General features: G+C 47.9%; 3 protein-coding genes across 7 annotated transcripts in view; 2 read left to right on the forward strand and 1 right to left on the reverse strand.

Annotated features, from left to right (window-relative positions):
• Timm22 (translocase of inner mitochondrial membrane 22) overlaps positions 1-1,018 on the forward strand; it is a 5,402-nt gene extending 4,384 nt beyond the window's left edge. Inside the window, exon 4 of the mRNA XM_048366373.1 lies at positions 806-1,018. Within this exon, the coding sequence (XP_048222330.1) occupies positions 806-882 (77 nt within the window). The 3' untranslated portion in view covers positions 883-1,018. The remainder of the gene's footprint in view (positions 1-805) is intronic.
• Positions 1,019-3,095: 2,077 nt separating this feature from the next.
• On the reverse strand, positions 3,096-210,925 carry Abr (ABR activator of RhoGEF and GTPase). Of its 5 annotated transcripts, none has more exons than XM_048366982.1 (23): positions 209,836-210,925; positions 106,589-106,773; positions 82,705-82,803; positions 72,820-73,005; positions 64,428-64,535; positions 61,298-61,358; positions 56,527-56,579; positions 55,827-55,967; positions 53,611-53,732; positions 51,875-52,040; positions 46,851-46,973; positions 46,453-46,528; positions 45,845-45,949; positions 44,887-44,961; positions 42,988-43,085; positions 42,462-42,593; positions 12,005-12,064; positions 11,611-11,720; positions 10,740-10,879; positions 9,391-9,525; positions 8,535-8,640; positions 6,577-6,724; positions 3,096-5,524 (listed from the first exon to the last, which is right to left on the reverse strand). In XM_048366982.1, exons 1-23 carry the CDS (start codon positions 210,848-210,850, stop codon positions 5,435-5,437), a joined length of 3,534 nt encoding a protein of 1,177 aa, XP_048222939.1. In that variant the 5' UTR covers positions 210,851-210,925; the 3' UTR covers positions 3,096-5,434. The 5 variants fall into 5 exon arrangements, with proteins under 5 accessions (XP_048222939.1, XP_048222942.1, XP_048222940.1 ...); XM_048366985.1 differs by lacking the exon at positions 209,836-210,925 and adding an exon at positions 165,451-165,467; XM_048366983.1 differs by lacking the exon at positions 209,836-210,925 and adding an exon at positions 159,563-159,872.
• A 44,235-nt stretch (positions 210,926-255,160) lies between these two features.
• On the forward strand, positions 255,161-255,847 carry Bhlha9 (basic helix-loop-helix family member a9). Its single transcript, XM_048365769.1, has one exon. The coding sequence runs from the start codon at positions 255,161-255,163 to the stop codon at positions 255,845-255,847; it is 687 nt and encodes a 228-aa protein (XP_048221726.1).
• Positions 255,848-258,471: the final 2,624 nt, after the last annotated feature.

A 258,471-nucleotide genomic window follows, 5' to 3' on the forward strand; every position in this document is an offset into this window, starting at 1 on the left:
TCCAGAAAACTGGAAGTGGAGCTGTAGGCAAAGTAGTAGAGTGTTAGCCTTGAGCAAAAGAACTCAGGGACAGTGCTCAGGGCCAAAGTTCAAGTCCTACAATTGGAAAAAAAAATGCAGTACAGGTATTCTAGAAAAGTTAGATTATCAATTGTAAACAACCAAGAAATGTATCCCAGCACTTCTCCCAGCTTATCAGAAGGCCTCATGGTCCCCAGTGTCCTAGATGCAGTGTGTTCCTGGGACACTGTCCATAGGTAACACCCTGACTTACCAGAGTAAAATGTCACTGGCTTCCTGTGAGTGTATGGTTTGCTGTCATTGAAGCCTGCTTTTGCTCCTGTGGCCATGTGTGATTTATAGAGTGACTTCTCCTTTGGTCTTCATGCTGCTCCACTTTGTCAGGGCCTCTGAGAAGCTCAACTGCCCCCAGGACTGCTTTGATCACTTTCCCAGGAATTCATTCCATAAACAGATTGGGTAAAGGCCATATGCTTTCATTTGATTCCAAGGGCTGTTTCTTTTAACCAGTTTCCTGCCTGTGAGGGCTATTTCCATAAGACTGGAAATAGTAATTCTTTGGAATGAGAAAACTTAGGCAGATGTACAGTTAGATGAAGGACACTGGCTTGGATCACATTTACTGCTTCATTGAAGTCTTACAGCTATCCTAGATGGCCTTCCTGCAGTAACTACACATGTGTGAATTGGGCACTTTGTATCTGTGAGTGTACACTGGTGCATGCAGCCTGAGCTCGCATCTGTCACCATGGGTCAAGTAACATTGCCTGTGTTTGCTTTACAGCTGGTGTAAAGGCCGGGGCCATTGGCTGTGGAGGTTTTGCTGCTTTCTCTGCTGCAATCGATTATTACCTCCGGTGAGAGGAATGGTCTGGGGTAAGGAGATGGCTGGCCAGGATGGAACTGGTCTTTGGAGGACAGTTTTCTGTACTACTTGGCATTGCTTCAGGAGTAATGGAGCCCAAGCACTGGTTTTTCCCTCATACAGCTGATGGTGTGAGAGAGATACCAGGTTCTCTGCCTCCAGCCTGCATTGCAGCCACTGTGCTGCTCCTGGACTCCAGCCAGCGGCCAACCTATGTCAGATGGTCTCCTTCAAGCAGGTCAGGAGGTAGCGGGTCGACTGTGAGTTATATTCCACCCATGCTCAGTCCTGACCACATCTAACTCACTAAGTTGTTTGGTGCTGTGGGTACAGAAGTGGCAGCGTTTGCCCAGACCCAGAAAGCTCTTCTGCCTTGCAACTCTGTGCAAGGATCGGACTTGTACATTAGGGCAGGGAAAAGTACATTTATGCCATCCAGCCAATGATGTCATTTTCTTTAGTGTTTTGCCATCCTTGTTAAAAAAACAAACATATATATGTTCATATTATAGTTTGAAGAGTTGGTTTATTTTTATCTAGATTCCACAGTCCCCCCAAATGGCGCCAGAGGGCCCCAAGAGTGACAGTGGGAAAGGGATAACCTTGAGAAGTCTGGCAATGTGACACTCACAAACTTGTCATGTAGGGCAGGCCTCTCACCCAAAAGCCTATCCTGGCTGTTGTGTAGCTATGTAGTTTCACTGCCTTGGCCTGCCCTGCCCTGCCCAGCTTGCTGAACTGTGGTCACATTCAGGCTCAGGCCCAAGCTCAGTTCTGGTCTGGCCATAGTAGCTAGCAAGATGAGCTGCTATTAATAGGCTGCTCCCACTACCCTTGTCCAGTCTTTTTTAACCTTATAGTCTTCCACTGCTGGCAATTGTTTAGCCTAATTGTGTACCATGGCCAACACAGCCTTTTGTGGTTGGCTGCTTTTCTTGGGTGTATTTGTGGAGATCAAGTTGATGACTTAAGAGTTTGCCTCTTGCAGGCTAGGCTGGTGGTGTGGTGAATGCTATGTAAGGCTGTATCCAGCCAGTGGTCCTTTTTTCTTCCTACTGTACTGTACCTCCTCTGCTTTTACTTTGTTTGCTTTCTTCCTAATTTGCCCTATCTCTTAGCCTACCCACCCTAAGCCAGAGCTAGACTGGGTTTCTGCATGCAGGCATCCCAGTGTCTGTTTGTATGTGAGTGACGATGTCAAATCTGGCTGGTGACAGTTTCCTTGGCTTGTGTTCACTGTTTCCTAGGGAGCATGAGCTAGTGCATGGGGCTCCCGGCCTTCTAGCAAATTCTTGCTTTGCATTGTGAGGGAACACCCCCACCCCCACCCCGGCCTTGCACCTTGGCTCTCTCCTGTGAGGCACTCTGTAAGACGCCCATCCCATCCTCACAAATCTGAAGACTCCGTCATCACCAGGCCAGGCAAAGTGAACAAATTATTTACTACACTGTCCCAAAACACTTTTTCCCTGAGACTATTTGAAGTGAGGGCAGTCAGGCATCCCTGTCTGGTACTTGTGGAAGTGAGGGCTGGGCTGGCTTTACCAGCTCTTATGCACAGGAGACCCAACACCAGAAATGCTACCCTGGCAACTGTATTGGCAAAGATGAGCCTGGAGGCTGTCAGTAGCCCTCAGTTCTACAAGCTAAGCCTTGTCCACATGAACTGTTGAATCAAGAAAGGAGATGAATAGCTTCCTGTTTCAGACAGCTGAGGAGCCAGTATGAGCTCATAAACCAAACAGCAATCTGCAGAGACATCTGTTCTCCATCTCCAGAGTAAACACTGCAGAAGATCAGGTCGATGGGGGCCTATGTGAACCCCATTGTCTCTCCTCAAGGAGGGTGGCACTCTAGGAGATGCAAGTCTCCAAAAAGCAGGTTAGAACAAAAGGCTTCCCCAAAGATGGTGCTCCAGGACACTGATGGCAAGCTTTGTGGAGAGACGTGCGCTTCATGAACTACACCCGGTGACAGCAGCAGCCGGACCAGCAGCAAGCCGATGCTTGTGTGAAGAGCAAGGAGGCTTGCCCCCCCACCCCCCGCCTCCAACCCACTGCAGCCCCCACAGGCCAAAGGGAGGCTTAAGGACAGCAAGGTAAACAGGTTCCTAGAAACACATCTGGATGCAGCTGGAAGAGTTAAATATTTAGATTAGTGCTGGGCCTTCCCTGGACTATTGAGAACACAAACATCCACACCACAGGGCTGAGTTTTGTGCAAATGTTGGGGCTTTGCATTTTTTTTTATTAACATTTTCCTCTCACGTGGTTTACATCATTTTATAATCTACATAAATTGAAAACAGAACAGAGACAAAAAAAATATATCCTTACCAACTTATTAAAGTCAAATATTAATGAAGGGTCCTTTCCTACCTCCATCAACAAAAACTGGCAACCCTCAGCCCCTGCCCAGCGAGAAATGCATGCCTGGGATTCCTGGAGCTGCCTTCAGTTGGCACAGGCCACCTGCTGGGCAAGGGTGACTGGGGTTCTGGGCTGCATGGTCCCTGCCTCAGGAGAACCCACAGGGTCATTTCCCCCATGCAGCTCAGTCCAGCTCTGGCACGCAGTCCTTCCCACTCGGTGGAATTGTAAATATCATGAGCCTTTTGTGTTTCTCAGCCCTTGTAGCCTTTCACCTTGTATATTGCCTAAGCAAGTTGGGGCTGTAACTAGCTCTACTTGGGCCTCTAATCTGTTATCCTTGATCCTTTGGAAGCAAGAACCTATAGCCACACACCAGCACCCATTCACTAAGCAGACATTTGAGGACTGGTCAGCTGCTGGGGTCTTAATGCTCAAGTGGTTTTTTTCACCTCCTACCCCAGAGAGCAGGGCTCCTTGCTACTCTGCTAATGGGCAGCTGGGTGGTTGGCATTTCTTTCCTCCATGTGTGAGTGGACTGTTCTGCCAAAGACAGTAGAAAGAGCCCTGCCTCACTTAGCAAGCACCACAGCCTTGGGGCCAGCAAATCCTTCTTCAGACTTAGTCCTGAGCATACACAGTGGGAACTGTTCTCAATCCTGAGGGAGGGTTTAGAATCTGCTAACACACAAGAGCCTGAGGGCTGTGCTAGAGCCTGAGCTCTTAGAAGAGCATCTGCCCTCAGGCTGAAGGCCACTGCTCAAGCAAGAAATATAGCTTTGGGAATAAACCTGCTTTGCAGTACTGAGCCGTGGCTGTCAAAGTTGGGATGGCACCCACTAGTCCCCTACTTCCAGTCCTGAGAGTCCGTGCCTAATTCCTCATCCTCCCCCAGCTTCTGGAGTTCCCCAGCCTTTCTCTAGGCTGCATCTGGGAATGGGGGCAAGGCAGGGGCAGCACTGCTGGCTGTTGGCCCCTAGCCATTTTGTTGTGCCTGCCTTTCTCAGGCCTGCAGCACATGTGGCTGGGAGGGCTGCCCGTGGCAGTGCTTGGCTGTGGAGTGTGTAAAGTCTAAGGCAAAAGTACCACGAGGTATGTGTGGTGCCAGCAGCCTCCAGGATGGAGCCTGCGCCAGTCTGGACACCTGCTTCAGCCACAGAAGTCACCCTCCAGGAAGCCGGGTTCTGCTAGAAAGCCTCCAAGTCCTTCCCGCTCGCTGCCAGTGATGCTCAGCGCTGTGTCCCTGCGCTGTCCTGGTCCTTAGCCACCTGGCTCTCCACATCCCCACGTCCCCACACGTCTTCCTGACCCTCATCTCTTGGTAGCCGGTCACTTGCAGGCCTTTACACTTAAAGGAAATAGAACACTGGGGAAAAGGAACTGAAAATTCAGTAGTAGAAGAAACAGTCAAAATGCCTCACTGGTAGGCAGGAGACAGAACAAACCCCAGAAATGGCGACTTTCAGATGGAAAGTTCCAGAAATCAGCTCTCCAGCTCTGCTGAGGATTAGTGTGAGTCTGTCTCCTTGTCCAACATTTGCACAGGTAGCAAGGCCAAGCAGGTGTGCCTCCATGGGTGGAGGGCAGGGAGAGGCCGAGGGCCGTGTGCAGTGGTGTCAAATGGCTGCCACTGCCACCCAGGGCTTCTGCAGAACGTTCCAGGTGGTGGAGAGAAACCCGAGGCCGCACATGCATGCGGCAAGCTGGGAAGAAGAGGGCAGAGGACACCGAGGGGAGGCTGAGATCTGGGAGCAGGGCCAAGAGAAGCTGGCAGCAGTTACAGAGTGCAAAGTAAAAGCCTTTGGACTGGACTCGGGAAGAAAGAAAGTTGGGGAACATGAAAGAACAGAGCAGGCTGCCTGTCTGCCCACACCGGGTTGGTGAGGACCTTTTCTGCATGACAAATACACATAAAACAATTCCTGAACAGCACGCAGCATCAGACACAACTAAAGGTACAGAGGGCAGGAGCCGGGGTGTGGTGATGAAGCTGGGGGCTGGTCAGCTGGCTTTGTACAGGTGGCACAAAGGATGCACGCAATTCCAGTTCTTGGAAATCAGCTTCCCCTGGAGTCTGGAGTGCTGGGCTGGGGAGTTTCTGTTGCAGTCTTTCAAGTCTGTGTTGGGCCCAGGCTGCAGGGGCTGGCTCTGGCCACCCCCACAGCTGCCCTGCCTCGGGCTACACGTCTGTGGAAAAGTACAGTGTGTTTCGCTTCAGTTCTGCGAAGGAAATGGGGGGATGCTGCAGGTAGTAGAGGAGGACCTGGACCTGTAGGGAGAGAGCGAAGATTGAGGTTGGAGTCCTTGTCCTCCTCTTTCTCCACCTAAGCTGCTGAGCAGAAATGATCTTTGAACCAGGGCCAAGTCTGTGCTGTACTAATCGCCCCTGCTGGCTCTAGCCACCTCCTTTTCCTTGGGAGCCTAGGTAATTGCCCATTTTCAACACTAGAGGGCGCAACAGGGCAGAGGGAAGCCTCTGCTCCTGGCCCTGACGTTGGCTTTGCTTTAACAGCTTTGCCTGAGTCTTGCAGGAATTTTGAAGAAGCTTCCTGATTCCAGAAGCAGCTCCAGAGCTTTTTTTTTTTTTTTTTGGCCAGTCCTGGGCCTTGGACTCTGGGCCTGAGCACTGTCCCTGGCTTCTTCCCGCTCAAGGCTAGCACTCCGCCACTTGAGCCACAGCGCCGCTTCTGGCCATTTTCTGTATACGTGGTGCTGGGGAATCGAACCTAGGTCCTCGTGTATCCGAGGCAGGCACTCTTCCCACTAGGCTATATCCCCAGCCCCAGCTCCAGAGCTTTTATGCATGAGGTTTTGCATGGGGACAAGGCCCCCATAATTTTCTGTGCCCCTGGAGGGCTTATTCTTTCCTCCTCCCACCTTTCCTTCCTACTTTAGGAGTTAAACACAGGGCCTTGTACCCTCCGTACAAGTGTTCTACCACTTGAGCCACACCTCCAGTCCTTTTGATTTCAGTCATGTAGCATCTCAAGATTTTTGTGGCCTCAAACCATGGTCCTACTTCCATCTCCTGAGTAACTGGGATTGCAGGTAGAAGCCTCCATTCCTAGCATGCTTTTGAGTCTTGCTATCTTTGCCCTTTGAGCTTTCTGAGACTGAGGCACTCTTGGTACCTGGAACACTCTCTGGCCCCTCCCCTAGACTCAAGAGTTTTAGCCTGGGAGGGGAAGGACATTCCATATCCCCAAGCCTAGTGGCAATCTATATATGACCGACCCAGCTGACCGGAGGGGAGAGGTGTGGGCACTCTGCCATTCTCTCTACCCCTCCACTGGCCACAGGGCTGAGTGGTGCTGGTGGTACCTGTGCCATGACGTCATGAGACCAGATGTCTGCAGCCGATGTGAGATGTGCTTTACTCTCCACTTCTGAGGGTCTCAGTAATGTGGGGCCAAACACCGTGGCCAGGTTGTGAAGTGACATTTTGTTAATGGGCTCCTTCTCGGCAACCCTGAGAAGGAGGTAGGGAGAAGAGAGAAGTCTGTAGAAATCATTCTTCAACAGCCACTTGGATCCCCCAGGACCCAGGGTGATCCAGGGCAGCTGTAGGATTCCCAGGACTCCTTGCAGCTAGAGCCCTGCTAGTGTTAAAGGCACTCAGGTGTGCCCCAGTGTGCCATACTCCCTGCCTTCAGGCCATCTGCTGAACTGATGATAAACTGCCAGGACCAGAAGGACCCACAGCCAGCAACTCCAGTGTCCTTGCCTTAGAGACCACTGCTGTTCTAGAACACCTATCTGTAACCATTCATACCTGTCAGTTTCATCTTCCCACAGAGCAGATGAGGAACCCAAGTATGGGAAGGTTAAATGTCTTTAAATGTGAACCACTCAGTCTTCCCAAGAACCTGTGCTTTTAACCACTCTGCCCTTCACCTAGCACGCGGTAGTCCAGCTGTGGGAGTGGCCAGAGGGAGAGACTGGCAGAAAGGACCAGGGGTCCAGCAGGAGCTGCTCACTAGACCCATGGTTCTGCCCGCTGTGCTAACCCCAGCCAGGCCTGGGGGCTGTCCTCCCCAGGCTCCACAGGGTAGGCTCATGAGACCCCAGCTGTTGGCCTCCCTTCGGATTTTCCATGTTTCTCTTGCATAATAGACCAGATGCTCTGTCAACACTTCCCTTGAGTGACAGCAGGAGCTGCCATCTGTGGCTGGTGTCCAGCCAGCCCTAGTATTACCGTGAAGCTCTGAGCCTCCCTCCCAGCTTAGAAAATATTCCTAGAGCTGAGCTACACCCGCCCTGGGCAGAGCCTCCCCACAACCTTCCAACACCATCCCCGCCTCCCGGGCAGGAGTCAGGGATGCGCCTGCTGACTGCTTTGGAAACGGCAAACAACACGATGTCAGCAGGCAGTTGTGCAGTGGGCTAGTCCCTCAACACACACACACACACACACACACACACACACACACACACACACACACACACACAGCCAAGGGCCCAGATGTGGGAACAGAATGCCTAGTTCCCAGGGTGGAAAACCTAATGAATTTTCCCTTCCCACTCCTCTGCTGTGCGTCTTCCCACAACGCTCACCAAACTATTTGAGAATTGGTTAGGACTCTTTCCCTGGCCAAACCAGAGGGAAAATATCTCCTAATGGGAAAAACAAGACACCAGGCCCAGAAGCTCCCGCTCTCTGCTGGCCCCCCTTAGCCAGGCCTGGCCGAACCAGGTGCCTGGACCCAAGAAGAGGCTGAGCTGGGCAGAGAATATCTTGGTCCTGGGTGGTAAAGGGGGTTAAGGAATGCCCAACGACTTCCTCCCCAGCACACCCCGGATTAACCTAGGCTCAAATGTTTCAGAAGGCCCCTCGGAGCTCAGCTGCAGTACTGAACATGGTGGTGGGCATCAGCTTGACCACAGAAAGGGTGAGGGAAATCAAGAAGGGTCTTAGGATCTGGAAGATGTGGGTTCTAAGAACAATTCTGTTCATCCCAAGGAAGTCCCTTTTGGTTAGGGACTCAGTTTCCCCTATCTGCCCCATGAAGTGTGGGACAAAACCAGTGGGTTTTGAACTCTTAAATATGACTCACAATACAAACACATGTGGCATTTTAACCCAATACATCTATAGGTAATTAAAAAAATACGTCTGCTTCCTGCCTGCAGTGCACCCCAAACTACCCATTCTACTTCACTTCAAGAATGCTAAACTCACTGGTCACTGACAAGCAGGGCCTGCTAATCCTAACACAGGTCTATGGAGCTTTGCTTGGCTTCTCATCCTCCCCCTGGCTCCGCCCTGCCCCATTCAGTACCTTTTCAAGTGTTCCAGCAGGAAGAGGAAGGTGATGAGGTTGGGGTCGGGCAGGGAGCGGAGCAGGTGCATCATGCAGTTCTCCTTGGCAGCAGGGTCAGACAGGGCTATGGGAGAGAAGAGGCTAGGGCAGGGCCTGCTTGGGGCAGGGGGACTGGGAGGTTGGAGGTTGAGGAAAAGCCCTGGCAAGAGCCCTAGTGGCTTTGAGGGGGGATCTTGGGGAGAGCTCGGGCTGCAGAGGTGGGTAGCAGCAGTTCCCTGGGCACCCCACCAAGGCCTCGTTTTGATGGGCAACCTGGCTGGAAGGCAGGCTTTGGGAGCATTTCCTTCCTCCCCCTCCTCTATGGGACACTGCCACAGTGCCACCCTGACCCCCATTCTATGCTAGATTCAAGCCAGTGGTGACACGCCAAGGGTGGGGATAATTTCTCTTTGTCAACTGTTTGTGTTGCACACAGAAGTGCCTGGTTTTCCTGGGGTTCCTCATTCCCTAGGGGGCTGCAGTCTTTAGGCCTAGGTGCAGCCTAAGGAGGGGCAGGCAGGGTTCCTGCCTGTCTGGCCTGTAGCGGGGTGAAGAGAGGAGGGAGCGGTGCTGGAAGGCTTGGTGTGCCATCCTCAGGGTCCTGCCACTGTCCCCCTCAGGGCAGTCTGCTAAATGCTGGTGTGTCCAGGTATGCAGGTCATGTGCAAGGAGGAAGCACAGAGGGAGAAGCTGGCACACCAGGCCCAGCCATGAAGCCTGCCCGTGCCCTGGGCAGGGGTGGGCAAGGGAAGGCACAGCTTGTCTCTCTCTGGACTTCACCAGCTAGGGGCCTCTGATGTGACACAGCTGACCCTCAGAACCCCAGGAGCCTCACCGATGCCCTCCATGAAGGCTGGGTAAAGTCGGTCTGTGAGGAGGGGCTCAGGCAGTTCCCGGAAGTAGAGCTTGAGGGTGCCTGCAATGGCATTGATGTCCATGTCGCTCAGCATCAGCAGGATGTCCTTGTTATCTACAGGGGACAGGCGAGGTCATGGACTGTGCTGGCCTCTGAGTCATCACTCTTGCCCCAGCAGCCAGGCCTCTTAGTCCTGCCCTGCCCCCAGATCTGTCATGAGGCAGACTCCACCCACCCCATCTTAGACTCTGCCTTCCCTCCAGCAGAACATAGGTAGTGCCCTCAAGTTCTGGGACACCTAGGGACAGGGGAGCAAGTAGACATGGGTCAGGACAGGGAGCATGGCCTGTCACCTGAGTCCCAGAGCCACATTCATGCCACATGGCACATACTTTCCAACTGGAAATTCTAATTACTACACTCGTCTGGACTGACTGGACTTTTTTGGGGGGGTCAGTCATGGGACTTGAACTCTGGGCCTGAGTACTGTCCCTGAGCCTCTTTGTGCTTGACCACTTGCGCCACAGCACCACTTCCAGCTTTTTCTGCTTAGTTTACTGGAGATAAGTCTCATGGACTTTCCTGCCTTGGCTGGCTTCGAACTGCGAGCCATAGATCTCAGCCTCCTGAGTAGCTAGGATTACAGGCGTGAGCCATGGGTGTCCAGCTGTACTATCCATTTTTGACCCCCAGAGTGAGTTCTGACAAAGCCCTGGCTTCTGGGTCACAGAGGAGCTATGTGCCAGCACATTCGTGCCTCCTTCCTGCTGGGCTTCCCTGCTGGGCCTGGCTTCCCTGCTGGGCCCCTTTCAGCCTGGACTCACTGCTGCCTGCCCTGTCAGGATTCCTGACCATTGGGTATGCTGCCAAAGCCTGAGCCTGCAGGACAGTGAAGAGAAAACAGGCTTATATGGGACAAATCTGCCCTTACAAAAGGGCCTGGAGGCAGCACGGGGGAGCCTGAGCTAGCAAGCCCATGCTCGAAGGCCTTTCATTTCCTGGCAGCCACTAGACACCAGGCATAGAAGTGAGGAGCACATACCATGGAGTCAAAGGGTTTAAGTCCAAGCTCGAAAGTTCTGAGTTGGGGAACCCTGAACAAGAGGCTTGGCCCCCCCTGGTTCTACCCACTTCCATTAGAGCAGAGGGATGGTGAGGACAAGCGTGTGCAGACAGCATGTGGGTCTTCTTGTCATGGTGAACTGCAGGGCTGCAGGCCCAGCCTTTTCTGCTCTACCCTTCTCCATGGACAAGGCCCCTTGGTCTCTCTGAGCCCTCCTAGCAGCCTGCCCAGCACCCATTTGCCCTTCCTGGGCTTCCAGACTCACTGGCATCAAAGACAGCCTTCAGAGCCTGGATGTCTGTGGCCACGCCAGATATCCGGTAGATGCCGACCTCCTCGATGCCTCGCTTCTCTACCTCCTCCACACACTGCCGCACGATGTAGGGCACCTTGGAGCGTTCGCGCCTGTGGGGCAGGGCTGTGAGGGAGATGGAAGGGGGCCACCCAGTGCTGGCCAGCCCCCTCCCCAGCACAGGTTGGCCTTGGGTAAGCTGCGGCTTCTGGAGCTGGGAGGGGGGGCTGAGGAAGCTTTGCCACTTTGCCTGCCAAGGCCTGCCCGCAGAGGCAAGGGACATGGGTGGGAGAAAGTCCAATGACTGGGGAAAGCATGGTCCCTTGGATTCAATGTTTGGGGGAGAGCAGCCTAGGGGTAGAACCCAGTGGTGGAACGCTTGCCTAATAAGCAAAACCCTTGGATTCCATCCCAAGAAAGAAAATTCATCGGGGGGGGGGGGGGTCAACAGGTAAGCCATGTGCGGGAGCTGGGGGTCGGCCCCCAGAGACAAAAGAGTGTGGTAGGGTGGTGTGACCTGAAGGGCCCTGCCTCAAAGCCACTCCCTAGACTCCAAGACTCCAGCCTGGGGTGGCCAAGCCGAGATGGGGACCTGCATTTGTCAATTCTTCCTACTTACTGCAAGAAGTGGACACTCCGGGCCTTCCCCATGGGACTGCCCCACCCAGCCCCCCATTTCTATGATGGCTGTAAACTTCTGTGGGCCACTTTCAGCCTCCAAACTGGCCATCTGTGACTGGGGGTGACGGATCAGGTGCTGCTAGGGAAAAAGGCCTGAAGGCGGGGCTCTAGGGGGGACCTAGATGCTGACGCCAAGTGCTTGGACCCCTGGAGCACCACCTACTTTGTCACCACGCTGATCTTCACCCCGAAGACACCAGTCTGCTTTTTGGATGGGGTCCTCTTCAGGCTCATATCCCGGCTGGTGAATTTCATGGAGAATTCCACTTTGATCTGTTTTTTTTTTTTTTGGGGGGGGGTGTAGAATGAGGCAGACAGAAGTTCAGGATATGAGTATCCCAGGAGTGTCTGCTAAACAGAGGGGTCTCCCTTCCCAGGACTGCAAGCAGGGCTCCTGGGACCCCAGGGATCCTGCACCTGGGAGTAGGAAGGGTGGGGCAGAAGAGAGTGAGAGGGCTGGAAAGGGTAGAGAGGAAGTAGAGGCAGAGGCCAGGTGTGTTTGGGGTGGGGGGGGGCACACACCCACTGGTTAGACAGTGCTCATCCCCCAGGCTCACCCCATTCATCTCGATCACATCCGTATGCCAGTTCTTGGTTTCTACAGTTTGTGGATCCAACTGTAGAGAGAGAAGCGGAGGAGGGGTGGGGGTGGGGAGATGGAGAGACAGAGGAGGGAGAGAATAAGAATCAGTGAGGGGGACAATTCAGAGATCAGGTCAGCATGCACTCCCCCCTGCTGGTCAGCAACTGCCTTAATAAATGACTTCAAAAGCCACCCTTTGGGGATGGCCAGAGCCCTCAGGCCTCTTCAGCTGTCTAACCCTATGAAGGAGACAGGTAGCCATCATCCTGCACTGCTTTCTGACAGCACACTGTGAGGCAGGTATTGCCAGTCCATTTCACAGATGCAGCACCTGAGGGTCACAAAGGTAACCAGTGTGCTCAGCCACAGGAGTCAGCAGGATCAGAGGCGATCCAGTCCCCAGCCCGCGCATGTAGGGGAGTAGTACAAGGCAGAGAGCCCATTCTCAGGAGCTGGGCTGCTTGGGTTTGAGTCTGTGGTCTTGAGTTTCTGACCATGGGACCTGGGCAAGGTTTGACTGAGCCTCCCTGGCTTGTTCTGAGGACAGTGAGCTAGTAGGCTAAGCAGCTGGCTCCCAAGCAGGTGAGCCCTCCCTGGGAAGCCCAGCTGGAGCCCAGCAGGTGTGGTGCTGGGCACCGTCCAGGCCTGCCTACCCCTGGATCATTGTGACTACGCTCTGCTAACTCAGTGTCCTTCAAACCATTTTGCTTGAGCACCCACAACATGATTTTGAAAAAGCTATGTGCTCTCTCGCACATTTTTAAGTCAATATCTCAACATTTCTATGGCAACTACATAGAATATGAAGAACTGCAAAGAATTTCCAGAATAATGTAAATATTGACATCTTAAAATACAATGCATCATTCTTTAAATATATGCAGGGGAACCTAATTACCATAGTGATTTGATACCCACTATCATCTACTTAAAAACAGCCAAACAGGCTCTTCTTTCTCCTGAACAAACATTGTATTGTCTCCTTGAACTTACATTCTCTTCGAGATTCCTTAGTTTTTTTTATATTTATTTCCCTATTATACTTTGTTCCTCAAATATACACCTATACATTGAAATGAAACATTTTTGTTTGTTTGTTTGTTTTTTTGCCAGTCCTGGGCCTTGGGCTCTGGGCCCGAGCACTGTCCCTGGCTTCTTTTTGCTCAAGGCTAGCACTCTGCCACTTGAGCCACAGCGCCACTTCTGGCCATTTTCTGTATATGTGGTGCTGGGGAATCGAACCCAGGGCTTCTTGTATAGGAGGCAAGCACTCTTGCCACTAGGCCATATTCCCAGCCCCGAAATGAAACATTTTTGAGACTACAAGGCTTGAATGTGTACAGCATATTATGATGGGTTTAACACGATTAACAGTGCACTATGAAAAAAGTCCACTCCGTTACAGACTTGAATAGACAGTATAGAACTCTTTCTCTGTATGATAGGTAGAACATGTTTCCACTTGTAGTTCACATCTCTATGAATATTATTTTTGAGAGTAAAACATGAGAGCACCAACTCCATTCACATTTTATGGTTTATTTTATTTTTTGTTTGACATGGGGCGTGAACTTGAGGCCTGGGTGCTGTCCCTGAGCTCTTTTGCTCAAGGCTAGTGCTCTACCACTTTGAGCCAGAGTGCCACTTCCAGTTTTCTGATAGTTCATTGGAGGTAAGGGTCTCAGGGACTTTCCTGCTTGGGCTGGCTTTGAACCATGATCCTCAGACCTCAGCCTCCTGAGTAGCTAGTATTGCAGGCATGAGCCACAGGTGTCTAGCTAGTTTTATTTTAAAAGCTGTAAAGAGGGGCTGGGGATATGGCCTAGTGGCAAGAGCGCTTGCCTTGTATACTTGAAGCCCTGGGTTCAATTCCCCAGCACCACATATACAGAAAATGGCCAGAAGTGGCGCTGTGGCTCAAGTGGCAGAGTGCTAGCCTCGAGCAAAAAGAAGCCAGGGACAGCGCTCAGGCCCTGAGTCCAAAGCCCAGGACTGGCAAAATAAAAAAGCTGTAAAGAGCCAGGTGCTGGTGGCTATTTTGGCTGCCCGTGCAGACAAATCTGAGAGGCTCTTATTTCCATTTAGCCACTAAAAAGCCAGAAGTGGATCTGTGGCTCAGGTGGTAGATCACTAGCCTTGAGTGCAGAAGCTAAGTGAGAGCAAGAAGCTGAGTTCAACACACACACACACACACAGCTGTAAAATAGAAGCTGTAAACATTTTCTTCACATATCACTAGATAAATGAGACTGACATAATGTTACAATAGCACTGTTATGTTAGTCTTTAACTTCTTTCAATGTCGCCTTAAGTTGCACATACACCAGTTGGAAGTGGTAGCTCAAGCCTATAATCCTAGCTACTTGGGAAGTGGAAATCAGGGCAATCAAGTCCATACTGGTCTGGGGGAAAAAAACCAAGTTTATGAACCTCCATCTTGGACAATGCCTGGGCTTGGTGGTATGTGCCTGTCATTCCAGCAATGCTGAGAAGCCCAAATAGAAGGATCACAGTCTAGCCTGCCCTGGGCATAAAAGCAAGACCTATCTGAAAAAATAACCAACATATAAAAGGCTGGCAGGCTGAACATTGGTGGCCCATACCTGTAAATCCTAGCTCCTCAAGAGGCTAAGATCACAGTTCAAAGCTAGCCCAGGCAGAAAAAGTCTTGAGACTCATATCCAATTAACCATAAGAAGCAAGAAGTAGAGAAGTGGTTCAAGTGGTAGAGTGCCAGCCATGAACAAGGAAAAAAAAAAAGCTCAGTGAGTGTGCTAGGCCTTGAGTGTAAGCTCCAGTACTGGTACAACAAAGGCTGATGAAATGGCAGAATACTTGCCTAGTTTTTGACTTTAAACTTCCCCAAAAGAAAAAAAATACCCATGTACACTTATCAAACATTATTTTAAATGCTCTTGGCTGATAAATAGGTTATTAGATTGGTAGTAGGCAAAGCTGTTAGCATCTTTCTCAGCACCTCCACTGACATTTCTAGGCCGCTGGGGTGCTACTCTAGGCGTCCTGGGCCATGCTCCACCTAGTGCAGGCAGAGGGCAAATGGTGAAGTGCTGCTCTCAGGTGGCAGGTGACGTGCACATGTTCTCCTGCCCACCTTGCACGGGGAGCTCTCTGCACCCTCTCTGGTATGTGTACCTCTAGTAGGCCACTGTCCCCATGGGAGGAAAATGAGATCTGGGTCAACCTAGATCTTTCAGGTACTATCTATCACCTGTGGCAGCTAGCTGCGGGCTGGCTGTGGCCCAGGCCCTGTCTTCAGCAGTCACCATCCCCCTCCCCCAGGCGGGGCAACGTTGAGAAGAGGAGGTGAAGAAGCAGAGTGAGATGAGGCACCATTTGGCAAGAACCCCTGCCTTCCAGGATCTCCTCAAGCAAAGGTGATGTGAGGCAGCCACCGGCCTGGCTTCTGCCACGGCTCTGGTCCAGGGTATGTGATGTCAACAAGCCCCGACTTTAGCCTCCATTTCCTGGAATCTCTCTCCTCCCTCAATCCCTTTGTGCTGTGGCCCTCCCTGGACTTGCAGCACAGACTGCCTCCTGTGGACCATCTTTCCATCCAGGGGTGGAGGGATGGCAGTTGCTTGCTCTTCAAGGGCAAGATGAGGACAGGTGCTGGCAGATGCCCACCACACAGAGCTGGCGGCAGCTCTCTCCAGGCCTCAGCGGGGCCTCGGCCTTGGCCTGGTTCACCTCCTGCCCCCGTCTTCCGTGACCTGGTACCTCCCAGCAGCGGCTCTGAACTGCTGAGCCCATGTGTTGTGTTGTGTCCTCTCTTCCCTCCCCCCAGTCCTGATGTGGCGCCGGGACACAGCCTGGGTGTGGAGAGAGAAAGTTCCGCTGACCGGCTTGTCCATGTGGGGAGGTCACCACCCCTTCCCAGCCGACCTCACAGGGCTGGGTGACAGTCTGAGCATTTTCTCTTAAGTCTGACACTAATCAAACCCTTGCACACTTCTCAGGAAACAGAGGACCAGAGAGCAAGAGAAACTCCTAGGGAGCAAGAGCTGAGGCAAAGTTAAGTCTCCTTGATGCCCCCTCTCAGCTGAATGTCCCTTATAATGTATCTCCCCTGCTGCCAGCCCTTCTTTTTTTTTTCTTTTTTTAAAATTAAATTTTATTGACAAGGTGATGTATAGAGGGGGTACAGTTACATAATAAGGTAGTGAGTACATTTCTTGTCATATTTGTTATACCCTCCCTCATTTTTCTTTCCCTTCCCTAGTTCATATAAGTGTATATACAATACCCAGTGTCCCAAAATCATACACAGTGACCACAGGGGGTACACCAAAGGAAATTCACCTAGTACATTAAACATAATGACAACAATAAAATCCTCCTGTTTCTATCTCTTGGAGTTTATTTTGCTTAGCTTTATCTTATATAATCATACATATGTAGCTGTTGAGCTATTGTGATCCTCTGATAGGTCTACCCTAGACCTTTTTTTTTTTTTGCCAGTCCTGGGGCTTGAACTCAGGGCCTGAGCACTGTCCTTGACTTCACTTTGCTCAAGGCTAGCACTCTGCCACATGAGCTACAGTGCCACTTCTGGCTTTTTTTATGTGTATGTGGTGCTGGGGAATCGAACCCAGGGCTTCATGTATGCGAGGCGAGCACTCTACCACTAGGCCACCGTCCCAGCCCTACCCTAGACCTTTTTATGTTTATTTAATAATAGTTTGGTTTTAGAGATATGTAAAGTCGCTGACCAAAACATGTGGAAATACCATTTGAAAAGAAGTTTGTTATTTTACAGACATGATCTCTATTGTTCCCTGCCCCCCCCCCCAACACCCACATATCAGGGAGACCATGAGCTTGTCTTGCTCAACATTATTTGTTCAAGATCTGACCATTTCCCTGAGAATATCAATATTTTATCATTTCTTTTTTTTTTTTTTCTTTTTTTGCCAGTCCTGGGGCTTGGACTCAGGGCCTGAGCACTGTCCCTGGCTTCTTTTTGCTCAAGGCTAGCACTCTGCCACTTGAGCCACAGCACCACTTCTGGCCGTTTTCTATATATGTGGTGCTGGGGAATCGAACCCAGGGCTTCATGTATGCGAGGCAAACACTCTTGCCACTAGGCCATATCCCCAGCCCATATTTTATCATTTCTAATCACTATGTAGTATTCCATTGTGTACAGGTACCACATTTTTTGGATCCATTCATCTGTAGTGGGGCATCTGGATTGTTTCTATATTTTGGCTATTGTGAATTGTGCAGTGATAAACATGGAGGTACAGGTGGTCTTTGTGTTATCCTGGATGCTGTTGTTCAGGATAGATGCCTAGGAGTGGTATGGCTGGGTCATAGGTTATGTTTATGCTGAGTTTTTTGAGGAACCTCCATACTGTTCTCCAGAGTGGTTGTACTAGTTTACACTCCCACCAACAGTGGAGAAGGGTTCCTCTTTCTCTATCCCCTCTGGCATTTGTTGTTGCCTGAGTTCAAAATAGGAATTTCTAAACAGTCAGATACAGGAATCTGCCAGCACGTCTTGACAAGAGTGGCAGTTTGGTCACCACGATTCACCAGAAAGGAGACAGCAGGTCTCCTGACCTGGGGACTGGAGTTCTGGCCGCTTAGCACATAAACTTCCTGTTTCTTTCCATCACGTGGGCCCATTTTCCTGCAACTGTTTGAGATAGAAGCAACTCCTGATACTAAGGCCCAGTTTTAGCTGCCCTTCCTGTTGAGCCCCCCGTTCCCCTCTGCCTTCGGTTTTCCTCCACAGCCTTCCAGGGTCTTTCTGGGCCAGCTCTGGGTAAAGCGCTCCATACTTTTTTGTCCTGAGTTCCTCCATTGCCACCTTGCTGGCTCCTGCTGCAGGTGTGGCCCCTGTATCTGCTCAGAAAGGCCCAACGCACCCCTCAGCACCCTCATGATGACGCTCTGTCTCCCAGGAGGTCAGCAGCCTCCTAAAGCCAAGTCTATTTCAGGATGTCATTTAAATACAGAAAAAGGAGGGTGGGAGTGGAGAGGGACATGGCACATTTTCCAGAGCAGTGATGTTGCCTGAACTGCTGTGACTATTTATAACCCCTGGGAAATGTGGACTCTGCTATTTCCTGATTAGATTAGTGTTGTGTTGGTGGAAGAGTCAGGCCCCTGGGACTTGAGTGCAGGGACACCTGAGTGCTCACCCCTAGTCCCAGAAGGCAGGTGCTACCTATGGGGCCCAGGAGCGGTTACTTGGGAGTGGGGTACAGATTGGCAGAAGGAGGGAGACAAGTGGGGTTTGGGGAAGGGGTAGGAGGCCCCCAGAACACCTCTTCACACCCCCAGTGGGGCTCTCCCAAGGCAGGGCACAGACAAGAGACAGAAATGAGCCACAAAACACCTTGAAGTTAGGAATGATTGTATAGGTCACAAGAGCGCACCTAGCCACGGTCAAGTCATGGCCACATATTCTGACCTCTCCTTGAGATAAATGGCTGGCCTTTGGGGTGGCTATGTGCCAAGCTACCAGGACTCCCCACAGCAAAATGCTGGGCCTCAGCTGGAGCTCTGGGAGTTTGTGGGAGAGGCTGCCTCCCTCACCAGAGTGAAGTGGCCTCATGTTTAGGACAGGAAGCACCAAGTGGCCTTGCAGGATCTGAGGCTCCACAGGGTGAATTTCGGGGGTGTCCTTGGGTTCACCCTCTGAGAGTTCCCCACCCTTCCTCCCAAACTCATCTCTCACAGTCCTGGGCAAGTGACTGAGCCTTTCTACCCTCAGCCAACTCCCATGCTTGGCCTTTAGGAGATACTGGTGAGCCTGGGCCGCTGCTACACTGGAGTCTCCATTACTGCTCACCAGCAGGTGATAGAGCCACATTCATGCCTGAGTCCTGTCTGCTGGGCCTCAATCTTTCCACCGTTGTCCATGCTTTCAACTGCTGGGGGTGAACTTTGCTGCCTCCCCCTCTCACCAGCCCTACATGGTGTCCTTTAATCATTAGCAAAAGGCATATGGTAGCCCTGTTTATGGGCATTGGAGACCAAAATCCAAAACAAAACAGGACCAGCTGTCTCTGGCCTCAGTGGAAGGGGAGGCAGAGGCCCGGGCAGGCTCAGCAAGCAGGGCCCACAACATACCCAGGGTATTACAGAATGATACGGCTCCGCAAGGCCCCTCCTTTTCCACAAGCCCTCCACGCACCTCTGAAGGCTGCACCCCTTCTCTTAGTACTCCTCCCTCCCCACCTCCACTCCCCATCACTGCCACAGTGCAAAGGAGCTGAGACTTCCCTAGACTTGCCGCCACTTGGGCTGTTCCCACCCTTCCTTATGTCCTGCTCCTGTCCTGGAAGGCAAACGGACTTCTCTGGAAGCCCAGAGTTGGCTTTAGAGGCTAATAAAAAGGAAGTGTTTTGAGTAGGGGCAATAAATCCAGTACATTGAGGTGTCATGTAAAGAAACAGGGCAGGAATATTAGAAAAGGTCTCAGAAGGACCTTGCTAAAGCCAGCCATCGAGTGGAATGCTAGAGAAAGGCAGAGGAGTTCAGCCATATTTCTGGGCACCCCGGGTACAAACTGAGCACCAGGCCGTGGAGACCAGGCCTTGAACCAGGTACTATGTGTGGCGTGGGCATGTGTCCTGTGGCTCCCACGCCCGAGGCCACAGTGGTCATCCAGGGCTGGCTTTCTCCTGCCCTCCCCCAAGGGCAGCCACACACTTAGGGCTGGGTCCCCTTGAGAGGCAGAGCCAGCCTGTCATTGGGACATACCACAGGCGTGAGAGGCACGACAGGGCGGGCGGTGGGGAGCTGCCAGGAGCCCGCCTCGCCTCCCGGAGGAGGGCACTGGAGGAATCTGTCAACGTGGCTACTCTGAGAGACTTGGGGAGAGGGAGGGGTTGCCAGCCCTTCGTCCTGGCTTCCAGCTCAGCAACTGGGTCACAAAAGCTCAGGGTCAGGCTCAGTAAATTGATTTTTTTTTTTTTTTTTTTGCCAGTCCTGGCCTTGGACTCAGGGCCTGAGCACTGTCCCTGGCTTCTTTTTGCTCAAGGCCAGCACTCTGCCACTTGAGCCACAGCGCCACTTCTGGCCATTTTTTATATATGTGGTGCTGGGGAATCGAACCCAGGGCTTCATGCATACAAGGCAAGCACTCTTGCCACTAAGCCATATTCCCAGCCCAGGCTCAGTAAATTGTCACCTGGCAGCCCCACCATAAGGCCAAGCCAGCTCTGGCTCCCTGGCTCTGGCCTGTGGGACAGGCCGGAGTTTGCCCACTCCCAGGCCACAGACCAGCTAGGCTGCCTGTGTATTCCGAGTCACCCCATGAGGCCACTTTGCCTCTGTTGCCTCCCCTCCCCCTCCTAGAACTTTGAAGTTCCCAAGGTCCACATATGGAAGAGGTTTAGCGCTCTGAATGAGGCCTTTATTGAAGCCAGGTTGGCTTCTTAGTGCCCATGGCAACTGCCTTCCCCAGCACCCCATCCCGAGGCTCAGCCCGCCCTGTGTGCCCCACACTGTTAGCCTCAGGCTGACCTTGAGGGGAGGCAGACAAAACTCAAATCTGGGCTGCTTCTGGAGTCCCCTAAGGCTGGGCAGAACCATGGAGCTTGCCCCCTCACAGGTGGCCCCATCGGCCATGGCCGTCACCACCACAGGCAGCCTGGAGACCGGACTACACACAAAAAGCAACAAAATCAACCCTGCCTGCATCCAAAATGACGCTGGAGGCAACAGGGAAACAAGGGCAGGGCAGTGGGTCACTCCAGAATAAAGCAAGGCCAGAGCTAAAACAGCATGAAAGCAATTCCCCAGTAACCCCATCCACAAGGGCAAGGGGTCTCTTAGAGGTCACGGTCTGGGGCCAGAAGGCCAGGGGCCATGAAGAGCATCATGGGTTCAGAGGCCTTTTTGCTGCAGTTTCTAGAACTGACTTCATTCTCCTAGTGCAGGCCAGGAATACTTTCTGGGCCCAGGGCTTGCTGCTAGTAAACATAGGAACATCAGCAATTCCACTGCCTGTGTGGCTCTGAGTGACTCTCACATTGACTACACATCTTTGGAAGTCACTGCGCAGGGAGGGCAGCTCAGTAGCCCAGTGCTTGCCTGGCATGTACAAGGCCCTTCCATCCCCAGCACCACAGGGAGGAAAAAAAAAAAAGCAACCACGCACCTACTGACACACAGAATGCTAGGCTAGGTACCACACACCACAAGGCAGATGGATGGAAACCCTGCACCTCCAGAAGCCTCCATCCAAGGCATTTACCCTCCCCGGCAACCTCAAATTGGCTTCATGATACCCAGTCCTCAGAAACAGCCTCAGGGCCCTTATGGGCGCTGGATCTCCTCCTTGGAGGCCACATGCAGCAGGTGGTGCCGAGGGCGAGAGCTCATGCGCAGGCAGGGCTGGTCTGTTGGGGTATGACACTAGCTCTAGTGACCTCACATGGGTCATTCGCTGAGTGTTGGTTTCCTCCCATAGAAAATGGTATGGATAAAGACTGCACTTTCCTCACAGAACATTAAGTGTAAGAATGAGGTGTGGGACTCAGTTCATGTTCAGAATGCACTGCCATCACAAACTGCATGGACATGGGCCAGTGGCTTACCACTGCACTCAGAAAAAGGGCAAACTCCTGTGTTCTTTAGGGCCCTTTGCAACCTTGCACTGTACCTTCATGCAACTCATCCCCACATGTTCCCTAGGCCTCTGCCTCCAAACACTCATGCACCTTGATGATCCTTTGCCTAGGGTGCATGGTTTAATCTTCAATATGTAAATCTTAGCTCAAAAAATGACCTCCCCAGGGTAGGCCTGGGGCCATCTGCATAACCACATGGGGGGGGGGGAGGAGGGAGTTCCCTTACTCTGTAATCTATTAACCCATTTTCTTTTCTCTTTTTCCCTCCCTCCCTCCCTCCCTCCCTCCCTCCCTCCCTCCCTCCCTCCCTGCTTTTTGTGGTACTAGGGCTTGAAATCAGGAACTGGGTGCTACCTCTTAGCTTTTTTGCTCAAGGTTGGTATCACTTGAGCCACACCTTACTTCTGCTTTTTGGTAATTGAAGAGTCTCACAGACTTTTCTTTTCTTTTTTTTTTTAAGCCTTGGACTCAGGGCCCGAGTACTGTCCCTGGCTTTTTTTTTTTTTTTTTGCTCAAGGCTAGCACTCTACCACTTGGGCCACAGCGCCACTTCTGGCCATTTTCTATATATGTGATGCTGGGGAATCGAACCCAGGGCTTCACGTATATGAGTCAAGCACTCTTGCCACTAGACCATATTCTCAGCCTCTCACAGACTTTTCTGCCCAGGCTGGCTTTGAACTATGATCCTCAGATCCCCCCCCCTGGTTCCCTATTTTATTTTCTTTCCAACGTTCACCTGGCCTCAAATGCCATTTTTTAAAATTGACTCTCCTTTTGTAGGCAGAGGCTGCCTTCCTGCCTGAGCCCTTCTCTTTCCCTCATGCTCAGAATATGAAGGAGACTCCGACAGTCCTGGACTGATGAAATCTTGGGGTGTGGGTAATAAGGATAGCAGTGCCTTTTCTACCATGGTTCTTTCAGGACAGGGGTCACGATGCTCCTCCACCTTCTTGCTCCCCTCCTTTCTGTGTTCAGTGAGTAGCTGGCCTTCCCCCAGGGGCAGCCCTGCAGCCTCTCTCCTCCAGATGCTGCCCGTGTGCTGAGGGCTTAAGGCTTAGGAAAAGGAATATGAGTCGTGGCCAAGATCATCATATGAACTGGATTCTAAGAGATCTTCCAGTTTGACAGCCTCTCTGTACACAAGCAAGAAAGGCGAGAGGTCTGCCGAGGGTCACACAGCACTCCCGGGACTGCACAAAACGAAGCCTCCTAATGCCCATAGGTGTAGGTCCCTTACTCCTCAGGCACCCTCTGCCACATGAGCCTGAGGACTGGGGTGCTACAAGGAAGACACCTCTCAGAGCACAGAGAAGGCGTTTGGGTGTCTGTTGTGGGTGTCACTCTGTGGGTTTGTGCTTATCTGGGGCACTGGTCCCGGCTGGGGTCACTGTCTGGGATACAGATCATTCCAGGTTCTGCTCAGGAGCAAGTTCCAATCTACACAGAAATCCTGTATTCCAACTCCATCCCTTTACTTTTTTTTTTGTCAGTCATGAGGTTTGCACTCAGGGCCTGGGGGTGCTGTCGCTGAGCTCTTTTTGCTCAAGGATAGCACTCTACCACTTTGAGCCATAGTTCCTCTTCAACTTTTCTGGTGGTTAACTGGCCAGGAATCTCATGGAGTTTCCTGCCTGCTCTGGCTTTGAACCATGATCCTTAGATCTCAGCCTCCTAAGTAGCTAGGATTACAGATGTGAGCCACCAGCACTTGGCTGCTCCAAATGCTTTATAGAGGCCCAAGAACAGCTCCTATGACCCCACCTTTTCATAACATCCTGGGGTAGGGGCAAAAAAAGGGCCTGGTGCTAGACTCTCTGGGATCCAGGGACTGGCACTGGCTTTCTCTCTAGGACTAGGCAGACGGTCCCAGCAGCAGACAGGTGCTGTGTGTTCCTATAGGGCACCAGGAAGTGCTCAAAATGCAAGCATACTCTCTGCCCCCAGCCCATGATATTGGAGAGAGGAAGCCAAATAGCTTGCTGACCAGCTCCCAAAATGGAGGATCACATAGCAGAGGGTTTTTCTTTTTTTTTACCTCTGGACCAGAATCCTTTCACCCACACCTCAGCATCTCCAGAAGTTTCTGGAATCCTTCCAAACTAGTTGCCCTCCTGGGCCTGGAGCCCCACTGTCTCTGGATACTACTGCAACCCTGGGCCTGGGCAGCTTTAGCTTTTCAGGAACTACCTTAGCTGGCAGGTCATCAGCTCTCCCTGGTCCAGGGCCATCCAAAAGCTGGGGCACCAAGCCCAGTATGGCTGGCTAGCTGAGCGATGTGTGGGATGTAGAGATGCCAGGGAGGGCCAATCCCCAGGTGCCAAGAAATAGTGCCTTGGAAAAGCTCACTTAGGGCAAGGATTTCCATCTTGGGGCCTATGAGCTGCTCTGAAATGATATGCCGTGTGTGCACAGGCATTGGAGTATACTCAGATGAAGCACTTCATCAGCTCCTCAGAGTTGAGGACTCCTACTCTGTGGAGTCAGGAGAACTCTGAGGAGGCCACTTGTGGGAGAAGGGAGTGGCACTGAGGTTGGGAGATGGGTCCTATGGGCCTAAGAATCAGGTGTCTTCCCCATGAGTTGTGACAAGTACTGTAGGAACCACAGTGGCTGGGGCAGTGGGATGTAGGGATCACACTAACCGTGCTTTCCACCTGCCAGTGAGACCACAGTCCTGGTCTACATGGAGGTCCAGGAGGCAGGCATGCTCATGGTAGAGTTTCTACATCTAGAGGGAGGTACTCTATCTCTTGCTTACAGCGTTGGGATACTGCAGAGGTGAAAGTAGTCCTGTGAATGGTGAAGACACAACACAGGTTTCTTCCCTCTGGTGATGGGGAGGAGGCAGCAGGACGGAGTAGAAGGCAGCTACATACAGCCAAGACATATTTCTGTCCTTTTATTTTTCTTTGCCAGTCCTGGGGCTTGAACTCGGGGCCTGAGCACTGTCTCTGGCTTCTTTTTGCTCAAGGCTAGCACTTTTACCACTTGAGCCACAGCACCACTTCTGGCCTTCTCTCTATATGTGGTGCTGGGCTTTATGTATGTGAGGCAAGCACTTTACCACTAGGCCATATTCCCAGCCCTGACATATTTCTATTATAACAAGTTTCAAGGCTTTTCTTTCTTTTTTGATTTTTTTAAAACAAGATATCATGATGGAACCCAGTTTGAACTTATACCTGCAACCCTCTTGTGTCTGACTCCTCAGTCCTGGGATTACAGGTATATGCCACCACTTCTGGCTTTCAAGATCTTTCTTGATGCCAGAGGATGAATGAATAAACCCAAGACATGTGTATATTCTTTTGGTACTGAAGCTTGAATCCAGGGCCTTGAGCCTGATAAGCAAGTACTCTACCATCTGAGCCACGTCTCATACCTGTATCTCATACCAGCACCCTTGTTCCCTCAATGGCAGAAACAGCCAGTGCATGGACATGTGATGCCATTTGCAAACTAATGCTGTCAAATATTGTCAAGTTAAGTGGGGGCACTATTGGATTATGTCTGTAATCCTACTCAAGAGGATGAGATCTGAGGAGCACAGTTTGAAGTCCTCTATCTTCAGTAAACTATGAAAAAAGCCAGAAGTGATCTGTGATGATAGTGCCCAGGTACCAAGTTGAAGGCCCTCCCCTCCCCCAAGCACACGCAAGCGCGCAAGCGCACGCACACACACACACACACAATTGTCAAGTTAAATGACACATCTTGGAAGGCTAGAAGCTCACCTGAGATAGCAGTTAATTTAACAAAGGAAGGTCCTTCTACAATCATCCTAAGCATCAATTCCCTGGACAAATAGGAGCCCAAGGGGGATCCCCATTCTGTCTTTCCTTGGGTACCGTCTCTGATTCTGCAAGCAGGGGCTAGGATGGCCATCATAGAACAGGTGGGCTTAGCAGTACCAGCCTCCCTAACTTCCTGAGAGGAAGCACTTCGAAAAGTAGACCCACAAGGCAACCCCTTGAATCAGAGAAGCTCTCCCTAATTCTCCTCTGTTCCCTGGATCCTACCAGTTCAGCCTGGGTCACCAGACAAGTTCTGACCTGGTCTGGGTCAGGAGCATCTTTGCCTTGATTACAGAGAGACAGTCAAGGCCCCGATTTCTCTACCAGATATGTTTTGGGTCTTGCCGCACTTTGAGTCTGACCTCACTCTGAGCTTCTCTATGGTTCCCCACAAAAACCTGTGGAGGTTACAGAGCTGAGAATGGGATTCCCTTATCAGCCCCTCCCCTCTGAGGACCCCAAGGATCTAAATGCAAGCAAGATGGAAGGAAGGGCAAAACACTGAGCCCAGTTTACTTGAGTATGACTTGAGGTGGAAAAAAAAAAAGGAAAAGGAAAGTACAAATTCAAGTTAAATGCCGAGAGTGCTGGCAGGACCCACAAACCCAAATGCCACGTGTCTCCTCTGCTAAATGCTTGCACAACAAATCAACTGCCAAGTCAGGGGCCAGAAGAAGGCTTCTGCCCCAGAACTTTCCCGGGGACAAGAACAGTCCAACTCAGCCTCCCTAGACCCCTAAGAGGGCCTGCAATTGGTCTCTGCCTCCTTTCCTTCAGCAGCTGGAGGCTCCTGGACCAGAAGCTCTACATTATTTCAAAGGCTTGATTTTAATGCTGGGATCTTTACATCAAAACACTCTTCAGCTCCAACACCACGGGGACCCTGGATGAGTCACCCCCCTCTCCTCCAGCCTTTAACGATTTTAGTTAAAAGGGAACTGAGGGCCACAGGTATCTAGGCATCCACATCAAACCCTTCCTTAACATGTTAATAAGGCAGCCTCTCCTGCCAGCTGGTCAGTAGCTGGCACCCCTTTCCCCACTCCACCTAAACCCCTACCTAATCCTGGTCCCCTTGGCCTGGCAGCGAGCCTGCTGCTTGGAAAGAAATAGGGTAAAATGGCCAGGGCAGGAAGGGAAGGGTACAGTGGGCCTCACCCCCACTTGCACACCTACCAGCCTGCACAGTGAGGCAGGCACGGGAGGGAGGATGTACCTCTATCACCTGCGGTGCCCAGGACACAGACACACTTTGTCTCACAGCATGTACTAGGAGACTGACTCACCCACACTACACTGTGCCTTCAGGCACCAGACCCACTGTGCAGTTCACTGATGCCAACCCACCCCTTGGCAGCCCCACACTTGGCTGGCCAGACCCCTCTCATGGAGATCACCATGACCTGGAGCTGTCAGATGCCACCAGAGGGCAACCCAGCCAGACCTCCCCAAGTGGCTTCTCAGCTTTGCTAGCCACATATGAAAGGGTGAACTAGGAGAGTGGGCTTCAGGGTTTAAAATGTTATCCCTACCTGCCAGGCCTCATCCCAAAGGGTAACTGGAAGGGCTTTGTATAGCTAGTTGTCCCCTCCCCCCAATTTGGCAGGACCAGGAACCCAGGAGGGGAAACTTCTTACCAACTTTTAGGTTTTAGAATGGTTGGTGAGCTCTAGGCTGTTGTCTGCTAGCCTCAGCAAGGGCCAATGGAGGGGAATGGCTCCACATTGCCGGGCACAGACAGCTGCCTCAGCACAGAGGGGCTCTGGTAGCAGCCTGGGCCATCAGGGCTTTGCTAGCCTGGTCCCCAGGGAGGCGGAAGGTGACACAGGAGCCAAAGCAGGGCAGCTCAAGTTGCTGCCCTGCCAAGCACTTTCCAGGACTGATGTCACCTCTGAGGGGTCAAGTACTCTTCCCTGGTAAAAGATATAACTAAACTAAAAGCCAACACGACCAAGCTCACTTTCCCCTGGCAGGTAACCAGGGGCCTGGACACTGGCTAGCAGGCCCAGCCTGTACACAGGGGCTTCCTCTGAGCTACAGGATTGCCTGGAAGCCCCCTTCACAGACTCCTTGTCACTAATTTGAAGGCTGTCTATGACTGGCCGGCTAGGCCTGGCATCTGACTTAGGTTGTTGATTTTTGCTCCATTAGAGTCATCAAGCACTTACTGTGTGCTTGGCCCTGGGTCTGGCTCTTCTTTGGATGCCTGATGCCAGGGACCAAAGCCAGCCCCCCCAGGCAGCCTGCCCAGCTGCAGGACAGTCAGCTTCTATCTCGGACTTTTATCCCAACTCAGGTCTGGGGCTGCAGACAAGACAGGCAGTCTGCTCTGGCATAGTTTGGTCCAAGCTGTCTGCTGGGGTCAGGAACCCTCTGGCACACTGATGACAGCTGGCACCAGACCAGCAGTCATCTGGGTGGTCCCTGAAGAAACAGTCTACAGCCCCCCCCCCCAACTTGGGACAGCACTCCCTCTCCACAACCCATCCCCTTCCTCCCTGGTGGGACTGGTCCCCGCAACTTGCACAAAGAACCCTCACATGGCAGTACTGGTGGAGGAGCCCCTCCGCAGAGAGGCAGCCAGCGAGTCCACAGGAGGCAGGGTCAGGCCTGTGCAGGGCTCCTGGGGGGACAATGAGACCCAGGAAGCCCATGCCAGGTCTGTTTATATTCCTGCCAGTATAGACTCAGAAAGCAGCAGGGCTGAGTGTGCGGGCAGAGGAGACGATCCTCCCCAGGCGGGGACAGAAGCTGAGAACGCAGCCAGGGTTGGGATGGGGGTAGCAACTAGCTTTCATCATTGTTTAAGCCTCTCAGAGCAGACCCACACAACACGCCAGCCCCAGCTTCTGTCCAGGGGGGCTCCTGGGATTAGGAAGGAAGGAGCTAGACTGGAGAGGCAAAGTGTCCAGCAATAGCCCCCCCTCCCCCACAGCCCTCCCAAAGCACCTTTGGTCCAGCCCTCCTTGCACCCTCTAGCCCCTGCTAGCACCTTGTGGCGGAGCAGCTTGCTGCGCACTCGGCCCCAGAGCCGGGCGCCTGTGTTGAGGGGCCTCTTGCTCCCCGACTCCTCCAGCTGATCCAGGCAGCAGCGCTCCAGGGGTTCACACACCGCCTTCAAGTTGCAGTCGGGCTGAGGCAGGATGTCGGTCATGCCGGCGGCCAGCCTGCGGGGCCAGCTCTGAGCTGGGACGCGGAGAGGTGCAGGCGGCACAGGAGAGGTTGCTTTTGCGCAGCGCTCAGCCAGGACTGTAGTCTAGCGGCCCTGGAAGTGCGCGATGCGGGGCTCGGGTTTCTCCTCCCTCCGCATCCGGGTGCTCCTCCTCCCTCCTCCCCTCCCTGGAGACTGCAGCCCGTGCAGGGAGCACTGTTGGCACCCAGCGCCTACCCGCAGCCTCCGGTCTCCTCTCTGCCTGTGGTCCGCCTATCTGTGCGCGTCTTTCTACAGCCGCCTGCAGAGCACCCCAGCCCCAAAGCAAGTGCCTCCAAGGGGGCGCTAGAGCTGCCCCCCTCAAAAAAAAAAAAAAAAAACACCCTATGCTGGGCTTTTAACTCTTGGCAAGCTGGCGCTCCTCCCCAGCCCCTACTAAATAAAGTTTGACAAGCCGCTAAACACAAGCCAGTCCGATCCCCTAGATTCCTGCATTAACTCCTTCACCACCAGGCTACTCCAGGAGGCCTGGGAGGTCTCAGGAAGGTTCCAGGCCAAGCCTGCAGGGGCCTTAGGGGCTGGGATTCCCAGCAAGAGCTGCGTTTTGGCCATGAAGAGCAATCTTCCTCACCTGCAAAGGACTAGAGCTGCCCTTAAGTTCTACTTTTCACCCCCAACTCCAGTCCCAAGGCATCCCCTTCAATGCCAGCTTGGCCAGAGACTTCTGGACCAGCACTCTCAATCCCCTTCCTACAGAGAATGTAAAGAGCAAGGAGGGACCCTCATGTGGCAGCCGGACCCCCTCACCACCCTACCCTATCTGGGGACAGGGCAGAAGCACAGGCCACTCTGGGAATAGGTGTCCAGCAGGAGGCGTCCCTCCCATGGCTGTTTCTAGTCATGCCCCGAGGACCTCACCAAAAAAGGCTTTTGATGCAAGCAAGAGAGAGAGAGGATGCCCAATGGCAGAGGGCAAGTTGACCACATGTCTGTGCTGGAGAGACAGAATGTAAGACCCCGTTCTTGAACCACAAGCCAGTGGATGTTCTAAATGAAGAGTGAGGAGCTGGGTGCACATGTCCGTAATCCTAGTTACTCAGGAGCCTGACATCTGAGGATCATGGTTCAAAGCCAGTGTGTGCAGGAAAGTCTGTAGACTTTTATCCTGAGTTAACCATTAAAAAAGTCAGAAGTGGAGCTGTAGTTCAAGTGATAAAACACTAGCTTTGAGTAAAATAAGCTAAGTAAGTGACAGTGCCCAGACCGTGAGCTCAAAACCCCAGTACCAGCACAAAAGAAAGAAAGAAAAGTGAAGAATGACTCCTTTTTCAAGAGACTATACCCAGAGTACTGTACTGTACTCTGAGATAGGAGAAAATCCCGAACCCCACAGGATTAGGGTATGCACAACCCAGATAGCTGGGACATTCCACCACTGCAAAGCTGGGCACTAGGCGGAAGGAAGCCAACTATGATGAGGTCCCATGCACAGGGCTCCCAATGGCTTAGTGCATTTATGTGATGGTGGTGAGAACTGGGCTGGGGATGCCACAGAGCGGCAGTGACTGATCTGGGAGCTGCTGCTGCTCACCGTCTCTGCCTAGCTGAAGTGTGGGGGTGGGGCTCTTTGGACTCAGGAAGGAGCTAGGTCAGAACATTGCTTGGTGGGTTAGGGCACAGAGGCGAGTCCTTGGCATCCGAATGCCCTTGTGGAGTATTGTCCTGTTTTACATCTGAGCCCTTGGAGCTTTCTGACAGAAGGGCAATTTCACTACAGAAACAGTCAAGAATTACCTGATTAGAATTAGAGTTGCCACTTTTTGAGTGTTTAGCCCTATGCTAAAACCTTTACAAGGTTTTACTCAACTTTCTCCCAGTTTTACGAAGAACAAGTACCCTCATTTCACATTTGAGGGAACCTAGGAAGCCTTGGAGTCAAGCAACTTGACCCAGGCTAGGAGGGGCTGAGAACAGAGGTCAGAGGAACTCCAGAGCTAACTCCCTTCACCGTGAAGGAAGGGCACTCAGGGGTGACAAGCTCGGGTCCTGCCTGGATGGTAGAGGTGAGGCCCATGGAGGAGGTGAGGTTCTGGGTATTCTGAATCAGGGAAGCTGGGTCCGTTCCAGCCCTCCCCCAGGTCTACTGCTTTCTGAACGGGGTGGGTGGGCTAGGCTGCCAAGGGCAAACAAACCCTCCTCATATCCAAGACCACTGTAGCTGAAGTTGGGCTAACCTGCAACAGTTTGGCTAGTACCCCAAGGAGGAGGTGGGTGAAAAGATCAACAAAGGCAAGGACACACCTAGGGTCCCTGGACCAGCTGAGATCCAAGTGACCTTACCTGACCTCATGGGCTTTCTCCAGGGCCTCTGGGTTCTACCTATGAAGAGTCTTCATCAGATCACATGAGGGACAAGGAACCCCTAACCATGGCTATCACCAAACCCATTTCTTCCCACGAGGCTTGGCACCTTCCTTTAGTTTTCATCTCTTCCTCCCATTCATTCCACTCAAGAGACTGTGACGGAGGGCCTGGCTGAGTGCCCGACCCTGGGATAGGGGCTGGGGAATCACAGAAATGAATCAAAAACTGCCAACCCAAGTCTGAACAGGAGGTAGACTGTTGTATATCTGGCATGTTGCAATTGTGCACCTACTCTGTGTCACACCCAGACAGAGGAGGCGTCATGTCTGCCCTCAAGAAACCCAGATTACACCATCACCACAGTGCAGATCCAAATGCCAGGGAAGTTGAGAGAAAGGAGATCACTTCTACCTAGATGGACTTAGGGATGACTTCATGGAGGAGATGAGGCTAGTGTGGGGTGTGCCAGGCCCCAGCTGTCCTCTAAATCCTCTGTGCAGTGGCTGGTTGTATAACTGTCTGGAAAGGTGCCACCAGAACTGCTCACTGCATTTACCTGCTGCAGATGCGCTGTTGGCACTAGGCGCTGGCTGGCTAACTTCAACAGATCTCTTACTGGCTTTCTAAAGCTCTCTTCCCTCTTGTGGGGTCACATGCTATAGAGTGTAATCAGGGGGAGTGGTGTGCTGCACCCCACTGTTCGGTGTGTGGGAGAAGGGTGGGGGGCAGGATAAATTCTGTTCTCAAAGCCCTACACTTGTCTGTCTTAGGAACCCCAGGCTCAACACTTGTCTGGGTAAAGCATGCTCTGATTGGATGAACAATGGCCAACTGGTCTCCATGGTAACAAAAGCGCCTTAGCAGATGGGTAGCTGAGTTGGGAGGCTCTTCCCTAGAGATATTCATCTTTCCCCTCCTCCCCATGGACTGGGGCCTTGCCTTGGAGACAGCATGGATTTGCCTTCTTTTCCCCTAGGTCTGACTCGTTTCTTTTTGAACTCGATGGCCCAGGAGCAGGGTGGTGGAGGAGTTATGCAGGACAAATGTCCCCAGAGAGTTCCTCAAAAGCAGCAGTCTGAATTCTAGTTCCCATTATCCAGCAAGGACCCTTCCTCATCTCTGGGTTAGGCTCAGGCTACCCTGGCCACCCAGGAAGTTGCTGCATCCCCCCGGTCTGTGTCCACCCAGTACATCCAACCACACCTGGCAGAACCCACTTCTGAAGATATGTAAGGGCCCCCTGACTGCATAAACAGAGCCTGGGAGGTAAGTCTCCCACAACAGATGTCGCTGCCTTTGGAATTAAAAACATTCCTGGGGGACTGTCCCATCCTCCCCCTCGTCCTTCCCTAGGCTCTCTGCCAGAAGAATGAGAGGAGTTGTCCCTAGAGAGAAGTGGGTAAGACCCTAGACTTTATGGAGGGAGGGGAACCCATCACCCAGCACCACGGTGATTGAGGTAAAAATCGGGCAGAAGAGATCAGCAATAGCATCCCTGACGGGGAAAAAAGTCAACAGGGAATAATACACAGCCTGAGACATGTGGTCATGAGAGGCAGGGACTGTCACGGTGGTGACAGCTGGGGGTGGGACAGCATGCAGGCAAATCCTCTCTAGCCTGTGAACATGAGGAGAAAGGTTCTTTCTCAGAACCTCGGGATGTGGCTGCAGCCTCTCTGCAGTGACCTCCTTTTTACCAGAACATCTTTCATCTTCCCCCCAGCCCAGGCCAAAACACCAATTTCTTAGTTCTGTCCTTTAGCTCCAATGACTATGAGCTAGGAAACGGGTTCTGAGCTGCCAGCTAGACAAAAGTCACAGGTCTCCAAATGGAGATGACTTGGGAGTGATGTGGGAAGGGGAGCCCCAACAGATCACCCCGAGAAGCCTAGCATCGGTTGAGGATGAAGACCGGACTGGAAAGGTTGTGAGGAGGCCTGCCAAGGACATTCCTCTCAGCTCCAGAAAAGTCCAGCAATGGGTGAGTCTAAAGGATCAGAGCCGGGAGGCAGAATACTGATGGAGGGCGAGGTGAGCTGAGGCTATGGAGTGCAGAAAGAAAGCCTGGGAATGGCTTCTACTAGAGGACAAGTATGTCCAGGCTGACAGGGAACCAGGAAGAACAATGCACAGGCATTCAGGGCCATGGGTGCTGGGTAGGACAGTCCATCACAGGAAACACTGTGGGTAATCAGACAACCAATAGCAGAGTTAAGCCTGCACTCATTCATTCACTCACTCATCACTGAATAGATACCTACTACATCAAGTTCACAGTCTAACTCAATCTAAGGAAATCCTGGTCACCACTCCCTGGCCCTCTTTTACCAGGAGACCACAGACAGAAACTGGGGCTCTTTTAGGCAATTAGGACCAAGGCCCCAGAACTACCCAGAAGTCTATCCTTGTCTATCTATACATGGGATTGCAGCAATCTGAGCTCTGGAACCCTAACTCTTCATAGATAAGTGGCTATTGGTTACTATAGCTAGATGCCCAAGGTGGGGCTGGGAAGCAGGTTCCAGTGTACTCTAGGTTTAAGATGTGCATATTATAAACACAAGAGGAAGCTAGAATGCAAAGCTACTTGTGTCCCACCTCACATCAAGCCCATGCAAGGTGAGCTGCACTCTTCCCTCCTCCCTATAAGCCTGTCCTGGTTTACCAACAGTACATAGCACTTGCTGCTTCCAACCAGCCTCACTCTTCAGTCCAGGTAAAGTGTGTGGTGGTTCTGGGTTGACAAGAGAGGCTAAGCCAGGCACCCACAATATATGCCTGTAATCATAGCAGTACTTAGGAGGCTGAGATCCAGAGACTGAAGTTCAAAGCTAGCCCAGGCAGGAAAAAAAAGTCTGTAAGACTCTATCTCTGAAAATAAACAGCAAAAAGCAAGGATGCAGGTATATGTAGCTTAAGAGGTAGAGCCCAGGATGAGTGAGTAAGTAAGCCAGGCAAGTAGGAGGCCCGAGTTAAAACCCAAGTTTGAAGGGGTGGGGGGAAGAGGCTGAAATAGCCTGAGAGCGTGTCCACTGCAGAAGAACTGACCGGACAGGATGTCCTTGGCATTGCTAGTGTTTCTCATGACACATTTGGTCATGGAAAAGGGAGAAAAATCCATTTGAGCCTTTGGGAACATCTTGCTTATCGAAACTAAACCCACTCAAGTGGGAAGAGCAACCCCCCCACCACTGTCTTATCTACTCCATCTAACGCATTCCCCATCCTAGGACACTAGTTGCAGCCAAAATCATGCCTAGACTCCCTGGGCACTTGCCAACTCCTTCTCCTTGCAGGAAGGAGGGTGTATCCAGGGTCTCTTGGAATGGGCAGGGTTCCCTGGGGGAATGTTCTCGGGTTACCCGAAACTTCCCAGGCTAAGTGCTGCAGAAAGGTAGAGTGTTAAAGTAGGGCAGGGCAGAAAGTGCTGACCCCTGCCCCCACCCTGTCCCTTCTCTCCAGTCTCAAAGTGACCAGAAGAAAGACCAGGGCAGTCCAGAAAGCTGGACCCCATCTTGCCTGGTAACTGTGGATCTCCAAGTCACTTTCTACACCTGTCAAATTGGGAGCTTGAGCCAAATAAGTCTTCAAAACATCTATTTTCTTGGCTAAAGACCTCCTACCCCTTCTGTCCCCAAATGAAATCGCATGCCAGTCTCCCAACCAAATAAAAGCAGAGAGGAGAGGCCCTGGCTTAAAGTGGGACATGGGGCCTACCTGCTCACACCTCCTTTGTCCTCTAGCCCTTGCCTGTCTTGGAGCTCTGGAAGACCCTGCTGCCAGTTCCCAAGTTCTGTAAGCAGAGCCCGAAGCCCCAGGTCCTCTTTCCCGTGTCTCTGGCTTAGACCTGCAGCTCTGACTGGACTCCAGGCAGGCGGATGGTTCTCATGAGAATGCATTTCCTTTGACTGAGGCACTGGCTCTCTCTCTCCCTCAGGGTGGGGGAGGTATGGAGGTCAGGGAGATACGGGGCTTTTAAGGACACTGCTGGGTCACTATTCTGAATCTAGAACATATTTCTCATCTCTACTTCTCTCCCCACTTTGGGAAAACAGTGGGTCTCTGCAAAGCTGATGCAGTCTCCCTTCCACCCGCTTCCATATAAATAGGCTTAACACTTATCTCATGTGGTAAATCAGGATGGTATTTTCTGGGTCCTCCTGGCTTTCAAGTCATGCTGGGCTCTCCCCTGAAGTCAGTGTAGTCTGGCTCTTGTGTCTAAGGCTGTGTCCCGCGCCCCCATCCCAACCTACCCAATGCCATGGTCAAGGGCAGATTGGCTCTTTCAGAACTGCTGTGGATTCTACAGGTGCTATGGGCTCGGTGGCAGCCAGCAAGCCCACCCAAGGAGGACCCCATGCTAGCAGCCCTAACTCGGGCTGTTCCCAAGAAGTTCTGCTATCTCTTCAGCTCAAAGCATTGTGGGGGACAAACTAAAGCAGAGATGAGATTTTTTTTAGTTTTCTCTGAAGACAAAGTGGTGGCCTCCGGAGGCAAGGTCCTCTGGACCTTCACAGCTTGTCACCCACCCCTCAGAGGTGGTCCTACAGAGGAGTGGACACCATGCCTTCTTGCCAAAGTGGCATTCCCAAATGGCGAGGAGGAAGGCACAGCTTCCGTCTGCTTCCTATTGAATGGTTCCGGTCTCCTTTCTTGGCACTGGCAGAGCCCAGGTCCTCCAAATAAGGACCACCTGGGGCACGGAGACAACTGGGCCAGGATTTACACCATGTGCAGTAAGCAAACTCTCTCACTGGGTTCTGCCTGGCTTTTCCCCACCAAGGACAAATGTTCCACTGTCTACTGCTCCACATATTTCAGAAGCACCCAGACCTGCCTGGAGGGTGACACCAGGTGGAACACCAAACTTGGGGTGGGATGGGTCTGTGACAGCGGGGGTGAGTGAGACCAGGCAGGAGGAGGTATTGTCCTAAACAAGGAGCAGAACCAGGCTGGGTGCTCAACCTCCCTGTCCCCATGTGCCTCCAGGGTCTGGTACAATGGCAGTGGTGGTGGTGAAGGCAAGTGCCCCAACCTGGGACAACTCAGGAATCGAACACACCAGCTGAGGGCAGATGAGGTGTCTGGACTCCCACGTTTGGTGCCAGTGGCATGGTGGGGGCGGGGCGCAGGGCAGGAAAAGAGTCCATTTTGCAGGAAGAGGCTGCCAAGTTCCACTGCAAGGAGCTGCCTGAGCTACAATGTGTGGATGTGGGGGAGAGGAGTGGTGGAATGGGAAAGAGAGGACTATCAGCCAAGGCTTGCTTTCTCCCAGTAGTCCACTCTGCCTCCATTCTAGTCAAAACATGGCCTCCCATAAGGAACATGGGCCCAGCTGTGGTCAATGTGTCCTATAAACAAGACAGGAGGATAAATGGGAAAAGGCACTGAGGGTCCACATTGAGACCATTATCTGCGCAGGGATGGGCTCTATGACACCTAGGCCATTGTCTGAGAGCCCAGACTACCAAAGCAATAGGGCTGGGTTATATGACTATTGGATTGAGTCAAACAGGGACACAGACCCCCTCAGGGGCCAGAGGGAGGGAGCTGCAATGGGGGAGCCCTTGACTCTTGCCCTAGCAGACTCCTGACCCATGTTTCCTCCAAGTCCCTCCAGCTCTGCAGAGTAATTGAAACCAGAAGCAGCTCTTCTTCGGCTGGCCTACAAAGGCCCCTTGTTGTGGGGCTCCTCACTCATGCTGTGTTCTGGGCCTGACTGTACCCAGAGCAGCTGAGAGCCTGTCAGAGAAGAGCCCAGTGCTGCTCTGAGGTCTCTCATCAAAGCTGGACTGACTTCATGGGCTGCTGCTGCAGCTATCTTGAGGCGCAAACACAGTGGCTACTTGCAGATGGCAGCCTTAGGGAGGCTGTGACAAGCTATTCCAGAAATCCTGGAGGAGTCAGACAACAAGTACGAGGACAATGGCCTTCGTGACCTCCTCCCAAGTGTCATGTAAAACACCTCTAAGTTCTCATATGCATCCAAGTGGCCCAATTAAGAAGCCAGATGCGGGGCTGGGAATATGGCCTAGTGGCAAGAGTACTTGTCTCGTATACATGAAGCCCTGGGTTTGATTCCTCAGCACCACATATACAGAAAATGGCCAGAAGTGGCGCTGTGGCTCAAGTGGCAGAGTGCTAGCCTTGAGCAAAAAAGAAGCCAGGGACAGTGCTCAGGTCCTGAGTTCACGGCCTAGGACTGCCCTCTTCCCACCCCCCCAAAAAAAAGAAGCCAGATGCCAGTGGCTCATGCCAGTAATCCTAGTTACTCAGGAGGCCGAGATCTGAGGATCCGAGTTTGAAGGGCAGGAAAGTCTGCAAGCCTTTTTTTTTTTTTTAAACTGGTTGCCACTGGGGCTTGAACTCAAGGCCTGGCGTGCTGTCCCTGAACCTCTTTGTGCTCAAGGCTAGCGCTCTATCACTTGAGCCACAGCTCAACTTCTGGCTTTTTCTGAGTATGTAGTTTATTGGAAATATGAGTCTCATGCTGGGCTGGGAATGTGGCTTAGCAGAAGAGTGCTTGCCTAGCATGCAGGAAGCCCTGGGTTCGATTCCTCAGCACCACACAAACAGGAAAAGCCACAAGTAGTGCTGTGGCTGAAGAGGTAGAGTGCTAGCCATGAGCAAAAAGAAGCCAGGGACAGTGCTCAGGATCTGGGTTGAAACCCCAGGAGTGGCCAAAAAAGAAAAAAGTCACATGGACTTTTCTTGCCCAGGCTGGCTTTGAACCACAATCCTTCTTCAGGTCTCAGCCTCCTGAGTTAGGATTCTGTGAGACTGGAGCTAACCACCAAAAAGCCAGAAGTGGCACTGTGGCTCAAGTGGTTAGAGTAAAAAGCTAAGGGACAGAGCCCAAAATCTGATCAAACCCCTACTACTGGCACAAAACTAACAAAAAGAATTTCCTCTGGCTTGCCTTCTCCCCTTCACACACAAACTCCAGACTTTGGAAGGGAAGTGGGCAGGAGAGCATGCCACCTGACAGGCCTAAACTTCAAGGTCACAGTGAGACCAAGCAATCGGACGGCTGGAATCCTCGTTGGCCTGTTCTGAAGTCACTCCCCACCCCAAGGCTGCATGCATCGCTGTGCCCAGGCAAGCTGTGGAAAGGTGAAGCTGCCTCCCAGGCAGGGGAAGTTGGGGTGCAAGGGGCTGTTCCTGGGCTTGTGGGTGAGCTAGAAAATAGGGAACAAGAGAAAGGAAAGGCAGGAGGAGCTTATCTGGCTTAGGGAGCTCCTGGGTCTTGGACTCCCTCTTCCCTAAGGTAAGAGGCAGCAACTGAGCTGTTGGCCATGGGGGAGAGCTCTCCTCTCTGGCCCAGCCAGCCAAGAAGGGTTGGATCCTGGGAATATGCTAATCAGCCAGTGGGAAGGTCCCAGTTGGGGACAGCACATCTGGAGCCTGGAGCAGTGTGGTTGGAAATAGACTAGAATAAACATACAGGAGTCCCTTGGGAGCAGGAAGCCAGAGCAGACTAAGGGGAGGCCCCCCTCCCGCCCAAGCTGTTCCCCTGGTCTGGTTAGGCTGGGGGTGGGGCACTGAGGAGACGGTGGGCAGTAGGGCAGCCTTTGGGGTCTGGAAAGAACAGGACAACTCCGGAGAGTAGAAGGGGAGGTAGACAAACGGGTGTGTGTGTGTGGGGGGGGTCTTTCATCAAATCTACATTGACAGGACAGACCCCTGAGAGTCACAGGCTGACAACCTGGCCTGTCTCCTTCCCATCTGAGCATTTCTATTCACAGGCTGCCCAGCAGCTGACCAAGCATGACCAACTTTAGATGGTGGTCCCTGAGTCTGGAGCACTGGCTCAGCCAGGAAGAGCTGTGTGATTATGAGTATGCCACCCGCCCGAGGACTTGGGCCTCAACCCCTAGGAATCCTCTTCTTTAATCTATTGCTTAACTCTCTCACACTCACACAGCTCCCAACCCCTCCGCTCAGGGCCAGCTGGCTCCTCCCTGCACATTCCTGCCCACCTGCCTTTGCCATGTGGCCCCCTCCCCAGGAATGCCCACCCTACTCCTTCTAGCTGCCCGCTTTGCTAGAATAGCACAGAACCTTAAGAAGGCAATTACTGTACCTTTATAGAAACTACTAAATAGGAAGTACTTTTGATAATGTATCAAAAAAGGTGTGTCTAAATTCTAAACAGGGTGCTAAAAAGATGGAGTTTTTCATAGGATATTATGCCCTGAAAGCAGGGGGAAACCCCCACACATGCTATAATTAAATGTATGTATATATATTTATGCCCAAGGAAAGGGAATTAAAAAGTTAAAGAAAAAAGCAATTGTTCCAGAGGGGTGAGAGTGGGATGGGATGATTGTTTCATGTCTTTACTATGATTGCACTTTTCTTTTTTCATACAAACACTGCTTCTGGAATTAAAAAGATTCACTTTCAAATCCCTTTGGCCCCACCTCCTCCTTGAAACTCTCCTTACCTGCAGCCCATAATCTTTTCCTCTTTGAATTCCGAGGCATAGGTTTCCTAAGAGAGCAGTAGGAGGCAACACAGCACCTAGCAAGGGGCTCTGAGCCATTAGCCAGCCTTGTCAAGTCCTGATCTCCTGGTTCTGGCTATATGATCTTGGATGGATTCCTGAAGTCCTCAGTGCCTCAGCTTTCTCGATCTTTTCTCTGTGATAGAGTCCCTCCCCAGTGGGTACCATGAGGACCCCAAGACCACAGACAAAGCATTCAGCGCCATGCCTGGCTCTTCCTAAGCACTGATGTGATTCTCATTGTCACTGGCATCCTACATCACTCTTGAAGCTTGACATATTTGTCCTTCAAATCTGACAATAGACTACTCCAAGCTAGAGTGTGAACTTTGGGGTACACATTGCAGATGCTCTGCGAGTCCCCTCACTCCTGCCTTTCCCCACACTTTCTACTCCAGAAGGGACAATATTCCAGGCAAAGGAAGCCAGAGGCTCACCTTATGCCAGAGGTGAGCAGATCACCACAGCTCTTTGCCCAGGCTACCCAGCCATGCCAGGGCCCTTCCCCAGGTTGGGAGATTCCTTGATGAAGGCCTGAGACATAAGGCCACGGCATAGAGGAGAGAGCATGGCCTTCTCTCTGTGTTGTTAGCAGGGGCTGCTGAGATGGGGAGATTTGGCTACATTCCTTGCAGAGCTGGTACAAGATCACCCACGATAACATGTGGCAACTGAGCTTCTAAGAACCCAAGTGTTGGACATACATGGGGATCAGTGCTGCTATTTATCAGTCACTAAATCTTGTCCTTCCCCAGCTCCTGCTCCAGGTTCTACCCCCCCATGGCCATATCAGGCAAACCCACAGAGGGGGACTCCTTCTGGGAGCAAATGCCTGAATCTCAGGCAATGGGGCCCTGGCTGTGCTCTGAGTGGGAGCAGACTTAGAGAGAAGGGGGACAACATAGCAGGCATTTCCCTCACCTTTCCTTCAGGCCACCCAAGTATCCTCAAGGGCCAGATCCTAGCCCTACCACAAACTCTATCTTCAGGATCTGCTGGAGTGAACAAGGCCAACCTCCTGAGCTGGGGCCAGTTCCCTTTATTGACCACATAGTAGAGTGGAAGGTGGGGACGAACTATGGGAAAGGCCATTCCCTGGCTTTGTGAGGCCTGGCCATGTGGGAATGCCTTGGTATAGACCGCCCACTCACTCAGTGGCTCTGAGGACAGTTACAGGGCAAGACTTTATGAGCCACGGCATGCCCCTAGAGGGACACTCCCTCCAGATCCACAGGAGGCTGAGTGGTGGGGGACTTCAAAGGCCTCGGGAGGCCTCAAGCTCTGAACCGCCAGCTTCCTGGCTCAGGTCAGCTGGCAGCAGGAAGGTTTGTGTTTCTTTTAATATCAATTCCCAGGCATTTAACATTCCTTGAAGCTTAAACACAGAAACATTTTCCTTAGCAGGCTGTGCTTTCTGCTCTGCCAAACCTAACCTGGGTGTTTCCCCTCCCCCTCCGCCTCCATCTGCTCCTGTCTCCAAGATGTGATGATTTATGGCGCGCTTCCCCAGGGTCTGTGTAGCCAAGTGAGGGGAAGGGAGTAAAGCCTCAAGTCCAGGTAGGAGAATGGCACTTTCTGGTCCTGGAATTTGAGTTCTAAGGGGGGTGGCAGGACTAAGTGCCCACCAACTGGCTGTCTTTATTCTGCTTTCTGTTCTATTGCCACCCATGGCCCAGCAGCTGCTCAGGTCTCTTGGAGCTGGACAGGCGTCTCCAGCTTCGAACTTCTCTGCTTGCTCTCCTGGCCCAGCCTCCAGGGATGTGGAGATTGGGCTCCTACTGCGTATCCCTGTGCAGAGCAGGTTCTAGGGACCAGATTTAGAGCATTCTCTCAGCACCATCCCCATTCCTAACTAATGAAGGGCTGCTGTATGGTTGCCTAGCAGCACTATCTCCCTGGTGACAGTGCTGAGAAGCAAGGTGTGGGTCCCACAGCCTCAGGAAGGGACGTGTTCAGCAACATAGGTGACATAAAGCAGGTGACTAGACCTCCAACAAATGGTTCTACACCACCTGGACAAGTGAGGGAAAGCAGGAGACACCCCCTCCAAGATCCCAGTGCCATCAAGGACACACAATCAAGTCAAATACCAAACCCAAGCCTCCACATGCACCAAACAGCAAGCAACCACAAGAGCACACACTTACTCCAGCTCCGTCCCACCGGCAGCAACAGTCAAGAAGCCTGGAGTGCCCAATGTTCATGGCTCAACCTTGGCACAGCCCATCATCGTCCCTTTGATTTTATGGTCACAGACTCTACTGAACCTTTGTCCTAAGCATGGGGCTATACACCAAACACCAGATGTGAGTGTGGATGTTCCATGCTGAATGGTGTAACCCACCCACCTCCAAGCTTGGTTTTCTTGATAGTTAAATACAGAGCAGCCATCTTCAAAACAGGAAACATGTCCCCAAAATGCAAGCAGCAAGCAAGGCTATTTTCATTCCCTACATTACAGCATGCTGAGAAACAGCTGAGCCCTATGTGCACTTAGCCTAGTTGAGGAGCTATCCTAAGACAATGACTCCCAACACAGGCGAGGACAATCCTGCAACCCAGCCAGATCTCAAGACCTGTGGAAGAGCAAATGTTGGGGCCATGGGTCTTCTTCCTATCCTATGCCCATGGCAACACTGCTTTGCAAACATGCTACTCTCTTCCGCTCATGACACAGCCTCAGAATCCTTCTTAACACAGTGTTCCAGGGAAAAGCCACTGGGGACTGAAAGCACAGTGTGAAAGCCAAGCTAGGAACCATGTACCAACTCCACCCTGCAGCAGCACGGCTGATCCACCTGAGCCAGGTGTGGAGGCCCTAGAAACCAGGCTCCTGTGGGCTGCTGAGGTGATGGTAGGAAGACATCTCCAGCACAACCACAACCTCAGGAACTTTTCTCAAACCACCTTGGATCCGAACTCACAAAGGCCAAGTGCCTTAAGCAAAAGAGCACACGAGAAGGGCCTCCTCATCAGCTGTGCCCTTCTGTGCTTCGAATCCTCACCTGGATCTGCCCTTTGCCCATGATCTTATCCACGATCTCGTTGTTGTCCTTGTTGACCTTGGTCTTGTCGTAGCACTTCTCGTAGCACAGGATCCTCAGGGACTGAGAGCCCTCCAGTTCAATCTCAAACTCCTGGTGAGAGATGGGACAAAGGGTCATGAGCGGCTGAAGTCAGGGCATGGGGTTTCCTGACAGGTATAGGCCTCAGCTTTGCAAGAGTGGGGTGAACAGAGACTGCATGGCAAGATAAGGGGAGTGTCTTCACGTTCTGGAGCTCTTGTAGGCCTCCACATGAGTGGTGAAGTCAAGTACAGGAGACAGCCTGAGCTGAAATCCCAGTTTCTGATGCCCATTAAAAAACACAATGGCCAGAGCTAGATAAACAGGGAGGGGAAGGAGCAGAGTCATAGAGACAGGGTTGAGGCAAATGACGGGCTTGGCCACCCGTAGTAGATAAGGTTATGGGACAGGTGTGCTAGGTGATAATCAGGGCCTCTTGTGGGGGGCACCAGCCCCCTTCACTTACCTCATCCCACTTGGGCTCTGTCGTGTCCCGAAATACCCTGGTTTTGGCTTTGCTGACAAAATAGCCAAAGGAATCCACCTCCAGGGTACAGTACAGGTCTGCAGGGGGAAGGGCAGACAGACATACCAGGTAAGGCCTGAGAGGCCCAGGCATGGGGGCCAGGGCAGGGGTAGTGGTGGTGAGGGCCCCAGGAAGGGGAAGGGTGCATCTGGCTTCCCAACATCCCCTTTATAAATGATCTGCTTTTGTTTTTATTTGTGCCAGTCTTGGGGCTTGAAGTCAGGGCCTGAGCACTGTCTCTGAGCTTCTTTTGCTCAAGGTTAGCTAGCACTCTACCACTTGAGCCATAGCACCACTTCCAGCTTTTTCTGTGTATGTCATACTGAGGAATTGAACCCAGGGCTTCATGCATGCTAGGCAAGCATTCTACCACTAAGCCACATTCTCAGCCCAATACATGATCTGAAGGGAAGGGCTGGGATTAGGAGGCATGGATTTCCACTACAGCCCTGTGCAACCCTGGGCAGTCCTTGGAGTCCTCTGAGCCTCAGCTTCCCTGTGTGTTGAATGGGGAGGATAGCAGTGCCGCAGAGGATGCCAGAGCATCAGGGCAGATAATGATCCTCCAAAGGCTTTGAACACACCAAGCCACTGTCCAAATACTGCCATGGTCTCATTTTCTCCAGGTACACAGGAGGTGCTCTGTGAATTCATCCAGCCTTTCTGGGCTTAGTCATCCAAGGATAAAAAAGGCCTGGTTCCTGCCTTCAAAGAACTCACAGTAGGTGAGGCAAGTTATAAGTGACAAAACAGTACGGCAGGTACTGTAACCACTGTCCAGGTGGTGGAGACACGGGGAGGGAGGGGGTCCAGTTCACTGCAGGAAGACAGGAGGCCCCTGATGGTGCAGGTGGCCAACAATAATGACCCAGCAAGGAGAGACAGGCAAGGGCAGACCTTGCCTGCTGGAGAGCAAGAGGAGGCAGTGGGAAGGGGAAGGGGATGGGAGTTCTTGATCCTATATGATTTCACCTCTGTGACTCAGTGTCTTCTGGAAAGTGGGGTAGAACTATAAGCTGTCTGACACACTCAGATTTTCATGTGGATTAAAAAGTAGATATAAAGTGAAATTGGAGTACAGCTCAGTAGTAGTGTGCTTGCCTAGCTTGTGCAAGAAAGCCCCATAAACAAATTTTTGTGAAATGTTAAAACTTGCGTCATTAATCTACACATTTAGGAGATGATGACAAAGCAGGGGAGGAAAGGAGTGTGTGCTGGTATAGCACGTTCATAGTCCCATTCAAGCCCCACTCTCAGGGCAGTAGTGACAACTGTAATCACCTTTCATAGAGAAGGAAGCTGAGGTTCAGAGAGATTAAGACACTCGCCCAAGGTTACACAGCTGGTAAATAGCAGATATGGGGTTAGAGGAGTCAGGTGTCTATAGCTCCAGAGCTTCAGAGGAGGCCTCAGGGGAGGGCAGATGGAGACAAAAGGCAGGGCAGGGGAGTTCCCTAGTCAGGAGGAGTTAGTGCCCTGTTCAAAGAAAGGGGGAGAGGGCTGGGAATATGGCCTAGTGGTAGAGTGCTTGCCTTGCGTACACAAAGCCCTGGCTTCGATTCTTCAGCACCACATATATAGAAAAAGCCGGAAGTGCTGCTGTGGCTCAAGTGGTAGAGTGCTAGCCTTGAGCAAAAAGAAGCCAGAGACAGTGCTCAGGCCCTGAGTGCAAGCCCCAGGACTGGCAACAACAACAAAAAAAAAAAAAAAAAAGAGAAAAGGAAGGGAGAGGTGAATGCCCCACATCTTTAGGCACCAGCCTGTGCAGATCAGAGCAGGTGGGCAAAAGAAACCCCACATAACAAGTCTATAGGGACTTTAAGTGAGAAGGGCACTTACTGGCTGACTGTTTAAACCCCTTGGCAGAGTGGACGATGACATGAAGGAAGCCATAGAGTCCAGGAGATTCATCATCTGCAAGAGAAAAAAGCCCCAGGGCAGGGGTGGTGAGAAGCTCATCTCTTCTTCTACCCCAAGCTTCTGGGGAGGAAGACTACACAAAGGCTGAGCCTTGGTCTGACAGCACCACCTAGTGGCTGGCTGAGAAAATTTCCAAAGCCCACGGTGCCTCTTCCAACTTGAGCTGTGGTCAGCCTGAAAGGCCAGCGCACACCCCTACAGTTTTGGGTCTGATATTTGGCACCATTCTTGCCCTCTGAATCCTGCCTGCCATGGCTGCTCCTCTCTAGCTTTTCAAAATGGAAATAAACTAGTCAGTCCCTGGGTGCTAATGGAAAAGGCTCAGAACCTAGATGACCCAGATAGGCAGGCTTCATAAATCTCTTTCACAGAATAGACCTCTTCTAGGCAACATGGCTAGTCAGAATTTTCACCAGGCTACTTTGTAGCCTGATTACAGCTCTTGCTGCTCAAAATCTTTGCAAAGGCTCCTGAGAGTTAATGAATGATTTCTAAACTCACTTGGTTGCCATTTAAGGCCTTCCAAGATTTGGTTCCTAGAAACTTCTGGGCTGAATTTTCATATACCACCTCATCTCCACTGCCACCTTCCCCTTCTGCTGCCCATGTGTCAGGCTCTGCTGCCCTTCTCACAAACTGGACACCATCCTGGGCCCCCTAGGTCAAGGTGCACATTCTCCTCTCAAGCCACAGTAGGGCAAGGAGGACCTGGGGGCCAGCGGGGAACGCTGTGTGCCTTGTAACAGAACAGTCCAAGCCTGAGCACAGCTCAGCCATTTGTAGCTTTATGTCCTGTGGAGCCCTTACTGCTGCCCTGGGCAGCACCCTGGGGGCTTGGATGTACTAGAGGGATGCAACCATGGGTTCTAGGTCTTACCATCTTTATTGCTGGTGACAGGAATGTTGTGTACAGTCCTAAGCTTGAAACAGGATCCCGTGAGCACCTGGAGCTCCACTGAGCTCAGGACAAAGGCCTGGAGATCTGTAGGAGGAGCCAAAAGAGGAGGGGAGGGGCCTCAGCCCAGGTTCCCTGGGACCTACCAGCACCTCTTCCTAAGAGGAATGCTGCAGATTTGAAGGTGGAGGTAAAGACATTTGAATAGGCGCAGTTGTGTTGCCAGAGGGACCACAGTAGGAGGGAAAGCCAAGAGAAGAGGCTGGGGGGTGGTGGGGTGGTGTGTGTGTGTGTGTGTGTGTGTGTGTGTGTGTGTGTGTGTGTGTGCGCGCGCAAGAGTAAGTGAGGATGACTCCCTGCCCTCCGTTCTGGGTCTATGATCACTCATTCATCATATGCCTTAAGCAAACCACTTCAACTCTTCAATTGTTCAGTAAACATTTAAGGGCCACCTTCCCTGGCATCTGAAGAAAGGAGAAGATATTAGATGTGAGACGGTTTGGACATGCACAGGGCTATCCTGCCGTGATATCCTTGGGGTAGCGCAAAGCCCACCAGGGGAGGGTAGGGCAGAGCAGGACCTTACTTACCCTTCTTCTGTAGTTTCTGAATTGCTTCTCTCCACTCTGACCTCTCGTAGTCTGAGGAGAGTAGGAACAGGTAGCTCTGAAGAGAGAAGATGAGAGTTCAGTTAGCCCAAATCTATTTCCAAACTCTGGAGTCTCCAACCAGGTCCCATCTTGCCCAGCCCCCCTTCCCCAGAGCTTGGAGGAGACCTTTCTGAAAAGCCAGACAGGAGTGCCAGTGCCAATGGTTACCAGCAGAGGGCACTGGTTCCCCACCAGCAGGGAGAGGGAGTCCAGGGCTGGAACTATGGCAGCTTTTTTGAGAAGGGAGGGCCCAAATTCCCAGGTCTGGGGCTATTGGTAGTGGGAAGCCTTGGACTAAAGAAAGGAGCTATCTTGGCCCAACTCTCATCCTTTCTGACCTTTCCATTTCGATTGTGGATCCGAAACGGGATTGTGGGGGAATTGAGCAGCAGCAAGAACTCATTCTCAAACATCTTCTTTTTGAGGCGCTCGATGGCCCGGCTCTGCCCTTTGTTGGCTTTCTGCAGGAGATGAGGCACAGATGGTTTCTCTCACAGTCACACTCCACTTCTCACTCAGCAGCTAAGCACAACATCCCTCCGTGTGCTCATTATGGTTTTGTATTTTCTATATTGTATGATGTTTTCACATCTGGGGTAGCTAGCTAGGTGAAGAGAACTATTCCTCCAAGGTTGGTCAATGCCTAACCAACTCTCCTGTGTGCACTTTCCTGAGCCAAACCAATGAATCCAAGGTCCAGTCCCCAACTACCTCGACATCTAACTCACACACCAAGCCTGAACTTCCTCTGTTCCAAACCACCAGGGCTAGGGACCAGACAACGAAACCATCCCCAAACCCAGAGGCTCTCAACATTATTTGAACTGGCTAGTCTAAAGCTGCTCCCCTTTCCATACTTCTCCTCTAGAAACCTCAGTAATGCTGTGTCCTGAGTGTTCCCCTTGTTCCTTCTGTCCTCTGATCGACCCTGAGAAGGCCCCTTTTTTAGGTAACTGGAGACAATGAAAATTTTTCAGTGGTAAGAGATTCTCTACATAGTTCTCCAGTCAGTTACATATATTAAATCCTAGGTTCAATGGATAAACTTTAAAAATTGCTCGCCTCATATACATGAAGCCCTGGGTTCGATTCCTCAGCAACACATATGTAGAAAAAGCCAGAAATGGTGCTGTGGCTCAAGTGGTAGAGTGCTAGCCCTGAGCAAAAAGAAGCCAGGGACAGTGCTCAGGATCTGAGCTCAAGCCCCAGGACTGGCCACAAAAAAAAAAAAAAAAGAGCTCAGGGACAGTGCCCAGGCCCTGAGTTGAAGTCCCATGACCAACAGAAAAAAAAAAAAGTTGTAAAATAGCTCATACCGTCTTGCATCATGAAAATAAATTAAGGTGGGTGCTGATGGCTCATACCTGTAATCCTAGTACTTAGGAGGCTGAGATGGGAAGATGGGAAGGATCACAGTTCCAGGTTAGCCAAGGCAGAAAAGTTTGAGAGATGTTTTTTCTTTTTGCTGGGGCTTGAACTCCGGGCCTGGGCTCTGTTTGTGAACTTCTTTTGCTCAAGGCTAGCACTCTATGGCTAGAGCCACAGCACTATTTCTGGCTTTTTCTGAGTAGTTTATTGGAGATAAGAGTCTCAAAGATTTTTCTGCCTGGGCTTGCTTTGAACTAATACCCTCTGATCTCAGCCTCCTGAGTAGCTAGGATTACAGGTATGAGCTACCAGGACCAGGCAAGAGTTGGCTATTTCTTCTATTTTTCTTCTTTTTCATTTGTCTAGGTGGGAGAATGGGACTCAAACTTGGTACCTGATGCTTTGATTCACTGGGTAATGCTCTACCAACTGAGCCATGCCTCCAACCCCAGAGAGACTTCTTAACAGACAGCTAGACACAACAGTACACACCTGTCTTCCTGCCTATGACAGGAAACCTAAACTGGGTGGAAAGCAAGGCTCTATCTCAAAAATAACCAGTGCTGCTGGGCACCAGTAGCTCATGTTTGAAGTCTTATCTACTGAGGAGGCTGAGATCTGAGGATCTTGGATCAAAGCCAGTCCAAGCAGGAAAAGTGTGTGTGAGTTTATTTCCAATAAACTACAAAATGCCAGAAGTAGCATGTGGTTCAAATGGTAGAGTGCTAGCCTTAAGCAGAAGAGCTCAGGGACAGTGCCCAGGCCTGGAGTTCAAGCCCCAGGACATGCATTAAAAAAAAAACACAACAAAAAACCAGAGCTAAAAGGAGCTGGGGGTGTGGTTCAGTGATGAATACCTGCCTAGCAAGCACGCAGCATTGAGTTCAAACCTCAGTGCTGCCCCCCACAATCAAATATATTTATAATATATACTTATAGGTATTGTGCACCCTCCCCCACATACCATATAAGCATATAATAATGTAAAATAGACCTCACACTATTAATGGGAGATGAGTTTTATCTTGTTAACTTCAGTATTGAGAGAATTTTTTTATTATCAAAAGTCAGTATTAGGGGCTGGGAATATGGCCTAGTGGCAAGAGTTGCTTGCCTTGTATACATGAAGCCGTAGGTTCAATTCCTCAGCACCACATATATAGAAAAAGCGAGAAGTGGTGCTGTGGCTCAAGTGGCAGAGTGCTAGCCTTGAGCAAAAAGAAGCCAGGGACAGTGCTCAGGCCCTGAGTTCAAGCCCCAGGACTGGCAAAAGAAAAAAAAGCCAGTATTATATTAATAACTAGAAAAAAAACTAAACTTATTATTAACAGAATATATCTCAGCCACATGTGGTGATGCACATCTGTAATCTCAGCAGTAGACTGGAGCGTAGTGAGTCTGAGGGCTAGCCTGGGCTACATACTGAGACACTGTCTCAAAAACAAGAATAAATTTCTGCTCCTTTGGTGACTCGGAAGACAAGACCTCTGCCTATGAAGACTCTTGTCATGTGACTCATGCCCCATAGCAAGTATTACATCTATCTGCCTTCTACCCTGGACAAAGAGCTCAGTGATGTGTTTGGTTCACCCCTTATAGACAGTGGCAGGGGGGGGAGGGACAAACACACAGTTTGCATGCAGTACACTGTGGAGTGGAGACATTAGCAGTTCAAGGAGAGGAAGCAGATTCAGCTAAGGCCGGTTGAACCCAGCCTTTCAGGAGGAGAACACCTGTGTTGGTCAGGGAGCTTCCTCTAGGCTGGCACGCCCCTCATTAGAACTATAGTCCTAGAACATCCACCTGCCCCCAATAACTGATCTTTTTCCTTCCTCAGACACCATCTGGCCATGTGTGCACTGTGTTATTATATGCTAAGTATTTTGGCACAGGACTGGAAAAGAGAGAGACAGTCATTGGGGCTCCAGTACCAGTAGAGAAGAGAAAAAGCAGATCAAGCAACTGTAACCAGTACATTAAAGCCAAGCCAAGGTGAGCACCAGGAACAGGAGCAGGGATTGTGGTGGAGGTAGATGTGAGAGAAGGCTTCCTGGGAGAGAAGAGGTCTACACCAAGCCCACAAGGCTTGGTGGTGACCAGGCCAACCAAGGCATCACCCATGTGCATGCTGTGCTAAGTAGCTCACGATTTCTTTAAAAACATGTTTTTTTTTGTTTATATAGTACTGAGGAATCGAACCCAAGGTCTCATGCATGCTAGGTAAGCATTGTACCACTAAGCCACATTCCCAGCTACAATTTCATTTTTAACTTCAAAGTTTTAACTTTCTCATTATGTAATTAATATTACATACTAATTTTGTTGCTGTTGTTTTGGTGCCAGTCCTGGGGCTTGAACTCAGGGCCTGAGTGCTGTCCCTGAGCTTCTTTTGCTCAAGGCTAGCACTCTATCACTAGAGCCACAGCTCTACTTCTAGCTTTTTTAGTGGTTAACTGGAGATAAGAGTCTCATGGACTCTTCTGCTCATGCTAGCTTTGAATCTAGATCCTCAGATCTCAGCCTCCTGAGTAGTTAGGATTATAGGCATGAGCCACTGGTACCTGGCCTAATGCTCTAGTTCTTGAGTTCTGAAGTATGTCTGTAAACATACATCTCTCCTACCAATTTTTACTTAAGAAAATTAAGATTGCTTTTGTGGATTAGTATAAAGATGAGTATTTGTGAATGTTCTCATGTGTGGCAAAGTCTCAATTCTGTCAAGCAAGAGCTTCACAATACATTTGTAAGCTTGCTTACTTGATCTGCCAGTTTCTGATTTAGTCTCTCTCTCTCTCTCTCTCTCTCTCTCTCTCTCTCTCTCTCTCTCTCTCTCTCTCTCTCTCTCTCTCTCTCTCTCTCTCTCTCTGTCATTGGTCATAGGACTTAATCTGAGGGCCTGGGCGCTGTCCCAGAGCTTTTTGTTCAAGACTAGTGCTCTACCACTTTGAGCCACAGTGCCACTTTGAGTTTTCTGGTGGTTAATTGGAGATAAGAGCTTCACAGACTTTCCTGCCAGGGCTGGCTTTGAACTGCAATCCTCAAATCTCAACCTCCTGAGTAGCTAGGATTACAGGCATGAGCCACCAGCTTCTTGTTGGGGATTCATCTTGGCCTTAAGGGGGGCAGGGTGATGAGAGCCCTCCCAAGACACCGCCTTTCTCCCAGCCCTGGGGCAGTGTGGAAGTGAGCCACACCTATCTCCTTCTGGGTCCTGAACCAGAAGGGATAGCTTTGAGACCATCCCCCACCTTGCGCCAGCGAGCACACGTGCTCCCTTTTCGTGGGCTTTGCCCAGAGGGCGGTACTATGGGAAGTAACGTTAGCCCATGAGGAAGGTACTTGGGAGCTGCTCTTGGATGGACAAGCTCGCCAGCCTATCACCATCTCCTGCTCAATCCTCGTCATCATCATTATATTACTGTAAGCCTCTCCCGATTAAACCGGATTGCTCTCCGAAGTGTCTCCGAGATCTGTCTGCGCCTGGCTTCCTTGGTGGGTAAGGAGGGAGGAAAAGGGGATCTCGGGCCGTGTGCACTTTAGGCTTGCCCGTGTCCCTTCGCTCCACCTTGGCCACCCACTGGTCGGGTGCCCAGGGGAGAGGGTGAAAAGGGGAGCACTGATAAGGGAGTAAGCTTAGCATCCCCGCACCAGGGGAGGTAAATCTAGCCCGGCAGCTTCTGGCTTAGTTTTTTCTTGTATATACCCTATGCCTGTTACTCTTCCCTTGCTTCTTTTTCTATGGTGGTCAATCCACTGTTCTCCAAGAAATTACCAAAATTAAGCCCATGAAATACTGCGCACTGGATCCTTGTCCCTCTGTCTCTGTGTCTCAGAGCTGCTCTGCCTCAGTAAAGTGCCTTTCCAGCAGCAATACACACTTGCATCCTGCCTCCCCCATACCCCCCTACATCTTATAAACAACCTCTGCCTACACACACAGCTCAAAGGGTCCCAGTCAAATCAGTGTCTCGCTTGGGTGCTAGGCTTTGCTCACCTCCTTCTGGATTTCGCTCTTGAGAGCAGAGATTTTCATTTTCATGTCCTCCAGTTCATGGTCCGGGAAGAGGTGCACCTGGGGGCTAGGCTCAGACTCCTCAGGGGACGGAAACACTAAGTCAGCCAAGGGGATGTACCACTTGCAGTCATATTGCTGGTGCTTTCTGCAAACAAGCGGAGCAAGGGAGGCATGAGCCAAGCGGAAGCAGGCTCTCCAACCCAGAACTGCTGGGCCCAGAACCAAAAACAACCCGAAAGAGATTTACTGAGAACTCAGTAAAGTCAAACAATCCTCGCCTTCGAGGAAACACACAAGAGTTGGGTACTGAGTCAGCTAGCAGTGAGGTCTCTGTTCTTCACTTTGCCAGTTTTCTGATCCAGTAGGACCCTGTTTTTAAATATCCTAAATCACTTGCATATCAAAAAGAGCGACACTTTTCTTGTTTGAGCTCACACTTTCCCTATTCCCCATCCCATGTTCTTCTCTACCTTCTAGCCTATCCAAACTGAGGCTCACATTCATTATTCTTTAGGATAGATATTGAATACAGATGTTATTCTAAATGCTAACTCTGATCAACAGGAGGTTATACAGGGTACTGGGTTGAGGATTATAAAGCTACATCCAAGTCTAGTGAGAAAGAGTGTCATGGTTGTTTAGTAATGTCTGCCAGGGGCAAAGCACTTAAAGCAGAGGTTTGTATGCTTATCATTACCATCTCTACTTTGCAACTATCTCGAATGGGATCGGTTCCACAGAGTAAAGGCCTTTATTGAAGCTCCCAATGATCTCCCCTTCTCTAAATTCCTCTAGGATTTAGACTTGTACATTTTGATCTGGTCCCTTAGTGTCACAGTGAATCCATGGCTTGTCTCCCTCTGCACTGTGAGGCAATGTATGAGGCACATACAGGAGGGAACCTGTCCATGTCGGTGGGAAAATATGTAAACGCTGAACAGCCTTTTCTCATGGCACAGGGCAGACCCCCACTACTCTGATGGAACTGGAAAGTGGCTTTCAAAGTAGCTGAAGATTTCAACTCCCATCTTCACATGGAGCTGTGTGATCTTGGGCAACTTATTTACCTTCTCTAAGACTTTGATCTAGGGGAAAGGGGTAATGAAAACCACTCTGTGGGGAGCTCTTGGAAAGATCAGAAGTAAGGTAACCCAAGAGTTTGTCCTGGCATCTGGCATGGCATAAGACCTTAATAAATGATGGCAGATTTAATGAATATTCACAGAATTACAGTTGGCAAAAACCTAAGAGATATCTACTAAGAGGAAAATGCTCAAGTAAGTTATGCCGTATCTACTTGCAGCATTGCACAGGAAAGTAAAATGATAATTTAAGATTGGGCTGCAACAGGGAAAATGCTTGTGGTGTAAAATAGAAAAAGCAGAGCCCCAAACTGACCATTCACTCTGATTACACCACATGAAAAAAAACAAAAACCAAAAACCCAACAACAAGAGTATTAAAAACCTGGGAAGGAAATATGGCTGTCTCCTGTTGGGGTGGATGTTGGGTTTTTCTGTAATGTCCTTATATTTTTTTTATAATTAAAAACATGATTCATTTTTAGAAAAAATGTAGTAAAATAAAATTAATGACTATATTACTATAAAGGAAAACAAACAAAACAAAAACAAACACATTGCAGACTGCCCCAGGCTGCTGAAGGCTCCATCCGCCAGGTTCAGTCCTGAGCTCATTCCCAGGAGTGCACTTACCCTGCAGAGGTCTTCTTCAGCTTGGCACACAGGAGGACATCTGTGAAGAGGAAGACGTGCCGCAGCTTCCGGGAGCTTTCTGACATTTCCACCAGGAAGCCGTCCTTCACCAGCTGCCGTGTCTGAGAGAGATGGCACAGCCCCTGGCTTGCTCAGAGAGGAGCGCAGGGCTTAGCCTGCCCTGGTGATACAACACAGCTGAGCAGCACGGGAGGGGTGGGCTGTGTTGACTTCTGGTTAAGAGCACTGTTTTTGGAGCTGTGGGTCTGAATAAAGCCTCCAGCCATTGTCAGCTGTGATCCCAGGCAACCTCCCTGAGCATTCTGAGCTCAGATTTATCATCTGTACTGTGAATGTTATCTGCCTCATGAGGAGAGATTAATTAAGATGGTGTATGTAAAACAGGCCAGTCTCTGACATATAAGATGTAACTAATAAATAGTACATTACCAGGTACTGGCTCACACCTGTAATGCTAGCTACTCAAGAAGCTGAGATCTGAAGATCATGGTTTGAAGACAGCCCGGGCAGGAAAACCTGTGAAACTCTCATCCCCAATAAATTACCCCCGAAAAGACAGAACTGGAGCTGTGATTCAAGTGGTAGAGCACTAGCCTTGAGCAAAAGAAATTCAGGGATAGTGTCCAGGCCAAGTTCAAGCTCTAGGACTGGCACCAAAAAAGAAAGAGAAAAAGAAAGAAAATGAGAAAAGACAGGAAGGGAGGGAGGGAGGGAGAGAAAGAGGGAGGGAGGGGAAAGCTCCTTCTTGAATGGACTCAGGTCTGGAATGAGTTGTTTTTTTCCACCTTGGCATGAACATCTTCACCCTCACACTCACCCTCAATCAAACCTAAGAAGTTAATCTAGAGCTGGAGATGTAGCTTAACCTGTAGAACATTTGCCTAGCATGCAGGGGGGCCCTAGGTTCAATATCCAGGACCAAAATTAAAAAGGAAAGATTAGCTCAACCTTGACCTACAGATCTACTCAGACCTGTTTATCCCAGCTCTCAGTGGACTCTTTGACTACCTCAGCAGATGAGGGACCCTGGCCTTCCCCAGGGGAGCAGTAGCAATCCTCCACAGTCAGGAGCACTGTACTTGGGGAATTTCCTCCCCAGCCCCCTCAGGGCCAGCATGCTTCTCTGGAGCTGCCACTATCTGGCCCAGCCTTTCCAGTCTGCACCATAAACGGTGTGACCTACATATGCTACAGTTTGTGGGTGAGAATGTGGAAAGGATACCTTGAAGACAACCTGAAACTGATGGTATTTGAAGCCTTCTGGAGACTTTTCAGATATCCCTAGAGTAAACAAACTACTGGCACTTGGTATGTCGCAAACCAGGGCTAGGAACGGCACAGACAGCTCCATGCACCATTAGTCACGCTCCAGACGCTGTCCCTCATTACTTCCCTTCCCAGGAGACACTGGAGGCTCATAAATGTAACAAAGGAACATAAACACAGCCAGCCTTCATTCCTAAATGCCACTTAATTACCTCTATTGGATTGGAAGCATAGTATCTGGGCCAGGCTGCTGACCCACACGGGTCACTGTTACCCAATTTCTTCACATTACTTCCCCTCACTGGGCTATCCCCACCTGCCACCAAGAAGAGCCCCACAAGGGTAGTTGTTGTACCACTTAGGTGTCTCCAGGAGACATTTCAGAGCCTGGGTGGCCTCTGCCATTCCTGGTATGGTGTTTTCTATTGTTAGGGTCATACACCAGCTCTGTCCCACCCACGGTGCAGGCCAATCTTCAGCTGCCCAGAATTCTTGCTTTCTCTGCCTCCTGGGGTCCCCCTAAAGTGGCACACTAGCCAGAGGGGGGGGTGTTTATATAAAAAATGAGGCTCGCAGAGGCCTGCATTCCCTGGCATAGAGAGTAGTGCATGGGGCTTTAGTCCCAGATAAAGAATTCATTTCTGGCTGAGGGTCCTGGTACCAGACCTGGACTCGTGAGTCCTCAGTTTCCTCTTCTGCTTCACTAGATGAATGAGACACTAAGCTTAAATGTTCTCGACCAGAGCGTATAATCTCACAGGTACCACAAACTTTCCCTTGGCTGGGGATGAGAGATGCAGTATGTAGTGGTGCGGGGCATTCGGCAGTGACACTCACCCATGAAGGGGATCAGGGATGGGGAAATCTGGTCAACTACCCACTTCTCCACCTAGGTGTCTGTGCAGGGTTGTGCAGGGTCCTGGGCTCACCTCCCCCTTGGGGGTTGTGACTGCAGTCCGACGGGGGTCAATGTCCTCATTGATGCTGGACAGGAAGTTCTGGGAGATGCGGAGGGCATCTTGCAGCAGTGGGTAGTCTGGGTGGTCCACAGGTGTGTGCTTCAACAGGTCCTGGGAAAAGATGCGGGGGGGGGGGGAGTCATGGAGGGTGGTTCTGGGTGGACAGTCACTCAATTCTCATCAGAAGAATTTTGAGTGGGGCACTGAGGAACCCACACTCTAATTTGGTCATGCCTGTAAAATCTAAACTAAAAATGAAGAGTCAGAACAGTTGGGGTGAAAGTAGTCCTTTCCCTTTATTCCTGCTGTGCTCATGATTTATTTTTTCCTGTGGCGAGGATGGCCAGGTGAAGCCTTATCTTAACAAACAGCTGGGATAGATGCCCTCTACCCATCCTGCAACTGCTTGCAAGACATTGGAGACCATGAAACAGGTGATGGGGAAACAGGAAGTGTCTGCCTCCTAGGAAGCATTTGGCCAAATATCAAGCTTAGTAGCCAAGCTATATTTAGGCCCTGGCCAGGTTGTCATGGTTACCGCAGGCCAGACAGGTGCAGTCAGGGCCCAAGGACCCTCTGCCCAACTCCCCAAATGAAGTCTCAGTGACTCTGGCAACCTCCCACCAAACTCCTAACCCTTTCTTGGCTGTTCAGGGGGTCCGACACTCACGTGTAGGACCAGCGTGCTCCGAGTGACTCGGTCAATTGGCTTGTAGAGCAGAGCTGTTGGGAGGGCAGGGAAAGACAGGATGAGCAAGTATAGGAACCACTCAAGACCTTGGAGATGAGCTTCAACCCCCACCCACTTTACCTCCCCAGGTGAATACCACTTGCAGGAAGCCAAAGTGGATTCTGTGGCAACCTGTACTTGACTCTCACTCCTAGGCAGGCCAAGCAACAGAAAGACAGATGCACAATAGCAACAGCCACCTATCTCAACTCCCATCTGATATAACTTCTTTGAGAGCCATCTCTCCTGCCTATCCTGGCCCTGGCCTGGCTCAGAGCAGACGCTCCCCTGTACATACACTCCAATCACATCAACAGTGTGTATGTACATGCCTCACAGTGATCCAACATGCTCTGGGCGGATCCCTCCCAGGCCTCCACGATAGGAGAGGGAGACACTGGCTGCTGTCCCTGAGCTTTTTTACTCAAGGCTACCACTCAACCACTTCGAGCCACAGCTCCACTTCTGATTTTTTTGAGTAGTTAATTGGAGCTAAGAGTCTCACCAGCACTTTCCTGCCTGGGCCGTCTTTAAACCATGATCCTCAGATCTCAGCCTCCCGAGTAGCTAGGATTATAGGTGTGAGCCACGGGCACCCAGCTGAACAAAGACTTTCCTACATGCACTTGAGACTCACACAGACTAGCGTAGGCAAAGGCAGGCCAGATCTCCATGAAAACTCGCTGCCTTTAAGCTGGTGGCAGCCTGTAGAACAAAGATTTCCTAAAGGAATTCAGGTGGGGCGAGGCTGATGGGAGCCCCAGCAGGCTGGGATAATGCAAGCTCAGCTAGGTCCCCCTGTGCCACGCCCCTCTGTGACCCAGACACCAGAGGATCGCCTGGATTCAGCAAGAACAGGTGGAGGTAGCAGCTGGCAGCCTAGTACTTCCAAATATCTTTCCAACAAACAGCTGTGTCCTGCCCTTCCCAACATGGTGGCTCAGCATCGGTCCTGCACCTGGATGCCCCAGTCCATGGGGTCAGAGCTTTGGCTTCCTGCCACAGGAGCAACATGAGACAGGATGCTGGTCTGGGAAGGAGGACCCTAACTGGGTGCCCAGTGATGTGACACTGTAATAGATTCCCAAGATGACATTCATGCTCTAGCCAGCCCCTAACCAGAGTCCCCTGAAGCCCTAGATATAAATACCCCGTGAATTGCTAGGCAGACACTTCAGGGAACAATCTGCCAGCTAAGAAGAAGATGCGGTCTCAGCGGTGTGCCAACAGTCTTATCTGCAGTCTTTGCTTGGCTGCCCCTTAGAACCACAGGGGGAGCTCTTAAAAGTAACAGACGCCTGTCCTCCATCCCATCTACGAAACCCAAATCTCTACAGGGAAAAACAGGGTAGCAGCATTTTTAAAAAGCTGCTTTGCTGATACTGATGTGTAATAATGGCTAATAACTGCTGCTTTAGGCAAACACACTTCCTATGACATATCTGTAGCCATTTTTTTTTTTTTACCTAGCAATTTCTAGAGACTCTGCCTATGGGCTATGGGAATTAGAATAGCCAGAACCAAGTTTGTGGTATCATAGGATAGTGAGGATAAAACTCAGGGGACAGGCCCACCCACCTGCGGCTCAGTCCATCTTCAGGGGGAGCATTATACCAAGAGACTCACCGGGAAGTACAAGGTCAGCAGACAATTGCCAGGGTGGGCCGAGAGTCCCAGCCCCCTAGAAAGCTGACACTGCGGTGTCAGCTCTCCCAACCCTCCCTCTCCCAGATTCTAGGAGGAAGAAATTGCCAACTAAGCCCAGAAGTCGGCACAAATGGTGGGTCAGATTTCACAGAGGGTTATTAATATGTCTGTCATCACCTTAATAGTCCATATGACAAGGGGCTATGGAATGAGTACTGTGGCCTTGGCTGACTGGGGTGCAAGGCAAGGGGAAGGTGGCTAGGACAAAAGGTAGGGAGAATGAAGGACAGGGAAAAGCCTTGGGTCACCATCAGGTATAGAAGGGACCAGGAGAGGAAGATCATCCCCACTGTCTGGGCTCCCTTCACTGCCCTGCACCTTTACTCTTGCCCCGGGAGTTCTTGGTTTTTATCTGTTCTCAGCTCTGACGATCTGCTTCTTGTCCCTGGGCAATCCACTTTCCCCACTCCTCATCATACTATCCTGTCTGGTCATCCAACAAGTGGCAATGTTTGTCTCTCCCCAATTCCAGGAAGTCTTCCCTGACCCAGACCTTTGCAAACAACACCTGCAGAGTCTGAAAATCAGACCACCAACCAGAGCAGGCTGGTCTCCCTGAGCAAGCAGTCTCTCTAGTTTGTATGGTACTTGCTCAGTGTCTTGAGCATTGAGTTAACTGCCTTACATACATTATTTCCTGTAGCTAAAAGGGAAGCAATTTTCACAAGACCCATTTTACAGATGAGGAAACAGAGCACAGACACCTGTTATTTGCTCACAACCACAAAGCTGGACATGGTGGCTAGGTTTACAATTTCAGTTTACCCAAGATCCTAAGACTGAGCCATCTTCTTCCTCAGGAGAGGAAACCCCACGAACCACAGGGCTCTCAGAAAGGGTCTCTCCAGGATGGGTGAGTTGGCCTCTCTCATTCCTAGGGAGAGCCCCTTCATTAGCAAGCTCCTTCATTCTTTAGTCTCTGCATTGAAGCTGACTTCAAAGACAATGTCATAGGAACCAAAGAAATCCTGCACTCCTGGTCCTAAGTCTGCTTGGCTAAGATTAAGTAAGCTTCCTTTTGGGGAGGCAAGAGGAAGAAACAAAGGGCTGACCACTCCCCCAACACACCTCCTTTTTTTTTTTTTTTTTTTTAAGGGAAGCAGAGCTGAGACTTGACCAAAAAGAACACTTCCTGTCTGCTCGCTGAACAGTCCAATTTCAAGTCCAGCTCTCCTTCTGACTCTAATCTGTTGGACACAGCTGAGAGTCAGGGGACCACAGGAGAGCTGCTGCCTTGCAAAGAGCTGCCTTCCAAGCTGCTCCCACCACAAGTGGTCTTTGGCCCAGGGCAAGCAGAAAGGTGAAGGGGACAGTGGTCTGGCACAGTCCCCAGGCACAATGGCCTGAAAAAGGGCCCCAAGAAAGCTCATTCATCTTTCTTCTAGCAAGCTGCCACCGCCCTCAATTCAGCCTGTAACAAGGAGCTCCAGGTTACCACGGAAATAAGCAGGCACAGCGAGTGAGAAAGGTCCTGACAAAATGCCTGGTAGGAGGGAAGAGGAAGGTCCTCAAGCCAGCCACCTGCTGCTCCTACACACATGAGCCCCCCAGCAGCTGGGCTGGAGGCAAGATGTGCCCTCCAAGCCTGCCAAAGGCAGCCTAGGTCATCATGATAGCACTTCTTGCCTTGGAGAGCAGCGCCCACTGGCTTCTGCCTGGGTCAGCTTAAGCATCAGCCAGACTGATGGACCCATGTCTGTCTCTAGAACCCTTGCCCCAACGGAGAACGCACAGAGGATGCTCTGGGTCCTTCCCATGGAAGAGTGGGTGGGTATGTGACCTTCACAAAGCAGCAGCCTGCCACACCCCCCTCTTTCAAGCCAGCCCTCCAAGTTCAGCGTGGAGACCTGGCCCCAAGGGTCTCTAGATCCTAGAAACAAACCTGCAGAGAGCAAGCCAGTTCCTTTTGCTCTCCTGACATGGTCCTGAGAGGAGGCAGCATGTGCAGCGAGCACACAATACCTAGGCTGCTCAACCTCCTCTCTTCCAAACAAAGAAACTCCCAACTTCTCCCTCCAGCTCTGGGCACGCTCCACCTTGGAGGCGCTGCCATCCACTGTCTTCCCCTCTCTGCCTGGCCCCTGCTGCCCTTCTCCCCACCATCAGGGCTATTCTGCTTGTAGGCACCGCCTGTCATTTTCCTCCGCCTCTCCAGGAAGTTGCTCCAAAGCCTGTCATACGTTAAGCCACCAGTTTCCCCACAGAACCGTGTGTGTGTGTGAATGTGTGTGTGTGTGTGTATGTGTGTGTGTGTGTGAGAGAGAGAGAGAAAGAGAGAGAGAGACTTGGACCCCTTTAGCTTTGCTGTTCCCTTGTTCCCTTTCTTAGTCAACCTACCCTAAGTGGCCCCCACACTTCAATTCCAGTTGACCCCCAGATCCAAGAGGAATGCATGCAGGTCCCGCCACTTGCCCAGTCTCTCTTCCCTGCTGTCCCCCCGCCCCCCAATCCTGCTGGCCACATTAAAGCCCACTCTAGCTAGCTCCCAGGTGGCTTTAGGACACACCACCTCCTGTGGAGGGGTGCTTGGGTTACCATAGGTGCAGTTACAGCAGAAGCGAATGATGAAGAGGATTTCCATGGCAGCCTCTGTGCCTGCAGCAGGGGCGTGCAGCCATCGCTCCAAGCTCCCGGCTCCTGGCTCCCCTCAGTAGCCCGGCCACTCGGCCACCTTGCCGCTGCTGCACAGAATCAAGCAGCCGCTTCCTTCCTTGCAAGTGCTCCTCCAGCAAGGGGGAGGGCAGGAGGCGCGTGGAGAAGTGGGAGGAGGGAGGAAAGGAGGAGGGATGGAGCGCCTGCTGGCATCCTAAGGAGGAGCACGTTTGTAGCTGGCCCGCTGCCTGGAGAGGAAAGGCTGGATTCCTCGTGAGCACGCGCACACTGATGCGCGCTAGCTAGCGCGTGCACACACACAAGCAGGAAGGGCAATGCGTTCACACAATCTGTAGCTCACAAAACCAGACAAAGGAAGGTGACTGTAGTCCAGCCCGTTCCCCCCAAGTACCTTCCATGGTGACTGATGTGTGGCTGTCCTTGGAGTCCTTGGGCCCTTTCACTTTGAGTTCCTGCCAGAGGGAGGAGAGGAATCACTACCTGGAGTGCACCCCTCCCCCAACCCCTCCCACCATGGTGAGCATGGCAGAAGAGGGGGTCTGAAAGCCAGGGGTGCAAATACAAGCAGACAAAGGAAACCTGTAGGCACAGGCCACCTCTGTTTTATGATCTGGATTCCCTGAAGCCTCCAGAGACCAGTGATGAGAGTGTGGGCCACAGGAGGACTGGTGATAACAGGACACCTCACATCCACCTGCTGATGACCCTCACAAGCAACTAAGGGCCTCTCTAAGGACAAGCATGGCAAGTAGCAGGACCCCACCCCAGCAGCCACTTCTCAAGCACATTTACACCTAAGCCAGGGCAGTCAGGGTTTGCACCTACAGGCACCAGGTGTGCTGGGTGAGCCGCAGGGCAGTAGCAGCCCTGAGCCAAGGGTGGGGAGGGGGGCTGTACACCTGCACAGGGAAGCTGGGAGGAGGTAGGCCTGGGGCAGGGATGCTGAACTACACAGGGCAGTCTAAGCCTCCTTACTCAGGAGGGACGGAGCCAGCTTCCAGCCCACTGGACACTCTTCACCACCCCTCCTGGACCCATGCCAAGTACCCTGAAGTGGGTGCTGGAAACAGTCTCCAGGGACAGTGTAACCTATTTGCTTTAGAAGAGAGATGTCCAGCTTTCGATAACAGGAAAGTGCAGCCAACAATTAAGAGCTGAAATGCAATCCCTCCTTGGCAGGCTGAGGATACAGAGCCTGGAAGAAAAGTATCCAGGGAAGGCAGGGGGCAAGGTGAGGCCAAGGTCAGGCACCCAGGTGATATCTGCTCTGCCTGGGGGATAGAAATGCCCAGACAGCAGGAAGGACCTCATTTCCTACTCTGTCTCCAGCTGTTTCTAGACAGAGAAAGCATCCAGAGACAGAGCTTGCTCTTTGTGTGTGTGTGTGGTGTGTGTGTGTGTGTGTGTGTGTGTGTGTGTACATGTGGGGGGGGGGTAAGGAGGGCCTCAGCTTCTCTAGGCTATGTCTCTCATTGGTGTCTGAATCCCCAGCTTTAGGGAATTTTGCTCCAAGCCCCCTCCAGTGCAGCCTAGAGCTATGAAATCACTCCTGCAGCAGAGGAGAAGGGCCTAATTGCAGTAATTAAGTGGCAGCGCCAGCAGGAAGCAACAGCAGCATCAATGGCATCATCGTCATAAGAGTGAGTCAGGATGAGCAGCCACCTGGCAGAGGGCCACAGCCCAGCTCTGCACTGTGCGATGGGCAGGCTTTGTGGGGCTCCTGCCCCTGCAAACAGAATGGCCAATCAACCAAGGCTATGCAGGGATCTTATACTCTGGACACTCCCTAAACTATGTTGATTCCAGGCACTTGAGTAGAGCCTTGTGAACAGATCAGGGAATTCCAGTTTGTTCCTAGGGAGGGCTAGGAGACATGAGGGGAAGCACCAATTCTCCAGTCTCATGAATCCATGCAGAGGGACTTCCCTAGCCCTTTCCCTGTCCTCCCAGTCAGAAGATGATTCATCTGATCCATGGGCTGAGGAGAGGAAACCAAGCTCGGGCCTTTTCTCTGTAGCCTCAGTTAGAAAGGAAGGCTCTGCCAGCACAGTTAGGAGGGGTCTGTGGCTTCCTGTGTCAGCCAGGGACTCAATAGATATATTTACTTCCAGTGATGAAGTTTTAGCAAGTCCCATGTGGCTGCAGACCGAAACTCACTTGGTCCAATTTGGCTTTTTGGGGGCTGGGAATATGGCCTAGTGGCAAGAGTGCTTGCCTCATATACATGAAGCCCTGGGTTCGATTCCCCAGCATGATATATATAGAAAATGGCTAGAAGTGGCACTGTGGCTCAAGTGGTAGAGTGCTAGCCTTGAGCAAAAAGAAACTAGGGACAGTGCTCAGGCCCTGAGTCCAAGCCCAGGACTGGCAAAACAAACAAATAAACAAACAAACAAAAACACCAATTTGGCTTTTTCGAATAATCAACCTGACATTTTCATTTCTATCTGTCCTACGTCTATATGTTCTCTTGGTTGATTCCAAACACAGACAGAACCCCAGCAGGTTCAGAAAGCTATCCTGAGACTCACCAACTATTCTAGCATCAGAGCTAAGATATGGAAAGAAAAGAGACAGGGGGACCTTTAAGGTAGGACTTCTAAAACTGTAGAAATATGTCCCCCCACCACAAAAAAACAAACAACAAAAAAATCCTCAGAGGTTCTGTTGCCTTGGGCTTGGGCTTAGAACTGGGTACTTTCTGTAAAGTAAAATACCCATAAGGGTATTTCTGGGGCTTTTTTTTGGGGGGGGGAGGATAACAAGAGAGCTGGGCTGTGTTCCTGAAGCATCACATCAGCAGCAGCCCCTCCCTGCTACTTTCTAGCTAGAAGTGCCAATGGCAAGGGATGTGGAAGGGCACGTGGGGAGGGCTTAACTATAGCAGCAGGGACAGCATGCTCTTGACCATAAAGTCCAGGGCTGCTTTTCTCCTGTTGTCTGTTTGTAAGCCCTGAGATCTTAGACTTGGTATGGATCTTAAAGAGATTACTGAGTCCAGACTTTCTTGAATCTTCTTCCTGATCATAGAGAGCACTTAGTACCTTGTTAAAATAAAGATTTCTACCTCCCTGGCTGCCCCAGCCTTTATATCCAGCCCTCTGAGTGAGAAGCTGCAGGGAAGGAGCCTGGACACCCACTTTTAAACAGGGTCTCGCTGATTCTCATCAAGCAAGTTTGACATGGAACTTGTCCATCTGCTTGGGCAAATCCCAGCAGACCACTCTGTAGGGGAAGAAACAAAGGCCAAGGGAGAAGAAGTGACTTGTTCAAGGTCACCACAGCACAGGAGAAAACTGCCTGTTCCTCTTTCTAATCTGAAATGGAATTAAAAAAATCAAACCAATCAATATTTTTATATTAAGAGGAAAAATGTCAAGTGCAAGAAAGCAAATGTCAGGCCAAAAGTTACCTACAAAGGGAATAGCCTCCCTGATAGGCAAGCAAAGGAGAAGACACGCACAGGCTGGAAGGTTCCAAAGCTACTCCCAGGGGCCCAGGGGTTGTGAGGAGCTGCCTACCTCTGAGATCTTCTGGAACTGGTTGTTAGATTGGCTGCACTTCTCAGCTGTCTCCAGAGCAACTTTATAGTTATCCACAAATGCTTTGTACACACCAAGCTGGCTGGCCTGCAGGGAGGAGACAGAAAATGAAGAAAGGAGGGTGGGAATGGGATGGGGAGAGGATTAATGAATGGATGAAAGCTTATCTAGAGCTCCTGGAGCTCCCCTAGTGCTCAGAATCTCTAACTTAGCCCCAAAGGGCTTACTGGAAATGAGGGGAAAGGCAGGGATGAACATATTACAGTATCTCTTAGAACTTGACAGTTTCCATGGAAACCGGCTTAGCCAATAAGGTTAAGAGGGTATAGTGAGGGGGAGGAGAGCAAGGCAGGGCCTTTCTTGGCAAGCTAGAAATTGAACTCATCACAGTAAGGCCTCCTGGGATTTGAAGCCTCTTAATGCCTTCTACCTGTTTCACATCTTAGAATTGGCGGGAGTAGAGGAAGACAGGAGTGGTGGGCACATGTGGCATGCTTGGTTCCCTACTCCTGGTGCTAAGTGTGGGGCCCAGCATTTAAAGGGAATTTTAAAAGTTTCTGCCCTCATCTCCTCAGCCTCCAAAGAGTCAGAACCCCCACCTCACTATATACCTGCATGCCACCTGGAAGTGAACCCAGAGCTTTCCCTGACCTGCCACCACAAAACGCCTTGCTTCCTCTGGGTGGCAGGGTGGATCCCATCATTCCTTTCTGCAAATGGCGAAACTGAGGCCATTAGTTCAATTCTGCAAATATTTATGGCAAACCTTCTCCGAGCTGTGTACACATATTTCCTCCTAAGAGAACAAAGGTGGCAATTCAAATTAAAGCCTCAATAAGAAACTATTTCATACCTGCAGGAAGGGTTGAAGTTGAAAAGTCTGATTATGTCAAGGTTGACAATAATGTGGGGAATGTGAAGAAATATAAACTCTTACGGAATGCTTATAGATTTAAGTTAGTACAACAATTTGGAGAGTAATTTGTCAGTAACAAATAAAGCTATAATCTCAGACTTATTGCTTAGCAAGGATCTTCCCTCCCTTCTTCCCTCCTTCCCTCCCTCCCTTTTCTCATAGTACTGGTTTATTTTTTTTTTTGTTTTTGTTTTTTGGCCAGTCCTGGGGCTTGGACTCAGGGCCTGAGCACTGTCCCTGGCTTCTTTTTGCTCAAGGCTAGCACTCTGCCACTTGAGCCACAGCGCCACTTCTGGCCATTTTCTGTATATGTGGTGCTGGGGAATTGAACCCAGGGCCTCATGTATACGAGGCAAGCGCTCTTGCCACTAGGCCATGTCCCCAGCCCTGGTTTATGTTTTTTTGTTGTTGTTTATTTTTCTGGTCCTGAGGCTTGAACTCAGGGCCTGGTCACCATCTCTGAGCTTTTTCACTCAAGGCTAGTATTCTACTATTAGAGCTAAACCTTGATCCTGGCTTTTTGGTGATTAACTGAAGATAAAAGTCTCACAGAGTTTCCTGCCTGGGCTGGCTTTGATTTGCAATCCTCAGCTCTCAGCTTCCTGAGTATCTAAGGATTACAGGCATGAGCCACCAGTGCCTGGTTCTATAGTACTGGATTATGAAGTTAGGGTTGTGCTTGCTAGATAGACACTCTGCCATTTGAGCCATACCTCTGGCCTACATATGGCTAATGAATACCTGCCATTAAGCAATGTAAACTGAAGTGTGTTGTATTCTAAAGTATGTAATATAGGACATAAATCACATCACTGCGGAGTATATGTTGAAATGACAACATTCAGATCTGCTGGAATAAAAATATATTCATAAAATTAATTTCCTCTGTTTATCTCTTTTTTTGTTCTTTCGTTGTCCTGGGGCTTGACCTCAGGGCTTGGGCACTGTCCCTGAGCTTTTGTGCTGGAGGCCAGAGCTCTACCACTTGAGCCCCAGCTCCACTTCAGCTTTTTTTTTTTTTTCTTTTGGTGGTTAATTGGAGCGAAGAGCCTTATGGACTTTCCTGCTGGAATGGCTTTGAACTGTGATCCAAAGATCTCAGCCTCCTGAGGAGCTAGGATTACAGGTAGGAGCCACTGGTACCCAGCTGCTTATTTTGTTTTGATTTGGGTGTCTCATTGGGTTTCACAGGTTGGTCTTGAATTCGTGGACTCAGATGACACTCCTGCCTTGCAAGGAGCTGGCCCTATAGGTATCTGCCACCATGCCCAGTTTATTCTATTTTATATGATTTTATCTTATTTTGTGGCAGAGATCAAAACCAGGGTCACATGTATGCTAAGCAAGTACTCTACCTCTAAGACAAATCCACAGTCCTATTTTTTACTTTTAAAAAATGTTGCCACTCACTGCCAGATGTTAGTGGCTTGGGGAAATATGAGAATTGGCACTCGGAGCTAGCCCAAGAAGACAAATCTGAAAGACTGCTATCTCCAACTAACCAGCAAAAATCTGAAAGTAGAAGAGTGAATCGAGTGGTAGAGCATCAGCTGTAAGTGAACAAGATGAGAGAAAAAGTAAAAAGTGCAAGGCCCTGAGTTCAAGCCCCAGTATCAGAAAAAAAGAAAAAGAAGTGGCTATGAATACTCAATATGCATATATGAAAATGGAACTAGGAGGTTTGAGGAGGTGGGTGAAGATGGGATAGATGAGATTGAGAAGAATGACAGAATGGGTGACATTGATCAAGATGCATTGTACACATAAATGGATATTAATTGAAACCCCTTTGTATCACTAGTTGAAGATAATAACTAAAAATGTGTTGTTGAATGTCAACAATACATTTATACAACTACTTAAAGATAATACAAATATATATTTAAAATGTGGTTACTAAGGTTAGGGGTATAGCTCAGTGTTAAAAGTGCTAGCCTAGCCAGGCATTGGTGGCTCACACCTGTAATCCTAGCTACTCAGGAGGCTGAGGATCGCGGTTCAAAGCCAGCCCTGGCAGGAAAGTCCCTGAGACTCTTATTTCCAATTAACCACCAGGAAACCAGGAGTGGTTCAAAGTGGTAGAACACTAGCTTTGAGCTGAATTGCTTAGGGACAACACTAAGTCCCAGACTTCAAGCCTCAGGACCATATTAAAAAAAAAAAAAAAGAGTGCTAGCCTAGCAACACACACACACACACACACACACACACACACACACACACACGTGTGATTAGTAGACCATTGAAAAAAATACCCAGGTGCCAGCAGTTCACACCTGTAATCCTAGCAACTCAAGAGGCTGAAATCTGAAGATTATAGTTTGAAGCCAGCCTTGGCAGGAAGGATGCCTATCTCCAATTAACCACTAAAAAGCTGAAGAGTGGAGCTGTGACTCAAGTGATAAAGCACTGGCCTTGATTAAAAAAGAAAAGAAAACGAAAAACAAACAAAAATAGGGACAGCACTCAGGCCCTGAGTTCAAGTCTCAGAACTAGGACATTCACATGCATACATACATGCACACACACATACACGGAGTATATATGTAGGTCACAACATCCTAAGTAGTGCTGCTCTTAAAACCTTTCTTCATATACATGTGCCCAAGGAGATGCTTATAGCTTCCCCCTTTTTAGTGGGAGAGCTGAAAATAAATGTTCACAAATACAGGAAACCAGACACTTAAAGAAGATGAATGAACTTAAGCCAAGCATGGTAGCATATGTCTATAATCCCAGTTCTCAGGAGGCTAAGGCAGGAGAATCATGAGTTTCAGGCCAGCCATACATAGCAAGACCTCAAAAAAAAAATCACCACTAGATTTATATGTAGTAATACCAACATGTGATAAACACATGCACATTTTAAAAGAACAGGTAGTGTCATAAAAAGATAAGACATGTAATGCATTTATAAACTGTAGTTGTACTTTGACTACACACCAAAGTCTCACCAGCAGCTGCCTGAAGAGAAAAGGGGAGATTAAATCCATCTGTAATACTATTGGGTTTGTTGTTGTTGTTGTTATTTGTTTTCTTTTGCCAGTCCTGGGGCTTGGACTCAGGGCCTGAGCACTGTTCCTGGCTTCTTTCTGATGAAGGCTAGTACTCTACCTCTTGAGCCACAGCGCTATTTCCAGCTTTTTCTGTTTATGTGGTGCTGAGGAATCAAACCCAGGGCTTCTTGAATGCTAGGCAAGCACTCTACCACTAAGCCACATTCCCAGGCCCCACAATGGTTTTGTTGATTAGACAGTTTTGCCTGATGCTGGAATATGTTAATAGAGCCCATGCCTGTTTCATAAAAAGGCTTGAGTTTGATCTTCAGCACTGAGGGGAAAGAGGGAGATAAAAAAAAAAAAGTTGGGCTGGGAATACAGCCTAGTGGCAAGAGTGCTTGCCTCGTATATATGAAGCCCTGGGTTTGATTCCCCAGTACCACATAGATAGAAAATGGCCAGAAGTGGCGCTGTGACTCAAGTGGCAGAGTGCCAGCCTTGAGAGAAAAAAAAAAAAAAAAAAGAAGTCAGGGACAGTGCTCAGGCCCTGAGTCTAAGCCCCAGGACTGGCCAAAAACAAAACAAAACAAAACAAAAAAAGTTGGGCAGGGCTGGGAATGCGGCCTAGTGATAAAGTGCTCATCTCGTATACATGAAGCCCTGGGTTCAATTCCTCAGCACCACATAGATAGAAAAAAGCTGGAAGTGGCACTGTGGCTCAAGAGGTAGAGTACTAGCCTCAAGAAAAAAGAAGCCAGGGACAGTGCTCCAGCCCTGAGTCCACACCCTAGTACTGGCAACAAAAACAAAACAAAGGGCTGGGAATATGGCCTAGTGGCAAGTGCTTGCCTCCTACACATGAAGCTCTCAGTTCGATTCCCCAGCACCACATATATGGAAAACGGCCAGAAGGGGCACTGTGGCTCAGGTGGCAGAGTGCTGGCCTTGAGCGGGAAGAAGCCAGGGATGGTGCTCAGGCCCTGAGTCCAAGGCCCAGGACTGGCCAAACAAACAAACAAACAAGGTTGGGCATTTGTCTTCCTAGTGTAACATCTGTTAACTCTGGCAGGTGCACACACACGTATCTGCTACGTTATTCTCCAGATTTTCTGGTTTTTATTTTTTGCTAATTAAGTAGCGAGGGAATTTAGCTGCTACTAGGTTTCCTTAGGAGCTTCCACTTCCTGCTAGAGTGCCAGAGAAGTAGCTACCCCTGAGCCCCACTACAGACCACTCTGCTCCCTGCAGAATCCTTGTGCTCTTGAGGGGCCACAGATGCTGAGTAGGGGGCTGAGTATAGATTCAACTGGGCCTGGAGCCTCCCACAGCAGAAACTGAGACCTTCAAGGAAGCTGGCAGGGCTGGGAGACAAGACGCTAGAGAAAAGAGGAAGAACATGGATGTAGGGGGAGAAGCCAAGGCCTGAACAGCACAGGTCTGAGCCCTGAAAGGCTGGAAGGAGCAGGAGTAAATGGAGTCTGGGTAGATTTTCGGAAGAGTACTGGTCATTGATGCCCCGAGCCATAAGAGATATGCTCCACAGTTGCTTCTTAAATCAGAGTACAACACATTGGCTCTTCCAGGAAAGGGCTCTCATCCTCCATGCCCATGAGAAGAAAAAAGCCTGGTTCCCAGGCTGGCATCAGCGAACTCTGCTAGCATTCTGTGAGTCAGGAATAGAAGCCAGCTGTGTGCAGAGGTCAGAGGCCATCCTGAACACTGCCATCTGCACAGTCACCCAAGGCAGAAGGGCTTGAGGCCCAGCCTATCAGGGTCATTAACTTGGAAGCGGAGGTTGCCTGGAAACAGCAGCTCAGCACTGGAGTGATCTCATAAAGCAAGCAGCAGAGATGCTAATTCCTTTCTGTCCATAATGAATAATCAAATATCCAGAGACTTCAGTTGAAAATAAACTTCCTCCAGATGCCTGCCATGCCTGGATCACTTGGCCCTGCCAAGCCTGCAGCCTCCAGGCCTTGGATATCAGCTCATGACACTGGGAGTGGGGGGCAAATTCACAGCACACTGAGACCCCAGTGATGAAGATGAATCAGGAGACCCTGTCCACTGTCCTCTGGCTACTTGCTCATTTATTCAGTTTGCTCTCTTCTGCATCCCTGAGGGATGAGGAGAGGCTACCCCAAAGCCAATCAGCTCAGCTCCTGGGACCAGGGAGGGGTTTCTGGGTGTTCCCCATCCCTGCACTGGGGGAAGCAGCTTGGCCTGCCTGGAAGTGCAATGTTCCAAGTCTCTTCAGAACAACAGCAACAATCACAATAATAACTAACAGCAGTAATGATAATGGTGAACCACTGAGCAATGACCCATTTCTAACCTTCCAGGTGCTGTCCCAGGCACTTTCTATATTCATTCACGAATTGACCACTGGGTTGGTTTTGAGGGGTTTAAATGAAAAATAGTTTGTCCTCCTGAGGCTTAGCTTATGGCTTTGGGGAGACAGGCACTTGTAAGTGTTCATGAACAATGAGCACAGGGGCTAGGGAAAGGTTCTCTGAAGAGGTCATTTCTTTTTTCTTCTTACTGGTCTTGAGGCTTGAGCTAAAGGCATGGGCCCTGTCCCTGAGCTTTTTTGCTTAAGGCCAGTGCTCTACCACTTGAACCAAAACCTTTTTGGTGGTTAATCAGTGGTAAAGAGTCTCACAGACTTTTCTGCCCGGGCTGGCTTTGAACCATTATCCTCAGATCTCAGACTCCTGAATAGCTAGGATGACAGGTGTGAGCCACCGGCACTCAGCTATGAGGAGGCCATTTGTAAGTTGGGAACTGATCATGGGGAGCCAGGTAGCTGGGGAAAGCCACATGGGGCAGATGGAGCTACAATATGCACCCGTAAGAATGTGCCTACAGTGTGAACTAAGAGCAGAAAATCCTGTGTCAGGGGACACAGGGTGGGGAAAGGAGCAGCCAGAGGATAGTATATAATCTTGTGGTCATTTCTGGAAGCCTTTTGCCAGTAGCAAGGGGTGCCCTGGCCAGAGAGAAGCAAGGTCTGGGCAGGGTTTGGCTGACTGTCTCCTGCTGCCAGCAGAAGGGTGTGGTGGGAAAGGAGCAGGCCTATTTGCCCCATGGGAAGTGGGGATGAGGGACAAGAGAGAGGAGGGAGAGGGCATCGTGGGAAAAGGGAGGCACCTAGGATGAGACCCAGGCACCCAACGGAATAAGGACAAGAGGAAGAGCAGGAACTTCGGTGAGTCTGGTTTTGAGCATAAGGGCCTAGTAGTTTTTAAGCAAGCATCTTCTGCAGGGTGAGCAACACAGGGCCCTGTCACTTCAACTAGTCTCAAGACAAAGAGGAAACTTTGGGGATGCTTTTCTCTGCTGCTCCACACATTCACACTCTAGGAGTAGGAGGAAGACAACAACAAACTCCTAGGATTCTCCTGCCAGGCTGTCAAGAGCTAGGGTGGGGGGCTAAGAATATGGACTAGTAGGAGTGCTTGCCTTGCCCTGGGTTCGAGTCCTCAGCAATATATATATAATATTACATATAATATATAATATATATAATATTATATAGATATATAGATATCCGAAAGTGGCGTTGTGGCTCGAGTGGTAGAGTGCTAGCCTTGAGAAGTCAGGGACAGTGCTCAGGCCCTGAGTTCAAGCTCCAGGACTGGCACACACACACACAAAAAGTTAGGGTGGGATGTTCTGTGGGTTTGATCTGGGAGTCCTCCAGGAAACAGAGGCAGAGCTAGAAGAGAGGGAGTGATGCGAAGCCCCAGAGAAGAGTATCTCTCTAAACCCCGTTGGTACCCTTCCCCTCCCTCCTGTGGGAGGGGTGCTGATTCTCCATTCTTTTTGTTTTTGTTGTTTGTTTGTTTGTTTTTGCCAGTCCTAGGGCTTGAACTCAGGGCCTGAGTACTGTCCTTGACTTCTGTTTGCTCAAGGCTAGCACTCTACCACTTGAGCCACAGCGCCACTTCCAGCCTTTTCTATATATGTGGTGCTGAGGAATTGAACCCAGGGCTTTGCACATATGGGGCAAGCCTTCTACCACTAGACCATATTCCCAGCCCTCTCCATTCTTTTTTCTCTGGGGACTTCAGGAGACCACCATTAGTAGATGCAGTCTTCACCAAATTGCTCCATTTTAGAGGCAGCACTAGGATGTAGAGAAGCCCAGTGATCTCAGGTGAGAGCAACATTCCAGAGGAGTTTTCATTCTAGCACTGGCTTAAGGGACCCCATAGAGGGAGAAGTGGTACTATCCCAGGCCTGTCCGTGTACTCCTAGAAACAGTCCCAAGCCTCTACGCTGGCAGGCTTGGAGGTGAGGTCCTAGACGCAAGTGTCCCCATAAAGTCTAAGTCCTGGCTGGCCACCAAGACTTCTGAGAGAAGGCTCAGGCCTTCAAGAAGGCCCAGTGGGCTGGGGCTCACTAGTCCTTTCTTGAGGCCCTCTTAAGAACAACTGCCTCCTGGGAGACTCACCAGCTTCTGGAAGAGGTGGCCCATGGTGACCTGGCTGTCCCACTGCTGCACCTTGGGGCAGAGGTTGTCGTAGAACTCCTTGTGGATCTCATAGATGTCCTGGATCTTGTAGAAGATGGTCTCGATCTGCTGGATGGTGAGTACGGGCTGGGAGGTGGTGGCTGTGGCCTTCAGGGGCTTCATAGGCTAGGAAAGGAAGAGGAAGGAAGAGCAGAGGTGGGAGTGAATAAAACAGAGTGCTGGCAGGCCCCAGGCAGACTGTGACACTGATTAAAACTTTGTGATGTCCCAGTCATGCCTAGACAAGACCACCAAAGGCAGGGCACTGGCAATGTGGTTTGTATCTTGGAGCTGCTCTCACAGGCCCCAACACGCCATGTACAAGGAGAAGGAACTTGGCAGCAGGACCCTGGCCCAGCAGTTAAAGATGTTTCCCGCCCCCATCAGAGATGGCATCCAGCCCATGCCTATGAGGGCTCACTGAGGGGTTTAGCAGGACCCTTCTTCTTTTTGACAATGGTCCTATGGCCTGAGCCATTAAGCTGCCTCATCACACATCAATGGAAAGGAGGATGGCCTGGGAACTGAGCTGTTTTGTTTCTTTATTTCAGGAAACAAGGTGATTCTCGGATTTGAGACCAGCTCAGATGTCCTGATATTAAAGGTTCTCACTTAGAGAAAGGCACAGGTACACACATGACAACTTCTTACTTCCCATCCCTGTGGCAGACATTGCTGAATGACCATGATGAACTTTCCCAGTGAGTGTGGCAGTGGTTTTAGGTTCTTTCTCCATTGACATGAAAATGAAACTTATCTCTCATCCCTGCTTGTCTACTCCAGGTACATGAGGGTCTGCAAGTGGCGATGGGGCAGTGACAGATGGTAACACAGGACTCCCTCCCCTCCAGCACTGCTGTGGTAACACAGGAACGCCCCGCCCCAGCACCACTATGGTAACACAGGACCCTCCCCCTGTACTGCTATGGTAGCACAGGCCCAGACCTGGGCGTATGACGGACGATAACACAGAACCATGCCAGCACCACTTGGGCTAGTGGGGCTCGAACTCAGGGCCTGAGCACTGTCCCTGGCTTCCTTTGGCTCAAGGCTACCACTTGAGCCACAGTGCCACTTCCTACCTTTTCTGTTTATGTGGTGCTGAGGAATTGAACCCAGGGCTTCATGCATGCTAGGCAAGCACTCTACCACTAAGCCACATTCCCAGCCCAGGTGGTAAGTCTTTGTATTTTCTAAATCAACTACTGATCCATAGCTGGTGGTATACACCTGTACTCCCAGATACTCAGGAGTCTGAGATATGAGATTCACATGGGCCCAGGAGTTCAAAACCAGTCTAAATAATCAAGACTCCCATAATGGATTTGGAGGCATAGCTCAAGTAGTAGAGCAACATCTAATGAGCAAAAGCATCAGATGAGCTTGAGTTTCAGTCTTGGGCAAAAAATAAATAAAAGACTCCCATAAATAAAAATAAATATAAACAATAACTCCTCTACAATGAATAAATATTAATTTTGCAATCAGAAAACCTTCCAAGAGGGGGCTGGGAATATGGCCTAGTGGCAAGAGTGCTAGCCTTGTATACATGAAGCCCTGGGTTCGATTCCTCAGCACCACATATATAGAAAATAGCCAGAAGTGGCGCTGTGGCTCAGTGGCAGAGTGTTAGCCTTGAGCAAAAAGAAGCCAGGGACAGCGATCAGGCCCTGAGTCCAAGGCCCAGGACTGGAAAAAAAAAAAAAAAAAGAAAAGAAAACCTTCCAAGATGCCCAGACTATACTCAAAAGGCTGGCATAGGGTCTGAAAACCTACCACATGGAGAAGACAGGAGAGGGGAGGGCCTGTTTCTGGAAGAGAGGCCTGAATTGGGTAGGCTGATTTTCTATCTAAAGGCTACATAGAAAAGGTTCTTCAACTTAACACTAGGTTACTGTAGATCCAACAGCAATGGGGAGAACTTAGGGGTGAGATTGGGGCTCACTAGAGCTGTCCCCTGCTGCCTCCCAGGATGAGGTAGTAAGCTGTAGACAGGAGAAGCATGCTAGCAGACCACAGGCAACTCATCTGATGAAAGTGCTGGACTGGAGGGAACACGAACATGAGCAAAACCAAAGCTATCCTTAGTTCCCATAAGCCTTGACCACCAGCTTGAGCTGGCCACAGCAGCCAGACTGCGGCCCGGCTTCCGCTGTCCTCCCTCTGATGGGGCTGAGCCCAAGTTGTCCACAAGAGAAGTCTCCCCTATGCAAATATCTAGCCAATGCCTAACTTCTGGCCTCCTTGTCCTCCAAGCTCTACCAAGTCCAGATATAATGATATAGGCAGAGAAAAGCAAGCCCTCTCTTGGTACCAGAACCAAGTGACCCTCAGTGTCCAGTCCTTGCTGGGCAATGGGTGTGGGTTTGAACTCCAACTCTGCTACTTAATAGCTCAGGCAGATCGCTCACCATGTCTGGGTTTAGCTTTGTCAGCTGACGTTAAGCTCCAAAGCCTACTTTACATAAAGCATCTAGAATGTGCTGGGCACACAGAAGTAACCGGTATTACTATGAAAATAATGTACCAAAGCAACTAAGCATGAGGTCAGACTTGGGGTGCTTAGTGGTGGATAACTTCCCATCCAGTAGGGGAGAGAGATGCAAAACAAATAGACCATTAACTATCTAATAACATACAGCAGTAGGTGCAATGAAGAAAATTAGAAGACCTCCTGAGACAGGGTGGTGAAGGACAGCTTCTCCAAGGAAGGGACATGTACTTTGAGATGGATGTGTGGGTGGTGAGAGATGGGGGAATGGTATTGCAGGACCATGCCAGGTCTAGAGGCAGGAATGGGCTTGGTGACAGACAGGGGCTGAAAAGGAATGTGCTCCTTAGATAAGAAGGGGGAGGAGCCTAAGGCAGGACTGGGTGGATCTCTGGTGTATGTACGGTGGGGGTCTAGGCAGAGGAAGGACTGTTTGTTTTTTAAATGATAATGGGGTTTGAACTTAGGGCCTTGCACTTGCTAGGCAGGCACACTACCATATGAGTTAAACGCCAGCCAGCTTTTTATTATTTTATTTTGGTTTTAGTTGTTTTTTCTTGTTTTAGCTGTTTAGGGTTTATTGATTGGAGATGGAGTAACCACTAACTTTTTGTCTGGGCTAGCCTCACACCAAGATCATTTACATTTCTATCTCCTGAGCTGGCATTATAGGTGTGTTCCACTGCCCTTAGACCCCTCTCCCCTTTCTGCTGGTAGTAGAGTTTGAATTCAGGGTCTTGTGCTTGCTGGGCAAGCAATCTACCACTTGAACCACACCCAGTCCTTCTGCTTTTAGTTTGTTTTTCAGATAGGGTATCTGGCTTTTACAGGGATGGCCTCAATCCTGCTTCTGTCTTTCAAGTAGCTGTGATTATAGGCACGTGCCACCATACTCAGCCTAGGAAGTACAGTTTTGACTTTGCAATTGACCCAGCTTTCTGTGTGAAGGATTTAGGCAGTGGAGTAAAGAAGGGGCCAATATTTGGGAGACTGTTCTTGTGATCTCTATCCCTGAATTTGAGAACTGCATCAACTATTTGACTAAAATGAACCAACAGTGAACAATGCAAAACAGCGTATTCTTGTCCAACTTAGACTGGAAATATCAACCAAGAGGTAAAGGTTGCACAGAAGGCTTCTTGGAGGAGAGAGAGGGAGAAGGATCTCAGTTGGGGAGATCTGGGAAAGTGAGGGGTGGGGGGATATATGCAGCAGGGACACAGCAGGAACTAGGAGCCAGTACACTGTTCTTTCTCCCAAGCCCAGGTGGAAGCTCCCCTTCAGGTGTGATGTCATTGTTACCACTTTCTGTGTAGGACCCCATGGGGGGACTAAGTAGCCATGTTTGCCTGGCCTTGGTGCAATCCCCACTGTGAGGGAATAAAGGAGATGGAGTGGGGGAACAGTCCTGGGAAGACAAAGGGGAAAGGATTTCTCAGAAGCAGCTGTAGAAGCAGCACTCATCTGCCGCCTACACAGGCAGGCTCAATGCACTCAATGCTCTGCTTCCTCCTGAACTTCCCACTCTGTCTACAAAAGGGGAAGAAGAGGATGCTGGGCAGCAGCCAGTCACATGGACTGGTCTGTACTGAGGACATGAGACATTCCCACACAAGACTGAGAACCTATGTTCTTATTGCCGAGTGTGTGTGGGGAGAAGAAAGGGCTGGCTGTTTCTTTCTTTTTTCTAGTCCTGGGACTTGAACTCAGGGCCTCAGCTCTGTCCCTGAGCTTCTTTTGCTCAAGGCTAGTGCTCTACTACTTGAGCCACAGCATCACTTCTGGCTTTCTCTGTTTATGTGGTATTAAGGAATCAAATCCAGGGCTTCACCCTAGGCAAGCACTCTACCACTAAGCCACATTCCCACTGGCTGGTTCTTTTGTTGTTTTTTTGTTTTTGTTGCCAGTCCTGGGGCATGGACTCAGGGCCTGAGCACTGTCCCTGGCTTCTTTTTGCTCAAGGCTAGCAACTCTACCTCTTGAGCCACAGCGCCACTTCCGGCTTTTTTCCCCTATATGTGGTGCTGAGGAATCGAACCGAGGGCTTCCTGTATACGAGACGAGTACTTTACCACTAGGCCATATTCCCAGCCCCCACTGGCTGGTTCTTAAAGCAGCTATTTTTCAGGCCCTGTTGTGTGTGAAGGGTACCACTATGGTAACCACCTCTAGGAGTGGGGCAAGCACTAGCAAGAGAAGGGAGGACTAACAAAGAGGGTACAAGTGGATGAATATGGTCTAAGCCACTTGCTTGCATGTATGAAAAACAGAACCATGAAACCTGTTGATTTTTTTATTTTAATCTTTTGGTGCCAGTACTGAGGCTTGAAATCAGGGCCTGATGCTCTGACTTGGGGTTTTTCCTCTCAAGGCTGGAGTTCTACTACTTGAGCCATGCCTCCACTTCTAGCCTTTTGCAGGTTAACTAGAGATAAGGGTCTAATGGACGTTCCACTTTCCTACCTGGGTTGGCTTCAAACCATGACACTCAGATCTCAACCTCTTGAGTAGCTAGGATTACAGTGTGAGGCATCAGCACCTGGCTGAAGTTGTTTTCAGAAGGGGGAATAGGATGGGGAAGAGTGACAAAGAGGGTGAAGTTGATCAGGATACATTGTGAACATGTATAGAAATGTCACAATGACATCTCCTTGTGTATGTATGTATATGCTGATTCTTTTTCTTTCTTTTTTTTTCAGTCGTAGAGCTTGAACTCCTGATGTAGGCACTGTCCCTGAGCTCTTCAGCTCAAAACTAGTGCCCTACCACTTGAGGCACAGTGCCATTTCCAGTTTTTTGGTGGTTAACTGGAGATAAGAGCCTCAAAAACTTTCCTGGCTGGCTTTGAATTGCAATCCTCAGATCTCAGCCTCCTGAGTAGCCAGGATTACAGGCGTGAGCCACTGGCACCAGACATATGCTGATTCTTAAAAAAGCAGCTATTTTTATCTGGTGAAGATTCACGTACAGGCCTTTGGTTTTTTGAGGCAAGGTCTTTTACTATGTATCTGACCTTTTTTTTTTTTTTTTGGCCAGTCGTGGGCCTTGGACTCAGGGCCTGAGCACTGTCCCTGGCTTCCTTTTTGCTCAAGGCTAGCACTCTGCCACTTGAGCCACAGCGCCGCTTCTGGCCGTTTTCTGTATATGTGGTGCTGGGGAATCGAACCTAGGGCCTCGTGTATCCGAGGCAGGCACTCTTGCCACTAGGCTATATCCCCAGCCCTGTATCTGACCTTTTGACCCCTGTCCTGCTAGCCAATGAACTAGCCTTCCAGTCACCTCTCTCCTCCCATGTTTGATTGCACGGGGTAAGGGTGGTACCCTAGTTCACCATCTTATCCATGGAGAATCATAGGAAAGAACTCCTGGAGTATCTAAACCTTGGTTCTTGACTTCCAAGCCCAAGTGCTTTTCAGGAAGCCTCTGCCTGGCTAAGCTATGACTTCACAGGTCAGGTCTCCTGTGTCCTCCAGCATGTGGTCTTTCGAAATAGTGGAAAGAAATCTGCCCACTTCCTCCACCTCCTACCTTAGAGGGCTAAGTGCCTGTAAGGCACATTTGCTCATCTGTCACCTTGGTCATAACTCACAGGAGCCCAGGAAGGAGGTGTCATTAGTCTGTTTTGCAGATAAGGAAGTTGAGCTGCCCAGAAACTGTGAACTTTAAAGTTGAGAATCAAGAGTCTAAGTGGGGAGGTAGGAGTTGGGGCAGAGGTGGGATGTGCTGTGGGTAACTGCCCCATACCCTGTGGTCTCAGCACAGGCAGCGATGCAGAGCCCAAGCCACTGATCAAGGTCTGGGAGATGTAGACTTACCAAGTATCTGCTTTTCTCTTCTTTCCTTTGCCCTCCACCTCGACCCAGGCTCCCAGACCTCACTTGTAAGAAGCCTACCAGGATTCAAGAGGGTCCCAGAAGATTATTACCAAAGAGAGCTCCCAGCTAGGGACCTTTGAATAGAGGATCCTGTGATGTCTTTGGTTTGCTTGTGGGTGTACAGTCTTGTTAGGTACACATGCCCTTTGCATACCAGGAAGTGGTAAGGGGAAAACAGACATGCAATACTGCTTGGCACTGCCAAGTACATACACAATTCCATAGTGATTCTTTGAGTATCAAGGGAGCTATGGGAATGGAGTAGGATGGAGTGAGGGCTTGGGGAGAAAGTTTCTCCTTTGGGCCAGACCATCAGGAAGAAGAGAAAGGGTTTACACAGGATTCCAGCTAGGGAGGTAGGGGGACTTATTTCCTCATCTCTGAGGTTTAGTGGAGGATCCTGCCCCATCCCTTCCGGAGTCCTCCAGCCACTGGCCTGGCTTCTTACCTGTCTGGCTTCTTATCTGCCCCTACCTTTGTCCCTCTGCCTTCAGGTCAAAAAGTACCTAGAAAGCCAGGCGCCAGTGTCTCATGCCTGTAATCCTAGCTACTCAGGAGGCTGAGATCTGAGGACCACTGTTTGAAGCCAGCCTAGGCAAGAAAGCCCATGAGACTCTTGTCTCCAATTAACCACAAGAAAACCAAAAGTGGAGCTGTGGCTCAAAGTGGTAGAGCATTAGCCTTAAGCAAAAGGAGCTCAGGGAAATTGCGAATGCAGCTTAGTGGTAGGGTGCTTGCCTAGCATGCATGAAGCCCTGGGTTTGATTCCTTAGTACCACATAAACAGAAAAAGCCAGAAGTAGTGCTGTGGTTCAAGTGGTAGAGTGCTAGACTTGAGCTCAGGGATAGTGCTCAGGCCATGAGTTCAAGCCCCATGACTGACACTGCCCCCCCCCCCAACCTAGAAGATAACCAGGGTGAACAAGCTGCGGGAGGAGTAGCCTCACAGTTGTGCCTTTAGGGCTTGAACTGTTTAGAAAGGCAGGCAGGGAATTGTATGTTTGCCCAGAAGAAGAGGCCTAAAGAAGGCAAGCTGGAATCTAAAGGGCCTGGCATGTGTCTGGTGGGGAGGAAGCAGAAGAAAGGGAGGGCCTCCTCCTCCTTCTGCAAGGAAAGGGTGTGTTGACAGGAACAAAGGAGCCCTAACCTGTCTTTTCTGTTGGTGCTGGAGAAAGTAACAGTGTCACAGTAACACTTAGGCTCTGTTCCAAGAGGCATCTGTACAAATTCACTTACTCTTCACACCAACTCTGTGATGACAGTACTATTGACAGTACCCAGTTTGCAGATGGAAATAATTGAGATACCCAATCCTGTTCACTTGCCAAAGGTGGAGAGGTAGTAAGTGGGGAGTCAAAGCCAAGTATTGAGGTTCCTCTCAGCTACATGTCTCACTAGTCATGACAACCAGGGCCCCTTTTTTGTTACAGTAACAACACCAAGTTTATAAGGTTTTCTTTATACATATCTAGGAGGCATTCTGCCTGCCTTTTTTTTAGCTCACATGTAAGTGGCTTCAGTATCTAGCATTGTACTAGGTCCCAAAGGATCAGTGACCTGGCTCGAACTCAAGAGTGCTGAGATCTTGCTCAGTTTGGATGCTGAACTCTACTTCCAGCCGTTTGCTGGTTAATTGAAGATGCAAGTGAGCAAACATGCCCGGACTGGCTTCAAACCGCAGTCCACAGATCTCAGCCTCTTACGTAGCTAAGGTTATAGGCATGAGCAATCTGAACTGGCTTTCAGCTCATCTTTTCAGCTCAAGAAGAAACAGAATATTGTTATTGTCACCCCTTAATAGCTCTTTCAGGTCCCTGTGGTCACCTACAGAGTGACCAGTATTTGTTTTGATTCTTCAAGAGAGGCTATATTTCTATAACTTCTTTTATAGTATTTCTATAACTTCTTTTATAGTATAGTATAGTATTCTTTTATATTTAATGTTCTATTTTATTATTAATTATTGTTTATTTGCTACTGTGCTTAATTTATAATTTGCCCATAAGACTCTATATAAAGGGGAAAAATACTATATCCAGGATTCCATATTGTTCAAGGTTTTAGGTATCCTTTCATGGATAAAGGGGGACAATTACATTTTCATCTCCAGATAAGGAAACTGAGGATCAAGGAGTTTATACATAGCTTTCCAAAGACAGTGACACACTCTTTCTTTCTTTTTTTTCTAGACAGGGTTTTTCTATATTGCCTAAGTTGGAATCAAACTCTTGATCCTCCTGATTACAGGTATGTGCCATCATGTCCTCCAGACAGTCATTTTTTAAACTCACAGCATATGTAAGAACTAATATGGCCTGTACAGACATGCATGTATACACCAAACCAAAAATCTGAACTGGTACTTATCCTTACTGTGTGTGAGGCTCACCAATACTTTCTGTTTCATTTTTAAGATAGTGATTCAATCCACTACACTTTCACAACCCAATAAAGAGTTGGGATGCATGGTTTGAAAAACAGTGTGCTACGCCTACTATTAATGGCAGAGTAGACATACTGCTATTAGCACTGGTTCTAGACAGGAATCGCCTAGAGGCTACACTGACTCTCTTTTAAAAAACATTACTGTGTGAATCAATAAACTTCTTGAATCCTAACATAAACTCAGCCCAGTGTAGTGCAAAGTATCTTCACATTTTGATAGTCATCCCTTGGGTAATAATGACTATCACATAACACCCTGGGGCAAGCACATAAATATTACCTTGCTTCTAAGGGTAAGTTTCTACTGCTCCTTCCTTTTTTTTTTTTTTTTTCCTGATAGCATCTTACTTCTCAGACAGCAAAACACCCAGAAGAAAAGAATTTTGCATGCCACAATCACACTGCATAATATCTAGATGCATCTAATACGCACTTTGTTCAAAAGCAAAAGCATCTTCAATCTGTGAAGTGTGTTTATCTCTTGAAAACATTTTAATAGTTTCCACCTGATCTGATTCTCAGAACAATTGCCTCATCTTAACTGAGAGCTCAGGTTGGTCTAAAGCCCCAAAGCTTTGGTGCTTTTCAGAACAAAAGAGACACCTTCTGCCTCCCATTTCCTGACACAGGATCTTTGGAATAGGGCTAATGGTCTTTCTCAGGGAAGAGGAAGGACTTGGACCAAGGATGACAAAGAGGTATTCACTTGATTGGCTGGTAGAGACTGCCTAAGGAACAGTATGGAGGAGAGAGCTGGGTGTCCAACTGGACAGAGCCCCATATAGATTAGTGATGTAATGCCAAGGTCATAGGCGATGCAATGTTTGCCCTTCCTAACTCATGCATCCTCTCCTGCCTTCCCCAGAGGACAGAAAGTCAGAAAGTCAGTGGATGCTAGGATTAAGCAGAACAGTACCAGTCTCTGTCTGGTCCTCCTTTACCAACCAACTCCAAAACCAATTGTAGAGCATGACCTTGGCTGATGGGGCCAATGGTCCCTGGGCAGATACTCACCAGCAACAAGGCTTCCAGCTGGTTGATGTAGATCTCTTCACTGGCCAGGAAGCCAGACAGAACAAGTTTCCTCATCTCCAAGCCTTTCCCTGCTTCCACCTGCAGGAATACAAACCAAAAGGAGGTATCATGAGAAAGGAGCCCAGATCCTAATAGGCCTGTTTTCTTGCCTTTTCCCCCCTCTTCTTCTTCTTTTTTTGTCCAGTCCTGGGGCTTGGACTCAGGGTCTGAGCACTGTCCCTGGCTTCTTTTTGCTCTAGGCTAGCACTCTACCACTTGAGCCACAGCGCCACCTCTGGCCATTTTCTGTATATGTGGTGCTGGGGAATCGAACCCAGGGCTTCCTGTATAAGAGGCAAGCACTCTTGCCACTAGGCCATATTCCCAGCCCTACCCTCTTCTTTTTTAAAAGGAGGTAAAAGCTATATATTGCAGAAAATGTGCACAATACGGCAATATAAAAGGAAAATAAACCACCTATATGCCTGTGACTATCTTGCTTTTTGTTTCTCTCCTACCCTTTCCCCACATTTCTTGATTTGATTTCCATCCATCCATCCACTCATCCATCCATCCACCAACCTAGCCAACTTGATCATGGAGAACAGGACAACATCTGATGGGCAGTTTAATGAAAGAGGGAGATAACAAATTTACAAAAGAGTCAGACAACAGTAGTTCACACCTATAATTCTAGCTACTCAGGAAGCAAAGACCCAGAGGGTCACAGTTTGGAGCCAGGCTGGGCAGTAAAATCTATGAGTTTCCAGCTCCAAATTAACCAGAAAAAAAAACAGGCTCAAGTGGTAGAACACCAACAGAGCAAGAACCCTGAGTTTAAACCCGGTCCTAGCAAAAAGAAAAAGTTTACAAAGGACAATCAGTCATAACAAGTAGGACATGGTTACATGGGAGGGTACAGCAAGGGCCATCCTCTAAGTCTGGATGAAAGATTCAGCCCCTTAAAGAAGTACAGTATCAGGTGAGAGAAAAAGTTAAGAGAAGGGGGTATGGAAGCCCCAGGCTTGTGGCCACTTATGACGAGATCTTCCTGTGCTTGGGGGCTCGATTCCATAACAGAATGTGTCAGCTTACCTTGGTCACCCTCTCAGCATTTCCTCCTGGTGCAAATACAGACCAAGGCAACTTCCTTCTCCCTGCAGCATTCCTGCTCCTTTGTGGGGAAGGTCATGTCCTGCTTAGCCTGGAATGATCACCAACTAATCTAGTGCTTAGCACAGAGAAAGCAGGCCACAATTTTCCTTGTAAGGATCCCTCAAGAGTCATTCTTAACCTCTCCTCCCTGTCTCCCTTCCCTCTGCCACATTTAGAAGCTTCCTTTCTAATCTCTTACATCATTTATTTCCTTAGGTACTACCCTCCCATGTGGCAGTGAAGCACTACCTGAGTTCTCCTAAGCTTTCACTCCCTCCTGTCCATCCGCTAAAGCTAGACCAATCTTCTCAGAATGCCACCTTATACATGATACTTATCAAGGCCTTCATGTGAATCCTGCAAAATTGGATTGGATGATTTGTTATTTTCTCTATTTATTCAACAGATCTGGAATGCTTACTAGGCTCTTATGTATAATGGGGGAGGGGGGAGCAGACAACAGTCCCTGCTCTCACATGACTTACAATATAGTAGGAAAAAAAGATATCAGGTCCATGAACTACAGTTCATAGGTGCCATCACTTCCCTTACACCTGTAATGGCCAGCACCTTCCCCTACCCTACCAGTCTCCTGCATGGCCAAGAGATCTCTGTCTTCCCAACATGCCGCAGGTAAGCAGCCTCTGAATGCAGTTCTTGCTATCCCTGCCCCCTAATGCACCCTTCTGCCTAGCTCTTCTCTTGGGTAATGCCACCTCTCCTTAATGGCAGAGCTGAAATCTCGTCACCTCCTCAAGTCTCCCTGGATTGTCACACAGCCTGAAGTTACACCTGGTTACACGTGGTGACTTGCTGAGGTCTTTACAGCACCTGTGTCACACTACTATACACCTGCCTTTACTGGGCTTGAACTAAGGGCCTTCAAGCCCTTTTTGCTTTAATTGCTTTTTTTCTGATGGGGTCTTGTTTTTACTTGAGGCTAGCTTTGACCATGATCCTTGTACTTATTGTCTGGGAAGATCCCTCCCTCCCTCCCTCCCTCCCTCCCTCCCTCCCTCCCTCCTTCCCTCCCTCCCTTCCTCTCTCCTTTCCTCCTTCCTTCCTCCCTCCCTTTCTCCCTCCCTCCCTCTCCCTCTCTCTCTCTCTCTCTTTCTTTCTTTCTTCAGAGCTGAGGTCTGAACTCAGGGCCTTACACTTGCAAAGCAAGTGCTCTTCCACTGCACTAAATCCCCAATCCCCAATCTTTGTACTTACATCCTGGCCATTAGCATACAGGATGACAGACATGTGCCACCATGCTCAGCTTATTGGCTGAGGTTGATTGTGCTGACTTTTTGCCCAGGGTGGTCTAAAACCACAATCCTCCCAATCTTTACCTTCCAAAGCATGAACGGTCCTCCCTTTTACATTCTCATTTAGCCTTCAAATACTCCACTGAGGGGAGTAGTATAATTTCATATTAGATAAATGGGAAGGGGCTGGGAATATGGCCTAGTGGTAAATTGCTCACCTCGTATACATGAAGCCCAACTTGGTTCGATTCCCCAGCACCACATATATAGAAAACGGCCAGAAGTGGCGCTGTGGCTCAAGTGGCAGAGTGCTAGCCTTGAGCAAAAAGAAGCCAGGGACAGTGCTCAGGCCCTGAGTCCAAGGCCCAGGACTGGCAAAAAAAAAAAAAAAAAGACAAATGGGAAGACTTGAAAGACATAGGGAAGGGCCCTAGGTCACATGGCCAGGAAGTAGCAGGGCTGGAATTCTACCTTGGTCCTCTAACACCAAATTCTATGTTCCTGCTGCTCTTGATTTTCCCCACTCTGATTCCTTCTTCAAGCATGGGTCATCCATTTATCTGTTGTCTCTGACAGATCCCTTCTGGGCACTAAATGCATATCCTTAATATGTCTAGGATAGTAAATGAAGCCACCAGAAACCTCATAAACTGCAGAGAAGAGTTGCTTTTCCCCAAAGGGTCCTCGCAGGTTTTTCCCACCTTTTGCCTCCATCAACAACCCAAATGGAAGGCTTGACTAGAGACTGCTGTCCCCAAAGTCTCTGAAATGTTATCTGACTTAGAGAGAGTCACATCTTGATCCCTAAAACCTGTGACACAGAGGAGTTTGCAGATGTCATCAAATTTGCGATGGAGAGAGACCTAGATTACCCAGGTAAGCCTACTACTACCAATGTAGCCACACGTGTCTTTATAAGAAGTGAGCAGAAGCCAGGAGCCAGTGGCTTACGTCAATAATTCTAGCTACGCAGAAGTCTGAGACCCAAGGATCACAGTTTGAAGCTGGTTGGGACAAGAAACTCTGTCAGACTCTTATCTCCAATTAACTAAAAAAAAAAACTGAAAGTGGAGCTGTGGATCAAGTGGCAGAGCTCTATGCTTGAGCAAAAAAGAAAGGAAGGAAGGGAAGGAGGGAGGGAGGGAGGGAGGGAGGGAGGGAGGGAGGGAGGGAGGGAGGGACTGATCAGGGACAGTGCCCAGGCCCTGAGTTCAAGCTCCAGTACCCTCACAAAACAAGCAAACAAGTACTTAAAATAGGTCAGGGTTAGATAAGAGGCAATGTAATACTGATGGTGGGGAGGATGTGGCCCTGCTGCCTTCAAAAGATAAGGAGGCTGGGACCAGAAGACAGGGAATGCAGGAAAGCTTTAGAAGCTAGGAAAGACCAAGAAAGTGATTCATTTACTCTAGAACCAATGAAAACTGTGCTAGCCCTTTAAACACTTCTGTGTGTATACATACACATATACCCACACTCACTCAAGATTTCTAAACAAGAAATGAAATCTGTTGTTTTAAGGCATTACGTTTGTGGAAATTTGTTTAGCAGCACTACAGTTCCAATACTGGCCCCCAGCTTTAGGGAAAGACCTAAGTTATTTATTTGCCAATGGCTTTGCAAGTACAGGAATCTAGTAGGTAGTATCTTTTAACTCCCTGAGGCACATAAGAGTGCAAAGTTCCAGCTGCTTGAGGCACCACAGTCTACATCAGGTACCAGATCGGAGCTGGCAGCAGGCCCTAGCCCTTGAAGGCTGGACCTACCATGTCCTCCATACTTGCCTTCCACTCGGGGGCTAGTGCTCCAAAAATGCACCCCATTCCTCATTTGTTCCACACCAAGCAAAGATTGAGCTGAGGGCTTGGAAAGCACCCTTTAAGCGCCACAAGAGGAACTGCATGAGACCAAGGGGAAGAACAGCACCAAAGAAAACTTAATCCAGCATAGCACAAACAAGATCCTCAGCTCCTATGGTAATGAATCCATTTCAACAAGGCCTTCCCCATAAGACTCCCACCTCATAATCTAATCCTGAAGACTGGTTCAAGGAGACAACAACCCCAAAAGGTAACAAACGGGAGTGCACATCTGGGCTACCTTCACTGTACAGTTTTGGCTAGGATGAGGTGAAGGAGTCAGAGATGTTAATGATATGAAGTTAACCTTCACATTTTTACTAACTGCTCAGTTACCATCCACCTGACACTTCATCCCTCTGCCCTCTCAGCCCCTTCCCAGCTCTACATGTTTCTGCTCTAGAACTATCTGGAAATTCACAGCTAATTCTTTAGTCCTGGTGAAGCTACCAGGGTTCTCAACAATAGTTCATTTCTTCACCACAAGCCAGGTACTGGGAATACAAGGTCTCCAGAGGTGCCTACATGCCCAGAACCTTCTAGGAAAATTCTCTGGAATAGTCAAGGCCCCCACAGCCTCTTCCATGCCAGTCCCTAGCACAAGAGAAGTGTCTTCTAGGTGGCACAGTCTCCTCTTCCTTTCCAAGTAGAATTTACGAAGTGCAGCCTTTGGTGGGCCTGTTCATCACTGGCATTTTACACAATCTACTAAGCTGAAAGCCTGTCAGCCCAAGACCCCTAAGTCAAAGACATCAGGACATTATGGTAGTGTCTATAGATAAGCCTTGGCCAGCTCTGACCTGAGATTCTACAGCTAAATAAAGCCTCCAAAGGTTTGGTTCTAGGCCAAGCCAAGAAACAATCTCTCTGGGGGCCTTGATCTCCTCCAAGACAACAGTGAGAATCGAACAGACAGGATTGGCCCTCTGGCTGTGCTTCAAAGCCATAGGCCAAACAGCAAGGGTCAGAAACCCAGCAGACTGCAGAATTCAGCCTGTGAGCCCTACCAGCTTGCAACAAGCCTTCAGTGGGATCTGCTTGGAGTAGATGCCACTAGGCCTAGAAGTCATGTGCATGGCCAGCTTTATGCCAAGGCCAAGCCTTAGCTCCCAGACAGGTGGTCCCTTTCTGAAGCTAAGAGTCAGGGCCATGTAGAGATTTTCTCCTCTCCTCAGCCTTAGGTAGTATGCAGGTCTCTTAGCTACCTTCTCAGCAGAATTTGGATCCGAAAGGATTAGGGCTAGAGGAAGAGCAATGTTGCAGCTGCCTTCTCTTCTGAAAAGTGGGTTCCCTAATATGATCTAAATCCTTCAGCAGACCAATAGAATCGGCAGTGTTTCATATCCTGTCTTTTCTGGGTTACCATACTCACATACCACTCCATTTTGTCCTTTTCAACTATATAGCCTAAGCTAATTGTGAACTCACTATGTAACCCAGGCTGGCCTTGAATACGTGATCCTCCTGCTTTAGCTGTAATCCTAAACGCTGGGATTACAGCTTTATAGCTGTGCATCATCATACCTGGAAAACAACAGCCTTTTTTTTTTTTTGTCCTGGGGCTTGAACTCAGGACTCAGGGCCTGAGCACTGTTCCCTGGCTTTTTTTTTTTTCTCTCTCTCAAGGCTAGCACTCTACCACTTGAGCCACAGTGCCACCTCTGGCTTTGTGGTGCTGAGGAATCATGTATGCTAGGCAAGTACTCTACCAGTAGGCCATATTCCCAATCCCTAGCAACGGACTTTTTAAAACTAGTCTTCTCATATACTAATCCTATTTCAAATTATTGAAGGATATGAAAGTCACACTTTTCTAATATATATATATATATATAGTACAGTACAAAGTATATATTCAGAGGCTACCTAAAATAATCTTTCAAATCACTCCCCAAGTGGCCCACACTTCAGAAAACACTCAAGAGAGACACAGGCAGGACCAGCTGGTTCTGCACATCCAGACAGGAGCAGACCTAGGCAGGTGGGACAGAAATACAGGCATTTCAGAGAACCCATTAAAGCTTGGCACAGAATAACACCTGAAGGGTTAATCTGGAATACAAAAGGGCTTTTTATTCCTGACAAATGAGTTCCTTGAAATAGCAGCTTCCACAAGGCCCCACCCGCCAGCCCTTCCTACCTTTAAATAGAACTGTGTGAAAAAAAATTTGTAGCGTATACATCATTTTACAGAGGGGAGGTGATGTTGATATCAGTATGTGTGTTGTGAGTTTATAGATCATTAACTCCTCTCAAAGGGACATCTGGGTTGAGAGATGGAGCAAACTCCAAAGGCAGCTCTAGAGAAAACCTCTACCAGCTTCAAATCTGTCCCTCAGGAAGATGAAGCATTTCAGGAATTACACTAACACCAGGATTGATTTATAGAGCCAGCATTTGGACACATGCTCAGCAACACAACTACTGTTTAAGGTAAGTACCCCTGAAGTAAAGTAATAGCAAAGAGCAAATTGCCTTGGATTCCTACCAGCTGCCATGGTGGAGTGAGCCAAGACTATCTGCAGTCCAGGACAAGAGTACACCATTCAGAAAGGCCCGTGGCCATACACGTGTGTACACGCATGAACATATGTGTCCAAGCACATACTCATTGTAGCCCTGACTCAGCCAGAAGTGGTTTCTCCCTCTGAATCGGGTACCCTTTTTATCAGAACTCTTCTCCTGGCCTGCCTACTCTCTCACTGTGCTCTTCTCTTCCCTGTGCACATCCCCCTTGCTCTCAACTCCTTGAGAGAAAGGCCCATACTTTGATCATCATCTTTTCTACTGTGCCTGGCAGAGTACTTTGAACCTGCCAGTGTTTGTTGAACGAATCAACAAACTTTCTTTCCATCTCTCTGAGGACCTTGGCTGTGTTTTCCTTCTAAGATCAAGCCTGACAGCGAAGGGCATTTCAGAGGTGTCCAGGATGAGCCAGGACTCCTCATGTTGGACACTCTTGGAACGTAATGGGAACAGCAAAGAGAGGGCAAGACTCCATTCAGTTTCCATGGGGACCTGAGAGGAAAGGCAATTTTCAGGTGTGATGTGTTCAGGTCCTCTTTGGTAACCATGGGTTACCTCTTGAGAACACTTCTGAAAGGGAACAAGGCCAAGGACTTGGTGTATCCTTTGTGAGTCCCAGTGAGTTTCAGTCATCCTGCAAATTCCCACTGGCACCAGCCACACACGAAGCACCATGTAGTGTTCAGCAATGATTACAACCTGGCCTTGCCCTGGAGGGAAACAGGACATCACTGAGGAGGTAGATGTCTAAGGGTTCCAAGCAAAAAGAAACAGGGTCAGTTCAAGATGGAGGCATCAGCCAGAATCGAGAAAGGGTAAGAGCCCAGGAGGCAGCATGAGTAGGTCCACATGTGTGCTGTGGAGACCTTCTCAGGAAAGGTCCATTAGGATCCCACAGACCTCCCATCCCACACACTGCTAAGCTCTTAGCCCGACTCCTTGTTCATGAGCACACTTTTCCCCTGCTGTTCCCTTCTTGAGCGAAGAGGCCTGCGGGCCCAGTGAAAGCCGTGACTTACCCCTGGTGTTCTGAGCCAACACCACATCCCTGAACAGGGGTGAAGTGCCAGCCTCCCATTGCAGCCCCTCTTCTCCACTTGTACCAAGACCTGTGGCCACTGCTCCACCCCAGCTCCACACATCAGCCACCTACTTACACTGGGTCTGAAGGCTATTTTTACCTCCATTAGCTCCTCCTAGAGCCACACAGTAGTGTGGGTGTGGCAAGACAGCAACCTTCATCTTCTGGCAAGGGAAAGGTTCAGAGAGGCTCAGAAACAATCTCCTATCCTAGCCATGCGCTGGGCACCACACCCTCTAAGGCTCACACACCCTGTTTAGCAGCCTGGCTTTGCAGTGTGCAAACTAGCTACCTTAGTCCTCTCAGGTATAGGCAGGCCATCCCTTCCAACCACACAAGAGAGGACCTGAGCCATAGGTCAAGGTTAGAGCTCTGGGGCAGGTCCAAGTGAGAGGGGCAGACCAAGGGGGGAGAGGGGGCATGCCATGGGCAGAGTTGGCATTCCCAGTGGAAGCCTGGTAGTTTGGAAGGGGCAATAGAGTAGGCAAGGGGACTGAGACAATCACTCCCCTTCTGACTGGAGAAACATAGCTGCAGGAAATGCCCACAGCCCTGTAGTAGGTAGCTGGTCCTGCCCATGCCCACCTTGGGAAAAGCACTTGCCAACTTAGTGGCTGGTGTCTCAGTCAGCTGTTACCTCCCTCTCTTGAGCTGATATTTCTTTTCCTTCGAGGAAGCCCTGTGACCTCTGGTTCTTGACCTTTCCAAAGGCTCTCTTGCTGGTCAGCCATGATGCACAGAGACCCCCACTCTCCTCTCTTGGAAAGAGGGGGGGGGGCTCCGTTGGCCCACACCTCCTTAAGTGTGCCCTTAACCTCCAGTTGTCATGGAAACAATGAATTACTACCCACTGGTTTCAAAGTCGGCCTGGGGGCAGCAGGCTCAGGCCCCTGACAGCCCACCAGGTGGTTCACATCCCTGCCAGAAAAGAACCCCCAGCACAGCTGGCCCAGGGAAATGACTGCAGTCCCAGACCCCGAGGACAACTGGTGCAGGGCGAGCCGGCACTGCCCCTTTCCCCCAGGAACAGCTGCAGGAAGGGCGCAGCCCATGGATCCCCTGGGCAGGCCCATGCCAGCCGCTCTCACACGGCTGGGCTCGGCCACGAGACTGGGGCACACATCAGCCATGGGCGCCCGCACGCGGCTTCGGTGGCAGTCAAGAGCTGCCAGCCCTGCCCCCTCCCCTCCCAGCATCCAGGGCGTGTCACATTCCCACCTTCACAGCCACCAAGAAGGGGGACCCTGAGCCGGGGCTGGTCGGGGTTCCCAGCTCACACTCCTCCAGGAGAAACACATCTTCATCCTCCAGGACCTTGTCCAAAAAGCCTATTGCCTCCTCTTCCTCTTCCATGGCAGCGGGAGCCCGCGGAGGGCAAACAGGAAGCGGGGTCCACGCAGCAGAAGCAGCAGCAGTACCAGCAGCAGCAGTCGCCGCCGCCGGGAGGGAGGCAGGCAGGCGGGCGGGCAGGCAGACCGGCGGGCGGACAGACCGACCGGTGGGCCGGGCGTTCGGGGAAAGGGCGCAGGGCAGGCCTACACCAGCACGCCGGCCTTCCCGGAGTCAGTCCTGGCACCTGGCCCCCGGCTCTTGATGAAAGGCTCCATTGTGAACCTTTTCCAGCCGCCGCTTTTCAGCCCTCCTGCGCGCCGGGCTGCGGGGCCCGCCTCCCGCGCGCCGTCCCCACCCAGCGAAAGGGGAAGCGGGGCCTCCGGGCAGCCCCTGCCGACCTCGGAGCTCGGGGGCCGCGGTCGTCCCGGGGCTGTCACCCGGAGCAGCGCGGGGCGGGCGGCGCCCTCCGCGGCCCTTCCTGCTGTGTGTGTGCGGGGCCGGAGCAGGCGGGGATCCGGACGCCGCTCCCCGGCTTCGCGCTCCGCGCTCCGCTCGGCTCCGCGCGCCCGGGGCCGCCCGCCTGCCCGCCGGGCCGTGCCGTGCCGCCGCCCCGCTGCAGCCCAGATCGGTCCCGTCGCCCGGCCGCCGCGTTCCCGGCCCCACAGAGCCCGCCCTTTCAGAGCCGGGAGGCTCGCGTTTGCTTCGGCACACAGGAAATACTCGTCTTGACTTGCGAGGTGGAGCCGGTCGTTCCCTCTGTGGTCACCGGGCGGGCGAGTAGCTGGCGGAGCGCAGGGGGAGGAGGGAGGAGGCCGCAGGCAGGCCGGGCAGGCAGGCAGGCGGGGGAAGGTCTGCTTCGCCGAGACAGGCTTATTTACAACTTCTCTCCAGAGCCCGCGGGCAGGGGGAGGCGGGAGAGCGGCTTCCCAGCGTGGCCGACCCCTCCACCGGGTCCCCCGTCCCAGAGCCCGTCCCCGTGGTATCCTCGCAAGCTAGAGAACCCTCGATCTCTGGTCTGGCACCTTTGCAGACGGGAGGCCCAGGCCTGGCGAGAAACCACAATTGCCTTAGCTGTCACAGTCGGGTGAACAAGGCTTTGTAGGAGAAGGGGCCTGACCTGCCTCACACAACACAAGCACAGTGCCAGCTAGGGTCTGGAGAGCGCGCCCCAGGGGCAGCATGGACCACCCAGTGCCACACGGCACTCACAGATGCTGAGGGCACTCAAAAATGCCACTTCCTTGGAGCAGTTTCCTCTAAAGATTCCCCCCGCCCCCATTTGGGGTGAGGGGTATAGCTCAAGTGGTACACCGCTTGTCTAGCAAGCCTGAGGTCCTCTGTTCCTGCCCACTCCCGTGGGGGAGGAGTCTAGGGCCACCTCCTGCACTGCCTTTCCCAAACCCAGCTTTCAAGACAACCCTTTTACCTTTTGGATGGTCACTAAAAGCAACACACGTTCAAGGTCACCTGATCTCTCTTTAAGAGAATTTCAAAATCTGAATTCTTAGCTGCGATATTCTTATTTTTAAAATTATGGCAAATAATTTACATTTTAAAATTTCAATGTATATTCCACAAAGTTAAGAAAATTGAGAGAAGGGGTGGTGGTGGGAGGGATGGAGGAGAATGGATGAAAGGAGTGTGACACTGATCAAAATTCATTGTACTCATATACTGTCTTGTTGAATGGAAACTCCTTTGTACAACTATTTAGAGGTTAAAACAAAACATAACGTGCAGGATGCTGGCAGCTTGTGCCTGTGATTCTAGTTACTCAGAAGGCTGAGATTGAGGACCATGGTTTTAAAGCTAGCTAGGTCAGGAAAGTCAGTGAGACTTTTTTTTTTTTAAACCAATCCTGGGGCTTGAACTCATGGCCTAGTCACTGTCCTTGAGCCTCTGTGCTCAAGGCTAGCATTCTACCACTAAGCCACATTTCCAGGCCACGGTGAGACACTTGTCTCCAATTAACCACCAGAAAACCGTATGTGGAACTGTGGCTCAAAGTGGTAGTATGCTAGCCTTGATTGAAAAAACTCAAGATCAGTGCCCAAGCCCTGAGTTCAAGCCCTATGACCAACTGAAACAAAACAAAACAAGCAAAAAACACCCCACCAACCCCAAATTAAAAACATAATCCACTTTTGTTGTGCTCATATACCCTTCTGTGCAGAATTTTGCCTTACTGCAGGGAAAATTACCATAATTCAGTCTAAAATGAAACACACCTGTGCCCTGAGTTAGGCCCAATGACTATGGAATTTCATTTATTCTTGCAGTTGGTTGTTTCTTTCAGGGAACTTAGGAATTGTATATGTGGGGAAGGGGATATCCTGACTGTCCCCTCTGACCCTCACTGGACCTGGCATCTTAAAAACAAATTCACCTTCACATACCACCAACCTAATGTTTGTCCCTTCCTTGCCCTCCACCACCTCCTTGCACCCAGTAATGGAACTTGAACTCAGTGGCCTCATGCTCACTTGGCTTTGATTGCTCATGACTGGTGCTCTACAATGTGAGCCACACCTCCAGCCCAGCCTTTTGCGATTAGTTGGAGATTGAGTCTAGACAGACTCAATCCTCCAGGTCTTAGCCTGCTGAGTAGCAAGGATTACAAGCATAGGCCACTGGCACCCAGCTATCTACCACTTATCTTTGTGGCCCTATTGAACAGGTGCCACTAATGAGGTGGTGGGGTACATGACACTGTCCAACACTTCCTATGTCTCATGACCAGCATCTCACACATTCCCTGTCAGGTGATAACTGGATGGCTGCAGGGTAAAGGTCAAACCATTGAGATCATTTGTAAAGGAAGGTCAACTATGCCTCATTCTAGGTCCACATGGTGGCACTGAGCACCTTACCTAAGAGCAGACCGTCTGCTGCTGAACCTCCAAATAAAGTGGAAGGCCGAGGAAAAGGAGAAAGAATGGGATGTGGTCTCCATCATCACTGCCAAAGAAATTCTTCAGGATCTCCTAGCTCTAGAGGGAGCTCCTGCCATGCTATTGGCGATAGAGAACCTGCCCTTACTGGGCAGGCTCTCTCCTATCAGCCATCTAGATTGTGATACAGGATGTCTCTCAGGTACCCCAGGACTGACAAGCCCTGTCGTCCCACCAGGCCTCACAGGTAACATACCCACCCTTCTCTCTCCTCTCCCCAGTCCCTGGTTTTTCCTTGTTCTGGCCCTGGCTGGGTTATAAATAGCCAAGACATATCTGAAGGGCCTTTTCAGCCACAATTCCTCATTTGGTTTGGGTGGACAAAGCTGTTTTCAAGGCTTGGGAACAACCAAGCTTGGCATTCCCTAGGGCACAAGTGTGCCAGCCAGCTCAGGGCTCTGTGCCACAGGTTTCTCTGCCTCCTGCCCTACAAGCTCCAAGTGCATGTTGTGAGCTGCCCACATAGGTCAGACAAACAGGCAGCATGAGAGAAAGGCTAAAACCCCTTCCCCACCCAAGAGAACAGAAGTTGCCCTTAGCAGTCTTTATAGAGTAACCCCATCTCCATCTACCCCCACCACCCCATCCAGCATGATGAGATTAATATCCACTTTTCCCCCAAACCCTGAACCTCACAGAGATGGTTCCCTGAATATTCAATGCACTACTGCCTTACCTCACTCTAGGCAGCTGGAAATTCCAGTGAGTAACTAGAATGTCCAGTCCATTGGACACCAGGCTCCACACAGAGGCCCTAGTCTTCCCTCTGGAGGGGAAATGACTCACAAGTCCCCAGAGTTCTCCCTCCCTGTCTCTCACAAATGCCTTGAACAGGTCCTAGTCCTTCAGACTCTTGACTGCTCAGCCTGGCTCCAGGCCCTTGTCTTCAGAGAGGCAGTCCATTTCAGCTGCCCATTCCAGGGCCCCCGGTGTCCCTTGCCTACACCTTGGCCCCTACTGTCTTGATGTTCTCAAAGCTCTCATTGTCCATTTGTGGGGTTGCTTCCATCCACTCCTTGGTTCAGGCTTCTACCTGCTTCCTATCAATGGAGTCACTCAGGCCCTAGGCCCCAGCCTTCAGATGTCTGCCCCTTGGAGAACTCATCCTTTTTCCCTACTAGGCTGATGGCAACCCATGGCCAACTCCAGTCCTAGCAAGGTCTTGCTGGGAGATCTGACAACAGCAACAGCAGCTGGATCTCCTGACTTGGAAGCCTGTCAGCATCCCTTCAACTCCACACATCCAAACCACATGGCCCTTCCTCCTCTCTGAACCAGGTTCCCCTTCTGGCCTCTCCTCTTCCATTAGTGGAGCTGCCATCTTGTGGCTCTTCCTTCTCTCAGGCCCTACACATCCTTTTTACCAAATCCTTTGAATCTTCCTTCTTTTCCTTTTCCAAATCAACCACCCCACTAACGAGTGCAACATCTTACACCTAGATCAGTACAAGTGCAACATCTTACACCTAGATCAGTAATATCCCACTGAGATCCCCATCTTGTCTGTCCATCTACCTGTTCACAGGTGCTTTCATGTCCAGAGAAGGCCTGGCATGACAGTCTGTCCTAGGGCCCCTGATATAGGTGTATCATCAATTGATCCATCAAGGTTCTCCATTATGAACACAGAACAAAGGCATTGACCCTGGAAACTGGGAAGGATTCCCACCACCACCACCACCCGCCCGTGGTTGTGAGGCTTGAACTCTGGGCTTGTTGGGTGCTGTCCTTGAGCTCTTCACCTCAAGGTTAGTGCTCTACCACTTGAGTCACAGTGCCACTTCTAGTTTTCTGGTGGTTAATTGGAGATAAGAGTCTCATGGACGTTCCTGCCCCGGCTGGCTTTGAACCACGATCCTCAGGTTCCTGAGTAATTAGAATTACAAGTGTGAGCCACCGGCGCCCAGTCTGGGAAAGATTTCTAGGCAAAGGGAGGAAGACATGAAAGAAACAGTTTCCTAAGGAAACCTAAGAAGCATGGCTAAAGGACAGAGAAAAAAAGGGGTGGGGGGGTGAATGTGGAGAAATTGGCAGGAACAGCACCCTGAAGGCTGTGACCTCCCCCATGGCAAAGGAGACTTCTGATACCCACCAAATCCATGCCTCAACATCACCAGTGGGTAACTCACGGACTCACATAGCCGTACACCACCTTCTCTCACATTCATTCTCCATCTTCTCACTCCTTTCCTGACTCAATCAGCAAGCATTAATTAATTACCTACTGTTCACTGGGCTTGCATTCAGAATACCTTCATGGGTCTGATGGTCTCAGGGGGACCCTGACTCCCAAGGCAGTACCAAGGGAGGGGCCATGCCAGGGGAAGGGCAGGACTGGGGAGGGTACAACTCCGGAAAGGATAACATGGAAACATCATTGTGATTTTAAATGTTCACACCCTCTGACTAAGCAACTTCACTCTAGGGAATTTCTCTGAAAAAAAAATTGTAGGACAGAAAAGATATATGTACAATGATATTCACTGCAGTGATATTTACACCAGAAAAGACTGTAAAGAGCTGAATGTCAATCAAAAGTGGATTGTCAGGGACTGCGGTTGTAGCTCAGAGGTAAAGCACTTACTTGCCTAGCATGTTGAGATTCTGGGTTAGACCCCATAACCCAGGGCTAGGGTGTGACTCAAGTGGTAGAGCATCTTACCAGCAAGTGGCAAGCCTTGAGTTCAAATCCCAACACTGTTAAAAAAAAAAAAGAGTGGAGAAAAAAAAAAAGCAGTTGTGTTGGTTAAATGGATTAAGGCACATCCACAGAATGGAATACCACATACAATCAGAAAGAGGTAGGTCTGTGATTACTAGTATGCAAGATGTCTTAGTCTTATTAGGTAAAATAACAAGAACAAATTGCATAACTACTAATAGTATGGTCTCGTTTGTATATATGCATACACTTTACACGTGGAAGAAATAAGGAAAACTACACAGATGACTCTTGGCAGAAGTAGTTGGGTGAGAATTAAGAAGACTTTTGCTTTCTATATTACATATTTGTTAAGTTAGAATTTTTAGTGATGTAATCAGGAAAAATAAAGAAGTTATAAAAAGAAGTGTGGAGACTGGGGGTGTAGCTTGTTGGTTGAGCATTTGCTTCATATGAGAGAGGCCTTGTGTTCAATCACCAGCACTTTTTTTTAAAGGACAGTTGGGGCTCATCAGTAGAGCTTCTGCCTAGGAATGGTGAGGCCTAAGTTCAAATCTAAGTAACACGCATGTGCATGCATATATGCACGCATGCGAGCGCATGCACGCGCGCACACACACACACACACACACACACACACAGAGCACTGTTATGCATATCTGTAATCCCAGCTTCAGGAGGCAGAGGCAGGAAAATAAAAGCCAGCTTGAACTATGTAGCAAGTTTAAGGACAGCGTAATGTAGAGTAAGACCTTGTCTCCAAAGACAAACAAAAGTGTGCAAAGTGCTATGAATTTAGAGTAAGAACACTTGACTCAGCCAAAGGGGACTACACGGGTGAAGGTGACACCCATACTCAGACCTAAAACTAAACAGATTTAGCTATTTGAGAGGACTGGGGGACAGAAAAAGAAGAGATCATGAGATCTATTCTGGTTTCCAGTGAAACCAGCTCAGTCGGGCTGGAGGGCAATGAGTGTTCACACATTCATTACCAACATTTACTGAGCACCTAGCATTTACCAGGCCCAGTTCTAGGCACTTGGGCTTGTAACAAGCAGAAGTTCTATTTATTTCAAAGCCGGCTATTCACATTGCAATTGGATGTTTGCTGTGAAGCCATGGAGGAAGGCAGGGATCATGTGGTCAGGTCAGATAGGGTCTTGACAGCCATGAAAGCCTTTGGGTTTACCATACAGCCAAAGGAAGCGCCTGGAAGGGCTTCAAGTAGGGAATGACATCATCACTCTTCAATGTACCCCCAGGGCTGACATCACATTACTCTAAAACTGTCCAGGACAAGCCACTAAGTCAGCCCAAACAAGAGCAACAGGGCCTTTGCTCATGACTCACCCCATCATCACACTGGTGACATTAACCTCTGAAAGGGCTGGGCAGGGCAGAGTCCCACCTCCAGACCTCTGCTGCCCACAGTTTCCTGGGTCTGAAATGCCTTCTCTCTCTTCTGGCTGCCCCTGTTCTCCCAACACTCTTGTCAGAAGTCCGTGCCCACCTCTAGGCTTTCTGGAGCCAATGATACTGACCCCAGGGGCTAGTTTCAGGGCAGACAGGGTCACCACAGCCATAGAAGGAAGGGACTATATTCTTCCTGATTGTCTTTGCTCCTCCCCATACTTTACTGTTCTCAGTTATCAGGTATCACCCACGTACAGAGTTCAATAACATAAAGTCAATATTGGGTGTGAGCCAGTGCACAGCAGTGTATATGGTAAGGCACACAAAACCCAAAACACTCCATTGGACTCTAGACTTCAATTCTAGTTCTGCCTCTTGCCAGCTCTGTAACCCAAGGAAGGACAATAATACTCCCCCTGCCTCAGTTTCCTCATCTGTAAATTAGGGACAATGATAGTACCCATGCCAGGGCTGCTGTGAATAGTGGAGGACACAGGGTAGTGCCTGGGGTGTGCAAAGCCTCAAGATAGCTCCAGTTATTGACACTGGCTATTGGCACCAACTGTTCTCCCCTGCTTCCTTGGCAGGTGTTATGTGGCGGAGGACCTGACCTACTCCTACACTTACTTTCCCCCAAAAATCACTGCCCCACCTTCACCAAAATATTTTTCAAAGCTCCAGTGACTTCCCCACATTCTGGGAGTGACACAGCCAGGAACCAACGATGTCCTTCCTGGCTGGTGCCCCAGCAGAGCATACCTGCATCCAAAGCTACCTACTCTGCACTCCCCTCTCTGCTCCCCACCTGGATACACTGACACACAGACCCCCAGACGCTCAAGACAGTTGTACTGGTGGCCTTGATACAGATGAATTGGGGGCTGAGGTTGTAGCTCATTAGTAAAACTCTTGCTTAGCATGCACAGAGCCTTGGGTTTAATCTCCAGGTCTATATAAAAGGAAGAAAGGAAGGATCCAGATAAAAAGGAATCCCAAGGAAGAAAACAGGTCCTCATCTGTACTAATTCTCTCCCAGCACTCAGAACAATATCTTTTAATAAGTTGGTGCTCAGAAAATACTTAGTAGAAATGGGCCTAGGAGGCTTACAGAACAAGACATTGGGTCTACTGACAAGCCAAGCCAAGCCAAGTGGATCAGGTTGGGCCCATGTTCCTAGGGAACCTGGTCCTCTGAGGTTCCTAGGACTCACGGGAACCCACAGGCAGGACCAATGAAACAATCTCATCTCTGCCTCCAGTTGCCAGGATTTGCTTGGATCCTTCCTTCAAAGGACAAGAAGCTTATTTCCTCTGCTGTGGCTGGACAGTTCTCACAGCGGATCGTTCTTACTCTTTACTCCACTCTTACCTCATTGCAACAAGTCTCATCCTGTTCTCCAGAGTAACCAAATGAATCTGTTCACTTGGGTCAGGCAACACTGTCACTTCATTCAAATGCAAGAGTGCAGAGTTGCAGGCAGTAAGGAGTCTCCATAACCCCTTGTCTCCCCCCCCCCCCCATGTTGCCCTGAGAAGACTGTGGCTGCTGGCCCCAGGCCTCAGGACCTCACATCACAGACCCACGGTATCAGCATCTGTGATGGGCATGGTGGCATGGAGGATGAAGTAACCCATAGTCACAACATATGATGGCAGTACCTGGCATTTTGCAAGTGTCATGAAAGCCTCTGTAGTCTTTCTTTTCCTGAGAGCTGTGTGGCCCCCCCAGACAGAAGCCACTGGTTGATGAATAACCCTGCTGGGTGGGCAAACAAGAACATCTTCCCTGTGAATGAAAACTAAAACCACTTTAGCCTCACTAGCGCCTACTAGTGGAGCAATTAGGTTACAGTGACAGGAAATAGAGTCCCTAGGGGGAAAGCCCAGGGGTCCTCTGTAGCCCTTCTGTGCCTTAGAAGAGCACAAAATCCAGAGACCAGCTTGCCTCTTCCCTCAGTTACCCCACTTCTGTATAGCCAGATACCTTTGAGGACATTTTTTTTTCAGATTTATTTGTTTACTCATTTATTCATTCATTCACTCATTTTTTTGCCAGGCTTGAACTCAGGGCCTCATACTCTCAGCAAAGTGTAGCAAGGTATAGTCCATCAGGAAAGATACCACCATGGGGTGAGTGAAATGGAGCCAGGTATGAAAAGGTAGTCTCCTGGAGAGGACAAGGAGAGCCAGCTAGGAAGGGGGCCGAGGGTTCATAACTGTCTACCTACATTCTACGTATCCTTCTTCCTAGCTTGGACAAGGTACAAAGCCACCCTGAACTCTAGTTTTTCAAGTATAAAATGGGCCTCGCCCAGGGCTTAGAGTCATTAGTGGCAATGAAGCCCCTGGGCTCCTAGCATAGCACTGGCATACTGGTGAAGACAACAGAGTGGGGAATCCAGAAGCAAGGTCTCTAAGACAAGGAGGCTGCAAGATGAGCAGGAAGCATCTCCACCATGGTGTCCCTCCCCCTCCTCACCTGGCCCTGAATGCATGTGAAGGGAGCAGAAAGGTGCTGGCTCTCTGTGTGGCCTCTCTTCTCCATGCACTTAGCCGCCACTGTGCTTTGCAACCTCAAGTCCCAAGCCCTGGTCCTCAGCAGGGGAAGTGAGAGGGAGCTGGCATTCTGCTTGGCTTCCTCCAGAGGCTGCTCTTGCCATCCTTCTCTCCTCTATGCCATCCTGGAACTACTTGGTTCCACACCAAATACCGGTGCCTGGGAGCTATTGGCAGGGGCCACAGAGGTAGCCAGGGATCCAGGCTCCCGATCTTACAGGGTGGATGTACTCCAGAGCAACTGTGTACACATACCAAATGGTTAAGGGATCAGCGATGATCTGCCAACACTTCACCAGGGAAGGGACCAAGTGGAACTCAGCAGCACCACTCAGGTCCCAGCACTACAATGACCCAAGTTAAGAGGAAACTCTGGGAAATTATGCCACCAACTGGAGCCTCAGTTTCCTCAACCATAAACTGAAAACAGCTTAGAGTGTTAGAGCACTTCCCTTAAGGGGCTGTCATGATTTTAGAGGCAATGCATGTGAAAGGGTCAGTCTTGTGTATGTAGCTACGAGGAAGAAGAAAAGAAAGAGGTGGAGGAGGAGGAGGAGGAGAAGGAGGAGAAGGAGGAGGAGGAGGAGGAGAAGGGGAACAGTGACAGATGATGGTGATCAATCATTCCAACCTATTCCTATCCTAATCTCTAGATTCTCTAGCCAGCTAGAGTCCACATCTATGCAGAGTTCACAGTTTACAATGCCTGAGAGCATCTTTGTGTGTTGTGTATGTGTGTTCATGTGTGCATGCATGTGTGCTAGTACTGGGGCTTGAACTTAGGGACTCACATTCTCACTTGTCATTCTTGCTCAAGGCTAGATGCTCTACTATTTTAGCCATAGCCCAACTTCTGGCTTTTTGGTAGTTAGTTGGGAAAGAGTCTCATATAGACTTTCCTTACCTGGGTTGGCTTCAGATCTGAGCATCTCAGCCTCCTGAATAGTCTGGCTGGCTCCTAAAAGCATCTTATGGAAGACTCACAGGAAGGAGGAGGATATTCAGTAGCTTTTCTTAATAGATGATCAAACTGGAGCTCAGAGGATGACTGACTGCCCTAAGGTTACACTGCTACAAAGGAGCAGTGGAGGGCTGGGAATATGGCCTAGTGGTAAAGTGCTTGCCTCATATACATGAAGCCCTGGGTTCAATTCCTCAGCACAACATATATAGAAAAAAAGCCGGAAGTGGAGCTATGGCTCAAGAGGTAGCTAAAAGAAGCCAGTGCTCAGGCACAAAACACAGATCTCTCTTGCCTGGGGCATCTTTTCACTGTACAGAGATGGTGGTCTGCAGCCAATGGAAGTGAGTTTTTCTAAAACTTTGGTCCTGGCTAAGGAACCTGTGCCTCATGTGTTAGCTGAGCTGGAGCACCCTTGGCCTTCCTTCTGGTGAAACTGGGCATTCCTAGTTAAGTTGACCCAACAGTAGTGGCCTTGTGCTGGAGTGCTCTGCTCAGCCTGGGCTTGGTTTTAGGGTCCACGTGATGTCTCCATGGGCTACATATCTCTAGGGTACACGCTAAGAGCAGCACAGGAGGGCATGCTAGGGGTGAGGAGCATGTGACTTGCCAACACCAGAGACCAGCTTCATCTGGGCTATCACACTTGGGGGGACAGATCCAACCCCCAAAAGGAGGTGGGCTGCAAAAGCTAACTCATTGCCCAGCATGCATTTAGTAGACTAGACATGAAATTTGCATTGTTCCTGTTCCCTACTTCTCTAAAAGCTGATGAGAAAAGTCTTAGTTTTCCTTTTTTTTTGAGAAAGGGCTTGCTATGTAGCCCAGGTTGGGCTCAAACTCAACTCATGATCCTCCTAGCTCTTCCTCTTAAGGGATGGGATTACAGGGTGCCTGCTACTGCAGGCCTTCCCTAAACTATACTCTCATCCTCCACACAGACCTTCAGGCCCAAGCTTTCTAGAGATAGGAAACTGAGGCTCAGAGGTCTTAATACTTGTCCAATGTCTCATAGCCAGAGAGCAAATTTTCACCCAGACAAAACTTATGTTTGATCCATTCTCTAGGCTGCTGAGGATAAGACAGTAATGGCTCATTTTATATGTTAACTTGACTGTGCCATGCGACACCCAGACATTTATTTGTATAAACATTACTGTTGTCCAACCTAAGTAGAAACTGCCTGCCTGCCTGATGCGGCTGAAGCACCGGCTTCCTCCAGCCTTCGAACTCAGAGAAACACTGGCTGTTCTTGGGCCTCAAGCCTACTGACTTTCAGATCAGAATTTATACCATCACCTCTCCTGGTTCTAATGCCTTTGAGTCTGGACCAAAGAATTTCATGTTGCCTCTCCTGGGCCAACAGCATCTACTGCAGAGGCTGAGATTTCTCAGCCTTTGCTTCCTCTGGTAAATCTTTTTGTATACATAGAAATATGTAGGAACACACACACACACACACACACACACACACACACACACACACACACACACACACAGAGTCTCTAATACAAAGACCTAACCCTGAGCTCCCAGGCAGGAGCTGGCTGCATATTCGTGTGTGGAAAGCTCAACTGCCAGGCTGTACCAGAGGCCAGATATCTGAATACCCAGAACAATCATCTGATTTGGCCCCAAAGTCCTCTCTGTTCTCAAGTTCCTAACAGGAAACCTGGCAAGAGAGGGGACTTGCCTGGCCAAATGAGCATAATTAAATGGCAGGAACCTTGACTTTTGTGTTCATTTGTTTGATTTTGTTTTATAAACTAAAACATTTCCAAGTCCTTGGGAAAAGGCACCCACTCCTTCCAGGCACCCTGTCATCTATAGTAATACTAGGAGATCCCACTAGGTGGGGTCAGTGATGCAGTAGGAAGGGTAAAACCTTGGTTCTAAGAGGGAAGAAAGCAGAAGCAGGCAGGAGATGAATAGGCTGGATGGATCTGGAATCTTCCTGGCCATCCCAAATTGTACCACCTAGAGTGGCTCCTCCCAACAGTGTGAAAATCTATCCCAAGAGACTCAAGCATTTGAATGGATTGTCACTTTGTAGAAACTCTAGATTTCTACCTCTCAGGCCAGGCACAGGTGGCTCATGTCTATCATTGAAGTTATTTAGGAGGTTGAGATCTGAGGATACAAGTTCAAAGCCAGCCCATGCAGGAAATTCCATAAGGCTATTATCTCCAGTTAACCACCCAAAAGCTAGAAGTAGAGTTGTGGCTCAAGTGGTAGAGCATTAACCTTGAGCAAAAAAGCTCAGAGACAGTGCTCAAGCCCCAAGTTCAAGCCTCAGGATCAGCATGTGTATCTGCACGCGCGTGCACACACACACACACACACACACACACACACACACACACACACAGAGAAATTATTTCCTCCTGAGCCACAAAGCAAAACAGGCAACCACAAAGTGAAATCACTGCCCAAAGCCTTGGAGTGCCAGGCAGAGACATCGCCCCATTATGAGTGTGACCTTCTCATGAAGAAAGCATCTAACAGAACCTTCCATGAGACGATCTAAATATCCATATAAGAACACTACAGCATGGTGGTCATATAATGAGGAATGGAAAGGAGGACAGAGGCAAAAAGGAAGGCAGAGAGGTGAGAAGAGATGGCAGACTGAGCTTCTGGTCCTTGTCCTGCACTGAGATTTTATAGTTCATCTGTGCCTGCCCACCATAGGTTGAGGACTGAGTCCCCCATGGGTGTCTCTGAGTCCTGCTGTCATTCTTGTCTCAGATCAGAAGGCAGAGATTGGGGAGCAGAAGTTCTCTCCTTCTTGCCTTCCCCTGGTTGGCCTGAGTTCAGTCCTAGAACACCCTGTCCTCTGTTGCGTATAATAGCTCTGCCTCTGCATGTCCAAGATTGCTGTCTCTAATCTACCACAGCTTCCAGAGGACACCAGGACATCAGCTCCCCCGAAATGCTGGCTATGGGGAGCCTGAAGCTGACTAGCACCCTTGCCCAGCCCCTTTACTTCCCACCTGCCCTCCTCACTATCCCTTCCCAAACTTCTACTGCCTGGCAGCCTCCAAGCTCTGCCTCGGCCTCTGTTGCTATGGCAACAATGTGGCTTCCCCCAAGTGGGAAGCTGGTTGCCAAGGCCCTTGTTGCCAAAGGCTATAACAGCCACCCTGGGGTGTGTGAAGAGGGGGTGAGAGCCTGCAGAGGGTGGGAAGGAGTGGGGAGGGGGTTATCTCCTAAATGGTAGAGTCCAGGTAGCTGCTGGCTTGAGTGGGGGTGCAAGACCTAGGGCGGGGAAATGCATTGCATAGCATCTCAATGATGCTCCTCTGGGGGTATCAGAGGGACTCCCATAAAACATACCTGAAGAAGCTGGACCCAGCAGGAGCAGCATGCCAAGCAACTCCCTTCCCCCAACTCCACCAAAATATATACGCCACCAAGAGGAATGGCTTTGATTCCTCTCCCCAACTCTAGAAAAAGACCTAAAGAATCTGTGTCTTGCTTGCTCATGCATTTCAGATGCATACACACACAAGACCAGTCCAGTGTTGGCCCCTGTCTTCAGGGACAATTCTCCAACATTCCTATTCCCTTCCCTGTCTAAGATGATGGAGCACACACTTCACACTCCTTATCAAAATGTTTCACTTGAGAGAAAAGCTCCAACTTCTGCTAACAGGGGAGGAGGACTGCTCTCCCCCCACCCCCACCCCACTCCAGGGTTTATTCTCTTCCTGAGAGAACAGAACAGGGCTAGGAAATGCTCCAGGGAGCACGGAGAGCTAGCCTTGGGCACACTCACAGGGCACGGGCCACCTATGGAACCCTGCCCAGCCTGAGCACACTCAAAAGAGTCTGGGCCCTCCAGAGCCCTATCTTCTTCGTTCTACTAAGGAGGGACCATCAGGGAGTATTTCCCCATCTCTCCTGCAAAAGGAGTAAGGATGTCCAAGAGGCATGGGAACAGATAGCTGACACAGGAGAGACAGGTGTGGGTGGCAGAGAGCAGCAGGTGGGGCCCAAGGCAGAGGCAGATGACAAGGATACCAAAAGCAACCAGGTCTACCCTCACACCCCCGGTTCTGTACCCTCCCCACAATCTTCCTGAGCAGACCACATTGCCCCCCCCCTCAGAAAGGAAGGCAGGTGTACCTACCCCAGGTGCCAGTCCCTCAGGTGGGGTGGGAGAAATGCTGTCCCCACCGCCTTGGCTGCGAGCGCTGAGCTGGGGTGACATGGTGGGTGATTCATCGATGTACGGCATGGTCTCCGAGCCCTCGGGGGGCCCCTTCTGCTCCTCATGCCCCTCTGCGTCGTAGTCGTCGGCTCCGTAGCTGAAGTCTGAGACAAGGAACAAGAAAGGCCACTGAGAGTCCTCCACCAGGGCTGCCAGGGACTGGTAGCGCAGTGGACGCCGGCGGCGGCCCCCGGCTGCCATGGTCCTGTCAGCACCATGCACTCCTGGCTGGGGCAGGGACTGTGCAGGTCAGGCCCAGGGAGGGCTGGGAGCTCCAGCAACACCGCTCTGATTGCTCCGTTCACTCCGGTCAGAGGCTGCTTGCTAGGAGCTTGGGAGGAGCGGCTGGGCTGTCACCACCCGCCTAATAGCATGTCAGCCAGCCGAGTACTTGGAGCTGCTGTTTCCTTTGCCTCCTGCCTAATTCCACGTCTAAAAATTAACAGTGGGATCAGGAGGCAGGACGCTTCCAACTCTCCTCTCTGAGTCACCATTTTGCTTTTTATAGGGAATAAGGAGGTGGGGGCGGGCCAAGCCATGTCACTTCCTCGGCCCCTCCTTCTTGGGTACCATTTGTACACTTAGCCCAGTCCTTCTGGAGTGGGGGGGTAGGGCAGGTTTGGGGGTGGGAGGTGGAAGAAAAAGGTCCCCGTGGGGGTGCCTCATCCCTCCATATGAGGCCCTAAGTGTAGGACAGAGCCTAGGCAGGCAGGCGTAGGCGAGAGGCGGTGCTCAGGCCTGGCAGGGACCCGGTGAGCCGCGGACTCCTCAAAAGCTGCACTTGTGTCTATAATTCCAAAGCTGGTTTCCTTCAGGGAAGGGGGAAAGGAAGGCAGCAGGAAACCAGGCTGTGTTAACCCCCTCCATGCTGTCAACACTCAGGCTCCAGTGCCCACACAGATACCCCCTCCTGGGGACAGCAGGCCAGGCCAACAGGGGACAGGGCAGTACTTCAGGGCTCTGCACTGAAAATGGCTACAGGAACAGCCTCACAAAGGCCCATGCATCACACCCTGCTGGTGGGGTCTCTCTGCAGTACCACAAGGAACTTCCCACTGCCCACTCATGCTCACTTGGCCCACTGCTTCCTCTGGCCCATGCCAGGCACGGCCTGGATGAAGAGATCCCTGCCAGAATGCTACTTCTAAAGGAGTACTCTGTCTCCTGAGCTAGGACTACCTGGGACAAGGGACACTAATCTCTAGGTCATCACCAGTCAGGGATCGATGGCACAAGCTTTGAGGTCAACAGGAACCAGGTGAATCCCAGGTGGGACACAAAGACCACAGTACCAGGCCTCCTGGTTTAAGGCAGCCTTGGGTCCAGTGGTGGACTGTCCTGTATATGGCTCAGGCACTGTGCCTGGGCACCTTCTAGATGGGAGGTATATGCCCTGCCTGCCTAGGATTATGCTCAGCATGGTAGAGGAGTCTGGCTGGACCTTTTCAGACATCCCTTCCTCCAGAATGCCCTTCTAGCTCACAACACATGACCTCTTGGTGCCCCTCTTGATCCAGGACAAGAACTGGGTAGCCATGGATGGGGGCTCAGCTCTCTTGGGCCTACACGAGTCAGGCAGGCTGTAGATAGCAGGTACAGTCAGAAGGAATGAGCAGAGGAATTCGCCATTCATCTCAGGTCTGCATTCTGCACTTTCCCTCCAGAGCCCAGGCTCCTCCTCCTCTGTCACAACACATCAGCCCACGAGCCCAACCACCAACAGACTGAGAATGGTGTCAGCAGGTCAGTGGGGCGCCTGGCCATGGCCACACTCAGTCAATCTGGCCCTTTGGCAGCCAATAGTTTCCCCCAGGCTTGCTGCACCTGTTCCTACTGACTTCCTCTCCTGGGCTCTAAACTGATACCTATTAGACTAACTGGGGATGCAGGCTGTTTTTCCTGGGACAGACATGCTAGCCTCTAAGAAACGTGCATGCCCATGCACCCAGGAAACAAGACTCCTGGCCCTGAAGGCCATGAAGCCTGTGTCCACAGCTAGCAGGGGGTAAGCAGACTCCAGTATTTCTCTGAGACAGGAGGAAGGACACACTTATGCCATGTGCAGAGTCTGGCTCAGGGAAGGTTTGGGTTTCTGGCAGGTCCTCCCTAGGGCAGGCAGAGCAGGAACTTGAGACATCACACTGATCAGGGTGCTTCAGGCTGCCCTATCTGTGTAGAGCCACAGTTGGGGCCGTGAGCGATGGTGGACCCTGGCCAGTCAACAGTTCAGGTTCCAGTGGGCTGACTTGTTTCCAGGGGTCATGGGAACAGAGCCCATACTTTCCAGGTATTTCCCAAGGGCAGGGTTCATAGAAAGAAGAGGGAAGGTAGCCTGGCTTACTTCCACCACACAGCTGGTGTCCTTACTACTTTATGGGCATAATGTCTCTCCCCATCATGAGTGGATCATGGCCCCCACTGTCTCCTGCTCCTCTCAAACCAGCCACACCTTTGTGAAGTGTTCTTACTGCCCCCAAATCACAAACAAGGTCACCAAGTCTCAGGGGGGCACAGAAAACACCTGCACCCAGATCTGTTTGTCAAACTCTCCAGGGACCATCCTTTCCTCTCTGAAGCTCACTTCAAAAAAATCCTGAGAGCCAGCCAGGGGCCTGTGGCTCACACCTATAATCCTAGTTACTCAGGATGCTGAGATCTGAGGATGGCAGTTCAAAACCAGCCTGGGCAGGAAGGTCTGTGAGACTCTTATTTCCAATTAGTCACAGAAAAAAACAAACAACAACAACAACAAAAAAAAAAACCCACTGGAAGTGGTGCTATAGCTCAAGTGGTAGAGTGCTAGCCTATCACTATGCACCAAAATCAACTCAAAATGGATCAAGGACCTCAACATCAGACCTGAATCTTTGAAACTACTGAAAGACAGAGTAGGAAAGACATTAGAACTTATAGGCACGGGAAGTAACTTCCTGAATAGAGTCCCAGGGGCACAACAGATAGGGGAGAGCCTCGACAAATGGGACTACTACAAAATAAAAAGTTTCTGCACAGCTAAAGACATAGCCACCAAACTAGAAAGACAGCCAACCATATGGGAAAGGATCTTTACCAGCACAACAACAGACAAAGGCCTAATATCCGTCAACTACAGAAAACTCAAAAAACTAACCCCCTCCAAGCCCAGTAAACCAATTATTAAATGGGCAAAGGAGCTAAAGAGAGACTTCACAAGAGAAGAAATAAAAATGGCAAAGAAACATGTGAGGAAACGTTCAACATCCCTGGCAGTAAAGGAAATGCAAATAAAAACAACCCTGAGATACCACCTCACTCCAGTTAGAATGGCCTATACTCTGAACTCAGGCAACAACAAATGCTGGAGGGGGTGCGGGGAAAGAGGAACACTTCTCCATTGTTGGTGGGAGTGCAAATTAGTACAACCACTTTGGAGAACAGTATGGAGGTTCCTCCAAAAGCTCAACATAGACCTACCCTATGATCCAGCCATACCACTCCTAGGCATCTATCCTGAACTACAGGTCTCAGGATATCAAAAAGACATCTGCACATCGATATTTATTGCTGCACAATTCACAGTAGCCAAAATATGGAAACAACCCAGATGCCTCTCTACAGATGAATGTATCCAAAAAAATGTGGTACCTATACACAATGGAATACTACATAGCGGTTAGAAATGATAAAATATTGGTATTCACAGGGAAATGGTCAGAACTTGAACAAATAATGTTGAGCGAAACAAGCCTAGAACACAGAAAACAAAGGGGCATGATCTCCTTGATTTATGACTGTTAAGGTGTGTGTGGGGGGGGTGGGGGACAGTAGAGACCAGGTCTGCAAAACAAAAACTCCTTGTCAAATGGTATTTCCCACAGGTCTGGGTCAACTACCTTACATTATGTAACTAAAACCAAACAACTACTAAACATAAAAAGGTCTAAAATAGACCTCTCAGTGGATCACAATAGCTCAAAAGCTATATATGCATGATCATATAAGACAAGGATAAGCAAACTCTATTGTTGATATTATATTTAAAGTTCTAGGTAAATTTCCTTTGGCATATGCCACGTGGCTACTGTATATGTTTTTGGTACCCTGGGTATTGTATATATGCCTACCTGATCTAGGGAAGGGAAAGAAAAACGAAGGTGTAAGATATCACAAGAAATGTACACACTGCCCTATTATGTAACTGTACCCCTTTTGCACAACACCTTGTCAACAAAATTTAATTAATAAATAACAATTTTTAAAAAAGATGTTCTGAAATGAATGAGATCCCATCGGGGGGGAAAAAAAAAGAAGAAGGAGGGGCCCCAGGGAAGATGGAAATGCCGGAGACATAGGCTTTAGTCTAAGAAGGCCACAGGTAACAACAGTGAGTGGGCTGCAGCTTGGACACCAGTACTCAAAAAGAAGAAGGCAGATGAAGCTGCTGACAGCAATTCCATTTCCCTTCGTGGTATTTTCTGTTGTACCTGGAGTGATGGTGTGCCTAGTGGGTAAAGGCTTTTCTTAGTGGTATGGGACATGTGGTTAAGACCTTCCCAAGGAGATGTTAGGTGGGTATATATGGGACTTTGACGAAGACTACTGGAAGATATACAGCTTCATCCCCTGGCCTTTACTGTTCTTCCTCCTATTGCCAGTCTGGAAAACGAATAGGATGGCCAAAGCTGTAGTAATCATATTGAAGAGAAGGAAGGGTAGGAGTGTAAATCAATGGTAGCATTCTTACTCTGGGATGGTCTGAAAGTGTGTGTGTGTATGAGAGAGGGGGAGGGAGGGAGAGAGAAGGAGAGGGAGGGAGAAGGGAGGAGAAGAAAGGAGAGAGAGAAAGAGAGAGAGAGAGGTATTGCTACTGGTCACTGGTGGCTCACACCTGTAATACAAGCAACTCAGGAGGCTGAGATCTGAGAATCCAGGTTCAAAGCCAGCCCAGGCAGACATTCTGAGAGATTCTTAGCACCAATTAATTATGAAAAGGCCAGAAATAGAGCTGTGATTCAAGTGGTAGCGCATTCAACCTTGTGTGAAAAAAACTAAGGAAATAGTGCCAAGGCCCAGAGTTCAAACCCCAGTACCAACACACAAACATACACAAGATAAGAAATAAATAAATAAAAATAAAATAAAGACGGTATCTAAACCATCCCTTAGTTCTTTTTTTACCTGCTTTTGCTCTAGACTAGTACTCTACCATGTGAGCCACATCTCTATTTGTGGCCATTCTTGTTTGTTCCCACTTCTTTCAGTGTTCCTTCCTAATCTCTAGGTGAGATTTTTACTGCATGCCTCTTAAAAATTGGTATGCTTTATAGACCCTTACAATATATATCATGCAGCAACAAAAACACATGACTCTCAACAGATATTACCCTAAGGGAGAGAATGTATCCAGTATGCTTCCCCTCGTATGAAATTCTAGATTTATAAAAAAGAAAGAAAGGAAGAAAATCACAAAACTTACAGCAGTTGCCTCTGGAGACAGAGTGAAGATAGGAGTTGACTATAACGGGCATGGGGAACCTTCTGAAAAGATAGAAGTGTTCTGTATCTTGACAAGAATGTGGAGCACACAGGTGAAAATGTTTATCACACTTAATCAAGTGGCACAGGAGATATTTGTGCAGTAACTACATACTGAACTCTATTTAATGCTATTCATGCTGAACTAAGCTGATGTCAGTAACTGTGAGATATATAAAAAAAATAGAGAACAGGAATGGGTGGATGTGAAATAAAACTGTAGGGAAATGATAATTATAGACTTGAGATAGTAAATAACTGGAGCCTCTCTGTATAGTTCTTTCAACTTTTCTCCATGCTTGATGTTTTGCATAATAAAACAATGGCTTCTGTCACCATTCTTTGGCTTCCTCTCTCAAGTTTTATTTACACTCTAGGGAGAGGTCTGGGCTGCAGGTCTGTCTCTGATTATTTCCTGGACCAATCCCTTGGCTACTCCACCCTTAAACCTAACCTTTTCCTGCAGTTGTAAATGCCAGATCATTCAAATAGAAAACCTAGGGGGTCTTTCCCTATTCCTCCACTTCTCTCCCGTCATTTCCATCTCCTGAAATGTCCCCACTGCCTCCCACCCTCTCCAACTCTTACAAGGATGATTCCAACTCACTCTTCCCCAGCAGCCAGTCTTCAAGCCTGATCACATCTCTCTCCCAGTTCAAAAATTCAACAACTTCCATTCACTTCACTGCCCTCGAGTACGAGATTTCTCCTAGGTTCCTCCAGTGGGTATACAGTGGCCTCCTAAAATATATGTCCAAATGCTACACTGGGACCCATGTAAATGTGACCCTATTTGAGAAAATGTCTTCACAGTGTGATCAAGTTAAGGATCTCTAGGTTGGGGGTGGGGGGCCGGGAGCGAGGTGCCTGGATCCTGTAACTGTGCTCAGGTAGGGGAGGAGGCCCAGATGAGACAGGTGAAGACTGGAGTGATGCTGCCACTGTCCAGGAGTGCCTACAGCCAGGAGGAGCTGAGAGGGACAAGCAAGAATTCCCCTGGAAGAGCCACCCAACTCAACAGCCTTGATCCATAATTCTGGCCTCTAGGGTATAAGAATTTTTTGTTTGTTATTGTTGTTCCTGGGGCTTGAACTCTGTGTTTGGGCTCTGACCCTGAGCTTCATTTTGCTTGAGGCTAGTATCCTACCACTTGAGCCACAGCACCACTTCCAGGTTTTTCTGTGATTAACTGGCAATAGGAGTCTCATGGACTTTCCTATCTGGGCTGGCTTCAAAGTGCAATCCCCAGAGCTCAGCCTCCTGAGTAGGTGGGGTTACAGGTGTGAGTCACTGGTGCCTAGCTGATTTTTTTGTTGTTGTTGGTTCTGGGGTTTGAACTCAGAACCTGGGTGCTATACCTGAGCTTCTCTATGCTCAAGGCTAGTGCTCTATCCATTTGGGCCACAATGCCACTTGGAGCTTTTTCTGTTTATGTGGTACTGAGGAATGGAACCCAGGGCTTCATGCATGCTAGGCAAGCACTGTACCACTAGGCCATACTCCCTGTCAAGAATTTTTTTGTGTGTGTGTGCCAGTCCTGGGGCTTGGACTCAGGGCCTGAGCACTGTCTCTGGCTTCATTTTGCTCAAGGTTAGCACTATACCACTTGAGCCACAGTGCCACTCTGGCTGTTTTCTGTATATGTGGTGCTGGGGAATTGAACTCAGGGCTTCATGTATAGGAGGCAAGCACATTTTACCACTAGGCCATATCCCCAGCCCCAAGATTTTTTTTTTTTTTTTTTTTTTTTTGGCCAGTCCTGGGGCTTAGACTCAGGGCCTGAGCACTGTCCCTGGCTTCTTTTTGCTCAAGGCTAGCACCCTGCCACTTGAGCCACAGCGCCCCTTCTGGCCGTTTTCTATATATGTGGTGCTAGGGAATCGAACCCAGGGCTTCATGTATAAGAGGCAAGCACTCTTGCCACTAGGCCATATCCCCAGCCTCCCAAGAATTTTTTTTTTTTTTTTTTTTTTGCCAGTCCTGGGGCTTGGACTCAGGGCCTGAGCACTGTTCCTGGCTTCTTTTTGCTCAAGGCTAGCACTCTGCCACTTGAGCCACAGTGCCACTTCTGGCCATTTTCTGTATATGTGGTGCTGGGGAATTGAACCCAGGGCCTCATGTATACGAGGCAAGCACTCTTGCTACTAGGCCATAGCCCCAGCCCCAGCCCCAAGAATTTTTTTAAGCTATCAATTTTGTAGAAATTTGTTGTAGCAGCCGTAAGAAATGAATACACACCCCTACCCCACATACACACACTTGCACACACACATGTACACACACATGCATGCATGCACATACACGCCTCAGGACCTTTAAAGTATGATTCTTGTGCTAAGAACATTCTTCTCACCCCTGTTCATTCAGTGAAACCCAATTTGACTTCAAATACAATTTGGCTGGATTCCTACAACCTCCCTGGTGTTGGTCATATGGAAACACCTGAAGACATAGGCACTTTTGCAAACCAAAAAGGAAAATGGGAATATCAATTTTCTAAATAACCAAGGGAAATGAAGCGAAAGTTAAAAAGAGAACTACAAATGGTCAAAGTTCATATATTTTAAAATGTCACTCTTACAATCATAGAAAATGTAAACAACTTCTCTGTTCCAATTTTCCTATCAAATCAGCAAGGGTTCAAGAATAGCAGGGCCTTGGGGGCTGGGGATATGGCCTAGTGGCAAGAGTGCTTGTCTCGTATACATGAGGCCCTGGGTTCAATTCCCCAGCACCACATATATAGAAAATGGCCAGAAGTGGCGCTGTGGCTCAAGTGGCAGAGTGCTAGCCTTGAGCAAAAAGAAGCCAGGGACAGTGCTCAGGCCCAGAGTCCAAGGCCCAGAACTGGCCAAAAAAAAAAAAAAAAAAAAGAATAGCAGGGCCAGCCAGGCTGAGAGAGACAACTGGCACATGTTTTCTCTCATATGTGGAGGCCAGATCTAAAATACAACTATGCACGATAACATATGCAGGGCTCAATGCATTTACACACAAACTGACTAAAGGAGGGTATACTTAGGGGAGGAATAGAAAGGCATAACTCCTCTGAACAACTAATGTACTGTTCCTCAAAAATGAATACTAGGAAGTAGAATCATGTTTTGAGGAGTAGATGTTGGAAAGGAACATAGAAATGGAGTGAGGCGGGGGAGAAGAGTATGTAAATGTAGTATATAACTTGAGGGTAGGGATGGGAGGGGACAAATGGGGGGGAGTAAAGGAAGGGGTGACATTTCTTAAGAAGCAGTATACTTGTAACTTCACTTATGGGATTGTAACCCCTTTGTACAACTACAGAAGAAGAAGAAGAAGAAGAAGAAGAAGAAGAAGAAGAAGAAGAAGAAGAAGAAGAAGAAGAAGAAGAAGAAGAAGAAGAAGAACAGGGCCTTAGCCCAGTGCCAGTGGCTCAAACCTGTAATCCTAGCTATTCAAGTGGTTGAGATCTGAGGATTACAGCTTGAAGTCAACCTAGGGAGAAGTCAACCTAGGGAGAAAGTCTATCCACCAAGTCTATCCACCAAGAAGCCATAAGTGGAGCTGTGGCTCAAGTGGTAGATCACCAGCCTTGAGCAAAAATAGCTCAGGTACAGTGCTCAAGCACTGAATGCAAGCTGCAGGACTGGACCAACAACGAAAAGAATAACATGGCCTGATGATGTGGCTCTGTGGTAGGGCTCTTGCCTAGTATGAGCAAGGCCATAACTCTGATCACCAGCATATATCTCCATAGATAGATAGGTAGATAGATAGATAGATAGATAGATAGATAGAGTGATAGATAGAGTGATAGATAGAGTGATAGATAGATAGAGTGATAGATAGATATAGATAGGCAGATACATAGATATAGATACACACACATACACACACACACACACATATGTATATATATATCCAGATCTGTTAGGGAATAGGCACCTTTCAAACTCCTGGAGGATGCATCCAACTAACAAAGCTTTTCTAGAACTAATCTGGTAACTGGTATTCAAGCTCTTATAGCTGGTACAGCTTCTAACACAACAGCATCTAAAACCATGTCCCAAGATATTAATTATAAATGGACATAAAATAAAGTTACAAGATTATTCATAGGGCTGTTTATGATTGTGAAATATTAACAACAACCTGAATGATTAATTATAGGGAACTGGTTGAGTGAATTATGGTACATTTGCATGATGAATTCATATGCAGCCACTTAAAATTACATGAATGAGGTAGTAGTAGCAATATACAGTATTAGCATATTAGAAAACAAAAAGGTCTGTACATGCTTCCAAGAATACTTAGAACTAGGTACTGAAGTGCCAGACTTTGAAGTCAGGTCCCACTTTACCACGTGAACCCCACTTTACCACGTGAACCTGAGATAAGCAGGCCCTGTGAGCAGACCCAGGATAAGCCCATTAGGGCCCAGTCGGTCTAGAACTCTAACCGCTGGGAATGCTTAACTCTGACCACCCCTAGAATGCCTCGAACCCTGAGCCAATCAGATTTGTACCTGTGTCCTAATCTCGCTTGCTTGAACACCTGATTGTTGTAACTTTGTTTTTCGCCTTTATAAGCCCTGTGTAATCATAGCTCGGAGCTTTCTCCTAACCTCCGCTGTGTCAGTGGGTAGGACGTGGCCCGAGTTGCAGCTCGCTTGAATAAAGCCTTGTCTTGCTTTTGCATTTTGGAATGTCTGAGTCTCGGTGGCCTTCTTGGTGGTCGTCTCGCGACTTGGCACAACAGTACTAGTGGCTCACACCTGTAATCCTACCTATTCAGGAGGCTAAGATCTGAGAATCCCTGTGCAAAGCCAGCCCAGGCAGTAAGGTCTGTGAGAGACTCTTATCTCCTATTAGCCACCAAAAATCCAGAAGGAGAGATGTGGCTCAAATGGTTGAGCACCAGTCTTGAGCAAAAATAGCTAAATGATAGTTCCCAGGCTCTGAGTTTAAGCCCCAGTACTGGAGAACATGTACACCCCCCTCCCTGGCCACACACAAATACTTGGAAGGATGCACACCAAACAATTATAGAGAGCCAGGTGTGGTGGTTTATGCCTGTAATCCCAGCACTCAGAAGGCTAAGGCAGGGGGATAGCATGTTCAAAGCTTCATAGTGAAACCCAAAATAATAATTTTAAAAATCCAAATAATAACAGTAACAACAACAAATACCAACAATAAGTAAAAGCAAGCAAACAAACATTAAAAAAAACCATTATAGGAAATGCAGATTCTGGGAATTTAGAATAAATCCACTCATTGTCTCTGCTTCCCAGGACAATAGCAGATAATGCTGACTTCTATTCAATGTCTATCCAATATCTATCCTCCATTTTTTTCCTGCTTACATCATCTTGATTTGTCCCCTAAAAGATATCCATTTTTTCTGCCTCTCCACTAAGAGCAGCCATTTAACATCAATGTAGCCAATGAGATCCAAGTGAAGTATGCTGGGGTCTCTGATTACTTCCATGATTAAAAAGGAATTTCTTAGACAGGCACCAGGTGGCTCATGCCTATAATCCTACTCAAGAGGCTGAAGTATGAGGATCACAGTTCCAAAGCCAGCCTGGGCAGGAAAGCCTGTGAGATTCTTATCTCTAACTACCAAAAGGCCAGAAGTGAAGCTGTGGATCAAGTGGTAGAGTACTAGCCTTGAGCTCCCCACCGCCCCAAAAAGCTCAAGGATAGCATAACACCTAGGCCCTGAGTTCAAGCCCCAGGACCAGCACCAAAAAAAAGTGTGAGGGACTTATTGCCTTGAACTTAGATGTGTGAATGGAGCTACAGTAGCCATATTGCTACTTGTTTCTTCAAGAAGAAACAAGAGACAGGTGCCTTATGTTGCTGAGCTACCAAACCACATTATCCTAAAAACTGAGTGCCTATCTTAAAAATTGAGTTTTCTCCTTCTTAAAAATGAAGACATTTCTAAGTGATACCATCACATCTCAGTAGAGGAAGACAGTTGGATAAGAAATAAAACTTCTCAAGCACAGAGAGGCAAAGAAAAAGGAGCACATGGGGGTTAGGTATGGTTGGAAGAGCTTGGGAAATGGTTTATCGCTGCCTTAAGAATGAAGACCCTGAGGCCAAGTGAGTTAGGTTTTAATCCATGCCCCATCCATTCTCAATCTCCCTGACCCCAGAAGTACCAGGCACTTGGCAGTCACCAACACTAGCTAAATGAATCAATGCAGAAGGGGGATGAGAAAAGGAGAAAGCCCATAGCACTGTTGTCCACTTGGACAACACATGCAAGTACTTAGCACATAGTAAGCACCCAATAAACCTTAGCTGCTTTTGTTAATATTATTAATTGAACTTTGAAAGATGTGTGGGCACTTGCCAAGCAGGCGGGGGAAGGGAGCAGAGTTCTAGGCAACAAGAGGAAGCTTGGCAATGGCACCAAGTGTTGCAACAGCAGGGCCCCTGAACGGGACTATAAATAGCTAGTGTGGCTGGAACACTGAGTGAGCAGGAGGGTGAGGTGACAGTGCTGCGGGAGTTGGGCACAGACTGAGCCAGGCAGAGTTGGGCAGGACTCAAGGCTGTACCGACCCAGCTCACTGCCAAAGATAGGGTTCCTGTGCCCAGGTAATGTTCAATATTGCTATCCCTAGTTACTTCCTCTGGATGCAGGCTCCTGAGTCACAATGAAGCTAAATCCTGAGATTTCTACATTTCTTATGAGTCATTCAGGTAACAGAGCACAGGTGAATACAGGGACCCCTATTTCAAGCCCACAATGAAGCCCATGTCTTCCAGGAAGCCATACTGTGGTGGGACAGCCATGGAGCTTCCAATCACTTTCTGGGAAGTGCAGAGAACTTGCTGGTGGGAGGTGCAAAGTCACTGGCCTTCTGACTGGCCCTCATGCCTCTATCACCCTCGCCTCTGCTGGGTACCAGGGAAGGAGGCAGTACCCAGATCTCAGGAGGTCAAGCTGCTTACAACCTTCCCCTGAGGAGTCTGGCAGACACAGCCAAGAATCCATGCTGAGACTTCCCTCTCCCTGCTCCCCTACCAAGATAGACACTGATGGAAGGTCTAGTGCCCCTCCCTTCCTGACACTCCAAAACCCTGCAGGTATGGGCCAAGTTAAATTTTGAGTGTATAATGGCTCTGCCCTTTCAACAAGAAGGGCATACCTTTACCTTCTTCCTAGGAACTGATGACAGGACATGGGAAGGGAGAAGAGCACAGGGAAGCCCAGGCCTGACCAGCAATCCTACCACAACAGCAGCGACTATCTTCAGAGGCCTGCCCGTTCCTGCTCAAGGATCTCCCAGTCTCTGCACACGCACTGTCACTGTGACTCTGTGTAGTCACTGGACTCCACGAAGCAAGAGCTGATGGATGAATCTTACAAAGATGCAGAAGACAAGAAGCCTAACATGAAAAAGCGAATACCTTGGGATTCAGTTCATGCAGTCTAAGAAGAGGCAAAACCAATGGATGGTGAGGGAAGTTCACGGCTGGAGATGGGATGGGGAGGTAGTATGTTGAGTGGGAGGGTAATGAGGGAACTTTCTGGGGTGATAGGAAGGTTGCACATTGTGATCTGGGTGCTGGTTACAATAAGAGACATATGTAAATGTTCATTCACCCACATGTTTAAGAAAAAGTTTTTAAGATTTTTTTTATTTTTTTTTTGCTGGCCGTGGAGCTTGAACTCAGGGTCTGGGCTCTATTCCTAAGCTTCTCTGTGCTCAAGGCTAGAGCTCTACCACTTGAGCCACAGCCCCCTTCTGGCTTTTTGTTTATGTGATACTGAGGAATGGAACCCCGGGCTTCATGCAAACTAGGCAAACACTGTATCATTTTAAGCCACATTCTCAGCCCCATTTTTAAGAATTTTAAGCTGAGCACTGATGGCTCATTCCTGTAATCCTAGCTACTACTCAGGAAGCTGAGCTCTGAGGATTAAGCTTCAAGGCCAGCCCAGACAGGAAACTCTATGAGACTTATCTACAATTAACCAGCAAAAAGCTAGAAGTGGACATATGGTTCAAGTAGTAGAGTACTAGCCTTATGCCAGAAAGTGAGGCAATGAGTTGAAGCCCTAACACCAGCACCCATGTGTGCATGTTCATGTGTGCACACATACGCACACGCACACACACACTAATTTTAGGAACTGGTTAGGGGCATGGCTCAAGCGTAGAGTGATTGCCTAGCACACATGAGGCTCTGGGTTCAATCCCAGAAATGGAAAAAAGAGAAGAATTTAAGAACCAAGTAAGTTGTACTATTATGAATTGCTCTCTCTCTCTCTTTTTTTTTTTTTTTTTTTTTTTTGCCAGTCTTGGGGCTTGGACTCAGGGCCTGAGCACTGTCCCTGGATTCTTTTTGCTCAAGACTAGCACTCTGCCACTTGAGCCACAGCGCCACTTCTGGCCATTTTCTATATATGTGGTGCTGAGGAATCGAACCTAGGGCTTCATGTATATGAGGCAAGCACTCTTGCCACTAGGCCATATTCCCAGCCTTATGATTCTCTTTTATAAACAAGGAAATAAAGGTATAGGAAGTTAGTTGCCCAAGGTTTAGTGGCTAAGTGGACAACCAGAATGAACAAAGGCTGACTGATGCCAGGAGCTGCTCTGTTAAATATACATAGGACCCAGACACCAAGAGAGACAGACAGCAGAGACAGAGAGATGAAGAGATGGAGAGACAGAGAGGCAAGGGGAGGGAAGGAGAAAGAGAGAAGGAGGGAGAACAATGGGTGAACTGTTCCAAAGGGGGCTTGAGAATGAAAGTAATAACAAGTATGGAAGAGGAACAAAGGAGCAAAAGGTCTACTTGCTGAGGTTCTGAGTGTGCAGGACCAGGGCAGGACAGTTTGTTCAGGGCACTGATGAGTGACTGGTGTGGCTGAAGCGCAAGTACAGGGGGTCAGACTGTGAAGGGTCCAGAACACGTTGTTCTGCAGAGAGTTTGCCCAGTACATGGGAGCCTCTAAGGCCAAAAAAGCAGGGTGGCTTTAAGAAGAAAATCAAGGTAACCAAGATACACAGGATGACTTGGAGTGGGGCAAATAGTTTGAAGGCTGTCGTGGGATACAGCAGTGCAAGTGGAAAGGAGACTAGATAGGTCTAGACTAGAACACAAGGACAACAATAAAGAAGGATATACTCTGGGTTTGGATGACTGAGGGCACTACAGACAGAAATTGGGACCAGATGTCTAGGAACAGATCCTGAAATAAGGTAATATAGGTCTACATTTGAACAATGTCTGTTTTGAGGATGATGCTGAGTGAGGGAACTAACTAGCAGCTTTGCTGCTGCTCCTTGGGTACCACATGGGCCAGATGATACTCTTTGGGGATGGTAGGAGCAGGGTTGGTCTATCTGACACAATAACCTGTAATGTTAAGGTCATTATCATCTACTGCACTGGAAAATGGCAGCAGTATATCCCAACTTGTCAGTGCCTGCCTCTAAGCCAGAGCTCTAGGGAGTGACAAAATCAGGATTCACTGAAACAACAAACTAGAACCATTCACCTAACACACCCAAAAGGGAGGTGAGATCCTCTCAAGGCTTCTAGGTCAAAGCATGGCCAAATTCTCAATCACAGCATCCACAATGGCAACCACTCCTTCCAGAAGGGCTGGAAGGTGCTCTTGGTGTGGACACTTCCTACTAAGTGCTGCATCTCTGTCCCTCTATTGGGTCATCCTGTCTTCCCAATGCTTTTTGCTGGGCCACTCTAAGGATGGGAGCTTGACTTCTCCATCTTCCCTTGCCTTCTCAGTGTCTCATTCAGTCTTCTAGTTTTAAATACCAACTGCACACTGACAACTCTTAAAATATACAGTTTTTCAGCCCACATCTTCCCAAATCCCCAGACTTGCTGATACAACTGCCACTCAATTTCATTATCTGTCACTCCAATTTAACACATTTAACCTAACTGCCCCAGACCTGCCCCACAATAGCCTCCCCACTCAGCTTGTGGCATCCCTCTCCTGCCAGTGGCTCAGGGACATCTTTGAGCCCCCTCTCACATTCCACATCTACTTCAGAGATTATCATTGGCTCTACCACTAGGTGCTATAGAGCATCTGTGGGTATTCTACACCCAGTTCCCAGTTCTTCCTCATCTCCACCCCATCACCTGGTCCAATATGCTTACATTTTCCCTGGACAAATCAAATACCTTCCTGATCATCTTTATGCTTCTGACAATATAGCCTCCTTTACATTTCTTTCTCTAGGGTGCTGGGGGTGGAACTCAGGGCCTTAGGCATGCTAGATAAGTGCTCTATCACTGAGTTATACCTCCCCCAGCTGGTCCCTATGATTTATTTATACTAGGTGGTACAAGGATTTAAATTCAAGGCCTCATACTTGCTAGGCTGATGGTCTTCCACTTGAGCCTCACTTTGGTTTTGTCTGGGGTGGGTCCTCCTATTTCTACCTCTTGAGATTGCATACTTTCCTGCATAGCTGGGATTACACATATACTTGCTTACTCTGCTGTATATTTTCCCCAAAGCACTTTCCATGGAACCTTCTACAATGTTAGATCATTTACTCAGGTGTTGTCCTGTTGCTTATTGTCGCCTCTGGACTGGAATTCCAGAAAGGCATGGATTTTTTATTCATTGTTTAATGCAGCATCCCCCAGATTTAGAATAGTACCCAGCACACACAGGTGTGAACGATGAATACTTGTTGACTAACCCATAGACTGACTGACTGAAAGAATGGTTTATGTCCAGCTGGGGTGAGCAGCATGACACAGGCACTGCATCCTGAAGGACCTGGCTTTCCTCTTGTTATTTCCAGTCTATTCATTTTATTTTATTTTTTGCCAGTCCTGGGTCTTGGACTCAGGACCTGAGCACAGTCCCTGGCTTCTTTTTGCTCAAGGCTAGCACTCTACCACTTGAGCCACAGCGCCACCTCTGGCCGTTTTCTATCTATGTGGTGCTGAGAAATGGAACCCATGGTTTCATGTATATGAGGCAAGCACTCTTGCCACTAGGCCATATTCCCAGCCCCTCCAGTCTGTTTAGATGTGAGAGAAGGGAATATTGCCGACCAGTGTAAGTGGGGAACCAGAGGAACCAAGCTCATCTGCAAGGGGAGTGAGCAACTGGGCAGTGAGGAGGGAGAGGGAACGACAGGGAGGGTTTCCAAAGAAAGGTCAGAGAAAGCTCAGAGCAGAGTTGAAGCTGGGCTGTCTCTCTTAGAAGCAGGGTCCATAGAGAGTGTTCCCTGTGTGATGGGCACCGCCTGAAGGTAAGTAGGCGAGAAGGAACTTCAGGGTCTGGGAATGTGGCTTAGTGGTAGAGTGCTTGCCTAGCATGAGTGAAGCCCTGGGTTCGATTCCTCAGTACCACATAAATAGAAAAGACTGGAAGCAGTGCTGTGACTCAAGTGGTAGAGCACTATCCTTGAGCAAAAGAAACTCTGGGACAGAGCCCAGGCCCCAAGTTCAAGCTCCAGAACTTGCAAAATAAAAGAAAAAGAAGAAGGCACTTCATCATACCTCATGCTGAGCAAGCAGTCAGGTGCTGAAACAGCCCTATGCAGCCATCAGGCAGCCTGAGCTTAATTCCTGAGCACATGGCAGGCTGTGGTAAGAGGCAAGGCTTGAACCAAGTCTAGAAGGACTGTGTGTGCCTGGGAAAAAGAGGAGGAGGATAGAAAGGTCTTCACTCTGTATACTGCAGGCATGCAGGGAGAATAGCCCTGGCTTATTCATTTGGGTCCCTTGGACTCATCTGGCAGTAGCCTGCTTAGACTACAGGATGGCCCCTGTCCTTTGAGGTCTTCAGCTCAGTTGGCTCTGGGCACTGACCCACCACAGGGGCAGCTGGACATTGGGGCAAAGACACAGGGGCAGCTCAATCCTGGAGGTCTAGCAAATGTCACTGGAGTTGTCAGCTATGGTTCCACCCCCACTGGTGAGAATAGACTCAAGTATTCCCCCCCCCCCCCCCGCAGGGGTGCAGCAAGGCCTCTCTGGTTGCCATGGAGACAGCTCTGTGATCATCCACCTCCAGGATCTCTTAGGGAAGGAAGGGAGGCAGAGACCACAGTTGCTTGGGAAAGCCCTGGGTTCCAAAGCCCAAAACAAAGAAATTTCAGGTGGTGGACATGAGGAACAAAGGCAGGGGTAAGGGGACAGAGGACAGGGCAACTCTATTGGGTCCCAGTCCTCACCAGTCTCCAGGCTCTGAGGGATAAAGAGAAATGTTTGTGCTGTACAGTGCCTCAGGGTAGAAAGCAAACCATAGCCCAGATCTCATTTCATCCTCTCAACTCAGGAAGATTTGTCAGAGTAGCTATTACTCCTCCCCATTACAAACAAGGGAGACTGAGGCCCAAAGAGATTAAAGGTGTCAGCAAGGCTAATAAACTTAAAGCCTAATCTTTGGATCCAAATCTATTTTCTTTTGACACTTGGCATAACCCCTCACCAAAGCAGAGAGGCCTAAAATTCCTAATGACTCTAGGAAAGGCCATGACATGCCCATAGAATGCAAGGGGCTGCTGCTGTAGAATGACCAGACGGCCTTCCACAATGGAGGGAAATTTTACTCCTTGTGAAAGTAACCCAGAGTCACTCAACAAACATCTCCTCCCATACCACAAACCAGATGTGGTGACAGGAACAGACCTCCCAGCTCTGTTACCAGGAGCCTATTTTCAATTAATAGGACTGAGTGAGAGCAGGGCCAGAACAGGAGTCAGACAGATTTGGTCCTGATCCCAGCTCTATATGACTCCTGACAAACTGTTCATTCTCATGGAGCTACCACTTGCTCATCTGTAAAACAGGACACCTCACCATTGCATGGGGAAGCTCAGAAGAGCTATGAAAGCCACCAAGCAAGAAGCATTTTTGGGTGGGTGGGTGGGAGCCAGGATTAGAGCCTGAACTCAAGGCTTGGGCATTGTCCTTTAGCTTTTTTGCTCAAGGTTGGTGTTCTATCGCTTGAGTCATAGAACCACTTCTACCTTCTTTGCTGTTTAATTGGATATAAGAGTCTCACAGGGCTGGGGATATGGCCTAGTGGCAAGAGTGCTTGCCTCGTATACATGAGGCCCTGGGTTCAATTCCCCAGCACCACATATACAGAAAATGGCCAGAAGTGGCGCTGTGGCTCAAGTGGCAGAGTGCTAGTCTTGAGCAAAAAGAAGCCAGGGACAGTGCTCAGGCCCTGAGTCCAAGCCCCAGGACTGGCCAAAAAAAAAAAAAAAAAAGTGTCTCACAGACTTTTTTGACCAGGCTGGCTTTGAACTACACTCCTCTGATCTCAGCCTCCTGAGTAACTAGGATTACAAGTGTAAGCTACTGGTGTCAGCTCAAAAGAGGCAATTTGCAAATAATAAAGCATTTGTTCAAGCAGAACAATAGTAATAATGATGATGATGATGATGATGATAATGATGAATCCTTTGGAGAGTCAAGTTTTGTCCATCACTCATTGGCATGCAGAAGTTTCCCCACTAGGTGGCAGGAGGATGGAGAGCCAGAACGGGCCTCTTAAACATGTGTTATTTGTGGCAATCAGCACATACTCAGAAACTGCTGACCAGATGACACAATCTCCCAAAAATCCTTCCAATCTCTTCCCATAATAAGCAATTCAGTCATTTAGGTCCTATGGGGCCAGGAGGTCACTATGAATAAATCCCCCAGGAGTTCTAACCCAGTTGGAGTTAACAGCCTCCCCTCTGAACCTTCTCAAGAACTGATAACAAGGAATAAACTTGGGTTGATGTGATTAAGGGCCTGCTCTTCCTGGCCTCCTCCTACCAGAATTGGGAATCTCAGCCCCCACAGCCACAGAAGGGAGCTCAGCCAGGAGGAGATGACTTGGGGCAATCAAAGGACCATTATGATGACAACTTTCAGTCTACCAGGGATGGCCTTCCCTCTGCAGAGCCCTCTATATGATTTCATGAATCCTTAGAGTATTCATGAAAAATTAAAATGACTATTAACCTAGTCCTGAGGAACAGGGACAGTTCAGAGAATAGACAAGTAATAGAAAGTCCAGAGGGGTTGGAAATCATCTCAAAGCAGTCTTGAAGACAGGCAACTACCAAGGCCAGAATCCATGTACACCCTGCCTTCCATCCCTTCCTCCATATAAATAATTTGCCCCAGCAGAGTCAACAATATCCCACTCTCCTCTCATGGATGTCTTGGGGACTATTCTTTTTGGCCACTCTGCTTTTGGTCAGGGACATGGGATCTGTTCTGGCCAGCAAAATGTTAAGTGAATGTGACAAGTATCATTCCTGAGTGAGGCAGAGAAAAACCACACACAATTCTTCCTCCTTTTCCCCTGCTGCAGTGACCTTGGGGGCCATTGGTCTCTGGATTAGGGAGTCTCCAGCAGGCTGGGTCCCTGTGTGAGCACGTAGAGCACAGGCCCCCTACCTACTCAAAAACTGATATGTTGAGTTGCACTGGATGGATGAACAAGAAGCAGCCTGGCTTACATTAAGTCATAGGGATTTCAAGATTGATTTAGTCCTATAGCATAAGTAACAGATCCTACCATCCTCCTGCTCAATTCTTCCATGGACGGGCAGCTGGCCAAATTCAGTCTTGAAGAAGCGCCACATGGGTTTCCCAATACCTGCTGGTACCCTTCACCTAGCATGGCCCATGCCAGCTTTCAGTAAGCCACAGCCATTCTGTTCAGGAGAGAAGCAGGAACTCAGCACCCTCTTCTGGGGGCAGCGGGAAAGAAATGTGTAATTTCCTCCAGCAAGTAAGTTTGTTCCAATAACTCCAACAACTCAGTGTTTGACAGGTTGAATGGGCCAAGCGCTCCCTCCCAATATGGTAATTTATCCACTTTCCCAGGCCTAGTCTCTGAACCAGGCAGATTAAGTTCCAAAGATGGCCTATTACTAATGTCCAACATAAGCTCCAAGGCTAGGCATCAGTGGTTCACACCTATAATCTTAGCTACTCAGGAGACTGGAATCTGAAAGATCTTGGTTCAGAGCCAGCCCAGGTAGAAAAGGCCTTGAGATCCCATCTCCAAAATGACTAGCAAAAAGCAGGGCTGTAAGCATGTCTCAGGTGTTAGAGCACTAGCTCAACAAGCATGAGGTCCAGAGATCACACCCTGGTCCCATGGTACAAGGAAATACCATGTTGACAACAACAGCACTATTCACAGTAGTCTGAAAGTAGAAGCAATCTGTGTCCATTGGTAGGTGAAGGAATAAACGAAGACAACTTTCCCTACAGCCAAGAGAACTATGACACATGCTGCAAGTGACCCCTGAGGACACTGTGGTAAGTAAAATAAGCCAGTTATTGAAAGACAAATACTGGGGGCTGGGAATGTGGCTCAGTGGCAGAGGGCTCGCCTAGTATGCATGAAGCCCTGGTTTCGATTCCTCAGCACCACATATACAGAAAAAAGCCAGAAGTGGTGCTGTGGCTCAGTGGTAGAGTGCTGACCTTGAGCAAAAAGAAGGTCAGGGACAGTGCCCAGGCCCTGAGTTCAAGCCCCAGGACTGGGAAAAAAAAGAAAAAAGAAAAGGAAAGAAAGACAAATACTGCACTATTCTATTTGCCTATTCAAATTTATAAAAACAAGGCAACTTGATGCTTGCCAGGGGCTGGGGAAGGAGGAACCTAGAGGGAGCTTACTTAACATGGTTTCAACTTTGCAAAGTAGGAGCTCTGGATGGGCAGTGAGAGTGGTTATACACCATGTGAATACAGATAAGGCCACTGAACTGTATACTTGAAATTACTATGGTGGCAGATTTCATGTTCTGTGTATTTTATCACAGACTAAAAACTATTTGTTTTGGCAGCACTGGAGTTTGAACTCAGGGCCTTGTACTCACAGGCATTTGACCACTTAAGCCACATCTCCAGGCTTTTGTGTTCCAGTTCTTTTTGTCAGAGCCTAGCTTTGGGCAACCTGGACCACAATCCTATTTATTCATACTATGTAGATGAGATGACAAGCTGGGCACCATGCCCGGCTTTTTATTAACTGAGATATGGTGGCGGGGTGGGAGATAGACGTTTTCCCTCATGAAGATTTTGCTGGGACAGGCCTCAAACCAGAACTTTCTGATTTCCACCTCCTGAGTAGCTGGAATTACTGACATAAGTCGCCATGCCTGGCTTGTACATGTGCTCTGGCTCTCTCTCTCACACACACATATGTATGCATTATATGTATAGTGTGTGTATATATGTATATACACATATATGTATGCACGCATACACATGCACGCACGCACACACACACACACACACACACACACACACACACACGAAGTAGACAATGAGAGTGCAGCACCAGACAGAAGATTGGCCAAGGAGCCAATCCAGGATTTAGAGTCCCTTGAATTGCAAAGGCAGGTTCCACTCCCCCAAAGCTTTTCCTGTTTGGTTCTCAACTTCCTGGCATAAGATAAGCCTGGCTCAGCCCTAGGCTAGGGCTGCCAGGCATTTGTCAGCTCCAATTCCAATGCTCCCCTTCTCCCATCAGGCAGTACCTGTGTCCCCTCTGGAGTCCAGCCTGTTTCTATACCTGATGGATGCCAACGGCCTTGTCTAGGGGTAGGTTGCAAACCCCTCAGGTTAACTTTTATGCTGGCTCTGGCCTACCCTTCTGCCACCTCCTGAGTCCCCCCACTGGGACCTGCAGTGCTCCACCCTCCCACCTGGCAGCAAGAGATGCCAGTCATGCTTCCCATGGGACTGAGAAGGCAGCCTCCTCCAGGACCAAGCTCAGAGCCAGACATGGTAAAACATGAGATGTCTCTATTTGGCCCTTATAGCTACACAAGCCTCTGGGCTGGCAGCCCCCGCCCATCTCAGGGGCTATCTTCAATGGTGGACCAGTAGTCTGCACCTGGAGCAGGACCAGGCATGTGGGCAAGAAGCATAGAGAAGGGACATGTGGCTCCTGAAAATTCCAGGGCCTGGCTGACATCAGAAGCCACATCTCACTTGTGGCACGTATGGGCAGGTAAATAGGCATATACTAGTCTCCTAGGAAAAAATGAAAGCAAGGTTCTGAATAGAGGGGAGAAGAGGATTAAGAGTCCCAGTGGCTTCCTCCAGGAGCACTGAGAGGACATGGTAGTAAGTAGTACTTACAGGATACACAGGTTTAAGAGCCAGCCAACCCAAATTCAAATCCCAGTTTTAGTTGTGTGCCCTAGAACAATGTACTCTCTGTGCCTTAGTGTTGGTTATTTCTCAGATGAGGATAATAATAACATTCAAAATCTCACAGTACTTCCATAACAGTTAATTAAATAAGTAACGTTACTAGCTGTTAGGATTACCATTGACATGACTGTTATTACTATTATTACTACCACTATTATTGTTGGCATTGCTGTTACAAGAAAAGTCAACTTGGTGGTATCTTCTCAGGGGCTAGAAGCAGCTGGACACTCAGGCAGCTGTGCTCCCTACTTTCGCTGGCTGCTCCCTCTGGGGCTGCCCTCCACGCTGAGCCCTAGATCTGGGAGCTCAGGGCCCTTGAACAGGGTTGGCCAAGCCACCCAAGGATGCACAGAACAAAGCTACCAACACAAGGCTGTGAGTCCTCACTCCGCTACCAGCATACTGGTGCATGCCCCCCCCCACCTGGCAGAAGGGCATCATGCAAGCTGACTCATTATCTCTTTTCCTCATTCTGGAACCACATTGCCTGGCTTGAATCCCAGGCTCTAGCTTTTATCTGCTGCCTGCTGTGTGACCTTGGGCAAGTCACAACAACCTCTCCGTGCCTCTGGTTGTCAAAACAGGATGATAATAACACCCAAACTCACAGCATCTCTATGCCTTGGAAGGAGTAGGTACACGAGTGTCACCTACTATGCCAAGAGCCCAGCGAGGCAGACACAACCATAGCTCTCACAGACAGTGGTTTCTCATTGGCTTCTATAGCATCATATTTATCCAGAATGACTTCACTGAACACCTCTCTGCTGGGAACTCATTTGACAATTAGTCCTAATCCCTAGAGGGCTCCAGGCAAAAATCCTCAATTCAGTCCATGTGCCAAGACCAGTGTTGTCAGTGTCCTGCCCTGACCTCACCAACCATTCCTCAAGTTTCCTCCGCCCACAGGCTGCACTGTCCATGCCCTCACACCTCTCATTCCTGTTCAAAAATCAGAAATAGCCCATCTATCCTTCAGCACATAAACACAGGGTTTTTTCCTGTGGAGAGGCTGACATGGGTTTCCATCACAGGATGGATGGATAGTGTTTCTTTTTTCTTGTTTGTTTGGGTTTTTTTTTTTGAGACAGAGTTTCACTGTTATGTAACCCAAGCTGGCTTTGAACTCCTAATAGTCCTGCTTGAGCCTCCTGAGAGCTGGAATTATAGGTGAGCACTCCCATACCCAGTTCAGTGGTGTGCTTCTTTATCTGATACCCTAAAACTTCAAGATTCTGGGGATCTCTGCAGGAAAAAAAGAAGGCTCAGGGCCCTGTGATTGAGATTCTGGGCAAATCACTTAATTCTTAAACTCTGCAAAACAAGAACAGCATTACCTACTCAGGAGGAGAAGAGAGGGGACAGGAGGGGAGAGGAGGAGAAAGGAGGGGCAGGGAGGAGAGGTGTAATACAGCACAGGTGCTTGGTGTGTCTAGAAGACAGACTTATACCTCCTTCCCTTTTCTGCTGAAGATAAAAGATGAGAGAAGAGATGTGAATAGAGGTATTTGTGCTGGCTTAGGCAAGTAGTCTGTTATCTTTAGCAAAGATGATGTGTTCTGTCAGGTAGCTAAGAAAGAAAAAAAATCACAAGATGGTTTTGGCAAGTTTTATCAGCTGGGATTTATGGCAGCCTTCTGTTCTGGGGGAAGGGGCTATGTCTGGATCCCTTCTCTTTCCCCAGAATCTGGTTCATTTGGTCAAGTCCCCACCTCACCCCCGTCCCCCAGAATCAGGCAGAAGGACCAGGCAGGGGGTCCCTGCACCAAGCCACCTGTGTACTTTGGTCACACACATCTAATCTGGCCACTACCTACATAGCTTTGGGAGTGGGCCCATCATGCCTACCGAAGCAGATGGTGCATCCATGAAGGGGTGGGAATGTAGGCCCACCAGACCCTAGTGCCTATCACATGACAGCATCACAAGGTGAGAAAACCACACCCTATGACTACTTCATCCTCCTCACTGGTTGGAAGCCCGGCAATCACCATAGCAACAGGCTCCCGCTCCAGCCTGCCAGGCAGGGCTGATGCAATTCTCAGGCAGTGATCAACTCCAACTCTCTCACAAAGCTCTGTTCCCACTGAGGGGGGGGGTGGCAAGTAGGGAGAACAAATGAAGGGGGTGGGGGAGATTGGTGTACAGCCTACAAAAGCTCTGATCTCACCTCAGTTTGGCTTCCAGGGCTGGCACTAAGGGCCATGCAGTGAACAGTGGGTGTTTTTCCCATGTCCCGTTTGAATCCAGTGCCTCTGCAGTGGCTGCTATGTGTGCCATGGGCCTTTCTACAATCCTGAACCTACACCCTGGCCAGCTGAGCACACAGGTAACCCAGCACTCCAGAAGTCAACAGGTGCTGGGCTAGGGATAGAGCTCAGTGGTAATGCACAAGGGGCCCTGGGTGCTAGTTCCAGCACAGCTTCAACAAACAAAAAACAAGGGCAGGTGCTGGTGGCTCACACCTGTGATCCTAGCTACTCAGGAGGCTGATATCTGAGGAGTGCAGTTCAAAGCCAGCCGAGGGCAAGAGAATACATGAAACTCTTATCTCCAATTATCACCAGAAAACCAGAAGTGGAGCTATGGTTCAAAGTGGTAGAGTGCTAGACTTGAGCAAAAAAACTCAGGGACAGTGCCCAGGCCCTGGGTTCAAGCCCCACAACTGGAAAACAAAACAAAAAACCCTCAACAAGGGCAGCCTAACGGCTCTTTGCCCAATTATGATCTCTGTGTTTTGCATGAAAGTGCCTTACAACTCTTCTGTAAGCTAAAAATGTCCCAGTAATATCATAAAGCTCGCTAACCCACTAAAGGAGTCTCTGGCTGCCCTGGAGAATTTTATGCCAGGGACATATGCCAGCCAGTGGCCACCCAACCTATTAAAATACCCACATCCTGAACTTTGTGGAACAAGCACTCAGTGAGGTGAGGGGTCAACTCATCATCACACACACACCCTCCACCCACCCTCCACATCCCAAGGACACAAGGGGAGGAAGCCATATTAGGAGGAGAGCTGGCAGTATGGAACCCCCTGGCCTCTGTTGCCTACCCATGGATGTTGCAGAGCTCTCCCTCCCTCGGGTGGCTGGATGCCTCTAGTACCAGGAATGCGGCCCTGCTGCAGGTCCTGTCCCTTCTCCACTCCAGCAGTCACCTCCCCTCCTGTGCTCTCTCTGACCTGCCCACATCAAGGCCATCCATCCAATCAGGAGCCAGACCTTGGCACAAACAGGCCCTGCTCTGGGACCTTGCACCCTGCCAGAAGCCTGTGCTGGGAGGAGGAGGGAAGGCACGCCTCCTGGGGGCTTGTCCCATGGGACTCTCCCATGGTCACCAGCACAGATGCGGGAAGTGATTAACTCTGGGGACTACTGGGAGATGGTGTTCAGCTGTGGGATGTCCCAGTAATGCATCCTGCAGGAGCCTCCAGGGCTCCAGAGAGAAAACTGTCAAAGGTAGTAAACTGCTGGAGCTGTAGGTGGCTTACAGGCAGATCAGTGAAACAGATCTGCATGAATTCAGAAATAAAATAACCATATATCTATGGTCAAGGTATTTCTGAAATGGGGCCATGTCCATTCAATAAGGAAATGTCTTTTTTTTTGGGGGGGGGCGTCAGTCGTGGGGCTTGAACTATGGGCCTGGGCACTGCCCCTGAGCTCTTCAGCTCAAGGCTAGAGCTCTACCACCTGAGCCACAGCTCCACTTCTGGTTTTCTGGTGGTTAACTGGGGATAAGAATCTCATGGACTTTCCTGCCCGGCCTGGCTTTGAACTGCCATCCTCAGATCTCAGCCTCCTGAGTAGCTAGGATTACAAATGTGAGCCACTTGGGCCTGGCAGAAATAACAGTCTTTTCAATAGATGGTACTAGAACAATTGGATTGCCACATGCAAAACAATAAATTTGAACCCTTTCTTCAAAACTTAACTCTATGGAACCAGACTAAGAGACCAACAATCAACTAGATTTATATGAGAAATACGTAATATTTATCTTTCTGAACTTGGCTTATCTCACTTAACACGCTGACTTCTAGCCCTATCCATTTGTGTGCAAACAAAATTTAATTTTCCTTTTAATTACCCAGTTGATTGTTGCTATAATGAAACCTGCCAAAAACTCTTTAAAAGGAGGAGAGGTGGGGCTGGGGATATGGCCTAGTGGCAAGAGGGCTTGACTCATATACATGAAGTCCTGGGTTCAATTCCCCAGTACCACTGTGGCTCAAGTGGCAGAGTGCTAGCCTTGAGCAAAAAGAAGCCAGGGACAGTGCTCAGGCCCTGAGTCCATGCCCCAGGACTGGCAAAAAAAAAAAAAAAAATTTTTTTTTTAAAAAGGTCAGACATCTCCAAGGAAGGCCAAAATGGTTTCCTTCATTCCATTGATAGATGTCCAGTGCGCATCTCTCTCTCTCTCTCTCTCTCTCTCACTTCCTCCCTCCCCCCTCTCTTTTTGCTGGTGAAACATTCGATACTCTCCTCCTCCTTGTTGCATCACAATTATACAAAAGAACAGGAAGGGAAGATGGGAAGCCATCCAGGGGTACAAGGTGTCGGTTGTGGGATGCTGCATGTCTGGGGCCTGGGTGATCTTTGGTTCATTGCCAATAATGTGCTCCTCACTAAGCCCTGAGGGGATCCTCGTGAAGGCCCCATCCCACCAGACTGTACCAGACCGGGCTCCATCTAAAGACCAGACTTCACATGGGAAGAGCCCTGGCCTCCAGCTACAATGTGCTTCCAAAAGGAGTAGCTCTGGACAACTGAGCCTCTGCTGAAAGGAAATCAGGGACAACAGTGTCCTGTAAAAATAAAATAAATAAAAATAAGCCTCTTTTCATGTCTTAGGCCATCTTCAGAGGTTTCAAGCTGGGCAAACAGGAGGAAGGCAGGGTTAGAGGCTATGATAAAGGCTTTGTATGAGTTACCTCACCAGATCCTCATAAGGATCACGTGGGGAGCACTATCATCAGCCCCATTTAGCAGATGAGTGAACCAGACAGAAAGACTGAGTAACTTGTTCTAGGCATATGGCCTAGAACAGTAGCCTGAATCCCAAACCATCTCTTCAACACACCTTTATCTTCCCTTTAGCCAGGAGTTTTAACTTCTTCCCAACGGAGTCATTGTGACTAGAGATGCTAGCAAAGAATTAGAACAATTTCAACAGATTCTGATGCACAGGTGGGCTTGGTAAAAATAACAGACCACATATGTACAATAAATTAACTGGTTTTATCCTGACACACTGACACGAGGTACTATTGTTATCCATACCATACAGATAAAGAAACTGAGGTACAGCGAGATCTGTCTGCTGCTGAGTAGCCACGCTTGGGCCCCAGGCATCTGGTCCCAGACATTATTGTCTCTGTTGCTAACAGATTAAATCAGTAATATCAAGGTACACATGCTTCAAACATACCCAGGTATCTAGGTTCTCTGGCCATAGCAACCACAGGGCAAAGCCACAATTAGAGCATACCAGCAGGAACAGGGAGAAGCTGGTGATTGAGACAGATGGAAGAATAAAGACCTTCAAGCATGGTGGGCTCATGTCAGTGGGTATGCAGGCAGACAGCTGGTAAGGCCAGCAGGGTCATGGCCTAGGCATAGAACTAGAGCCACTAAGGTAGACCAGTGACACATGATTGGGTACATCAGCCCTGTGTTCTTCTGAACAGCAGCGTGACTCACTAGTGGCTGATACAATTGGTTTGTTGGGTCAGCTTTTGAGATAGATTACAAAAGAATCTTTTTTATTTTTTTAAGTGCTAGGAGTTGGACCTAAGGCCTTGCTGAACTACACCTCCAGTCCTTGCCAAGAAGTATCTTGCCTACCGAGGGTTGCTCTTGTTCTATAAAGTATGTTTCAGCCAGGTGCTGGTGGCTCACACCGGTAATCCTAGCTACTCAGAAGGCTGAGATCTGAGGATCACAGTTCAAAGTTAGCCTGGGCAGGAAAGTCCATGAGACTCTTATCTCCAATTAACCACCAGAAGAGTAGAAGGGGTGCTGTGGCTCATAGTGGTAGAATGCTAGCTTAAAAAGCTCAGGGATAGCTCCCAGGCCTGAGTTCAAAACCCATAACCACCCCTCTCCCCAAGCATGTTTCATTCATTTATACATATATAGGGCAAATAAATGTGTACTTATATGAATATACATAAATGTATATAGTTTATGTGTGCATATATACACACACTATACATAATGGCAAACAGTGATGGATTTTTGTCTCAAAATGTGAGAACAGCATTGTTATTACTAAAGAAGTTATAGTTTATTCCTTTACAATGGAATTCTAGGCAGCTTTGACAATGAATAATTTAGAGCCATAGGCAAGAACAAAGATGAAATTCAAAACATAATTTGAAGCAGAAGAAAAGGCAAGTCACAGAAATATACTATGATTCTATTTATATAAATTTTAGGCAAAACTACAGTTATATTACTGGGAAATACATACTCACATTAAAGCAAAGACTAAGGAATGACTAAGAAGAAATTCAAGACAGAGAACACCTCTGTCTGCAACAGGGAAGAACAATGCATGTGGGTTGAATCGTGTCACCCTTCCAAAAAGAAGAAAATGCTAGAGTCTTGACTCTAGTATCTCAGGATGTGACCTTATTTGGAAACAAGATTTTTTTATAGAGGCAATCAAGTTAATTTGAGGCCATTAGAACCACCTTAATCCAATATAACTTATGTCTTTTTCTTGTTATTGCTTCTGGACAGGATCCTACGTATAGCTCCAGGCCTTGAACTCAAGATTCTTCTCTCAGCCTCTGAAGTGCCAAGACAGCAGAGGTGTACCTCCATGCCTAGCTTGTGGCTTAGGTCTTTAAACAACGTGGATATAGAAATACAAGGAAAAGAGGCCATGTGAAGATAAGATGGTGATGGAGATGGTGAATCTATGAAGACTGCCCCCAACCCATGGCAAGGAAGAGATAGGATGGGAAACATTTCCCTCACAGCCTTCAGAAGAAACCAACCCTGCTGACACTGTGGCCTTGGACTTCTGGCTTCCAGAACTGAAAGAAAAGACATTCCAATGGGTTAAGCCCCTCTGTGTTGCTTTTTGTAAACAAACAGAGCAAAGTACACCACAGGTTCTCCTGACTGGAGATGTTCTCTGGAAGCTTTGTAGAAAGCAAGAAGTTAAAGCTGGGCTTCAGTGGTTCATGCCTATAATCCTAGCTACTCAGGAGTCTGAGATCTCTGGAGAGAAGTTAAAAGCCAATCCAGGCAGTAAACCCACCCCCCCACCCTACCCCGAGACTCTTACCTCCAATTAATTATCCCTTCCCTGCCCCGCCCCCCCCCCCAAGCCAGAAGCGGAGCTATGGCTCAAAGTGGTAGAGCAGTAGTCTTGAGCCCCAAAGCTTCAGGGACAGCACCCAGGCCCAGAGTTCAAGCCCCAGTATTTGCAACAAAAAAAGAAAAGGAAAAAAGCTGAAAACGTGTAGCAGTAGTCCAGTCCTTATGTGTTACAGAGGGTGCCAAGGACTCATCTGAGGCCACAGAGCCAGGAAGTGGCAGAGCTGGAATAAAGTCCTTGTTTCCTGTCTCCAGGTTCTATGAAGCTCCCTATAGACACCACCATGGCCAAGAGTGGCACAGGAAAAACTGAATTCCGCTCCAAGCAAGGGAAACCTGGGATTCACAGTCCTCAGGCAATGAGCAGGGACCCTAAATACCTTTGGACCCAGAAAACTATAGTAAAAATAATGTACCCTTCTCTTATTGTGCCAAGTCGCAAAACGACCACCAAGAAGGCCACCGAGACTCAGACATTCCGAAATGCAAAAGCAAGGCAAGGCTTTATTTAAGCGAGCTGCAACTCGGGCCTCGTCCTACCCACCGACACAGCGGAGGTTAGGAGGAAGCCTCGAGTTGCGATTACACAGGGCTTATAAAGGCAAAGAACAAGGTTACAACAATCAGGTGTTCAAGCAAGCAAGATTAGGACACAGGTACAAATCTGATTGGCTCAGGGCTCGAGGCACTCTGGGGGCAGTCAGAGTTAAGCATTCCCAGAGGTTAGAGTTCTTGACCGGCTGGGCCCTAATGGGCTTGTCCTGGGTTTGCTCACAGGGCCTGCTTATCTCAGGTTCGCATGGTAAAGTGGGGTTCACGTGGTAAAGTGGGGTTCACGTGGTAAAGTGGGGCCTGACTTCAAAGTCTGGCACTTCACTCTGAAGAATGTTTTAAATGCATAAAAGTAAACTACCAGTTATATTAAAATGCTATTCTAACTCATGGGGATTTTCATGATTCTTAAGTAGGCAAGATTCATATATAATAAGTACTCAATAAAAACAATGACAATTATTACCATTAATATTAGGAGTATGGGGGGCTGGGGATATGGCCTAGTGGCAAGAGTGCCTGCCTCGGATACACGAGGCCCTAGGTTCGATTCCCCAGCACCACATATACAGAAAACGGCCAGAAGCGGCGCTGTGGCTCAAGTGGCAGAGTGCTAGCCTTGAGCGGGAGGAAGCCAGGGACAGTGCTCAGGCCCTGAGTCCAAGGCCCAGGACTGGCCAAAAAAAAAAAAAAATATTAGGAGTATGGGCTGCTGTGGGGAACTCTGAAGCTGAGTTGTGAAACCTGAAAAATGTTTTAAGAGGTTGGAACACCGCCTTAACAGCACTGGGAACAGTGAGAGCTAGCCATGGAAGGGTTAAAACAGACAGCTCTGGAGAGGGTTAAGAGACTGGATTGTCACACACACACACACACACACACACACACACACACACACACACACACACACGCACACACAGAGGCTGGCAGCTGTGCTAGGGACCTTGTAGGCTGGACAAAAGACCCTGACTACTTAACCTTGGGCTAGATAAGTGGACATCCTGTCTGGACTTTCCCTGGGCGGTAGTCTCCTGTCTCAAAAGAATAAGGGAGGACTGGGAATGAGTGGTAAAGTGCTTGCCTAGCATGCAGGAAGCCCTGGGTTCAATTCCTCAGCAACACATAAACAGAAAAAGCCAGAAGTGGCTCCATGGCTCAAATGGTAGAGTGGTAGCCTTGAGCAAAAAGAAGCCAAGGACAGTGCTCAGGCCCTGAGTTCAAGCCCTAGGACTGGAAAAAAAAAAGAATAAGGGAACCAGTGTCTCTCACAAAGGGTTTTTTAGCTCTGATTGTAATATTAATACAGATGTTTTATGTTTTATATGTATCCATGGTAATCTTCCCTATGTAAACTCAAATAAATATGCTTGCTTGTGGGAACTTGGGGCCCAAGTGCCAGAGAACTTTGGGACCCCTGGGCCCCACTGATTCTCATCTCTTATCTCTTTATCTCTACCTTTTCTTTTTTTTTTTTTTTTTTTTTTTGCCAGTCTTGGGCCTTGGACTCAGGGCCTGAGCACTGTCCCTGGCTTCTTCCCGCTCAAGGCTAGCACTCTGCCACTTGAGCCACAGCGCCGCTTCTGGCCGTTTTCTGTATATGTGGTGCTGGGGAATCGAACCTAGGGCCTCGTGTATCCGAGGCAGGCACTCTTGCCACTAGGCTATATCCCCAGCCCTATCTCTACCTTTTCTAATTTTCTTCAGCCCGGTATCCTATTATGCTGCCTCTACTTGCAGTTAGCAATAGTCCAGCATGGTGGTACCCATGGAATTCCAGCACTCGAGGCAGAAGGATGATGAGTTTGAGGCCAGTTTAGGCTACATGACAAAACACTGTCATAAAATATACATATGTATATGCATGTACATATATGTGGATATCTATATATGTATGCACATATGTATACATTCATATATTTGAATATATTGACTCCTTTCCATGTTCTTGCTAAGTCTTTGATGCTAAGGAGGAGGTCTAGGGATCAGTGTCTCAGAAACAGGTTTCACAGGAGCCTACAACCAAGAAATGAAGGTTACCACCACTAAGCTGCAGGTCCCTGTTAGTGAAACCAGGGCTGGTAGAATGGTGCTGTCCTTAGAGGAACGGGACCCACAGTAGACCCTCCCTGAGGACAGAAAGAAGACAGAGCCCCGAGGGCTTGTGTCCACTGTACTTCTGACCACATGAACTGCTAACCGGTAAAAACTCACTGAATGGTGCTTCCTACAGGCCTGGCACATGTTCCATGACTGAAGTTAACCAAAGTCAGCCTTGAAACCTCACAAGTAAACACAAACTATAAACTTACAGGTGAAGAAACAGAATTAAAGATGTAACAGCGTCATTGAATCAATATTCACACCATCAATATTTACACGATATTCTCTGGCTCCAAGGAGAACAGTGAATCCAGAACAATATATCTTCCTTCCTTCCTTCCTTCCTTCCTTCCTTCCTTTCTTCCTTTCTTCCTTCCTTCCTTCTCTCCCTCTCTCCTTCCCTTCTCCCTTCCTTCTTTCCCTCTCTCCTTCCCTCCTTTCTTCCCCTCCCTCCTTCCCTCCCTCCACTATCCTCTGTCTCTCTCCACCTAACTCATGTTTCAGGTACCTCTAAGAACTGAAGTCATGAGAGGACAAAACAGACATATTTCTACCCTCTGTGGTGAGTTCACAAAACCACAATGGTGTGAAACCCAAGCTCTAGGGATGGGAGATGAGCAGATGGCTCGGGCAGTGACCACCCGAAGAGCCCAGTTGAAGTACAGGAGGGCAGATGGAGTACATTTTGGAGTACATAACATTGCAAATGTCTAAGAATTAATAGGGTCCTGGTTTCAAAAAGGAAGGCAGTTATATTAAAGTCTCTTTAGGGCTGGGAATGTGCCTTAGTGGTAGAGTGCTTGCCTAGCATGCAGGAAGCCCTGGGTTCAATTCCTCAGCACCACATAAACAGAAAAGGCTGGAAGTGGCACTGTGGCTCAAGAGGTAGAGTGCTAGCCTGGAGCAAAAAGAAGCTTAGGGACAGTGCTATGGCTCTGAGTCCAAGCCCCAGGACTGGAGAAAAAAATTTTCTAGTCTCTTTAGAGGGTCACTTGTTCAATGGAGTCACTAGAGTTGTAGTTTACCTTCCAGCCTCCAGAGGGTGCTGCTGTGGTGGGAAGGGAAGAGGATGGGGACAGTTAGCCTCCCACTGACTTCTACAGAACCAGAACTCACAGACCAGGCATGCTGTCCTTTCTCAGGTACATACACAGAGGGCCCCAAATCTGTCTTCTCTGTGGCAGCAATCCTGGGCTTTTCGGGAAGCCTCAGCCATCAGACTCCAAGGCTTTGTAGCTAGACTGAGAAAGCCTGCTAGGTCCTGTGATCACCCTATCACTGGCCAATAGCATCCAATCCCCTTCTGGGCCCCCAAACCTGCCCCACAGGATGCATTTCCCTGCTGAAAAGACTCATTAAGTGACCTGTCATATGTCCTGGGACATTAAGTGGGGGCTTTAGAATTTAAGTCCAGGCTTTGCAGCTTCTCTTTATCTCCAGGGGTTAGAGTTTCCCCAGCAAAAGGATGTAAGACTTGTCAAAGTAGGTGTCCAGCTGGCCACTAACAGCTGATCCCTGCTTTAGTACAAATGGGATGGTCAAAATATACAGCCAGGGCTAGGTGCTTGCCAAGTATGCACGAGGCCCTGGGTTCAATTCCTTGGTACCACATAAACAACAAAAATAAATAAATGAAAGTAATTAAGTAGAGAGAGAGAGAGAGAGAGAGAGGGCCAGAATTTGCCGTCTTAGCTCATTTTTACACGCACAAGGTATTTATATATCCTTCATGTTGGGATGTGTGCAAGTTGAGTGAGAATGATTTGCCTAAACACAGGCAATCATTGTTTCCTAGAGCTCCACCTTGTTTTCTGCCCCAGCTCCTTCCTGTGAGCCACCTAGGCAGTGTGTTCTACTACTGGTACCAATTGACCCTGGCCTCTAGCTCTAGGTTTGGAAACCACCAGATCCTGTAACCCCCTACCCATATGGTGATCATGCCCTGTTACAAGCTCCCTAAATTCCCAACCTCACTGTGCCATCTTGTCCTGCTATCCCCTGATAGATGTTGTAGTGAGGGACCCCAAGTGGGGGCCCTGGGCTCCTGATAGACTAGGGCTTCTCTGGGCTTCCTGATAAGCACTTACTCTGAAGTCCTTGAGAGACTGGGGATAGGGGATAGGGAGCAAAGGAAGGTGTCAGGGAAAGGAAGGCGCTAGAGACAGAAACCATAACAGGCCAAGTCCTTGTGGAGAAGCTGGGCTACAAAGGGCTAAGGTGTGAGAAATCTGGGCTTCAGACCAAATAGGGCTGGCTAGGAATACCTGAGAGCTGTAGAAACTGATCTCTGGGAATGGGACCTGGGCAGTGCCTTGCAGCAATGAGATGGGGACAGGAAGGCATGTACTGGTCTTAAAGGAATAGCTGCTGAAACCTAACACTCAGCTTACCCTGATCCAGGAAGTCAGCCTAGCCTCTGGGAAAATAGGAAAATGCTACCTGTTGGGTTTCCAGACCTTTCCTTCCACTTTTTTTTTTTCTTTTTCCTTCTTTGCCTTGGCTATGAACATCCACAGGTGGGGCTGTTAGGATTCTGACATGCTCTGGCCTCAAACTGGACTGCATGGACAGATCTTGGGCAGCAGAGAACTGAGAGGTGGTGATCTTTTGTAAGGATGAGACAGTAACACATGATTCTCTTCCATCATCATATTTTTCTAATAATGTCTTACATTTATTCATTCATCCATCCATTTAGTGCTAGTAATGGGGCTTGAATTCAGGGCCTTGCATTCTTACTTGGCTCTACAATTTGAGCCACACCTACCTCTACCTCTAGCTTTTTGGGTGGTTAATTGGAGATAGTCTCAGGAATTTTTCAGACTGAGTTGGCTTTGAACCGTGATCCTCAGATCTCAGCCTCTAGGTAGCTAGGATTGTAGACATGAGCCACCCATGTCTAGAAAAAATTCTTCCTGGGAAATCATATGACTTTTGAGAAGGAAGGAATCCCACAGTGATACAATTTTTATTTAATTTACTTTTGCCGATCCTGGAACTTGAACTCAGGGCCTGAACACTGTCCCTGAGCTTCTTTCGCTCAAAGTTAACACTGTACCACTGTGCCACAGGGCTACTTCCAGATTTTTCTGAGTGGTTTATTGGAGATAAGAGTCTTACAGACTTTCCTGCCTAGGTTGGCTTCAAACCACAATCCTCAGATCTCAGCCTCCTCAGTAGCCAGGCTTACAGGCATGAGCCACCAGAACCTGGCAAGTGGTACAATTTTAAGTTAGAAATAAAGAAATTAGAACTTGCAGGCATGGCCTATAAACATGCCTCCAGGCTGGCTGTTCAGGGTCACTCACTTCAGGGACACTCCAAGTACGCAGGGATATTTGGGGTTGTCTGCCTATGGCCAATCTTCACAACTACCAGAGGACACAGGCAGGAAGATAGAATCCTCTGTGTGACTCCTTATGCCTGGATGCCCTCTCTCCAGGTAAGGATCCCAGGGAGCCCAGGAAGTCACACCTCCCTCTGGGAGCATGCTGCATCAGCACCTGCTTTGTGAAACCATCCCTGTAGGTTTCCATGTCCTTGACCTTGGAAAACACTGTAAAGCTTTCAACTGTGGCAGTTGGCAAACAAGATGCAGCAACACAGTGTCCTAGTGAAGAGTGAGAGCAGCGATGTTTACCTAATTTGTGCCTCATTGTTCTCTTCTGTAATGTAGAAAAGAGAGAGTTGGATGTGATGAGTGAGTTAACACATGTAAGTGCTTGGAATTGTATGGGTGGGACATGTAGCAAGTGCTAGGTTACTCAGCATTTATCACTGGCATCTTTCCATTAATCGTATCAATAAGTTAAATGTCAACTCTAAAAGAAACAACCTTAACATTCTATGAAACTTCCCACCAGCGTGGTCTCTGGGGAGGAAGAAGGGTAACACAAGGGGTGGGAAAAGCAATGAAATGAGCATGGGACGTCTAGACAGAATCCTTCCAAAAATGTTACATACATACCCTTTAATCCAATGGTGGGGATGCCAGGTAAAGTGCAAGACCCACTTAAATATGAATGTTATATAAGTAACAGATATGTATTTAATATATGTAAGTCCCAAATTTTACATGGGATACATTCATATTTTTGAAAAAAAGTATTCGGTCTACCTTAACTTAGCATTCTGGTTATTTTGTAAGGCTTTTTGTTTTGTTTTAGTGTGAAGATAGGATCTCACTAGGTAGCCCAAGCTGGTCTGGAACTCTCAGTCCTCCTGCCTCATACCTGGGCACTGGGATTATATGAATGTACCACCACATCTGGAATTTTGTTTGATTTGCTGGTTTGGGGTTTTGTAATAGTAGATTTGTTTGTTTGTTTCATTTTTTGGTAGTACTAGGTTTTGGACTCAGGGCCTTGCACTTGGTAAGCAGGCGCTTCACTACCTGAGTTATGTCCCTAGCCCTTGATTTGTCTTTTTGTGGGATGGTAGTCTTGATAGGTTGCACAGGCTGGCTTTGAACTCCTGGGCTCAAGAAACCCTTCTGCCTTAGCCTTAAGAATAGCTGAAATCACAGACCCAGCACAATATAATATGATGTATTTTTATTATTAAAAATTTCAGCAACTCTTCCTGGGATGGGTAAGGTGGTTTTTATTTTAAAGATGACGGAATGGGGCTGGGAATATGACCTAGTGGTAAAGTGCTTGCCTTGCATACGTGAAGCCCTGGGTTCAATTCCTCAGCACCACATGTATAGAAAAAACCAGAAGTGGTGCTGTGGCTTAAGTGCTAGAGCTCTAGCTTTGAGTAGAAAGAAGCCAGGGACAGTGCTCAGGCTCTGAGTTCAAGCCCCAGGACGGCCCAGAAAAAAAATGGAGGAATGCAGCTCAATGGTGAATACAAACAGCCAAGGTAATGGACCCAGGAGCTATTCACAGGCCATATTCCCCTACCAGTCATACTCTTTGTCCTGGTATCATAGGCGCCATCAGTCAGAGCCTGCTCTAACTTAGCCTCTGGAGGAGAGCCTTGTACAGGAAGACCCACTTCTCAAGAGAGAGAGAGAACTTCTGCTCCCCAAAAAGAGAGTAATAAGAAGCCAGGTAGCCTTGGGTAGGCGGGCAGCCAAGGCAGGAGGTGCCAGAGGGGCAGCATTCAGCTAGGGTGGTACCCATAGCCCTTCCAGGACCTGAACACATAAAGCCCAGGAGAAAACTAAGGAAGCTACAAAAGAAAACCACAGGAAGTCTTGAAATAGTTTCACAGCCAAGACTAAAACTTTAGGGCGGGAGCAGCTCTGTTCCAGAGTCTGGGCAGGCAGGGCAGAGACCACAGCACACACAGCCTGGCTCCAGCTCACAAGGGCCTCTCCACAGCAAATGCAGAGCACCATGGAGCAGTGCCCAGCACATGCCTTCCATGGGAAGGCCCCCACCTCTGCCTGACTCCAAGGTGGGGTTTCACTTCAGTCATTCTCAGCTCTATTTTTACTCAAAGGTGGCAAGGAACGACAAATGTTCAAAGCAGGCCAATTAAGTCACCTGATTCTGTGTTTATCTCCAAGCCCCAGGGACCATGGCTGATTTGAGGTGTGAGCAAGGACTGGAAAGAGTTCCAGAAACCTCTGGACATAAACTCCAGGTCACACTGCACAAGGAAGTGACCTTTGGCCTCATCTTTACCAGTCCCTGCAAGGCCCAGGGTGTTCTGCCAGGGAAAGGAACAGAATTGTCAAAAGGCACTGACCTGCACTGGGCATAGTATGTCTGAAATGGGTACAGGAGTTGGGGTTACAACCAGTCTCTGATGAAGTTCCCATGCCATGGGTCAGAAATTGAGGTTTTAACTCACTGGAAGGAGGAAGATTGGAGATGCTAGAATCTGTTAAGCTGAATTAAGGCTGGGATGGATGTTGCCAGAGTCTAGGTTCTTCCCTCCCAATGTGGGTATCTGGGCATCAATGGTGGCTCCTAACAAATGCAGACGGGGAAACTGGGCCTCCTCCTGCAGAATCAGCATGTACACTCGCACCTCAGGACACACAAGTGATTAATATGCTTTGGTCTACATCAAGCCCTGAGTAAAGGCTAAGGTGGAAAGTTCATTGATCTGATCTCTCCCTTCTGCTCCCTCACTACCACCTTCCCCAACCCTTCACCCTCCCTGCTCATGATTAGGAGTCTTGGCCCCTCTGCATGCTTCCTCAACCATTTAGTAGCTCAGCTGAGTATTAGGGTTCAGGACACACTACTCCAAAATATGAAACTAGACTAGGCCACACCAAAATATATTTCCTTTGGCATAGTTTGAGCTTAGTTATTCTGAGCCACTACAGACAAGGGAACAGTTCTATAAAGCTGTACTTTCAAAAGAAATTTCCAGCTACCAAGGAAATCTACTTAGAAAAAAATATCTGTATCAGGAAGAGGGCAGCTCCAGACTTACATTATCCTGGAGTTTCCTTCCAAATAACCAAATAAGTTTTATTCATCCAACAATTCTTCTTCTCAACCCTTCCAGAACTTGTGCTGTCACCCACTCCATTCCTTCCTATAGGTCAGGATGCTGTAGTAATACTCTTGGTATCCATGAACTGGGTCCAGGAGCCTCTGAGGATACCAAACTCTTGGATGCTCAAATCCCTTATGGAAAATATTACAAGGAGGAAATGATGTAGCTCAGTGGTAGAAGGCCTGCCTTGCATACATATAAGGCCCTAGCTTTGATCCCCAGCAAATACACACACACACACACACACACACACACACACACACACACACACACACACACACACACACACACACACACCAAGGAGGGTCTAGAGTTCAGTGGTTGACCATGTGCTTAGCATATACCAAGCTCTGAGTTCAATCTTTCACACTGCAAAACAACAACAAAGCCCACATTTACCTGCACAAAATCTCTTGTATAATCTCTATATTGAATAGCATCCCAAACATACCATAAAGGCTATATAATGGTTGTAACACTATGTGGTTCAAAAGATGGCAAGGAGGAAAAAAGCCTATACATCTTCAACACCAACCCAACTTCTTTCTGAATATATTTTTTTTTAAATCTGTGGTTGGCGGAATCCATGGATGCAGAACTCAAGCAGAAAGGGCCATATGTGCACACACACTTCACTTGGAGCCTTCTTTGAGTGAGTCTCATATTCTGTGAGACTCCATGCACAGAATGAAAGGGGTTTGTCTCTTGTTTGTCTGCGTCGTGTCAATGTAATTCAGAGGAACCTAGTATAGATGAGGGAAGGGAAAAGACAGTGACCACGCATCCCAGCCTGCAAATCTGGCTGGGCAAGCTGAGGAACTTTCAAGCATACAGCTGCCTGGACCCCACCTTTGAACAGGTTCTGGAAGATGCCCCCTGCCCAGAAGGAGCACAAAAAAAATTGGACTGTGATCTCCTGAAGCTGTTGAGCCCCCCTAGAGGCTGGAGATGAGGTGTCCTCCTTCATAAAAATGGATAAGAGTCCAGGCTGAGATCTGAGGATCATGGTTCAAAGTCAGCCTGGGCAGAAAGGTCTCAGTGAGACTCCTATCTCCAATTAACTACTCAAAAACTGGAAGTGGAACTGTGGCTCAAAGTGATAGAGCAATAGTCTTGAGCAAAAGAAATCAGGAACAGCACCCAGATCCTAGGTTCAAGCCCCACAGGAAAAAAAACAAAAAAGACAAGAGTAACTGGGATCTGCATTAGTAGGTAAAGATTAAATAGGACATTTGTAAAGTGCATGGAACAATGTCTGGCATCCTAGAAATACAGCTTTTGTTATTCTTCTTCATGTTCCGAAGGAGTTCAGAGTCTAGCAGAGAAGAAATGACAGCGGGTATAAAACAGGATAGAAGTAAAATTGGTAGAGCTAAGTGATGTGGCACAGAGCAAGAAAGATTAACAATTGTAAGCTGGGGGAATCTCAATGTGAGTGCTACAACCAGACCCGGTAGGCCTCCTGGAGGTGGTGGTAGCTGATCTGAGGCTAGAAACTGAGGAGTTCAACAGAGCACAGGTTTGATGTGGAACAATGAAGGGCCTTGCCTTGCCTGCTACAGAAGAGAATTATGTTGGGCTGCTGGGAAATCAGAATGGGTAACAAGACATCCCAAGGGGGAGGAGGGTGCGGGCCCTGAGGCATGGCTCAAGCTGTTAGTATTCCTGCAAGCACCCAGCCCGAAGTTCAAATTCAAGTATCACCACTACCACCAAGAAAGAAAGAAAAATATCTGGAAGGCAGATGTGACAGGAGAGGAAACACCCATTGAAGATTTATGGTGAAAGGAAAAAAAGAAAAAGCGGATGAGCTAAAGTGAATTTAGCTCATTATTCCTTTCTGTAGCTTAGGGAATAACAAGAAGAGAAGAAAAAATCTGCACATGCTCAGGTCATATACTTTTTTCCCCCCTGAGTATTTCTGGTCTGCATTTGGTTGAGTCCATGACGCACAAAAGCCAACTGGAAAAGGAGTGAAGTCTGACTCAGAGATGTGTCGGCAGGCACCTGCTACCAGGACCTGGTCACGGTGACTTCTGACCAGCCATATACAGAATCCTCAGACCAGAAACAGCTTCTCTGACAACAAATGTATGTCCTTGTCCTTTCTTCCCAGAAAACTGCAGGGAGAATCAGCCCCTTCTTTTGCTCTCAGAAGGCAAGTTTCTTCACCCAGACACAACACTTGCATAGCACTGACCTGCCCCTCAGGTGGGCAGTGTTCAAGCTTCCCAGGGTGGGGAACATATGGTCAGGAACTTCCCTGGGTTCTGCAAACTGACTGCCAGAAGGCAGATGTGCCAGGTGTGGACTTGCTAGGTGTGGACTCATCTGCAATCCTGGCATTTGGGAGGCTGAAGCAGAGGATCGGGGCAGCCAGAGCTACACAATGAGAACCAGACCCTAGCTTGAAGAAAAGAGAAAAAAATAAAAACTTGACACGGTTGGGTGGCACACCAGCTGGTCTCTCATTAACCCTCTCAATGATGCACACTAGACAATTAACAACCATTTCTGCTCCATTAACACCAAAGTCAACCCTTCAGGGGAAAGAGGGGTGGGGAGGGCATGGATTTTATCTAGACATTAAGACTGGATGTCTAAGATTCTGTCGTTTAGGAAGGAGGTGAGCAGAGACCATGTGCCAGGTATTCTGTGGCCAGAAGTCACCAACAGTGACTAATCACAATCTCTGACCCCCTCTCAAGATGAAATTGAGGATGTTACCTTTCACAGATTGATGAAGTGTTATAGTTTAAATCCAAAGTATATTTCCCAAGACTCATGAGTTGAAGGCTTGGTTGCCAGCTGACAGGCTTTGGGAAAAGTGATTGGATCATGAGGGCTCTAATCTCACCAGTAGTTATGACTCCATTGAAGGACTCACCGTGACAGTATTGGGAGGGGGTGGAAATTAGGAGGTTAGGCCTGAATGGAGGAAGTAGGTCACCGGGTATATGATTGGCCTCTTCACTCCATCTCTATCTCTGCTGCCTGGCCACCAAGAAGTGAACAGTTTTGCCCTGCCATATCCTTCCACCATGTTCTGTCTTACCATAAACCCAGAAACATGGAGAAGCCAAGTGACCAAGGATTGAACCTCTGAAACTGAGCCAAAAGACTGCCTTCCTCCTTTAAATGTCTGTCAGGTATTACATTACAGTGAAGAAAGGCTGCCCAACACACTGTGAGGCTTAACTGAGAACATGAGTGTGAGACTGCTGGCTCAAGCAGCTTAGGTTTCCATTCAGCTGCTTTGCTATTTTAAAATTTTTAATTGGGAAAGGGATGTTTTGGAGGTTGCCTTTCTTTTTAAATTATTATTATCTTTCAGTAGTTGTACAGTACACAGACACTGGTGGTTCACACCTGTAATCCTAGCTACTCAGGAGGCTGAGATCTGAGGATCAAAGGGCTGGAGCCCAGGCAGAAAAGTCCATGAGGTTCTAATCTCCAACTAACCAGAAAAAAAACAGAAGTGGAAGTGGTAGATCCTGGAGTGAAAGTCAAGAGAGAATGCAGACGGTCTTGAGTTCAAGCCTTAGTACTAGTGGACATGTACACATGTGCATGTGCTCCCCTCCCAATAGTATTACAAGAGGGGTCGCTTTTCATCTGGGTAGAATCTAGAGCCATAAAGTATCTGACTTAGTTTCAGGGTCCATAGTCAGCTCCCCATGAGTAGGGAGAAAGGACTGCTATCCAAAATGTGGTCCATGGGCTGGGGATATGGCCTAGTGGCAAGAGTGCTTGCCTTGTATACATGAAGCCCTGGGTTCAATTCCCCAGCACCACATATATAGAAAACGGCCAGAAGGGGCGCTGTGGCTCAAGTGGCAGAGTGCTAGCCTTGAGCAAAAGAGAAGCCAGGGACAGTGCTCAGGCCCTGAGTCCAAGGCCCAGGACTGGCCAAAAAAACAAAAACAAAATGTGGTCCATGTACCACCACCAGCAGCAGCAGCAGCACCTGGGAGCCTGCTGGAAAGCAGAACTTCATTCCAGACCTACTAAACAGAGCTTAACAAGATCTGGAGGTAGTTCAAATGCAGCCTGGAGTTTGAGATGCTGCTCTAGGTATTCAATCCCAGAGAAAACCATCTCGTTCCTTTTCTACTCCCACCACAGGAAAAAAAAATGGGCTTAGGATTCTAAGTAAATAGAAGTCGAAAAGCCAATGCAGAGGGCCTTCCTTTCCTCCCTTCCTTCTTTCCTTCCTTCCTTCCTTCCTTCCTTCCTTCCTTCCTTTCTTTCTTTCTTTCTTCCTTTCTTCCTTCCTTCCTTCCTTTTTCTTTCTTTTCAACATCTGCTTGCTTATCACACTGCATTAACTTATTCCCAGTCACCCTTCTTCATTGCTTTCAAGCTTTCCTCTTTCTGAAAAACACAGACTCTGTAACTAGTAAGTCTTTAGTATCCCTCTATCCTCTACTCCTGTTAAACACAGAGGCTACAGGGCTCAAAATAAGAATCTCCTAAGAAGGGGCAACACTGATCACGATTCATTGTACTGACAAACTGACACGTTAAATTGAAACCTCATTTGCACAAGTACATAAAGATAATTTTTAAATTTATATAAGTAAAAAAGAACCTAAAAGCATCAGTGTGTAACTAGATTTAATGATATTGCTTACTGTGTGTGTGTTGTGTGTGTGTGCGCGCGCGCACGCGTATGCGCGCACGTGCACCAGTCCTGAAACTTAAACTCAGGGCCTGGGCACTGTTCCTGAGCTTTTTTTGCTCAACGTTAATGCTCTACTCACTAATGCTCTGATCTTCTTGGCAATATCCTACAAGGGTCTAAGGTGTAGGCCCCCAAGCTCAGGTTTCCCTAGAGAGCTAGCTATCTCAGCAGGGAGCTACAGCCTTTGTGGATGTGGGGAGTGAAAGTGGGAGAGGTAAACCATACCACCACCCCTTATTAACATGCTGTGCTTGGGTGCCTTCACACATAGCAGCCGGAACCCTGCCCAGCCTGTCTTGGGCCTGGGCAAAGGACCTTGGTGCTCACTGGCCTGATTTACAGCTAAGAGCTCTCTTTATTTGCCTTCTGGAACTGTGGAAGTGAATTTTAAAAGGCTTGAGAGAAGGGGCAACACACGGGCTCTGCCAAGTCCTTTCAGTCCTCATTGCTTTGCTTCTGGCCCCATTCGGTTCTGGAAACTGCACACTAGCTACACTCCATCAACAAATCCTATTTTCCCCTTCTCCTCCCCCCTTCTTCTCCTCTCCTCTCCTCCCTTGCACCTCATTCCTAAGTAGCAGTTCTAGCCAATGACCCCAGCCAATGCCCCCAGGAACAAGGTCATGCTCATGGGGAGATTTCCTTGAGATCGGCCCCTAGGAATGACCAGCCCAGTTGGTGAACACGTGCAAAACACCTTGTGGCTGCCTACATACCATGGAAGGAGCCAAGACACAATCTTTGTAGTTGTCATTCTGGATAGAGATGAACTAGATCAACCTACCTCAGTGAAGTACCAGCTGCCAAGGGCCTTCAATACCTCACTGTGAAAGCCAAGAGTGATGGAGCACAGTTTAGAATCAGGCCAAGCTGAAGCTCAAGGTCTGCTTTGAATTAATTTTTAATTTTCCAAAGCCCCAGTTTCCTCTTAATCAAACTGAGAAGAAAACTGCTAGCTGGGTGCTGGTGGCTCAAGCCTGTTATCCTAGCTATTTGGGAGGCTGATATCTAAGGACTACAGTTCAAAGTAAGCCCAGGAAGGAAGGTCCCTAGAATCTTATCTCCAAGTAACCTCCAGAATATTTTAAAAAGCTGAAAGTACAGTTGTGGCTCAAATGGTAGAGCACTAACTTTGAGTAAAAAGAGCTAAGGGACAGCACTCTGGCCCCTGAGTTCAAGCCCTTGTACCTAATAAGAAAAAGGAAGGAAAAAAGGGAAGAAGGGAGGGAAGGAAAGAAGGAAAAGAAGGGGAGGAAGGAGGAAAAGGAAACAGAGGGGGAAAATGTTTTCTGCCCCAACCAAGAAGACTGCTGATGATATGTTAAGAGCCTAGGCCAGGGCTGGCACCACAGTAAGTACTCAGTTGGTATTACTGTTAGGTATTGTTGGGATAGTTATTAATGACACTAGCAGCTGAGTGGACTATGGATGGAGTCAGAGAGATTGAGATCTGGTCCAGCACAACTGGGAGAACCTCGGAAGTTCTTGGTTTTCTCATCTATATTGAGGGGTTGTAAGTAGGTCCTTTTTGGGGAGAGGGGGGATTATGATAATATACAGAAAGTAACTAGCATAACACCTGGCACATTACTGGGCTGATTAAATTGTACATCCATTTCTATTCTTCCTAGACAAAATGAAAATAAGTAATTTCTTCAAGCCCAGCAGGATTGATGGACTTCTTTTTCATTGGACGCAATAGTTCTGGGAGACCCATGGTTAAGGTTTCTCTGTACCTCTGCAGAACCCACTTTTCCTGAAGAGGACCCCGCTGGAGTAACATCACACAGAATCCACTGCCACCCTGACTCCAAAACTCCCACAAAGGGGTCTTTCTCCTAAAAGTATGCCTTCAAAGGAAAGACTTAAAAAACAAAACAAAACAAAAAAGGCTGGGAATATGGCCTAGTGGTAGAGTGCTTGCTTCGTATACATGAAGCCCTGGGTTCAATTCCTCAGCACCATATCTACAGAAAAAAGCCAGAAGTGGCGCTGCCGCTCAAGTGGTAGAGTGCTAGCCTTGAGCAAAAGGAAGCCAGAGACAGTGCTCAGGCCCTGAGTTCAAGCCCCAGGACTGGCAAAAAAAAAAAAAGACTCAGGATACCATGCAGCTAGACAGGGTAACCACAAATGAGGAAATCAATTGCTGAGGTGGGTATTGATGCCCCCTCCCCCAGCCCAGCAGCTAACTGGACTTTAATTACATGCATCTTTAGTCTCTGTACTCTTGTTCCATTAAACCCTTGCTGCTGCCTGGGAGGCAATGCCCAGGAGGAAGGGGTCAGCCCTGCACACTAACAGGATCAACCTTCAATCCCATAAAGGTAATTATGATCACATTGTTCCCCAGTAGCTCTAACTAAACTCACAGACTCACAGATCTCTAGACAATCCTGGGCTTTTCTAGGCAGCTCTGGCTCCACCCAACACCCCAGGAAAAACAATGGCCATGCCACCTGTCAAAACGAGGTCTCTGAGCTCCTTCAGCACTGGGACTCACATTGAGGCTCCCCTGTGCCACCACCATCCAACCGACCCTTTCTACAGGTCTTGTTCACTTTAGGTAAAATGCCCAATCATATCTGCCATGTCACTTGTGGTCTAAAGAGACATGAAGAGATCAGCAGTGAGGGCTGAGACAAGGTAAAAGGTAATGGTGCCAAACCACCTGGATCCCCATAGAGCTCACCTGATCTAACCCCACCTCCTGAAGACCATCTCCTGATATAGCCAGGAAACACATAGTCATTTTTGTCCTGGTATGGTAGGGAGAAAGAGAAAGAGGAGAAGACAGGAAATAATCATGGTGAGGGGCAGAAACCTGGGGGAGAACAAATAGAATCTGAATCGTCAGAGAAGTGGCTGCCCCATGCATAAGCGAACATAGATAGTACTAGGTAGTCTCACTTCAAAAGGTCCTTTGCCAAATCCTCGGGCAGGGGGAATACTGGCCATCTCTCCCCAACTTCCATCTGGGGTATAGTCTATAGTTGTGTCTCTGGCCCTGATTTATTTCTGCTGCCCATTTACAGGGTCTAAAGCAAGCTCTGAATAAGCTTCTGGGACCTCTGAAAGACTCCTGCTGCCCATCCAGGGGTGCCTAGGACTCCAAACAACCAAATCTTACCCTAAGAAATGCAAGCTGAATGCAGCAATGGTACTCATTAAACACTAAGTTGAAAATGAACTTTTCAACTTGTGGGAGGGTACTGGAGGGGAAAACTGGGAGAGAGTGATGGCAGGGTGACATTGTGCCCAAAGAAATGTATTCTTTACCTGACTTATGTAACTGTAACCCCTCTGTGCATCACCTTTATAATAGCAGTTATAGATAGATAGATAGATAGATAGATAGATAGATAGATAGATAGATAGATAGATAGATATCTCTATGCAAGTTGGAAGCTGGATGCTCATGGTTCATGCCTGTAATTCTAGCTACTAAGGAGGCTGAGATCTGAGGATCATGGTTCAAAGCCAGCCTGGGCAGGAAAATCTGTGAGGCTCTTATCTACAAGTAGTGCTGTTGCTCAAGTCGGAGAGCACTAGCCTTGAGCAAAAGGGCTCAGGGGTTGTGCCCAGACCCTGAGTTCAAGTGCCAAGCCTGTCAAAAAAGAAAAGAAAAGCAAGCTAAGTCTAGTCAAGTCCTCACATGAAAACAAGTCTCCCCTTTAGCAGTTCTAGAGATCAGTACACCAGCAAGCTTCTCCCATCAGTACAAGATGTCCCCAGAGAAAAGTGCCAAGACAATATAGATACAATATAGGAGGAAATACTCCCAACCGCCCAGATATACCATCTTCACATGCTATCACCAAGGACCTAGCAGGAAGTAAAGGATGGGGAATTGTTCCAAAGCCATCTAAAGCTACCCAGTTCCCTGTTTGCCTCCAAAGGGCTCAAAGCTAAGTCAAACAGCTGAAGTGCAAACATTGCAGTGAAGTAAGCCTTCCAATTCCAGGCCCCAACAAAACACAGGGCTCCCTTGGGGGGTCTCCGACTTCATTACAAGCTACTATAATCACACATGCACACAGCAGGAAATTTGTGAATGGGCCAGCTAGCAGGTTTCTAAGATTTCTAGTGAAGTAAGGAGTTAAAGGAGCCAAGAATCCAGAAGTTTCTTTTTCTTTCTCATACTCATGCAACCAACAACTATTAAAACATGTACAGGGCTAGATGCCCCTTAAAATCTGTGGATGTGGCTTATCAGTAGAACACTTATCTAGCTTATACAAGCTCCTGGGTTTGGCTGGTTGTAGAGTCCTTGCCTCACATACGTGAAGCCCTGGGTTCAATTCCTCAGCACCACATATATAGAAAAAGCCATAAGTGGTGCTGTGGCAAGTGGTAGAGTGCTAGCCTTGAGCAAAAAGAAGCCAGGACAGTGCTCAGGCCCTGAGTTCAAGCCCCAGGACTGGCAAAAAACAAAAACAAGCCCCTGGGTTTGATCCTTAGACATTCACACACATAAGAAAAAAAAAAAAAAAGCTGTTCCAAACACTGAGTTCCTATCCATCTACTGTATTTACCAACTCCCCAGCCCTTCTGAACTCATATACAACACTTCCATGGATTCTCATTCAATGAGGATTGTGATAAACTGGACAGCTGACTAGTTCAATAGCATTCATCTTCAAAGCAGTTAATAAACATTAACTAAGTGATCCACATGACACTCTAGAGAGACATCATTGCCTCATTTTACAGAGACGTGGGTACCAGTAAAGTACCAATATCATCCTAGGAAATGGATCATACCTCAAAAACCAGTCCAAGTCTACCCACAAGAAAGGGAGAATAGATTTTTTTCATGACCTCCCTCCTCCATTTACACCCCTTTAGAAGTATCTTCTGGCTAATTTTCCATGAATGCTCCCATTATTTCTTCCTTTTTCCAAATAAACAACAATAATAACAACAATCACAACAAAAAATTAAGCTTTTCTGAATAAATGACTTAAGTATTCTGCTAACTACACCTCTGAAGCTTTAGCAACACTGGCAAGTATGGGCTGGTGTTGACAAGAAGAATAAATTATGAGGGCTATTTAGAGCACAGAAGCATCTATCTACAGGTGTTTGTTAGCACATCAGGGCTGAGTGAGCTGATGTGATCAAGTTGACATAGTGCTAGTGGCCTTGATGTAGCAAATAAATGTAGGACTAAGATGAGACACCAAGGCAGACTGGGATCATCTAGAGATGGAACTGTATCTCTATAGCCTCAAATACATTCCTGGCTCATGGATGGGGACTATGGCTATAACAGGCATGAAAGCATTATAAAGAACAAAAATATCCCTTGAAAATGCAGCTTAGGATAAGAGACATTAGCTCCAAAAGGCAGGCTGCTTTTAACTACAGATGGTCATGTTCTGTCTCCTATGAGGTCCAAGAAAATGTAGGCTTTTTGCTTGGCTCAGTAGGGTTGGTATGATTGAGATCAGTACTGAATTGCTTGGGACAAAAGAGTGGCTAGAATGGAAAGGAAAAGACCTAAAATATAGTCCTAATCTCTCTTCTAAATAAATCCTGAATGTATATTTATAGACTTCCCATTTGAAGAGGAGTGAGAACTAGAGGCATGACTCAAGTGGTAGAGCACATGTCTAGCAAGTACAAGGCCCTGAATTCCAGTACAACACACACACACACACACACACACACACACACACACACACACACGAGCCAAATTATGAGCCTATCCGGGACAAATATCCATATCAATCCGCACCTACCTGGAGGGTTGATCTCTACTTGGAAGGACAGAGAAAGTTTTAGAGCATCCCCCACTTTGGGGTTACTTCACAGAACTAGTCCAGCCAACCCCATGGTAAAGAAGGAAGGAAAGCAAAGATGGGAAGTGGAAAGGTTGTTTAGTGAAACAAAGAATTAAGAGGAAAAAGAAAACCACCCCAAAGGGAGAATTACGCCAGCCTAGGGAAAAAGGATGAGTGAAGTTGGCATTCTCACATTCTGTCTGTACAGACACATAGCTAGAGCCTTCATCTGCCACTCCAGTGTATTAGGGGCAAAGGTCCTCCTTTAATCAGTCTCAGACCACACTGGCAGGCTCTAACCCATCTCCTCCAGTCAGACAATCATTACTACCCAGCCTTTCAGAAGGTCTACCATATTGGGCCTCCCTTTCCTCATATAATAGAGTTCAGTTGTCAGGTTTGGTGTGGGTAGAAAATACCTAGTAGAGCTGGTGCCTGTAATCCTAGCTACTCAGAAGGCTGAGATCTGAGGATTTCAGTTCAAAGCTAGCCCAGGCAGGAAAGTTTGTGAGACTCTCGTCTCCAATTAACTACCAGAAAACCAGAAAAAATACTGTGGCTCAAAGTGGTAGAGTGCTGAGCCTTGAACGGAAAAAGCTCAGGGACAGATCCCAGGCCCTGAATGTAAGCCCTACAATGGATCAAAAACTAGCAAACAAACCCTAGTATACTGTCTAGCTATGATCAAGCCAGGTACCAGTGGCTCACACTTGTAATCTGTGCTACTCATTCAGGAGGCTGAGATCTGAGGATTATGGTTCAAAGCCAGCCCAGGCAGCAAAGTTCATGAGACTTATCTCCAATTAACTCCAGAAGTGGAGCTGTGGGTTCAATTGATAAAGTGCTAGTGTTTAGCAAAAAAGCTCAGTGATAGTGCTCAGGCCCTGAGTTGAAGCCCCAGGACCACTCCCACAAAAAAAAACAACAACAATAAAGAAATGTTATGATCATTATTACAGGAGCAATGTTAAGGTTGCATCTCCTCTACTGAGTCACTTGCATCTCTAGAAGTGATCCTGGGTGCGAGAGCTGCCTTGAGTGCACCCCTATTATAATTCCTGAAGGATCTGGCATGGAGATACACCCCAGGATTGTGACCCTCGAAAGCGAAAGCTTCCAGAGAGGCAGAGGAACTACTGAGAGTCACAAAATGATGCTGCCAGGCAAATGACAGCCTGGGTATTTGTTTAATTTAGGCTCTTGTCAAGAAAGAACTTGATGGCTAACAGCCCAAACATAACTGCACAGCACCTCCCCAGGAAGCTCAATGCTACAGGCTCTCAAATATACCGTGAAGGAGGCAGGGACTCCATACACTGCTGCCAAGCCTGTGTCCCCTCCCACCCCACCAACCAGCTGCCCCAGGGGCCAGGGTGATAGCAAAATGGACAGTTTGGAAGCCAGTTAGGACTGGTTTAAGGTACCTCAAAAGAAGCTATAAGCCCAGTTCCTTCTCTAGCAGTCCTTGGTCAGGAATTCTCAAGGCAGCCTCAGGCAATTTTGCTTCTCAGCTTTAGGCTGGGAGGGGAGAGGAGGGGAAACAGGGAGACTTGCACTGGATCAGGTGGGGACGCTTTTCTCAGCAATATTGAGAAAGCCAAAGATGGGTTTCCATTCAATTCTGTGCTGTGGAAAACAGGGGAACCAGTACAGGCTTTTGCAAAGTGCCAGAATTACCCAGGAACATGAATAGCATGTGAATATGAGGCTGGGTTATTATGACTTTTATTTGTAAGAGAGCGGCTAAGCAGAGGTCATTAATCCTCCCTTTGGGTCAGGAGCTGATCTGCGTCAGGGCTCAGAACAGATGTGTTTCCTCCTTCATGCAGACACACGTGTGTGCACACACACCCCACACAGTTATTATAGACCCTGACCTTCACCCAATAAAGCTGGCTTCTGCAGGGAACGAGCAGATGGAGTGGCTGGGCTTGGTACAGCACTGATGCCCAGGGGACCTAGCTTTGCCCCTTTGATGTTAAAAAACCAAAGCAAAACAAACCATCATAAGGAGAGCTTCTGGGAGGAGGAGACAGAGGAAAGTAGGAGAAGGGGGTTGGGGAGAAAATATGGGGATGACAGGACCCTAAGGGAGGCCAAAGTCAGAGGCTGGATACTGGATACTGAGTACTGCAGAGATTCCAGGGCCAGACCCTGGAACTCATGGCATCATCTTTTCCCACCTCACCCTTCCACTTGGCAACTATGACTGTTATTAAGGAATCTGAGCCAGGCTGACCCTTTAAATGTCCTTGTTCATGGTAAAGGGTCAGAACCTAGCTCTACCAGCTTCCAGCCACAAGACTCAGTCCAGATGTTAAGGGAGGGTAAGAGGGCCCTAGGCAAGTGCACCAGGAAGGGCAAAATCCACTCACCTTCCTCAGAGGCCAACTGGTCCCTCTTCCTACACCACTGAAGAGTGACCACTGACCCCTCTACAAAGAGTCTCAAGGGAACGCTGGGGAGAGGGGCCCTGTGAGCCACCTGAGCCAATCCAGTGGGATGGAAGTATCTCCGAGTTTGGCCCAAGCCCCCCACCCCACCCCCAAGGAAGTCCCAACAATCAGTTAAACATCCCCCGCGGCTGTGCAAGAGCAATCACATGACCGCAGCAGCAGATTTGGGAGCGAGGGGGTGGAGAACTCCAGAAGGATTTTTTTTTTTTTTTTTTTTGGAGGGAGGTAGTGCTGATGAGAATAGGGGTGGAAAGGTAGCAGATCTGGGGGTGGGGTGGGGGGAGGTGTTTCGGGGTTCTTCATCTAAATGTCCCCCAGGGGGATCTGCACCCACAGATTCGCTTTCAGCCCGACCCCACCCTCACCCCCAAACCACAGCACCGCCTCAGTATTTCCCTGCGGAGGCACACTCGAACGCCAAGGACTTTTTTCCCAAAATGGCCTTTCAGCACCAGCGCGAACAGGGAGGCCACCAGGCTGGGAGGCGAGGCAGCTAGCGCCCCGGGAAGAACTCTCCCCTTTCCCAGAGCGCTGGGTTACACAACAGGTGGGAGAAGGTGGCACGGTCCCCTCTTCAAACCCGAGGGCCCGCCGCCGCCCACCCACCTGAAGTCTGCTCTGGAGATCCCCCCTCCACCCCGCGCGCGCGCGCCTCTCCCCCGCCTCCCAGAGCACCTGGCAGACGATACTCCCACCTCCCCACCGGTGCACGGCGGCCGGACGAACCCCGCACCTGGGACCTGGAGGCACCGAGGCACCCCAAGGGGCGTCGGGGTCCCTTCCCGCCCGACCTGCCCAGCCCAGGCGCACACGTACTGCTGTACAGGGTGTCGATCCAGGAGAGGCGCGGCAGGCCCCGGTGGCTGAGCGGCTCCATGCCCGCAGCTCCGCTCGGCGGCGGCGGCGGCGGCGGCGGCTCGGTCAGATCGGAAACCCGACCCGCATCGCACAACAAAGGAGGGAGGGAGCGGGCGCGAGGGGACCCGGGAGGGGCGGCCAGGTCGGGAGGCTGAAGTTGGGGAGCGCGGGATGGAGGCGGAGAAGCCAGGGAAACAGGTAGCAGGGAGGAGCGAGCCGGAGCTGCTCGGGGAGGAGGCGAGGCCGGCGAGCGACCCCCGCCAGCACCCCCGCGGGCGGCTGCGGCCACCGCGAACCGCGCTGCAGATCCGGGAACCGCGGCCCCGCAGCCGGCGCGCCAACTAGCAACTTCCCGGGGGCTGCGCGGCGCCCAGGGGCGGGGGCTGCGGCCAATCGGCGCGAGGCTCGGGCGCGCCCCCCACCCGCAGCGGCAGCACCCCTCCCGGGTGCGGGTGCGGAGAGCGCAGCCCCCGGCCCCCCGCCGGCGTCCGGGCGAGAGGGGCGCCAACCCGCGCCCGCGCGCGCGCGAGGAGTGGCCCCACGGGGTCTCCCGGCTGCAGCGCAGACTCGGGCTACCTCCCCCCTCCTCCCGTCGGGCTCAGCAGAATCCTGGGCAGCCCGCAAACCAGGGAGACCTATGGGCCCCGCAGGGGTGACATCACCTGCCACCCCAGGATCTCTAAGCGCAGATTTGGGGCTGGTGCAGCTGCCAGGCCCCTCCCCTAGGCAAGCCTGGGGAGTGGTACTGATGGGGGTTAAGACCCAGCGCGCTGGCAAAAAGGCCCGGCAGCTCTGGGATGGTTTCCTCCCAAATCTTAACAGCTCCTTTTCCATTTAAACACCCTTGACCTTACACAGCGTCAATTCCTGGCCCTACACACCAGGGGGCAGTGGCTGGAAAAAGGCAGGAGGGCAGCGGCTCGTGGGGGGAACTCCAGATGTGCTGCCCCTCCCCCCAGTACAGGAGAAGCTGGTGGGGGGGGGGGGGGTCTCCCAGTTCCTTCGGGAACCCTCTTTTTAGGGGACCCCTAGGGTTACTCAGGAGGTCTGTTGTGCATGTATAACCCTATCCAAGTTGAGGGAAGTCTGGGTCAAGGTACCTTTACAAACAAAATTCCTTCTATTGCTGACCCCCTTAGGACCACTTAAATTATTGTGGTGTGGGGAAGGCCTCAAGTGCCTGAGACCTTTGACAACTTTCCCATAGATTTTTCTCCTGCATATCTCTCACAAAGAGTCAAGGACCTTGAAGAAGGGACTGGAGAGAGGAGCAAGTCAGGCCAGCTTAGTCCAGGACACTAGAGGCTAAAAAGCTTCTTTCCTGAGCAACCAGGAATGGAGGCAGCTGGGCCTATCAAAGAAGCCCTGTATTGAACTACTTATTCACCAGCACAGCGGCATTTTTGACTAAGCAGCAATCTTCACCACACTCCACCAAGCCTCAAGCAGCTTTATGGGCAAAATTGACCCATCTCTCCAGTTAAGCTCATACTATCTTGTGGAAGGCAGTATTGTTAACACTGGGCAGGAGGGTCTCCTCATCATTCAAAAAACAACACAGACCTAGCTCCTAAGCAGAGAAGTAGACCCTCACACGTGATGTTGAAAGGAAGCCTGTGCCCAGCCCCTGCAAGCTGCCTGCAGTTTACCCAAGGGAAGATGGTGGCCACCAGCTCACAGAAGGATGGGGTGAGCCCTCTGCGAGGTTCAAAGAGGTGCACACTCTAGAGTGTGGGGATCCTCTACAGGAGGGTGCAGCATTAGCAAGCACAGCCTTGTGTCCATTCAGGCCCTTCTTGCTCCCAGTCCTTCTGGCTCTGGCTCTGTATATCTAGCTGCCACTTCCTGTTCAGCTGTTACCCTTCCACTGTCCCTGACTGGCACAGAGGATTTGAAGGACCATGAAGGCACCTGAAGTTAGGCAGGAGGGGGCCGTACATCTCCAATGAGATGCTCTAGAAATAGAGCTCTGGGATGGGAGCAGGAATAAGCAGACTCTCCCAGGAAACAGATGGAGAAGTAGAAAGGGGCCCAGCGTTTCCCTTTGGGTATGGAACTCTTGGAAGGTAAGAATCCAGGAGAGAGAGGAAACAGGAGCATAAACTACAGCTATCTAAGACCCCTAGTCCAGGGGAGTGAGGGCCACTGTCCCCTCCTCAGCATCAACATCCCAGCAGCCCTAGGCCTTTCCCCTGTACTGGGAATTTTCCTGATGGCAACATCCGGTGCTGACTGTGAGGAGGCCATGGATGTATGTTTCTGTGTGAGTCACATACATTTGCATACATTTTACATTTTTATCTAGAGGCTTCAACAATCTATTTTCAGCATTTTTTTTCTAGCTACAATGTTGCAGTTGCTCTCCTCAGCATTGCCATAGTTTGCTTTCTTCTACATTTTGTAAGATCTTGCCCTGGGCTGCCCTCTCCACAACACAGTGTAGGCTAGAGGGAGAGATGATCTTGGAAACCCTACTTCTAATACCTGACACTGAATACCTACTGTGTGACCAGCTTGGATCTTATTTGTTCACAAGGACAGTATCACTGTGAACATCACAGTTACCTTAGTTTTCTATATTTTCCAGATGAGAAAACTGAAATACTGTGTAGCTAAGTAACTCACCCAGTTAGTGGGGGCTGTGACTTAGGTCCTGCAATCTACTTTAAAAGCCTTGCATACTGCCTGGACTGTGAGCCAACTGATGAATACAGAATATCAAGGATCGCTGGAAATATGGGTTAGTTTCCAGATGAGAGGCCACCCCTTCCAGCTCAGTTCCATCTCCAGGTGACTGTCTCAGATCTGTGTTAAGCTTAGGAAAGGGTATTTGCTTCAAGATTGCCTTGATGCCATGTTGGATGGCCTCCAGCAATGTTTACCTCCACACAGCCTGACTCTGACCTAGTCTACAAAGACAGGTGGGTGGGCCTTGGAGCACCAGGTTGATTTGAGTCTGAAACTGATGGCTCCAGATGTCTGGCACTGAGGGCATGGGGGGGAGACTAGGAAATCTTACCAAACATGCTAGGAAGGAAGGAGTTAAAGAGTCACTCTGTGTTTTTTTTTTTTGGTGGTTTTTTTTTTTGTTTTTTTTTTTTTTTGCTTAAGGCCTGCTACCCTGAAGTGCTCTTAACCCCAGCCATCAACCCCAATCTGTCAGAACAGCAGGGAGGTATTCTCCTAAACAGATCTCCCTGATTCAGCTAAGTGCCTGGAACAGCCATGTACCCCAAGGCACTGAGTCAGCATGTATCACACCTCCTTCTCCAAGCCCCTCCTCTCCACCCAGTGCTAGTGGACCAACATTTTTCATCTCCCCTTGGTCAGCCCTCCAGCCTGACCTCTGCTCCCCCATCTCTGTGACACCTGTCTGTTCCTTTCTAATCAATGGATTCAAGTGGATTTAAGGGGTTTGTTACACCATAGAAGTGCTACATTAATGATGCAGGGCTGAGTGGAAAAGAGAAGGATCCTATCTGAAGGCAGCAGCCCTGCCTTCTATTCTCAGAGCTATGCTATTCACTGTTTCTCCCCAACAACCAATTCATGCTCCCACCAAACAGTCAAGATAAAAAAGGATGATGATGCTTAAATCAAAACTGGGAACTTCCATTCTTCTTTCCTTCTTACATTAGTAACCCAACTTAACAGTGCCCCACAGGAAGCTCTCAGGAGTTCCTGCTTCCTTGATCAACCAGTGATCACTGCTGGTGAAAAGAAACATCCTCTATAGGGGAAAAAAAATGTGTGAGAAGAGACTGGATACACTGCTGCAGAGGGCAAGTAGGGCTCTCCACATGCAAATGAGAGAGAAAAATAAAAAGCCTCTGATTACCGAAAGCCAAGTTGGCACCCTCCTTAGCAAGCATTCAGCTCTCAAAAGCTGGGGTCTACAAGTTTCACGCTAGGGTCTTGATCTGTCAGATGAATGAGGCTCAGGTGGACCTCCAGAGCAGCTAGCACCACACTGTGCTTCCCAATCATCTTTCTACCAAATGTCTAACACACTAGGATTAAAAAAAAAAAGCATGTTGAAGCCAGTGGCTCACACTTGTAATCCTAGCTACTCAGGAGGCTGAGATCTGAGGATCAGGGTTTAAAGCCAACTTGGGCAGGAAAGTCCCTGAGACTTTTTTTTTTTTTTTTTTTTTTTGCCATTCCTGGCCTTGGACTCAGGGCCTGAGCACTGTCCCTGGCTTCTTTTTGCTCAAGGTTAGCACTCTGCCACTTGAGCCACAGCGCCACTTCTGGCCATTTTCTATATATGTGGTGCTGGGGAATTGAACTTAGGGCTTCATATGTAGGAGGCAACATATTCCCAGCCCCCCCTGAGACTCTTATCTCCAATTAACCACCAGAAAAATGGAAGTGGCACTGTGGCTCAAGTGGTAGAGTGCTGGCCTTGAGCTGAAGAGCTCAGGGACAGTGCCCAGGCATGTTGAGCCAGGTACACACCTGTAATTCTAGCACTCAGGAGACTAAGGTAGGAGGATCTCAAGTTCAAGGTTGGCCTAGGGCTATATAGTGAAGTCCTGTTGTTTGTTTGTTGTTTTTAATGTATGCTGTGTGAGAGAAAAGTAATAACAAATAGCATTTGTTGAGTGCTTCTTAAGTGCTGAGCACCACTTTGGACTGTACACAGATCATCTTACCTAATCTTCACAATAAGCCAGTGAGCTAGGTGCTGCTATTGTCTCATTTCACAGAAAAATAAATGGAGTTGCAGAGAGATTAAGCTACTGGCCAGCTAGCAGATGGTAACACTTGGGAATGAAGTGACTCTGAACCCAAGTCTGTGTATGCAGCCCTGTCCTGAGCTGTAAGGAGTGGAACAAGGTGAGTAAACAGAATGAAATTAAAGTCAGGGAAAAAGAAATCAGAGCTACCTAAGAAAGCAAGGCCGTGTTATTTCAGAATCCCTAAGGGCCCGCCAATAATTAAGCAAAAGGAAAACTGGTTCCCCCCAAAAACCACATCTACTACAACAGGACAGATGATCCCAGAGACAAGCTGAATGAAACCCAATGATAGTCTCTTGCATGTCAGGTCCCACCATTCTCCTACTATTGTGCCTCAGCCAGGGTTCAGCCTTTTCAGCCTGTTTTCACAGCTGCAGAAGGTGGGTACCCTTGTAGGTCAAGCAGATGACCTATCATCCCCAATAGACTATTAACATGGCTCCCCAACAGATCCTGGGGTGGCCTGTTTTCTGTTCCTTGCTTCATTTCTTTCTCCTGGTTACAGCAAAAATAGCATTTATTACTCTAAGATTCACCCTCAGTTCTGGGATCTGGTGATCTGCTGGATCACTTCTCCCAGAAAAGACTTGGCCCAGTTCTGTCCTTTGTCCTCCTCCTAGCTGCTGCTTCTCAACCTCCTGGCTTTCCCAGCAAGACAACAGAACTGATCTTCATTTCTCTACCAAAGTTCTGTGTCATCTGGAGTCATGGAGAAGATCTGCATCCTTGACAGGACTAGACTGAACCCCTGAGAACTGCATTCACTCCCTTTTTGCCTGCTTGGCAGTGTGCTTCCCAGAGTACACACAGGGTAACCCAAGGTCCCAGCAATAGTGATAGTCCTCACACATACCCACCCACCAGGGGCTATGCTAAAGCCCTGTTCCTACAGCCAGTGACCACCTGGAGTCCAGCTCCCTGCAGAACAGCTGGCATGGATAAGATGAACAAATCTGCAACTTTAGAAGAGTTTCTTGTTAAGCCCCAGCTAAAGTGGTCTTCGCCGGACACTGCTCAGATTATACCTCTCAAGGGTCAACATGAGCAATTTTCCTATAGGGAGGGCTCAACAATGGGGTTTGGAGCCCCCCCTCATTTACTTACCAATTAGGCCCCATCAGCATTTGGAAAGATGCCAGCCGAAAAAGAGAGTAGAAGGATTCCCCAAATCCCAAAGACCCAGACACCAAATTCAGTGCTCCAATCTCCCCAGCTCTGAGTAAGCAAGGACAAATCCAGCAGGGGTCAGAGCTCCTGGGCTGGCCCTCTGCCTTCCTGTGGTCACCAGTCAGTATCCTGAAGCTGGCTGTGCCTTCCAGTCTTTCAGCCAAAATCCTGCAGATGTATCCCAGTCCTGCACTGCTCTGCCAAAGCTCTGACGCCACCCTCCAGGCTGGTCCTGTTTCCTTCAGGCCTGAGTGTAGTTGCAGAAGCTGAGCCCCATCAAGGAGACAGGCTCTAAGAAGTGGTGGCTCAACATTCAGGAAGGCAAGGAAAAGAAGCCTCTGAGCCTGGCCAGTGGCACTTGTCACTGATGGGAGTTTCACTTTGGGTTTAATGATCTAACCTGATGGTGTGTGGCACTGTCTCTTTAAGGACCAGGCCTCTTTAAAGCAAGTCCTCCCCGCAGTCAAACTCCAGCTGCCACTGGCCCTGCGGCAGAGTTATGGGGCTCCCATACGCCATCTGGTGGCCTGGCAGAGCAGCACCTCATCTACCAGCAGTGTTCCAACCAGGGAGCCTTGATGTGCTTGCACTCAAATCTCAGCTCCCCCACAAAACTCTGCCTTAGGCTGCAGGTTACTGTTGTGAGCAAGGAGGCTAGAAGAATCCAGGAGAAAGTCCACTTGGATTCAGGAGAGGTGGGAGCCTGCAAGAGTGACATGGGGAGGAGAGTGCCTTGCCCCATTGGACAAAACCTTCCATAACATCTTTTTTTTTAATCTTTTTTTTTGGCCAGTCCTGGGCCTTGGACTCAGGGCCTGAGCACTGTCCCTGGCTTCTTCCCGCTCAAGGCTAGCACTCTGCCACTTGAGCCACAGCGCCGCTTCTGGCCGTTTTCTGTATATGTGGTGCTGGGGAATTGAACCTAGGGCCTCGTGTATCTGAGGCAGGCACTCTTGCCACTAGGCCATATCCCCAGCCCCTTCCATAACATCTTAAACAAGAGGAGTTCCCCAGCCTCCTCACTGGTCTTGTGGTTTTTCTGAATATACCTTTGTCCCCTTAATCACTGAGACAGAGGCTGTCAATAAGAGGAGTGATTGGTGGTACTGCCCTACCAGAAAGTACTTTAAAATGTACTGGAGCACTTAAAGTGGTCACCATAATAGGGGGCACTACTGGCATTCAATGAGCTGAAGCCAGTAATGCCCAAAGAATGTCTTCAATGGTTACAGTGTTGACAGTACACGGATAGTAAAGACTGAAATGTTTCCCTAAGAAGCTCATATCTTGATTCTTCTTTTTCCCATCACCCTGCCTTTGTTGCCTCCCTATCTAAATGTCACCTTTGTAAACTCAGGAGTTGAGAGGCATGGACTGGTCCAAGCTACCTTCACATCAGATGCTAGCATGCTAACAAGGCACCGACACACACACATCTGTATCCAGCCCTCCACAGGGTCTCCATCATCATGACCCTTGGAAAGCTGATAGGCTAGCAAACCTCCAGGAGCCAGCAGATGATTGATGAGAAGAAATCATAGAAGACCAGCTGTCCCTCTCCCCCAACTCTGTCTTACTTCCTATGGGGATAACTCAGCCCAGCCCTGTCCTCTGTCTCTCAATTGTCCCAGGACATAGGAAGACACACAACTGATTTCAGGTTCTGATCATGACACCTCATGACTCCTAATTTCCTCTTTGTACACTGTCCTAGACTGGTCAGCTCCATTTCACAAATACCATCAGGTGCCAGGTGCTGCTATAAGAGACCAACACATGTGATAGGTGTTCTAATGAAAGGAGAGTGGAAGAGGAAGGGACTCGGGCTGCGGTGGTATGTGAAAGTGGCTTAGGGTCACATCTGAACTGAGGCTCAGATCACATAGGAAGCTCAGTTGTATGGGAGTTCTCCAGCAGCCCACAGGAGGAGAGAGCACTTGCTGAGCAAACCTGTCATGCCATTCCTTTCTGAGACCTTCCTGTTACTGTCAGGAGAAAGAACTATATCTTCTTTTTTCTTCTTTTTTCATTAGTAGTAGGGCTTGAGCTGAGGGCCTGGGAGCTGTCCCTGAGCTCTTTTGCTCAAGGCCTAGTGCTGTTCCACTTGAGCCACAGCTCCACTTTCAGTTTTCTGGTGAGTAACTGGGGCTAAGAGTCTCATAGATTTTTCCAGGCTGGCTTTGAACTATGATCCTCAGATTTCAGTCTCCTGAGTAGTTAGGATTATAGGCTATGAGCCACCAGCTCATACAACAACTAGTGATTCTAAGGAATGAATAAGTCAAAGCAAGTGAACAAATGACTACATAGATTCCTGGTCACAAAAGGCCTGGAATGAAGCAAAACGTATTATTTCAGCCAGTCTGGTTAGTAGTCCTGTGGACACATTTTCTGGAGAGATCCTCCCCCCTTTTGCCCACCCCCCCCCCCAAAAAAAAACACCAAAAGAGACATCCAACAGTACCCTAGAATTGAATTTGGGTCAGGACAATTGCTGCTCCAATTAATCCTCTAGGCACTGACACAAAACCTCAACTAAAAACTTCCCGGTGCTCAGGGCTCCCTTGCTAAGCAGTCAGCATTCACTGCTGCACTCCTTTTTACCCAATCAGACTCCAACATGGAAATGGAATAGGAACCTAGAAAAGATTCTGCCCACGGTGGGAATTTCTATTTCAATTCTAACAGTCCCTCTTCTGGTCCTGTCCCAAATTGGCAAGGTAATTTGCTTCCCCGCCCCCCCTCCAGTCCTAGGGCTTGAACTCAGAGCCTGGGCACTGTCCCTGAGTTTCTTTGGCTCAAGGCTGGTGCTCTCCTACTTGAGCCACAGCTCCATGTCCAGCTTTTTGGTTGCTAATTGGAAATAAGAGTCTCATAGACTTTCCTACCTGGGCTGGTTTTGAACCACAATCCTCAGATCTCAGCCTCCTGAGTAACTAGGATTACAGGTGTGAGCCACCAAATGCCTGGTTTAGCATTTGCTTTTTTTTTTTTTGGCCAGTCCTGGGCCTTGGACTCAGGGCCTGAGCACTGTCCCTGGCTTCTTCCCGCTCACAGCGCCCCTTCTGGCTGTTTTCCATATTTGTGGTGCTGGGGAATTGAACTGAGAGCTTCATGTGTAGGAGGCAAGCACTCTTGCCACTAGGCCATATTCCCAGCCCTGGCATTTGCTTTTGAGGAGGGAGACATACTGTAGCTGTCACCTAGAGAAAAGCAGAGCTGAAGGCATAGCTCAAGTGGTAGAGTGCCTGTTGAGCAAGTGCAAGGCTGTGAGTTCAAACTGCAGCACTTGGGATAGGATGTAGCTCAGTGGCAAAGTGCTTGCCTAGCAAGTGCAACATCCTGGGTTCGATCCCCAGTACCAAAAGAAAAGAAAAAGAAAGAAAAACAAACTGCAGCACTTAAAAAAAAACAAAAACAAGTCTATTTGTCTCCTCCTCTGGATGCAGGCTTACCCATCTCCTCTGCATAGGTTGTGGACACTCACAGTCTAAGAGAGAAGATGCTGGTTGGCATTGATGTCACACCCTTCTACCTAGGGCTTTGCAGGTGCCCCACAGTGGGAACTCTCTGACTCTCAAAGGTGACTTTAATATACTCACTTCTCAGGACAGCCCCTCAAACCAATAAGCCTAGAATGCTGACTTTCTAGTTCGGTGAGGAGAGAACAACTTGACGGAAAATGATTCTGGGCTTTTGTCCTCCCAATAACCTCGCTTGAAAAGGTCTGCAGAAATCCTGACTAGCAGACAGACAGGCAGGGATACAGAGGCCTTCTACAGCTACTGCTTGCCCAGAGCCTCGGTCACCACCGAGCAGGCCACAGAGCCTAGACAAGACAGGAGCAGACTTAGCTGGTATGCTGGGGCCTGCACACAATGGAAAACATTCCTCTTCATTTCCCTCTCACCAAGACAAAGTGAATAAAACAATATTTAGTCAAAGTCTATAGTTTGCTGGGCTTTAGGTCTGTGACATCTCAGGAAATTACCCAAGACCATCGAAGTCAGTAATCTAGATGGTTCATCTTCCAAGTTCCTGATAGCTCTCCCCCACCATTTTTTAAATTTATTTATTTATTTATTTTTCCAGTGCTGGGGCTTGGACTCGGGGCCTGAGCACTGTCCCTGGTGGCTTCTTCTTCTTCTTCTTCTTCTTCTTCTTCTTCTTCTTCTTCTTCTTCTTCTTCTTCTTCTTCTTCTTCTTCTTCTTCTTCTTCTTCTTCTTCTCCTCCTCCTCCTCCTCCTCCTCCTCCTCCTCCTCCTCCTCCTCCTCCTCCTCCTCCTCCTTCTCCTTCTCCTTCTCCTTCTTTTTCTTCTTCTTCTTTTTCTCAAGGCCAGCCCTCTACCTCTTGAACCACAGCACCATTTCTGACTTTTTCTGTTTATGTGGCACCATGGAATCAAACCTAAGGCTTCATACATGCGAGGCAAGAACTTTACCACTAATCCATATTCCTAGCCCTCCTGCTAGCTTTTTATCTGCTATTTAGTAAGGATGCTCTGCCACATGTAATAACTCTGAGTCCCTCTCTCCTGAAATGATACACTTGGTACTAGGCTGTGAATATCCTTTGCTCCTCCTGAACTCCTGTAGAAGTCTCCCACAGTCATATGTTAATGGTATTGACAGCAGAAACTTAATATGAAGGCAATGCTTACAGTGGGGACTTTATTTTGTCTTTTTTTTTTCTTCCCCAGCAGTGCTGGAGTGAATTCCAGGCTCAAGCATTCTGCCAGGGATGAGGCCTCATCTCAGAAGAGGGAACTTTGGAATGTGAGTGGATTAGGTCATTATGGGAGAGGGTCATGATTGAGTCCTTACATCTCAAGAGGTGAGGAAGCCAACTCCATCCTTGCCAGAGCCTCTATTATGTGATTTGAACTTCTAGCCTCCAAGACTGTGCTAAACAAACCTCTTTTTCCATAAAGTAGCATGCCTCTAGAATTTTATTACAATAATGAAAAGCTGACTAATCTATCTGGTGAGAGGTACCAATGAAAATCAGAGAAATAACAAATAGATGGATAGCAGAAAGTACTTATGTTCATTTTGCCAGGAATAATCTAAGGACTGTGCATCTATTAAACCATTTAATTATCACAATAACCCAAGACTACTTTGCATTTTTAGCTCTCCAACATTCTGCTGACTTTCTTAAATAGAAAAATAGGGCATTATTCTGTTAATATCCTGAATCCAGATCCCTGCTTCGTCACTAAATTGCTGTGTAGCCTTACATAATCCTCCTTTCCTCTCTGGGCCCTACCCAGATGTGAAAGAATACAGTCATAACTATGTATGGCATTCCTTGAGCAATAGATGACCACAAAGCAATTTGTAAGTAGTTGGTAACTTCCCATATCTCAGGTGTTTTAGTGGGTATTTAGGGGCTTATAAACTTTATTACCAGCTGGGCACCAGTGGCTCACACCTATACTCTAGAGGCTGAGATCTGAGGATTGTGGTTCAAAGCCAACACTGACAAGAAAGTCCATGAGACTCTTTTCTCAAATTAACTGCAAAAAGACAGAAGTAGAGCTGTAGCTCAAATGGTAAAGTGCTAGCCTTGAGCACAAAAGTTCAAGGACAGCACCCAGGCTCTGAGTTCAAGCCCCAGAGCAGGCACTAAATAAATAAATAAAGGAGCTTTTTTTTTTTTTTTGCCAGTCCTAGGCCTTGGACTCAGGGCCTGAGCACTGTCCCTGGCTTCTTTTTGCTCAAGGCTAGCACTCTGCCACTTGCGCCACAGTGCCACTTCTGGCCATTTTCTATATATATGGTACTGGGGAATCGAACCCAGGGCTTCACGTATACGAGTCAAGCACTCTTGCCACTAGGCCATATTCCCAGCCCAAGGAGCTTTATTAATTGAATATTTTAAGTCCTACATAGGACAAGATTCCTTTGCCTAGGATGTTTGCAATTATGGATTTGAGACTTGCCCAGAAATTATGAAGTGGCCAGGCAGGCAGAGCGTGACCTGGGCTACACATTATGAAGGGGTCACCACATCCAACAGAGCTAATAATTCAATGTGTATTCTTTTGTTGTTGTTGTTTTACTAAATGTTTCTCTGTTTCCTGCAGCACTGAGATTTGAATTCAGACCTATCATTTGCCAGGTAGATGCTCTACCACTTGAACCATACCCCAACTTGTCCAAATGCTTCTTTAAGGAAATGCCACTTGAGGGCTGGGAATATGGCCTAGTGGCAAGAGTGCTTGCCTCGTATACATGAAGCCCTGGGTTCAATTCTCTAACACCACATACACAGAAAATGGCCAGAAGTGATACTGTGGCTCAAGTGGCAGAGTGCTAGCCTTGAGTAAAAAGAAGCTGGGGATGGACAGTGCTCAGGCCCTGAGTCCAAGGCCCAGAGCTGGCAAAAAACAAAGGAACTGTCACTTGAAATAGAACCTGCAAAGACCATTAATGTTTCACTGGTGAAAATAACATGGTGGGAGAGGGAGTGGGATAAAAGAGAGTGATGGAGGGAGTGAGGTTGAGGACACATTCTATGCATATGTGGAAATGTCACAGTGAAACTTCCCTTGTCCAATTAATGTATGCTAGCAGCAACAACAACACTAATAAAAAGAACCAAAATAACAGAGTGAGGATGTAGGGAATTCTGGAGGAGTAAAGAAAGCATAAGCTATTGTAGAGGCAAAAATGGGGGTGGAGAGGCAGGCATGGCTGTAGTCCCAGATAATCAGGACACGGAAACAGAAGGATCACTTGAGTGTAGAATTGGAGACCAGCCTGCGCTCATAGAGACCCTATCTCAAGGAAGAAAAAGGATAGGAGAGCTGGAACAGATGCCTGAAGAAGAAAGTTCTTCTGTGAACTGTGGGGGAATGGAGCAACTTGCTAATATAATATGAAATCTCAGTATGAACTTAAGAGACCCAACAGAGTTTGTAGCTTCTCTTAAGCCTATCCTTATTAAGAAGCTTTTCAAGGCCAGATGCCAGTAGCCCATGACTATAACCCTGGCTACTCAGGAGATTTAGACCTACCACAATTAAAAGCTAGCCCAGGCAGAAAGTCCACAAGACTCTATCTTCAAATAAACCAGCAAAATGTGGGCTGGAGGCCTGGCTCAAGTGATAGAGTGCCAGTTGTAAGCAGAGAAGACAAGTGAGAATGTGAGGTCAAAGGAGGAAGAGGAGAAGGAGGAAAAGGAAGGGGAGGAGGAAGAGAAGGAGAAGAGAGAAGGGAGCAGGAGGAGGAGGACAAAGGAGATAGAGAAGGAGGAAGAGAAAGGAGAAGGGCGAAAAGAGGAGAAGGAAGAAAAGGAGGAAGAGGAAGAGGAAGGAGGAGGAAAAGAAGGAGAAAGAGGAAGAAGGAAGACAGAAGGAGGAAGGAGGAGGAAGGAGGAGGGGGAGGAGCGGGAAGGAAGGAAGAAGGAAGAAGAAGAAAGGAGGAGAAAGAAGAAGAGGACGAGGAGGAGAAGGAGTCTTCTTGGGAAACTTTCCCCCTTCAATGAACACCAGGGTTCAGGACCCATTTTCCCTCCTCTGTGCGATTACTGAATTTTTTTCAGTTCACATGTCCCAGTGCCATCAGTATTGATGCTTTAGACACTGCTATAGTGTGATTGTGCTCAAGCTTTATTATTATTTTTTTTTAGTACATGACACCCCCACTTTAAGGAAGAGGCTCAAGGCCACACTTCTGGGAACGGTTAGAGTCAAGTTCACATTCTGTGCACTCAGGGCCTGTTTGGCCTCCAGTCATGAAGCTCCAGCAAGCACACTAACCAGATGATCCTTAGACTGATGAGGAGTTGGGTTTTAGGGATCACAGCTACGTGATGCAGATGCAGATTTGTCAGCAGAACTACTATTTGTTTGTTTTATTTGTATTTATTCATATTTGAGATAGAATCTTGCTACATTACCCAAGCTGACCTTGAACTCACAATCCTTCTGCCTCAGCCTTCTTCACAGCAGAGATCAGAGAAATCAACTGGGGTCTCGGGCATTTAACACCAGGGTTCTTAGAGCCACACTCTAGGGAAAATGACAGGACCGAGAAGACACAAAGACAAATTTGCACATTCTTCCTCCTTAACCAAGATCTGATGGGCTCTGAGATCTGAACTACTCTCTGGGCACAAAGCCTGAGCCTAGAGGGTCCCTGGTAGAAGGGCTTTCGCCAAAGCTGTGGGAAGATAGCTCTCAGCCTGACTCAAGCTCAACGAATAAAGACTATAAGAACTTTTTCTTGGGACTGGAAATATGGCTTAGTGGTAGAGTGCTTGCAGCATGCATCAAGCCTTGGGTTTGATTCCTCAGTACCATATAAACAGAAAAGGCCAGCAGTGGCGCTGTGGCTCAAGTGGTAGAGTGCTCGCCTTGAACAAAAGAAGCTCAGGGACAGTGTCCAGGCCCAGACTGGCAAAATATTTTTTTTTTTTTGCCAGTCCTGGGCCTTGAACTCAGGGCCTGAGCACTGTTCCTGGCTTCTTTTTGCCCAAAGCTAGCACTCTGGCAATTGATCCACAGCGCCACTTCTGGCCGTTTTCTGTATATGTGGTGCCGGGGAATTGAACCCAGGGCTTCATGTATACGAGGCAAGCACTCTTGCCACTATGCCATATTCCCAGCCCGAGCAAAATATTTTTTTTTCTATTTTCTTTCCTCTCCCCTCCTCCTCCTTCTTGGCCTTTTTCTTCTTCCTCCTCCTCTCTTTTCTTCTTCCTCCTCTCCTTCTTCTCTTCCCCCCTCTTCCTCCTCTTCTTTCCCTCTCCCTCTTCCTCCTCCTCTTCTTCTCCTTCTCTTCTTCACCCTCTTCCTCCTCCTACTCCTCTTCTTTCTCTGTCTCTGTGTGTATCTCTATCTCTCTTTCACAACTACTCACTTTTTTCTTTATTGTCAAAGTGAAGTACTGAGAAGTTACAGTTTCATATGTAAGGCAATGAGTACATTTCTTATCCAACTTGTTACCTCCTCCCTCATTTCCCCCCCCATTTCCCTCCCCCGCCCACTCCACCCATGAGTTATACCGTTGGTTTACACCATATGGTTTTGTAGGTATTGCTGTTGCATTGGTTTGTTTTTTTATCCTTTGTCTCTCAATTTTGGTATTCCCTTTCCCTACCCTACATCCAATACACGTATATACAATATCCAGGGTACTAAAATCAGATACAGTGATATTAGGGGTAAAACCACAGGAAGGAAATACGAGGGGGAAAAAAAGGTACAGTTTTACAAGGCATGGTGAAAATAACTACAACAATAATATACCACTTGTTTCCATAACTTTAAGTTCATTTTGCTTGGCATCATCTTATGTGTTCATATGTACATAGCTATTGAGCTATTGTGAACTTCGGCTAGGACTATCCTAGATGTGCACTAATTATTCCCTATGAGGGAAACCATAGAATCCATGTTTCTTTGGGTCTGGCTCACTTCACTTAGTATGATTTTTCCAAGTCCTTCCATTTCCTTATGAATGGGGCAGTGTCATTCTTTCTGATAGAGGCATAGAATTCCATTGTGTATATATAACACATTTTCTTGATCCACTCATCTACTAAGGGACATTTGGGTTGGTTCCATGTTTTAGCAATGACAAACTATGCTACGATGCTTGTAATCTTTTGGGTAGATGCCCAAAAGTGGGGATGCTGGGTCGTAGGGGAGCTTTATGTTTAGCCTTCTGAGGACCTCCATACCGCTTTCCAGAGTGCACAACCACTCACTGGTTTTGGTCTTGTTTTTGTTATTGGATTGGAATCCAAGGCCTTCCATATACTAAGCATGTACTCTACCACTTAACCACACCCTTAGTCCCTATAAAGAACATTTTTAAAACAAAATTCTCTCCCGTTGGGCTCTAGGAGCTCATGCCTATAATCCTAGTTACTCTAGTAGCTGAGACTGGAGAATCATGGTTTGATCCAGCCTGGCCAGAAAAGTCTATGAGGCTCCATCTCAAAAATAATCAGTGAAAAGTAGGGCTGGAGGCATGGCTCAAGTGGTAGACCACTGTTCAAGCAAGTAAGTTGAGCAAGCTGGAGGCTATAAGTTCAAACCCTGGTTGGTACTGACAAAAAAAGGATAGAGGGCTGGGAATATGGCCTAGTGGCAAGAGTGCTTGCCTCCTACACATGAAGCTCTCGGTTTGATTCCCCAGCACCACATATATGGAAAACGGCCAGAAGGGGCGCTGTGCTCAGGTGGCAGAGTGCTAGCCTTGAGCAGGAAGAAGCCAGGGACAGTGCTCAGGCCCTGAGTCCAAGGCCCAGGACTGGCCCCCCAAAAAAAGGAGAGAAAGAGAGAGAGCAAAAAGGAGGGATGGAGGGAAGGAGAAGAGAGGAGATGAGAGAGGAAAAAAAAAGATAGAAAGAAAGAATTCCCTTAGCTGGGCGCTGGTGGCTCACGCTTGTAATCCTAGCTACTCAGGAGAATGAGATCTCAGGATTGTGATTCAAAGTTAATCTGGACAGAAAAGTCTGTGAGACTCTTATTTCAAATTAACCTACAGAAAACTGGAAGTGGTGGTGTAGCTCAAAGTGGTAGAGCTCTAGCCTTGAGCTGATGAGCTCAGGGATGGCACCAGGACCAGAATTCAAGCCCCATGACCAACAAAAAAGAAAGAAAGGAAGGAAGAAATGAAGAAATGAAGAAAGGAAGGAAGGAAGGAAGGAGGGAAGGAAGGAAGGAAGGAAGGAAGGAGGGAAGGAAAGGAAAGGAGAAAGAAAGAAAGAAAGAAAGAAAGAAAGAAGGAAGGAAGGAAGGAAGGAAGGAAGGAAGGAAGGAAGGAAGGAAGGAAGGAAGGAAGGAAGGAAGGAGAATTCCTTAGTGAAATTCTCAGGGACAGGGGCTGAGAATGTGGCCTAGCTGTAGAGTGCTTGCCTAGCATGCATAAAGCCCTGGGTTCGATTCCTCAGCACCACATAAACAGAAAAGGCCGGAAGTGGCACTGTGGCTCCAGTGGTAGAGTGCTAGCCTTGAGCAAAAAGAAGCCAGGGACAGTGCTCAGGCACCGAGTTCAAGCAAAAAAATAATAATAATTTTCAAGGACACACAGGGGAAAAAATGGTGTCAGCTCCATATCTGCTTCACCTAACTCCCTTCTCAAACTTTCATGACTGTTATCTTGGGCTTGAACTTTCTGGAGTATTCAGTGGTCTGAGCTAAGGGAAAGGCACTGAGAAAAGGTAACATTACAAGGCTGGGTTTGAGAGATTCACTTTCTGAAGGAAGGAGTCTGTGCTTCTGAAAAACCTCCACACATAACCTCAAAGAGCAAACACAGGTCAAGGGGAATTTCAGTTCTCCGGCAGAGCCACCTGGGCCAGAGTCCTTTCCAGCACTCAGGAGCTACCTACTGTCCATTTTCTCTCACAGTGGCAGCCCCAACCTAGCTGGCTCACACTTTATGGCAAATCATTCCCGTTTGAGTCAACCAGGAAGTGGTCCTGATTGTCTGCCCCCGTCTTGAGGCTCCTAACCACAGCAGTTTCAACTTGGCGCTGCATGATTTCAAACCTCTGTCCTACTCACCCCTTTCAGGGCCAGCTAAGGCCCAATTTGGATCTGATTGGTGAAAAAGAGGAAGACGCTGAGCCTCAGACCCCTCAAGCTCTAGGGACCTCCTGGATCTTTGACATGACGCAGATGAAACCTATCTCCTCACAGAAACTCCCTTCTCATGGTCTAGTCTTCTTGGCAGACAGCTCATTGCCTAATCTCTTCTGTGCCCCAGTGAATTATTTTCCAGGTTCCTATTTCTGTGTGATTGTGCAAGCTTCTTCCCCTCAGGAAGCCACATGCTCGTCACATGAAGCTGGCCACGGGGCACCAGCAGAGAGGGGCAGGGTGCTGGGAAATCTCCTTTCTGGATCACAGTCTGGTTTGCAGAGCGTTGGGTAGCAAGGTCCTACTCTCCACAGCTAGCATCCCAGTGAGCTTTGGCTCACCTGGAGACAGGACAGCACAGGCTAGAATGAGAGCACAACTTGGTTTTCAGATTGCCCAGAAAGCAGTTCCTATGTTGCCTCCTCTAAATACCTGGTTCCACACCTTCTCTACCCTCAGGTTGTTGGTTCCTGGGGCAAATGAATCTTAGGACTGCCAGCTCAAAACCCCAGGCAAACAAGATAGGAACATGGGTAGCTGATGCACCCAGCTGGCCTGAGTCTCTGAGGTTTCTTTTTTGGGGCCCTTCAGGAGGACCAGGTTGATTTCTTCTGGAGAGAAAGGAACTCCTTTTAAAAACAAAAACATAACAAAAAAAATCCTTATTTGGCTCCCATCACAAGTATGTAGAAATGTCCCCTAGCTTGCTGCTGCTCTCAGAGGCCACACATGGAGCTGCACATTCAAGCAAGAGGCACTTCCTCCCAGGCCTGCAAGAAACCTTGACTTGCTGCAAAGACCACTCACTCTGACATCACTACCCATAGGCACATCTACTCACAGCAGAGAGGCAGACAGTTTCCAGTATGACGACCAGAGGTTCTGATTTGCTGAGAGGAGCATGCCCGTAAGACACTGAGAGCAGCTGACTGGACATGTGGTCTGTCTAACTGAAAGCAAAGGTGCCTGGCCCAAGCACCAGGGACTGACCCTATATAGACCCTCATTCTTCTGAGTGAGCTGGGGGAGATGTGAAACCTTTAAGAATGGGGGGGGATTACTCACATCTATAATCCTAGCTACTCAGTAGGCTGAGACCTGAGAATCTCTGTTGGAAGTTCAGACAGGAAAGTTTGTGAAGCTCTTGTGTCCAATTAGCCACTGAAAAGCCAGAATTGGGGCTGTGACTCACGTGGTAGAGCACCAGCTTTGAGCATAAAAGCTAAAGGACAGCACCCAGGCCCTGAGTTCAAGCCTCAGTAATAACACACACACACACACACACACACACACACACACACACACACACACACACACACACACAGAGAGAGAGAGAGAGAGAGAGAGAGAAACACAAAGAACAAAACCTGTCTCTAGTTCTGCATGTAACCAGGAAAGGGAGTGATGTATACCAAGGTCCTGCTATGCAAAACACCCAAGCCACACTGAAATTAGCATCCTGTCATTTAATTACCTGTATGCATTTCACATATCATCTAAAGGCCACATGGAGGGTATGAAGTATATAGGGTTTTTGTTTTTCTTTCTATTTTCTGTTTGTGGTATTGAGGATGGAACCTAGGGCCTTTGTATAAGCTAGATGCTGGCAGATGTTCTACCGCAGTGCTACACCCCTAGCCTTTGGTGGGGTTTTTTTTTTTTTTGGTGTTTTTAAAAATTTTCTCTGTTGTAAAAGTCATAAAGTGCCAGATGCTGGTGCCTCACACCTGTAATCCTAGCTACTCAGGAGGCTGAGATCTGAGGTTCTGTGATCTGTGGTAGAAAGCCAGCTTAGGCAGGAAAGTCTGTGATGACTCTTATCTCCAATTAACCACCAAAAAGCTGGAAGTAGAGCAGCGGATCAAGTGATAGAGCAACAGCCTGAGCAAAGGCACTCAGGGACAGTGCCCAGGGCCTACGTTCTAGCCCTAGGACCAGCATGTGCATGCACACATGCGTTATAAAGCCACAAGAAAAATATTTTAGACTGGGGCTAGGGTGTGGCTCAGTGGTAGAGCTTGCCTAACATGTACAAGGCCCTGGCTCAATCATTAGCATTGAAAAACAAAAACAAAGCAAAACAAAAATAAACAAAAAACTTTTTAATAATGAAAGAGCAAAATATGACCTATAAAGCAACCACCAACTTAGCATTTCCCAGCCTTTGGGGGACACACAGAGAACAGGGTCTTTACATGCTTAAAATTCTCATTTTAAGCCTGCTCCTTTGCCAGGTTAGCCTTTATTTTCTCCCTATCTTATTATATCAAACAGGCTAAAAGATTCCTAGTTGAAGAATGGCCTCAGTCAGTTCAGGGCCTTCCTGGCCACAAACACAAAAATGAGTCCCCATGTGGAAAGTTTATGGCATATCATCCAAGTTTGTTGATGGTGAGAGACTTCTCTGGTTTCTTGTGGGTAGGAATAATGTCACATGGTTATCAGCTCGGTGTTGTCCAGGACACTAGAGATGATGTTCTCATCTATAGTGCCTGGATCAGGGGGAGAAAAAACAAAACTGCTCCTTGATGGGGCTTTGAGGTTTTTTTTCTTCTTCTGGGCTTGGCTCTGGCTTTGAGATTAGAAAGAAGCTTTGTGGCTGGCCAGTACTACCATGGGCCCTTGGAGGAACTTGTATTAGTCACATCAACCTTTCAGCAACAGAAACTGAGCAGGAGGAAGGGAGGGTTGGGTGGGGGGGGGGCAGAAAGAATTGACCAATAAAGCTGCTGATCCTCTGACTGCTATGGGGGAGGGGATCATAATCTCTCACACTATCAACTCATTCTAGATACACTCATTAAAACACTCCAGCAGAGGGGACCTTGGATTTCTAGGGACCCCTACCATGTAATTTTAGAAGCCCCAGCACTGCCAAGAGAAAATTGCTCTAACATAGCAACTGCAGCCTCCCAGCAGGTGAAATGAGTCTGTGTCCAGGCAAATTTGCCAGCACAGACAATAACGTACAAGGGCACAGGAAAGATATTGCTGGGTGTGGATTCTGATAGAGTGGAATTGAGTAGCCTGGAGGATGCCACATCCATGCTTGTGTCAGATGACAGCCAACTGTGTCATAAGGTTCCTCTTTTCCCAGAAAGGAATTGGCAGGCCTGATGGTCAAGGTGGGAACTGATATTTACTTCGATAAAAGTGGAACTTACCATATAGTAGCTGGTTTCACCTGAAGCTCCACACCTGGATTAGCCTATTCCTTCAACCCAGGTGTGTGAGTAGCCTAGAGGGAAGCAGAGAAGACACCTGCTAACTGCTTGGGTCCTGCTAACAGCCTGACCTGAAGCACCATTACTCCCTGCAGATCACATTAGCAACAATTCATGGGGCTAGTGTCTGGTTTGCTGTTTGAGATACAGAGTGTAATGGTGTAGCTCAGGATGTGGGATCTAGAGAACGACTATAGCTGGGTTCAAGACTTGGTGTCACCAAGTAACAACCTTTCTGAGCTTCTTTATAAAGTAAGAATATCAATAGTAACTGCCTGAACTGAGAAGGCTGAGGAGATAAAATGAGATAAAGGATGAAAGATACCAGCCAATGTCTGCTCCATCACGTCAGCTAGCACCACTAAGTTGGTCAAGTTTTGCACATGCATGCACAAACTACAACATCTCTCTCTTTCCCACTCTCTTTCTCGCCTCTCTTTCTATTTGCTTCTGTGAGGTAGAGAGGGTCTCACTCACTATGTAACCCAAACTGTCCATTTGAACTCGCCATCTTCCTGCTTCAGCCTCTCAAGTGCTGGAGTTAGAAAGGTAAACACCCACCCACTTTTGCTTTTCACTTGAGAGTAAAGATAAGATGTGGAACCGCTCCTCTGAAAAGAAGACAGTAACCCAAGTGAAGAGATACTGAGCCTTGTACTGAGGTCACCAAAAGTTAAGCCATACTCTTTGTTTTCTCTGGGTGTTTCACTATCATGGCAGAGTTCTCTCCATAGCTTGTCTCAAAAGTCGAAGCAACCCTTATTGCTCTTTGTATTTGGTATTCAAGAGCTACTAGCATAAGAAAAAGATCCTTCTAGAAAGACATAATCCCCTGACCTTAAATTCAGAGCTGTGATATTTGAAAGAGGAAGGGATTTTTATAGTTTGCTGAAGGTCCTTGGAAGATCAAGGACAATGAAAGATGAAAAGTTGAGCATAGCATACACTTCCACAACACACAATTTTCTCCAGCGCATCAACATAGAGCCCCTTTCCTTACTTAGTAAAAAGAGAAAATGAGGCCTGAAGTATCCAAGTGGGTTATAAGAGAAAAATATATGTGGATAATTTTTTCCTTTTTTTTCTTTATCAATTGTGAGGCTTGAACACAGGGCCTGGGCACTATCCTCAAGCCTCTGTGCTCAAGGCTAGTGCTCTACCACTTTGAGCCACAGCTCCATGTCTGGTTTTTAGGTGATGAATTGGAGATATGAGGCTTGCTGACTTTCCTGCCAGACATACTTCAAACCTGCAATTCTCAGATCTCAGCCTCCTTGAGTAGCTAGGATTACAAGAATTAGCCACCGATGTCTGGCTATGTGGGTAATTTCCTGTTAAAACTGTTAACTTTGGGTTGTCCTGAATAAAGGCTAAACCAAAATATTGAGCCAAGAATATTTTCTTTTTTTATTGTTACTCTAAAGGTGATGTACAGCAAGGTTACAGTTACTAAATAAGTCGGGTAATGAGTATGTACTCTTCTTTTTTTTTTTTTCTTTTTTTACAATATCACCCCTCCCCTCCCTCTATCCCAGTTTTTCCCTCCCAGGCCCACCCACGAGTTGTATAGTTCATTTTCAACACAGTGTCTAGCAAATGCCACTGCTGCCTTTGTTCACCCTTTGTCTCTCCATTTTGCACCTTGCTTACCCCTCCCCCAAGGCAGATAAATGAACAAGCAAGACAAAAAGAAAAGAAAAACAACAACAAAGAGAAAACCTCTTGTTTCCATTTTCTGGCATTCATTCTGATAAATATTATTTTATTTGATCAAAGGCACCTAGGCATTGTGCCTTTGTGTTCCTCCCCTAAGAGTGTCCTCCTTTGGCTTTACTGTGTGTGAATGCCTAGAGTCTTGCATAATTAATCATGCCCCAGTGTATTTTAGATCTAGCTTCCCCATGTGTGAGGAACCATGTGCTGCTTGTCTCTCTGAGCTTGGTCTTTTTAAAACAAATTATTTAAATCAAAAATTAAGGGCTGACATAGGGGTATATCTCAGCAGGAGAGTACATGTTTCGCATGCATAATGCCCTGGATTTGATCCCACCGCCACCACAACACAAATATGCAATAAACTTAGAATAGGTCTGAATGTTATAACAGGGTCATGTTTTGGCCAGGAAAAACATCTTCATAATATCAGATTCAACTATATGATAGCCCTACAGCTTATATTCAAAAGAAAATTTCCACATGTATAGTGGTATACACCATTAATTCCAGCATTGAAGAGGCTGAGGCAGGAGGATGAAAAGTTACAGGCTAGTCTGGGCAACTTAGTAAGATCTTCATCTCAAAATTTAAAAGGACAGAGGGGGCTTCTTTGTGGTAGAGTGCTCACCTAGTATTTGTAAAAGTAAAGTAAAAAAATCTGCAGTCTATTTCCATTACTGTTGTTAGACATCAGTGTGATAATAATTCATTCTAAACTGCATATTGAAAGACTATCCTTGTTGGGCTGCCTCTTCAACAGTTCCCAAACATAAATATACTAACACACACACACACACACACACACATATACACACACACACACAATGAAGTCACATTTAAGGGCATGTCTCCTGTGGACAGGAGGCTTAACACCCTGGCACTGGTAAGTCTGAGGGACTCGGGATATTATGTGCTCCCTAGGGGACTCTCCATAATTGTTGCATGAAATATGATGATCCTATTAGGGTAAGGAAGATGATTATAACCATCTCTTCCTAACTTGCAGACCCTTAATGAAGTCCCAGCTAGATTTAGGGTTTAAGTGTCTGTGTGGCTAGAAATTGCTGGCTTACAGACAAATGGCTCTCTGGTTTCACCAAGAGGCCTCAGCTGCCTGAGAGGTAAAGGATGAATTCAGTTCTCCCCTCCCCTTGCTATTTTCCACATTCATCAGTCAGCAGAAGCAGCAGCGATGGTGGATACCCAGGAGGCCCCCTGATGGGGCTTCTGACCCCAGTCAGACTGGGGGTGGGATTGGGGGATGGGGGGAATAGGCAGACCTGCCAGCTCAGGTCATGTGACAGGATTGCAGCAACCTGCACTGGCAGACAAACCTCGTGGGCAACTAGACTTACTGCCGGCTGCACGCACCATTAATCCGGCATCTAACCCGAAACTCCACTGCGGCTGGCTGCTGCGGCAGAGGCGCCGCGGGTGGGGGAGGCAGCCTTGGTTTCTGAGGTTTAAGATGATAGTTGAAAACACATTCAGGCACTAGGGCCTTTTCCTACCACTCACACAGCAGCCCTCTGCGAACTGTCTACACCCTCCTACTGCTGGCCCAGGGAAAGGAAGCTCAGGTGTGCCACAGCTGTGGGCAAAGTCCTGCAGGGGGGGTGTGGCCTGGGTGTGGGCTCAGTCACCTCTCAGAGTAATGGCCATGAGGAAGCTGTGGACATTCCTGTAGGCACTCCCTTTATTTTTGTTTGTTTGTTTTTTGCCAGTCCTGGGGCTTGAACTTGGGGCCTGAGCACTGTCCCTGAGCTTCTTTTGCTCAAGGCTAGCACTTGACCACCTGAGCCACAGCACCACTTCTGGCTTTTTCTGTTTATGTGGTGCTGAGGAATCGAACCCAGGGCTTCGTGCATGCTAGGCAAGCACTCTACCACTAGGCCACTTTATTTCTGATTTGCAAAAAATAACTCCAAGAGTTTTGTTTCCTGGCCTGGGTGCCAGATCCACAGCGACATTCCTAGAGCAGAGGCTACAGAGCTGGGAAGCACAAGCCTACTGGGCCCACCCTCTTCCCCTGGGTTTCTCCCCGTTGCACAATCACTGACATTTTCTCCTGAGTTCAAGTCCCAGTACCAGTGTACGTATGCACACATGTGCACGCATGCATGTGCGCGCACACACACACACACACACGAGAATTGAAGGATACACAATGTCTAACACACTGGTTACGTCATGTTTCCCCAGGAGAGGGACTGGAATGGTAAGTCTTGAATCCTTTGTACTGAAAATGCATTTAATAATTTAGGTACAGAGCCTGAGCAACATAGTAGATAATTAAGATGTTATTGAATTTTCTTTTGGGCAGTAATTGGGGTTTGAACTCAGGACTTTGTCTTTTTTTTTTTTTTTTCCTGGCCAGTCCTGGGCCTTGGACTCAGGGCCTGAGCACTGTCCCTGGCTTCTTTTTGCTCAAGGCTAGCACTCTGCCACCTGAGCCACAGTGCCACCTCTGGCCATTTTCTATATATATGGTGCTGAATGAATGGAATGAATGGAATTGAACCCAGGGCTTCATGTATCTGAGGCAAGCATTCTTGCCACTAGGCATATTCCCAGCCCGAACTCAGGGCTTTGTGAGCCACATATCCAGTTCATAATTTACTTTTAATTTGGTTTCTGGGCTGTGTTTTACATATTACAGTATACCTGGGTATCTCTCCCTCTTCACCCAAATAATATTGTATCATATATTAATCTGAATGATATGAATCATATATTAAGACGATAATCAATTTACAGCCAAGAAAGATAACAAAGAATGTTCTCAAGGACCAGAAATTCCAAGGAATCTCTGGAAGATGGCAGCAAAGGGATAGATTGAAGGATGAAGCCACGGTCACAATATATCCAGGAGAAGGCTGCTGCCAACACTGAGTGGTGAGCAGCTGATCCTGGAGCAGCACAGCAGGTAGGGGACTGTGGGAAAACAGCTGAGGGGCAGAAGATGTGCCACTCAGGGCAACACCTGGTTGCCCTTCTTGTGATATCCCCCTTCTCCAGAGTCACATAGGCTCTGGCTTCAACTTCCCCTTCTATACTATAGTTTCTGTTCTATCTCTGACTCACAGGGAGGCATATGTTATTTTTGAACAGAGTTACACATTTAAAACAAAACTGAGGTGGCAGGGCTGGAGGCATGGCTCAAGTAGTAGAATGCCAGTTAAGAGCAAGGAAGAGCTGGAGGCCCTGAGTTCAGACTCTGGCACCTACATACCTACACACACATACACACACACACACACACACACGCAAACACACAATAATTTTTAAGAAATTAAAAAATGTTTATCATGACTGTTTAGCTCAGAAAGAGAATATGAAGTCACAGAGTAAACTTCATCAAATATTTGAAAACCTGAATGGATTACTGATCTTTAAAAAAAAAAAAAAAGGATAAGAATCTGGGTATTGGAGCTCATGCCTGTAATCCTAGCTATTCAGGAGGCTGACAGCTGAGGGTTGTGGTAGTTCAAAGCCAGCCTTGGCAAGAATGTCTGTGAAACTCTTATCCCCCATTAACCACAAAAAGCCAGAAGTGGAGCTATGGCTCAAGTGGTACAGTGTTAGCCTTGAACACAAAATCGTAGGGACAGTGCTCAAGTTCAGAGTTCAAGCCTCAGGTCCAACAGCAAAAACAAAAACAAAACCCACAACAACAATGGACAAGTAGATGGAAACCTACATATAAAATAAGCTCTGTACAAAGGCAAAGGTGTTCAAAGCCTTACAAAAAGAAACAGAATCACAAGAACAAATGGGAAGCTGCTCAACAAATTTTACGATATCATCCTAATTCTGGAGAACATAGGGAAGGTAAGAAAGTGTGTTTGTGTGTGGGGGTGGGTGTGTCTATGTGTGTGTGTCTGTGTGTCTATCTGTGTCTGTCTGTGAAAGAGAAAGAGAGAGGAGAAAAACTACAGGTCAGTCTTTCCTATACTGATACAAATAATCTTAAATTGCAATTATCATGTTCAGTCTAGCAAGTTTCTTCCTAAATTGTGCATCCCAGAGCCACCACACAGGTTGTTCCATACACAACCTGCTGCAGTATGAAAGAGTTGCTTATTGCATGGCTGAACATCCTGCACCTGTATAGATGAGATCAAATAGGGTTTATCCCAAGACTATTAACCTGGTTCAACTTTAGGAAAATTTGGGTTATTCAATATGTTAATGGATGAAGGAAAATAAGCATATGATCACCTTAGCATATTTGAGAAAAACCTTTCTGAAAAATCAATACCTAGTTCTGCTTAAAAAGAGCAGAAAAAAATACTACTGGAAAACAGAAATAAAAACAAGAAAGCTGGATGCCAGTGGCTCATGCCTGTAATCCTAGCTACTCAGGAGGCTGAGATCTGAGGATCAAGGTTTGAAGTCAGTCCAAGGCAGGAAAGTCTGTGAGACTTTATCTCTAATTAACACCAAAAAAGCCAGACGTGGAGCTATGGCTCAAGTGTAGAGCACTAGCCTTGAGAAAATAAAGATAAAAAACCACCTTAGAGGGCTGGGGATATAGCCTAGTGGCAAGAGTGCCTGCCTCGGATACATGAGGCCCTAGGTTCGATTCCCCAGCACCACATATACAGAAAACGGCCAGAAGCGGCGCTGTGGCTCAAGTGGCAGAGTGCTAGCCTTGAGCGGGAAGAAGCCAGGGACAGTGCTCAGGCCCTGAGTCCAAGGCCCAGGACTGGCCAAAAAAAAAAAAAAACAAAAAAACCACCTTAGAGACAACAGTCAGGCCCTGAGTTCAAGTTCTAGGACTAGCATGCATATGTGCATATACACACAACAACAAAATCCCCATATTGCCAAAAAGCATAATGAAAATATAAACTGACCAACCTTTTGATGAGACAATTTGACAGTATTTATTAGGGTTTTTTGGTTGTTGTTTTGTTTTGTTTTGGCAGTCCTAGGGCTTGAACTCAGGGACTGGGCCCTATAACTGAGCCTCTTTTGCTCACAGCTAGCACTCTACCATTTGAGCCACAGCACCACTTCTGGCTTTTTCTGATTATATGGTACTGAGGAATGGAACCCAGGGATTCATGCATGCTAGGCAAGCACTTTACCACAAAGTCACATTCCCAGCCCATCTATTAGTATTTTAAATACTCAACTTTGTGACCACATGTCTAGATATTCTCTAGAGAAATATTCACATGGGTATCCGTGGCTTGTATGCCCTACATGGCTTTTCAGTGCCGTGTTCTTTGGGATGGCAAAATCTGAGAGAAATGTCAGGGATTCACTTTGTCTCAGTTGTCTTTTCTCTAACAAGAAAAGAGTCGGGGGTGGGAGTAGGGAACCCTGGAATCACAGACCTTCTGACTCTATAATTCTATAGACAACCACTCTGAGAAAGTTAACCACTTTAGGACCACTTATGTATCACAGTGTGCTTCTGTCTAGGAAAGAGTGTATGAGCAGACCCCGGTTCCATGTGTCCAAGTGTTTAAAAAGAAAAGCTGAGCTGGGTGGCTGTGGCTCACATCTGTAATTCTAACTATTTAGGAAGCTGAGAACTAGAGGATCAAAGTTCAAAGCCAGCCCAGGCAGAAAAATCTTCAAAATTCCATCTCCAATTAACCAGCAAAATGATGGACTGGTGGTGTGGCTTAAGTGATAAAACACCAACCATGAGCAAGAAAGCTGAGTAAGAATGCACACACACACACACACACACACACACACACACACACACACACACACACACACGGGTAGGGGGGCAAGATCTCTGTATGAACTCCTGCGGATAGCAAGGAGTCATGGGAGATGCTAGAAGCTGTCCTGCTAGGACTTCTGGGCCAGGCTGACAACCCAGAGGCAGCTCTGCCTGTACTGAAAGAACTGAGTATCAGGAGCAGCAGGTTAGGGCACTGAAGCCACCTTAGACCTTAGCACTGAGAGCTACCTATCACATCCACTCTCCAACAGCCTAGGCCTGGGCTCCCACAGTCACATGTCAAAGTCACTGGCTGGCCTGTGAGAAGTCAGTCTCAGAGCTGCACCGGTGGCCATGAGGCTCACTGGCTGCTAGTGAGATGGAATTCTTGCCAACTTGAGATCCCAAAATACTGACCATGTTGTCTTCTCTGACTCTGTATGAAGGTTCAGGAGGAAGCTGCTGGGCTTCCTGTAGGCAGGCATGTGGGTACTGGAGCAAAGAAATACAAAAGAATACTAAAAGAAGAGACTCAAGTAAGTGAAGCAAGGGTTGGCATTTACCTACTTACTGTTTAGCCAGCAAACATGGAATGGTACTGTTCAGAAGCTGAACAACAGTGGTGGCATATAAAGGAGCTAGCTACCTTGGGCCAGGTATAGTGGTGCATGCCAGTAATTCCAATTCTTAGGAGGTAAAGGTAAACCTGAAGCTGGACTCAGCAAAAAGGAGAGGCTCTATCTAAAGCAAAAAGGGACTAGGGGTGTGTCTCAAATGGCAGAGCACTTGCCTAGCAAAAGTTAGGCCCTAAGTGCAATCCCCAGCTACAACAGCCATAACAGATGGCAAGTTCTTAGCATAAGTCTCTCTTGTCTGTACTTATGCAACAAATGCCTGCTTAGTAGCTGGGTCCCAAAGGACTCAAAGAAGGTCCTCAATGCAGAATTCTGAGCTCTTTCCTGTTGTACTGCTTGGCACAATTCAGAGGTCAGTTTGGGTCAAGAGTGCCTCTATCCCTTTCTCTTACATAGAGGCAGTTTATGGTAATCTCTTATGGATCATAAAATCAGACATAGAATGTTTTGCTATCTGCGCATGCTTTCAACTGTGTAATGTTTTATTATTCTACATCTTTCTCTTTTAACCATCTGCTTTGGTTACTCCACAAATGTTGAGAATTACAGAAAAGCTATTTTCGTGTTTGAAGCCAGAAGTGAAAGTATGGCTCAACTGGTAGAGCACCAGCCTTGAGCAAAAGAATTCAGGGAAAGTGCCCAGGCCCTGAGTTCATTCCCTAGAAGTGGCACATACACACACACACACGTGCACGCACGTGCACGCACACACACATCTCTCTATCCTTTTCAGTTATTATTATTTTTAAATATATTTTTATTATTTTTATGGGATACTGAGGAATCCAACCCAGGGCCTCATGCATGCTAGGCAAGCACTCTACCACTAAGCCACATTCCCAGCCCAATATTCTTTTTAATACTGTACTAGGGAAAGTTCAATTTATCAATGTCCAGGAGGAATGCATGACTATCTAACCAACCACAGAAGAGCTGTCTTCTTAACGCCATAATGATCTCTACCCCAGAAGACGTCATTCCCCATGCCACCTAAGTCTAAGCTAATAAAGGCTGCTTTCTTTGAGAGAGGGAAGAAACAGAGGTGGAAAACAATGGACTTCCGGTTGGGTGTTGTCAAGACTCTAGGGCTGCAGTTTGTCACCTGGACAGAAAGCTCTGACCCCACCTCAGGGCTCTCCTTCCCTGGAGCTCAGTAAGAGGAAAGAATGTGAGTGAGCATCCATATCCAGAAGCTGACACCCACTGTAGACCACCATGACGACGACACAGGGGCAGGGGCAGGTCGCCCCCATGACTCAAGTCCTGCTCAGCTAAGTGTTGGGAAACAGCAGATCTGAGAGGACTTCTCTACACTGTTCTCCTGTGCCACTCAGCATTGGGCTCTTCTTATGCTTGCTCTCAAGCCAAAGATCACTGTACACTCCTTCTCCTCTCTATTTTCTGGCTCCAAACATAAGTGGATTATTTTATCAGCTGCCTGATAAATATACCCCATATCCACTCACACAAAAACTCCTTACTTTGGGGGGAGGGGAAGGGGTAGAAATTAGCTTTTTCACTCAAGGCTACTACTCTACCACTTGAGCAACAGCCCCACTTCCAGCATTTTGGTGACTAATTGGAGATAAGGGGCTTGCAGACTTCAAACCATGATCCTCAGATCTCAGTCTCCTGAGTAGCTAGGATTGCTAACATGAGTCACCAGCTCCTGCCTTGAAATACCTTAAGTTTTCAAACAAGTTGAGGACTTTAGTTCCCCCTCCTCTTTTTTGGTGGTGCTGAGATTTGAACTCAGGACCTTGTGCCTGCTAGGCAGACAATCTACCACTGGAGCTACCCCACCACCCCATGATTCTGCCTTTTTTCTCTTTTCTTTTCTTTTCTTTTTTTTTTTTTTTTTTTTGCCACTTGGGCTTGGACTCAGGGCCTGAGCACTGTCCCTGGCTTCTTTTTGCTGAAGGCTGGCCCTCTGGCATTTGAGCCACAGTGCCACTTCTGGCTGTTTTCTATATATGTAGTGCTGGGGAATCAAACCCAGGGTTTCATGTATATGAGGCAAGCACTCTTGCCACTAGGCCATATCCCCAGCCCCGATTCTGCCTTTTTATAATGTTCCTATAGAGGATTCTGACTTGCAGTCAGTTCTTTATCTAGATTACTTCTAAAGTGGCAGAATAATAGTTCAGTAATTTCCTCTATCTTTCCTTCTGATTAGCCAGCATTTATCAAACCGATAAGACGTATAAAGTGTTGTAGCAGGCACTAGGAAAACAAGGGGTTAGAGTAGCTTGAGGTATTTATTGATGGTTCACACTGTGTCAGGCACTGTGCTATCTTGAGTGTGTACATGGATTCCCTCACTGATCTTCACCACAACCCAGGAGATGGGAGCTATTAACACATCCACCACATGGATAAGAAAACCAGGCACTGAGAGTAAGCATAAACAGTAAACCCTCACAGCTAGTAAGTAAAGGGCAAGCTGAGCTCCAAACCCAAGTAATTCCAGTTCTGAAGTCTACACCCTTTACTATCACCAGCTGCATCTGCCTTCAGCAAGTCTAATGCAGCAGGGCTAACCTCTAAATTTCCATATTAACGAGGCTGGGGACAAGGCTCAAGTGGTAGAACACCTCCCTTGCAAGTACAAGGCTCTGAGTTCAATCCCCAGTTCTGAAAAATAAAAATTAAAAAGTGTGTATTAAGAGACAGGAAGAAGCACATGTTAAACTGACAAAGAGAGGTACTGGAGTAGTAGAAAGACATATCTGAGTTGGCAGTTTGGGCTCAAGGGATTTTTTTTTTGGGGGGGGGGGGTCCTTTTCCCAAACAGCAAAAGAGTTTGCAAATCTTTGAATAGATTTATTGACCAGAGTCCACCCATCTGAGCATAAGAAGCACAAAGCTTTCTCCTTCAAGAAGTAGTCCCAAACCTGCAACCCTAGCTACTTACTCAGGAGACTGAATTCTGAGGATCTTGGTTTGAAGCCAGCCTAGGCAGAAAAGTCCTTCAGATTCTTATCTCCAATTAACCACCAAAAAGCTGAAAGTAGAGCTGTGGCTCAAGTGATAGAGCATCAGCCTTAAGCAAAAATCCTAAAGGAACAGTGTTCAGGTCCTGAGTTCATGCCTGGGTAATGGAACACACAAGAAAGTTGGTACCAAACAAGCTGCAGCCTAGAAAGTGAAGGAGAGAGTGATTATTTCCACTTTTCAATTTCTAAAAATCTCTTGGTCTTGTACAATGCTCAGGGTAGGAGTCGGTCAGGCTGGAAGGTGATAAGATGAAAAATTGCCTGATTTATAGTTTCCTTCAAAGACTGTGTGGCAATTCCATCAGCACCATTTGTTGGAGGTGATCTTCCTTCCATCTAGTGTTTTGGCCATAGGTCTGCAGGTTTGTTTCTGGATCTTTTTCAGTTTTATTCCATTGGTCCTGTTCATGTGTCATCACCAAGCTGTTTTTATAACTATAGTTTTATAATAAAGTTTAAGGTTTGGTATTGATAAAAAAAAAAAAAAAGACTGTGTGGCAAATCATTTCCCTAAACACTAGGATTTAAGGGGAAGAGAAAGCCCTCAGCCAATTTGGGACCCAAATAGCTAACTAAGGGCAACTGAAGAGCAGGAAGATGTTTAGTCACTTGGCTTTAGGTGACTACACAAGTATTAGCTGAACTAAGGTTGCCTAAGTTCCTCTTCCCAAGATACTTTGCAGCAAAGATACTGTCTTAACCCCCTGTGATCTCACACCTTCAGAGGTCACACACACAGGCTTTGTGGTTCCAAAAACAAAATGGCTTGGGTTGGAGATTTGGTTCAGTAGTAGAGCACCCACCTAGCAAGTATGAGGCCCTGAGTTCACACTCCAGTGCTGCCAAAACATTTGAAACAACAACAATAACAACAAAACCCTGAAACGGCTGCCAAATGGGTCAACACAAGGCAGTCTATTTTAACACAAGGCAGGGTGTCTATTTTAAAGAGATGTGAGATGCTGTATAACACCTCTCCCTACCTTAAACCTAGAAAACTATTAAGGAATCTCTTTAATTTAAAATAAAAATTTATCTTTGGTGTTCCTTGATTTTAGGAGTCTATGATATCATTGCATTTTATTGGTATAATTTTTTCCTTCCTTTCTCTCTTTTTCCCTTCCCTCCCTCCCTTTCTTCCTCTTTCATGAGTAACCTCTAGCTTGGTGATGAACTCAGGCAAAATATGTAAAGTATTCCTTCACAAATGAAGTCACCTGGCCTTAATAAAGCCAGATGCTAAATGTCTATAATGAAATAGCAATTTAAAAGAAAACTGGATTTTTATTTGTATATAGAAGTCAGGGATGTAGCTCAGTGGTAGAGCATTTGTCTATCATGTATGAAGCCCTGAGTTTGATCAAAACTGGTGGGAATAATTTGGATATATTGGCACATGCCTGTAATTTCAGTGCTTGGGAAGCTGAGGTAGAAGAAATACAAGTTTGAGGCCAGCCTGAGCAAGGCAGTGAGTTTGAGGCCAGCCTGGGCTACACAACAAGACCTAGTCTCAGAAAAATTTGAATAAGGAAATTGTGGTTATAAGGCTTAGATGGGGGAGTAAGCATCAGTAGGAGGGCTAACAAGGAAGGTAAATGGGGATGTGTATGGGCTGTGTTGTTTATTTGAATATATAAAAATAGAACAAAGAAACCTGTTGAAATTGTTTTAAGAAGTAGAGGGAGGTTGATGTGATACATTGTTTGCATGTGAGGAAATGTTACAAGGAATCCTCTCTTGTACAAATAATGTAGACCTAATAAAAACCATTGTGGTTACAAATGTTTTCCCCTAGTTTGGCAGCTAGTTCAATGTGTATATGCACAATGGCTACAGTGTATTTCTCTCCAAGTAAAAAAATTCAAATGAAGGAATACTCCCTGAATCTAATTTGTGCTCAAGTCTCTCTTCAGAGTAGAGCTGAGTTATTGGGGAGTAGCTGCCCCAGTTGTGGGCTACACTTTCTGGGAGCCCTGCATCTTAAAGGATGTATGCTCAGTCCTTGCCAAGGGAACATAAACAGAAGAAATGAGTACCACTTGACCACTTGGTCAAGAACCAGTATATCTTGACTCTTTGGCTCCCTCAGTGTTCTCTGAAAGCTGAGAATCACCAGGACCTACCTAGAGGAGTGTAAATCCACAAGATTGCAAGAGCCTGGGTGCTGAATGACCATGAAGAGCAAATCTGCCCATTGCAGTATTCACTCTCCACTGTTGTGTGAATCAGAAAAAAGTCTTAAGTTCCACCACTGGCATGTTGGGGCAGGTTTGTTACAGTGGCTAGCACTATCTTAATAAAACTTACAAAGTGCTGGTATGGGGCTAGGGGAGGAAGAAAAGCTCATTAGTGAGTTCAGAGATGAATTATGAAAGATATTTTTTTCTTCTATGAGAAACTCTGATTGCAATTACAGATGCCTATGGAGACCAGGCAGGTAGTATAATACTGGTGGATACTGACACCCAAAAAGCACTTATAATGTGCAGGCTGAGAGCTTAAATTAAATCACTTAATTCTCATGAATTTGGAAGCTACCTCAAGGAAGCTCACATTGAGAAAGAGGAAAATGTTTCTCACAAGGCTTAGGTAATTTGCCCAAGGCCACATAGCGGGGAAAAGGGCAGAGGAAGAGGACACAAAGCCAGGCCCTCCATCTCCAGAGTCCTGTTCTGCTCATGGCCTGCTCTATATGCTCAATGTCAGGGGATACAGGGTCAGAGGGAGAAGGCTGGCAATCGGCAAAATCCTATCCATTCTGAAGGGGTTATCACCTTCAGGGGATGTCCACCTTCCCATCTCTCAGAAAAGTCCAGAAATACAGCTTTTTTTAAATGAAAAATCTCCACAAAATGATTCAACTTTATTTTCATTCTCAGCAGCCCAAACAAAGCAGGTCGGCCGGCAGACTCCCCTGAGCCTGGGAATGGCCATGTGCAGCCCTTGTTTCCAGTGCAGCTGCCTTCTGCCTGCCCACTGGCACCAAGGGATTCAGAGTCTGGTGGCCAGAGAGGAGTTCTCCACAGTGAAAAACATACAGCTCCTTTGGGCTCACGAATATGGATAATGAATTTCTGTTTTAGCATTGCCAGTCCACAAAGGTTACAGCATTCACGAAGTAACTCCCAGCCCTTCTGAGTCAAGGAACATAGACCTGGGGGAGCAGTGTCATAAAGTCTAGCATGATAGCTTGTACTCAAAGGGCGCCCACAGATGCATGCCAGGCCTGTGTGCCTGCTCCGTGCCTGGCTGCCTTCAGGGGGCCACAAGAGTGTCAGTGAGGCTCATTAGAGACAGTGGCTTTCACTGCTGTCAGCAGGAGGGGGCTCCAGATTCCTCAAGATGCTTTAAAATAAGACAAAAAGGAGCAATTATGCAGCCAAACGAAGGAGAAATGGCTGCATACAAAGCAGGACTTTGTCTAGAATAGAAGCACAGCTCAGCTAGACCACGCTAAGGTCTCACCTTCCTCCCCAGCCACAGCTGTGAGGCATCTGTAATTGGATGCTCCAATGGCTCCAGCTCTTGGATTATTCAAACTGCAGGATTTCCAGGAGCCTCGGGTTTCAATTAAGGATATAACCAGACAATAAGATGAGAAAGAGAGCATTGTTGGTATTTTGTTGTTGTTGTTGTTGTTTGGTTTTTTTGTGGGGTTTGATTTTTTTTTTTGCCTTTGTTGTCTATTTCACTAATGCACACAACCAGACTAGTAATGACAGTGATAATATTAACCAGCATGCAGTAAGTGTTAACTACTTGCCAGGGGCTGTTCAAAGTATATTGTATTTTTTAATTTTCACTGAATTTAATGAGACACTGACATCATATTACCACCATCTCCACTCTGCAGAGATAGAAACTGAGGCACAAATAGACTAGGTAATTTACTCAAGTTCACCTAAATGTTAAATGGCAGAACTTGAACTCAAGCTACATGGTCCAGACAGTACTATCTTGACTGTTACACCAATGGCTACTTATATTCAGAGCTGACTATATACCCCAGACCCTGTGTCATCTGCTTTTTGTAATTATTTTATTTAATCTTTACAACACCAAGCAAGGCATAATCATCTTGTATAGAAAGAAAATAGCTGTGTAAGAGAGGAGAAATCATTTGGCTAAGAACACAGATCACAAATGGCCAAAAACCTGGCTATAACTCAGACTTTTATAAAGCCAGACTTTCTACCTTACTTGGTACAGATTCTTGAGTGGTCTTTAAAATTTAGGCTTAGAAAATCATCTAATCTGATCAGAGAGGCTATAACCTAAAGAAATTAAGAGTTAGTGGTGAGGGTCAAAACTAACTTTGGCCTCTGAGAGCTGAGTCCAAATCGTACCTCTCTCCTTTATGAGCTGTGAGTGTCTGGGAAAGTGACTCCACATCTCTGGATTTAGGAATAACCATACTTAGTCTCATGGGATTGAGCTGGTTAAGTAAAAGTGTCTCTCTGCTTACACTGGTTGTGAAGGCAGCAGGTTGCAGCTTCTACATGCAGAACACACCTGTGAGTTTGTGGTTCTGCACTTTGCCAGCAACTCCATTATTAATGTCAAGGCCCAATGTCCTCTAGGTGAACAGGGCCAAGGTTGACAAGGCCATGGGCATGTTTAACAGGCAGTTTAAAACCTAGTTATATGAAGGGCCATTCTCTACTTGGCCAAGCCCAACAGCATCAGCTCAAAGAAATTTTGACTGGGGAAATACATGAATGTGCAATATTTGTCATAATGAGAAACAAAGAAAGGAAATGTGTATAATCCTTCTAAACACTCAATGTGGCAAAAATGATATCATCTATAGCCAGCTGTCTCCAAATTACAGAGTAATAGTTTGTAAGTTTTGTTTGCAAGTCTACATTTTATGACTAGAAATAATGATGTAAAGGCTAAGTAGGTTGCCAGGATGGCTCCTGATATTGAATTAACAGAGAAGGACCTTGAAAACTGCATTATATTTTCCAAATCTTACCGACTTCCAAATGTGTAAAATACTCAAGAAAATTGTGCCTCTCAGATAACTGAACAATTGGATATGGAGGGTTTCCAACCCTCATGAGTAAATGTAATACTCTACTAGATCAATGACATCGTGCACAGGCAGTTTTCCATGGTTTTACTTTCTAGGATCCTTTCCACTGTGCTTGTGAGTTAATGGCTTTGAACCTAGATCCACGGACTTAACCATAATGACCTGCCATCTCCATTTCAACAACTCTTAAAAATCATGATGTATACCTGGTTTCATTTCATAGTTTGGCTCCTTATTTTTGGTTGTCAGGGCTTCTGGTTGAATAGCAGGATACGCTTATGTGACCAGCCCCTCTCCCCTGCCCGTGTAAAAGTCTCAGACCTTCAGACTCAAACAGATTTCTTTCAGAGATATTCAGTATGCCTCTGTAGTTTGCTGAGACAGGGGGGAGGGGAAAAGAACAGAGAAATGAGACAGAGGAGAGAGAGAGACAGACAGAAGGGAGAAGGAAAGGGAGAGAGAGAGGATGAGAGAGGGGGGAGGGAGGGAGGGATGGAGGGAATTTCTATATGGTCACAGATGAGGAAGGACATGGAAACCTGTGCCAGAGCTCCCTCCCTGGAATCTGATGCATATCCTTTTCCTACTACTTGCTCTGTACCCTATGTAGGAAATATCTCAGCCCTCAGTATAATATGCTATTGAGTCATAATTTCTTACAGTAAATCATGAATGAAACAAGCCAGATGCAGTAGTGTGCTCTAATAGTCCCAGTCTAGGGATCATCGGAGCCCAGCCTGAACAAAATAGCAGTAGAATGCTTGCCTTGCATATGTGAAGCCCTGGGTTCACTTCCTCAGCACCACATATATAGAAAAAAGCCAGAAGTGGCACTGTGGTTCAAGTGGTAGAGGGCTAGCCTTGAGCAAAAAGAATTCAGGGACAGTGCTCAGGCCCTGAGTTCAAGTCCCAGGAATGGCAAAAGAGAAAGAGAGAGAGAGAGAGAAAAGGAAAAGGTAAAGGAGAATGAAGAGGAGGAGGAGGAGGAGGAGAAGGAGGAGGAGGAGGAACTGTAAAATCATTAGTCATTTTTAACACACTTTTTTTTTACTTTTGTAACATTCACTTCTTACATATACATAGAAACAACTATGGTTATCATTTGCCCATTATCATTTGAGAAGGCAAAGCAGAGGTTTTGAAGAAAACTTTCTGAGGCTCAGAACAGTTGTTTTTCTGTACAAATTTAAGTCAGATATCTGTTATCAGTTGGGAGGCACTAGGTAATGCTGCAGTGACAAACAGCAGCAAACATTACAGTGGCTTGATATAACAATGGTTCACTTCTCACTCACATTCCAAATGCACTGAAGCTTGAGTTGAAACCCAGCTCTACCTCTAGGACATTGGCTTACAGAGCAACCATGGTCTGGGACATTTTGCCCTGAAGCAACAGAGGGAAAAGAGTTCCAAAGGACATCACATTGGCATTATATGCTCTGCTTCAGAAGTTGTGCTGTTTACACTCTGTCCAGAATTAAACAGATGATCCCAGAAGATTGTAAAGGAACCAAAATCCAATCCTACTATTTATCCTATTCCCAGATAAATGTTATCTAGGAATAAAAATATTTAATGTACTGTCCTAATGACTGAAGTAAGTCTCCATTATTTGGGGAGGGCTATTTGAAGCCTTTTCCTGCATTCCCCACCTTTAGGGAACAGCGCATTCCAATTAGGAAGAGGTTCACAAAATGGCAGGGATTCTCAGCCAGGGTGTAGACAGACATGATAGCCAAGCCATAAAGCACATCAAAGCCCTAAAGACAGGTGGCACTTATGAAAGGCTTCAGGAAGAAAAGCCCACCATAGCTCTTGAGCATCCCTGCTCTAGAGTGCTTCTTCCAGATTGTTCCTACAAGTCCAAAAAATGGAAGAGGAAGAAAAAGGAGAAGTGATGGAGGCAAAGACAATGGTAAAGAAAATGGGTAAGAAAGGGAAATATCTTTAAATGCTTACAGACTCCAATGGTCTGCCTGGGTATTCCAAACCTCACAAAATTCTCACTTGAAATGTACAAGCATTCTTTCATTTATTTAATAAATGAGATGTGCTAGCATTGTGTTAGAGGCAGAGATACCTGAATTAAAAAGAATAGGCTTGGTCAGGTGCTAGTGGCTCATGCCCATGTTCCTAGCTACAGGAGGCCAAGATGGGAGAATCATTGTTCAAGCCAGCTAAGGAAGATAAATCTGCAAGGGTTGACTCACAGCCCTCGATGAAAGGCTAGCCATCTCCAATTAGCCAGCAAAATACCAGACTGAAGGTGTGGCTCAAGTAGTAGAGCATCAGTCATGAGTGACAAAGCTGAGAGAAGGGGGGGGGGGAGTAAGATGGGGGGAGGGGGGCTGAGTTCAAGCCCTGGTACTATCATATACACACATGCAAAAAGAGATCCTTATGCTTACTGGACCCACCCAAATAATCCAGAATAATGCCTCCCAGTTAAAGACCTCAATTGAACCTTTTCTGCAAAGTCCCTTTGCTATATAGGATAATACCCTCACAGGTTCCTGAAATTACAATATGGGCCTCTTTGGGACCATTATTCCGCCTATCCTACCCATTGTGGAATTATAGTATTCCATAATATTGTATTCTGGAAGTTTTCTGTTATTTGCAGTCAAATTCAGTCTTAACTGGAGTCAATTCCAGTTCTACCTCAGGGATTCAGGGAAGGCTTCACAGGAGAAAACCTGGCCTAAACCTGAAGGATGGACAGGAAGTTGTCATATGCAATGTGGAGAGGGCACCCTAGGGAAACATGGAAAGTAATGGGTGTGCACAGTGCATTTGGAAGCAATGAGCACTTCTGTGATTGCTGGTGCATGAAGGGTAGGTGTGTGGGTCAGAGGAGAGGGAGATGAGGGCACGACAGTTCACAGATAGCCTTGCACATTTGTATCTAAGGGGCTCAATTTCACTCGGTAGGTGACAGACCATTGAAGAATGCAAGCAGAAGTGCAAAATTTGACTTGAGGTTAGCATAATCATTTGGCTTTCATGGAGAAACATAATGTGGGGCTAGAGTAAAGGCTAGAGGCAAAACAATTGGTAATTGTCAGTTTGAACCAGAGGTGAGAAATATCAAGATATTCATAAACATTTATTGCATACCTCCCATGTGCCAAGCACAATAAAATTGTGAGGCTTTAAAACAAGGAAAATACATATCAGAACAAGGTCCCCTGTCACCATGCCAACCACAGCCCACAGACCAGGGCATAAAGAACAGGTGCTTATGGAAGAAGCCTCAAGTTTAGACACTGTAAACTCCTGCTCCAAATCCAGCAAGCACAGACAGAGTGGGGTGGGGAACAGAGGAATTAATGTAACCCCATAGGGGCTGGGAATATGGCCTAGTGGTAGAGTGCTCGCCTAGTATACATGAAGCCCTGGGTTCAATTCCTCAGCACCACATATATAGAAAAAAAGCCAGAAGTGGCTCTGTGGCTCAAGTGGTAGAGTGTCAACCTTGAGCAAAAAGAAGCCAGGGACAGTGCTCAGGCTCTGAGTTCAAGCTCCAGGACTGGCAAAAGTAATAATAATAAATAAATAATAAAAATTTAAAAATAAAGTAACCCCACAGTCTCCAGTTCAAAGAGACCCAGGATCAACATGTGACAGGGAATAAGTGGAAAGACCAATGGCACTTTTAAAATGCACTAAAGAGGACTGGGAATATGGCCTAGTGGCAAGAGTGCTTGCCTCATAATACATGAAGCCCTAGGTTCGATTCCTCAGTACCACATATAGAGAAAAGGCCAGAAGTGGCGCTGTGGCTCGAGTTGGCAGAGTGCTAGCCTTGAGCAAAAAGAAGCCAGAAGTGCTCAGGCTCTGAGTTCAAGCCTCAGGACTGGCAAAACAAAAACAAAATGCACTAAAAACCAAGAGCATGAGGGAAGGAGTGACACTGTCCAAAAAGAAATGTACTCATTACCTGACTTCTGTAACTGTAACCCTTCTGTACATCACCTTTATAATAACAATACAAAAATGTTAAAAATATGGCTGCCTGTTTTAAAGGGGTAAACTTTATAATATGTGAATAGTTATGGTAGAAAATCATTTTAGCTGGATGTTGGTAGCTCACATCTATAATCCTAGCTACTCAGGAGGCTGAGATTTGAGGATCGAGGTTTGAAGCCAACCAGGGCAGGTAAGTCTTATCTCCAATTAACCATCATAAAGTGGATCACAAAGTAGAAGTGGAGCTGTGGCTCAAGAGATAGAGTGCCAGCCTTGAGCAACAAAACTAAGGGACAGCGCTCAGGCTTTGAGTTCAAGCCCCATTACTGGGAGAAACAAAAGAGGAACAAAGAATCCTGTGGCTTAGCAGTCTTTGATTGACTCTTCTGCCTCACGAGGATGGTAGAGAATCATTCAGGAAACTGTTCTGACTTACAGCTGTGAGAAAGCAGGTAAGGCACATCACATAGTGCCTTTGCAGATGGTATGTGCTAAATATATTCTAGTTCCTTCCCTCCTGGGTGCCAATACACTTTTTTAAATGATCCTTAGCTCAGCAGCTGCAAGGTATGACATGAGCTTCCGGCAACCTCCCTTCAGATAGACTTGTCCCAGGGAGACAACAGCAAGGATCAGAAAGAAAGACAGAATGGGAACAGAAGGTGCCACTCGCTGCAGAAAGACTGCAGACCTTTGCCGCTACACTGCGCAGATGTGATAAGGGAGAGTCTCATGGAGTGCTGGTAGAGGAAGCCAGGTGGGCACAGAGACTTCTGCTTATAATCCTAGTTTATTCTACAAACAAAGGCCAATATCCAGAGCAGCCAGATCCACCCTGACACCTGGACAAATCCTTCCAAGTATAATACAGGCCTGTTGTTTAGAGATGACTCATGCCTCACTCTCTTTGCTATGGGTTCCTCAAAATTAGAATGAACCCAAAACAATTTTCATAATCAAAATTTTGTAGCATAGTACCCAAGGGAGGGAGGAGGGAGGGGTGTGTGTGTGTGTGTGTGTGTGTGTGTGTGTGTGTGTGTGTGTGTGTGTGTGTGTGTGCTGGTCCTGGGACTTGAACTCAGGGCCTAGGCACCATCCCTGAGGTTTTTCACTCAAGGCTAGCACTCTACCACTTGAATCACAGATTGACTTCCAGCTTTCTGATTGTTGATTAAAGATAAAGAGTGTCACACACCTTTCTACCAGGGCTAGCTTCACACCGCCTTCCTCAGATCCCAACCTTCTGAGTAGCTACAGGTGTGAGCTACCAACACCTGGCTTGAGAGGTTGTTTTGTTCACCGGGCTTCTCCTTTGTGACTATTTAAAAGCACAAGGTACTTACCAAGTGCCTGACATATGACCAGCCCTGTGAAAGATACCATTGTGAGAGAGAAAACCAAGCACAAACCACAGTCCCTGCTCTTAAGGAGCCAGTTAACCTCTTAGCTTGAGAGGACTGCTTCCCAGTCAACGTGTAAAAGGCATCGTGTCTTGCACAGAGCAATGGTTCTCTTGTTATTTGTCCACTGGGTCAATGAATTAATAGATGACACAATAACATGACAATTGTACAGTGTGAAGCTCACTCTAAGAACCACAAGATGGGATGGAGTAGCTGGAAAAGGCTTGTGCCAGAGACGGCTAGTTGCCTACTCTCTGTCAATTCTTCCATTTTTCCTTGTAACAGAGGTCTATTTTACTTGAGGTGGCCATATGCCTAGATAAAATTTATTTCCCAGCCTTCCCTATAGCTAGAGGTGGGCAAGAAATATACTGAGAGGCTTCTAAAAATGTGCCCTAAAAGGCATACCAACAGGTGCCACTCATTCTTGTGCTTTCTTCCTGCTCTTTTTTGTTGTTGCTGTTGTTTTGTTTGGCTTAGGCTGTTTACCCAGGGTTGACCTTGGAACACAGTCTTCCTACCTGTGCCTCTTGTCTAGTTGGGACTGCAGGCATGGGCTACCATGCCTGCCTGGTTGGTTGAGATGTGCTATTGACCATTTTTTGGTTATCTTTCATGATGATTTCTACCCTGCCACTGGAGTAGTTTGGATCACAAGCACGTAATCCTACTTTCACTCCCTTTCTCCTGGTTCTTCTAATTCCTGCCTGAAACATATGTGTGATTTTTGGCTCTCCAGTGGTAATTCTGGACTACAAGGCAACTTTAAAGCCAGGAAAAACAAAAAAGACCTGAATTCCTGGTGATCATGGAGTATTCCTATATTCTTTTCAAACTGCTTACTTCTGGAATTCTTTCATGTGAGAGGTAAACCTCTATCTTGTTTAAGCTATGCTATGGGGTGCAGCTACTCTGTGGGGTACAGCTACTCTGTGCTGCAACTAACCCACAGCTGAAGCAATGCAAGGTTCCAGGGAAAAGACAGGCTTTAAAGGAAGGATTAGGAAAGTGAGACGAAATGGCCAATTTAAATACCAGAACCTGCACAAGAAAAGATACCAGCGTGAAGGGAAAAAAAGATGTGAATATGAGCAGAAGTCTGGGTCAGCCAACTAGAAATCCCTGGACTTAATTACAGTAACAATACCATCTAAGATATAGAGGCCAAGTGGCTAGCCCTGTGTTGTTTAGCCTCTGTCTTGTTTTGTCTTCACAAGCCTATGATCTATCTACTCCTATTAGGAATCCAATTCTGCAGACAAAAACCTTCTAGAAGGTCAGCAACTCACCCAATGGTATCATCACAACCCTATAATGTGATAACCCCATCTTGCTGTAGTAGCAACTGTTTTCAGATGAGAAAAGTGTTTATGCCACTATTTAAAAGCCAGATCACTGTGCACTGGTGGCTAATACCTATGATCCTATCTACTCAGGAAACTGAGTAGGAGGATCACAGTTCAAAGCCAGCCTAGGCAAACAACAACAACAAAAACCATGATACTCTTCCAACTAACCAGGAAAAACAGAAAAAAGATAACATCTCATTCTATAGACCTGGAATTTGTGATCCTCCTGCTTCTGCCTCCCAGGTGCTAGGATTACAGGCATGCGCCACCATGCCTGACTTCAAATAGGTTTTTAATATCTCTCCACAACAGGGACCAGAAAAAAATTACTTTATCACAGCTAAGGCCAGAAATTCAATACTTTGAATTAAGTTATTCAGACATATCCACCAAACAGAAGGAATTCTTCCTGGAGCACAAAAAAATCTCATTAGTCCCTGATGGGAAGAGAAAAAAAAATCCATCAGGTTACAAATGAGCTCTAAGTAATTTGAGTACCTAGTAGGAAATGCATTTCTCATGAAGATGAAAAAGTAAACTATCTCCATCAGCAATTTGGCAGTGCAATGGCAGGATTCCCCAAATGGAGAAATCTGGTACTGTGCCACTGGCTTAGGACAATGTTACAGGTCAGCCTGTGGACTGACCTGAGTTCCATTGCTGAGTCCATCCCATGCTAGCTGTGGGACTCTAACAAGTTTCTTTCTCCCTCAGCGCCTCAGCACCTTCCCCTGTGAAATGGGATTCATCATTTGTACCTGCCAAGGTGGCTGTGAAGCTAAGAGACTGTCTGCTGCTCTATTGCCAGAATTTTGACAGCACTGATGGCTTTAGTGTCCTCGGCTTAAAACTCCAGGAAAAAGATGCACAAGGTGACTCATGCCTGTAATCCAAGCTACATAAGAGACTGAGATATGAGGATTGAGGTTAGAAGCCAGTTCAGGCAGACAAATCCAAGGAACTCTTTCCTATAACCAGCAAAAAGCTAGAAGCAGAGCGTAGCTCAAGTGGTAGAGTGCCACCCATGACCCAGAAAAGGCTGAACAAGACAGGCCAAAGTATATCAACTCTAAGATTCCAGTTCTAGGCTTTTGGATGTGTCTGAGACTTTAAATATTCCTTCTCCAGGATTTAACAACACTCCACTATAAAGTGGTTTATTAACCTAGAAACTTAAAAGTTTCAGCCCATTAGTCAAATAGCTAGGGAGAACTATAAAGTTGGGCCACCAACATGGGCGATCTCCGCCCAGAATGAAGCAAGACCTCAGTAAACACTTGCTGAGTGGAACAGACAGATGGATGAATGGACAGATGAGTGAGTTCCAAGGGCTGACAAAAATAGTGAACACTTGTCTCCATGGAGCAAAGTGTAATGCAAGGAGAAAATGCCACCCATTTAAAATATTAATGATATTTACTTTGTCATTTAAACTAAGACCAGAACATCAGATGAATAGTTTATGCCAGTCAATAGGATGCTCCGCTCTGAAAAACCACTGCTGGGCCTTTGTTATAGAGGAGAGCCTGTTTACAAAGAATACAGGCATGCAGGCTGCAAAAGGGATGCATAAATGCTGAGAATGATCTGCCACTCAACTCCTGCATTGGAATGGCACAGAAGCATGCCAATATGCAAAAGGAAACACCATGCTGTGTGTCTAAGATGGCCAGCCACACGGGTGGGAAGGAATCTGAAGCTCAGCAGGTGGACACCTAGGATGTCCATTGGTAAGCATCAGCTACAATAGTTGATTCCAGAAGCAGCCTGTCAAGAGTTTTCTGGGAACTTCAGTGACACAGAAGACTCTCATAATGCACACAAAGTTAGGTGCTCTGTGATCTCTACAAGCTAGATGCACTGCTTTAAATATTGTCTTGCAAGTTGGTGTCAGTGGCTCACACCTGTAATCCTAGCTACTCAGGAGGCTGAGATTTGAGGATCACAGTTTGTTCAAAGCTAGCCTGAGTAGGAAAGTCCATGAAACTCTTGTCTTCAATTAATGACCGAAGAGCCAGAAGTGGTGCTATGGCTCAAGTGGTAGAGCACCAGCCTTGAACAAAATAGCTAAGGGAGGTATGATATTCATCAAGACACATTGTATCCATAAATTGCTTTGTTTAATAGCAACTCCTTTGTACAATTACTTAAAGATAATAAAATATTTTTAAAAACAAAAAGAATGTTTAAAGCTAGGGGACAGTAGTCAAGTTCCAAGTCCAGACACAAACTAATAATGTTGTATCTAGGGCACAATAATATACACATAAATAAGCAAACAAATAAATATTTTCTTGCATTTAACCTTCTTAATTATCATGAGGGATAGGTACCAATACTTGTGGCTACACACCTTAGCATTTGTTTAAAAACCTGAACTTTTGGGAACCAGACTGATGAGGTTCAAAAAGTGCTGGATGACTCTGGGCAAGGTAGGTCACTTAAGCTCTGCAAGCCTCATGAGTCCCATGTGTAAAATGGAAATTATAGTAGTACCTGTCTGGCAAAGCTGTTGTATGACACAAATGAATGAATAGGGAGGTTCTCCGACAGAAGCTGGCAAACACAAGCTCTCAGTAAGGGTTTGCGATTCCTGCTATTCCTGCTGGAGAGCCAGCAAGGGAGGCCAGCTTGCCCACAGGGACACAGACACAGGTTTGACTTCACAGTACAGATGACTCAGCATGACAATTCTGGCTCGGCCCACCTCCCATTCATACCACCACTATCATCCCCCAATCCTAACCAGGCCCAAAAGATGCTTAAAGACTGGGCTCAGTGAACTGGCATTCTAATCTATTTTAACTCTGCTTTTGCTGTCTTGTGTAGAAAGAAACCCTAAGGGTGTCTTGGTTTAGAGATTTGAGAGAAAATGGTCCTTATCCAAGGAGGAGAATACCTATGCCTTTGGGCCTTCTTATATGAGGACTCTCTTTCAAAGGACTCTATTTCCTTGAAACCCAGAGGAGGCACAGCCAATTATTAACCAATAGAATCTGCCCTTCAGCAGAGCATCTGTGGTTCATGCCTATAATCCTAGCTACCAGGGAGGTTGAGTACGGGATGATCATGGTTCAAGGCCAGCCCAGGGAGAAAAATTCTCAAGCCCTCTTCTCAACCCACAGTTATTATCTCAAGCCATGTAGGAGGCTGAGACTGGGAGGATCGATGGAGGTTTCCAGGACAGCCCTAGCCAAAAAGTCTGCAAGACTCCACAGAAGGAAGCTGGATGAGGTAGTGCATACCTATAGTCCTAGCTACAAAGGAAGTCTAAAGTAGGGAGGTCACAGCTCAGGCTCTCATTCAGGCAGGAAGCAAGACCCTATCTCAAAAATAATCAGCGAGTAACAAGGCTAGAGGGCATAGCTCAAGTGATAGAGAAACCGGCCTAGCAAGCTAGAAACCCTAAGTTCAAACCCCAGGACGTCCATGAAACCTGTCCTTCAGTCAAGTCCTGTGATATGGGATGTGATCACAGGCAGAGAGGGAGAAAGTATGTGGACCAGGTCCAGTGTAAGAGTTTCACGAACCAAGTTCTCACTCTACTTTGGGTTCTGCCCTGTTGCCTGGAAGTTTCTAGAAAGAGCCAGTTATGCTAGTCAACAACAACAATAATAAATCTGTTATAGATGTTCAAACCACTTGTGACTCAGAATAGCCTGGAAGTAAGCATCTTTGAAGAGTTGATACCAAGAAAAACAGCCTATAGCAGTAGGGAGTTAACCCTTTCAGCTGCTTCCTGGGTGCCAGAGCCTGTGTATATAGCCCATATCTATGGTATGAGTTGTGTCTATCAGCCCATTTTACAGATGAGGAAAACAAGCTATAGAAAAGTTAAATCCCCCCCCCAACACACACACCCAGAGTACACAGCACTGTGATTCAGAGGGTATAGGTTGATTTTAGACAGGAACTCATTAAGTCACCCAGGCTAGCTTTGAACTCTTGTCGTTGTTGTTGTTGTTGTTGTTGTTTGGGATTTCTTTCTTTCTTTTCTTTTTTTTTTTTTTCGCTTTATTTTTCAAATAGGGGCCAGCCTGGAACTCAATCCTCCTATTTACACCTCCCACTGACAGGCATGAGCCAGTACATTCAACTTACTGGTCGAGATAGGGTTTTGCTAAGTTTTTTCCTGGCCTGGCCTGGTATCATACTTCTTTTGATCTCTACCTCCAGAGTAGCTATGATTACAAGTGTAATCCATCACACTGGGACCTTGAACCCTTGAGTTCCCCCTCCCCAGTGCTAGGGCTTGAACTCAAGACCTCATTTGTTTCTTCGGCTTTCTTATTGATAGCTGGTACTCTGTCACTTGAGTCACACCTCCACTTCTGGCTTTTCACTGGTTAATTGGAGATATGTGTCTCTTGGACTGTTCTGCCTTGTCTGGCTCCAAAGCACAGTTCTCAGATCTTAGCTTCTGATTAGCTAGGATTACCAACATGAGACATAAGTGCCTGGTTGAAGTGATTACTGAATAAATGCTATGAAGAAAATTGAGGGGCTGGGGATATGGCCTAGTGGCAAGAACACTCACCTCGTATACATGAAGCCCTGGGTTCAATTCCCCAGCACCACATATATAGAAAACGACCACAAGTGGCGCTATGGCTCAAGTGGCAGAGTGCTAGCCTTGAGCAAAAAGAAGCCAGGGACAGTGCTCAGGCCCTGAGTCCAAGGCCCAGGACTGGCAAAAAATAAATAAATAAATAAGAAAATTGAGGCAGGAAATCAAAAGCAAGGGTGGCTAACGAAGGCCTCACAATGCTTTCCTTACAGATGCACTGACTCCAGTGAGCTGCCCCATACAATGTAACGCCTCTGTCCTTCCTCAATTCATTCTACTGCCTCCCTATATATTTGAAAGCCTCTTCTCTTAGACATGTGCATAAGTATGCATGTGTTTGTACACATTTGCATACATGTGTGCAACCATTAACTTCCTTAAGGAGGAGGTTTCAGAGGGAGGAGGTGGGAGCCTTCACGTGTCCCTATGTATAGTTCCTACTCAAACTTGCCCTGAAGAGGGGGCCCAAAATGGGGCTTGATATTCAGCCCTGGTGCAACCATCCAAAGCCACAAGTGCTAGGCACGTGCACTGGCTGACTCTTCACTCTAGTAGAAGGAGAATCTTCTGTCATTGGTCAACCCAGAGTGGAATGAGCAGAATCTTTTGCAGTTTGTTAGCCAAGAGGTTATGCTGCTTCCTAATTTGCATCAAGTACTAGCGAGGAGACCACTCATGGAATTAAGAATCAGTCCTGGGAGAAAATACAATGTGTTGGACAGAGTGATTGATGTGGGTGTCTGGGGAGATGGGGCAGGAGCCAGCTCTGAAGCAGGTGGGGGCCACTTGGGTAGCCTCCACTGAGGGCATTTGGAACGTGACCCTAGAATGCTGTCTTCAGATGCTTGCTTTAAGTTAAAGGGGGACATAAAAAAATGTTACTAGCATGGGTGGCAAAGCATTACCTATGGGAAAAGCAGCCAATCTCTGCTAATGAATAACTATAATTGATCAAAACAGATGACTCGATGGACTTTCCAAATGTGCTGCTCTTAGCAAAGTGGACAGTTTTTCATTCAGATGCAAACTTGCCCAGATAAGATCTAATAATGGAGATTTTGGAACAATCCCAGCATCTGTGATGTCTCTACTTTTTTTTTTTTAACCCTTCTCTGAGCGAGAAGGCATCTTAAGTTCCTGATGGGAGCTCAACCAAACATGACACCAATGTATGTTTCCCTCATGATGGAGGGGACAGTGAGAGTCCCCAGAATCCTTTCCCACCCCACAACCCCATCTAACCTTTCCTCCTTACTCCATTTCCACTCTGTAACCTATGAAAAGCCTGGTGGCCATTCAGTCCAAGGCACACTCACGCTTATTCAGACATTTACTGAGCACTGTGCAGGCCACAGAAAGGAGAGAGTCAGAAATGATTAAGAGGAAACTCTGCCCTCAAAGAGGAAAGCAGATGCAAGGGGGAGGCAATGGGACAGGACAGAGGCCCTAGCGAACGTCTCAGGTCACTTGTTCAACCTCTTAATCTTCCTGGGCTTCAGATTCCTCCTTTATCAAGTGAAGGCACTGGCTGAAGATAGGACTGCTGGGCACCAAGCCAGCTGAAAAAAATGACTCTAAGCCTCCCAGGCTCCTAGGAAGCTGACAGAGCCAGGGCATCCTTCTAGGAAGTCAGCAAAGGGGTGGTAAGTGCCATGCCTCCCTTCTTGCAGTGAATTATTTGGTCCCAGCACAAGATGAAAGCCAGAGAGTATGTGAGATAAGTCTTGCACACCAAACAACCTGGGGATGGGAGTAAGGGTGGGAAGCACTGGCGTTTGTGGGGGAATGTGAGGGACCTGTGGAAGGTAGCCTGGAAGTAAGGATGGTGGCAGTGGTGTCCCAAGGGAGGAGAAAGGCTGAGGCTTGAAGGAAAAGAGTCATTCCTTAGTCTGACCCCTGCCATGACCACTCTTTGTAAACTCGCCCAAGCCCCAAATTCATTTTGCACTATACCTTGTTTTTTAAGTTCCACAAGGGGCTTTAAAGAGATAAAATTTAATCCCCGACCCCACCTTCTTCCCAGTGCCTAAGGGTTTAAAGAGGAACTTCAAGATTTGGGGGAGAGCAATGATGTTCAGGGGAGGGATGGGGGGGAAGGGATCTAGAGGTGGGAAGGAATCTAGTGAGGGGTGCGCCTACCTGCCGAGAAGCCTTCCTCGTGATCTGAGCTGTTGCGGCTACAGTCGCTGCCTCTCTCGGGCGAGCTGTGACTGGGCGAGTCCCGCTCTGGCACCCTCAGGAACCTCTTGCGCCCCCACTGGGTGAGGTGCTCCCGGGCCCCGCGCTTGGGGGCCTCATCCTCCTTGGCCTCCACCTCCACATGCTCCTGGTCTTTCCGGCGCTGCTGCCTCCGGCCCCCGGGGATCAAGTGCATCCAGCGATGGGGGCTGGATGCCCTTGCTGGCTTCTCGGCCTCATCGCGGGTTCCAAGCCGACAGGGGGCCACAAGCAAGTGACCGAGGACAAATTTCTCATTCAGATCCACCATCTCGAAGTCGTGGTCACTGCTGTCTCCACCATCGTCGGCGCCCGAGGCGTCCGGCTCACTCTCCTCCGAGCCCCGCCCCGCGCGGCTCCCGGAGGACCTCTCCTCTCCGGGTGCGGGGGCAACCGTGCCATCGTGACCGGGGGGCGCACAGTCATCCCGCAGCCTGAAGAGCAGGCGAGGCTGCACCAGCTGCTGGTGGATGGCGGCGGTCAGGCTGCGCACCGCGCCCCCTCCCTCCGCCACCCGGGGCCAAGTGGGAAGGTCCACGCACACGGAGAGAGGAGGCTCGGCCTTGGCCGACACCTCCCGATCGCGACCCCTATTGGGGCCCCCGCCGCGCCCCGCTGCCCTCTCCTCCACGCACTGTGTCGACTCCCGCTCCCAGCCCGCCCGCCCCGGCTCCAGGGCTCCGGCGCCCCCGCAGTCGCCGTCTTCGCCCGCCAGGCGGCTGCCGGGTAGGTCCGGCTTCTCCCCAGCCAGGGCCGCCTGCAGGTAGGAGACTTTGAACTTCTCTTCCGCCAACACCTGTTGCAACTGCTTCAGGTTGAGTTTGCAGCGCTCCAGCTCCCGCTCCATGTCCTGCACCGACTCCAGCGTCATGGCCGGTGCCTCCTGCCCGGGGAACTCGGCTTGCCAGTGGCGCTCAAACTCCTGCGGGTCCCACATGCCGGGCGCCCCGTCGGGCCTCCGCTGGGAGCCGGGGCTCCTGCGCACCGCGGCCTGCTGGGGTCGCGCCCGGCCCTCCCCGCGCCGGCGCAGCCTCCTTCCCTTCCTTCGGCGCCTGAAGAGAAAAAGAGAGGAAAAAAATAATAATAAAGTTTTTTCTCCTTCCGCCCTCGTGCCTTTTTTTGTTTCCCCTCTTCTTCTGGGTTTCGCCTCCCTGACGTCAGCGGCCACCCTCGGCGGAGGCGGGAGCCTTGGGCCCGCCCCGGGCAGCTCGCTAGGGGCCGCGGGGCTGCACCCCTCCGCTGGGTGCGATGCCCCGCGGGCTGTGGCTGCGGCAAAGCCGCGGCGGGGGGCGGAGCCTCGTGCGCGCCCGGTCTGGGCCTGCGGGCGCGTCCGGGAGCTGCCCCGGGAGCCGTGAGAGGGCCACCGAGGGGCGGGCTGGCGGGGCTGCCAACCTCGGAGACACCGGCGACACCCGGCCCGCGTGCACCTCCGGCGCTGACCGTGCTGCGCAGCTCCCGCCGCAGCGCGCGGGCCGCGCCCCCCTCCCTGCACCCGTGCGCGCGCGGCTGCGGGGGGGGGGGGCGGCGGGAGCGGGGTAGGCGGGAGCCTGGCCTGGGAGCGCGCAGGGGCGCCCCGAGCTCTCCACCAAGGGTCAGGGCGGCGCCTAGGACCGACGCGGAAAATATGCGGGCCAGGAGATGTGGCGTAGTGGCCTGGACAGGTGTTGGACACAGATCCATCAGCCGTCTGCGGAGCCACCCAGCGCCTTGGACTAACTTATCCAAGATCACACGGCAGTGCCATCGAACACCGGGGATAAAACTGGTCTTCGAGTCCCTTTGAATATTCCCGTGACGACTCACTGGAGCTTTGCCGGGGAGAAATGAGCAAGGGTGACAGCTACCAGCGGCTTTGCTGGAGAGTTCTGTGACTTGAAAGCTGAAGGCACACCCAGGTGACAATCCAAGCCGTGGCTTCGGGAATCTAAACCTAGCAGGAGACTCTCCACTCCACCTCCTCTATAGGGCCTGGGACAGCTACCCTAGGAGGAAACGAAACTAGTTGCTGGGAGGAGCCCGGCTCGGTGGGCTTTGTAGGGGCTCCGCTTAGCCCTGCCCCTGATTCCTGGTGCTGCTGCTCTCCCCTTCCTTTCTTCTCCCGGCTCTGGGTGAGGTCGGCTGCCTGCCAAGAGAGGCACTGATAGGACGTCTGCATGCCTCGATGTACTTGCAAGACAGGGGGACCTTATCAGTGATTCTCCATGCTCTCTTGTCAAGGTCAAGGAAATTGATACGCTTTAAGAGGCAAAGTGACTTGGCAGCGGGAAATTCTTCCTCCCCCAACTGTGGACTCTGCAGACTGGAGCTACACTGTCCAGCCACCTGCCACTCACCTCTCACCTGCACAATTGTCACAGGGCATCTAGTTCTCTCTCTCTCTCTCTCTGAGTGTGTGTGTGTGTGTGTGTGTGTGTGTGTCTGTCTGTCTGTCTGTCTGTCTGTCCTGGGCCCCAAGTTTTTTGCACAAGGCTGTTGGCTCTACCACTTGAGCTACACCTCCACTTCTGGCCTTTTGGTAGTTAATTGAAGATAAGAGTCTCATGAACTTTCTTGCCCTGGCTGGCTGGGAACCAAATCTTCAGATCTCAGCTTCCTGAATAGCTAGGATTACAAGGTACTAGCCACTGATGCTTAGTATTTCTTAACTACTTAGCTCCCAGCTCACCTAGAGGGTGGAGTTCAGACTCCTTGGCGTGACCTCTGCCCACTTTTCTGCCTTCTTCCTGCACTTTAGCCCAAATCTATGCTGTCCCCTTAAAGACTTGGCTTTCTTCATCTGTGCTTTTCCCTCTTTCTTCGAAGTCCTGCCCGCTGCCCTCCCCCTTGTGTGTATGGCCACCAGATCCTGTGTATGCCCATGTCTTTGTTTGCAATCCTTCTGTTTTATTATAATCATTAGTAACATTTTTTATTTCCCTCTTAGAACTGATCACAAGCCACTTTTTGGTCTCACTTTTTGTATTCTTGCTACTTCTTGCAATGTAGAATATAGAATTGGGTGAGTAAATAGACAAATTCATCCCATACCTTGTTCCTTCTTGGCTTCCCTGTGGGCAGATCATTCTGGACTGGGTCAAATGTGCTTTCCTGAGAGGCTTCTCAACCCTGGTATTTCCTTTCTTGCCAAAGTCTATATTTACTTGTTTTACAATTACCTCTTCTCCTTCTTTGTTTTCTTTTTCTTATTTCTAACTTGGTATGCCACTGGCATGAATCATGCGTTTATCTTCATGCCAGACTGCTATAGGGGATTGGATACTCTTTCTGTTTGCTGGTACTCGGGCTTGAACTTAGGGCCTGGGTTCTGTCCTTGAGCTCCCCCGCCTCCCAAGACTAGTGCTGTACCTCTTGTGCCACAGCTCCACTTCCAGCTTTTTGGTAGTTAATTGGAGATAACAGTCTCACAGACTTTCCTGTCCAGGCTAGCTTTGAATCTTGATCCTTAGGTCTCAGCTTCCTAAATATCTAGGATTACAGGCATGAGCCATGGGTGCCTGGCTCGGATACATTTTTAAATACACTTAAAAAAAATTCTCAATTACAGCAACTTCTCATTCCTTTATCTACTTTCTCAACCTGCTTTCCTTCCAACCTTAGATCTCTACCTCAAAGCCTCAGATGCTATCCACTCTTCTTTGTCTACTTGGAAGGATCTAGAAGCTCTCAGTGCCTATAACCAGTCAGTACAGAGCTGTTCCCTTAAAGAGACAACCGGCTTTCTGGTCTCTCTTAGGATTTCAGAACAGGAGAGAAAACGTAGGCTTAAAATGATGGATGACCGTAGTCAATAGCACATCGATCAGAATATCTTTCTGTTTGTATGTTTAAATTCATGAAGAAACAGAAAATTATAAGTTACCATAAACATCAATTTCTGAATGCATATGTTCCTTGGGAGGATAAGTTCAACTCTGCCCTTTAATTAAAGCAGCAGTATGATTCCCTTTTGGCCCAAAGAAGTTGTTACCAAAACCACTAATTTTTTCCACCAGGACCAATATAACTGGAAATGCTAGCATTCATCTTCAGTAACCAGACCCGAGGCGCAGCCTTCATTGTCTTTATCTGGTGGGTAGTTCAGCTTTATTATGTGGCTTCGGGTTATCATGGGGACAGGAGTAGGGTGACTGACATTTATTGAGTCCACATGTCTAGTTGCCGTATATCTTTTATCTCATCGAATTCCTCACAGCAGCTCCATAAAGAAGGCAGTGTTGTTGCCACTTTGAGAAAAGACAACAGGAAAGGTTAAAAAAAAGCCAGAGCTGCTGAATCCTAAAGCCCAATAGTTTAGCTAGAATGTGGCCCAGGGGCAAGAAATATGGCTTAGTGGTAGAGTGCTTGCCTAGCATGCATGAGGCCCTGGGTTCAATTCCTTGGTGCCACAACTACACAAAACATAAATAACATTGAAAAAAAAATGTGGCCCAGGTACAGCATCTCAACATTCATTCACTAAAGATTTATTGAGCACCTTCAAGATGTCAGGATGAAACAAGAAAATTAGGCATACCAGAGGCTCTGCAATGCCTTGACTCTTGTCTATGTTTCCAACCTCACTTCCTAAGTGTATTATGCTTCACTGCACCTCATCAGCCCCGGATGCTGAGTGCTGCAGGTGCCTTCTGCATCCCACACCACTGCCCCTTGGCCTCTCTTGGAGTTCTGCAGCTGAGGTAAACAGTCCCCAGGGACTACTGGGATCTTACCTCAAGCACCCACTCCCCAATAACTCTCCCCCCCCCCCCCGTCATGAGACTCTAGAAGCCCAGGTGGTAACTTCCACAGGGAACTGAGATCCACAGGGACATCCCACAGCCAGTGGGAATGGCGTTGGTTAGTAAGTGTTAGTAAGTGGACTCCCATCTTTGGAGGGTCTTTCTGAGGCATAGTGTATGGACTGGTTCAGGGGTCTCTAGCAGGAAGAAGCCTGCGAGACTCACACTGGTAGGTAGAAACCAATCAATAATATGCTTTCTATTGGTTTTCCCTTGGTAGACATTGTCTCTCTCCTTTTTCCTCTCCCTTACTCCTGCTTCCTGGGACTGTCTTCTGAATAAAATAATTGCCCCACTCCTTGCTTCACCTGTTCTTTCCCCTCTTCTGAGATGCCCCAACATCCCCATAATACATTCTATCATCCCCCCAGTTCTTCCTTGCTCTCTCATGCTACCTCTCCTCATGCTGCTTCCTCCTCTACCTGCTGACACATCCCTCCTTTTTTGTGCCAGTACTGAGGCTTGAACTCAGGATCTTGTGCACTGTCCTTTAGCTTTAAGATCAAAGCTGGTGCTCTACCAGTGCTCTCTACTTCTGGCTTTTTGCTGGTTAATTGGAGATAAGAGTCTCACAGACTCTTCTTCCTGTGATCCTTCTAGCCATGATCCTCAGCTCTCAGCCTCCTGAGTAGCTAGGATTACAGGTGTGAGCCACCAGTGACCAGTTGTGCTGAGACCCTTTTGCATCTGTCAGAGCCCAGCATACTGGTGATACTCTAATCCTTTCCCTTCCCCAGGTCTACAGAGGGACTTGCCTTGGTTATAACACTGTTCACACTACATTGTCATGAATTCTGTGCTTCAAGTCTACAGCTCCTCAAGCTTCAAACTTGAGGTTTCTCAAATCCACAAATTGTCAAGGACCAGCTGCTCTTAGCTAGCTGACATCTTATTCCTCCTACTGCCCCCATACCTGACAAAGTGCAGAAAGAGTCAATGTCTAGTCCTTGTATGCCAAGGAAATAAATGCATGATGTCTGAGTGAATAAATGATCAGTATTCATCTGGGCTCTTTGGAGCTCATACTATTCACTCTGTGTGTGTGTGTGTGTGTGTGTGTGTGTGTGTGTGTGTTTGCTTTACTACTTGAGCCAAACCCTGAGCCCCAAACATCATACCATATTAAATCAGAACTACCCTAATGGGTAGAGTGGGCAGAGTGGATAGACATTTTTGAGTATCATGCTGCCAGGAGCTCTACCTTTAAAAGAATCCCTTTCTATTAACAAATAGCCTCCATAAAAACACAAATCAACCTGTAAAAAACACCTCTCTCCTGTGATCCTAGCTACTCAGGAGGCTGAGACCTGAGAATTAAGGTTTGAAACCAGCCTGGGCAGGAAAGTCTGTGACTCTTAAGTCCAACTAACTACCAAAAAAGTCAGAAGTAGAGCTATGGCTTAAGTGCTAGAGTGCTAGCCTTGAGTAGTATACAACAACTCAGGGGGGCTGGAAATATGGCCTAGTGGTAGAGTGCTCACCTAACATGCATGAAGCCCTGGGTTTGATTCCTCAGCACTGCATACACAGAAAAAGCCAGAAGCGGCACTGTGGCTCATGCGGCAGAGTACTAGCCTTGAGCAAAAAGAAGCCAGGGACAGTGCTCAGGCCCTGAGTCCAAGGCCCAGGACTGGCAAAAAAAAAAAAAAAAAAAAAAAAAAAGCCAGGGACAGTGCTCAGGCCCTGAGTCCAAAGCCCCAGGACTAGCAAAGACAAACAAACAAAAAAAAGCAACAAACAAACAAACCCTCAGGGACAGCAGCCAGGCCCCTTGAGTTCAAACCACAGGACCAGAATAAAAACAAAACAACAACAAACCCAACAACACACAAATCATCCAAATTGCCTTCTAGTCTTGCTTTCATCTTGGACCTTGAGTCTAGTAGAAAACAGTTGTGTGTGGTTGTACAAGACTGTAATCCTAGCATTCTGGAGATGAAGGCAGAAAGAGGTTGAGTAAGAGGCCTAGCTAGACTGAATAATGAGAAGATCTCAAAAAACAAGAAGGAAAGGAAGGAAGGAAGGGAAGGACGGACCCAGGAGGAAGAAAAGGAGGGAGGGAAGGTGAGCTGGTAGAGAAGGTGAATGAAAGTGGGGAACAGCCAGGAGGAGAATACCTGGGGAGGTGTCTGGCTGGAGTGGGACCTGGGTCTCTGAGAGCTGAAGGTGTAAACACAAACAAAAATCCCCATCTTTGAGCATCTTGTCAAGCAGGCTTTTGTTCTCTTATACAAGGTTCCTCCTGACTACAGATAGATTAGAGCAGCTGGATTGGACTTTATCTAATTTCTCAGAATCTGAGGACCAGGGTCCCATATCAGGATTTTATTTATTTGTTCCTCAATAAACCCATTGCTGGGCTTTTTTTTTTTTTGAAGCACAATGCAATTAAGATTCACTTTGTTTTAAGTATGCAATTGGTTTAGCTTTGATAACTTCAAAGTCTAGAAGTCTCCACAATAATCGAGATATAGATGTGTCCTGCCACCTATCTGTTAGGGCCAAATAGCCAGATGTCCTTATCTTGAAGTCCCAGACCAGTGCCTTGTTACAGGTACACTCCCACCTTACCTCTCTCCTTGACCAAATGGCTGGCAACAGACCAGAGCTCTGAAGAGAACAGAGGTTTGAACTGACTTGACTCCCTGCTTTACTTCCTCCCTACTTCCAGTCATGACCCCTTTGAGCATGTTATCTCTGTCTCACCAGTAGTTATTTTTGTACCAGCCCCTACCAGACAACTCTAGCATTCCTTCAGACCCACTATAAGTACCTTAGATTGTAAACAAGGAGTGAGTCTCAGCTGGAGGCTCCCCTCCACAGATTTTCTTCTCAACAAAACTGTGCTAGTGTTGAGCCATCTTTGCCTATTCTCTCTCACCTTCTTTTTACAGTCAAGCCCTTACCCCAACTGACAGTCCCAGGGAATTATTTTCTAAAATTTCTATCAATACAGTTTTTGTCTTTTCTAAAACTTTTTTTTGAATGAATCAGTCTTTGGTTTGATTGTTGGTATTTAGTAGAAAAAAGGTGTTTGGGGGGCTGGGAATATGGCCTAGTGGCAAGAGTGCTTGCCTTGTATACATGAAGCCCTGGGTTCGATTCCTCAGCACCACATATATACAAAAAAAAAAAAAAAAAAAAAAAAGGCCAGAAGTGGCGCTGTGGCTCAAGTGGTAAGAGTGCTAGCCTTGAGCAAAAAGAAGCCAGGGACAGTGCTCAGGCCCTCCTGAGTTCAAGGCCCAGGACTGACAAAAAAAAATAATAATAATAATAAAAAGGTGTTTGGGTTTTGTTTTTTTTTTTTTGCCAGTCCTGGGGCTTGAACTCAGGGCCTGAGCACTGTTCCTGGGCTTCATTGCTCAAGGCTAGTGCTCTGCCACTTGAGCCACAGCATCAATTATGGCCTTTTCTGTTGATGTGGTACTAAGGAATTGAATCCAGGGCTTCGTACATACTAGGCAAGCACTCTAGTACTAAGCCACATTCCCAGCCCAGAAAAAACGCTTTTGGGTTTCATCTATGTTGCTATGTGATTTATATTTTCTCCTATTTTCTTCCCCCAGTGTCAGGAATAGGCACGTTAGTATGCTTTATGTCACTCAAGCTGACAGAAGGATTATTATCTTGCAAATAAACTAATTGTGGGGCTAGGAATATGGCCTAGTGGCAAGAGTGCTTGCCTCGTATACATGAAGTCCTGGGTTCAATTCCCCAACACCACATATACAGAAATGGCCAGAAGTGGTGCTGTGGCTCAAGTGGCAGAGTGCTAGCCTTGAGCAAAAAGAAGCCAGGGACAGTTCTCAGGCCTTGAGTCCAAGCCCCAGGACTTGCCAAAAATAAATAAATAAATAAACTAATTGTGGTTTGATGAGATTAAGAGAACCATTAGTGGTCATGTAATTCTTTCCTTTTTATTGTGAGATGTATAAGTACACTTGTTTTCCTACTTTCTAGTTCATGGACATTTGGGTTACCTTTGGTTATCTTGGACATGTTTCCAATTCTCTCTCAAGTAAGCAAACAAACATAGGAATAGGATTGTAACACCAACTGTGTGTTTTACTTTATAAGTAATACTTTTATATGGTAATGGTAGCTGTACCATTTTCCACTGCTTCCAACAATGTAGGAGTGTTTCACTGCCCCATATCCTTGCCAATGTTTTCTCTTTAGCCATATTAGTGGGTAAGTAATTCTACCTTATTGTGGTGTTTGAATTTCTCTGGTGATTAATGATATATAACATCTTCTTGTGTAGTTAGTTATTGGCCATTTATATTTCTTGTTTCCTCCTTGTCCTCTTCCTCGTCTTCCTCCTCATCCTCCTTTTTCTTTTGTGCACATCCTGGGGCTTGAACTTAGGTTCTGGATACTACCCCTAAGCTTTTTCCTTTTCTTTCTTTCTTTCTTTCTTTCTTTCTTTCTTTTTTTTTTTTTTGCTGGTCCTGGAGCTTGAACTCAGGGCCTAGGTGCTGTCCCTGAGCTTTTGTGCTCAAAGCTAGTGCTCTAGCAATTTGAGCCACAGCTCCATTTGTGGTATTTTTGGTAGTTAATTGGAGATAAGAGTCTCGTTGCTTGGGCTGACTTTTTTTTCCATGATCCTCAGATCTCAGCCTCCTGAGTAGCTAGAATTACAGTCATGAAGAATGAGCTACCAGTGCCTGGCTTATATATTTTCTTTTGTGAAGTATCAGTCCAAATCTTTTGTCCTTCCTTCCTTCCTTCCTTCCTTCCTTCCTTCCTTCCTTCCTTCCTTCCTTCCTTTCTTTGCCACTCCTGGGGCTTGGACTCAGGGCCTGAGCACTCTCCCTGGCTTCTTTTTGCTCAAGGCTAGCACTCTGCCACTTGAGCCACAGTGCCAATTCTGGCTTTTTCTATGTATATGGTGCTGAGAAATTGAACCCAGAGCTTCATGTATGCAAAGCAAGCACTCTACCACTAGGCCACATTTTCAGCCCCTTTTTGTTCATTTTTAAATTGGATGTTTGTCTCTTTATAAATGAATTTTAACAGCTTTTTATTTTTTAGTCTTTTCTTTTTTTGGTATTGGGGATTGAACCCAGGACATTGCACTTTCTAGGCAAGTGCTTTGCCACTGAGCTACATCTCAGCCCTCTTTTTATTTTTTTATGTCCTTAGTCAAACATGATTTATGAAAATTTTTCTACTATGCTTTGGTTTACCTTTTTATTTCTTATTTATGACTTTTGAATGTTTTTTTCCAAGTGGAACACATTTTTTTTTATGATTTGAACCTTTTGTGTTCTGATTAAAATATCTTTCCCTAACTCAAAGATTTTCTCTCTCTCTCTTTTGTGTGTGTAGAAGCTAGATAGGTTTAGGTACTATACTTATGTTTATAATCTATACTCTATTTGTATTTAAGTTTGGGGTATGGCAGAGAATAGTGAGGATAAAGTTTATTTATTTTTTTTCCATTTATATATCCAATTATTATAGTGCCAGTAAGTAAAAAGGTGGTATTTTCCCCAGCAAATCATCTTGAAAGCTTTGTCAAAAAATCAATTGGCCATAAAAGTGTGGATCTATCTGGGGGGGGGGGGGTCCTCTTGTGTCCCATTAATGTCCGCATCTGTCCTTAGGACAACCCACTGACTTGATTACTAAACTTTATAGCAGGTCTTGAATAAGGTAGTTTAAGTCTTCCAACCAATCTACTTTGTGTTTGCTTTTGTGGTAATGGGGGGGGGGGTGTCAAATCCAGGACTACAGCCACAACCCTTTTATTTGTATTTTGTTTTGCAATAGGGTCTGAATTTGCCAGGGATGCTTTCAAACTGCAAGCCTTCTAATCACCACACCTAGCAAAACTATCAGGCCCAGCAAAATAAAATGAGATGCTCCCCCTCCTTCCTTCTCTCTTTCCTTCCCTCCCTTCTTTCCTTCCTTCCTATCTCCCCTTCAGTACTGGGGGAGGGTGTGGTTTTAACCTAATACATTTAGGATTGCAGTTTATTACAGGAATGAACAGCTGGAGGAAGAAGTCCAAACCTAGAATAAGGTTTGGGGAAATCCGGAGACTAGCAGTGCTACCCTCCTGGGTATTTGCACCAACACAGAAGCTCTCTGAACCCCTTCATTTGGAGATGTTATAGAGTTTTGATGATATAGGCATCAACCATTAGTAACTGAAAGAAATCTTCAGACCTCTTCTCACTGTCTCTCTCTCTCTCTCTCTCTGTCGGTCTTTTTCTCTCTCTTTTGTCTGTTGTTGTTTGAGGTGCGAAAGGATGGGGGGAGGGGGACCTGAGAGTTCTAACCCTCTAATCTTCCTGCCACTAGCCCCAACCCCAAAGCTAACTAGCCCTAGCTGAGTCATTCCATTAACATACAATGGTTGGTAAATTCCAAGGGTTTTAGGAACTCTATGCTGGGAACTAGAGACCCAGACCAAATATTTATCACGGGTGTGGAGCTTCCTCCTGTTTTGACTGCTTCCCATAGTATAAAAGACCATTCCATAGTATAGGGGGGGACCAGGATTTATTTATTTTTATGTACATACATATGTGTGTGCATGCATGCATGAGTGTGGGAGTACTTGTTCTGGGGCTTGAACTCAGGGCCTGGGTGCTGTTTCTGAGCTATTATACTCAAGGCTAGTGCTGTACCACTTGAGCCACAGCTCCACTTCTGTCTTTTTGGTAGTTGATTGGAGATAAGAGTATTATGAACTTTTCTGCCCAGGCTGGCTTAGAACCATGAGCCTCAGATCTCAGCCTCCTGAGTGGCTAGGGTGAAGGTGTGAGCCATCAGTCTGGCCCCATTACTTATTTTAATGGACAGATACAAGCAGTAATAGTGCTTATTGTTGGGAAAATGGAGGAGAACGGAAAGGGAATAGGCCAGACTCTATCATCAACAGGCCAAGACTGTTTATGGAGGAACAGCAGGGCACAGACCTTCCTGTGGGATTGGAGGTTGTGCAAGGGGGTGAATTTGGGACCAGGCTTATATGGGGTATGAACAAGGAGGCAGAGGTTATTGAAAGCATCACCAGGTCTAGGAAGTTGGGGCCCACAAAGGATTGTTTACAGCTGGGCCTAGGTGAGATGTCCTGTCAGCCTATCAAAGCAGGTTCCCACATTGAGGTTCCTGCCTGGTGTCTGTATGGGCCTGAGGCAAAAGGGTAGGGGTCAAACCTTCACTTATCATTGCTAGTACTCACTCACAAGAATTTATTTAGCTGTTTCCTGCTGGTAGACATTGGAGTTGTTGGCAGTTTCTCTGCTATCTTAAGAATGTTGTAGGGAACAGCGGGTCTGGAGCTTTTCTTTATATTATTTTCCCCAAGATGCATGCAATTCCTGGGTCAAGGTATCTATAGCCTGACATTTATGCAGATACTATTAAGTTGCCCTCTGACAGCTAGGCCAATTTGGACTCCAGTCAACAGTGTATCAGAGAGCCATTTCCCTTGATTCTTGCCAATATTGGATGTTTCCAGCCTTTAAAACATTGGTTGTATGAAAATTCACATATGAAAGTAGAGGAACCAGGAAATGAAAACTGTAATGGCGACCGAGGCGGGGGGGGGGGGGGGGGCGGTTCCCCATCCCTCCAAGAGTCCACCACTCAAGAGACAGTCTCAAGTAAAAAGATGAATTTATTAGGGAAGTTATGGAAGGACCGGTCCCAGGTTTCAGAAAAACATATAACACAGAACAGGACAGTGGCACAGAGACTTACTTCCGGAGGATTTCCAAATAGCAACAAACCAATTCAGCTCCAATGGAGAGCTGACTTGGGACGCCAGGGGGACAAGACATGTAGCATGGTATAGTGGTCCCTGAGCTGTCCTGCCCCTAAATAGGGTCAGGCCAGGGGGCTGGGTCACAGGGAGCTCCCAGTTCCAAGCACTTGACAGACAGGTTCAGCAACCTATAGGCCATGTGCCCGCCCTTGTCTCTTGGGATTCAGGAACTGGGGATGGGGTTTCCCAGGGGCTTCTCTTCCAGTAGGAATCCAGGCACGCCCATCAAGAATTGGCATGCTGTTTCAGGGGGTGTGGGGCACTATTGTTTACAGGGAGAGGGAATCTTCTTGGGCCTCTGAGCAGGGGGAGCTGGTATCAGCTTCTGCCCTCTTTCTCTGGCCAGATTTGACCTCCATATTACAAAAACAAGAGTTTTGGTTGGTTTTTTTTTTGTTTTTTTTTTTTTGTTTTTTTGCTGTGTTTGCTTTCTTTCCATTTTGTTCTGTTTGTTCATTTATCTTTCTTTGGGAGGGTAAGGGCAGGACCAGAAAAGGAGGGACAAAGAGTGAACAAATGCAGCAGTGGTGCTCAATAGACACTATGTGAAAAATGAGCTATACAACTTGTGGGTGGAGATGGGAGGGGGAAAGCTGGGAGAGAGAGAGGGAAGGGGTGACCTTGTCCAGATGAAATGTACTCATACTCTTTACCTGATTTAGGTAACTGTAAATACTCTGTACATCACCTTTATAATAACTATATATATATATATATTTTAAGTAAAAGAAGGTAACTGGGCAACAGTGGCTCAGAACCTGTTAGCTACTTGGAAAGCTGAGATCAGGAAGATTATACTTCAAGGCCAGCCCAAGCAGAAAAGTTGGCAAAACACATTCTCAACCCATGGCTGAGTGCCATGGTATGTGCCTTTCCCCATCCCAAGGTAGGTGAGAGGCTGAGGTTGGGAGGGTAACGCTCCAGGCCAGCTGAGGCAGTAAAATCCAGGAGACTCCATCTCCACAGAGGGAAGGCTTGCCAGCTTGCCGGTGAACCCAGCAACTGTAAATCTGAAGTAGGTGAATCACAGCTCAGGTGCGCACCCTGGTGGGAATGGAGACCTTATCTAAAATATAACCCACAAAAAGCAGGGTTGAAGGTGGGACAGGAGCTTTGATAGAGTACCAGCCTAGAAAGCAAGGACAAGGCCCAGAGTTCAAACCACCCCATCAACTACTTATCCAGAAGTACACTTCATTTAAGAAAAAATGCATGCCCCATTTGTAAGTAGGTGGAAGGACTTGGAAAAAATTACACTAAGTGAAGTGAGCCAGACCCAAAGAAACATGGACTCTATGGTTTCCCTCATAGGGAATAATTAGTACAGGTTTAGGCTAGTCACAGCAGAGGATCACAAGAGCCCAATAGCTATGCCTTTATGAACACATAAGATGATGCTAAGTGAAATGAACTCCATGTTATGGAAACAAGTGTTATATCACTGTTGTAATTACTTTCAACATGCCATGTGAAACCATAGCTTTTGTTTGTTGATGATCCTCTTGTATCCCCTTCCTGTGGTTGCCCCCGCACTATCACTGTATTTCATCTGAGTACCCTGAATACTACATATACTGGTATTAAAACTAGGGAAGGGAAAGGGAATATCAAAATCAAGAGACAAAGGATAAAAAGATAAATGACTGGGCTGGGGATATGGCCTAGTGGTAAAGTGCTCACCTCGTATACATGAAGCCCTGGGTTTGATTCCTCAGTACCACATATGTAGAAAATGGCCAGAAGTGGCCATTGTGGCTCAAGTGGCAGAGTGCTAGCCTTGAGCAAAAAAGAAGACAGGGACAGTGCTCAGGCCCCAAGTCCAAGCCCCAGGACTGGCAAAAAAAAAAAAAAAAAAAAGATAAACGACTCCAAAAGCAATACTTACAAAACCATTGGGGTAAACCAACTGAACCAAACTCATGGGATGAAGGCACTAGGATGTAGCTCAGTGGCAAAGCACTTGCCAAGCAAGTACAACATCCTGGGTTCAATCCCCAGTACCAAAAAGAAAGAAAGAAAGAAAGAAAGAAAGAAAGAAAGAAAGAAAGAAAGAAAGAAAGAAAGAAAGAAAGAAAGAAAGAAAGAAGAAGGAAGGAAGGAAGGAAGGAAGGAAGGAAGGAAGGAAGGAAGGAAGGAAGGAAGGAAGGAAGGAAGGAAAGAAAGAAAGAAAGAAAGAAAGAAAGAAAGAAAGAAAGAAAGAAAGAAAGAAAGAAAGAAAGAAAGAAGAGACAAACTCATGGGGGGAGAGGGAAAGGGGGGGAAGGGGGACGGGAAAATGAGGGAGGAGGTAACAAATAGTACAAGAAATATACCCACTGCCTTATGTATGAACCTGTAACCCCTCTGTACATCACTTTGACAAATAAGTAATTATTCAAAAAAAAAAAGAAAAACACAGTTAAATTCTTGACTCTTTGCCTTTAATTCCAATTTTTAAAAATAATGAGTTGGTTCAGTAGTACACTTGAAAGGCAACCAAGGCCAGGTGCCGGTGTCTCATGCCTGCATTTCCAGCTTCTCAGGAGGCTTAGATCTGAGGATCATGGTTCAGAGCCAGCCGAGGCAGCAAAGTCTGTGAAACTCTTATCTCCAATTAAGCACCCAAAAACTAGAAGTGAAACTGTGGCTCAAAGTGGTACAGTGCTAGCCTTGATCACCAAAAATCTCAGGTACTGCATCCAGGCTCTGAGTTCAAGCCCCATAACTGACAAAAAAAGAAAAGAAAAGAAAGGGAAGTGGCACTGTGGCTCAAGTGGTAGAGCGCTAGCTTTGAGCTGAAGAGCTCAGGGACAGCACCCAGGCCCAGAGTTCATGCCTCACAACTGACAAAAAAAAAAAAAGATAACCAATGATATTTTCTATTTTCTTTTGTTCTGAATTGTTTTCAGTATAATGACAATTTGGGAATTAAACATATCTATATTTATTTAGGGTATTTATTTACTTTGTGCCTTGCACTCAGAATCTGGACTCTGTTCCTGAGCTCTTTTGCTCAAAGCTAGTGCTCTACCACTTTGAGTCACAGCCCAACTTCTGGCTTTTTGGTGGTTAATTGGAGATAAGAGTCTCGTGGACTTTCCTGCCTAGGCTGGTTTTGAACCATGATCCTCAGATCTCAGCCTCCTGAATAGCTAAGGATTACAGGTGTGAGCCTCTAGTGCCTGGAATCACTGTAGCTTTAACCCTTTTAATATTCAAGCTGGACAGGATTTTGAGGCCTTTGGCCATGGCTCTAGTGGTCTTTGATGGCTTGCCAGCTTATCAAGATGTTGCAGGCTTATCTTGGATGTTTTCTGTACAGAGCACAGCCATTTCTCTGAAGAGCCCTGTTCCTTTCAATAAGAAATAGCATTTGAAGATCTCTGTCAAAGTATCAAAAGACATTGAGCTCTGCTGAAGTAGTGATTAGTACACTTGTTTTCTTTGTAAAGCACAAAGCTGGGAAATGTAAATCTGTATGGTATAGACTGTATTGTGATTTTTTAAACAATATTTTCAAATTAGTATTCAAGTCTTTACTCTTTTGTGTTGGTAATAGGGCTTAAATTCAGGGTCTTATATTCTACCTTGTTTGGTTGTTTTTTTTTCTGCTCAAGGCTGTGAAATTCGTTTTCAAGATGGCAGAATTTTTACTTTATGAAATTTTTCTTTACCATATCCCTTTTCTTTCTGCTTAAAAAAAGCCAAAAAACATGGGCTGGGAATGTGGCTTAGTGGTATAGTGCTTGCCTTGCATACATGAAGTCCTAGGTTCGATTCCTCAGCACCATATATATAGAAAAAGCCATAAGTGGCCCTTGTGGCTCAAGTGACAGAGTGCTAGCCTTGAGCAAAAAGAAGCCAGAGACAGTGCTCAGGCCCTGAGTCCAAGACCCAGGACTGGCAAAAACAAAAATAAAAAGCCAAAAACGAAAACAAACCAAGCCAGGCACAGGTGGCTCATAAATGTAAATCCTAACTACTCAGGAGGTTGAGATCCTCAGATCTCAGGAGCCAGCCTGGGCAGGAAAGTCCATGAGACTCATCTCCAATTAACCACCAGAAAACCAGAAGTAGCAGTATGGCTTAAAGTGGTAGAGTGCTGGCCTTGAGCAAAAGAGCTCAGGGATAGCATTCAGGCCCTGAATTCAAGCCCTATGACCTGGGTGGGGGATGGGGGAGAGAAAGAAAAAAAATTTAAAAACCAAGTTCCTGTTCTCAGCAGCAAATTGCTTAATCACACAGCAGTTTCCAGGGACTTGTCATCATCTGCGTATGACCCGCCCAGGGCTGTGTCATTCTAAACATAGTTTGTGCGTGTCACAGTGCAAACACACCATCTAGTCCTCATCAGCCTGCCAGGAGGAGGTGTGTCTCCTGGAGGCTGTCCTTAGGATTTCTTCATAATTAATGAGACTCAGAGGTGTGTCTTTGTATTATAGGAAAGCCTCTGATTTAGCCTCTTCTCTCATTCTTTTTGTTGTTTTGGGTTTTCGTTGGTTTATTTGATGTTAGTATTGGGGTTTGAATTCAGGGCCTCCCTTGACTTTTCCCTCAAGAATGGCGTTCTACCACTTGAGTCACGTTTCCAGTTCCAGCTTTTTGGTGGTTAACTGGAGATAAGAGTCTTGCAGACTTTTTTGCCCAAGCTGGCTTCAAACCAAGATCCTCTTGAGTAGCTAGGGTTACAGGTAAGAGCCACTAGTACCCGACACTAAACTGGTAATATTCTCAAAAAAAAAAAAATTCCCTGAATTTCCAATTTGTCGAGCTCTATCACTGAGTTATGCCACAGCCCTATTTTTGTGCTGGTTATTTTAGAGGTCTTGCTTCCTGCCTGGAAGTATGTCTGGACTGTGGCCCTCCTTTTTTTTTTTTTTTTTTGTTTGCTTGCAACCGAAGCTAGGATGTCTACTACAACATGTAGCTTCTTCCAATGAAGTGGAATCTCATGGACTTTTCTGCCTGGGCTGTCCTAGACCAGTGATCTTCCTAGTCTTGGCTTCCCATATAGCTAGGATAGTATGTACATGCCACTGTACCCACCTATGAGATGAGATGGGGCCTGCCAAACTTTCCTACATAAGTAGATCTTGATCTACACTCTCTCCTCCCTAATAGGTGGGATTGCATTCCCGGAGCCACCAGTGTCTGGCTGCAGAATAATTTATGTTTTTAAGTCAAATGTAGAGACAACATCTAAATAGGTAGGGACAACTAGTTCCATTCTGACTCATAAACCACCTCATCTTCATGCCAAGTCCAGATGGTGATTTTTTTTTTAAACCAATCCCTTTGGCTAGTAAAGAATTGATTTCAGAGCAACCTCTATTGGTTGCTAGGAAATAATTGGTTCACCTAAGTGCTTTTAAAAATAGGCAAGGTTGCTGGGCATCAGGGGATCAAACCTGTAGTACTAGCTACTCAGGAGGTTGAAATCTGAGGAGAGAGGTTTGAAGCCAGCCCCAGCAAGAAAATCCCTGAGACTCTTAGCTCCCTCAAGGAGCCAGAAGTGGAGCTGTGGCTCAAGTGATAGAGCGCTAGCCTTGAGTAAAGAAGCTCAGTGACAGAGCCAGGACCTGAGTTCAAGCCCCAGGACCAAGGTGCACACACACACACACACACACACACACACACACACAGAGCAAGGTCATACACTGTTGGCGCACACTTGTAATCACAGCTACTTAGGAGGCTGAGATTGAGCGTATTACAGTTTGAGGCAGGTAAATCAATGAGACTGCATCTCACTGGGAGATGCTGGTGTGATGACGCTTGGCTGTCTGTCACCTTTGCTATGGTGGGAAGTGAAATCTAGAATTGTAGTCCAGACACATGCCCCCATACCCTATCTGAAAAATAAGTAGCACCAAAAATGGCTGTGGGTGTGGCTCAGTGGCAGAGCATCTGTATAGCAAGTGCTGGGTTCTAAGTTCAAACCCCACTAGTAGGAAAACAAACAAACAAACGAATGCAGGTAAGAAGGGTCAGTCATAACTTTGATGGTTGTACCCTAGAGGTATAGTGGATACAACATTCACATTATTCAAGCACCTAAAGTAAAACCTTCCCTCCCATTCAGTTTACCATCCATTCACTTCTTCTTCTTCTTCTTCTTCTTCTTCTTCTTCTTCTTCTTCTTCTTCTTCTTCTTCTTCTTCTTCTTCTTCTTCTTCTTCTTTTTGCCAGTCCTGGGGCTTGGACTCAGGGCCTGGGCACTGTCCCTGGCTTCTTTTTGCTCAAGGCTAGCACTCTGCCACTTGAGCCACAGTGCCACCTCTGGCCTTTTCTATATATGTGGTGCTGAGGAATGGAACCCAGGCCTTCATGTATATGAGCCAAGCACTCTTGCCACTAGGCCATATTCCCAGCCCTCCATTCATTTCTTATATGCTCCAATTTATGTTTTTGGTTTCTTCTTTTTACCTTTCTAGGGAATTCTATGAGTATATTGTATTTTCCTCTTTTGTGTGGTACAGAGGTTTTGAGCTCAGGGCCTCGAGCCTGCTTAGCTGGCTTCAAACTTCAATCCTCTGGATCTCAGGTTCTTGAGTAGCTAAGATTACGAGTGTGAGCTACCAATGCTGGTCTTGTCTCTCTCCATTTTTTTTCACCCAAATGTTAGCACATTGTCCTGCACCTGATGTTGCTGTTAAGTGTACCTTGCTGATTGTGCTAGTCAGATTTGTCTTTTTATGTCACAGATATTGCAGTCACAAAATCCTTGAGAAAGTCAACTCAGGGAGGGAAGGATTTATATGGCTCATAGTCTCATCAGATGTACTGTCCATGGCTGGCTCCATTGTTTCTGGGCCTGTGGTGTGGCCGAGGCTCGGCCGAGGCAGAAGAGCATAGTGGAGGAGAACTGTGCTCCTCACGACAGAGAGGAAGCAGGGAAAAATAGATACAATAGGACACAGGGACAAAAATAACCTTTCAAAGGCTCAGTGGCTCATACTTGTAATCCTAGCTATTCAGGAGGCTGAGCTCTGATGATCAAGGTTCAAAGTCAGCCCAGGCAGACACATCCAAGAGACTCTTATCTCCAATTAACCACACAAAAGCTGGAAATGGAGATATGAGTCAAGTGGTAGAGAACCAGCCTTGCATGAGAAAACAGTACCCAAGTCCTGAATTCAAGTCACAGTAGTGGTGCACATGCATACATGCACACATGTACGTGTGCACACACACTCACATGCAGGCTCACCCCAGTGACTTACTTCCTGTAGTTCCTACCTCTTAAAGTTTGTACCACCTCCCAAAATACTGCGTCTCACTTGAGAGTAAGCCTCTAGCATATGAGCCTGTAGGAAACATTAAATTCTGGGAGTGGGATTAGTGGATCAGAAGAAATCTATATGTAGTATATTTGCAATTTTGACAAACACTGACTAATTGCTCTGAATATGGGATGCTAATTTACCATCTTACCAACAATATATGGGATTTTAAAAAATGATTTTATTTTTTCCTTTTGTTATTATTAATTCTATTTACTTTTTGCTAATGTGGTACTGAAGAATTGAACCCAAGGCCTCATGCATGCTAGGCAAGCACTCTACCACTAAGCCACACCCCCTGCCCAAGAGTAATTTTTGTAAAGAATGTCCCATTTCATGTGATATCCAAATTTAGGATCTGCACTTGTATATTGAATGAAAATGGCATCTCAGTGTATTTTTTTGTTGTTGATGTTTTGTTTTAATTTGTTTTGGAAGTACTGATGTTTGCATTGAGGACCTTGAGTTTGCCTGGCTGGTACTCTACCATGTCAATAATCCTCAGTGTAGTTTTAAGTTCACGTATCTCATTGTGACTGGGGTTGAGCATGTTTTCATAGTAAGAGCCACTTTTCTTTTTCCATTCTGTGGACCGTCTGTGCCTATCTTTTGCTCATTTTTCTCTTGGACTTTTAATCGTTTTTTCTTAACAATTTGTAGGAGACCTTCCTAATATTAGAGAAATGAGTCCATTGCCCAGATTTTAAATCTTTCTTAGTTAAAAGGACTGTTCTAAATTAGGTAGTTGGGCTGGAGGTGTAGCTCAATGGTAGAATACTAGCACAGCCCTGGGTTCCATACTCAGCATTAGAAAAACAAAACAAAACAAGACCCTTCGTCTACTAGAGCCAGAAGAAGTTCTGTGTTTCAGCAGTAGCATTTCCTATGATGAACTATCCTTGAATTCTTGGGATAGAGATATTGTCCTGGTATATTAATATTTTATAATTCCAATACCAGGGCTTTATCTCGTCTCATGATCTTGGCTAACTTCTTTGTCCATAGCTGGCACTCTACCATTTGAGCCATACCTCAAGCCCAGCTTTTTTCTGCTTAACTGGAGATAGAGTCTCAAAGAGTTTTCTGTACAGCCTGGCTTCAAACCTTGATCCTCAGCTCTCAGCTTCCTGACTAGCTAAGACTATAGGAGCAAGCCACTAGAACTGAGCATCTGTTTTTGTTTGTTTTGTTTTTTGCCAGTCCTGGGGCTTGAACTAGGGCTTCATGTATACAAGGCAAGCCCTCTACCACTAGGCCATATTCCCAGCCTGAGCATCTGTTGTTGTTGTTGTTTTGTTTTGTTTTTGCCAGTCCTGGTTGAACTCAGGGCCTGAGCACTGTGCCTGGCTTCTTTTTTCTCAAGGCTAGCACTCTGCCACTTGAGTCACAGCACCACTTCTGGTCGTTTTCTATATATGTGGTGCTGGGGAATTGAACCCAGGGCTCTATGTATATGAGCTCTGTTGCCACTAGGCCATATCTCCAGCCCCTCTTTTTTTTTTTTTTTTTTTTTTTTTAGTTTTACAGCATTCACTTTATTTCGCTATTATTACAGAATGACTTTCTGAAAGAAAGGGTCAGCAAAGGACACGCTATGGCCGTGGAGGCAAGAGACAAATCAAGCACACCTCAGAAGCAACAGAGAAGGCCAGAAGAAAGAGCAGGGAGGTGAGGACGGGGCAAGTGGCCCAGAGACAAGCGCGGCGCTGGACACCCGGGGAGGTGTGGGGAGGCTTGGCAAGGCGCCCCTGGCCCGAGTACCCTGTGACGATGTGGGGTGCGGTGGGGGACGCGGGCTTCGAGCAGGAGGCCGCGGGCGGGGGGAGGGGGACGCACTCGCTACGCGGGGCCTGGGGTAGGCCGGCCGGGGCTCCGAGAGGCCAGAGACCGCGGCGCCTGAGGCCCGGACGCCGGCTTGGGTGGGAGAGGCCTGAGACCACCCCGAGGGAGACAGGGGCAGGAAGATCCGTACCGCCATACAGCCACTCTTCCTCCTCATCCCCTCCGGTCCCCCTGAGCATCTGTTTTTAAATCTTTTTTTTCTTAACCATGTTCATCTTCCTTTATCCTTCTTGTTAGCCCAACCCTCCCTTTAGTACTCACTCCCCTAACAAAGCCTGTTTCTCTTAGATTAATCTTAACATACCATATTCTGATTAACATTGCATTTGTACCCTTTTGTATTAGCATTAACTATGGAGATACATCTACAATGAAGTCTTTATTGAATTTGGTGTCAGTGCTGTGCACTTTTTTTTTTTTTAAAGATTTGGAGAATTTTCCTTCTTTATCATTTGTAACAATATAAACAACCTCGCTGTTATGATCTTTTGAAAGGTTTGGTAGAATTACTGCATGAAACTATTGAATGCTCCATGAAGCGGTTTTAATTGTGTTTGTTGGGACCCTTGCTGGGGGCTATGGAGGGGGAAAGAGTAATCTAAATGACGGACAGTATTTGACTCACCCCAGTGCACATAGCTGCAGCTGGAGCGATTCTGTGGTGAGGCAACAGCAACAACAGCAACAGCACAGCCTTTCCTGAGAGTGAATGCTTAATACCAGGAAGTAAGAAAGACACAAGTCTTGTCTTACATTGTTGCAAGAGTTTAAAAAAAAACAAACCCAAAACCCTGTCCAGCCTTTTCTTTTACTCAACTCATAATCTATACCCCCCCCCATTTAAAGATGAAGATTGCTACATAGAATCACTTCCCAGACATTTATTCTGCTCCAGAAATGAGTGAGTTGCTTCAGGCCATCATGATAACCCTTTCTCCCACACCAAAGCTCATCTGTATCATTTGACATTTTCTCATTCAAAAGCAATTTCTTTTTGCAGGTTTTTTTTTTTTTAATCTGTGCTGATCTCCCACACACAAAGAAGATTTGTCTCTTTGATGACTCTTACAGGAGTAATAAATGTGATTATTAAGCATAAACATGAAAGCACAATGGACAATCTCAGCACTTACGAGAATAAGGCAGAAGGGAAAAGAGTTGAAGGCCAGCCTGGGTTACATCACAAGATACTGTTAAAGGGCTAGGAATGTGGCTTAGTGGTAGACTGTGCTTGCCTAGCATGCATGAAGCATGAAGCCCTGGGTTCAATTCCTCAGTACCACATAAACAGAAAAAGCTGGAAGTGGCACTGTAGCTCAAGTGGCAGAGTGCTAGCCTTGAGCAAAAGAAGTTCAGGGACAGTGTTCAGACCCTGAGTTCAAGCCCCAGGACTGAAGGGGAAAAAAAGATACTGTTTAAAAAAGAAAGGGGGCTGGGAATATGGCTTCATGGTAGAGTGCTTGTCTTGCAGGCATGAAGCCCTGGGTTCCATTCCTTAGCACCACATAAACAGAAAAAGCAAGACGTGGTGCTGTGGCTCAAGTGGTAAAGTGCTAACCTTGAGCAAAAAGAAGCCAGGGACAGTGCTCAGGCCAAGCTCTAGGACTGGCAAAAAAAAAAAAAAAAGAAGGAAAGAAGGAAGGGAGACAGGGAGGAAGGGGAGGAAGGGAAGGAGTGGGGAAGGAGGGAGGAAAGAAGGAAGGAAGGAAGGAAGGAAGGAAAGAAGGAAGGAAGGAAGGAAAAAAGGAAAGAAGGAAGGAAGGAAGGAAGGAAGGAAGGAAGGAAGGAAGGAAGGAAGGAAGAAAAGATCAAGATAAGAAGATGGGGGGGAGCTGGGAGTGTGGCCTAGCGGTAGAGCGCTCGCCTCGTATACATGAAGCCCTGCACCACATATATAGAAAACAGCCGGAAGTGGCGCTGTGGCTCAAGTGGCAGAGTGCTAGCCTTGAGCAAAAAAAAAAGAAGCCAGGGGCAGTGCTCAGGCCCCGAGTCCAAGCCTCAGAACTGGCCAAAAAAAATAATAATTAATTAAAGAAGATGAGGAGGTAGCTGGGCATCTGCGACACATGCTTGTAATCCTAGCTATTCAGGAGGCTGAGATCTGAGGATGATAATTTAAAACCAGCTCAAGCAGGGAAGTCTGTGAGAATTTGATCTCTTATTAACCAGCAAAGAGCTAGAAGTGGAACTGTTGCTCAAGTAGTAGAGTGTCAGCCTTGAGTGTAAAAGCTACGGGACAGCACCCAGGCCCTGAGTTCAAGTCCCAGGACTATTACATGTATGTGTGCGTGTGCGCACGCGCGTGTGCGCACACACACACACACACACACCCTGATGGGGAGGCAGAGCAGAGGATCTCCACTCAGATTGTATAAAACAAAACAAAACAAAACAAAATCCCCACTGATAGCAAAAGCCTTGGGGCTTGAGCTCCTTTAGAACAAATACAGTTAATTCATGGGCTGATTTCTCACATCCCCTTTTGGGAGAAAACAACTCAGAATTCCAGATGTGCACCCGCAGGACTGTTAGCAGATGGTCCAGCTATAGAGGATGTAGTCTCTGTGTCATTTGGGGCTTCCCAACAATGGAGGGCTGAGGACAGTCCCAATTCAACCAAAATTAAAATGATCAACCCCCTCAACAAACCTAGAAAAGAATGTTGAGAGTGAGGCTCACTTCAGAGGTATAAGTGGTTGTATTTCATAAAGATTAGGTTAGTCAGGAAACAACAAATGCTGGAGGGGCTGTGGGGAAAGAGGAACCCTTCTCCATTGTTGGTGGGAGTGCAAATTAGTACAGCCACTTTGGAGAACAGTATGGAGGTTTCTCAAAAAGCTCAATATAGACCTACCCTATGACCCAGCCATACCACTCCTAGGCATCTATCCTAAACAGCAAAACCCAAGATATCAAAAGGACATTTGTACTTCCATGTTTATCGCGGCACAATTCACAATAGCCAAAATTTGGAAACAACCCAGATGCCCCTCCACAGATGAATGGATCCAAAAAATATGGTACTTATACACAATGGAATACTACATAGCGATTAGGAATGGTGAAATATTGTTATTCGCAGGGAAATGGTCAGAACTCGAACAAATAATGTTGAGTGAGACAAGCCTAGAACACAGAAAACAAAGGGGCATGATCTCCCTGATATATGACTGTTAACAAAGGGAGATGGAGAGACAGTAGAGACCAAGTCTGTGAACACTGTATATGTGCTTGATACATTGTATACTGCATATGGGTCTACCTGACCTAGACAAGGGATGGGAAAACAGGTTGTAAGATATCACAAGAAATGTACACACTGCCCTACTATGTAACTGCACCCTCTTTGCACAGCACCTTGTAAAAAAAAAATTATGTTCAATTGATAATAAAAAGAAAAAAAAAAAAAAAAGATTAGGTTAGCCCAACCAGTACGACATCCTCTGGTGGCTAGTTTGAAATTAGCCACGAAGCAGGGGTAGCTAGAAATTCTAGATGTCTGGATGCATGTGTTATGCCCATGTCACAAGAAGACCTCCAAAAAGACCACCGAGAGCCAGACGTTCCGAAATGCAAAAGCAAGGCTTTATTCAGGCGAACTGCAACTCGGCCTCGTCCTACCCACCGACACAGCGGAGGTTAGGAGGAAGGCCCTGAGCTGAGATTTCACAGAGCTTATAAAGGCAAAAACCCAAAGTTACAGCAATCAGGTGTTCAAGCAAGATTAGGATACAGGTACAAATCTGATTGGCTCAGGGCTCGAGGTATTACAGGGCGGTTAGAGTTAAGCATTCCCAGGCAGTTAGAGTTAAGCAGGGAGTTCCCTGACCAGCTGGGCCCTAATAAGCTTGTCCTGCTAGCCGGGATAATTGGTGGCCTGGGTTACTCCTAGTTTAAACAGACAACAAAACGGGGGCTGCCTGAAAATGGGGTTTACTTTACCTCTTCACATGTCTATCACCTCCTCAGGATCCTATTCTCCTGAAGACAAAAGAGTTGCACTTCTTTTTTCTTTGCCAGTCCTGGGACTTGAATTCAGGGCCTGAGCACTGTCCCTGAGCCACTCTGTGCTGAAGGCTAGCACTCTACCACTTGAGCCACAGCACTACTTCCAGTTTTTTCTGTGTATGTGGTGCTGAGGAATCGAACCCAGGGCTTCATGCAGCTAGGCAAGCATTCTGCCACTAAGCCACATTCCCAGCCCAAGGGTTGCACTTCTTATGTCTGTTCCCTGGTTCCTGTGCAGTACCTGTAAGAGTGAATTGAAGTAACCATTCCTTACTGTCATTCATTCATTCATTCATTCATGCATTCATTAGGTATTGTGTGTCTGTGCCATGCAGTGCTCTGAGAGGTAGTAATCGTGCCAGAGGTGGTGTGTGTGGGGTGTGTGTGTGTGTGTAGACAATGGACAAAGTCTCACCCCTGCCAGTGCAGCAAGCATGCAAAGAGATGGACATTATTCAGCCTCCCTGCCTGAGCAGCGCTGTTCTGCTTGGATGTGAAAAGGTAAAGAAAACTGGAGCGTCTGCCTTGGCAGCCTGTGACGGCCCGAGGCCCAACGTGCCGGGATATGATAATCTGCTGGCGTGTGCCTGGAGGAGAAGGGAAAACAACTCAGCACAGAAGCAGCGCTACGGGGATGAGCGGGTGCAGATGGAGGAGGCGTGGCTTCCTCGGGGACCGAGCTCCAGCCCTTAGTCAGGCCCCAGCGCGCCCCCTGCTGGACCCAAGGCCGCTCTGCACCCAGTGGGGCCGGTGGGGATGCCAGGTTGGGCAGGGGGAAGACAGAGCAAGGAAGGAAACTTAGATCTAAACCCAAGAGTTTCAGCCTTGTCTTGTTCCTCTCAGAGCTGAAATCAAGCCCCTAAGGGGCAAAACCTGCAGCCAGTGTCTGCTACCTACCTACACAACCCTGTGTAGTCCTGTGGTATAGTGCTGGCCTAACGTGTACAAGGGCCTAGAGTCCAGTACTGCCCCTGGCCCTACGAGAGAGCGAGAGAGAGAGAGAGAATCACATATATATAGATGGTATATGGATGTATATCTATATATCATAGATAATACTTGAAAATACATAATACTTGAAAATTTGTTTGTTTGTTTCTTTTCTTTTTTTTGCCAGTCCTGGGGCTTGAACTGAGGGCCTGGGCACTGTCCCTGGCTTCTTTTTGCTCAAGGTTAGCATTCTACCACTTGAGCCACAGTGCTACTTCCAGCTTTTTCTATGTATGTGGTGCTGTGGAATCAAACCCAGGGCTTCATGCATGTGAGGGAAGCACTCTACCGCTAAGCCACATTCCCAGCCAAAATTGTTTATGTCTGATACTGGGGATTAAACACAGAGTCTTGTATGTACTAAGCAGGAGCACTAAGCTACACCCCAGCCCTATCTCCCCTCTCTTTTTGCCTGTGGGGACTTGGGCCATGGTAATGGTGAGGACAGCCTCACCAGAAAAGTCTGTATCTTGCTCATTGGTACCACCCTTCACTCCCTTCCTTCAGTACCAATACATGGGTACTCTTAAAAGAAAGACTTCAACACCCCTAATTAAATCAAACATCGAAAATCATTCATTCCAAACAAAAACTTAGAGGCATATGTGCTTCTCCCTGGCTTTTCATTTTTAATAGATCTGCTAATTAAAAGCTATAACTTAACAAGTAATGACCTAACCAACTCACTTTGAAATCAAACAAAAACCCAGCACTAAAATGTTGGACTAGATAAAGATAATGAATCCTGGTCTAATTCTGACTCCTGCTGGGCCCAGGTTGGCCCCTTTCCAGCTAAGAGCCTGATGCCTTTGAACAGCAGCAATGGTTTTCCAAGCCATTTGGAGCAAACGCACTACAGGGAGAGTAAGTGAGCAATTTATGAGGCTAAGTGTTTTTTTGGACCCATTCCCGCTGCTGATGGCCCAGGATGGAATATTTATCCTTTTTCTGTCCTCATTCATTGTCACTTGGTCAATTTCATTTTCTTCCCATCCTTCTTTAGTCCCTGGGGGTAGAACGCAGTTGGTGGAGTACCAAGCAGGAAGTAATCATGAAAAGGGAAACGAGCAATGAAACCAGGTAATGCCCACCATATTTGGCATGCTCAAGTGGTGAATAAAATAAGAAAAGGATGAAAGCAGGATTGCTTCCTAGCTACCATGCCCCCCTGCCTTGGCTGGGAATGGGGCATCTGGGCCAGACAAAAAATAGCTTCATGTTCTAGAACCTCCCCCACTTCTCGGGTCTTCTGGGAGGGCCACCCTGCTGCTCTGCAGGAAGGCCTCAGGCTCCATGGTAGGAGTGAGGGGCTCCAGGTCCTGAGTGTGTGGGTACACCTCTGGGAGATAACCTGGTAACAGACCTCCATCTAAGAGCAGGTGTCATCACCATTATCACCAGCAGCAGTAGCAGCACTAGCACTATCAGCCCTATCCCCATCCTCCTCCTCCCCACTACCACTAACATCCTCATCACTATCATCCTCATCATTACTGTCATTACCACCATCATCATCCTTACCACCATCATCATCTTTATCACCATCATCACCCTCATCATCACTACCACCATTACCACAATCACCATCATCATTAACATCACCATTAACATCATCACCATCACCACTAGCACCGTCCTCCTCCCCTCCTCCCCCCCACCCCCCCCCCCATCCATCTCCTCCTCTTCCATCTCCTCCTCCTCCTCCTAAATGCTACCCTATATGCCCGGCCCCTTGCTAATGTGAATTGATTCAATCAATCTCAATGACATAAAGCAATAATAGACTTTTCTTCCTTTCATTTTCTCCCATACTCCTCCTGGATTCTCTCTCCCAAACAACTGTGTTGCACACACCAAACACAATGCGTGCCTCCCCACCCCCACCCCTCCTCTGAGGAAAGCAGCTACATTCCGGGAAGAGGAGGTTCTTGCTTCACCTGTGTCATGTGACTAAACTGCACTTCTAGTACCAAAGCATTAATCCTCACAATAATGAAAGGCCTGAGAGGTGCGTATTTATAAAGAAAAGAGAACGATTGAAATCACAGTTTAGGAGGTTCCAGGGAATGGCAAAGGTGTCTGCTCAGCTCTGGGGAAGGCCTTTAAGGCTGAGGCATCTGCATAGATGACTATAGAGAGCGCATGCTTGGGGCCAAGTGCTATTGCAGGCAGGAAGTCAGAGGGCTGGGGAGGATTCCTCTCAATATTTATTTGGAGAGCTGGGGATATGGCCTAGTGGCAAGAGTGCTTGCCTCGTATACTTGAAGCCCTGGGTTTGACTCCCCAGCACCACATATACAGAAAATGGCCAGAAGTGGTGCTGTGACTCAAGTGGCAGAGTGCTAGCCTTGAGCAAAAAGAAGCCAGGGACAGTGTTCAGGCCCTGAGTCCAAGGCCCAGGACTGGCAATCAATCAATCAATAAAAGATTTATTTGGAGGCCAGTACTGGAGCTTGAACTCAGGTCTTTTTCACTCAACCAAGTTAATCTCAAACCTGTGGTCTCCCTAGCTCTGTCTCCTGAGCACTTGACTCCAGATGCATACTACCATGTCTGGCTTCACAAGATTATCATTTCAATATGTGCACACAAATATGCACTGATCAAATACAGTAGAGGGGTCCGACAGCTTCAATGGACAGTGATGAAAGCAAACTAAACAACTCAAGGGCCATGGTGGGGAGGGAGGAAATGAGAGAAAAAGAAGGAACAGATGATATGAAACAAAAGGAAAGAAATGTACATATTACCCGATTTAGAAGAAATTGTTTTTATTGTTAATATTTGTAGAGTGCATAAGCTTTGCAGGTTAGAATGAAGATGTCCATCATTTGGAAAGTTAAATTGTGTTCTGTGAAATTTATGTAGTTACTTAATCTCAATAAAGGGAAAAAATTAAAAAAAAACCCAGCCTCAATATTCAGAATAATAAAAATGGATTCAAATCTAAAAAACAAAATATGCACTGATTAAATCATAAGACCCTATCTCAAAAATAATCAAAAGCATGGATAGGGGTGTGGCTCAAGTGGTAGAGCACCTCCCTAGCAAGTGTGAGATCCTGGGTTCAAAACCCAATACTAGGAGGGCGCCTGTAATCCTAGCTATTCAGGAGTTGAGATCTGAGGATAGTGGTTTGAAGCTAGCCCTGGCAGGAAAATCTGTGAGATTTGTATCTCCAGTAAACTACTCAAAAAAGCTGGCGTGATGCTGTGGCTAAAGTGGTAGAGCTCACCTTGAGCAAAAGAAGCTCATGGACAGCAACCAGGCCCAGAGTGCAAACCTCAGGACCAGCAAAAAAAGAAAACAACAGGGCTGGGAATGTGGCTTAGAAGTAGACTATTTGCCTTGCATGCATGAAGCCCTGAGTTCTATTCCTCAGCACCACATAAACAGAAAAAGCTGGAAGTCGTGCTGTGGCTCAAGTGGTAGAGTGCTAGCCTTGAGCAAGAAGAAGCCAGGGACAGTGCTCAGACCTTGAGTCCAAGCCCCAGTACTGGCAAAAAGAAAAAGAAAGAAAGAGAGAAAGAAAGAAAGAAAGAAAGAAAGAAAGAAAGAAAGAAAGAAAGAACAACCAAATAACCCAGTACTGCCAAAAAAAAAAATTATAAAGGAAAAGCAGTGTATCCACTTTTCACTGTTAGGAATTCACCAAAAAACAGGGCAGAAGTAAACTTTTGCAATGCTTAGAGATTCTAGCAACAATTTTACATTGTTGAGGGGGCAGATGCATCTTAAATGCACGGTTGCATTTCCTGTTCCCTCATTCTTCATAGCACTTTGAAGATTTTGTAACACCTGATTTTATAGCGCTGGAATTTTTCTTGAAAATGCCCTTTTTAAAATAGACAGGGTCAGGCTGGGGATATGGCCTAGTGGCAAGAGTGCTTGCCCCGTATACATGAGGCCCTGGGTTCAATTCCCCAGCACCACATATACAGAAAACGGCCAGAAGTGGCACTGTGGCTCAAGTGGCAGAGTGCTAGCCTTGAGCAAAAAGAAGCCAGGGAAAGTGCTCAGGCCCTGAGTTCAAGGCCCAGAACTGGCCAAAAAAAAAAAAGTGCTTGCCCCGTAAAATAGACAGGGTCTTGCTTTGTTGCCTAGCTGGCCTAGTAGTCCTGGGATCAGAGATCCTGCTGCTTCAGCCTCCAGTGAAGCTGGGATTACAGGTGCACACCACTATCCTCAGCTGAAATACTGTGTGTAGTGTGTATGTGTGTGTGTGTGTGTGTGTGTGTGTGTGTGTGTGTGTGTGTGAATCCACAGCAACAGCTTATCTTACAATCCATCCACCTTTTGTGTCAGATCCGATGTAGGTGGCAGGTCCAGGCTGTTCCTGTTGCTGCAGAGCAAGGTCAGATGTTGCAGCTTAACTGTGAAACAGGAATCTTGTTCCTTAATGACCAAAAGTAAAGCTTTGCTAATCACAGCTAGGGATGTGGGATTAGCGTTTGCAAAGGCTGCTCTTTGATTGATCGACATATTGACTCGGGCATAAATCCTCAGAGCAAATGTATCAGATACTAACACTTAGTGTTCACATCATCTCCAGCAATGACTGTAGGGCAGGCTTTCCCAGCTGGGCTCTAAGCAGGAATCTCTATTGGGTCTGTGTGATAAGTTCTTTGGGATGTTTGCATTGCAAATAAGGCAGAGTTCAAATTTTAGTACTAGGAAAAAAAGAAAGAAAGAAAAAGAAATGTTTTTGTTTTTCTATTATTCAGAAATCCTTCCCCATTTCTCCTTCCTCCATACTTCCCATTCTCAGCCCGGTGTCTAGCATTTCAGAATCTCCCTCCCTGCTAGAGAACGGGTCCAAGTAATAGTGTGTTTTATTTCTCAGCTTGCTCATCCTTCCTACCCACTTTCCAAGCAATTTTTAGGCATGTCTTCTTTTCTTACATCTCAGAAGATCTCCAGAAAGAGCCAGGCAAAGGAGAGGGCATAGCTACCACTGCAGAAAACCTACTGTGTCCTGGGCATTGTGCAGGAGCTGTTTTGTTGAATTCTTATGACCACTTCCGAGGAAGTTGTTAGCATCACCCTTCATTTAGGAGGATTAACAGAGTGGATTAACAGAGTCTCAGACTGATTCTGGAAGTTGCTGGAAGGGATCTGTCTGACTTCAAGTTTGATGTCAACCAATTGACAACAGATAGCCCTTCAACTTGTAGACAGGGTAACCACATCTTGCAGCAAGCAATCATGCACTTGTTCTATGTGGTAGAAAGAAGCAGAACAAACCTTCCTTCCTGCTGTAGCTCAGTGTCCATGAGATCAGCAAGACCTTCGAGAAGAACAAGGGCCTAGTCCAGGAAACATGCAGTTTGCCCAAAGGTCTGTCTTGTATTTAAGTTCTAGTGACGTCTGCTTTTTGGGCAGTAGGTGGCACTCTAGTACAGTTTTCTTCTGCAGACCAAATGAAAGAAGAGCTTGGTAGAAAGGCTGTCTGGGAGCAGGGTTCAGGAGAATCAGGTGACAGCTCTTGGGGACTTGGGGGCTGTGTAATTACAGTCCCTCATAATTATCCACTACTGTGTAAGCAATCCCTAGTAAAAATGATCTTTACTCACTGAAGCTGGACTTGCTTGAGTGAGTCTTTGGGCTGTGATTGTCATCTCCCATTTCTGAGGCCTCCTGCACCAGGTGCGTGTGTGTGTGTGTGTGTGTGTGTGTGTGTGTGTGTGTGTGTGTACATGTGTATGTGTGTGTGCATGGATCATGCTAAAGCATTGTCTTCCAGGTGTTCTGTGTGGAAACAACCCTGTGTCAGTAAGTGTTAGAGGTTCAAATCTCTTCATTTCTGTGAGTGTCAGCAGACTCGGAGCCTCTGAATTCAGGTGGCAAAGATTTGCCTGGCTTTGTTCATTTAGCATTTCCCAGGTCTACTGGAGAGGGAGTCAGGATGCAGAGCTGCTGGCTTTGGGTGGGCTTGGGGAATTGGAAGGACTGGGCATGAGGGGCATGTACGATGATCTTCTTCTCCTCCTCCTCCTCCTCCTCCTCCTCCTCCTCCTCCTCCTCCTCCTCCTCCTCCTTCTTCTTCTTCTTCTTCTCTTCCTCCTCCTCCTCCTCCTCCTCCTCCTCCTCCTCCTCCTCCTCCTCCTCCTCCTGCTCCTTCTCCTCTTCCTCCTCCTCCTCCTCCTCTTCCTCTTCCTCCTCCTCTTTCTTCTTCCACAAGACCAACTAGGTAAATGATGGTTTTCTTCTTTTTTTGGGGGGGGGGGTTGGTCATGGGGCTTGAACTCTGGACCTAGGCACTGTCCCTAAGCTCTTCAGCCCAAGCCTAGTACTCTAGCACTTTGAGCCACAACACCACTCTGGGTTTTCTGGTGGTTAATTGAAGATTAGAGTCTCACAGATTTTCCTGCCCAGGCTGGCTTTGAACTCCATCCTCAGATCTCAGCCTTCTGAGTAGCTAGGATTACAGGCATTAGCCACCAGGGCCCGGCAATGGTTTTGTTCTTTTGCTTATTTTACCAAGACAGGTATGATGGCACATCCCTGTAATCTTAGTTACAGGAGGCTGAAATTGGGAGATTTAAGGTTGAAAGTCAGCCTGGGCTTACACCCTGCTAGACTCCTCAACCAAATCCTAGGTGTGTGCACTTCCCGTCACCCTACAGTAGGGAGGATAGTGGCTCCAAGTCAGATTGGGCTACACAAAAATCTTTGAGACTCCATCTCAATGGAAGAAGCGGGGTGCAGTGGGGTTCACATGTCACCCCCAGCTACCACAGGTCTTTCTCCTGTAGTCTGAGGACCCTCAAGTAAGGGTCACATTGAGTCCCCTCAGCCTGAGTACTGGGGGTTAATGATGAGGTAGGATGTGGCATAGGAAGACTCAACCTCCTGCCAGGTGCTATTACTACGACAGTGGATGGGTGGTGGGTGCCCTATCAGAGGACAGCCAGAGGGGTGGCTGCCAGGCACTTTCCCAGGAGACCTGGCCTGGTCACACTGCGCCTGACTGCGTCCTCATGGCTGACAGGCCCCAAACTCCATTCCTTTTCTCCCTGAGTTTCTGAGGCCCGGGGAGGGGCGAGCCCACCATGCCTCCTCCACCCCCACTGCAGAACCCTGCCAACTACAGTTTAGGAGAGTAAAATACACAAAGCCCCTAGATGAGAGTAACCTAAGTGAGCCGCTGGGGTCCCCCCAGGGCGTCCCCCTTCCGTCCTCTTCCCTGATCCAGCTGGGGCACAGAGCAGGGAATCAATTCCCCAGACGTTCACAGAGGGCCAAGCAGCAGGCAGAGTGAAGCTTTGGGGCCCTGGCGACCCATCCTCATGCTTCATTTTCTTTTTCACTTGGAAAACAGGGCGACAGATCTGAGAAACCCCACAGGGACCCATCCTGGGAGGCCAGGGTATCCGTGAACCCCTACACTCCCGTGTGGATTGACATGGGAGGCATGGGGTGTCCAGCACCTTGGGGTGTGGTGCACCCTAAGCTCCCCACATGACACAGCACAGCTCCGGGTCCTCGGCTCGGCTCATAAATCTCCTTCACACAGAGGGCCATAAATCAGGGGGCCCGATGGAGGGACCCCCCAGGTCCTAGTCCCCTTTGGAGGGGCGGGGCGCAGGAAGCCCTTGGGACAGGGTGGGCAGGCTGCCTGGGCCGCCCACTGCGGCTGGTTAATTACAGGCCTGGGATCGCTGATTTATGGCCACACTGCTGTGGGTGCATCTGGGGACCCCGGGGAAGTGGAGGCGGGACATCTGAGTACCTCACAAGTTCTCCAGGCCTGGGTGGAATGACAGCCTTGATGGGAAGAAGCTGTGATCTGTTTACATAGGAATTCAATATAAGCATAGGGACAGTAGCTAACTCTGATTGCGGGACTGTGGAATATTTGTTGAATGCTTGTTGGGTGCCAGGAGTCTTGGAATGTCATACCTTGAACAAAACAACCCTGAAAGCCTGTCCTTGTGGTTTACAGAGTGCCACAAGCACTCAAGGTTGCTTGTCTAGCCACACCCCTGGCCATCTGTCCCTAAAGTTGAAAAGTTTTTGACTAGTTTGTCCTGCCTCTTTGCTACCAGTAGCCTCAGTGTTTTCCTTTCCATCCATGATCTGTGTGCTCTTGGGAAAACTCCTTGGTGTCTCTGAGCCTCAAACCTCATCTGCTCTACCTACCTCACAAGGAGTTAAGAGGATCTGATTCGGGGACTGTTTAGGAAGTCCTTGTACAAGGGTTGGAGGCTGGTGGCTTGTACCTGTACTCCCAGCTACAAAGGAGACTGAGACCTGGAGAATTACTGTTCAAGATGAATCCAGTCAGAAAAATTCACTAGATTCCATCTCCAAAATAACCAATACAAAGTAGGGCTAGAGGCATGGCTCCAGTAGTAGAGCACCTGCTAGCAAGCAGGAGGCTCTGAGTTCAAACACCAGTATCACCAAAAAAAAAAGTTTTTCCAAGGCAGTTCTGAATGGGCTGAACATGAAGAGAGGGAAGCCTTATCCAGCCAGCCAGCCAGACGATTCACAGAAGTGGGAGGGAATATGATAGAGGCATGGCACCATATATGGCTGGATATGAGATGAACTCATGGCTAATGTGGTTGGAAAGATTGCTACTGGGATTCCAATAACAGTGACAAAGCAATAGCAACAATAACAACAACCAATTGTGGACATTTAAAAGTGCCCTACATTTGCTTTTGGCTTATCCTGTTTTATTCTCACACTAACCTTACAAGACAGGCAATTACCATTTATTTATTATTCTCATTACACAGACAAGAAGTCTGAACCATCTGGTACTGGTGGCTCACACCTCTAATCCTAGAGACTTAAGAGGCTGAGATCAGAGGATCACAGTTCAAAACCAGCCTGGGAAGAAAAGTTCGTGAGATGCTTATGTCCAGTTAACCAGTAAAAAGTTGAAAGTGGTGCTGTGACTCAAGTGGTAGAGTGCCAGCTTTGAATGCAAAAACAAGAGAGAGCAAGAGGCCCTGAGTTCATGCCCTGGTACTGGCACAAAAATAAACAAGTAGCCTGAACCTCAGGAAGGCAAAGATGGCTTCTTGGGTCGTACGTGGCTATCTGCCTTCTGGGCAGGGATGGGCTGGGCGGCCACGATTCCTTTCTCGGGGCCCTAGAGCTCTAATCTGAGAGCTCCTGGCATTGTTCAGAGCACTCCATCTACATTGAGCCAGGCCGCTAACCTGGAATTCCTGCTTTTCTCCTCCACTGACTGGGGCAGATGGAGCTGATTAGACTTAGGTTGGATGGGGGGCAGGGGAGGAAAAAAGAAAAGAAAAAAAACAACCCACAGAGGCCTCTTTGTCATTTCCTTAATGAGAAGCCAATCACTGGGTCATTGGTGGGTGGAGGTGATGAGGAAGGAGTTGGGTGCCTGGCTGGAAGGGCAGAGGAGGCTCCTGGTTATCTGGGTGATTTACAGCTGTTGTGGCTGGGCTCATTTGGAAGGGGGAAGAGTGGTAGCAAGAGGAGAAAGTTAATACCTGGAGGGAATCTTCTAGAAGCCAGGAGATCTTAACATGCTCTGTTGTGTTTATTTATCACCACAGATCTTAAGAAGCCAGGCCACCACACATCTTCCTCCCCCACCCCATCACTTGGTGTGTGTGCGCCAGTCCTGGGGCTTGAACTCAGAGCTTGGTCACTGTCCCTGAGCTTTGGTGCTCAAGACTAGCACTCTACCACTTGAGCCACAGCTCTACTTCCAGCTTTTTGGTGGTTAATTGGAGATAAGAGTCTCACTGCCTTTCTTGCTTGAGCTGACTTTGAACCTTGATCCTCAGATCTCAGCCTCTTGAGTAGCTAGGATTATAGGCGTGAGCTACCAATAGAAAAGATCATTATAATAATTAACTATTATTAAGAGCCTATGATGTGCCAAGTAGTATGCATGGAGTCATTCCATTCTCCCATCTTTAGCAATCCTTTTTGTTTTTGTGTTGTTTTGTTTGTGAGTTTGTTGTGTTGGTCTTTTTTTTTTTTTTTTTGCAGGGCTTAACCAGGGCCTCAGTCAAACTAGGCAAGCACTTCACTACTGAGCTACACCCCTATTGCTCCCAAATCCATTTTACACATGAGGAGATCGAGGGTCAGAGAGGTTCTACCACCTGCCCCAGCACAGAAGGCTGGCAAATGGCAGGTCCAAGGGATGGTTCTGGGGGAGGGAGGGAGGGTCAGGATGGTGACTTATTGACCTCTTTCCCGTGCCAGGATTCTTGGTTGGAAACAACAGATCACTGTTGGACTCCTGAAGCGGGAGAGGGAGTTCCAAGGTACCTGAGCCGTACTGAGGCAGCACCCCTCTGTGAATGAAGTTAGGCTACCCCTAGGTGGCTGGGACAACACTGAAGGCCAGTGGCCCCAGGTTGGCAGAGTGACTTCCCCATCGCAGTGGCTCTGTAGGAGATCTGTTCTAGACTCAGGTCAGGAGCCACACACCTGAACTCTGGTCTGTCCTAGCTGCTTGCATCCCCAGAGCCCCCTGCCCTCACACAAGAAGACTGGCCAAATGCTGCACTGAAAGCACAGCAAGCAACCACAACAGAAATCTTCCACCACAAACCCCTGGTGCCCAAGGCCCCCAGCCATGAGGAACAGGTCTGTAGTTGGGTCCAGAAATCTCAGACCTCCAGGCTCAAGGAAAGACATGCAGAGAATGCCTCTCTCTTCTCACTGCTACATCCAGTCAGTGCCCCCACGTACCAGTTCTAATTCCTTTTTTTTGTTTGTTTTGGTAGTCACTAGGATTTGAACTCAGGGTCTTATGCTTGCTAGATGGGTGCTGTACAACTTGAGCAATGCCCCATCCCCTCCTGTCTTTAATTTTTTTGGGGGGGAGTTGTTTTGAATAATGTTTCTTGCTTTTGCCTGGCCTCACTTTGGCATCTTCCTACCTCCACCTCCTGAGTATTTAGATTATAGCTATTTGCTTGCCACATCAGACCTGCCAGTTAAACTTTCTGAACAGAGGCTGAACTGACTCACTACCCTCTCTCACCACCACCCACATAGCTCAACTACTCACCTCTCCTCTGAATCCTTACCTCCTAGCTGCAAAATGTTTTTACTCCATCACTTTTACTTTTTTACTTTACTTCTTCACCCTATTCAGAGCTCAACCCCAAGTCAATAAGACATCAGGGCTCACTTGCATAACCTTTTTGTAGTTCCCAACTACCCACAGGACAATCAGCTCCTTGCTGTGGTGTCCGATGATCCTCGGTCTCCTGTGTCCTGGACTGACAGTCATTTCACGGTATCATCCCACTAGGACTTATCCTTATCCTGGCTGCTGGCTGCTGTTCCCTTAACCTTCTATGTTGTTCCACTCATTTTCTGCTTGGCAAATCCCCATTCATCCTTGGGAAGCCAGTTCCAGCATGATCTTCCTCTGCAATGAACCTCTCTGGGTGCATTGGCGTTCACACACCTTGCTCTGTACTACTTCCAAATCTTGCACATTCTCCCACTCCATCTAATTGCCCAGATTGGCTTATAAGATGGTCTTCCCACCAACCAGCTCAGGGGAGCAGGAACCAGGTCAGCTTTGCTCATGATGGGTGTGTGTGTGTGTGTGTAGGTGTGTGTGTAGGTGTGCTTGTGTACACATGTGCATGCTGGGGTCCTGGGGCTTGAATAAGGGACTGGGAATTTTTTGTTGTTGGTGGTTGTGGGGCTTTAGGCCTGGCACTTGTCACCTTTTTTCCTCAAGACTGATGCTTTACCACTTAAGCCAAGCTCAATTTCTGGCTTTTTGCTGGCTAATTGGAGATAAGAGTCTCTTGATTTGTCTGCCCAGGCTGGTTTTGAACCTGGATCCTCAGATCTTAGCCTTCCTGAACAGCTAGGATTACAAGAATGAGCCACCAGCTTCTAACTTTATGGTGATTTTTTTTTTTCTTTTTAGTGGTCGGACTTTGAATCAGGGCCTGAGTGCTGTCCCTGGGCTTTTTTTTTGCTCAAGGCTAGCGCTCTACCACTTTGAGCTACAGCACCACTTTCAGTTTTCTGGAGATTAATTGGGGACAAGAGTCTCACAGACTTTTTTTTCCTGGGCTGGCTTCAAACTGTAATCCTCAGGTCTCAGCCTCCTGAGTAGCTAGGATTACAGGTGTGAGCCACGGGCACCCAGCTTTTATGATGATTTTTAATACTTTTTTTCTCCCTCTTCCCAGTCCCTTCCCCACTCTCTCCTCCCTGATGAACCACCACACCTGGCCATGATTTCTAACCTAGCAGATAGTAGATGCTAGCAACTATACAACTAGGGCTGGAGGCATGGCTTTACACACACAAGCAGGTGAGTTCAAACCCAACTATCCTTCATTAAGCAAATAGGCCAACTGTCCAAGAAAAGCTGATGAATGAAGGAGAAGCATTTCGGGAGAGCCAGGGCATCACTGGCTTCTGAGGGCTGGGAGTGGAGGCAGGCAGGTGAAAGGAAGGAGAGAAGACACAAATCCCAAGAAAGGCAGAATCCTAATTTGGAGGAAGCCGGTGGGTTTTCACTGCCCGGTGTCTCTACTATTCTAAACCATCATGATCATTATTTTGTGGAGACTTTGGTAGCTCTGTGATAGGACCATGCTGAGCACGCACAAGGCCTGGGGTACACACACACACACACACACACGAAAAATTAAATATATTTTTATATGCAAAAGCTGGACACCAGTGGTTCATGCCTATAATCCTACTCAGGAGGCTGAGATCTGAAGGTCCTAGTTCAAAGCCAGCTCTGGCAGGACAGACTGCAACTCTGATTTCTAATTAACCATCAGAAAACTGGCAGTGAAGCTGTGGCTCCAAGTAGTAGAGCACTAGCCTTGAGCGAAAAAGCTTAGGGACAGCGCGCAGCGCCCAGGCCCTGAGTTCAAGCCCCGCCCTCCCCCAATATTGTGCAAAATAGGACGGTTGTATTACTGGAATGATTAAATGAAGGGGCAAGACTGTCAGGGCCCAGATCTGCAGGGTTCCCGTGGAGTTTGGGGTCCGGGAGAGACAGCAGTACTGTCTCCAGCCCCCCACCTCCGGGCGGGACCCCGGCTTCCCCTCCCCCACCCCGGCCACCCCAAGGTGGGAGCTGTGCGCTCCCTCTGGGTGGAGCCGCGCCGGAACTGCCGGGGAAGCGCAGGAATTTCTGAAATCCAAGCAGGGAGATAATAGGCACCTTAGCGGCCGCCAGCGGAACCGCCCGGCCCTAAATCACGGCCGCCGCCCCTCCTCCGTCCCTGCGGGCGGGAGAAGCGGAGCTCGGGGTTGGGGGGCGGGAATGGGGGACCCCAGCGGCTGCAGGTGCCGCGGAAATGCTTTGAAGTCCGGCGGCAGCGCCGCAGTGCGCAACCCGCACCTGCGTCCAGCGCGCCCGCCCGGGGTTGCCGCCGCGCGCCCGGGGCTCAGCGCCCCGCTCCGCTCGCGAGCCCGTCACCTAGGAAGCCGGGAGAGGGCACGGGCTCCGCATTACTGGTTTGGAATAGAGAAATCTGTGGTTCAATCTTTTTTTTTTTTCTTGTCAATTTTCTGCTGCTGTTTTTTTTGCTCCGCTGAGCTCCACAGTAAGATTTTTCCCTCCACCAACGCCTAGATGGAGATGTTTCAAAATTAATGAGCAAGAAGAAAACCGAGTGGTCAAAATAATCCCTAAATAAGACAAGTTCCAGTATATAAAGCATTATATAGTTCACGCAAACTTTTTTTTTTTTCCTGGTTTGGTCGGTCGTGAGGCTTGAACTCAAGGCCTGGGCTCTGCCCCTGTGTTTTTCTTCTGCTCAAGGCTAGCATTCTACCACTTGAGCCACAGTGCCACTTCCGGCTTTTTCTTTGACTAATTGGAAATGAGAGTCTTGTATACTTTCCTGAAAGGGTTGGCTTTGGATTGCAATCCTCAGATCTCAGCCTCCTGAGTAGCTAGGGTTATAGGTGAGAGTCACCAGCAACTAGCCCTCAAATGAATCTGTGGTTGTTTACTCCTGTTGAGTCTGGGTGTCGCTATGGAGCCCAGACTGGCCTCAAGCTCATGATCCTCCTGCCCCAGCCTCTGGAGTGTTAGGGTTACAGGTGTATACTACCAGGCTCAGCAGTGATTTTTTTGTTTTGTTGCTGATTGTGGGGCTTGAACTGAGGGCCTGGGCGCTGCCCCTGAGCTTTTGTACTCAAGACTAGCACTTTATCACTTGAGCCACAACTCCACTTTCAGCTTTTTGATGGTTAATTGGAGTTAAGAATCTGACTGCCTTTCTTGCCTGGGCTGGCTTTGAACCATGATCTTCAGATCCCAGTGCCCTGAGTTAGCTAGAATTACAGATGTGAGTCTCCAGCGCTTGGCTGACAATGATTATCTTAAATGTTGAGGATTGCATCATTTATTCACTGGTCCACTTTCCTGTTTGCTATACCCATGGCTCTGTATTGGGTTCTAGGAATCTAAAGGTGACCTTGAGATACACCCCCCCCCCCCACCATGGGCACAGAAGCATAGTGGGATGGTTCTCTCCAGGGGTGGAGAACCTTTAGCTGGTACCAATGTTTCTGTTGTTGGGAGAAAAGCTCCTAGATTTATCAACTTTTCAAATCTCACCTGCAATTGCCTTGGCAGAGCCAGACCACTTGGTTTTCCCCACCTGACATCCCCCATGCCTGTGAGGTGGAGTTAAGAAGCACCAAAGGGCTCAACATCAGACCTGAATCCTTGAAACTACTGAAGGACAGAGTAGGAAAGATGCTAGAACTTATAGGCACAGGAAGGAACTTCCTGAATATAGTCCTAGGGGCACAACAGATAAGGCAGAGACTCGACAAATGGGACTACTACAAAATAAAAAGTTTCTGCACAGCTAAAGACATAGCCACCAAACTAGAAAGATGGCCAACCATATGGGAAAGGATCTTCACCAGCACAGCAACAGACAAAGGCCTAATATCCGTCATCTACAGAGAACTCAAAAAACTAACCCTCTCTAAACCCAGTAAACCAATTATTAAATGGGCAAAGGAACTAAAGAGAGACTACACAGGAGAAGAGATAAAAATGGCAAAGAAACATGTGAGGAAACGTTCAACATCCCTGGAAGTAAAGGAAATACAAATAAAAACAACCCTGAGATACCACCTCACCCCAGTTAGAATGGCCTATACGCTGAACTCAGGCAACAACAAATGTTGGAGGGGATGTGGGGAAAGAGGAACCCTTCTCCACTGTTGGTGGGAATGCAAATTAGTACAACCACTTTGGAGAACAGTATGGGGGTTCCTCAAAAAGCTCAGCATAGACCTACCCTATGGCCCAGCCATACCACTCCTAGTCATCTATCCTGAACAACAGGTCTCAAGATATCAAAAAGACATCTGCACATCCATGTTTATCGCTGCACAATTCACAATAGCCAAAATATGGAAACAACCCAGATGCCCCTCTACAGATGAATGGATCCAAAAAATGTGGTACCTATACACAATGGAATACTACATAGCGATTAGAAATGATAAAATATTGGTATTCACAGGGAAATGGTCAGAACTTGAACAAATAATGTTGAGCGAGACAAGCCGAGAACACAGAGAACAAAAAGGGCATGGTCTTCTTGATATATGGCTGTTAGAGTGGGGGGGACAGTAGAGACGAGGTCTTTGAAACAAAAACTTCTTGTCAAATGGTATTTCCACAGGTTTGGGTCAGCGACCTTACATTATGTAACTAAAACCAAACAACTACTAAACATTAAAAGGTCTAAAATAGACCTCTCAGTGGATCACAATAGCTCAACAGCTATGTATATATGATCATATAAGACAAGGATAAGCAAACTCTATTGTTGACATTATATTTAAAGTTCCTTTGGCATACGCCATGTGGCTACTGTATTTGATTTTGGTACACTGTGTATTGTATATATGCCTACCTGATCTAGGGAAGGGAAAGAAAAATGAGGGTGTAAGATATCACAAGAAATGTACTCACTGCCCTATTATGTAACTGTACCCCTTTTACACAACACCTTGTCAACAAAATTTAATTAATAAAAAAAAAAGAAGCACCAAAGGGAAGCCCTGGAGGGGGAGACCCAGGTCTTCACAGAGGAAGAAAGGCCAAGTGGCTGAAGCTGGGGTCCCACTGCATACCAGCAGAACTCAGTCCAGAAGTCGAGTGGCCAAGTGGCCAAGGCTCTTCCTGTAGATGCAGGCTGGAAGCTGCAGGCTGCTCCTGAATCCCTGCCTGCTGGTCCTGGCTGGAGCTTGACTCACTTGCATTACGGGTCAGCCAGTCTTGGGATTGCCTTTCAGGCATGCTCTCTGGAGCTCTCCCCAGGATCCTGTCAGTTGGTCAAAGTTAGCCAGCAGGCTGGCAGCTGGGCGGCCTGGCTTCTCCTGCCTGCCAGTCCATGTTCTCTTTATTTGCTGCCCCTTCTCCCAGGTTTATCTCTCTATCAGCCAAGCCACTCCCCCTTTTTATAAAGTTTCCACACTTAATTGAAACTATATTCCCATCTCCCAAGTGCTGAAGACGGAATCCAAGGTCTTGTACATTCTAGCCTAAGTACTCTATGGCTGAGCCATACCTCCAATGAATAGCTTTGATTTCAAAAGGCACATGTCAGGGTTCTGATATGGACAGGTGGTCAGTGGAAGCTGGTGTGTGGAGGTGGGGGCGCTCCCTGAGCTGAGAAGGCAGGCCTAGCTCAAAAGCATTAAAGACCTTGGTCTTGGACTAGAAGCCATGCAGCAGCTCAGTGTTCTGAATTGGCCCAAGGTCCTGAACTCCTTGGATCTCGGTTTTCCTGGCTGTGAAATGGGTACTATAATAATAGAGTTTCCACATGGGATTGTTGTAAGGCTAAGATAATATACACTTAAAAGGCCTTAGTACAGGGTCTGGTCTATGATAAGCACCTCATAGGATTCAGCGCCAGCACTATTAAGATCATGAGAGTTAGGATTTGTTATTAGTAACAGCTTCCTGTCCTAGTGGAGTGTGCATTCTGAGATGCAAAGTCACTGGAGGAAGGAAAGTGCTAGAAGTGCCTTCCCCCAGCTTCTATGCTTCTCCAGGCTGGTGCTCCCCTCTGAGAGATCCCTGCAGATCCAGGGGCAAGAAGGCTTCCTTGGATGGGTCCCCTTCATCTTTCCATGAAAATGGAGGTGCTTCTGCTTTTCCATCTACTTCCTTTTGGTGGTGGCCTCTTAGTTCTCTGAGGTGTCTAGGTGAGCTACATCCAGAATGTGATCTGATTACCTAAACTCAGGGCTGGCTTCATTCATGGGTGAGGGGCCTGGGTAGTGGGTTAGAATCATCTGCATTTAGCCTCATGCTACATGGTCAACATTGTCAAAGTGCTGATATTTTGTCACTTGGACCCCATGTTTTCATTTTGTACCACAGCCAGCAAGTCATGAAGTCAGCCCTGCATATACTCCCACAGAGGAGCTAGCTGCTGTGCCAAAAGGAAGCTGAGAGGCAGAGACCGGAAGTGACTGGCACCAGGTGATACAGGGAGGGGCCACCGGCTGAAGCAGGCCAGTGCACCCATCCTGATGCCTCCACAGCCCTGGTGTTTAAGAGGCATTTGGTTTGTGGGAGGCAGACTAACAGTACAGTTCTTTATGGAACTGACTGTGTTGTGTGATGAGGCCAGGCTGTCCAAGAACCTCAGAGTCCAATGGATGCCCCTGATGACTACTCTAGGGAAGTCAGAGGGAAAAGAAAACTCCCCATCACCCTCTACTACTGACCTAGCCTACCTTGGTCTGCAGAATGGGTGGCCCAGAGTTCCAGCCAGCCTCCTCCTGAAAACAGCTGGACATTCCACTCAGGGTACTGCAGGCCTGCTGGGGCAGATCTTCCCTTCCCTGATGGACCCCTTCTGTACAGTCATTTCCTTCAGGGACACTCTGTGATTGCCACAGGACTTAGCAAAGACTTCCAAAGACTTCTAGGTGTGTGTGTGGGGGGGAAGGGAATGTGTGAGTGTGCATGCATGGATGCATGCCAGTATTAGGGCTTGAACTCAGGGCCTGGGCACTGTCCCTTTGCTTTTTTCCTCAAGGCTGGTGCTCTGCTATTTGAACCATTCCTCCACTTGTGGCTTTTTGTTGGTTAACTGGAAATAAGGGTCTTATGAACTTTCCTGCCTGGGCTGGCTTTGAACCATCAGCTCAAAGTTCTTAAAACAACACACCCAACCCAACATTGCCACCATTCTATGGCATGGTCCGTTGGCCAAATCTGCCTGCCACCCCATCTGGAATCAGGAGAAAAAGACGTGGAACCCAGCCATGCAGGAAGAGAGTGAGGAAGCCCAGGTTCCTTGTGGCGGCTGTAGTAGACAGCTGCGGGCGTGGCCGGGCTACCCCGTTGGTCTGAGGTACAAAAGTATGCATGCTTGCTTCCTTCCTCTCAGTTCCTCCCACTCCAACTTACCTGGGGGCAGGTAATAAAGCAGGAGGAGGGAGATGGATGGAGGAGGAGGGCGGGGAGCCCCGTAGTGCCATAAAGCCAGGTCCCGTCCAGGGAGTGTCCAGCAGCATCGGCAGCCAACACTCAGAGACACACAGCAGCCTCTCGGACACCGAGCCAAACCCTCAGGGCCCAGGAAAAGGCCATGCTCCGGGGTGCTCCAGGACTAGGACTCCGGGGCCTCAAGGGGGCCGAGGCCTCTGCAGGAGATTTAGGGGGCTCTTGCTCGGAGGCTGGGGGGGATTTGGGGGTGCTAAGGGAGAACAGCGCTCCCCGTGGCGTGAACGAGGTGGAGGAAGCTGCGGGCAGGAGGTGCAGCCGGCCGGTGCGGTCCAAGGCGAGGCGCATGGCGGCCAATGTGCGGGAACGCAAGCGCATCCTGGATTACAACGAGGCCTTCAACGCACTGCGGCGCGCGCTGCGACACGACCTAGGCGGCAAGAGGCTCTCCAAGATCGCCACGCTGCGCCGGGCTATCCACCGCATCGCCGCACTCTCCCTCGTCCTGCGGGCCAGCCCCGCGCCCCGGGGGCCCTGCGGCCACCTGGAGTGCCGCAGTCAGGCAGCGACCCCCAAGGACTCGGGACCCCCGCGGCCCTGGCAGGGCTCCACCAGGCTCAGCTTTGCGCCCCCTGCGCCGCGTTGTGCCTTGTGCGCCCCGCACGCGCTCCTGGGCCGGCCCCAGGTGGAAGCCGAGGCACCCAGCTTGGGCCAGGCCTCTGGGGGAAGCTGGCGCCGATGCCCGGGGGGTTCCCCTGCAGGATCGATTCCCTGGCCGCCGCCGCGGGGTTATCTACGAACGAGCCCCGGGCTGAGCTACCAGCACTCTTGACCTCGCCACACTGCCACAGGGAGCACTGTTAGGCCTGAAGAGAGACCAGGCCAGCGGGGTGCATACAAAACAGAACAAGCTGTGACTTAAGTAGGAGAGGAAGCTGCCTTCCTGATAGGAAGGAGTTCCGGGGCCTAGGCAGCACCCTATTTCCCAGCCTGGGATGGCAGCTCTGAGCGCAGGATCCTGCCAGGCTCTTAGGTTTGGACTTGAACTCTTCTTGGAAAGTAGCTTTGGTGTTGCTGCGCCTCTGAGCTCTGTTTTGCTTGCTGCTTCTAGAAAGGCATCTTGTGTGGGAGTGGGAGTAGACACTTGTGGTCTGAGAATACGGGGTGGGCTGGGGGGCCCTCCCCCTGCCGGGGCCCTTGCCCCAAGTCTGATCTGGGAGAAGCAGGAGAAATAGAAAATAAAAACAGAAAAGTCATCTTGGTCTGCTTCCATGAGTCCACTGGGCCCAGAAACCCAAGATGACCGATAGCTGGAGAGCTGGTTTCCTTTGTACACTGGATCAGGGACTAATGCCCACAGGTATGGACCTGGGCACAGGCTCATGACAGTCCCCGGGGGAGTGACTGAACATAGAGAGATGGCATTCCTCCCCGTGGCCCTGGAGTGAGAGAAAGCATTGGACAGAGTCACCTGAGCCTGGGAGGCTGAGGATGGGATGGGCCTCCAGGCCTCCCTGCATAGCTGCTATCTGCATGGAGCCGCAGTGGGGGCTGCCCAGAAAGGAGAGTCTGGCTAGTGCCAGGGAAGGAAGCTGAAGGGAGAGTGGGCAGAGATGGGAGGAGCCAAGAAGTCCTGTGGATCCCCGGAAGTGACAGGTAGAGCTCCCCACCCCCCCAAGAGTGGCGGTATTTGCATGGCCTCTGTGATGAGTTGGGATCCAAGTGAGATTGGGGAAGGATGGGGAGGGAAGAGTGGCTCCTGAACAGGGTGCAGTGGGGAGGAAGAGGCAACTCCCGGAGAATGACCAAGATGACCTGGTGTCTGGCCTCCCACAGGCTTATGGGGCTAATGTTGGGGACCCAGCTGTGCTAGGGAAGAGCTGAGGGATTTCTGGTTTCTAGAGAGCTAGACTCTTGCCAGGTGAGGGGAATGGTTATAAGAATCAACTCAGAATGGGGGATCCCCACAGGTCCTGGGAGAGATGCCCACAGGCACTGACCTGGGGTAGAGGGAGGGTTCTGCAGGGCAGCTGAGGCCAGGCGCACTTCCAGCTTTTGAGTGGTCTTTGCTTTCTGCAAACCTCAACACTGGTACACACGCATCCTAGCTGTAGCCACATGCTTTGGGGCTCCCCATGGCTCAGTCAAGGTGGCAAAGATCACAGGAACAGAATTTGGGATTATGAAGCTTCTTTTCTATTGGACAAACAGTAGCAAAGAAAGAGCCAGAACTTCTTGCTCAGTCACTTCCTTACCTTTAGTTTCTCACCTCTGGCCTGGATAATGATGCCAGGGGGGTGGTGAGATGAACCAAGTTTATAATATACTGTTTCTGGCAATTAGAAGGTATTCACAAATTGTGACTTTGTGTATTATTATAATCTTAAAATAAATGTCTGGACAGTGCATAGGGGGATGTGACAGCAGGAGGGATATGACTGCTGTCTTCTAAGCTCACCATCTGTGAGCAAATGACATAGGGACTTTGTGCTTCCGGATCCCATCTGTATAATGGGCTAACATGAGTGCTTACCTCATACGCTCTTGTGCAGATGAAGTAGGATGATGGATTAAAGCCCTTAGCTTGGTGCTTGTCTCACACAAACACTCACTTAGTGGAAGCTTTCAGACAGACATATTCTAGTCACAAGGTTGTTGTAAGGAGTGGAAAGGGGGGTGATGATTGAGTCTGAAACATATAATATTCCTTGGTTTTTTGGTTGTTGGTCATGGGGATTGAACTCAGGGCCTGGGTGCTGTCCATGAGCTCTTTCACTTAAGGCTAGCACTCTACCACAGTGAGCCACGGCTCCACTTCTGGTTTTCTGGTGGTTAACTGGAGATAAAGAATCTCATAGACTTTCCTGCCTGGACTGACTTTGAACTTCAGCCACCAGCCCTACTATCTTCTTTGTTTTATCAGGGCTATGTGTTTGAGTGTACATATCAACAGATTTGCATGCTGCTCTTAAGACGTCTACGGCTTTTAGATTATATTCATTGTAGATATGTGAATATGTGTGTGCACATACATCTATTTATTAACCCATTAGGAGTTCCCTCATCTCCCCAGTGCTTTTTAGGAGTAGCTTTAGTTAATGCTGTGAGGGAAAGGTAAGTGTATGATTTTTTTAACGAAATGAATGCTATCAACTGAAACCAGATGTATTGTCCAAAAATAGAGGAAAAAGTGTAATGATGTGTATGAAATGCAAATAAAAGAGAAAATGTCAGAAAGGAAAAACACAAGTGCAAATAGAGCTACTATGACTAAAAGATATAAAAACTGACAATATCCTGCATGTTTATAAAACAAATACTAACAGCCCACTCAAATAATATTTCAAGTAGAGAAAGTTAACTCTTTTTTTTTTGAGGGGGGCTGGTTCCTGGGTTTCAAATCCGGGCTTCATGCTCACTCAGTGTGCTTGCTTGGTTGGTGCATTATCAGCTAAG

The sequence above is a fragment of the Perognathus longimembris genome, chromosome 17 (genome assembly GCF_023159225.1).
Source record: "Perognathus longimembris pacificus isolate PPM17 chromosome 17, ASM2315922v1, whole genome shotgun sequence".
Lineage (NCBI taxonomy): Eukaryota > Metazoa > Chordata > Mammalia > Rodentia > Heteromyidae > Perognathus > Perognathus longimembris.

Bases quoted from the DNA above. Each gene is read 5' to 3' on its own strand.
- Abr (XM_048366982.1), bottom strand. From the start codon at position 210,850: ATGTGGGACCCGCAGGAGTTTGAGCGCCACTGGCAAGCCGAGTTCCCC. The intron at 12,065-42,461 runs GTGAGGATTCGA...CTCTCTCTACAG, and splicing joins TGGGCAAAGGGCAGATCCAG to TTGGATCCACAAACTGTAGA. The intron at 6,725-8,534 runs GTACTGAATGGG...CCTCCTTCTCAG, and splicing joins CTGCTGGAACACTTGAAAAG to GGTTGCCGAGAAGGAGCCCA.
- Bhlha9 (XM_048365769.1), top strand. From the start codon at position 255,161: ATGCTCCGGGGTGCTCCAGGACTAGGACTCCGGGGCCTCAAGGGGGCC.